The 274458-nt window shown below is 37.0% G+C and overlaps 2 protein-coding genes across 3 annotated transcripts; both read left to right on the forward strand.

Annotated features, from left to right (window-relative positions):
• Positions 1-70512: 70512 nt before the first annotated feature.
• Positions 70513-224614, forward strand: SORBS2 (sorbin and SH3 domain containing 2). Its single transcript, XM_027735493.2, has 32 exons — positions 70513-70932; positions 92883-93010; positions 137215-137306; positions 138229-138287; positions 146150-146199; positions 153309-153401; positions 153988-154014; positions 155008-155132; positions 156066-156668; positions 163884-163919; positions 169130-169274; positions 171578-171753; positions 176271-176337; positions 177413-177457; positions 178645-178831; positions 181822-181936; positions 188351-188434; positions 190526-190582; positions 194705-194757; positions 195413-195600; positions 197732-199291; positions 202222-202313; positions 204932-204978; positions 206275-206389; positions 206486-206614; positions 208357-208560; positions 211808-212599; positions 213694-213888; positions 215088-215195; positions 218778-218827; positions 221692-221798; positions 222590-224614. Exons 4-32 carry the CDS (start codon positions 138241-138243, stop codon positions 222649-222651), a joined length of 5559 nt encoding a protein of 1852 aa, XP_027591294.2. The 5' UTR covers positions 70513-70932; positions 92883-93010; positions 137215-137306; positions 138229-138240; the 3' UTR covers positions 222652-224614.
• A 13960-nt stretch (positions 224615-238574) lies between these two features.
• On the forward strand, positions 238575-263231 carry PDLIM3 (PDZ and LIM domain 3). 2 transcript variants are annotated; one of them, XM_039388743.1, is made up of 8 exons: positions 238575-238782; positions 244315-244466; positions 246060-246144; positions 252289-252476; positions 256242-256505; positions 259166-259293; positions 260399-260510; positions 261334-263231. In XM_039388743.1, exons 1-8 carry the CDS (start codon positions 238690-238692, stop codon positions 261521-261523), a joined length of 1212 nt encoding a protein of 403 aa, XP_039244677.1. In that variant the 5' UTR covers positions 238575-238689; the 3' UTR covers positions 261524-263231. The 2 variants fall into 2 exon arrangements, with proteins under 2 accessions (XP_039244677.1, XP_027591240.1); XM_027735439.2 differs by lacking the exon at positions 256242-256505.
• Positions 263232-274458: the final 11227 nt, after the last annotated feature.

Below are 274458 nucleotides of genomic sequence, written 5' to 3' on the forward strand. Positions count from 1 at the left end.
TTTCAATAGAAGGAACCACATTTAGTATAAACTTTTCCTGACATCCAAATGCTTTTATTCCTTCTGAAGACAGTGATAAAGTGAGTCATTCACAAGCAACAGTAATATGGTATCTTCCTTATCAACACCATTTTTAGCTCTGACCAGTCTACCACACAGCACTAAGCAGCCAACATAGGCATAAGAAATCTAACACTTGTTTTCTCTTCAGTTCTCGAGCTGGACATATCCTGCTCCATCTTTTCTGAGCTGATATGAACTACTGACTCTGCATGCTGGACCTGGGAATAAAAGTATAGGAAATAGAGCTTTCCTCGGGGTTCTGGTGATCAAAAACTTCATGCATGCTTCAGTAAATTAAGAACCTCATTTCAAATGACTGGCAGTACTGACCAGGCTGGCAATACTTATTGAGCAGAAGAAAATTTTAAAAAATTTCATTTGTTCAGCATCTGAAGCCTGATGAAAGCAGTGCTATACAGTCATTTAAGAGAAAATATTGCAAGACTCCTTTTCAACATAAACTGAAAATGGGGTGGTAACAGTTCCCTACCCAGTATGTTGTAGTATCGTAAAGGCTCAACACAACCCTGTTGGAATCAATGGAGGTTATACCCATTTGCATCAGTAAAGGATCTGGCTGCAACTCTTTAGTGGTCAACAGCAGTTCAAGTACATTCTAAAGAACTTGTTTGTGTTGCATTCTCCCAACTTTGAAAACTGTTCAGTTAATGTATAAAAACTTGCACTGTTCTGGAACATGGATCTATTTGAAAGAGGTGACTCATTCTTTTGCTGAGGACAGCATTAAAAGTACAACAAACTGAACTTAAGTTAGAAAGGAAATAAATACACTGGCAGACAGAACTAAAAGGCTCACTGGTGTCACGCTATTAAGTCCTAGAAAATTACTCTATCGTTCTGCTGCCTGAGCCTAATATTCTTTCCTTTCTTCTTAATCTTACTTTCTGGATGTTATCCAGCTTACTTGATTCACCTCTCTACTTGTAGCCTCTGTCAATCTTTAGAAAAATAAGCCCTGTGAATTTTTTTTTCTTTCTTCTTGTTGCCAAGGATTCTGTTTAAAAAGCATGCTTGCTTGACTTTCAGGAATTTGCACCAATATAGAATAGCGATGAGTTACAGCATGTTCAAGAAATGCACACACTTCCAAGCACAGAAAGAACTGATGACCAACAAGGCAGCTATAGTATTATGCTGCACATATTTCACCATTTCCTTTTTATCAGCAAGAAGGTTTATAAATATTTACTTGTATTTGTTTGAAACTAACCAACCAAGATCCTAATAAGCCTGACAAACACTTCAGTATGCGTTATCAAGTAAAATATTACAAGCCAGGTGGATATGAAAAGCATGTCTGGAAAAATTAGCAAATTCCTGCTTAAAAACAATACTGCAAGGGTTTTCTGTAGAAGTAAATTTTCATGCTAATCCTCACAGTAATTTGGGATACTGTCAAACATTAACTTTCAAGGTCATGTCTATGTATTTCATATTCCAAAATTTCTCATTAGGCTCAAGCATAAATCAGACTTTCAGTCTTTTGTGGAAAGGAGGTCTAAACCAGAAGAGATGGAGAGAGAAGGAGCCTTCCTTCAATTTTTTGCATCACCTAGGACAGCAACCTGCACCTTCCACAAAGGGGGATGATCCTATGCATATCACTTGTCTAGGGCTTCTCCACATGTGTTGTCCTGGAACTATCCTTCTCTGTGCAAATTACTAAACATTTCCAGCAGAAATTACATGATCCTGGACATCCCAGAACCCTGGACACAGCTTGAAGTTAGATTAATATCCTCATCAGCCATTATTTTATTTCTGACTGTAGTACTACCATGGCTCTCAGACTTTCTTTCTTGACACTCGAAGACTCCCTGAAGAATATAATTTTTTGAAAAAGCCCTTCCTTTTTTTTTTTAATTAGCATTTTCTGCTGAAAATTCCCACTAAACACCCCACCAGCTTCATATTTTAGATACCTCCATGCCATGAGAAAAAATGCTGCTACAATGTATCACATTAAGTTTTTTTTTTCAATATACTCCAGTCACTCCAATATATGAACAACATCACCCAGTGTGAATTTCACTAACACCCTTGTGGTTTAGTGCTTCCTGCTGTCTGGCCTTGAGCCTCTAGATACGTCCAATAGAACATGCTAGGCACTTGGACTTAGTCAAAAGTCAGTGGCAACTTCCTTGGCCTTAAAGCTTCTTCTCATCTTCATTAAGCATCTATCTTTCCCTGGCATCTATCTTTTTGTAATCCCAATTAAGAATAATGCTTCAAGTTTATAGTGCAATTCAGACACTGGTACTCAAATGGATTTCTGTTGCGTTAGAAGCAGATTAAAAATCTGGTTCAGAATAACACTCTAGTCTAAATAGAGAATTTTTGATGTTGATTACACCACTGTCAGGTGTGCATAAATTCCCCACTGCCTCTCTACCCTAAGAATTTTGTGTAGGTACATTCCCTTACTGTGAACACAATTTCAATGTAATAAAAGAGTTCTATCAGAGCATGTGCCTGCCTGCTAATTTTGCCATTTGTGGAGATCAGAATAATATACCTCAGTTTGTCTCTGTCCTACTTACAGGGGCTGTAAGTATCACTACTTGGGTATAACCAAAACTGTGTATTCTACACAGTCTATGTCATTTCAGATGGACTGTTAATAATAGGTCATTTGCAGCAGCTGCCCAGGGCACACCTGACACCTCAGGCTACAAGATGGGTGTTAAAGAAACCCTGCCAGGGGTGTTTCTTTGTCTTCATGCTAATAACTGTGATAACAGCTGTGATAACTCGCCTCAGGGGAGGCATTAGCACATTCATACTCAGCCTGAGGGGTCATCTCTGCTAATGGGCCATACTGAACTGGTATAATAGGTGGCTGCAATGACCTAGACCATAAAAGATACCAAAAATATCCCATGACTGGCAGAGTTAAATCACCCATTGTGAAACTCCCCGCCCTGGGGGAGGTATTGGACATTCCCACCTGAACCTGAGCATATATAATCTGGGGTTTTGGGACTTCTGGTACCACTTGTTGGATCCAGTGGAGATCCAGAAGTCCAGCAGGAGTGTGGCTACCACTCTTGACAGGACTGCGATCATTACTTCAACAGGACTGCGACCATCATCTGGACCATCAGATTTCCTTTCCTTTTACTTTGCCCTCAGGGGGGCCACGTGGTGCTCAGCACAGGGGCTAACAAACACCATTCTGTCCTTGTTCCAGGGTACAGGGTTATACATCTCTCTTTATAGGTTAAAAAAACAGTTTTTCTCCGTATCATTGTACTTATTATAATCTTTTTAGTAAATTGTGACTCTGACTTGTAATTTCTCTTGAGTTGGGTTCATTTCTCCTGCCGGTTTACTTTTAAACCAGCACAGTCTCCCATCATGACACAAACTACTAGGTAGGTACAGTAGGTGTAAAACTTTCCAGAAGAAATACACTTACTGCAGAGATCACAAAACTCTTCCCTACTTCCTTTTGGTCTTTGGCAGGAAGAGAAAACCAACAGTATCTCAAATAAGCAGCTACCATCAGAATACAGATTTGGACTGTGGTTCATTCCTTTTTCAGGCCAAGAAATTCTTGGATGGTCAAAAGTAGGATGCAGGCCAGGTGAACCACCCCCAGCCTGGGATGTGGCCCACAGACTATTACATTACTATATTTATCTAAATGTAATGTTATGCAGGGAGTACAAGCAAACATCTCTGCATAGATAAAGCCTGCTAAAAGCTAACAAGATCTTTCCTTTTTGCTGTACTCGAGGCTTTCATATTTTTCCATTGCCCAAACTGTTTGAAATATTCCAGATTTTAGTACTACTGCTTATGAAAAACTTTTTGGTTTCCACTACTCTTCAAGCACTTTAATTTTTCCTTCTAAAATAATATCTACTAAGCTAAGTGTTATGCAGAAAAAAAAATAAAAAATACTTTCCTATCCAAAAGACATGAACATGAATTTACTGCATTGTCATATTTCACCTGCTGCTTCTATCCTCGCAGATAAGTACACTTCATTCAGAATTTCATTCAGACAGCTTGATGTCAGATCAAATCTTGCCCAGAATGGTTTCATGAAAACAAATCACTTACACATAAAGTTATACATTACAGAGTATCTCAGTCTGCCAGAATTTTACACATTTGCTCTGAGATTCAGGGTATTAAATTACATCCAGAAGCAAGTCCTAAGAACTGTTTCATTTTATGGGTGACAAAATGGTTCAGTTCCTTTCAGGTGAGCAGGTGCGTGCATTTGGTTGCTGGCTGGGGTTATTTGGCTTTGAAAACAAGACACAAGAATTTAAAAAAATCAAAACAACTTTGAAGCAACCCATTGTGAACAATACTTAATCTTGTTTTGTTCTGTGCCAACAATCATTCTGGAAAATATTTTGTGAATAATATACCCTGCTGTGAATTAGATAATAATTTAAAATACTGTTCTCAAATGATATTGTGAGTTATGCCTGAGGACATGCTTCAAAGAATTGAAGGAGTCAAATACAGAAGCCACAGTAGGTTTTCCAAAGAAAGAAAATGAAGCTGAAAAATTGAGTCAAGATGGCAAAATTATAACCTAACTATTCACAATAAACTGAATCTGCAATTCAGAAACTAGATCTACAAACCCAGCTTAGCTGAGTAACAGCAGAGCTGAGAGAAGTCTTCAAAATAGTGCTGTTAAGAGAAGAACACTGAAACTTAAAAGTAAGTGAGTGCAACAGGTGACAGATCCCATCCTTATCTATTGCTGCAGCAAGCTTTTGTAATTACATCTAAAAGAATTTTAAATAGCCATGAAAAATAAGAATGTAAAACAATATTATCTTTAAGGGGACTGCTATAGCAGCATACACAGTATCTCTCAAAACCAATAAATCTATACAGTTATGAATTTCAACATTCAGCATGAAGACACTTTATAATAATTCCTCCAGTGCTATTACTCTTGGTACGTTTTCAGAAGGATGACCCTATAACCTACATCTCAAGTAAAGAGTATTGAGTTGTTAGAGTACCATACTCACTTGTCAGATTTTCCTTCTTCTCTTCCTTTCAACTTTTGCCCACCACCTCCTTCCACAGCAAACAAAAATTTGGACATTATCAGTCACCTTTGCCCTGACTCTGAATACCCCAAGAATAACAGTGTGCTTGGCGCAGCCGACAATATTTGGAATGAAAGTAGTTTCATACCAATCAAGTTAAATTATAACCCATACTAACCTCAGTTCAAATTCTAAAAAGATCACCAGCAGTAGAAAGATCAAAGTCAGGGATTCCTAAACTGGGAATTATAGCCAGCTGTAGCATACCAGTAGAGCCTTCCAGGCACCGCAAATACTTGCAGCTTCTGAGAATCAGCTTGCAAAATCCTAACTGGACAAGCTCATCCTCCCAGTTCCATCTGGATTGTGGCATAAATACAAAAGAGAACAGAAATACCTTCTGAGTTCAAGTAACTTCAAACAGGTAGGTGCTGGGAGGGTATATGAGCTGTCTGGGGAATGTGTAGCTTGTGCCTCTGCTGGACAATAATAAAGTAGAGAAGGGTGGGAAAGAGAAATGACAGATCAAAGTGTAATAGTCCTAAAAACATGTGTTCAAAAGTAGGGAGTAAGAGAATAGTCAGAATGGAAACTGAAGTCTGAGGTGGGCTTCAGCAGTTTTCTGTGAACTTATTTTAAAGAGTGTCTCAAGTGGGTGGAAGACTCCAGAGAAAGCTGCCTCCGTTTAAGCATCTAAGAGGCAGCTAAGAAAAGCAGCACTGGAAAAGTCCACAGAGGGTAAGATAACACATGATGTTAACTGTTTCTAAGGTTGTTTTTTGCTTTACTTCTCCCTGTAAATAAACCTAAAATGCGGGAAAGGGAGGTGGATAGTTAACTAAGAAGGTCATGCATGGAAGTTGAAGTCATCACTCCTGCAGCTTATGCCATTGTTGCAGGCATCTGCCACTCACAGGCCAGGGTCCGCCCACCACCCATCCCCACTTGGTAGAATGGCCTTTTTTCAAGATGAAATCCTCTCAAACATAAATCACTGCACTCATCACACTGCTATTGCCTACAAGGCCCACACAGCAAATAGAAATTGTACAAAGGCAGTGGTCACTCTAGGACAAGGCTTTCTCCTTACCTCTCAGAACATGCCTAGCAGGCTTCACTATGATGCCATGACCATAGCAAGCTCTTACCCAGCAAATGTTGCCTCAGAATCCCCTATCACCCCTTCCAACACATCCCCATTCTTCAGGGCTTCTGCCCCACTTAGGGACAGCTACTGCCTTCCAAAGGACTGCTTTTCACAAGATTAGAAAGCTGCTCAAAACACAAGGCAGTCAACTCATGGGTAAGGACTAACCAGATAACAGGTCCTCTCTTGGAGGACAAGCCCACCGAAACATGAGGCACTCAACTCATGAATAGCATCACTGCACTCTCCTGCCACCCTCACCACCTTCATACCATATGGAAGCTGCACACATGGATGTGCAAGTTGTACAGAAGGCTGCCATTCCCCCAACAACTCACTTCTCACAAGAGAAAAGCTTGCCTGAATCCCTTAACCTACGGACCCATGCTGCCACAGCACACTTCACCCTACCACCATCAAAAGCATCTGCTCCTTCTGGACAACTCTGTGCTTCCTTTCTCCATCCTTTTTCCAGAGACTTGAAGCCCACCCAAATGCCTCTCATACAAGGCGCTTTGCAGGTAAACACCATCACCACTGCACATTCCTGCCAGCTCTGCTGCCCTCACAGACCGTGTAAACCTCACCTAGGCATCTGCCCCTCCTCAGGGAGGCTAATCTTTCCTGCAGTGGACATTTTTACAATACAAGCCCATACAAACACTCTTTAGTTCACAATCATCATCGCAGCAAAACTCCTGCCAACTTTCACAAATGGCAGTAGCCCACCAGCCTCTCTGCCTACCACCCCAGCTAAAGCTCCAACCCTTGCGACAGGTCCCTTCTGCAAACATGAGACATTCGGCCTGCAAATGCAATCACATGCTCCTGTTTACCCCACCACCCTCACAGCACACAGGAGACACACAGGTATCTGCCATTCCAGGGGAAGGCTTTCCCCATCCCTGAAGCAGTTCCTGAATTAGGAGATTAGGTTCATCCAAACACCTGTCAAACTTGAGGAATTTCTCTTGGAAACACACCATCATACCCTCTACTCCACACTACCACCATTTATTCCCCCCTCCTACCCCTCATCCCAGGAAGGGTGGAATATGTGGAAGACATATGCCAGTGTGCACCTTTCCTGTGGAAAGCTTTCCCACCATCCTGCAGTGAATACTTTCTGCTTCCAACAGAGGAGACCCTGCCTCTGAACACTACTGCAGCTGCACTTCTACTAGTCCCACACCAACTGGAAACTGTTCACAAGTGTGCAACTGCCCAAAAGATAGCCCCTTACTCTGTGAATACCACTGTAGGCTCTTTCCACCTGTGACACTGCACAAGCCTCTGTCAATCCTTGAGGATTCCGCCCATCCCCACTTGACATCACTTTTCCCTAGACTGTAAACTCCCCTCAAAGACAAGGTTGTTAAGTTCATAAAAGTAATTGTTAGTACACATTTCTCCTTTTCATGTCATCTTCACAGCTTACAAAACTGCACACAGGCACTGTCTCTCCCTGAGGAGACTACACCCTACCCATGAGCATTCTTTTTAAAAAGGCCATGAATCCTTTAGGACCAAAGGGATTTAGACACTCCTGACACTGCCACAGCAAACTATTTCCATATCAGGCACCTGCTTCTGTCCAGCAAGACACTGCTTGCCCACAAGTTCCTTTTCACCAGACTATATGCCCCACCTGACTTGAAGTACTTAATTTATAATGCCATTGCATAACCCTGCACCTTTTACGGTGCATGAAAACTGTGCACAGTTGTGCACCACTGCTTACAGAGATTTTCCCCACCTTTCCTTCTACAGCCTCAACGCTTTACAAGCTGTTGCCACCGCTGCACACTCCTACCTCTTGTATCACCTTCACATGGCCACCACTCCTGCACAAGGCTCTCTCTCTGTTCCCTTTTCTTATTTCTCTAACTCCACAATTTACTTCAGTTTAAACACCATCACACCCTCCTGCCACCCCATAGGAAACTCAAGTCACACACAGGTAACACCTTCCACCTTTAGGGTTCCCTTCTCCCTTAACACCTGCCCACACCAATGCCTCCTAACAAGAGGATGCTAGCTCAAGAACGCAGGCCTTGTAGCACACTGTTTCTACAGCATCACTCTCAAGTTGATTACCACTCCTGGGAAAGGGCCCCCTATCACAGGGCCTTTTTTACAAGGATCCTAGCTGCCAAGATGCATCCCAAAACAGGACACACTCTTTGCGAACACTATTCCCACGGTCCCTCTACCCCATCACCTTCACAGCGTACAGGACACACAGGAGATGCCCAGATGCATCTACCCCTTCCTAAGGAGACCTCCCCTCATACCACCCCTCTCCTGGTCCCTTCATAGACCTAACTACATGCTTCACAAGGAGCCATGCACCCAGCTTGTGCTCACCCAAATACAGTCCTGCTGCTTCTCCAGCAAACAGAGGCAGAACTGTAAGGCACCTACCAAGCCTGGGCATAGCTCCTCTCCACAAGAAGTTACTTTTTTGCAAGACCTTCTGAATGTACTTCATTTAGCTAGACAAGACTCTCCCACTCTCCCACCACCCCCCAGCAAACAGTATCAAGCACCAGTGCCCACCACTACCAAGGATAGCTCATCATAGAGCCACAAGCCCACACCAACAGCTCCCACACAAGGACCTTTGTTCAGGCACACCACCCCTGTTGCATACTCTTTCTGTCAATGCCACTCATAAAGTCACCTGCCACTTCAATGAAGGCTCCTCGTGCCTTAAGGCACTTTCTGGAAGGCTCTGAGCCACTCAGACTGTTGCCATACACAACAAATTCCAGTTTCAAACAGCATCACATCCAGAGGGCTTCCTCATGGTTGCCTGGGCCTCAGGAAGGTTTTGCTGGTATGTGATGTGGTTTTAATTGTGTAGGACATTTTATGTTCGGTACAGTGTGGAGAGATGTTCTTATAGCTAGCTTCTTACAAACCTATGACTGTGGCTTTGATCTAATTTAAAATCCTAATTTAAAAAAAAAAACAAAAAAAACACACAAATTGTTGGCTTCAATGGACAATTATTTTTCATGGGTTTTTTTCGTGATTGGTTGCAAACCTTAATGTCTAACTTTTTGAAGACATTGAGGAACTGCTTGAATGCAAAATAGTTACATAGTGCTTTTTGTTGTTTCTTTCTATTTGTGCAGTTGCAAAACAATTGTAGTTACAAAAAGCACAAGAAGTGATGCAACTGTTTGTTCTTGGCTCTTCTTAGAGTGCTAATGATTAATTCCTAATGTTTCACACTTCCCCCTTAGAAACTTTTAATATAGACCTGATAACCAGAGTGGAATGAGTAGCTCCTTGATGACTCTTACTAAGCTGTTATTTACAGTTCATCATTATAGGTATGATAATAGCTATAAGAAAACAAGATAGACAGTAAGGGCTTGGTTTGGAGAGTATTTTAACTTACTTCCTAGAAAGGTTCCAACACTACTTTACTTTATATCCTTTTTCCTCTTGTCAACCTTTTGACAGTTTCTGTAGCAGTAGTGTGCCAAAGTAAAAACACTGACTTCTGTTAGAAAGCATTAATTTTTTAGTTTTTTATCCTTTTTTGAAAAGTTTGAATCTATTAATGAGATGATGGGCTAAGATAGTGAAAGTCTTAAATATAGAGAAAGATAGCATACAGATATTGTTTGAGATAAAGAGCCACACAAATTTCTATAATCTAACTGTATCCTTTACTTTCTGCAAAATGAGGGAAGTGAGCTTTTGGTATCTTTATGGAAAGGTTGAACACCTTAAACCCTAGAAAAACTGAATTTCACCATGAGAACTTGCTGGGTGTTGCTATAGTGTCAAAATACAGCATCTGTTACAGTCTGCCATAAAGCAGAGCATTTAACTTGGCAATATTTTTTCCTTCTGGAAATTAGTCCAACTGTTTGCTGCAATATCTACCAAATAGCCCTCAAGTTTGTGAGCACTAATAGCTATGAAATCTTGTTTTCAAATCACAAAAGCTCTGGACCTTGTGACTGAATTGTAGGCGTGACTAAAAATCTTACTGTTCCTAAAACTTAATTCTCTGGTGTGAATGAGGCAGGCTTGTTTCTGCCCAGTTTTCTCCTATTTCAAGATTTTGTGAATTATGTAGATGTGTAATTTTTTACCTTGTTTTTTTACCACACCTTCCTAGTTACATTGCTGATGAGATTGAATACAGTCTTATTTTTTCTTAGGAGGAGAAAAGCTTTATGAATGAAATTCAAATGTGTATCATATTAAGCTTTTAATTTGCTGGCCCTGGTAGCGTGTCACGTACTTAACTTTCAAATGTTTCATTTAAGTCAGTCATTAAGAAATTATTTCTGTGAGTTTTCATTTCAGTACTGAATTGAATTAGTGATGAAGATTTGAGTTGGGTTGAGAACATAGTCAAGATGTCTTTTCTTTAACCCCCACCTCCAAAACAAACAAATGTTGTATGCTTACTTCTAAGGACAAGAACTGCTTCAGTAAATCTTCTACACTTTTTCCAAGCCTTTTATTGCTTTCACAATATTGGATTAAGGAAAGCAGAGTCAACTAAAATACCACCAATTGGATGCTTACCAAAATACATTAATTCTGCTGAAGAAAAATATGTTGCACAGAGCAAGACTAGGCTTCACCCTAATAAGAACTTAGTATAGATAAAATCACTGTAATGTGTCAAGAAATAGTCAATGTTATAGTAAGAACTACGGTTGACTTCACTGTGGATAAGCATCTGTAGATGGAGTTTAGTTTTACTACCATGACTTAGTCAGATATTCTGTGGCAAATGTGCTTCAAAAACTAGCTGATTATTGCTGGTAAAGTGCTCTTGGTGTCTGTGGCTCCTGAGCTGTTGAGAGAATGTTTTATGCATTTGTGGTGCTTATGATGAAAGTGTGGGAAAACTACCAGAGCACAAACTTTTTTTATTGTGGCAAATTAGTGAAAATGCAAGCTATACTTGGCTCATAAATTAAGGCAGAAGTTAGCCACCTGACTGATCTCAACATAATGCCTCTGCCTAGTGCTGCTGGGCAAGGCACAAGAGTTAGAGTGTAGCCCATTTATTATTAAACAGCTGAATCCTAGTGGAGTGGAATATGAGCTGGAGTTATTTGCACAGTTTTATTGGCACAAGGCTAGAGGGGAGTTTGCTTTTCACGGAAACTGTATCAACTTTGGCAGAGGTACAGAATTTGAATTTCTTCAGAGACTCTTACATCTTTAATATTTTCATTTTTGAGGAAACAGTGAACTGTTTCAGTTCAGATTTTGAAGCGTAGTGTATGTGTAAAAATATCAAGCCAATCAAATACCAACTGGATGCCAAACTAAACTATAGTTACAACTTCATTTACTGCAAGAAATATAAAAGTGACCTTTCAAAAACCAACTGATAAGTAAAAAGCCTCTGTAGTAGCACTCAGAGTAGGAATTTTCAGATATTTCTGCATGTGTGTAGCTTAACTGAAGATTCTCTAACTCTTCACTGGGAATACTGATTCAGTCATACTGTTGTAACAAAGTTAGTTAGCTGCTTGTTTTGCATTTCTTGGGAATACAGTCTTGGAGTTACAATTGTCTTGGTGCCATCCATAGTGAGGATTGGAGGCAACGAGTTTTAAAACTACAATGGTAACATAATTCCTAATTAAATATGATAGGATAAAAAGTTACTCTTGAGTCTTCCATAATATCTGCTGACAGGTTAAGATGAAGACAAAAGCAGACTTTGCAGTCCTGGTAGCCTTAGGTAGTCTACTTCTGTTTAATAATATTAAACTGAATATTTAAAATAATTATATCTAATATAATACTGTCTTTATCCCTTTTGAACATCCCCTGTCTCCTAGAAACTTCCAATTTAAGACACTGTTAGGGAGAGAAGAGAGGGAATAATGCAGTTTCTCTTAAGTTAGGAAATGCAGTTTTGTGTGAAAGAAATGCCAAGTGTCTACTGTACTATAAATGATATTTCAACACAACTGGCCACAAACTTCAATTGATCTCATACCTATTCTTAACCAGGATGAAGTGCTACTAGTAGTCTTATCTGTTGTTCTTGTAATTGCCCACTCTGCAATTACATTCCTTGTTAACTCCAGGGCATTTTTATCTAGAACGATCCAAATCTTCTTAATGATAAAGGAAAACTGATGTAGCAGAAGCAAAGGTGGGAGGAGAGAAACTGTCAGGTCTGGTCCCTCTGCCCCATGCGTTGTGAATTGAGAGGTAAAGATATTTCTGAGGCAGGACACAGTTTTGCTATTATGTAACTTTCTGTTCCAGACTCTTTTCTCCTCTTTCTCTAGGGGCAAGAGTTTCCGAGTGCTTCCAAGGCTCTGTTAAGTTTGAAGTAGGCGGTGAAGACTTTAGTGCTTTTTCTGCCCTAAACAGCTGCTTGCCTTATGCCTTACTGTAGTCAGCTGTGACTAATAGTAAGTGGAGGAGTACCATGAACAACTGGAAGCTTGCACAATAATGTTATTCGAAGCAATGTGCTATTGTCAGTATAAACTCAAATATATTTAATGCCATCGTAATTCCCTAGCAGCCTTCTGAATTGGCTGGTAGACTCTGAAAGCTCTCTTAATTGTGACTTTGTAAAACCCTGGCATATTAGATTAAATAAATGAATGTTGTGCTCTTAAGCTTTTCTAATGGAGATTAAAATCTCTGACAGTTTTGCTTTCTACAGTGTAGCCTTACATAGGCCCATATGTTGTACTTGAAGGGCTAATGAGACTCTCTGAGATTGGAGAAAATGGCAGTTCCCTGAGGGCATGAGCACCTCTTAGGTTTTTTCTTTAATCATAAAGTTGTACTTTTTATTCATTCTTTGAAGCAGCTGCTGGTTTTTTGTGACATTTTTCATTTTGACACACAGGATACTAACACAGACTTCTGCTCAAGGTTTCGCATTCCAGCAGTGTTGAAAACGTCATGTACTTTGAGGTTGAGTCCTGTGGATAATGCACAGAAACACTGTATTTGGTAGAAGGATGCTAGTTTCGTAGCTATTTACCTTTTTGAAGGCTAGGTGCTGTGAAAATAACTGAGAATTGTTTAGAAGAGCTTTCCATTTAAGAACTACACAACTCAGGATTTGGTAGCCTAAAGGTACAGAACAAATTTGTGGGACTGAACTTGCAAGTGGTGGCTAGAGAAGAGAAAAGAGGCAACGTTACAATCTCCATTACAAATGTGTCATCTATGTTTTCTTAAAGCCCAACTATCTCTCTCCCTTCTAGCTCTGGTAGTGCCCCAGGTCTGCAAACAGGGGTAGTTCCAATGCAGAATTGAGTCTGTTGTAGGACTGATGCCTCAGATAGCAACAGCACGTTGGTGCCACTAGCTCTTAGCCTGTTAACATCCTAACTAGTATTTTTCAAATACCCTTCAAGTAGCATGTAATATTTTTAAAGGAAAAAAAATAGAGCCCACAAAAAATAGTGGAATCAGAAAAATTAACTAATTTTTACGCTGTTAAGTATTTGTAACATTTACTTGATCAATGCTTGTTTCAAGCAGTAACCTTCTAACTTATGATACATCTTACTTTAACTTGAAGCAATTGGATTTTTTTAACAGCCAGAGCTTCTAGAATCATATGACACTTGTCAGTCTTGCTTTCTATCTTAAAAAGGAATTTCTAGTTCATGAAAACATGAACCAAAGTGCTCTGTAAAGGTGGTGCAAAGAATGGGGTTATTGCACGCTAGTTATTAACTTGACCTATTTGGTCAAGGGAAGTAGCAGATCTTCAGTTTTATGTTGATATTTTGATTTAATAATGACAGAAAATTTAATTGTGGCACATGCTTTTTCTTGTTTCTGCAATGCTTTTGTTGTGACTTGAGAGATGTTTCCTATTTGCTTCCAGGATCTCTTATGAGTACAGGCTCTTCTTCATTTCTTCCTCCTGTCCTTCAAAATATTGCTAACCCCCCAAAACAAACCAACCAACCAACCAAACAAACAGAAGACCATCACCACCACCACCAAAACACTTTACATGAAACCTTTTTAATTCCTTTTTTACAAGGCAGGTTTAAGAAAATATATTGTTCTTCTTTAAGGGAACTTCATGAGGAAGACTGGCATAGTTCATCAGAAGTCACTTACCAGTCAGTTTAGGCTATTTGCAAACTGGTATATATCTGTCATGCCTAAAAAATGCCTGTGCCACAAATTCTACTATGTATGAACCTGCTTAAAAAATACCTTTAACTAGAATAGTGAAAAGTAGCAGTATACTGATATTAATATATTAGTTCTTCCTATATTAAAGTTTGTGGTAGGGTTTTAGGTGAAGGTCTTCTTTTGTCTTGATGTTTGATTTCTGTAATGAACCTGTGAGTCTAACTTTTTCTTCTGATTCTATAGATGTTGATGTTATCTGAGCTATCTGCATTTTAATTTCACTTAATATACTTACTTTGGCATTATGTGCTTTATTGCTGGTGAAGATTCCACTTCATATTCTGCACCGCAACTTTCTCTATTGAATAGAAATGAAAGTGTATATGTGACCTACCAAACAAGATTTAGAATGCTAATTCTAATCCCCCTTCCTTCTGAGTGCTGATTGAATTTAGTCTTAGTGAATTGTACTGCTGTTATATTTCAATTCAGTTACTTTTAGTCCTGGTGGATGGTTAGAATACGCTCAGCTGTTGTTAGTGCTCTGCAGTTGGGCAAATGTAGCTGAATATTTCCATAGGTGATGGTTGACCTAGGGCAGCTCTAGTGCAGTACATAAATGCACAAGGAAAACTTCAATAATGGAGGTTTCTTTAAATAGCCACATGTAATTTATAGCTGAATAAAATATTTGTTTAATATTACAAAGGCAATGAAGTAAACAAGTTGATTCCTGGTCACTTTTGCATTTTCTAGTGCAGCAAAAGTGGTAAAGACGTCAAAATTATTTGCAAATTGTACACTAAAAATAGGTGTTGGGTCATTTAATTTCAAAAATAGAGACATGGAAGAATTTTGAAAGCCTCAGTTTCACTTTCAAAACTTAAAGTTTATGAGGACAGAACTTTAGCTATTAGGTGCTCCCACTGGATTAAACTGTCTGTGTGCCTTTCACCTTGATGTTGGAAATCCTTGAAAATAATTTCCAAGTTGGTTGCAAAATGGGATTTATTTCAGTATAGGGATCTAAATTCAGAAAAGTGAGTCTGGGAGCCAGAGCTGTTACTTGCTCTTCAGTTGACCTTGGGAACTGAAGAGATTTGTTAATCTGTGGATTATAAAGTAGAGGGCAGAATGGTTAAAAAAGGATATCATATGGCTTTTGTACATAATGACATAGCATTGTAGCTTTGGCAAGTCTCAGCATGTTAGCACCTATTCACACCAAAACCCAAACAGAATTCATAAATTGTTTCTCTGCCTGGAAGCTGATTCTGGCACCTCTCATCTGAAAGCATGTTTAACACTACTACTTGGCTGAGTTTCTAAACAGCCTATTGTCTTCCACAGGGAAAGGTGCATAAAGATGCCTTTACAAGATAGCCTGGTGCTAAGAATTTACCTAGTGCGTGTGAGTTGAGGTTATTCTCCCTCTGATGTGAGTAGGCTCTTAACCATGTTTACCACTTGATTTGTATATAACTCTAACAGGCTATAAGATGGTTTAGCTGCTTGTTGACAACTCCACTGAGCTGAAAATTCACAGGACGAAAACAGGGTATTGCTACATTAGTGGAGGCTTGAGGACAGGTTCCTACTACTCCACTTGTGTATGTCAACCAATGAGGTATCACAGACATTTTTATCATAGTTACTGTGGCAAAAACAAGCTCTTGAAACTCATGTTAATAACTGTTGCATGTATGAAGATGAGATTGTGAGATTGTTAAATTTAGATTACACTTTGCACAGCTGACAATATCAATGTGTTGCAAGCTTTGAAGGGCCTGGGGTTTTTGGGCTTTGGTTTAGAGGAACCTCTGAGAAGTCTATACTTCTAATACTTAAGGTTTTAGTGGTAGAATTCTCATTCTCTGTAAATAGATACAACATGCTGATTTTTAACATGCTGATATATTGTTCTCATTGATGAGCATTAGGAGAATATCATCTTTATTGATAAAAGATCTGTATGAATGCCATTTAATATCAAGAAACATTCTATTTGTTCTCTCAAAAAACAAGACTAGTAAGTACACATTATGTGCATGCCATTGGTTACATTGTATTGGTAATTTTATTTAGTCTTTTAAAATCTAAAATAGATACAAGAATGCTATTCTTGTGTAAGTGATGCAATTCATAATACCCTTCTAAGATGGATTAAGTAACCTTATTTAACTCTATCCTTTAGAGGTCTTTAATAACCTTAACATATCTGCATTCCCATCTGTTTTAATTTAAGGCTGATTATGCTAACATGCTTTAAAAGTGCAAACCACCTGACCATTCAATATTGTTTTAAGCAGATACAGCTTATAGTATTTTCAGAATATAAACACAAAGCTTGCTATTGTGAAGCAATTAATTTTATTAGGCTTGTCCTTGTTTAGTCTACATGTAAGCTTGGAAACCTATTAACCTTTTTTGAGAAGCTTTTCTTGGTTTGGAATTTCCCCTCCCCCAGACGAGCTCTTGCTAACCTGCCACTGTTCTTGTAACTGTCAGTTTTCTGAATGTGTCCCCTGGGAAATAAATGAGCCCAGCTGAAGGTTAAGGTGGGAGTAGTGAGCTCGCCAGTCATCCTGTCGGATTGGCAGGGAGGTAAAGGTTTGATGCTTTCCAACAAGTAATAGATTTGATTATGCTTCTTCATTGTGCATGAATGCAACACATGTGTTGTAAATGGGGTAGTACAGGCTGCCATGCAGATCAGAGAAGAAAGGGCTACACTGGAGGGGTGCAGGCATATGCTGTATTGTAACCCTGTACAGTATCTGGCAAGCAGACTGCAACATTTTTGTGCTGGAGTGTTCTTATTTCAAGGTATTCGTATTTTCATTATAATTGAATGTTTCGTTCAAAATTGGGATTGGGACTGCTATAGTGTAGATGCATTAGGTTAAATGATATATTTCAAGGAAGCACTTTTGTAATGTAAACTATTATTTTTAAGTGGCTTGTATTGCTAAGTGATCTCCATTGACTATTTTATGTCTTGAGATTTAAAATAAAGCTGGAAGAGGTGGCTAATCAGAAGCCTTTTACTTTTCCTGCTTATATAACTTGGTTTTGTGTATTGCTGTGAAAACAAGTGGCACTTAAATATGTAAGCAGAATCAAAAAGAAATTGCTGCTAGGCCAACAAGACATATTTTATTGAGCATATTTAAGGAATGGTGAGAGGGGACTGTAACCTGCAAACTAATAGGTGAGTTGGACCATGATTATGCAGTGCATTACAGTTATGCAAATGGCAGTTCTGTGGAAATGGACTGCTTTAAATATGTGCTTTTACAATGATACCATTGTGCTTTAAATATACACAATGGTATCACTGAGTAGTGACGTGAGGACTGTCACAGTATTATTGTTAAGAGTTACCACAAGCAAGCAGGTATTAGCATATTGAATACTTTTGTTTGGTTTGGGACAATTTAAAAGACCGGAAGCTCTACAGGGTATTTTTCTCTCAGTAAATGTCATCTTTTGTCTTCTGTCTGTAGCATCCATCTATCAGCACATATAAGTGTAATGTACTTAAATAAGTACAGTACTTTTAAACTGAAGCTGGCGTTTCTTGTTCAGATAGTTTTGTTGTTGCAATTCTGGAAAGTAGTGACAACTGTGTTTAAGTCAGTGTGTGTTTATAAGTAAAATGTGATATATGGTTAATTGTGTTGTGCCTGTCCATGTGTGCCACAGCATGGGATTGTGGGTGGTGTGCATAAGTGTAATACAGAAAATGATGTCATATTCTGAATTTATAGGGACAAATCAGAGTTCTGATCTTTGCTAACTTGCTAGGATTGTGTCTTCAAAGCTCATTTAAGTTTGTATCCTGATATGATATGCAGGAATAAATTGGTTAACTGCGTGTGTCTCTAATTTTCTCAACTTTAATGACTCCAACTTCTTACCACAGCACTGGCATCTCTGAAGTTCAGTGGATAGAGATTATACCTTGTGTTTTTTTTCAAAACAGCTTTTATGTGAAAAGTTCACCAGTCATTATGATAGATTTCCAGTTCCAGATGCCATATTTTCTTTTAAAGGCTTCCAAACAAGTTAAGTATTCTCTCTAAAATACAGCCATACAGTCTACAAATAACGTGTTCTCAGCTGAACTGCTAAACACAGACAATTTTATTTATTTCCCAGTCAATTCTCTGCTCGCAGCTTTTTGTTACCTTGCTTTATTTTTGCTACCTATCCATTTCCTCATGTTCAAAAACTTTCTGCTTTGTACATGTTTTGACTTTTGGATCCTCTACAGAAAAAAAAATAAATTAACTTCTCAATATAATAATAAAAAGGTATGAAGAGTTAGATATAGACAGGACATCAAATAGCTTATATCTAAGAATTAAGTTATCTAGATAGTGAAACTTGGATGTTCAATTCCTTGCCTTCAGACATCTCTAAGTGGAAAACAGAATGTCTCAATATTGTGGAGTATTTCAATTTCATATGTGTATATATATATATTCAGATAACAGAAGAACTGGGCAAGTACTTGGCTTTTTTTTTGGTAACAAATTTAAAAAGTTATCAATGATTTACAGTTAATAAAAGCAGTACTTTGAGGGAATTTCTTGAGGTTAAGTAACTTTGAGTTCCATATTTATATGAAAGAAAAGCATTTTCTTTGAACAAATCCTTGATACTTTTTTTGAATGTTCAACTTTTTCTAAGGCCTGTGCTGGTTTAAAGGTAAACCAGCAGGGGAAATGAACTCAACTCAAAAGAGAGACCACAAGTCAGAATAACAATTTAATAAAACAACACAACAAGTATGATTATACAGACAAACAACCGGCTTCAATCCACAAAAACCCAAATATACAACCCAGCACCCTGGGACATGAACAAAACAGTGTTCCCCGGGCCCCCCCTGAGTCCAAAGTAAAGGGAGAGCAGAAAAACCTGCTGGTGGGAGAGCTGTTGCAGTCCGGTCAAAATGGTGATTGCAGTCCAGTCAAGGGTGGTGGTCTCAGTCTGGCCGAGAGCAGTGAGCTGCAGTCCTCCTCTGGATCCCACGAGTGGTAAAAGGTTCCAAAACTCCAAGTTTATATATTCTCCCGTTCAGGCAGGAATGCTCAGTCCTTCCCTCAGAGCAGGGAATTCCATAAAAGGGTATGAGGACAGGAACATCTACAGGCCTCTACTGCTAACAATCTCTGGGAAATGGCATGGAAGGCTATAGAATACACAGTTTTGGGTTACACCCATACCATGATGAACTGGTCTCAGCTGTCCTAACTGGGACAGTGCCTTTGACACTGTGCAAAAGGGAGAACCTGATCTTAAGTAAACAGTAGGCAAAGGTGTGCATGAGCCTGGAAACTGATTTGATGGAGTAAGGGTGATGATGAGTTCTTTAAAAGAACAAACAGAAGAAAATAAACAGAAGTACCAGTACCACTTAGAAAAGTTAAGGCACTTAATTGTGTAGTTGTATTTATCTTCAAATATTTTTTCTTGTCAAGGGGACAAGGTTCATAGGAAGTTACTACCAGGAAAGTTGAGAAGACTCATGGACTGTAAGTGAGCTTAGGCACTAAATTTTACTAGTTTTATGGAGGAGACTCCGTCTTACGGATGTGTCTTTCTAGATACAGCTTCTTCAGTTCATAGGCTGTTCCTATATGGTTGGGATTCCACAAAATACTTTCCTGGGTGATTGTCTTGACTAAATTTTTTTTGAACCTGCCCCTTATAGTGAGAATGCATCTCCATCAGGCGATCATCTCCTTTCATTCTAGTGAGATTTTTTAAACTCCCTTTTGTGGCTATACTCCTTCAGTCACTTGTTTTGGGCCCTGTAAAAAACAGTGGGATGAATTTTTTAATTTTTACTCTTTTCTTTCCATCTCTGCCAGTTCCCAAGAATCACTTCCTTGGGATAGCTTCATATGTTTAGCCTTCATTCATTTCCTATGGCACATGCTGTAAAGTGACTATGGCCTTGTAAGGTATCTGTCTTCTGAAATTACAATCTCCTGCCTATACACAAGCTGTTGATCAGGTCTTAATGTACTACAGTGGGATTTTTTTAGATGTCTGGCATAACAAAGCTTTTTCTGGATTTAAAATGCTAGCTTTCCTTTAAATGTAATGCCATGGGCATTCTCATTATGCTATGTACTTTTTCTGACTGTGCATATATACTATAAAACATCCTGCAGTAATAGCTCAGACTAGGCATACCTACTCATTTAGGGGGAGAATTTCAAAAATTCTGGTTCTGCTCAAATATGGCAAAAACTCATCCTTTTTTGGGATTAATTCTTCTCACAAGTGGCTCCTTCTGAGCCACACAAACCCCCAAACAAACAAACAAAAACAAAATACAAAAAAAAAGCATAGCAGTTGCTGGAGTTCCTGCAAACTGGAATGTCGAACTGGTATCCAGCTTTGATTCAGTCTTAAACTGAACTTTCTATTTTTAAGGATTCATGTATAAGCTACTAATTTTCTTGCTTTTTGCTTTTTTACTAGATTTTTATTTTTAATTCATCTTTTAAATGGAACTAGGTGAATCCATTTTTTATCAATTTCTCATTTGTCTTGTCTCTGCCTTTCACCTTTACTATGGTCTTGCCTTTCAACCTTTAATAATTACTGCATGATGCATTAATTGTATCTGTAGTAGCATATAACTGCATTTGACACAATGGCACAATATTCTACCATTAATGTATATTTAGTTCAATGTGATAACTGGGCACAAAAAGGGCCTCCTTTTCCTATAGATCTACAAGAAGATAGAGAACCATAATACTCCAGTCATGGAGTGGGAGGCAGGAAGCCTGGGAGTATCTTTATTAAAGCCTTATCAACAGACACAATTAGAAAAGAAAGTCAAGGCAGCTGTTCTTACTTCATCTGTAAAGTAAATACTAAGATCAACAATGTTCTTTATAGCTCTAGCGAATACCAATATAAATTTAAGGTCCCTCTATTAATAGTACATTAAAAATAATTTGTAGAGGAACTCTGGTTGTTTCCATTAACAAGCAATGCAGCTAGATGAGATAGATCTGTAAAATACATGATTCCATGGACCTGTTATCCACACTGCACTTAAATACAGTGGAAATACTTCACAGGATCATGCTAGAACTAGCCTAAGGTGAGTGAACCAAGATGGTATATCTACCTCCAAAAAAATGTGTAATTGGTGTTCTTGAGGGATACATATTAGCTGATAAATAGATAAAATTCAGACTTGAGAGCATATCACACACTAGGTAATCATAGTTCTGGAAGTTAGACTTTTTAGATTCTCAGAAGTTTTCTTGCTTGTGTAGACCTTCAAATTTATTATTACTTGTATCTTTATATTTACACATCTAAGCTGATGCATCAGAGGCTCAAGTCAGTTTATAATGTCAATTACTTAAAATTAATAAACTAGAATACTACCTAAAAGAAGTATTAGCTAATTGCTGATTTCAGTTTAGTTGTAGTAGCTATATTGTTTGAGCGGAGATACTAATAGGGGGGTATAGAAATAAATGAACAAAATAACTACTTTATCAGGTAGTTCTTAATATTTAGTGGATTTTAGCTGTGTGAGTAGCCAGCTATTGGATATAGTGTTTCTATTAAATGCCTTGCTTGAAAAAATATACAGTCTAGGTAATTTGCACTGTTACTACTTGAGAGAAAGGGTAATGTTAGGAGGGGAAGATCAATCTTTGACAGAACAGTGAAGGATCAATTGACATAATCACCAGTGCCCCATGGCTATCACAGAAATACATTGCCTGCCTCAGTTAAAGTGAAACCAGATTTTTTATAAAATTTTCATTTTAATTTCTTGTGCTTGCTAGACTTAAAAACAGGCAGTGTTTTTTTATAGACATATATGTGTTTTGTATATACTTATTTGGATATTGAACACGTGTTCTCTTTCTGTAGAAATGTGTTTCCTTTCAAGCCTGACTGTTATGGCATACAAGATGTGCCAAGCTGGTTTTATATGTAGGTGATGCTTACAACTGTGCTAAGCTTAAAAACTGGGCCCTGTATTTCACAGCAACAGACATGGGGAAGCAGAGGTTTGTAGCCCTTGCCAGAAAGTCTGTGAAACACATCAAATACTCCATAAAACTATGTGAATAATATTTAAATAGACCTAGAGTTCTAGTGCTTCAGGGAGCCCTTTCATAACGTCCTGTTTGCCTTTGGAAGTAGTGACTCTGTAGTGCTGTAGGTGTCAAAACAGCATTTAAATATCAAGGAATTAATCCTCAAGAATATTTTATTTTATAACTATTAGGAATAATGTAGAAATATTAATATCACTATCCACTTTACAGATGAAAACTTACATGCATCATGAAAATTTAGATATAATAATCTAGAGTCTAGAAAAACAAATCTGCTTTAGTAGTCCATGCAATTGCTGTGTTCTACTTGAGGTAAAACTATGAGGAATATTGCCAGAATTTCTGACCAGTATTGGTCAGAAAATTATCTGTGTCTAGGAATTTTAAAAATATTTCTCAATTGTCGGATCAGTTTGATCTATTGGAGTAGCTAGGTAAAAATGTATTTTGGAGGAGCAGTGAACGAATGAATTAATGGTGTTGTAGTCCTTTCAATTTTCCCATGTGAAAATTGATGAGTTTATTCTGAACTATAAGTAATGTGGAGAATGACTCAAGTTATGTTGCCATAACTTGATGAAAAAGAAAAGTTGCTGCTTATACTAGATTGCCATGATTGTGGGGGAAGGGGATGGTGGAGGAGAAGGCATGTATTCCTTCAATATATACCTCAATCCTCTGCAACAAGAAAGTTCTAGCTAATCTCCACTAAAATGAGGAGATATCATTTGAGTTAACTTACTTTATTAGCTCACACTCTTGAAGTAACCAAAATGTGTTTTACTGAAGTAGTCACAATCCTTGCAGTATTGATGAGAAAAGCTGAAACAGACTGAACCTGTATCATATATTTTACTTGCTGTACAATGAATATAATCACATCTTGTCAAATTAAAATGCTTTTCTGCAGTATCCTAATAATCAGGTTGTTTATTGTTTATTTTATATTTCTCCAGGAGATATTGTTTATTTTTCATTTCTCCAGAAGATATTTTTTCCTTATGCTATTTTCAAAAAATAGCAGTTGCTGTGAAGTAAAGACTGACAAACTTAAGAAGTAATGTCATGTCTTCCAAACCATATTGTTAGATGGTTCAGACCACATCAAAGTGAAGCAGTATGGTATTCATAAATACGGAGTTCAGCCACATACATTTTGTGTAGTGTGCACCAGCCACACGCAGCCTGTGCACAGGCAATGAAATTTTAAGTTCTTGCCCTTCCGTAATGTCACCATTCCTTTTGGCACTATCTTATGTTTGACATATTTCAGGATAATGCTTGCATGTCTTCAGTGAAGAATTTGGCTAAGATGCTAAATCAGAAAATAAAGGAAATAGAATGCACTATGTAGTTGTACAACAATTTGTCTAGAGTTTGGAAGTTTTGTTTATAAAAACTTTGTGTATCATTAAAAACAAATTCATGTGGATGTAAATCTCAGTTTTTCTGATGGAGTAAGACATGCATGTTAGCCTGTTACCCTAAACTACCTACACAAGGATCCTGCGAGATCACATTAGATAGCTTTGATTAGAATAGCGTGACAGAATGTAGAAGAACACAGAGCTCAGTTCTGTGTCTACCATAGAATTTTGGACCTAAAACCATCTAGGATTAAAATTTCACAATGGACTTTGTTACTTAGAACTAAACACCCTGGTATTTACTCTAATGCTATTACATTTAGTGCTTGGTCTTACTTGACAGTGTATAAGGGAGACTTTGGGTCCTTAGAAGTAGATCTAAAATTAAACAACACATTGAGTTGGTGCCTAGAACTATTAGTTAAGTGCTTTTTAGGATGATAGGAGGGTATATTGACCCATGAACTAAGGTATGCCCCAAAAAAAGCTGGTTTACAATTGTGAGAACTAAACAGTAAGGAGAGGGGAACCTTTTTTGAAGGCCTAATAGAAATGGTTTTATCTAAAATAAATAACCTTGGCATCCTGCCAGTAAGTTGAAGTGGTGTAAACATATCCTAAATGTCAGTAAGTTGAAGTGATGTAAACACGTCCTAAATGTCATGTAAAACTGATTAGGATTATTGACCAGAAATGTAGAAATGTACAAATGGCTGAAGCTTAAGGGTATCAGTGATTAGGAATGCAAAAAATGTCCATTAATATGTACCTACTGGATTGTAATTCTTAGTATTTTAAACAGTTCTCAGTAGCTCAGTTTTGCTTTTTTTAAAAAAGAAAGTATTATTTTTAGAACTTAGGCTTTAACACAGCTGGTGCTCTCAGATGTTTTTGAACTTCCCCAAAATTTTACACTTGCCATTTTAAATTAGGGTAGCTGTAATTTTCTGGGTGTTTCGCCTTAAAAGTCTGGACAGAAATAATATTTTGCAGTCTCCTACTGAATGAGAAAGGTCGCATTGGAAAGCTGAGGCTGAGAAGAATTTGCTGCTTTCAATTCATTGTGAATTGGTGGATTCAGATTACTTTAAGTAGCTATGTAATATGTTGCAAAGGTGGAGTGCTAATGAATACACAGATAGATACTGTGTGCTGAAGTAAACTGATATTCTTGAGCTTCTATTAAACTATTCCCCTGAAAAGACCTAAGCTAACATCAGAAATTGTGGGAACTGGCTTGCATTCAGGATTTTGTTTGGTCTATTCATATTTTGTGAAAAGGGATAGATTGAGAGAAACTCTTTCATATGCAGTGTAATGGTTTACCCAGAAGGTATAAAAACATGAATAAAGATTTATTGAATTGAGATGATTGAGTGAAAATACACATGCTTTTGAGACTGATGGTAATAAGCATCTTCTAGCCTTCAGTTAGCATTCAGATGCACTCAAAGAACTGACCTAGCTTCACACAAGCTAACACAGAACTAGAAGCATTTAAATAGAATATATGCTCTATCTTTGCTAGACCAATTAATCTTGCATCATTAGACTGCATCCAGTCTCTTAATATGTGACCTCTGAGAACCAGATAATTACGCTTTGAGTATTTCTAATTATATTTTTCTGCGTGGCTGTTTTTAATGCAACATTCTTAAGACAGGATATGAAATTATTTCAATACTGAGAATAATTCACTTACAGTAGGGCCAATGGAATCCTGGCTTGTATCAGAAACAGTGTGGCCAGCAGGACCAAGGGAGTGCTTGTCCCCCTGTATTAGGCAATGGTGGGGCCACACCTCAAGTACTGTTTCCTCTTCTGGGCCCCTCAGTATGAGAAAGACATTGAGGTGCTGGAGCATGTCCCGAAAAGGGTATGGATGTGGTGAAGGGTCTAGAGAGTAAATCATATGAGAAACAGCTGAGGGAGCTGGGGTTGTTTGGCCTGGAGAAAAGAAGGCTGAAGTTATTGCTGTCTACAAGTATCTGAAAGGAGGTTGTAGCTGGGGGGGGCTGGCCTCTTTTCCCAGGAACTAGTGACAGGACAAGATAATATGGCCTCAAGCTGTGCCTTGGAAGGTTCAGATGGGACATCAGGAAGAATTTTTTCTCTAAAAGGGTAGTTAAGCTTTGGAATGGGCTGCCCAGGGATGTGGTGGAGTCACAATCCCTGGAAGTGCTCAAGAAATAACTGGATGTGACAGTGCTATGGTTTAGTTGACAAGGTGGTGTTTGGTCAAAGACTGGACTCGATGATCTTGGAGGTCTTTTCCAGCTTTAATAATTCTATGATTCTAGTCAAAACCTGGATGCACAGACAGTCATAAGCTACTATTTGGTGCTGAGACTTTTATGATCGGATAGTTTGGGTGCTACTGAAACCTGTACCAAATTAGACTCCTGTCCCTTAACCATGTTGTGTCATCTCAAGTAAGTGCTTAGCTTTTACCTGAAAGATAAGCTAAAACCATTAAAATACTGATGGGCCAGTTTCTTATGTTAATTAGCAAGTTTCTTTGAGATGTGCTTGACTTGTCAAAGTCAAAACTATTTGTGGGATGAAACACTTTCTGACAGTATTCTGACAGAAAGTATATCTGACAGTATCTGTCAGATACCTGACACTTTCTGAAGAGAAAAACACCTTAAGCTGAATACTAAGCTTACCTGATTTTTAAAATTAACAGTATTGAGTGATCATGTAGAACATGAAACTAAAACCTGTATGAAACATTTCTATATTTTGGTTTGCATAAACCAATTCTTTTTAAATTATCTTTATAAAAGTTATTTGTCACATGAGGATATTAAATATGTCCCCAAAGGGAAAGGATGTGTTACCCAACTTAACTGAGTTCCAAATTTTCTCATTTGCAACTGCTGTTTTTTGAATGAGGCCAAGAAGGCTTCTAGAGTTTGATATATCTTTGGTAGAACACAGCTGTGACCACATTCAGTGTGCAAACATAAACTGTCCTTCCATAAACATGACATCCATGCAGCTGTGTATCCCTTTTTGGTTGTCCAGACACATTGATGGGTGTATCCTGACAAAACAGAAGCAGGAAAACCCTAGGTCTGTTGTCGGATCTTACTGAGATTACTTTTTTGAAGGACTGTGCTTTGTTGTAGTGGGTTAAACTTATCTGGCTGTCAAATGCCCACTAAGCTGCTCTCTCTCACTCCTTCTCAACAAGGTGGAAGAGAAAGTAAGATGAAGAGCTCATGGGTTGAGACAACAATAGGGAGTTCACCAGTTAGGGTCATGGACAAAACAGAATTGACAGGGAGAATGAATTTCTTGCCAGTTAATAACATAGTAAGATAGTGATAAATGAATAGAAAACTAAAAACATCTTCCCCTATGTTTCCAGGCTCAACTGCACTTCTGACTCTTTTGCCTCCTGAGGTAGAATGTAGGCTCTCCATGGGCTGCAAAGAAGCTTCTGTTCACCGTGCATGGAGCATCTCATCCCCAACCTGTTTCACAGACCTCGGTGTCTGCAGGATTGCTTCTCTCGCAGTTTCTCATTCCTATATCACAGCTGCTGCACAGCAATTTTTATCTTTTCTTAAATATGTTATCACAGAGGTGCCACCAATGTTGCTGAAGGGCTTCACTTTGGCCAGTGGTGTGTCATTTTGGAGCTGGTTGTAACTGACTCTGTCTGACTTGGGGGGGCAGTCTCTGGTGTTTGCTTACAGAAACCAACCCTGCAGTCCCTTGGGTACTAAAGCCTTGCTATCTAAACCCAATACACTTACATTTTTACCTTTGCCTCTTATGCAGTAAATTGCTCTGCAAAGAAGATAATTGAAATGTTGGAAAGTATTTTTCTCACAATAACAATCCCTTTCTGAAAGGGATCTTTAATGATATTGTATTTCAAGTTTAATGACTTTTTCATGTGTAACTATGTGTAGAAATACAGTTGTTATTAGAGCCCACAGAATTTTTCAAAAAGATGTCCCATAGGTGAACAGTTGTAGTGTAGTAATATCTTTTTAAACGCAGTCTCCGTGGGGGGTACTTGTTAGGAACACCATATCAGTTACATATGTAAGTCATAGAACCTAACTCAAACAATTAAATAGCTTGCCCTAACTGCTAGGGTATTCATAGAGCTGGACGAGTGAGATATTTTTAGCCCATGGAAATAACTGCTTTTCAGGATTCAGGTTATAACATTACATGGTGTGTAATAGCTCTGTGGTTTGTAAAGATTTATAAATACCTAGTATCTCATCATGGCCTGCTGAAGTTGTACACAGAAAGCTTAGTTATATACAATAACTTCAGCATTTAGTACATGCATCCAGACAGGTGAGCCAGGAGTTAGTTCTGCGTGTCACTCCATGATTAAAGACAGAAGTACTGCAGAAATAGTTATATCAATATCACTTCACTTTGAGTATCATATTCCTAAGGTATAGAGAATAGATGTGTGTGCATATTTTTTAGTCAACCTATTAAATGTGAAATAGTGTCAGGAACCCAAATGTGGAGTTGCTTTCAACAGAGGTCTGCCTGAAAAGCAGGAAGAGTTTCAAGGTTTGGTTCAGACTGAACAGCATGCTGAAATGTAGTTTATGCAGAGTACAATACATGCCATCTGAGTAACTAAAGTTGCTCTGTAATGCATTCACTGATGCAAACTACTGATGCCATCATTATTATACAAGAGTGGTGTGAATTGGACGGGAAGAGAAGGTACTTCACATGTGACAAAAAGCCTGTGAAGGACTCCCCACACTTGCTGCTCTAGCCACTCTTCAAGCCTGCAGAACTTAGCTACCTTCCTGGAAATTAAATGTTTATACTCTTGAGAAAGTCCTGCCTGCCTGATGCACCTCTTAAAAGGTGAGAACCTCCAGAGGCCTGTAGATAGCCTGCCCAACTGGGGTACTTGTCTTTGCTACTGTTTGAAAGATCTTGGTAGTCTTCAAAATGAATCAGTGTGCTTAAGTTATGAATTTATTTCTTCAACAAAGGGAAACTGCAGAGGATGGTAGATACATCCATCTATTCCAGAACCATGGGAGGCTTCGAGACAGTTTAAGCTTAATCTGCTGCTTAGGATGTATATCAGAGGGTTAAGAATATCAAGTATCCCTTTCTCAAATAGGAGTATCTGTTGGAAGACAGGTGAATATTTGGAAGGAGTAACTTTGGAGATACAAATTTTGAATTTTCCGCTGCTTTTCTTTAAGATCCAAGATCAAACCCAACTATTTTCCTCCTACTTAGAGTGAGAAATAATTTGAAGTTTTACTTGCTGATGACTACTAGAAGTAGTCATTGCAGCTGTCTTTAAATGGTCTTTAAATCTGGACCATGAACAACTTCCAAATACTTTAGGAAGTGAGCCATTTTTTAATGCAAACAAAGCAATATAAATGAAGTTTCACATAATACTTGTATGAATTCCTTAAAATTATTTAATTGAAGAGGTAATTTTACATGTGTGTCAAAACAAAGAGGTGGGTATAACACTAACCTGAATCTGCTGTCTCAAGCAGACCTGTATTTACATGTAGTGGATTTGTTTTGATGAGTCTGATTTCTCTGCAAGGGGAAATCTTTAGAATTGTTTTTGGAGAGAGACATTAAGGCATTGCATTTCACTCTCACTGTATCAACATGACTATTTAGTCATAATGGTGCTTAGGTTAGGAACCGTTTATTAAAATTAGGATATTGTAGGAAAGCTGTATTTACCATGAGATTTACTGGTGTGAGCCACATGCTAGTAGTGTTGACTATTTTGTAATCTGATATGCAATACACCTGGCATGTCTATTTTGTAGTTTTTTTACCTTAGTTCCAGAAATATTAATTAGCTGCACATTGCAGCAGCCATATACCTACTAGTTTATGAATAACATCACTATATTGATTTAAGTGCAGTATCACATCCCAGTGCCAAGATACAGTACACCTCAATTTCCTCTATAATTAAGTCTTACATAAACTTTAATGTTCAAAATGGAAGTGGCATCTCTACAGTTGTTTATCTTCAGAACACAAAGGAATAGAGCATATGTTGATATGTTACAACACTGTAAATCTTTACAGAATTTCAGCATCAGGGGTGTGACCAAGAAAGCTGTGATTTATAAGTTACATAGTCTACATAAAAGTACTCTTTCTACTTTTTCTACTTTTCTATTTCAGGGATGTGTGTACCTTCATAATTACATGCAAAAGATGAATCAAGTGGGATCAAATTCAGAATTCTGTAGTACTAATTAAAGGGAATAGGCTTTAAAGAAAGCTGGAATCAGTGGTGTCATGAGACTTATTTCTCCCAAATGTTCCCTCCAGAAGGGTTACTGCATTGTGATGATGATCCCTAAAATGCACTACTTGGAAAATGCATCTATTAAAGATAGAGTGACTTTTAGTATCATTAGTAACTTAATTCTCGATCAGGATTATGTTGGTTCCTGGTAATGAAAATACAGCAGAATCTGTGAAAACAGACAGAGGCATTGGCAGCCACCTGTATGGCCTTTCCCCTCTCAGTTAATTTTCATGCAATGATTTCAATATAAGGTAAATTCCTAGTGAAAATCGAGCAACTTGTTATTTTAAAAAAAGTTGGCAGGCAAATGATTGAAAGTCAGTTCCCCAGTTCAGATGTTTCCTAATTAGTTGAAATGTTCCCCTTTTTTATAGTGTGAACACGTTCCAGAAGACAGAAGTCTGGGAGAATTCAGAACATGGACCAGTTAAGAAAGGGAGGGAAGGGGTTTTATTTTCTTGTATAACTTGCACTTTTTCAACAAATTTATGATTTCTTGTGTATCTTATATAGCACAGAGCAAACTGGGATCTGCAAATATTCAGAAAATAGAATGTATCATCCATAGTACATTATTTTAAGTATTAACTAGCTGCTAATTAATGAGAAAGAGGTGTCCTTCTCTTGAATCTTCAAATTTATCACCAACCTCAATTGCAGGTTTTCTGTTGGCTTTCATTACTACATTCCATCTTTGCTGTCTGTCCTCTGTGACCTTGGTTATCCTTGAATGAACTTAATGTTTATGACCCAGTCTTGCTTAACAAGGAGCATGTCTTTTATGTCTGTTGGTTTTCTTTGACCTAATCTTGGTATTGTCTGAAGGTTTTTCTGCTGTATTTTTGCACAACTCTCATAAAGCAACCTCAGTTGGTTCTGCTATTGCTAATTCATTTGCAGCTTTTCCTGTCAGCATCAGTGTACCCTTAGGAGAAAAGTCTATCCTACCTTTAATGTGACTTACCTTTCCTGAAATGTATATTCTCTTCTTGTTATCTGATTGTCCTAATCTTGATTGAGACTCTGTTTACATTTGACTAAAGAATTTTAAGTATTTCCAGTTCAAAACAAAGGGCCAAATTCACATTGTCCTCAAAAAGGACAATATTATATTTTGTTAATATTTTATCTTAAAATATAGTCAGGAGAGGAAGAGGAATAAAAACTCTTCTTTCCCCCTCTCATGGACAGAGCAATGAACTGTACTGGGACTTGTAAAACAGAATAACAAGAAACTCTAAATAATGAAAAGCTAGAAACCCCAAAAAGTCAGCTCCCAAGTTACCAGGTTCTCAGCTGTATGTGGTTAGGAGTCTAAATGTTCATCTGGAGCTTCTTAACCAACAGATGGGAGGAATGTAAGCTCTCATGCTGGCTGGAGCTGCTGGTAAGGACCTAGGCAGATTTCTGCTGGGATCTCCCTTTGATCTGAGAAAGCTCATCAAAATATTATTGTCAAATATTGAGGCATCTATTTTTTTGAGTATGAAACTATGTTGGAAAACTTTCAGCCACTCGAGCTTCATACAACCTGTTTATAAACAGTTATTTGAGGAGATTCTTGGGTGCCAGTGTGTTGCATTTACATACTAATACAAGTATTTCTAGGAGTTTGCATGCTGCTTTATGTAGTACTTACTCTGAAAAGCTCTCCTACTTAATCCTGAGTTGGATAACTGTCAGACAACTGGTAGTTGCCAGTCTTTGTGAATTAGTTCCCCTCTAGTGAACTCAAAACAAGTATTATTCTTGCATTCTCTTTAATGTACATCTCCTGTAAGGACTCTTAACTTTTTGGAATTTCTCCAGAATTTAGTTTCATGTTGATAATTCTGTCAGACTTTTACTGTAACTCCATTTGCTTCTTTGAAAAAAAAAAACATCATTGGACTTGCTGCTGTAATTTTCACTACTTATTCAAATGAGCTTAATTTCAGTACAGCAGGATGCATCTGAAATTAGAACTCAGTTGTATATTGACAAAAGACTTATTTTTTCCCTGTGTTGCTCTAAGAAATGAAGTTAGTCAGTCATAAGGTCTTGATGACTTTGTAGGTGAAATGAAGTCTCACTACAAGAAGGTATTTCTGCCTGCATTATCCCATGAGCTAATGTTATCCTTTAATAGAAATTTAATATATGATTACATTCTAGATTATGAAAGCTACCTAATAGTTCAGAGTTGTATGTAAAAGCATGTAAAAGACAGTCCAAACAGTCTAAACCATAGCAATTGCTAGTGCAGCTGGTCCACTTGATTATTTTTGTTTGTGTGGTTTTTAGTCTCCACCACCACCCCTAAAGTGATCGTTATATTTATAGGTGTAGGTAAACTTCTGGGACTAAAAATCTTGCATTGATGGAACATTTCAGGGCTTTTTGTAGAAACTTTAAAAATGCTTTTATTAAACCATGGGGTTTTTTTAATTATTATTATTAAAAACTAAATATTTGCAGTTAGAGAAGTTTTGACACATAGAAATAGTAGGAGCTTTCAGTAGTTGTGGTTTTAGGGCACATTTAGTTTATACTAAAGTATGAAGCTGAAAGGACAATTTGCCAGCTCCAGTTAAATTGTTTGTTTCCTTCATATGCACTGAACTTGGCAGCTATTCTTATAATCAGTGGGTCAAAGTATGTTCCTGGCTATGTTGACCCAGCTGTGTATTGTTACATCTTGTGTGGAAACTGGAAGGAAGAAAATAATCCTATCAAGTAGCTTATGGAAACAGTTCATTTCAAGCAAGATGACTAAATTGCAAATGCATACATCTTTACCAGGTAGATCACAGCTATCAGTGTGAGTAGAAGGAACAGGCTTTACAGAAGGAAAACCCCTGCTGAGGGGCATAAATGCCCGCTCTGACTACCACTGCTAATTGCCTGGATTTTTCTTCTGAGCAGTTAGCTTTTTGTGAAGCATGTGGTAAGTGGTTTTATTTTCAGTATACTTGGGGAATTGTTTTCCTTAATGAATGAAAAAAAAAAAAATTTCCTCACTTAGGAGTAGTGATTCGGTTAATGAAAGTAAGTCCTAAATAAAAATGTGTCAAGGAAGCAGTTACACCAGCCTAGGCCTGTTCACCAAGTGTTGATGTGTGAATTTGGTACAAAGAGCTTTTTAGAGTCTGGGAGGAAGAAAGAATCACTAAGGCTAATAAAAAAAATTGCCATGTAGGCAAGGAGTTTCATGGGGAAGAGTGGCTGATTAGTCAGATTAACAGGTTGACGCATTTGCCCTTTCTGCATTTGAATACTAAATCAAGTGAGAACAGATGCATAAAACAGCTATGACATGCTAGTAGGGCTTCTTCATATTCTAGTTCAACAGTGTTGAAACAATTCTGTAGTACTTTTAAGTAACTTTATAGCGTTTTCATGTGTTAATTTTTATTTTCATGCAATGAAATTCTGAAATTCATAGATCTGAATTAAAAACCCTTGAAAGTGTGTCCTGAAAAGAATCTAAGTCATAATAACTTTGTTGTAAGAGTGTAAATAATGTATCATGAGTTCATTGGTTTGTATTTTCTACAGCTATAAGAAAACAATGGATCACATTAGTAGCTGGCCCCCAGAGATACTTAACAGCAAAAGAGAAGTACAAAATGTCATATAATGTTATAGGCATTATTGTCTCTACCCAGAAGCACCATATGTCCATGAATACTGCCATTTTTCCTTTGCCTTTACCTTTCATTCTTCCTATTGAATGGGATACCAAAGTCACTAATGTGTAACTTAGTCTGTTGTAGAGTGAGGTCCAAAATTTTTGTAGGAAAAGCATTCTGGAATCTTCGGGGTCTGGAGTTTTTATTTCCAAAGTGCTGTTTGGTGGGGTTTTTTTGTTTTAGTTGGTTTGTTGGGGTTTGTTTGTTTGCTTTGATGGGGGGTTTCTCTGGTCCGGAAGGTAAATATAGGATACAATTATAGAAAGGCTAAGGTTGGAAGGGATATCTGGAGATCTTCTGGTCCAACCTTCCTGCTCTCAAAGTATACGCAGCTAATGCAACTTGCCCAGGACTATGTTAAGATGGGTTTCAAATATCTTCAAGACTAGTGACTCCAAGATATTTCTAGGAAGCCTGTGCCAGTTTCTGGTCATTTTTAGAATGAAGTGTGCAGTTTTCATCTTACATTTAAATTGAATTTCCTGTGTTTCAGTTTGAGCCCTTTGTCTCTTGCCCTATCCCTTGATACCATGGAGAAGAATATCAGTGTTTAATTTTACCCCATTAGGGACATATATATACATAAGATCCCCAACATGAAACTTATCTCTAGGCTGATCAGTCCCAGCTCACTCTCACATGAAAAATGCTTCAGTTCCTTAATCATTTTCCTGGCACTTTGCAGGACTTATTCTAGTAAATTCCTAACTTCTGTGAAACTGAGGAGCCCAGAACTGGGCCCGGTACTCCAGATGCTGCCTGATCAGTGCTGAAGGGAAAGATCATCTCCCTTATCCTATTGACTGGGCTCCTTCTCATGCAGTCAAGAATGCTGTTGATCTTATTTGCAAAGGTGACTTGCTAGTTTCTGTTCAGCATGTTCTCCACTAGTATCACATGGTGGTTCTCTGCAGAGCTGCTTTCCAGCTGTTGATACAAAGTCCCTAGTGTGTACTAGTGCATGAAGATAGTCCTCCCCAGGTACAGGACCCTATGTTTCTTGGCCTTAGGCTTCTATAGTCTGTTGAGATCTCTCTGAACGGCAGCAAAACCAATTAGTAATATTGGTCACTTCCCCAGACTTGTATTGCCAGCAAAGAAGTTGAAGGTTTACTCTGTTGCGTTTTCCAGACCTTTAGTGAAGACTGACCATAGGGTGCACCACTGGTGACCTGCTGTGAACATGATGCTGATCATAATTCTTTGTGCCTGGAAGTTCAGCAAGTTTTTTAGTCCATATCACTGACCACTTGCCTAATCTGCATTTTGTTGGTATGAGGATTTTATAGGAAAGATTTTGTCATGTCAAGAGAGCAACTGCTGTTCTTCTCTCATCCACTGAACCAGTCATTTCATTGTAGATTGCTATCAGTTTGCCAACCATGATTTTTCCCTGCATAAATCAATGGTGAATATCATTGTAATCACATTATCCTTAATATGTCTGGAAAGTAAAGAAGCTAAGATACTTTGAATAAAGTCTGAAGATAGGAACCCTTCAAGGAATCTGATACCTGCGATTTTTTTAAAAGTTATTGTCAACCTTATTAGTGTCTGAACTATACTAGTCTGGGTTGTGTACCTGGTGTGAAGTGATCCTGTGTAAATACATTTAGGCTTCAGAAAATCCAGGGAGGAAAATACGTTGATGCTACTCTTCACACTGGATTGATGTCTGCTAGATTTTACAGGTGGGATCTACCTTTTCTCTAGAATGATGAGCAATATTTAAATTCCTGTCAAGGACAGCTGGAATTCTGTTTATGGTGGACCTATTAATCTCATGAAGGAACTCTATTTTGGTGTCTAGCAGTCAAAATTCAAGTCTCATATGTTTTGCCTTTCTATAAACTGGAGATTTTTTTTTAAGGCTGAATTTAATTCAGTAACTAAACCAGCCAGTTACTTTTGCTACATACATTGAAATATAATTTTGTTCCAACTGACTCAGGTTTGTCACAGACATACTAATCCTCTAAAGGGATTACTTGCAATAGAGGCTTTTTGCTTTTGCTGTAGAAAATACAGGAAGGCAGAAAGTACTTATCTTTTTCCTTTCAGTGAGACATGTTATCTTCCAGTGCAATTTGTAATGATATAGGTGGTTTTGTAATAAGATTGTGTTAGCTATGTTATTCTTCAAGGGAAGGTAGGAAGCAATGTTAAGTAAGCTTGTATTTAAACAGATATATTTTTGCTTAACAGTATGGGTAGGAAAGAACATAATAAATGCCTGGCAAATGACACTTAAGAGCTGAAAGGCAAAATTACAAACCAGGAATTTGCAAAATATATTTACCTTAAAACATTAAAGAATCAGTGGCATTCACATATTAGCAAAGATAAATTTACTGGGTAAATACTTTGCTTTTGTTCCACAATCAGACTTCTGACTTTTTTTTTTTCCTTTGGTAGTTCATTCATTGCTGCATTGCAGGATGCAAAAAATGCTGGTGATAAAGTCCACTAATACTTCTCTTGCACAGAAAACTTAGCAGGGCATGCAAATAATCAGAAAGCCTGAACTTTCATCTGGTTATTATTGAGTAATTTGGGAATGTTGTAAGAGCCACCTGATGGTTAAAATAGGTAATGAAATAAATGTTGAATTAAACTGGCAGATAAGGACCTATGTCCAGTGTTCAAAATGTTTGGGAATGCGTCCTGTGACGTGGTTCGGTGGGGTTTTGTATAAGATTCTCTTAGAGTACTTGACTTAAATGTTGTCACCCTTCAAGCAAAACTTTCATGGCGAACTTTCACTACACCTGCAGACAAAAAAAGTTTCTGGGTACTAAAGACTTCTGTTATACTTCAGTTAGTTGCTTGTCCTGAAGATTTTATGTGTGAGATGGAAGACTGCACTGTTTCAGGCTCAAAAATATCAGCCTTTCGTAAAGACTTAAGGAGTTCTACTCACTGTCCATGTTGAGTTGTGTTTATTTGCATATATGTTGAAGCCTGGTACTTGAAAGCTGGAAGGCAGGGAACATTTGTATTGAAGATAAGCCCTTTGCAGTCTGCAAAATCTACCTATGCTTAATCAAATTAGAAAACTTGGGGAAAACTCCCAGCAGTAATTTCACTTAAGGTTTTAAATTTTTAGTCCCATCCAATTTTGCCTATTGCACATTGACTTTTTCAAAGGAAATAAATGAACTTTCCAGCTGTTACATATAAGGAAAAGTCTAATGGTGTATGTCTAGGCACTGCTCGTATTATAAACACTGAGCTCATTCTAACCTGGTAAAAAATCTTTTAAAAGGATATTTTACAGAGAGAAATTTTGGATGCTGTTGCTCTCTTGATCCAGAATAGCCCCCACATTTTGAAATTCAGAGCACATTGCAAAATACCTTCACTGAGTTTTGTGATTAATGCTTCAAGGGATGGGACAGTGCTAGTTGGGTTAATATTTATGATGAAGTATAATTGCTTAATATAAAAAAGACAGAAGGAGATTATGTGCATCAAAAACTGGAAAATGTACTGAAATGTAACATGTAGATTAAGGTATTCTTTTATGAATTCTTCAGAAGTTGTTGCATTAAGCATGACTCTTGTTCTTTTTATCATGGCTTGTGCCTGACTACCCTGAATTTCAATTAATTGCTTTTAAGCTAGTTGCATTAAAAGCTTCATAGTTTGTCCCAATTTTCTTTCTAAAGAACTAATTCTGTGTATTTACTAAACTTTGCACAGTTAGACTTTGTTCTTTATCGTAAGTCAAACATCTCTGCTTCTGGCAATGTGTAGCTCTTTTATTCCAGCCTGAATAGTCTGTGTACCTTCTCCTCCCATTTATTTAAATGGGAGAGCTTTCTTTTCATCAGTGGTTTCTACACTACTATAATATTCCCTTTGGCTTTTTTAATTAACTTCAGAAGGCTACATTTTTATCCACCAGTTTTTTGCCTATCACTTTAATTTTTCCTTATTTGTTCTAAAATCTCTGGCAAAGCAGTATGAGAGCTGCAGTGCTGGTATTTGAGTAAAATATTTGCTAAACTGTTCTTTTTCCTGTTGCTGATTTGGGTTTTATAAATTGTACAGTTCACATCAACAGCTTTTTAAAGCTAGTATAGGTGGTCAGCTTGGAAACTTCAGTTGCTGATGACTTCTATAGTGAAGGCTTCCTAAACTTCCTTTCATGTAAAATTTTATCTGTAGCTTCTGCAAATCAAAGTTACTATTAAAAAAAAAAAGCCAGTAACGCTTGCAGTGCATATACAAGTGTAATAGCCTCCAACTATAGCATGCCTATGCCACCTGTGTGTCTATAGTTGAACAAAATGGTAAGAGTTCACATAGCAGAACAGTAGAATGATTTGTAACACCAAAACTACAGTCTAGTTTCTGAAAAACTAAGGAGATGGACTTTGATCTGCAGCTATTTTAAGTGTGTGAACACATGGGCTGAGATATTCTTATCTAATCATACTTGAGGTGGTTTTTCCAAGGGTAGCCAGAAACTATTTCACATAGTTCTTAAACTGGAATGGACAGATCCTACAAAAGATACAGTATAAAGTGGAGTGGAAAAACTCTTTTGTCTCAGATGTGTGGCTGTTAGCACTCAAAACTAGAGGTCAAATGCTGAACTGAGAATTGCTGTTTCTTGATAAGGGCTGATACTTGTTAGTAGTTCAGCTCTTAAACAATCCTGGAAAACAAAAATGGGGACCAGAGCACTGTTGAAAAATTGATTTGGGTGTACTCTACCAAGTATAGCAAATATACTTGCAAAGGTAACCAAAAGTCACAGCAGAAGGCTCACACTCATAAATCCATTTCTTATTGTTAAAAAGACCTTTAAAAACAAAATAATCTAAAAATACAAAGATAAAAATTGGGGAAATGCTGATCTCTTTATCCTACTTACAATTATAAAATAGCAGCTTTTGTAGCTTCTCTGTGAGCACCAAGAAGGGCATAGTTTTCTTAATATGGCATTGAACTTCTTCCTTTTGACATATTTAATTGAGCCAATATGGTGTATTAGACTGATTCTCAGTAGTCTATTTTAATGTAGGCTGAAGTTTTGTGATGGAAAAACAAACAAAGACCCTGGCCTTGAGAGAGAAATCTGCATATATGTGGTATTTGGCCAGCTCAGATACCTCTACTTATGGTACTGAGGAGAAATCAACTGGATTTCTGGATGATTTGTGGATCAGGTTCTCCAGGATAAACTAACGTCACTCTGTTCAGACTATCCTTTTTAGGGATTCCTTTGGTCACTGGAGAGAGTCTGGTTTTATTTAAGATAGTATGAAATTTATATTAGAACTGAAATGTGTCTAGAGTTGTTCAAGCTAGAGATTTTTGTGATAGAGGAGTTTAGAAACTGTTTAGTGAGACCAGCTTCAAACCTTAGAAAAAAATTCTACTAAATTCAAGCATTAACAAAAGGGTTCATTTTTGCCTGTAATGATAATGCAATCACTGTATGCACCAAACTGGTCTTTAACCACCTCTTGTACTAGCTGTGAGCATACAATATCTGAGAATTGATGAGCTATGTAGTTAGAACTGGTGGCAGTTGCCCTTGATACTCTTAATCAGGGAGGTCAAGCTGATTAGGCTTTAAGGGAATTCAGAACTAAAGTGAATTTCTTTTTCTCCTCTTCATTCTTAGTTTGATACTTTTTGTCACTCTACCAAAAAGGAGGATTTTGCCTGCTTCAGTACTCTTTGTCTTGTTTATGGTTTTTTTCAGTAATTTTTCTTAAATGTTAGGCAGGATATCCTGCTTCTCTGCAGTCTTTTGTACTTATTTTGTTCTGTATCTTGGGCTTTTCACTGTAATATTTTGTAGTGGGTTGACCTTGGCTGGATACCAGGGGCCCACCCAGCCGCTCTATCATTCTCCTTCCCAGCCAGACAGGGGAGAGAAAGGCAGAAAAACTTGTGAGTTGGGATAAGGCAGTTTATTAAAGCAAAAACAAAGCGGAAGCTTGCGTGCACAAAAGCAAAGAGAAAGATATCACGGTTCATTCTTTACTTCCCATGAGAAGTGATGGTTGGCCACCTCCAAGAAGCAGGGCCTCAACACACGTAATGGCTTCTCAGCAGGCAGCCATTGGAGACAATGAATGCCTGCCTTTCCTGCTTCTTGCCTCAGCTTTTATATGAGCTGACATCATTTTGTATAGAATATCTCTTTGGGTAGTTTGGGTCAGCTGGCCTACTTCAGTCCCCTCCCAGGATCTTGCCCTCGATTGAGGAAGGAATGTTGCAGCACTGATGCTGGTGCTCAGCAGTAGCCAAAACACCTGTGTGTTATCAACACCCTTCTAGGTGCCAATGCAAAGCACAGCTACTATGGGGAAATGAACTCCAGCTCAGCCAGACCCAATATATATCTCCAAAATACAACTAATTGATGATCTGCCCAAGAGCATCAAGGGCACCCTCAGTAAGTTTGCAGACAACACTGAGTCGTGTGTTAATGTTGATCTGCTGGAGGGTGAGAAGCCTCTGCAGAGGGATGTGGACAGGCTGGATTGATGGGCCAAAGTTGACAGTATAAGGTCAAATAAGGCCGAGTGCCAGGTCCAGCACTTGGGTCACAACAAGCCCACACAGCACTACAGAGGGGGGCAGAGTGGTGAGAAAATGGCTCAGTAGAAAAGGACTTGGGGGTACTGGTCAACAGCAGCTGAACATGAGCCAGCAGTGTGCCCAGCTGGCCAAGAAGGCCAATGGCATCCTGGCCTGTATCAGAAATAGTGTCACCAGTAGGACCAGGGCAGTGATTTTCCCTCTGTACTCAGCACTGGTGAGGCCGCAGCTCAAGTACTGTGTCCAGTTCTGGGCTACTCGCTACGGGAAAGACATTGAGGTACTGAGTGAGTCCAGAGAAGGGCAACAAAGCTGGTGAAGGGTCTAGAGATTAAGTCATATGAGAAGCGCCTGAGGGAGCTGGGGTTGTTTAGCCTGGAGAAAAGGAGGCTCGCTCGGGTGTGACCTTATCACTCACTACAACTACCTGAAAGGACATTGTAGCCAGATGGGTGTCAGCCTCTACTCCCAAACAACTAGTGACAGGACGAGAGACAAAATAGCCTTAAGCTGCACAAAGGAAGGTTCAGGTTGGACATCAGGAAAAATTTCTTCATGGAAAGGGATGTCAAGCCTTGAAATGAACCGCCCAGTGAAGTCACCATCCCTGGAAGCATTCAAGAAACTGGATGTGGCACTTAGTGCTATAGTCTAGTTAACAAGGTGGTGACTGGTCAAAGACTGGACTTGATGATGTTGGAGGTCAGTTCTATGAATCTATGGATTCTATATCTAATTTTATTTACCTTTTTGATGGTCATGTTACTCATAATTACATAAAATGGTTTCGTTTGACTGCATCCTAAGTTACACGTGTACTGTTTGCTATACTTTCTTTACAATTAACAATAACTGGTCTGAAAACCAAATATTAAACATATCCTGATTATTCTACATGTATTTACTGACATCACAGCCCTCTGCTTTTAGGTATACACAGAGGAACAGAAAACCTTCTGTATATTAATGTAAGAATTCAATTAATTTGATCTCATCCACATAGTACTCGAGATCAATTCTACAAGAAAAATCTATATCCTTTCGTAAAATGAAGGTGAATTCAATCATACTTTAATGTAGTCAAAGCACAAGCTCAGATGAACAGGAAAAACTGTACAAACCATAGAGAAAAAAAAAAAAAAGAAAAATATTCACTTGTCAGGTTGACTAGAAAGTGGACCAAAGCTTTTGATGAAAAATTGAAGAGTAATGACCAGAACTTGGAATCCCTGGAAAATGTTGTGGTTAAAAGCTTTATCTGCTTTTAGGTTCTGATAGGAGTAGATGGATTTATTTCTGTGTATTGCCACGACCATGGGTATGCTGTGTCCAGTTGTGCCTACATTTTCTGAGGGAATTGAAATGTAAAGATGTTACTAACATGCTTTAAAAACAAAGATTTCCCTTTAAGAGGATTTTTAAGTTCACTGCAATACTGGGAAATAAGATAAAGCTGTGTCTTCTTCAGAGCCTGTATGCAATATACAGGCTCAGAGCATTTATATACATATAATGGGTCTGACCCTGTATACATACCAAACTAATAAGAAAATACCTGGTAGTGACCCCCTCAAAAATTCAAATATCAAATTCTCTGTCATGAAGAAAGTGTTAATTCATGTTTAAAAGCCTTTATTAGCAGTTGTGAAACAGTGGCTTATGCAGAAGGTGCTGGCAAGTGAAAACTTACAGTAAACTAAAGAAAAGACTAAATTATTATTGTTTTATTTAAATATACACAAGTTCTTTTCATAGCAACAATGCTTGTTTCATGTCACATATGTAATGGGATAATGAAAAAATTCAGTGAATTAAAGGTTAAATTCCCCTTTCAAAAATTTCAGCAGCAAGCACCTCTGCTTCCTTTTTTTCTGACATAGAATTGTAAATTAAGCAGTCAGCAAAACTGTGGGATGTCTTTAATCTTAGTCCTTCTTTTGCAGTTACTAGAGGTGTAACCTCAGTGTCAAATATGATGAAGCCTGAAGTCAGCTATAATTTGCAAAAGTATCCTTCCATTTACTGCCGTGTATAATTGATAACTGAAAGAAACAACTAAACTCATAGCTGCTTATACAAGTATTATCTAATGAGTTTTGTCAGATAAATACTTAACAGGCACAAACATGCATACATTTTGCTGCTTTTCTATACTTTTCTACAGGTACAACCTATTGGATATAACGTGCTATGTAATTGGGAGAGATTATATAAAGGCACAACAATCCCCTGTATCTTCCACATGGGCAGATCAAAAGATAAAACTATTTTACTATTTTGATTTAGATTTTAAATATTGAAATAAAAAAGACTGTAGGTAGTGCTAATTTTTTAGTGAGACTTTTCATAAATACCTTGACATCTTCATAGTGCTTCTCATAGCATATCACAGAATCACAGAATATTCTGAGTTAGAAGGGACCCGCAAGGATCATCATGTCCAATTCTTAAGTGAATGGTGCATACAGGTTTTGAACCCACTACCTTGGTGTTATTAACACCAGGCTCTAACAGAATTGTGGTCCTGTGATACTGAAGTCCATGACCTTAGATCTCTCTTGACTGCTTGTAATTGACAAAGTCAGCTAAATTTTGTCTACTTGATCGGTCAATTAGACATACTTGATTTAATCAATCAAAATTAATCTTCAGGTTTTTATTTGTTCTTCATGCTATTTTGGAATGCACTAAATGATGTGTACACAGAGATTTCCTTGACTTATCACTACTGTCATTTCATAAATCCCACCACTGTTACAGCCATTTTTGAAATTTATTACAACTTTTCAGTGTCTATTAGTTCAAGAATACTGAATACATAAGACTACATCCTGAGAAGGCTGTAAATCAGGTGTTTTCTTAAAGCTGTGATTTCTCTAATCAAGTACTGTTTTTTCTACGCTGTCACAAAGAATCACTTACCAAACCCCTTGGTCATAGATTTTTCCCAGCATTTAAACACAGCAATTCTTAATGTCTAGGATAAACTGGATTTTTATTAAGGGAAGTTCTGTCTGCTCTATACAAATCAATATGATTATCTACACAAGGAGAAATAGCCTTCCTAGGTCAGTTTTTTGCTCAACAAAGCCAATAATAGAAGCATTTGCTGTGTCCTTGTTCTATCTAGACCTTTGGAAAGGCAGCTTTTCCTTAGCTTGTGATGTGAATGAGGGGACAGTAAGACTTGAAACAATTCTCTTTCTGGGCATGTACGGAAGTCAATTCTATAACATGTGCTAAAATAGATACTTATTAGCCAAAGATATGTATAGTTTTCTTCAATGAGGGAGAGCTACCCAAGGGAGAGTGCTGAGGGCAGGACCGCTCTTGCTTCCTGCACTTCTGAGCGGGGAACAATTCAAAGTTTGCAGCTCAAGTTTTTCTGGTAGCAGTCATTTAACTAATTTCAATAATAGAACTTTTCCTTCTTGTATAGCAGCATGATAAATGGAAAATGGAAATATACCACATGTCAGTTACATTCCTGCTCCTAATGAGATAAAATCCATTTTTCAGGATTTATCAGAAATGGGATTTTCAGCACTGGTCATCTGAATGAATATAATTATAGACTGAAGAATTCAGTAGTACTATGTATGTTTCTTCCAGGAAGGTCTGCTTCTAGTTCATAAAGCCTAAGTGCTTTAGCAAGCATATAATATGCTTTAAAAATGTAATTATCAAACGTTGTTTCTGTTTGAGTGTGGCTGAAACAGTTCTCAAGTGAGGCAGCTACTGTCATTATTTACTCATATTCCTGCACAGATTGTATATAGGCCATTGCACACACTTGCACAGGGGTACAGGAGAATACTGACTGTACATACCCTACTCTTGATATCCTGTGAGTAGGCAGATGCTTGCTCAGACTCAGATAGTACTTCCCCTGAGGTACATCTCTACGGTTCTTTGTCTGAAGTAACAGCTTTATTTCCACAGTTCAGAGAATTCAGAGAATCTTTTATTTTTACTGTTCATGCTGATTAGTGTAGCTAATTGTAATTCCTGTTAATGACTTGAACTTACTTTTCACCAAAAAAAAAATAAAAATTCCTGTCCTCAGTTTGTTAATCAGTTATGACAATGTTTTCAGTTATGAACTCAAAAGCCTCAAAGCTTCTGTAATAACACTTATAGTCAAATAGTATTTCTGTAGTAAGCAATTTTTTCTTTTCTGTTCTTTGTGATGAAGCTTAAAATGAGACCTAGAAAATCCAACAAAAGCCTAAGAAACAAAGTTGCTTTGTAAAACTGAGTTTTGAGCACTGCAGCTAGAGTTATTGGTAGGATAATTAATTCCAAGGTTATATTTCCTTTTGTTGTATTTTATTTTAATTAAAAGGAATTGGGTATCAAAAGACACAAGATAATACTGAAACCTTTGAACTGCTTTAAGGCTTGCTAATTCTATGTGGAGAACTGACAACAGTTATTTAGTCTAAGTGAATCTGCTAGGTCCCTCTGATACATAGATCACAGGTTGGAGTGAACTTTGTGCTGCCTCTGGTAGGCAACATGCTTACAATAGGAACTGAGCTTATGTGCAATTTTACATCATTAAGCTGTTGAGTGAAATCATCTAGTTATCCAGTGTCATGTATTTCAGCTCAAAATAGCATTTTTCACAAACTTGTGATGAATCCCAAAATGTGCTCTTAAGGAATGACAGACATGTAGTACAAGCTGAAGAATGTCTTGTAGCATCTGTGAGATAAGCAGGTTAATCACTAGCCTAACCAAGTAAAACTCACTGAGGCTTAATCTGAGCACTTAGGTTCACTGTGCTAGTACCAGGCCACTTTTTTTAACAGCTGGAACCATGGTGGTTTGCAATATGCAATCTAAACATATTTTTGTCTACTGACTGAGGACCAGTGGCAACTGGTAGCAATAAAGAATATCAGGATTTTTCGCAAGGCTAAGGGATATGGTTTAGGGATGATTAAGGTGGTGTTGTGTCAATGGTTGGACTAAATGATTTTGAAGGTCTCTTCCAACCTTGATTCTGTGTGATATCTCTCATGCCAGATTACTCTGTTTTAAGGTGCCTTATTTGGCCTACATGTTTTATAAGCTGTGTGAACAGCAAACTGATTCTAGAACATTAGGACCCTTTTGAAATTGCCAAATATTTGCTTGATCTAGGAGATGGAGGGTTGAAAAAGCAAGAAAAAAAATCTGAGGTTCAAAAAAAAAATCTTTTTGCCTTTCACTCATATTCTAAAGTTCTGTGGAACCTCAATATAGCGAAAACAAACTACTCAAGATCACTTAGGAAAAAACCAAAAACCTCCTGTAGGTGGTTTCTAGAATTCAGACATTTTCTTCTTTTTCTCTTGGCTTTTTCTTTCCTAAATTGGATTAAGGTAACCAGACCAAATCTTATATTGTGATAGTACAGGAAGAGCGTAAATGGTGAAGGTGCTCTAAGTGCCTTAGTCTCATACACAGGAGTCACTTATCATGGGGTCTCTGCTATTAATGTGAATTCCTGGGGAGTAGTAATAGACATTTTATCAGTTTCTAGTAGCATTTAAGCCTACCGTATGAATAAATTAATACTTTCAGGTTTTAAGTATTTATTAATGGTTGTGCTCAGAAGTTTCAAGACCTAATGAACCGTTTATCTCTGAATTGGAACGTATTCCTATAATGAAGAATCCCTCTACTGAGTAAACTGCCATAGTTTCTGTAATTACACTTGGCATCAATTAGCCTGAAAGGTGATCTGAACTGTGGTTACTCAAATGCATTGAGCATCTCTTCCCATATCTGCATCTAAAACTGGGTCAGTACAACTTTTATCTGTCTTATCTGGTAAAGGTGATCAACAACTTTCTGGTATTGCTGCCTAATTTGTGTCCTGTGCATTGTCACAATTCATAAACTGCTTTTTATTAATCCAAGTGAAGGGTCCAGAAAAGACTGAGCTAGAAATTGCTCTTCAAACATATAACACAAAAATCACTTTGTTATTCGGAACTACTTGGAATGCCTTCCTCCCAAGGAGGGAAGTAGGATGGGGCCCTATTCCTTGTATTGTGTCTTAAAGTATCCTAGTATCTCACACAAAATTTGTTAATTTATATTTTTTTAAACTAGAAGGAGGAAATATGGTTGCTTGAATATCAAGCTTCACCCTGTGTATTTAATCGCAAATTTTTAAATTATTGTTTTAGTACTTCAGGTTCAGAATTATTTAAAAAAAAAAGGGTAAAGGCAGTGCTTCAACTTCAGGTGACCACTTAAAGTGGTTTTGGGGGGGGATTTTTTGGTGTGGGTTGCAGTCTCCTTTTCCTTAGGTGCATCCTATTTGCAATGCTAGGAACTTTTTTTTTTTTTTAAAAAGACTTTAACATGCTTGTGTAGATTAATCAAGAAGTGTTTGAAACTTGGTTTGTGATACAAAAAAGCTAGAAGCACAGCTGGTTAATACTAGAGTTTCTAGTTTAGTAGAAAGAGGAGAGAATCATTATTTGAAATATCCCCTGAATCTGACCTATGGTCAATCTTGCCATCATTTCAGTCTGTGAAAGAGACCTATCTTTAGTTTTTTTTCTGATGTAAATGAAAAATAGAAGGGTAAAATTTGCTAGCTTTATAGAATAGTTTTTGCTACTTAATACTGTATTCACTGGTTATACAAAAGGAAAGTCTTCCTGTGGAATATTAAAGGCAGTCTTACATTTCCTAGATTACTTCTGTGCAATATATGCTTGCTTTGTCAAATAAGATAAACACCTGCAGATCACAAACATTTGCAATACATGTAGTAAACTTGGGTTTTATCTTGGTTTATTACTGTTTTGTTTAAACTGCTGTCTGCCACTTTAAATATACAGGCACTTCTCCTGCCACATCTCAAAACAGTTAGTTGTCTTGGAATGCTTAACACAAAATAATGAGACAGTGTTACTCATGTTTTGGAAATTCTGGACTGCTTCTTGAGTGTTTAGTAGATCCTGTTTGTTTGGGTTTCTTCTGCATAGAAGGTAGGTCTTGAACTTTATTGACTAACTGGTCTTGCTTGCTTGGTTGTTCCTTTAAGGAAATGATGGATTTTTTTACTGTCAACAACACATAGTCACTCTGCTTTCTGTCAGGCCTTGTCTGCCCTCTTGCTAGCCCTTATGATATGGCAGTCCACTAGGGCTATACCTGTTGGTGGGATACCAGTTGTTCAGAGCTTTCCAGAGCACTGAACAATCCATACAACTTGATCAGTACAGTACAAGCCGAAGTAAATTCTGTGGGTTTTCTGTCAATGCTCCCATAGCCCACTCTGAAAAATTACAGGACTGCAATGTAATAGTGAATGAGGTAACATCAGACTGGCTGCCTGTCCCTAATTAGGTTCTTCCATCTTAGGCCCTGATGTCTTTGACGGATTCAGTAACAACTTGGACAAAAGACTGGAAGAGATACTAAGCAAATTTGCAGATGACACAAAACTGGGAGGAGCTGTTGATTCCCTCGAAGACAGAGAGGCCCTGTAGAGACATCTGGACAAATTAGAGGACTAGGCAATCACCAACCACATGAAGTTCAACAAGGGAAGTGCCAGATTCTGCACCTGGGATGGGGCAACCCCGGATGTTCGTACATACTGGGGAATGAGATGCTGGAAAGCAGTGCCATGGAAAGGGACCTGGGAGTCCTCATCAATGACAAGTTGAATAGGAGTCAGCAGTGCCCTGGCAGCCAGGAGGGCCAACTGTGTCCTGGGGGGTATCAGGCAAAGCATCGCCAGCTGGTCAAGGGAGGAGATTGTCCCACTCTGCTCTGCACTGAGGTGGTCTCACCTTGAATATTGTGTGCAGTTTTGGGCACCTCAATATAAGAACAATATTAAGCTATTAGAGAACATCCAAAGGAGAGCAACAACAATGGTGAAGGGCCTTGAGGGGAAGCCGTGTGAGGAGTGTCTGAGGTCACTTGGTGTGTTTAGCCTGGAGAAGAGGAGACTGAGGGAGACCTCATTGCAGTCTACAACTTCTTCCTGAGGGGAAGAGGAGGGGCAGGCACTGATCTCTTCTTCATGGTGACCAGTGACAGGACTTGAGGCAATGGCCTGAAGTTGTGTCAGGGGTGGTTTAGGTTGGATATTAGAAAAAGGTTCTTCACCGAGAGGGTGGTTGGGCGATGGAACAGGCTCCCCAGGGAAGTGGTCATGGCGCCGAGCCTGACAGAATTCAAAAAGCATTTGGACAATAATCTCAGACACCTGGTGTAACTCACATCCAATAACTACGTAAAGAGAATTAGGATTTAATATGCTAAAACAACAATGTATTTTCACTTTTTAAAAAATGCAGTCCTCCAAATCTTCTGTTATTCAAACAACCTTTGCTCAATTTCTAACTTTATCACTGAAACAATTGCACATAAAAATACACCCAGGTTTTCAGACGTGGGTGGTGTTTTCAGGACTGGGAGTAGGGACATGGAGTTGCTGCCATGCCAGTGACTACCTGCTGTAAAATCTGGCATGCATTTGGCTTCATTCTTGGAACTACTTTTGTAAAAGCTGTGCTTCCAAGAGTGGTAAGAATGAGCTGCTCAGCCAGGAATGCTGATTTGCCCAGCATAGTGATATACTCGCAAGAAAAGCTGCTTTTGTGTTTAAGGGATACAGATTAGCACAGATAAGAATTTGTAGTAAGCCATCTAATACCAGTTGTCAGTTACTTACTTAAATATTTATCACATAAAAATACACTACACTTTGCATAGTCAAAATATAAGTGAAAAGAATCTGCTGTACCAGAAGGCCAGACATGTTTATGGACCTTGGGGATCTGCACATTAAAATTTCAGTCTTACAGAGTTGCTGGATCTTTCTCTATATATGCTGATTTCCCTCCACTCATTTTAATTTTGCTAGGTACAAAGGATATTTGTCCTAACTGAAACATCCAAATAGTCTGACACTACACAAAGGAAAATAGGCACTGTCCGTGTTCATGAGTAATTGCTTGAGCATAACTAAACAGATTTTAGTGCACTTAATATTCACTGTTCTGAAATGTGTATATTTTTTTAAAATTATGTTTTGAATGTCGTTATAATGTCATTGCATGGTAGTGACTATTGAAACCTTCAGGATTGCTTCATTTCTATGTGCATTGCTCAGCACTGAAAGCTTGCTGAGGGCTGAGCCTTGTTTGTAAATGAAATTAACTTAGAAATAGCAGCTATGCTTGACTAGAAAATGCTTTGTAATAAAGTTCTTAAAATATTAGTGTGATTGTAGAGGAGCCACAAAGATCCAACCTGATTGAGGAAACTGCTAAACACCTGCCATGTCAGTATTCTGGTTTGCTGTTCTAAGCCATAGACAAAGGAGTCTCAGCCATGATTTAAGATGATCACTGGCTAGAGCTACCTATCATAAATTATGACTTCAGTAACCCAATTACATGAGTGGAGAGAAGAATCCATGGTCAGGGCAGTTTCCAGCTGAGGAAAGGCTCTTTCAATTTTTATGGCTTTCGCCAATAAAGTTATTAATGAAAAATCATAAAGAAACATCTTTGTGATGGATTGTACCTGTGTGGCTGTATCTGTAATCATAATACTGGAAATCCTGTTGCTTCAAGTCTGTAGAACATGGAGATTTCTTCTCATGGGAGGGAAAATTTTATTGCTTTATTTCTTTACACTGGCAAGACAGAACTCCAAAGGAGAGTTCCTGGTAAACAGGACTAAGCATAGCTGCACACTTGAGGGATTTTCTACTGATGTTTTACATGTATTTTTTTAACTTTCAGATTAAGACATTTTAACTTAGAGTCAAGACTAGATAGGTTGAAATAATCAGTAAAGGAATGACTTACCTTTATGCTGAAAGTTCTTCAAAGATGAAAGAGCTTTTTTGCTAGTCTTTCCCCTACATACCCTGTTCCCTGAAGCAGAGAAAGGAACAGTGCATACAAGGGAAATGCTATTTATTAATGTTGCTTGGTAACAGATTTGATGTGCTTGAAATCGCAGTAATAAAAGTTTTGTGGCATCTTAGCTTTCTGACCCTTAACAGCTGCTGTACTACCTGAAAAAAAAAAATTATAGTTCAAATTCTCAGTAATTTCACACAGTTAGAAGTATTCGTCTTCTGTTGAGGCTTGGGTCCTAACTCTTGAGAGGAGCAAGGGAGCAAGCGAGTTAATTGCTTTAAAGTGAATAATTAAATTCAGAGCTGAAGTTTAATATTCATTTTCATCTCATTCTGAGAGTACAAGCTCTTCCAAAAATGAAGAATTTATTCATTATGCAGAAGGTAAGTGAAGAAAAATACAAATCTAAATTCACTCACTGATTTAAAGTGATTAATCTGTTTTTGTGATGTTTCAGTCAATGTCATTATTGCTTTATTAATACATGTAGATTGATTTTTCAAATAGTCTAATGTATTCATACACTGGAGAGTACAATGCCACCCTTTTTCTACAACAAATGCTTAATATACCATTGTTATACAGATAAAATACTCTCCACATTTACAGTTGTTATTGAGCTACGAGTGTTGTGAGGGAGTGATTTTTTTCTTTTTCTGCATGTTAAATCAGTTGATGCATTTAACTGCAGTAATACCTGGATCAACCTCACTATTTGAAATTGCATTGGCTAAGGGCAGTGATTTTGCATAGATACTACCTGGAACAGTATTTGACCTGCAAGATGTTCTCTGTGATCACGTGAATCTGTGTGACCATAACTGCAGTTTTCAGTCTTGTTGCAACATAAGACTTTTAGAAAACAAATGTTCTGGTAAAATGTGGAGGGAGTCATCCAGAATAACAGTGGAGTTTTACAATGTTACTTTTGCAAGTACTTCCGTAACTTCTGCCCTTAAGAAGGCTGGATATCCAGTGAATGCATTTCATTGTATCAACAATCCAGATATTTTTAAATAAAACTATCTGTTTCAAGTGTGTAACTAATTATATTTAAGAGAATTAAATAATCTGTTTGGAAAAAGACAAACTTCTTTCTAGGTATATTTTAGAATTGCATCAGCTTTCGGTTATGCCACAGCTTTTTATAGCTTGACTAGTGCTAATGATCTCATTCCCTTAACCTGATAATAATAACAGAATACCTTGATTAACTTGAATGGCAGCTCTTATTTGATATGGTGGCTAAAATTAACAGCACTGCAACAAGTTGCCACCCTGTGCTTTCTCTCACCTTATACAACCAAATAACTAGAATAGGATGATTATCTGATTTAAAAATAAATAAATAAAAATTAATATGACTGTTAACAATTTCTTTAAGAAAGAAATTTGCCCTCTGTTTTTCAGAACACTTAAAAGTAACTGAGACAAATCCAGTGCAGACAATGTGACCAAAAATACCATTGGTATTTTGACTTCTCTCCACAGACCATATATAGTGCAGGCAGGAGAAGCACTATTGCTTTCAAGGATATCACAGCTCCCCTGAGAGGGAAAAGGCTGGAAAAAATTATCTGTAAAGGGAAATTTTAAAATGGGTACACTGAGATCTGGATAACTCCTTTAAAGCAGATAAATAGCTTTAGAGATCTTAGAATCTGGCTGGCTGACTACTGTTAGCTTAGTTTAAGTTGACATAGAGTAGGAAAGGTTAGTGTGCTGCTACCGGTTCTTCAGGTCGACTGCTACTCTGAAGTCTTTTCCATCCTATTTCGTGCCCCACCCCAACCAAAACCAAACAGGCAAGACTTGTCAAATTGGTAAGATATCTACTTGTGTTTCTGTATTTGCTGCAAGTTTTGAGATGCAGGAAATGTAAGAATAAAAATTTATACAATTTATTATGATGAAACCAAATTCTTGCTAAAATAGACAAGAATATGAGAAGATCTTGTTATGACTAGGCTGCATTTTAAAGTGCCTTTCTGCATCTAAGTTTATTTTTTACCATCAGTTCACTGAAGGATGATGCCATTAGGGAGTGCAGACTCTTGAATAGTTTCTAATAACTAGCAGAACAAATCTTAATTGCATCATGAGCTATTTAACTATAGTCTGAGCATCCTTACAGTGACAATGTAAATCAGCATGAAATCATGAAAGGCAAATATGATGGTACCCTTTTACAGTAACTGGAAGATTGGCAGGAAAGTGCACAAGGAGACACTGATTTCTCTTGATGAAATGGTGCCGAGAGGAATTTTGCAAGAGCTTAATGATAAACATGAGTTAAAACAATTCTGAAGTGTGAAACTTGAAGGTACTAAAACTAGTGCAAGACTTTCACAGAAATTCAGAATAGGTTCTTTTGAGTTTAGCACATCAAAGATTGACTTCTCGTCATGCAGTTTTCCATACACTGATCTAGCTACTTACCCAGTTAAGGCTCCTACCTAGCACTTAACCAAATGTTAGTGCTAATTCTGGCATCTCCTGTAGGTGGGAGCCCTAGCAATAGAAGAAGCTCAGTTGTTTTTCTCTTCTCCAAAGTATGCTCTTAGCAAGCCAGTCTTTCAACAGACTATGTATAAATTAGGCTGATGAGTCTCAGAAATGTATATATCACTTTGCTTATAGACCTTCAATGAATGCTAATTCATTGACAAAGTGTGAAAGTGTAACTTTTCAGCTAAAAAGACTAGAAGTCAGCTCATTCGTTTGGAATGTACAGTATGTGATTATATAACTTGCTGAACAGGCGACATCACTGATGACCAATCAAAAAAGCTACACTTCTGACTATGACTTCTGTTCATAATATTCCAAATACCAAAAATGAGACTACCTATTTGGCTTAGCACTTTTCCTGTAGGATTATAAACAAAAACTACTTTAGTGTTTTTGAATATGTCTGACTCTGGCAGCAAAAAATGCTATAAAATTTTGAAACTAAATTCTGACTGCACAGGATTTTCAGGGGGGAAAGATAGGAAAATATTTAAAGGAGTAGGTATTCACTAGACTCTGAGTACTTGAAAGCAGTGACATCTTTTAGCTCAGCTGATGTAATGGACACATATTCCTTCAGGATGTGGCTAGTAATGAATGGATGTTTTTTTCATAAGCAGCTAGTGTTCTAAAATAACACCAGGGTGGGGCAAGGAACAGTAAGTGATAAGCAAATAAAGTATTCAGTTACGTTAGCTGTTCAGAAGCTTTGAATTTTACTTCATAATTTGTCTTCCTTGAAAATTTCTTACATTTTTCACTAGATATAAGGCTACTGTCATTTAACCTTCCAAACACTAGAGCTTTCAATTTGTTCAAGATCCACTGTAAGAAATTCAGAATTCCTTGAAAAGAAGGCATATAGTATCATTCCATTTTTTATTCCCTCACTCTAGAATGCTCATTGTAGTCCTTAAGGCAAGAAACTAGCTCTGAATATTTTCTGGCTCTCACCGGAAGTGTTCGGGAGGGCAGCTAGGTGCTCTGTTTCTACAAGTTTTTGATTCTCAGCAGTGTTCTCACAGGGTATACATTATTGCAGTGTAAATCTTGAAGTTCTCAAAGCAGATATTTATAGGTAGGTTTGGTCATTGGGGTCTTGCTGGTGGTACCTAGGGCACAATTGTGTTATTGGTAGAATATGAAAGAGTAGAAATGGAATGGCTGTACTCACACTGCATACATTTTGTGCAGGGTCTGACGCTAACTGTTCCTCTCCAGGAAATAAGGGGCAAAGAGCTCATGTTAGAAAATACAGCGATTTCCTTGGCCTTCATATGAGAGCAACTGAGTGAAAGCTTTATCTCTTTCCAACAGAATTTATCTAATCATTTGGGGATGTGATCTTTGTCTTATCATTTATCTGTCCTATGGGATAGGATATGGCTAATCCATAGACAACAAACCATTTTGAAGTGGCTTTATCCATAACAATTTGTGTGCTTCAGGGTAGTCATGAAAAAACCCTGGTAACAAATTGTGCCAGGAGCATCCCCTGGCAAAATGCTAGCAAATTCCTTAAAGACAGTTAATTCTCTTATAAACTTAGGTTTTCAAATACTGCACAAGAGAGAAGTGCAAGTCCTCAGCATTTTGAAAATTGTCTTGCATCAACATGGAACACTGGACCAACTTTTATTTGGAGTCTGGGAATACGCATACACCCACCTAGTAATCCCTTGGAAGGTGCTAACTGTGCAGATCAGAATAACTGTTCAGTTTGGAGTTGTTATCAGTAACTCAATTGTAACCACTAATTATGACTAAAAGTTTTTATCAAGAGCTGTGAAAGTTCACACAGCTACTCTAGTTGAATAGAGGTTGTACTTATACTACTCCAGGAATATAAAACCTGATGCCTCATGAAAATATCTAGAATGCATAAGGATATTTTTGATACATACATCATATATGACTATCAGTGTAAATTCTGTCTCTGTCACTTCACATATTTCTGCTACTAGCTCTGATTAATAAAAGTACATCAAACATAAAGTAAAATATAAAAAATGGGAGACAAATTGTGAAAATCATGATCTGTTCTATGTAATTTTTTTTTGTGTACCACCTTATAGTGGCACCTGTGTTCACCTGTTCGTTTACCAACTGTAGATACTTCTTTGGAAAATAAATCTCTGTGTAGCAGAAGAGTTTACTGCTTAAAATTTACTGATGTGATTACTGAATGCTGTACTGATTTCTTGGCACTTTGAAAAATAATTTACTTATTTTTCAGGAAGTCAAATTACTAGAACTTAAGGGATTTAGTTAAAAGGTTTGGAAAACAAAAAGAAACTAAAACAAAAAAAGCCAAAACCAAGCCTGTCTGATTATTTAACACAGCATACCCTATAAAACTTTTCCTACTTCAAGTTTTTATTACAGTAGGAAAAATTAGTTAAATTAAGGACCTGATGGTAGTGTTCAGCTTTGGAATATTTTTCTTTATTTTGACCTCAAACCTCTAACTTCTGCCTAAATTCTAAATCTGAAAGAAGGAAATTTTCAGCATTATACAGTGAACATCTACCTCCCTCAGGCTCGTGGAAATTGCTTTTCTCATAGTGGAAAAAAAAAATCATCATACTATAACTTTGAATATTCTTCTCTATGCTGTGAATCATGCTTCTCATATTCTTTTACTTTTAGTAACAAAGAATTCTTTTCCTTTCAATAAAAATAATTGGTTCACCTACATTTACTTTGGGGACTCTGTGATTAGTCAGAACAGAAACGTCAAGTATACCTCAAGGTACACCTCAAATACTTGTTAAAAATAAACTCTATTAGTAATTAGCTGTAAGTGAACTTCTAGTGCAGAAGCACTAAAAATAATTGGCTGTGGAATGTGGTTTTCATTATAACCTACAAAAATATACTGAATGGATGAAAGTGAATTTTTTTTGTGTTGTCGTAGGACTGACTCACTGCCACTTCTTGATACCACAGGTCTTAAAAGTAAATTGTCTGACAATTTACACACAAAAGTGTGTAAACAGGTAACTGAAATTTGTCCTTATTCAGATTCCATGAGTCATTCCATAAGCAATAAAATTTTCATTGTTCTTAAATTTTATTTTTACATATATTTGTATCCCTTGTTCTTTATAGCACTAATTATGAAATCTCATTTTTCCAGTTGTATATTAGGTTATTCTAATAGGAATACTAGGTGTTGGGGAAAAGTTCAACTTTCACTGCTATCTTTTTATTCTGACAAAGCCGTGGCCACTCTGCATCAACAAGATTACAAGATGTTTTTTAAAAGCAGAACAATGTTTTACTTTTTCTGGACTCTTATAGCTTGTTTCACATGGTTGTAACTAGATCTTTCAATTTGCAAATAAGTTCTGGATGAACTTAGAGAAATAAGATAAGCTTACAGCCGTTTTATGTCAGCATTACCATTTTGCAAAAGCACAGAAATCAGATGATCTAGTCTGGCTAGGATAGTTTGGTAGATTGGCATTTAGTAAATGGGAAGAGATTAATAATCTGGGTAGAAAATGTGTAATTTGAGTGCTAACTGCTTTCTTCAAGGGTGGCTCTGGCTGTGTCCTCAGCTTTTGGAGCTTTCCTGGCCTAATAGTAATTGACCTGGAACCATACAGCTGTGGTTCAAGTCCTAAGTTGTAATACGACCAAGTTAACTTGGTAATTAATTGTGCCTTTGCACAAGAAGCAGCAGTGCGACAGAGTACTGTTCCGTGATTTGTTGCTGCTATTGACAGAAGGCTCAGTATCTGGGATTGGACCTGCTGCCAAATTCAGGGTGAGCAGTGACTGCAATACCTTTCTCCGTTCCCCTTCTGGAAAGCTGAGAAAAGGTGGACAAAACAAGAGGTTCCTGTTTTCTGGATATGGGTAAAGGACTCGTACATGTTAGAGGGGGACAGATAATATGCCCTATGTTTTTCTTCTGTATCCCTGAATTTAGAGTCAGAATCTAGTAGTTTGAGGGTTTGCACATTGGAATTGGATCTAGGATTGCAGCTTACAGTTAATTGTGCAAATGCAAACTGGCTATGTGCTCCTAACTGGGAAACTGAATTCTGTTTCAGTTTGGACGGGTACACTAAAAATACCGGTTCTGTCTCTTCACATATTTTCAAAGCTCTGGGCTCTTGTTTCACTTAGAAGCTTGAACATTTCCTCAGTTTTGACCTTGGCCAATGAAAAAAAACCAAAACAACAAGTCAGTACTTGTAAATGTGAAAGTGTATTCAGAGTTTCTCTATTTAAAATATACAGCACTGAGAGAAGGAGAAAGTGATGTCATTAAGTTTTCTGATAACTCATTAAAAGGGATGAAAATATTTGGAATTATTTTTCACACCAAGTGCAACAAGATTTCTCCTGTCTGTTGTATATTTACTTTACTTATGTCGATTGTAAAGTCAGGTTTATTGACTGTACATTGGAGTTTTCAAGTGGAAAGTTAAAATGCAAAAAGCTGCTACTGAAAGTAGTGATAAGTTTAGAAGCAAGCAACTGGACCAATTCATTAAGACCTTGACCAGAATAGAGACGTCTGTAGACCAAAGGAGGTGATAGTGCAAATCATGTATCTCACTATGTAGACTAATGGACAGACCTGAGGTTGGCACTGTTACAATGTCAGATCACAGGGTCTGTTTGGTGGAAAAATGGTGGAAAATGCAGGAAGGTGAGATTTCTTGATGTTGCACCAATTAGCCCATAAGATGATTTTGGGAAAATTGCTTGTCTATGCTCTCTTACCTGCCTCAAAAATGGCAGCTTTTGTTGTCTTTGAGGTGCTTCTTCATTGTTTTAACATGTTCATTTTTTTTTAGCTTCAGGTATTTTGAAGATACTGAAAATCTCTAGCACTGGAAGTTTTGAGCTGTTTTAATACTAGCTAGCTAGCTACAGGAACAGGTTGAATGAATGTTAAAATCGAATCCCAGACACCGATAACTAACCTGAAAATGATATCTTAAAGTATGTTGTAGATACACATATTTTCACATCTAGTGAAACCCTTATATAGGATTGGTCAATTGAGTACTACTAAGATTAGCCTGGCTCTGGTGAATAGCATAACTAACAGCTGGCTTTACAATTTCAGAGATGTTATAGAAACCTCGCACCTTCATCCTGATCGTTGTCTTCTGCTGTAAAATTTTAAGTCAAGTTTTTCTGTTAATTTTTGACACTGAGACATCTTTCTGTTCGTAAATAAAAGACTAGCTATTCAGAAAAGATATCAGGATTTTCATCTTTCTTGTTTGGTTTTGTGATCCTTTGAGGAGAGGAGATCTAATAACTTCTTCCTTGTTCAGATACACTCAGTAGAAAACAGCTAAAACATAAAATTGGCAATGAGTTATGGGTAAAGTTACAGGCCTGTCACAAAACAGAAATGTATGCTGGGCCACTGTCCTGTAGTCAGAGCCAGAAAGATTTGTTAACCTTTCTGCTTTTAAACTTTAATGTTGTTACACTGGAATTAAAAGTAGTTACTCTATTTGATAAAGAGGAGTGCTGTAGCTTACACTAAGCAAAGTGCTGTTAGCCAAAGGTGATCAGTTATAAATTAAAAGCAGGACAGTTTTGTTTTTTTCAGTTTGCTTGTTGCAGTTATTGAAACTTGCACTTCAAAACGTTTTTGGATGAATTCACAAATATCTTTGTGTCTCTGCTGAGAACTAAGAAAAGTTTTGGTGTTTCCTTTTGGGAGTATTGTGTTGCAAACTACTGCTTACTAACTTCTTCAAAACCAGGAGTCAGAGTTCACTGTGCTTTGTGAAGCTTGAACAGCACAATTCTGCAGAATTCTTGGGCAAGAAAGGAAGGAAAGCTGTCAACTGTTATGCACCAGGACTACTAGTCTGCATAATTGTTTTTCTCCCTGTTTCACTAGCCTAAAGTCTTACAAATCAAAATTACCTTTATCTGGAGGGCCCAAGTGATCCATTTCTTTCCCTATCAAAATGCATTTTTAGAAATATGATCCTGAAACATTTGAGGAAACCAGAAATTTTGCCCAGAATTGCTGCTCTGGCATGAAACTTTTGTAGTATTGCTTAGAGAATGGAAATGCCCAGATGGGTGTTATAATCCCCTGGACACAGCACTCCTCAGCATCAAAAAAAGTGCTGGTGTCATGATTCTGCACTGCAGACTCTCAGTTGTTTTAGTACTGAATGTATGTATGTGTAGGCAAAAGCTGGAGCTGATGGCATTTAAACTGGCTGCTGCAGAACTGACTACTGTAAATGCAAATGAACTGTTTATACTCCAAAACAAAATTAACTCTATAACCTTAATAACTTACTATCACTAATCACTGCAAAACAAGGGGAGTTTGCAATTATAATGTATATATCCAAAACTACACAGAGTGAAATCTCTCCTTATTTCTTACACTGTTTCATTTAAGGATTTTGTTACAAAAAGCTAACTTATTAGGTGGGACACATGAGCATACAGATTTCTTCCATTCTCATAGTTCTGAGATTAATATTGAAGCCAACGCTGTTTGGAATTGAGTTGCCTCATCCCTGTAAACTCCACTTTCTGAAAAGCCAGTAAGTTGATCTCAGGGGTGGAATTTTCATTTCACTTAATGCACAGCAAACTTCTCAAGGGACATACTAAATAACAAACAATTTTTTTTCTTGGAACAGTGAGTATCCTGGTAACTAAACTGAGATTAGCTCAGTTGGTTAGAGCAAGGTACTAATAATGCCAAGGTCATAGGTTCAATCCCTGTAGAGGCCATTCACTTGGACTTGATGATCCTTGTGAGTCCCTTCCAACTCAGAACACTCTGTGACTGTAACTGTGAAAAACCAGTTATCAAACAATATGCATCAGATCTCGGTTTGGATTTTAGAACAACAGTAATAATTATAATATGGAACGACAGTTTTCATCTTTTAGACAGGTTTTTCCTGAGACTCTGAGAAGAAATTCCCTCATTTTTTAAGTACTCTATTTTCTAAAATTACTAAATTTGTTCTTTATTTTCCAGATATTTTGTAGCTGTCTGTCTTATGCTTTCTTTGTGCAGTTTTTGTTCAAAATGGGGTTTAGTGTATCAAATAAATTTAATTACATATCCTGTAAAAACTGAAGACTTTTTGAGGGAGTTCAAAGCCAAGTTGGAATTTTGTTATGTTGGTATTCTTTTTAGCTCTTCAAATGCAGAGAAGATCATAATACCAAGTCACCTGTTAGGTACTTAAAGGGTAGCCTTTATTGACGTTTTTTCAGCATTGCAGATATCTAGCATTACGCTATCTAATGCTATTTAAAATTTACCTATTTTAAAAAGACATCTGCTGTGTTATTTTGTTTAATGTTGCCAAGTTTGATTGCTAGCCAAGGCATGTTTGTCCTTTAGTCACTGACGAATTCATGACTGTGTTCCAGAGATGTGACAGATAATAAGCTGCCTCATGCAGTTGGTAAAAGGTAATCCTGACCTTTCCTACAAATAATTAGTGTCAATTATACTCCCCACCTACATCCTTTTCTCCACTGTGGTGAAAAGAAAAAAAACAACATCATGCTTTTCCTTATTTTTTTCTAGTAATGTGAGTAGAATTTAGCAACCCAGTCCCAGAATTTTCTGCATAACTTGAGTATTGAATTATATCAATCTGGGAAATTACTGTAGATTTTATTGTTTTTCTACCTCTTGCATCAATGTTAGGGTACTGATTTCTGAAAGGATAAGGTACTTAAAAGAAATACCAGATGAGGCACAAATCAACTGAAGTGGTCTTGTGTAGATGTTGACTTTACCTGTTGATTATTGGTACAACACTTGAAAATTACTATTACACCAAACCAAGTATTTGAAAATAGTTTACTGAACTCATTTTATTTCATAGATGTTACCTGGGTAGCTCTGAAGATCCCAAGAGTGTTGTTAACACCTTTCTGAAACTTATCTTCAGACTGATCTTTCCATGATGTTTCCTTTTTATGATAAGCAAGAATGTCTTTGTAATCCTATTCTTGAAAAAGGTCAGTCGCAAAGGGTAGAAGTCTAAATTCCTTCGGTTTTGTAATTCTAAATTCCTTTGGTTTTGTCCCTTGACATGTGTATGAAACTGGATGTGTACAGCTGTGCTAAGTGGCTAATTAACTTGAAATTGGATTTTGCCTCTCAAGTAACTTTCATGTGGTTAAAAAGTCTGAAGTTGTACAATATATTAGATGTAGCCTGACATACAGAAATATAGAAACAGTATAGTGATATACAGCTCATAAGGTTTTTCTGCCCTTGTTAAAAAAAGCCATTTATTGAACATAGGCTGCACTTAAATTATAAGCTTATGTTGTTTAATTTCTCAGAAATGATGATAAATAGAAGAATTGTATACAGGGTTTAGTCTTTCACGGGGAGGGGTTCACCTGAATATTAAAAACAGTTGGGGTCTTGTGCAAGACATTTAGTATTTACTGTGGAAGACACCAATAAAGGCCTTGATCCAGATGATTTGTAGTTCTTTCTCTGTACCAGGCATTTTTTGAATACTAAATATTATTTTTAGAACTGACTTTGTCTTCCTTTGTCTTTCCTAAGCTCAAAATGTATACATTCTCTTTTCTGCCTGTATTTTTTTATGGAAAAGACAGTTATATCAACTGTCTCAATTGCATGGACAAGAAGCTATAAAAACATAAGCATTGTAAACCAATTGAGTCATCCAATTTAGCTTAGTGCAAAGCATGTTGCTTCTCATCTACTGTATCATATCTTTCCTTGGGGTCACGTAGGTCATTTATCCTGACCAAGGACAGAAATAATATTTGACACCACCTTTGACAGAGAGTGGTGAGTGCACGAGGCTAAAGAGTTGGAAGACAGGCTGTCAAGCACCAGGGTATTTGTTTTCACTCTTTCACTCTTACTTTGTTAGTAGGGTAGTTTCATTAGGTCTTGACTCCTTAACAAGTGATATTTCATGTGATAAATTGCAAGTTTATCAGTCCAAACCCCAAATCATCAATTGGTAGGCAGTATCTGCTTTTAATTTCTATGTGATGCTGTCCTTTAAAATCCTCATCCTGGTTTTTTCCCTGCTTTGAAGTATATTAGTTGCTATGGAAACAACATCTGTGTTGTGAGCTTCTAAGTCTTGAATACATTTGAGGCGTCTTGTTTTCTTTCCTCTTGCATATGAATACAGTGATTCTTTTCCTCCCACACTGTATTTGCAGCTTATATCAGAAAGTGATGCTGAACAAACTCTCCACTGCTACTTCTCTAAAGTTAAATGCTAGGAGACTGTAGTATCCAGCTACTCTTATATTGGAGATTCTGTTATTACCTTTAGTGTTTCTGCTGATCTGAGTCTCATTCTATCCAGAGAAATCAAAGATATAATTTTTTTTTCCCAGAGAGGAATAAATATCTATAGTAATTTAAAAAAATGAAATTGGGACAATTGTTTTTTATTGTATCACAGATTGGTTGAGGTTGGAAGGGATCTCTGGAGATTGTCTGGTCCAACCCTTGTGCTTTAGCAGGGCCACCTAGAGCCAATTCTCCAGGATATCCAGAAATCTTTTGAATTTCTTCTATGACAGAGATGCAATACCTGGGCAACCAGTGGCTGTACTCAGTCACCCTCACATTAAAAAGTGTTTTCTGATGTTCAGACAGACTCTTCCATGCTTCAGTTTGTGCTCATTATCTCTGGTCCTGTCGCTGGGCATCACTGCATGCAATCTGCCTCAGTCAGAGTACACACCCTCCCTTCTGGAATGTACATATAGATGAGATTCTGGTCCCTGCCCTCCCACCAACCTCCTCCCAGCTTTCTCTGGTCTAAATAGTCACAGCTCTCTCAGCTGTTCCCCAAAGGACGGACGACTCCCTGTCTGTCTGTATGCCTGGTTTGCTGAAGTTTCTAGTATGTCAATGCCTCCTTGCACAGGGAAGCCCAGAACTGGACACAGTACTGCAGCACTGCAGGGGTGGCCTCACCAGCACTGCACAGAGGAGAAGGATCACATTCCTATTTGAATGTTTCAGCTTTCCCCTCTCTAGAGCTAAGTCTAATTGAAGTTTCTATGATAAAGTCTTAATGTAAAAAGGGTACTTGATGGAAAGCTGGCAGCAGACATTAAAATAATCATTTTCATAATTTTATACCTATTGCTAGAACACCGTTCAAGACCAAAAATTAAAACAGAGTTGAAAATCACTTCAGGATGAAAGGAAATGAGTGTTACATTAAGTTTAAGAAGCCCAGCCATGGCTTAAGCTAAAAAGCAATTGGAATCTATTGTATTGCAATGAGAAAGCTGATTCACTTCCTAGAATAAAGGATATATTTGGCAGGTGATCTGCTAAAGTTCCTAATGTGTTACGTTACACTCTAAAGAAAATAAATAAGCTACCAAAAAAGTACAAGCTGTTAAGCTCTGAGTGGAGGTAGATGCTAATGTTATTTGTTTAAGCAGTTCTGGAATGCTTTGGCATTGTTTCACTTCCTAGCACAAAAGAAGAAATGACCTCTTCATGAAAAGAATGCTGTGGATAAGCTGGTTGGTACCTTATCAACACTGCTATTGTAGTTATGCCAGTCAGACATGTTAGTGTGACTTAGACATAGTCTGCTATGATATTTATACTTTGTCAGAGGTGTTTTGAGATTGATTTGTGACCTCATCTGGGATAGAGAGATGCTTCCAAGTTCTCAAAATTGATAAAACCTAAGTCCTCTTCACAAGGAGTTTATTTAAAACTTCATGTCTTCAAAGGTGAAAAATATGATGGTTTGCTACCTTTAGCACACCTGTTTCCTGCTGATACTCTCATTCATCTGCTTGTCCCAAATCTTGCTGCTTTTAACAAATGTTGACCTGAAATACCATAGCTGATGGCATTTCTTTCAGATGCTTTTGAACTTAGGTTTTGAATAGTTACTTTTACAGAAGGATTGCGCAGGCCATAAATTGCTGCATGCAAGCTGCGTGAATTCTAACTGAGAAAGAGCAAACCCTTAAATGTCCTCTGGTTAGCTCTGAGGAGTGTCAGGGCTATCCCTACGTGCTCCTTATCACTTAATAAGCCAATCTAATCAGGCAAGAACAATTCTTTTGATTTGAGAGCCACAAGTATGGTCATGTCTAGGGAATTGTTCTCTATTTTTAGTAAGCTGATTCTCAGCATCATGCAATGTTGAAAGTATGGGATGGGGGAACTGTAAAGAGATCGTTTGGGGGTGATTTTACTTAATTTCTTCTTTGTTTTTGCTATACCAGATTAAACAAAATTAGATTGGTTAGAGAAGTATATTAAGAAGCAGACTTATTGTTTGCTCGGTGGTAGTACAAGGGGTAGAAAAATACAACTTGCAGGTGGCTGAAAGCAATTGAGGCTATAGGGGAAAAGGAATATGGACACGGAAAAATGGATCTTTAAAAAAAAATGGCAACAAGCCGCACCCTAATTATTAGCAAGAACTCAGCTGTGTCTATATTTCAAGTTGCACAGAACTAGAACAGTTTGAATTGATTCTTGTTGGTTTGGGTCTTTGTTCCAGGCAGGCCTGAGGTAAGACTAGTAAGGGGGTCTAGGTGAGTTGTAAAAGCCTCTTGCTAATTGCAAGAATTTGGGCAACATGTGAAAATCTGCGCTCCTGCCCCACTTTCCCACCAACTAACTCTTCTTTGTGCTGATTTTTTTTCCATTTCTAGCAGTTGATATGCTATAAATGTAGTGATTAAATGTTAAGAATTGTTTCCCAAAATGGAAAAGAGGAATGCCTGTCCTAATTACTAGAGTATGAAAGAGTAGTCCATAAGTAGTGGTAAGAAGGTGCATGAGAAGTGATATGAAGCAGGGTTTTGAGATGAAGGGACAGCAGTAGATTGCCCAACTGGGGATACAAGGACCTGACACTTTCAGGCAGCTGCTGTCAAGGAGTTGCAAAGCTGAAGCAGTGATATAAGCAAGAGGAAGTGTTGCCAGTAGAGAAGATGCAGTTCAGCAGGACACCGGCAATATCACAGAGATGTGGCTTTAGGTTGTAGCCAAGAAGAAGGTGATGAAGAATAACAATAAAGGAGAAGGAGAAAGCTCTGGATTTATGCATTATAAATGGAGAAAAGAGGAGGCTTGGAGACTGACAGCTCATCTTCTTAAATACCTAACAATGATGTTTGAGTACTAACATACTCTTAAGTCTACGCTGTTGGTGTCTAAGCAGGAGGAATAACATTTTATCCTGGACATTTGTTTATTAGGAAACGCTTACTAAGGAGTTAATAAAATTTTCACTTCAGAATTCTGTTTGCTCTACTCTTGTATAAAAGATGGGAAAACATTTCTTTTTTATTATGTAACTATCAGTCTCATGTTTATACTTTTATATACAAGTGTAGGCTATACAATAAGACTTTACAATGCATCCTGACAAGTTTGGTTTTCCAATACATTGGGAAACAGAAAATTTCTTGTAAAATTCCAGCTTTTTTGCTGTAAGTTCTTAAAATTATGGCACTGTTAGCATTTCAGGCCTCTGTGCATTTTGACAGAGCATTACTGCTGACACTGGCACCTGATGTTTACAGGTACTCAGGCTTATAGGGATCTCCAGTTTAGAATGGAGACAAAATTTACTTTTTGGTGGGTGCTGGAAACTAGGTCCAATCAGGACTGGAAAACTTCCAAGTACAAATTGACCAGAGAACTGCTAATTATCTTGACAATATTCTTGGTATACTCTGAAAGCATAGTGCATTTCGGTAGCAGTTTCTCATTTTTCATTTTGCTTTAGGTTACAACTGATGTCTTGGTGATACTTCCAAAACTGGGAGGATGACTTTAGGACACTCATTTGTGTGTTAGTTTCATTTTGAAGATTTGTTATTTTCTATTAAAACTGGACATTTAAGCATTCATTTTTGGGAGAACCTTGCATATCATCTCTTTGTGAGCTCAAGTTTGCCTTTTTCTCTGAAACACTGTCCTAAAGATCTGAAAACAGAATATTCATCCATACTATGGTTCTCATGATCTGCTCAATACATCATAAAATTTGATGTTTTCTTGGGATAAGTGACAATAAAGTATATAGGTGTTATAATATATGGTATGTTAGTTAATCCAATTTCACGGATAAGTAAACAGAAAAGGAAATAATGAGTCTATTTCAGATTCCTTTTCATCTTACTTTAAATGCAGCAAAAATTAATCTAAAACTGTATAGGCAGACAGCTAAAAAGCAGCTTTCTATAATTTTTGCTAAATTACATCAGAAAGTAAAATATTAAATATAGGATAGGAAATAGTGTGGAAATTGCTCCAGGAATTCAGTAGCATCTTTAACACTGCTGTAAAACATGAGGGATCTAGTCTTATTAGGTTAAGATTCTTTCATCTCTAATTAATTACAAAAAGGCTTCAGGGTTTCCTTTTAAAATTTTTAAATATTTGCTTTTAAGAAAATCAGAGTTACTTTTCTCATCTTTTCTCTCCTACTTTATGGCTGCACTACTTTTGATGAGTAGCATGTCTCAAAGGCTAACTGTGAATAAAAGAATATACTTCCTGTAATAAAACTTTCCCAAATACCCTTCAGAAAATGTTTCTGAAATGCTCATGATTGTTTTATTTAAATGCATGACACATCTTAAATACTTAAAGCAACTCATTGCTCTATACAATCTAGATACAGCATTTTTGCCAAGTACCTAGCTGAATCCACAGTACAGAAAAGTGATCCGAGTTGTTATTGGTGAGAACTTGAAAATACAAAGCCAACAACTGGGGTTGTACTCAGTGTTCAGTAGCCGGAGGAGCTACAAACAAGTTTGACCCTGGATAATAGTAAGTCTTTATGTCTGAATTCCAGCTCACTCTTCTACAGGTTGTGTCTCAGGCAGTTGATTATAGCAATGTCTTGGGAATCAGATATCAGAGCTTTTATTCACAGGCTTGTCATCACCTGGAGCCTTGGAAACATTATGTTAACTAGTCTATACTTCAGCATATTCGCCTACAAATATTCATTCTATTTACCTGCCATTTTGCATTTAAGCAAGTCAACCAACGAATATTGAAAAAAAAAAAATCATTATTTTTAAATTTGAGACCTTTGCTACATGATGACTTTTTTTTATGATTAGAGCAGTCCAATTTGCTTTCATAATAGTCTTTTTCATTTCAATATACCATCAAGTGATTACAAAAATTGAATGAGGATCAGAAAGGTCTGTAATTGTTAATGATATTCAGGATGGCTGAACAGTAGGTGTTTTCCTATTTAAATAGTTAATATATGTCTTTCTGATGTGCCTTTTGCAATCGGATATGTCTGTCACGTATTGGCCTCATAAGCCACCAGCGTGCCTGTAGCAAATGTGGATAGAGCCTTCCCAAATCTTCGTTCGCGAAGCCCAGCCATGAGTTAATATATGTAGGAACAATTGCAATGCAATGCAATAAATAAAATGTTGATTTTAACATAGTAATTGCTTCCTAATCAGGATCTGGTCTTTTGACATTTCCTGTCCACGGAGGACAAAGTCTTTTAATATTTTTTTATGGTTCATGGTTTTAGAATGTTCTTAGAATGCAAATTTATTCTTCATAAAAAATGAATTTTAATGAATTGTATGCAAATAACAATTCTTCAGTTAATTTAAGAATTAAATGTTGCCTTGATGGAGATATATATTTTATATTCTGTAGAGCTGGTTTGAGACAGCTGGAAACTAGTTCGTGAAGGAAAATAGCAGGAAGGGCTAAATTACAGTAGTGAATGGTCTGTTGATACAAGCATCTATCTTTAGATAAGGCTGAGAATAATGCTTGTTATTTCTGTCTCAAAACTGAAGATCGTTAGTGAAGGTGAAGAGTCGGTGAATTCTAGTTTTCTTTCAGCTCTGATGGTTTTGATGTGAGCAACTGTCCTCCAGGTACTACAAGTGAGATCAGGAAGCTCATTTGAATTAACGTGGGAGTAGGATTTGAGCAAAGATACCAAATGATGTGTTCTATTTTCAGCTCTGTTCTAACACAGCAGGCAAGTGGTTATCTTTAACCACTTAAATAGTCCTTGTAGGGTCAGTATGACTCTATGCCTTGCACTTAAATTTTTATATAAGGGGAGCAGGCTAGCAGCCACTATTTCAGCTGCCTGGTTTTGGAGCTTTCCTAGAAACACAGACATACCAGTGTAACTGAGCTTTGGGGGTCTATAAGAGGTTTTCCTGTCTTGCACCTGCACTGTGGGTCCAGTTCACGTCTTTTGATGTTATGATTTCAGTGGGTTTTTCCAGGAGAAATTTTATGACTGCAGAGCATGCATCAGAAACTGTTTCTAGGACTTCTGTGGAACCTTTAGGTAAACTCAGACAGGTTAGCTTCTCACACTACTTTGTGCTTTAATTGTTTGCTGAATTGGAACCATAATCTGCACTTGGTTTAAGCCTCTTCTAATTTCTGCCTAATCATTTATGAAACTGCAGAGAAGGTGGCATGTGCATGTATATTAAGTCCTATGAGTGTGCTGCATGAAAAAGCTCCATCACCCTTTTCTGGATGGAAGTGTACCTGCATTACAGACAGTTCTAGATCCCTAAAGATTGAATTATGAACTTGTGATCTTACAAGAGGTTTTTTGTTAAAAGCAAACTTCAAAAACATTTTTATGAAAATACTGTGCTTCCACTGTATGTTAAGATGCCTGTATATGTATAGATACACAGATATGGGCAAACATCTTGAAACCTTTCCAAGCTCTAACCTATTGTTTAAAAACTCAATACCTTTGCTTTTCTGAAAGCTATTTTAGCCTACCTGTGGAGAGTATTATGATAGTAACCACAGTTAATGCAATAAAGTGATAGAAAATCTCTTTGTGTCTTCCCTTACTGAAGAGTATTTCTTTAGTTTTTTTTTTTAGAGTCAGTAACTGTATCAATGCATTAAGAAGCAAGAGACTGGATGTACAGTCTGTTTCATGTTGCTTATTAACAAAAAAAGGTAGTGAACCAATCATGGTGAAATGCTATCCTTGTTTGTAATGTAGGCTGGTTTTGTTTTAACACCTAGCATGTAAATAATTACTTCAATAGTTTAATGTTTTCCAGAAAAAGGCTACAGAATTGGGTTGCCAAATCAGCAGACATCCTTTTTAGATTAAAAGGTACTGTTGGACAGTAATCACAGCACAGAAAGTATGTGTTTGAGTCGTGGGAGCTGGGGGTTCTTTTACCTCATGCTAGCACAGACTTTTAGCCCCAGCTGCAGTTTTGAGAGATGTGGACATCTACCCATCTTTTTAAAGAAGCCTAAATTAGGAAGAAACAAGACTGTGGAAGCACCTTATTTAAATGTACTGAAGTGTTTCAGTTCTGACACCTCAGAAATCTTAACAGAATTTGTCTACTTGTCTCCTGATGAGCCCCTCCCAGGTCACTTTCATAGAGCTCATTACTCACTTTCAGAGAAACGAGCCCTTACAAAAGGAAAAGAGGGTAAAGATTCTGAAGGAAGAAATGTGTAAAATCCCCCAGAGTGGACCTTAGTTCTCTGCCTGGGACTCAATGGTGACACCACTGCCGTTGCATGCTGAGAGCAGCAAATTTACCTAGAGTGGTGGAGCAGCAGAGCTTTGTCTACAAGCTGTATTCAGAGGTGAAAAACCTGCTGTAGTCCTAGAAAAGTATGACACTGAACAAGGAAATGCCATGATTTATGTACTAAGTCAATCCCTGTTAAGGAATAGTAATTTCTGACCAATACTCAGAACTCTTGTCTATGAAATGCAGTATGCTTGGTTAGATATATTTAATGCTTCTAAATGATTTTCTGAGAACTTTAGGTTGAAGAGTGCTGCATGTGCTTTCTAGCTTTTATTTCTGACTCCTGGCAGTTGAGATACAGGCTAATGACAGCTGTTTAGGAGTGTTTTATAAGCAGTTTTAAATTGCTCACAAATATCTCCTTTTCTTCCTATTTGTAGTTGAAATGAATAAATGCATTATTCTAAATAGGATAAAATGGGTTTACATGGCAATTGCAATGCACAATCTTTGAAAGTCATCTAATAAACAGCAACCTTTAACCTACTAAAATTAAGCAATGTGTTTATAAACACTAGGAACTGTGATAATGTCAGGGGTTAGCTTTTTGTAAACGAGTGGGGGCTTGTGCTTTGTTGGAAAACCAGCTGACTGTTGTATAATGGTTATCCCTGATGGTTACTTCCTAAATAAAGACGATTATTTACCCTGAGTGCTGTGCCCTGTCAAATAATTTCGGCGCCTAAATTTGGTGCATCCGAAGAGCTTCACTGAACGCGTTCACACGGTAATTTGCAACCTCCGGGCCGGGTCGCTCGCAGCGGTGCTCCATCGATGCTCCGGCCTTTTCGCTGTGCCCACCGTGGCCGGTGCCGCACGACCCGCAGCCGCGGGGGGGGTCGGGCCGCGGCGGGGGCCGGGCGCGGCGGCCCCTGGGCGGGCGCGGTGCCGGGTCGCCGAGCCGGGCAGGGCCGGGCAGGGCCGGGCCGGGCGGCTGTTGGCTGTTGCCATGGCTCCGGCAAGCCGGGGGAGCCCAATGAGCGCTCTGCGGCGGTGCCGAGGGGACCAGCCATTTTGCTTATGGAAAACAATGTGACATATTATGCTGTGCTGTACCGGGGAATAAACAAAAATCCCGTCGGGGGACACAGCAGAAGCGGGCATATAAGTGAGTAATTCCGGCGCCCCAGCGGGCCCGCGAGGTGCCATTTTGACAGGCTCGCTGCTGCCGCTCCCGCCGCTGATCGGAGGAGGTGGAATGCGGGGCGATAATGCTGCATATCTGCTGTCAGGCAGCGGATCGGGGTTTTGTCTTGTAAAGGCAAGGTTCCTCTGCAGTGCTGTCTCGGCAGCTCGCTAGCTGCTGCTCCGAGCGGGAGCCTGGGATCCAGGAGAAGGGTGTCGCCCTTCCTCCCGCCGCTCTGGTGCGCGGCTGGCGCCGGGGCGCGGGTGCTGCTGAGGAGCAGGTGTGCGAGGGCTCGGCCGGGCTCCCGCTGCGGGCTCCTGGCTGCGCCTTGGCAGGTTGGCGTGGGAGCTGCTGCCGCTGGACTCCTCCACAACAGGGAGCCGCTGTGCGCCTCGGCTGCGGGGAGAGAGGTACGCCTGAGTGCGGTTTTGTGAGACACAGCTGAGCGCAACTTCCTGCGAGAAATATGCTCCTCTAGGTATCTGTGCGTTGAAAGGTTGGCTTTGGTCAGTGGCTGGTTCAGAGTGGTTGCTGAATTCATTGATCTGACTGCGTTTTCCTTAAGTGTTTCGATATGATGTGTTCCATATGGTTGCTGATTCAGAAGGATATTTCCAATAGTTGATACAATTTTATGCCTACACTAAAAGGCAAGGATTATTTTTTTTTTGTTTGGATTCTCATTGTGCTTTTTACCATTAGGATAGCATGGGTGAAATAAAATATCATAGAACTCGTGAGCACGTTTGAAAAGCTGTACATTGCTGAGTTCATCATTAGTGGATTTCCATGCATTGTGTTCAGCCTCAGCGTTAGATTTAAATTGTCCAACTGCTGCTGTGCAGTATGTAGGTCATAATAAAAAGCAGCTTTTTCACCAGCTTTCAATGGACTGCATGCCCCAGTGCCGTGGCTGATTAGTTTGTGGTACTTGTGCTGTTAAGAGTAGTGGTATTATAGCTGGCTCACACCTCCTTTTTAAAGATATCGCACGTACCGTGCTAGACAGAGCACAACACACCCATTGTGTCCCTCCGTTTGGCGTTCAGTAAAAGGAAGGAAACGAGCACTCCACATGGAGCACCAGCACATTAATAGCACAAGACGGTTAAACTTTTATTGAACAATCAGTGATTCTGACATAGTCTATTGAAGGTAGAGAAAATAAAAACACTAAGACAAATGTAATGGGAGGGGTCTTCTAATAGGCACTGTATGTTAGTGCTGTAGATTTTCAGTGCAAAATTAATTGTTCTGAATAGTTATTAATCACAATACATCTACTCTAGAGGTGAAAACTCTAGTTAGACCTAGGTCAATAAAACCGCAATCCCTCCGGACTAACGTTTCTATTAAAAGTAGCATTTTCCAGATTACCAACTGTATTCTTATGCAGTAATGCAATTTTGGAATTAGCTAGTGCTGAAATGCATTAAATTATTCTGACAACTGAAACAAATTTTCTGATTCACCTTGCATCTATAGAAAATGAGATGATATTTTGGTCTTAAGTCTTCTTTAACAATTATGTGGATTTAAATCGCACTGAAATGAGCCATTTGTTTGGACAGTTGAGTGGGCATAAAATCAAGAATTTGAAGTCTGGTATCTTTATAGTTAAATTAGTAACCAGTGCTGTGTAACTAGGAGCCAAATTCCAATGTGTTGTTTCTGTATATATCCTGCAAAGGCACTTGAACAAGCGTGTTCAGCAACAATCCCCCAAATGAGACATTGCAGTATATAATTGGATTGCTACTATGCATTTTTTCTATTAGGAAAGCTCCATCCTACTTGAATCGTTCCAGGATTTTGATTTTTGGCAAATGCACATCTTAACTTCTTTTTCTATACCTCTGTGTAGGGGTCACACAGTAGGTGGTTTAGAGAACTGCCTTTATCTGTGTTCTATAAAGTGGAATGTGCATTTGCAGTGTGTTACTATTTGAATATTTATGATTGAGCGTGTTATTATGATGAAAATTATAAACAAGCAGAGCTAGTATTTAAGATGTTGGTAAGCCTTAAACAAAGAGATAGACAGCTTTTGTTACAACAATAAAAAACGTGAATAAAGCAATGTGCAAAAAGTGAAGGATCTTGTAGTTCAAGGTGGATATAATCTCACTATGACGAATTTAAGGTGTTATGAAAACAAGTGAGGACTAGCTATGACTAATCACTAAACAGTATGCACCCATTAGGTGCATCCTATTAGTCTCTATTGTTTAAACCAATATTCTGTACTCTTTCCATTCTGCTTTTCTCCTTTTGTTGTTTTTCTCATATCAGTTCCCAGCTTCCCTCTCTTTCCTTACTGTCTCTTTGACAACATCTGATCCCCTCAGAGCTATTTGTAAATCAAATCGGTGACTGTCAGTAATGGACATGGAGGTGCTGCAATAGAATCTGGTGCAGAGGAAGAATTTAAATGAGTTAGAGGTAAGAAACAGAACTAAGTAATGAGCGTATCCAGTGTGAACTAATTCCACATGATGTAAGGTATAAAAGGCCTAGAATTGGGTCAGTGATGTAGAAATCAAGGGGGCATGCAGTGAGAGGGACATTTTTCGTATCATGGTGAATTGTAGTTATAAACAGAAGGTTTACAAGAAGACCTTGACAATAATATGACATAAGACAAATTGGGTATTTTTGCACTAGAAATGGTAATATTGAGTTCCTGTTGAAGTCTAGAAGTTTTACAGGTTTCAGTGGAGCCACGGTTTCTATCAAGAGATGATTATACATTATTTGAAAGCCTTTAGGTTATGCAAAGTCAGGCTCTCTCTTGGTCAGCAGAGATGTAAATAACATCAGCTGTCATGCTTTAAAATTACAGTCACTTCAAATAATTTTTTTGACAGATGACCTTAGAAGGTGACTCTGGGTCCATGTGTCACTATAAAACGGGATACTAACAAAGCAAAAGCAGGCAGATGAATCCTTAAATGCAGTATCATAGGAGCAGGTGCAAACAGTAATAGAAATAAGAGACCAGGATGACCAAAGAAAGTAGAATCAAGTGTAACAGCTTTTTTGGTACGTTTTTTGTTTAAAATAATTAGCTTTAAACACACAGTGATAAGCATCAGCCAGCCATGGGGTGTGTGGAGCACAGTAACCTTTATCTACCCACAGCCTATGGACTATTCTCATACTTACATATACAACCAACCTGTGAGCAAGAATACAGATGGTATGTGCCCAGGGAAGACACTCAGGTATCGAATTAGGATACACTGTATGATGTTACACTGTGGAATGGCTGAATGTCACTTCTGTACCACAAGGATCAGGTATTGAATATAATGCATCAATTATGAGGTTGCACAAACTGCATCCGTCACATGTGACGTTGGAACAGTATTTCTGCTCCAGTGAAGCTGTCTGCACAAACACAGAAATAGAAGTTGTCAATTTCTGCTTGTTTGTAAACTAGAATTTTGTAAATGTATACTTTGGTATTGTGTCCTACTGCTGTGATATCGATCCTTTCCCATGTCATTATTTCATATTACATTAAGCATGTTAGTGCTGCCAGTTCGACTTTTCTTTTTCTACTATTGTATGTAGTGTCTAACTTCCTATTTGAGAGATGACTGTACCATAGATACTCTGTGTTCATTTTTCTTCAAATAGTCTGGCAAACATGAAAATGTTTTGACAAAAGCTGGCCTTTCTGAAATTATGAAGCTTCTTAACATTCTAGGGCTAAAACAAAAGCAAAAAAGACTTTTGAAGGCACTGATGTAATGGAAAACTTCATGTATGGGAGGGGAAAAAGGAGAGAAGTAAGTACTTAAAAGAGCAGCACATTATCTTTGAGTAAAGGCATGCTGGATGACCAACTTTTAGATCTATTCCTGCTTTCAGTGTTTTTAAAGCATGAAATGTATTTTTCTGTTCAGATGTATTGTTCCATAAGAGTGATACGTCATAGCTAATGCTGCTGTAAAGTAGGAAATTCCAAAGGCGGACCCTTTTCTTCTGTTATTTCTAACTTCTTTCCCTAAATAGATTGATTTTTTTCAACTTTCTGTGCTGAATACAGATAGTGTTCTGACTCATCCACCCTTAAAAGCCTCACCAACCACCATCAGGTGGTTGAATAGCACAGATGTGGTTCTGTGTCCTTAAGTAACTCGAGTAGCATAGTGCACTTTTTTAAGAAGTGATGCTGAAGATCCTGAGTCTCAAAGGATGGTGGGAAAAAATAAAAATGACAGGAAAAGCAAAAATTCTTCCTCTCAATCTTTTCTATGATCAAATTATATAGTAAACTTTTTCATTAGCCTTTTCAGAAAATAACTTTTAAATAATGCTGAGATATAGAATAATGAAAGCTTTGCTTCTTTTTAGAGAACTTGTCTTGCATTTTGTGTACAAGTGTTAAAGCAGTGTACAGCTGAACTGTTTTATGGGTAACTAAAAGCTATCCCTAGTTTAACAGCAGTGGCTGATTAAATTTGTCTGCAAGCATAATGGTTTTATTCTTTTGCTTCTTCAGGACCCAAAAAATAGGCAGGGATGTGTGATCAAACCAAATGGAAATGGAATCAGTAACTGCAACTCTCATAGCTGAAAGTCAAATTCATCGACGTTTGTAAAAACAGTAAAATGCATTGATTTCTAAAGGTTACATTTGTTTATAGGATCAAGTTATGCTAATCAGAAATCAGTAGTTGTGGCTGAAGGTCAAAGTAGGTGGAAGGATCTTTTTGTTTTTTCAAATAGTTTAAGAGCAATAGGTCTGGTTCCTTACTGAATTTTTACTTTATTTTTCTGAGAAGTGTCAATAGGTGATGTCCCAGTTCAACTACAGGAAGACTGAAAGGTAGTTCCTAAGAGGCTTAGGGTTGGACAGTGTAGCCCATGCTGAGAAGAGGTGAGAACTATGTCAGAAGCATGACATCCATAGAGTGTTCTTTTGAGCATGATGCCATGTTGTCTGAGGACTCTGAATTAACTGTAGCCTGAATGTAAAGCTTCAGCACCATAGCGCACCGTGAGTGCTACCAAGTCTAACAAAGCCATGTATCTATCAGTGGGATTGACTTCCTGAAAGTTAATATTTTTCAAAGTTTAGTTTTAGCAAATGGTGGGGTGGGGAGTCTGTCCATGATTCAGTTATCTGGATCAATTCTGATGTCTGAAAAAAGTATGAACCAGAAATTACATGTTACTACAGAGGGTCTCTGTGCATATCAGCAGTATTTTCACTATTTGAAGTGACCACAAGGAAAAAGTAGTGATTCAGGCAATGGAACAAAGCATGGGGTAGGCTGTTAAACTGCATGCTTTGAATGTTTTCTGGTTTTGAATGTTCATTTTCTCTTAGTAACAAAAAATGAGACACAGTTATAAAACCAAAAATATTTTCATTTTTGTAAAAGTAAAAGTGATCTAAAATCAAGATATCATTGGCATCAAGTTTTCAAGCAGGTGCAAAATGACATTTGTAAGATATTAAACGCCTGTTTCTCACTGAATTTCGTATTTGTTTGAGAACTTCAAATTCTCCATTCTGTTGAGCAGATAATATGAGCTTTTTTAGTACCTTGGACTATGGTAAATAAGTGAGAGTAAATAATTGGTATGAGGTGATTATTGATTGGTGAAAATTATGAAGAGTAGTAGTTCAGAAAGGTTGTTTAGTAAATCTCTAGCACAGTATGTTTTGCTCTCTCTGATGAAGCAGTCATCCTGGGCCATCATAAGGAATGGGTTAATGAATTAGATGGCCCAAGCTTTGGCTTGGTATTTCAGCTGCTGTTTTTAAACATCATGAGACGTCTGTGGAAGGTTTGAATTTCAAACAGACTGTAGCTTTTGAGGCAATCCTAAGCTCTAGTGATTGGGCTAGATGAAATATGTAATAAATAATTCTCTTTTGAATATAGAGGTCACACTACTGACTTTTGTGGATTTGGTGCTTTGCGCTTCTTAAAATCTTAAGGAGTTATTGTCTGATTTAGGTATCAACACTGGTTTTTTTCCCTACTAATAGTAAGATTTTAGAGACAAACAATAGTAAAGATTTTAGAGACAGGCAAGCAGTAGAAACCCAAAGGGGTGCTAATGCATACATTGCATCATACGTACTCAGTATGTATAATTTAATTCGTATATTGATCAGGTACATCACGCTGCTCCTTCTAGCCAGTTATGCAGTTTGCATATTTTAATAAGCAAATTATGACAGAAGCCAGCGGTTTCCAGCACAAATTTAATTTAATTTAATTTAGTTTCTAGTGAATTTCTAATGAATGTCACTGCTTAGAGTTCTAGGGAACTCTAAGCAATGACATTCTCCCAGATAATCAAATTCATGGTAATTGCACTGTTTTTCCTTTGGAAAAATCTGTATTTGTTAGGAATCTGGAGGAAATCATTATTTCAGTATGACTGATGCAATCGACTGGTTTATTTTGAATAAGTAAAATGTAAAAGAGGCTAATCAAATGAAGTGCTACTGTGTGAGAGTGAAGAGAGAGGCTGGCAGGTTTGACAGTAGAATAAAGACCAAACCAAAGGCTTTGTTTTGACATACATGCAGATAATCAGGCAAATTCAAGTCTTTTAAGAGACCTCTTCTGTAAGGGTCACTTTACAGATACGGATCATGTAATCTGAGCCTTGCAGATTATCATTCTACTTTTAAACAAGTACAGGAGAGAGGTTTTTAATTCCTTATTTGCATAGCTGTAGATTTACACGTTCATGTACTTTTGCCAGTGACATTTGATTCACAGATGACTGATTTACGGGCTTGAGCAAAGGTCAGATTCAGGACACACTTTGTCGGGACAGCAAAATCTACAAAAATTCTTTGGAAGCCTGCACCTGTTGTATTCAACACATACTAGAGTGAAGCAGTAGGAGGATGCCTTCCAGCTTGAGGCAGTACTTTTCTTGTGAGCAAGGTAATAGTAATTTAATTATTTCTCTGTGTCATTAGCCAGCAGAATAGAAATGGCAGATGAATTATTTCCTAATGAATGGATAAAAAGACTGTCGTCTGAATTGCTATTTGAAAGAAACTCTTGTGTTTAAGTAATTGTTTTTATCAATATTAGATAATCACCATGCAGAGAAAGGATTGGGTTCAAGTTCACTTTGCAATAGTTTCTGTACATAAAAGATGGAACACACCTGATGTAAAGGTAAACGGAAGAGCAGGTTTATAAACAGATGGCTTTGACCACTGCTTGACTATCATACCAGTGTTTTCCTCATTTCCTGTAGCAGAAGTGAAAATTTAAAAGATGTCTGAGGAAAAAGCAAATAGTAACTTTGTAGATGAACTTGGGAAGTGTTCTTTTAATAAAAGGATACTGCTTCTTATGAATGGATGAAATGTATCTGGGAACATTTTAGCAGATATTGTCTACAGTTGTGTTGAGAGTTTGGGGGGTTGCAAGAGGAGACAGGACCCCTGTTCTGGGGTAATGACAAGCATGGTGGCTTCAAAGAAAAAAAATAGACTGGTCTCATGAGGTGCATCTTGCATAAATCAGAATGCACATTACTTAAAACTGTGGGCTCAGACACTGTAGGTAAATTGTGTGTTGCCAAGAGGCCTAAACAATAGCATTCCTGATGGGGGACCAAAAAAAAATTGCAAATCGGACTTCAGAAATTGTGTGAAGTCAGTTCTCTGAGGAAAAGCTACAACACATGCTTATGAGAGTGAAGGGGGAACAAGCCTGAAGCAACATGAACCAGGTCCTTGAAGAATTCACGTTTGGGTATCCAAGGTTTTTTGTGCATTTTTTATTAAGAAAGCAAAAAGAAGGGTCACATTTGCATTCTAGTCAGATGTCTCACCTATACACAGTGTGCCAGGGCAACCCACAGATTTAATTTTTTTAATTGATTTTTAGTCTTCATATGGACACTTAGGAGTTCCAATTGAAATTTGCAGATTTGAAAACAAATTGATCTCCTTCTGTGGTTTAATTCTTTGTGTTGTGTTTAGTTCTTGGGAGGTGCAAATGGTTGAGTCTTGGCTCTTCATAAGCACTTTAGATGAAGTGTTAGAAGTTTGGCCCATGGTTTCAATTAGACAGTTATGTGACCACCTGTTATGGAAATGCAATTCACTCTGGCAGTCCTCCACCAGCAATGGAATAATGCAATTCTGAGGATAGGGGTCAGGCAGTAGGTAGCTTGGTAGGAAGTCTAACACTTCATAAAAGAAGAGGCTATGGTACTCAATTTAGCTGGCCATTGTAGGAGGGGGAACTTGGTTGTCTGACTCTGAAGTCAGTACCTCAAACAATCTATGAAACTGCTATTTACACTGAGCGATCTTCTACCTCTGCTGTGTCTGTATATTCATTGACAATTCTCTAGTTGCTGTCCTTTGGTTTTATAACAATTTTTTTTAACTGAGCCAATTTTGTCTATTAGAATGTTGGTGGGATATCTTGTATGTTTTGCTTTATATACACGTGGGTTAGGACTGCAAATCTGTTATGGAAATTGTCCATTTCTCAGTGCATTACTTGATTTTCAAATTATCACCTGAGCTGGAAGCTTGGAGTGGCTTGATTACATTGCAAGCTTTCTTTTGGGTAGTCCTGTCAAATTAATGTAGTCCTGTCATCTTCCATATTGTATAAATTGTAGTTAGACTTCTATGGACTTTATCTTCCAGTGCGTTTAGGAACAGCTTCGCTTCATGTTCATTAAAAGTGTGTTTTTCTGAACTAATTGCAGATAATGCTCTGAAAGTTTTACATTCAATACCTAACACTGTAAAAACAAGATAATAATACATGTAAATTAAATCTTCTTAAAAGAAGCCACTGCATTTGAATTTTGGACTTATTTTCTCTAGTGTTGACATGTGGATAGTTTTTACTGAGGACTTTTTTAAAGAGCTAAAAGGATTTTTAGCTTTTCTTTGCCCAAAAGCAAGTAGTTTTCTTAATAAACTTTTTTAGGGATAAGTTTGGACCTATACTCTGAGGCCTCTACCATTTTTGGGGGTACAGTATACAATTTTAAATTTTTACCCTTATGTTTTCAAAACTGTGAAATCTAATTTCTTATTTCTCATAAGCCTGAATTATGAGAATTCCTGCTGCAAGTACTGAAATGGTGATTCAAGTTTGAGCTTGTAACAATCTAGTCTGAGTAAGACTTTTATGAGAAAGGTCATGACTTTAAGGTAGTTGTTCTTCTGTGACTTACCTCAGACCTGGGTGTATATAGTATTCTTTAAAAAGATACATTCTAAAAAAGGAACTTAGAATTTATTTCAATGTTTGTTCGAAGAGATAAGTTTAGCAAAATAAAGCTTACAAATGAAATTATTATTTTCTGGTATTTTTGGAAGCTTTTGGTGATCTGTTTTCTCCCTTTGAAGGCAAAGATAGGAATCCTCCCTGAATTCATTAAAAATAGTTACAGTAAATTTGTGTGCTTTTAAAATGCCAGTGAAAAGGCCTTGGCATCCAGCTTTTTGTTATTCTAGTTTTATATTCAGCCTAAAATGCCTGTAAATTCGTTTTGAAGAATATTGGAAAGATTTAAATAAAAGATGAAAAAAGTTTTGCATTTGTGTCTGTTTTGTGTCACTTGAAATAAATTATTTTATTATTATTATTATTATTATTTGCATAGGCATTTAAGTCCTACTGTCATTAGTAAGATCTATGCTGAAAAGGTTGGCAGCATCTTGAATGAATCTGCTAACCTTATTTACAGTATATTTATTACTGGAAATGGCTTTACATATTTATATGCACACCATATTTTTTGGATGTTCTGATAGATAAATAGTTCTGCCTTTTAAAACTTGATGAACATCAGAAGTTACTTTCAAATTATGCTGTGCATTTCAAGCTGGGATCCAACAAATGCTAACCAGATTTTGCAAATCAAGGTCAATGTTTTTTTGGTGTTTCATCATCTAACTTTCTGTTCTGTCTGTATCAGACACACCTGCAAGTTTGAAATGTCACCATCAAAATCAAGGTAAGGGGTCACCTTAGCTTCATGAAGAAGAGGAATCAGGAAATAGAGATATTGTGTAGTCATTTCAAAGGCAGCAAGTTTCAATATTGGATCATAAAAATATTTTGTGTGTTGACTTCTTTAGGTGTGGGTCACATAACAGCTTAGAGGTTTGTTTTGTTTATATTTCAATGCTATTTCTCTTTTTAAAAGTACTATTAAAATGGTTTGAACTACTCAACATAGGGACAGTTTAGATCTGTGTCCTTGACTTATGTGTTTTTAGTTCATGCCAACCATCTCTCGTTAGCTAGTTTTATTATAAATAACCAAAAGCTTTGCAGACACTACATAGAACTATTAGTGATCCCCCTCCCCCCATTATTGTACTCTGGTTTCAAACTCTAGTCTTCAGAAAACTGCCAATCATCAGAATACAAAGACTAAAAAATAACATTAAACGCTTTTCTAATGTTCAGAAGAGCAATTTGTTTAATGATTGTAGGCATCAAATGTACATGAGCTTAAATTTTAAGTCAGTGGGTTCATAGCAGAAGGCAAGGCAACACAAACAGAGAAACAGTTTAATGTGTTTTGGACACTAAATTTGTAATAATTAAACTTCTGCTAAAATATATCTGATGTCTACTTTTGATGGGTTTATGTACAAAGCTGTAATTTGACAATTTTTTTTACCTCTACCTTCTCTTTCAGGAAGTAAAATAGAAAACTGTGATTAACTATCCTGTGTAAATTCTGTAGAGAAAAGTTCTCTTTCAATGTCTCAATTTTGGTTTTCGATATATGTAAAGCTTTCAAAGATATTTTAGAAAAAGAGGATACCACAAGTCACTGACTTCATCCTTCAGTTTTCTTAAGCTTCGTTAGTCTGTTGTTGCTTGTAGTGATCTTTGTCTAAGGATTAGAATTGAGAATTTCTGTTTTGAACAGTAATTGCATCAAGGTCATGAAAAATTGAACAGCCTTGAGGGCACAAAAGGGTCTTTTGAGCTGTTATTATTAATAGGAGGATGAATTTGAAAAGCAGAGGATGTAAAAGTTCTGAGGAAGTAAACAATTTCTAGGAAGGGAAATCTGCCTTTCCATATGTTTATTTTTCAAAGAGAGGAAACTACCTAATAAGTGAAAAACTTGAGGGATACAAAATAGAATATCTACTTCAGATTATATTACCTTTGGCTTCCAGTTCTCACGTATCTTAAAAACTCCCTGAATGTGACTGTGATGTTTTCATTTCTGCTCTTCAAGACTTCTTTTGTGTAACTTCAGCTGCCATGAATTTAGGTTTATGGTATGGACACAGGTGCTCCTTCCTTTACCCAGTGTGCAAAGTATATATAGTCATATTGTTCCAACTCTTTGTTGCTGTTTGAGAATATTTTCAAGGACTTTTCTCTCCACCTTTCTAGTTGGCACTGACCTTTGTTACATGAATTGGGATCCATTAAAAGGCCTGATTTTCTTAAGTATGCGCTGCATCTCGAAAAAATGTGTGTGGTCATACTACACTGGCTACCGGAAGTGGAGATGGAAAGGAAGTCTTATGTCAGAATCATGTCTGTGGACTATCTTCCTTATGGAAGAATTTATCTGTTCAGGAAGAAAACCTTTGGTGGAAATCATGGCTGCAGTTTTGGATTCTTCAGTAATTAATGATGTTCACTGATCAGCAGTGAAGGTGTACTGATGGAGGAGAACTAGGAAATTTCTAAAAATCCTTTAAGTAATGTCACCCACAACAACTTTGCTCTTCTCATTGCTGTACTTGCCACTTAAACGAGGATCAAGTTCTGTTAGCTGAAAAATTAGTTTTGGCCTACACATAAGGCAAAACAGAGCAATTAACTGGCAACACAACTGTAACATCCTGTGTTGCCTTAAACATCACAAACATCAGCTTGGCTTTCCCCAGCTAAGAAAAGCATGAATACAGTGTTTCAGACTAAGAGCTGGCTCTGAAATTAACGGTGCTGTGGAGAACACAAATAGCAAACAAAAACGGTGGAGGAGCTCTCATTTTCACTTAGCTGAAGCAATTACATGATAAATGACTACATGACAAATGTACTTCTGTTAACAAGAAGACAAAACAAACACAAGCTCAGCACTGATTTCCTGAGCCTTTCTCCCTAGTGGGCTAGGACTAAGTGGGGTATAGAGTATCCAGTGGGGTGTTTTGGCAGCATGCTATAACTTCACCTTTGGAAGCTGAAGAACGTCCTAGAAACCAAGTCCTCCCTTGCCTCCAAGCTACTAGTGTGAGGAATTTCTGGGGAAATTATGATCTTCAGGAATAAAGAGAGTTGAACAGAAGGAGATCAGTTTTCTGCTTTCGGAACTTCCTGTTGAGGATGATACATCATATTACAGAAGAGAAATTGCCCACATGATTTACTATCACAAACAAACAAACAAAACAAAACAAAAAGAAACCTCACTTAACAGCTTCCTCCTGCTATATTATTCCCTTTCTTAACATAATTATGTAACTTACATGTCCTCAGAGCTACAACTGTATTTCGATTGTCTGAAAATTACCAGTTTCAGTAATACTGCAGTTAGGGTGCCAAGATTTTCAAATCCAAAAGTTCAGTTGCAAGTTCTCTGTGGCATATAACTTTCTTGTAGTGATGGTACTTCTCTGACCAACTGCACTTGAGCTTACAGGTTGGGTCCTTACATTTATCTACTGATGTGTGAGAGGGAAAGAAAACATGAGGCAGCTACTGTCTGCATCTCTCTGGGAATCATCAACAATGATACCTGTTAAAGACTATTTTTGATGTCATAATTTGTTTCATAAAACCTTGAGAACCTTAATGTTTCTAGCTAAGATATACATTGATGCTGATCACACTCTGGTGCCCTGGGTTTTCCGTTCTGGCTCTTGCAGTCTTAGAGCTTTTGAACTTCTCTGCAGGAATCAGTTTGTGCTGTGTGTAATTTGTCTGTTGTCTCTCTGTGTAGGCCTAACTTCGTAGCTGTAGTCAGTGCTTGCAACAGCATCAAGCCACAAGCTTGACAGGCCACTTCTAGCTGATTGGAAGTATAAGGGTGAGATACAGCTTTACTGTGCCCACTGAGCTGATTGGGGCAGTAGAATATGTGTGGTGTGGTCCATGGCAGTAATTCAGCTCTACTCTTGAATAAGGTGACTTCTAAATCTGTGAGAGTTTTTTGATTGGAGTCCCAATTTAATATAGTATTTTTTTTAAGTCATATTGCTTTCTTTAGCATAATCTATTGGCTAAGTCTCACTGATATCTATGGCTACCTGCCTGCAGGCTCTCAAACTTGCTGTGCTGTATGCACAATATAAAAAAGGTGTAGCTTGGCAGTTGGGCTGCTCTAGTTCTGCTTTGACTTGTGTGTGTTTGGAATTTGAGCTTGATTGTGTGTATCTAAATCACCTGAACTGCTACATTTCACACTTAAATTACAGGAAAGGACAATTTGGTCCGAACTAGAAAAAAACAATTAATGCTAAGGATAACTTAAGTACTGGAGTATCTGCATAAGTTGGGATATCTTTCTTGTTGGATGCCTTTTGAAACAGACTGATCAAATGTCATGACAGACTGATCAAATGTCTATCAGGAATGATACATTTACTGTTGATTTTCCTGTTGAACAAGATGACCTGGAGATCCCTTCTCTTTGATGATAGAAGGGATTGTAGGAAAGCGGACTCAAATTGTCTGCTGCTTCTAATAGCATTCAAAGTCAGAATAGTTTGTGACTTCCTACAAGCTGATAGGGCTTGGTTTGTAGCCAGCTCTCTATCTCTTTTAACACCCTTCATGAATAATGAGCCTATCACTTCTATCTCATCAAAAATCTCTTCAGAACCAGTTCAGAGGAACAACTCCTGCGAAGACCTGAGAGTACGTGGTAAAAGCACCAGTGGAGTAGAGGTGCAAAATCACCTCCATTAACCTGCTGATCACGATTCTTTTGATTTAGCCCAGGATAAGGTTGGCTTTCTGGGCTGCAAGCACACAATGCCAGCTCCTGTCTAGTCTTTCATTCATCAGTACCCCCAAGGCAAAAGCACATTTTAGGTCTTGGAGCTGCTGTGTTTGTCACATAGCCTTCATGTCCTTAAACATGGCATGCTTGAGAAGGTCATAGGGAGTGGGAAACTCCACCTCTCAGGAACTGATGGTCAGGGATTCCTTGTGATGTGCCGGATGGCATGTTTTTCCAGTGATACATTCAATTATGTCATTCTGTGCATCAAGTGTTCATGATGCCTATGGCCTTGATTAGGATACTGGTCTTATAATGGATCTGCTTCAACACCTTGTGCTGATGGATGCTGTAACTCTCCTTTCTGCTGTTCTTACGTTACTTGTAACCCTTCTCTTCGGTTTCAGTGCCAGCATTAGTTGAGTTCTTGTAGAAGCAGGAGCTGGCTTGGTAGGCTCAGGCATTTTGGCAGCACCTTTTCTCACTGCTAAGCAACATGAAGGTGGACAAAGGTGGAGGCAGCATAGCTGCAAGTAGCTTGAGTCTGCTGATGGTAGTACCTGAGCTCTTGAAATAATTACCTTCTTTGCACCCTGAAGAACTGATAACTGTCATGATTATGTGAAACTGTGAGCAGCAAACAAAGAGTTTGCCAAAGCAATTGTATCTCAATGAGCTTTTGTCTGACTTCAGCTCTTTTTATGATGTCAATATTTATCCTATGTTGCTATTAGAGGTAGGAAACCCAAATACAAATGTTGGGTTGTCCTGAAAACCAGATATTGCCTTTGAGATCAGACTGTTGGGGGGAAAAAAGATATCAGAAAAATACTAGACTCTGGCAGTATTACCTGGTATTCTAAAATGCTGAAAACTTCTCTACACATAGCTGGATGCCTTCAAGGCTTAGCACAGTTGCTTATGTCTCTAGGCTGTGTTTTCAGTTAGGTGGATTGTACTAGTAAAATGAATAAACTGACTAAAGGGATATTTAAGGAAAGATGGTTCTCTACACTGTTGTTTGACTTCTAGTGAGAGGTTTTGTACTCATTTGAGGTGACAGTTACCATTCTCTCCATCCTAGGGTTCAGTGCCTGAAAGCTCCAGTTGCAGTAGGTCTGTTGTTCCTTATTCTCTATGCTACAAGTAACAGAAAATGCTAAAATTACTAGATTGGTAAAGCTAAGGACTGCTTTTTATTTAGGTCCCTTACTTTTCCATTACTAAATTGTCAGCTTAGGAAGTTGGCAGAACACCATTGTGTTAATTATTGCAAAGCCTAAATTCCTTTGTGGATTTAGTCATGGTAATTGGAATAGAAGCTCAATACAGAGTGCGGAGGTGTAAAGCTGGCCTGACCATAATCTGGTGGGTTAAGAAAAAGCAGAATGGCATTAGGCCTTATGTGCTCTGTAACATAAATCTTTGTGAAGTGGAAGGAAGGAATTGGGACTTGTGTTTCTTCTGTGGATCTCTTTTTCTTTGCATGGACTGGCTAGCTTGAGAGTGCCAGCAGCACACAGGAGCATGCATGGCCCCAGAGCCTTGAGAAGGAAGCAGAGTTTTATCTATGGATAACTCTGGGAAGGTGTTAATATTTCAGAGTATATTCTTTGGATATAAATATTTCAGAGTAACTGGAGGAGAGGCAGTTGCTTAAGTTTTCTTTTTCCCTTGGTAAATTTCCTTTATTAAGCTAAAGAGAGAGCTCTGTGAGCCTTATGAAGTTATGTGATTACTCTATAAAAGATGGTCCAGTGTCCTCAAAAGACCAGACAATAGCATGACACTTAGTGTTCTGTGTCACGGAAGTGGGAGATGTGACTGTAAATCCTTCTGGAAGTTTAATCCAGGTTTTCCATATCCGTGGCAGATGTTTTAACGTCCATCAGTACAGTGTTTTTAAAAATAACATCTGGTGTGGTAATAGCATCTTCCATGGTTTTAATAAAGAGGGAAAATAACCTGAGAAAATCTTATGGATATTTGTGCCTCACAAGTTTGTACAGGACACCTGTAACCATGGTGGTTTCACTGTGCTGAAGGTGGACAAAGGTGGAGGCAGCATAGCTGCAAGTAGCTTGAGTCTGCAATGTCTAGAGACATTGCTTGCTTGGTAACTTAGGTAACTTTACTGTTAAAAGTCATACAGATGCTTAGAAATTTGGGCATATGTAAAACACATATTTTAAAAATTGTCACTTTGAATTTGGGCTCAAAAGACCCTGTCATTTGAGTTGGTAAGTCACAATGAGCATTGCAGATTGAGAGTCCTAGCTTGTTTATATGTCTGTGATGCCCCCAGTACCCTTGCAGAAAAACCCACAGTCTTACACAGTAGTTGAACACATTCAAATAGAAAATGGGCATAAAAGACAAATAACCTTGTACAAAGTTCTTGAAACAATGGACTAGCGGTGTGTATCAGGAGGGAGATTAACAATAAGCTTCTGTTCCCCATTTCCTGAAAAGGCCTTTTCATATTTATTTCCCAGTACATTTTTAACTGTTTACTCTTGAAACAGAGGATGTTAGTTTTACTAGCAAAATAGTCAGGCATATTATCCTCTTGGTCCAGTTTCAGAGTGATAGCTACAGTGAGTGTAGCCGCTTTTCACATCAGTATTAGAGCAGTTATATGGTTTGCTGCCATTTGTATGGAATTGGTTTAAGTATTGGAATTGATTGTAATAGATGACTATGAGGCTCTAAATATTTAGGTAATATGCTTTCAATAGTAGACTTTTTTTAAATGTGTGGGATTTCACTTCAATGTCGAGACTATCCTTATGTTTTAATGTATTTATTTGGTGCTCAGTCAAAGGCATTATAAGTTTTAATGGATTCAATATGATATAATGGTGTTATTAAACACGCTAAAAATTATAGCATAGCTGCTTATTTACAAAATGTCTTTCACGAAAAAACCCCGAATTCAAAAATGAGAACTAAATATAGCTAAAGACAGTTGGTGACTTTTTAAAGAGAATGCAGTGACTTTTTAAAGAGAATGCAGGTCTGCTGCTCTGGAGAAGAGCAGCAGAGTCAAGTCTTCATCGACCATCTGCCATTTTGCACAAAGACCAGTTCATGCTAATAAAGTGACAGCACGATTCTTTGTACTTGATGTCTTGATCCATGTCTTTCAAATGCATGAGTTATCGGTAAAACACTCCTGTGACAAATTCAGAAGGCTGATTGGATACTCTGCTGGATCAGAAATTGCCTGATAACTCTTGGCTGGCTCTTGAGTGCTTTTTGAGAAACACAAGTCAGAAAAAAACCCACAATCCCAGGCTTCCTCTTTTCGGTCTTCCCAGTTTTCTGATGAGTTGTATAGGGATGAAACACTCCTATACCAAAGCTGGAGAGAAAAGTTTAGTAAATTTATTATTAACCTAATTATGTCAGTGATGTGGGCCATTCACCATTGATAATTTGAAGGAAATTATGGAAAAATCCTCTTTAGTCAGGATGGAGCACTCTGGTGTTTTCTAATGTGGAGAGTTATTTTGTGAGACACTGAGATACTGGAGAACAGAATTTCTTAAACGTAAAACCAGTGGGCTAACAGAGCAATAAAAGAAAAAAAGAAAATAATTCCAGAGTATGAACTTAAGGAAACTTCAGTGTCCTTTGAAAGTTTTGTTAAAGATGAGAATTCTCTAACCATAGTTTCAGTGTGGTAATTCTGAAGCCACAAAGCAGTGATAAATGTTGTAGGTGTCACTTCTGTACTATTCACGTAGGTTGTAATTTATTGTCCCCAAAGCTTGTAGATAATTTCCCACTTCTTGAAATGTCTTGACTGTTGACTCTAATGCCAGGGATGCTTGGACAGATAGGTTGTAAGAGCAAGACTTTGTAGTCACTTTGGGAGAATCTTTGAACTCTTTTAACATAATCACTATTGAGGTAAGTTATTTTCTTTAGGGTTAGGAAAGTGTTAAATGTAACTATCACGGTAACTTGATTACCTACATATTCTTTTTTGAAATGTTGAATCCTATGTTCTGAAAGCTTAAGTCAGTTTATTTTTCAATAGATGATCCACCTTTTTTGATGTGTAGCTCTAATGAAAATGTAGTAGAGAACAAAATTCAGAATTTGTTGTTTATATGGGAGTTTTAATGTTGAGGATTTTTGAGGAGTTCTATTTTATATGATGGTCTAGAAAATTTTCAAACTGCCTTTTTATACATATCTAACTAAAGAAAACTGCATGTGCATTTGTAGTCATTGTTACATGTGCTGTTGTTCTAATATGACAGTTCTTAAGCTACTGCCGTAACAGGAGGCTGAGGTATGCATGACAATATTGGGCATCAAGATGTACTGAGAAGTAACCTGGCTAGAATGCCAAGTCCATTTAATTATAGGGGAAGGGGCAAGAACTGTTGATGTAGAAGACAGCTGTCTGCAGTCCTTTCCTATCTAAAAGTTTCCTATCTCTTAGTCCTCAGTCAGGTCTTGATTATTGTAGTTAATGGAAGTTTATCATGACTTTTGATCAGTGCATAGTGATCTAGTGAGAATTTAAGAAGCCATTGTGGTTACAAGGCACTAGAAATTTGGGAATAGGAGAAAGAAGCTGACATATTTTTTATTGTAATTTTTTGGAGAAGTTTCTAAATAAAAATGGTGAGAAATTATTGGTGAGAAATTTATACCAAGTTTCCTGTGCTAACACATGATTGTTCCTAATATATTAAGTAGGAGAAAAAGTATAAACTGACCATCAATAAATAACCTTTTGGTAGTTTTATGATAATTATAAATATCTTGTGTCAGATATGAGTGAAATAGACCAGAAATGTTCTAAATGAGATGTTGACTAATGAACCTTAATCCAATTCTCAAGAAACAGACTGTTCAGGTACATGTTCTGGCCAACTTGTGACTATTGTCACCCTTTAATTCCTGAGCATATTCATACTGAGCATGAGCGAAAGCTGATTACAACTCATTTGATGATGCCAAACTTTAAGTGCTAACATCTGTGTGAACTCTAGAAATTAAACTGATGTTGCTGGAGGTTAATCTTTTCCCACTTATTTTCATCCTTTGACTTTATAGGAATATGATGCATTTGTTTGAATATAGGCATTCCTGGCACTAGATTCAGTTAGCACATGCATTCATGTGTGGAGTTTTTTATGTTACATTATGTAGGAACCACCACAAGTAATGCTGTATATGACATATGTGTAACAAGGTATTCCATCATGTCCAGGAGAATGGCCAAACTTTTTCATAGCTACATTGCTTTTCAACAGTGGAAGCTACTGAAAGCACACATCGGACATTGAAAAAATGTCTTATTTGTAAGATCCTTCAAGTTCATATGTGTCTAAGACATTTGCAAGACTAGCTGAAGTCTGGGACAAAACGTGATTGATAGCTTTCCTTTTGTATATAGTTTTTATCTGTAATCTCTAAAATACTAATTTCAGAGATTGAAGTGGTCTCAAGAGAGACTTCTGCAAATGCAGAGTGCATGCATTGTACTTCTGTTCTCCTATGTTAAATTCATTTAATGTTATCTGTCCTAGTTCTGTTGAAATTCAAGAAATATGGTTATTTGGGAAAAAAAATGAGAGAAATCTTGTCCATACTCCTTGTTTCTTTCTGAGGCAGGTAATGTGCAATTCGTTTAGACATATTATCGTATTAGTAGAAGGTATTGCACTACTATTGAAATATATTAATAGAATAATACAAGGAGAAAACAGTCATTAGACCAGGCTGTGCAGTATTTATCTTGAAATGCACAGAGAGACTTCTCAAACAGAGGATTCTTCTTCAGCCATTCCCTCTGAAGCTTCAGTGACTCAACTGTGTTTGAAAGGTTAGATTTAGAAAAGGTGAGATTTCCTTTATATGAACCTGTGCATTGAAGCGGGTATGCAACTCTCTTGTCTATCAGTATTTTAAACAATTTTTGGTATCTCTTATCTATGAAGACTTTTTCTTCTGGTTTATGAGAATCTCCATGCTGTAGTGTGTGGTCATAGAGCTTCCGGAGACCTGCAACCAAGTACCTACATTAGCATTGTGAACTGTACACTTCTATATCATGTTTGAATTGTTTAATACCAGCAGTTGATTAAATCGCACTGCAGTGGGCCCCTAAAGAAATTATATTCTTGATTTTAATGTTGCTGATATCCATAAAACGAAAGAGATTTTTGTCAGTCTCTGAAAAGCATAAGGTGACAATCTTGGTGGTAGTGACATATTAATTTGTTTTACTAATTAGCATACAGATATATTTCTCTTTGAGACCTAGATGATATATATGATATTTCTGGCATCTAATATTTCCTGTAGATAAAGATGATCCGATCCAGTAGTTAAAGCTTATCTTAGTATATACTGAAATAGTGCTTATGTAAATGCTATAAATACTAATTGGTAAACAGTAATATGCACAAATAGAGTTGCAGGGAGTGCATGAAGAAACAAGGTACCAAAATGGGTTAAGTGCTTATGTTGAATCAGCTAATGGTAAATCTGCTTTCTGAGAAAAAAACTCAGAAAAGAAATACTGCACTGCAAAGCATTGTGTGTTATATTATTTCAGTGGTGAGTTGGTCTGCTAATAATTATTTTAACACATTCTTCTAGTTTTGTATTTGTGTAGTATTAGTAATTGACATGTGGATATTTGTTGATTTAGCTTGTAACCACAGGTCTTTATTTATTTGCAAACTATACTGCATATTTCACCTGTCCATTATAGCTCTCAAACTAGCTAGAACTCACACATTATCTGAAATTTAAGCTATTGGAGTCCTTAAATCTCTTTGTTCATGAACCTCGAATTAAATATAAATTGAGCTTTTTAACTTCTCTGAACTAGTTTTGCAGTAAAATGGTGGTCTTAAACTAGAGAGTTGGAATGAAGCAGCAATAATGATTAATTTAACAAGTTGGTATTTAGAGTTTGTGGGGTTTGTTGTAGCTGCTCTTAACTGCAATAACACTAAAAATAGCTGAGATCAAATGGAAAGGATGCTTTTGAGCTAACCCAGAAAGAATTTGTGCTATATTTTCACACTCAGCAGCTTTTTCATTATTGTTATAAATGTTTCATAGCTAATGATTTTTATGGGAGTCTTCAGGAAAAAAAAGTATGCTTTTTGTGTTTGTTTGTAACAATGAGCTTTGCTTTACTCTTTTAATAGTTTACTAAATAGCCTGTGTCTGGCATCCTGTTTGATGTGTCACTGTAACTTCCAAACGTCTACTGTTCACAAATAGAACAGAAAATAGGGTGACCCATAGTGTTTTAAAATGTTTCCAAATGAGTGTGCTTAAGTAGAATTGATTGGAAATGTAACAGATATTGAAACATTTTGTAATCTTGCCACACCAGCCTGTTTTAGATTTTGAGCAGAGAGTAAGTCTAAGTCTCATAATTTTTCCTTGAACAGAAGTAATGAGATTTTCAGTGGCAGTGCCTAACAGTGTGATGATGTATGAGAAGTTTTTCTGATGAAGCAAATGGAAATTGTGCTTGTCAGAATTGCTGAGATATCTAGAGGAAAGTTATATAGGGGGATTTCTTGGAAACAACTTCTTTCACCAGAAGGAGCTGCAAAAAATTAAATAACCTGTTGATTTTCCACTGACTTATTTTATCTGTGTTGTCTTAAACTGCAAAGCAATTAGCCTTTATGTACCCATCAGGATGTTTTGGGTCTTTTCCTAGAGTCATTAATTTGTACTGATGCTTTCCATTTCCCAGTATTTTTACACTAAGGGAGGGTAAGCTGATTGGTTAGCGATGTGACAGAGGAGGGCAGGGAGATACTTATCATGTCACTGAATGGCTCTGGCAGAAAAAAATGGAGTGACAGCAGCTTCAGGTCACTAAGCTTCCCATATAGCACTGTTGCTGAAACTGAAAACTTAAAATGCAAACTAGAAACAAACTACTGGCTTCAGTCTTGGTAAACTGATTTGTTCTGTCCGTGAATGATGGACTTAAATGCAAATAGAAGAACTTCTATCTCAGATGAACCCTTGTGTAAAGAAGGCAAAACATCTTCAGATAAAACCAGACTCAAAAGGTGATTTTCACATTAAAAAATATCCATGGTGGTTCATTTTCTGAACTAAAGGTAATAGTCTTCAAGGTCCCTGATTTCCTTTTAACATGGTTTTTTTTTTTTGTTCATCAATAGTCGTTGTTCCCTGTGCTTTCTGTTTCTTTAAATGAAAATTTGGACAATGAACAAAGTTTTTTTGCTATGGATTTCCTGATTTTCTTTGGCCTGAGTTGGGAGGCTGCTTATTCTGTATTGCATTTTCATTTCGATAGTAGGCAAGCCCATTGCTGCTGAAAATAGAACAAAAACATCAGTCAGCAGCTCAGACTCTTTCTCTTCTTCTTTTCCAGACTCCTGCATGTGAATTAAATTAATTTCTCGAGAGAAACTTTCATAAAGGGCTAAATCAACAAGGTCTACACATACAGAAATTTCTTACTTCTGCTGCATTTGAGACACAACTAAACTCGTCTGTCTGGTAAGCCATACTTTTTTTAAGGATTTATCTTTCTTCCTCCCCTAATGACTTACATTCTTGAGTTTCTAATTAGTGTTCCGAGAAAACCAGCTTCTGTTTGCTAGTAGTTCTGCTGCATGCACTGTATCAAGTACAAAGACTAATCTCTTAAGGCATTACTGTGCTGCTTTTTACAAACTTCAAAATAGTACTTTGGTGTAAGTGGGTGTTTAATTGTTTATGTAGTACTTTGTTTTTGGTTTGCTGTAATGAAGGCATTAAATGTTTTAAAACATAAGTGGTGACTGTTCTGTCTTGAAATTATTTATCTGTTTGAATGTTCTGTATTTAATTAACTTAAGAATTTGTATTGTAAAGTATATTCTGTGTCAAGTCAGAGTTTAAAAATAAGCTTTACCAACAATTCATTCATGTCTCATTGCTTGCTAGTTTCATCTTGTGTAGATAAAATAGGTTGATGTTATCTAATGCAATGGTTTCTTTTTCTTGGTGATGTGCCTATTTCACAGGACAGTAAGCATACTTGTCAGTAGTCTTTAATTGATCATATAATTCTGTAATGGTTCTGTTAAAGATATTTATGGCTTACCATTTCTTTGGGTTCGACTGTACATCTTGAAACAATTTTTTTTCCTTTGATTATAAAATATTAACTGAGTTTGACCCAAACAAAAGACTGTTTTGTCCTCTACCTTCTATTTTTATTCTTTATTGCAATAAAAATGAAGAAAATCTTGGAAGAGCAAAAGATTTTTTTGCTCTATGCTGTGGCTTTTCTAAGCAGTTGGCTAGCATTAGATGGCAGCCTATATATACCTAGTCCATCTGATCACATATGCTGCTATGCTTTGGTTTACCACAATTACTGTGTACTAACACACTATGTGCCCTGGTTCCTCATAGTTCATTTTGCAGGATTTCCTATAGCCCTAATATCAGATTGTTTCAAAAAATATATTGAAAACCCTATGTAATATTTAAAATTAGTTGAATATTTAATGTAAAACAGTAGTTATACATTATATTTTCATAGGAAAAAAAAACCAAACAAAACAGATCAGCAATTTTACATAACAGCTGTTTGGAGACTTTCCAATTCATTTAAGTGTTAGTAAAAAGCTTTCCAGTGTATTTTTGGATAAAAGGAGAAAAACTGAAGTGTATTTATACATTTCATAAAGCATATCACAGAAACTTTTGCAAAAAAATCAGGAATTTTCTTTAGCAGTTCTTCATAAAACATAAACCCAAGTCTGGTTCAGTTGCAAAGTTTACCATAATGTTTTATTCTGATATTTGAGAGTATTGATATCTGCTACTGTAATGTAGGTATCCACTTGGAACAATGGGAATTTCAGTACCAGGAATACTTTATTTCAAAAGAGATAGTTTCTGTTCTTCTTCCCCTCTCATTTTTTTATTGAAATTATATTCCTCTTGGTTTAAAATCATTCCTAGTCTTGTCTTACTGTCCCATATAAAGCTGTTTCCCGAGTCCTGTAGGTCAGTCACCCTTATCCTTCCTAAGTTCTTTTGGCCACAGTTTAGAGAATACTTGTCTTATATTGATGAATTTGTCACCTGAAAATTACTTCCCTAAAACCTGAAGCTTCTGAAGGAACTTAAGTCATTTCATAGCAATTTAGAAATCTGTGATCCCTTAACATGTCTAAAAACATAACTGGAGGAGAAATTGCACATGATTAGGCTGCATAATAGATAAAAATATGTACCAAGTATTTTAAATTAAAAACAATGCTTGAACTGTTTAAAGTAAGGGCCAATAATGGTCTATTAGTGATCGTATTTTAATTCTCCTAACATTGAAGTTACTATATACCTGGCACTTAATTTTTGACTGAGTAACAGAGCTGACTAACAGGAACTTGTATCCGGCATGCTAACACAACCCAATCTTTAACTGAGTGAACTTGGCACAAAATTCAGCTAAAGGGAGGAAATCTCAGGAGAGAAGTGGAATTTCTTTCATTGAGTAAGTATACCTCAGCATTCATGGGGAACAAATGGTAACATTTTGTGCAGTTTTCTGCTTTTGACAGTGTGTCTTTGTTCACTTCCCAAAAGGGGGGTGTCAATTACACTGAAAAAAATAAACTTCTGTATTTGGATTTTTCATTTTACTTAATGATATGGTCCCAAGGAACCTATTAAATTTGAGACTGCCTAACACTGTTGGTTTTAATTCTTTGTGTGTGAAGAAAAAAGGCTCAATTAGAACAATTTTTGTTACATAAATGTATTCCTCCTTACTGTCTTTGTGAGCTCAAATAGAGGGGTGGGAGGCAAGTGTATCTATAAGCATTTTGCGATAGAATTTCATCGAAGTGTCTCAGAAAATGTTTTCTTCTTGCCAGTATAAGTGTTTTCCAACACTATTACTGAACTGCTACCTTAGGAAACAAAAGATCATGATAGCTTAGGTATCCTGTCAGAAGCTTTGTGCTTAGAAAGACCTTAAATCAGTATATGGTTTAGTCACAACGTGTCAATGTTGCTTCCACTGTGTGGTCTTCAGTTCACTTATTGATGACAATGGGGTTTTATGGTGACTGTTCTGTATAGGATATTGATCTTTGATCTGAGTGTATCAGCAGATCATAGTATTATGTTGAAACTGCATGGGTTTAGTATGTGACAATGCTGGAGCAGAAAAAGGTGTTTTGAAAACTGGAAAGCAAGACCTGCTGATAGAGGAAATCAATCTGAGTAAAAGGCCATCATGCAGTCACCTCTTTCTTACGTTAACCTCAGACTTGGGAATATACCAGACTGGAGATGCTTGAGGGTATGTGCATTCATATGTGAGACCTGTGAGTTGTGTCTGCACTGGACTTACCTGGCCATGTGACATTCTCAGATGGCAATAGATAGCTCTGGAAAAGTTTGTGATGTGATTCTGTATGTAACTAGCTGCTTTAGAGGTATAGAATTTTTATGACCTTGTGGTTATCTTCTGTCTGCAGTAATGCAAGATGGCAATGAATCTTTGTTGGCTCTGGAGCTTAGGCTGTGCTTAACCTTTTGATATATCCAAATGAAATAGGAAATGGCAGGATTCCTAGGTTCTCACAGTAGCCTCTGCTCATCATCATTATTCTGTGGTTTGGGGGAAGAGAGTAAAATTAATTAGTTTATTAATACTCAAGTACAGCAATGAGTATCTTTTGTCAGAATTAATAATTTTAAATATATTGTCGAAGCTGCTGGTTGCTTAACCTTTCTAAAATACTCAGTGTCTTTTAGATAAAAACCCCAGTCTTTTAGATGAACATTTTTCAGATTCTGCAACTTTGAAATCATTCCTTTTCCATCAAAAAAAAAAAAAAGGAAAAGTTCATGGTCAAAAGCAAGTATTTTTTGCATATGAAACAATGAATAGTTTAATTTTCACTTCTCCCTCAAGCTTTGTTACATTTGAGTCTAACTTGTGTTAAGTCAAGTTTGAAAAATACTGATTTGGTAATAAAGTTGCATGATATATGATAGAGAATTTCCCTGCTTGGCCACAGAACCACAGAATGGGTAAGGCTGGAAGGAAGCACAGTGAGGTCATCTGGTCCAACCTCTCCCCACCTGTGTGCTTGTACTTTAAGGACAAAAGCGTGCTTTTAAGCACTGTCTCGTTCTCAGTAATCTAATAGGTATGCTTTAATCTGTTTTCAGGTTGGCTCACGTAAGGCATTATGAGTTTATGTATGTAAGACTGCATTTATCTCCATAGTATTAGTGTCTTGAGAATTGGTGTGTTTCCTTAGTGGCTTATGTCCCTAAATATTTAATGCAATTTAGAAGGCTGTGTCATCTTTACTGCTGGACGTAACTTGGGCACCTAGGTTGCTTCCATACTTGAGACTGCTAGTGACTTGTTCCCCAGAAAGGTTCCCTATAACAAAATCATTTAATACAAGTGCATTTAGAAAGGAACTATCCTGGTGCAAATGAGACTCTTAACATGACTATCTTCCCTAGTCTCTGCAGAAACAAGTGACAAATGTAGTAGTGGCTCCATCCTTTGAAGCTGAAAGTCCAAGCAACAAGTTCCTCTGTGCAAGTAGGCTCTCAACTTTGCAAGTGCACCATGAGGCACCTGTATAGGATTCACTTACTTGTGTGATTCATCTTGATAGATCTAAGTGAGCTAAGAGATGAGGTGCAGCTGGATGTGGTAGAGAACTGTATCTGTGACCCTGAATCTGTAACAGGTCTCTGAACCTTGTGGAAAGCAGTGGATTTCTTCTCCAAAGTCAAAGAAAAATGAAATAAGAACAGCAGAGAGAAACAGTTAATAGATCTAATAATATACTGTTGTCTTTATTGCTTCCTGTGAGGGAAGGGAGCAGAGGAGGTGAGAGTGGGAAGGTAAAGCTATGTTGCTCACGTAAAGGGACAGTTGATCTGGAGAGCTAGTTCCTCTGTCTTGGTAACACTTAGTCTTTCAGTACAGTTGAGTTCTGACCAGTGAAAGGAATTTTTCAAGAGTTTTCCTAGCCTTCAGTGTACAGAATTAGCTAGTTAATCTTTCCACAGTGATGATTAGCCAAATAAAGGCACTTGAAACTTGCTCTCAGAGGTCCATTGAATCTCCAAACGTGTAAAATCACCTTCTGGCTCCCACTTTCCCTCTGTATCCTGCACAGAGCCTTCCAGTGCTGAAAAGGGAAGCTGATTATTTTTGGGATGTTACAGCTCAGGCCCAAAGTAACAGTTTAAAAGCGAGACTAAAACTTCTGTAAGTCTTCGTAAAAACAAGGCTGTGAAATGTGAGTGTGCATTAAACAAAAAACTTAGTTTCTGTGGCTTAAAGTCTGGAGACATTGTAATTTACTGAAAGACACTGCTTTTTCCTGTGACAAAAACAGCGATTAAAAATGACGTCTGGAAGCAGAATTTAGATAGTATTGAAAGCTTTTGAAAAATCTTCCTTAATGTATGTTCTGACTGTATCTATAGGCATGTTTCTAGAAAGCCTACCTGTAACGCAAGAACTGAATGTTTTAAGCTGTATTACCATTTCATAGTGATACCTATTGGAGTAGCTAATAATACATTCATGCAAAGCATTTTACAGTAATGGCTTTGTGTACTATGAAAGAATCTTCATTACAACTGAACAGGTGCACACTTTAATCTACTGTTCGAACTGGAATTCAATTTTGACTTGACAGTGATGCTTCTGAAAAGCACCATCATCAATTGCCCTTTTTAAAAATAAACGAACAAAACCCTAACAAAATCCCAGAACCTTGGAATTCAAAGGCTAAAAACGTGTAACTAGGCAAACATCTGAATTCCTAAAAAGCATATAGATGTATTGCAAATGGGCTGTGCTGAATTACTTTGAACATGATGTCTTGTGAAGTTTGTATGTTCTAGGGCAAAGGTTGCTATACACTGGCCTCCCCACCCCATCTGATTTATCACCTTTATGTAAATAGGATAAACCTAAATCCACTGACTTGGAAATAATTGTGTGGTTTTTTGCTTTGTAGCAGCTGACTGCATGGTGGTTTTCTAGCAAAACACTTAAGTGACAGGCGGCAGGTCAGCATGGTGTTGATCTGTCTTCCTGTGATCTAGGAAGTCTCATCCAAATTACTTATAGTGCCTAGATTTCTGTAGTGAGATGCGCCAAGTGTCAGGTTGTAAAACCAAATGATTAGTGAAGAAAATTTGCATCTGTCTAGATAGGTATTAAAATACATATAAATAATAAGGAATGTGTAGAACAGCTGAAATCAACTGAGTGCCAACGTCTAATCAGAATTTGAACAAAACCATCCAGCTTACTTCAGATTGAAAATACTGTTATGTGCCATGGGTAAGGAGCATGGTTTTTTAAATTTTCAGATCTTTGTATTCTTTGTGTCCAGATAGAATGAAAAGCAATAGTGTGACATCAATGCTCTAATATTTGCTTTTAGCAATAATACGTGCTTGACCAAAATGTTTGCTTAGAGATGGAGAGCTGTTTCCAGTCAAAATCTAGGCTCTTTTAAGAAAGTCCTTTACAGGCCAGCAAGCACAACGGAGCAAGTTTGAAAGATCTTTTAGTCAACTGGTTGAACTACTTACTACAACATGTTTATTCATTGAATTTACTAACTTGTCTGTCAATTATCTGACAAACCAGAGTGGCCTGGACAAAGGTTGTTCATACTCTTAAGGCTTTAAAGATTCATGTATATGTCTGGGCCAGTTAAACTGTCACAAACAGCTGCTTCTATGCACTTGCAGAGTAATTGAGTATTCAGTGTTACAAACTCTCTACCTGGGCTAATGCTCAATACCAAGTTTGCTAGGAGAACCATGTAAATCACTGTCCCGCTGTGGGCAAGTGGAAATAAAGAAAACAAGCTCAAAGTTCAGTGTAAGATCATTCAGTTTAGACCATAGTAGCTGGCTTGGCCCTTCAGATATATCTGTGCTGCTGACATGAACTGTGACATGTCAAAGCTTAGGTTTTAAGTCAGTTCTTTAACAGCTATTTCATTTTATGCTGTTATTGGCAAAGTGCCTTTCACACTGGCATTGATAAAAGTCACTACATTACTAACCATAGATTATTGCATTTTAGTTATTAAATATTTTGACTGTGAAGAATGTGTGGGGAAGCAATCAGGGCAAACCCCCAGATAATAGCATATGTAGGACATATAGGCTTAGATTGCTAGTTTCAGTCTAATCCAGATAATTAATGATCACACATGGTTTAGGATACCATAGCAATGTGGTCTTTGTGAAGTCAGTTAAACGCTTTAGTCCATTTGACACAGACACTTCTCTTCTGGCAAAGCAGTATCTCCTGAGATGAGACCTCGTGGTGTTCCAGTCTGGTCTGACCTTTTCTGTGTCTGGAATGAGCAAGAAATTTAAACTGCTCTGTCAGAGCCAGCTGAAGGTGTATTAATTGAAGCTAGGATGGTTTTGTTTTTGCACTTCATTCCAAACATTTTATGTGGCATAAATACAGGACTTTTTTTTTTCTCTAGGCAATCTACGAGGCGTAATTACAATTCAAAATTCACATACATATTTACAAGATACATATTGGTTTAATTGTGACAGGTAAAACTTCTCACTGGATTAGCACTCAGTTGGAAGACGTGCAGGTACGGTTAGAGCGTGAAGAATTACGCTTATATGTCATACCTCAAAATTTGCAGATTTTTTGAACCAGATGTCTTTGGGCTTTTGTAAATAGGCTTATTTCTGAACATAATGACCTGCATGAGAATTATCTGATTTCTGAATTAGAGCATAGATTTAGCTATGGATATGGATTTATGGGAAGAGAAAAGGACAAAAAGCTATAACAACAATGACAACAGAAATCTTTTTCTCCATAAGAATGGATTTATCTTGACAATTAATTCAGGCTGCTCATCAAATATCTTTTTAGAATAATTGTGCCTTGATGACTGTGATAGATATAAAACTGACAAATACTGGGATTTTTTTTTTTCTTGTTTTCTAATGGACTTCAGAACTTGATGACCTTTGCTGAAAATAACTTAACTAGATAGAGCCATAACAAGACGCAACTATTTGAGGGCATGTGGTGAAGGCTCAGCTATTTGGACGGTACTTATCATTCCACGGATATCATAGCTAAAAAAATAGAGGAAGTAGAAAATCGGTCATGAGGGTGCAATATAAAACTAAAAAAAATCTTCCCTAAAAATTTTTTTCCAGCTAATGATGAATTTGAGGAATATTTTCACTATCAAAATATTGTTACTCAAATGCATATTGCATTTTCTCATCTATATTGCAGGTGCATATTGCAACTTTGATACTTTATTCTTTGCCTGTGTTCATGCTGAGGGACCATGAGATGTCAAACTATGTCTCTAGATTATCCAGTCTAGAGGAAAGTCAGTGCCCTAACTTTGGTGCTGACTTCGTCATATTCTCCGGCATTACCATTATTGGTCAATGCTCAGTGACAGTTTTGGTTCTTGGGTTACAAGTTCATTGCTTTTTACAGTTCAACTGCCAGTGAGGACATGTTTATTATTCTTTTAATCCTTTAAAAGGTTTCCTTCGCTTTCATATTTGCTATGCCTACCTACTAAGATTCCAGTGAAAAAATTTTCTTGGAACCAAGAATAATATACTGTTCTAATCAAATTTTTATCAGAGACATTACTGCTAGCTGCTTTATTTAAATGTGCCAAACCACCATCATGGTACCATCAAACCACCATCATGGTGCCATCAAACATTCTGCTCATTAATTGCCAGGATGCAATTTCGTTGCCTGAAAGGCTGGAGAACTTCATTGGCTTCATTAAGACTTTTGGTACAGTCATCTGTTTTTCTCTGTTGATGTTTTCTGCCTGTCAGCTTCAGAGTGGGTTTCCAGAGCTGTGCCTTGGAGAACACTGGTATGCTAGAGGCTGTCCTGCAGAGATGAGGAAAGGCCAGCCACTGGTGTGCCTCAGGATACACCTGTATCCTCTAAGGGAACCTCGTAGCAACACCAATAGCAAGTCCTATAAATCCATCAGTAGGTGTAAAGGGTAAAGTTTGTTATATGTGAGGAAAGCCTAATTGAAGGAAAGGAAGGAAGCAGGAAGTTGTCTTACTTTTTTTAATGGTGCAAATATTTTAGTGATTGTCAAATGGACATTTAACTCTATGTGAACACAAGCGTTAAGCCAGTTTCAATCTTGATTGAATTTACTTTTCTGAAAGTGAGGGCATTTCAACCTTATGGTAGACATGGTATCATATCTGAAGGAATTTGTCAGATGCTTCAGGGATGCTTGGGTGAATAGGGATGCTGTTACAAAATAGACTTTGTCAGTGTAAGCTTTCAATTGCTTGGTTCTCAGAGGTGCAGCATTACTCTTTTCTGCCTGACCCTGTATTAGAAAATATTTATTTTTCAACAGTATTCCCTTTCACATTGACAGATACCCTGCTAATGAAAATAGTCCTTGTGAGGAATTTGTTCTGTTTAGCCAGCATACTTGAACTCAATCTCTACTGCTAACTTTGCATCTTAATTTCAAATTACCTTTCAAATTTGATCTTATTTGATAACTTATTATGTTTCCTGTTACTGTATTTTAGAGATTGGGAGTAGCTTTGATGCAGCAATGACACATTAGAAGTCAATACCAATGTAAAACTTGTTACTGTTTTGGCTTCCTGGTGAGCTTTTGATACAGAGTGTAGTGTTTGTAACAAATAAGGCAGACCATTCTTTGGAAGTAACAGGTGGATTTTAGTTCTGGTTCCAGATAAGTAATGTAGTTTGTCCATGTTCTTAATGTCAGAATTTATTTAAATACCTTCATTCACCTTTGTGACCATTTCTTAATCTCTTCCTTTTGCTCTTGCCTAACAGTAGGGATATTATTGAAGTTCAGTGTCTAGAGCAGTGTAAAGGTTATGTAGCTAAGAGCAGAATCTTTTCTACTGTTTGTATAAAACTGAAAGTTGAAGAGCGTTATATTAGAAAAAAATTTAGAATAATCTGGCAGGAGATGGTATAAGTTGAAATATTAAGACAAACTGTCTCTCCAAATTATTCAGTGCTAGATCACTGTGTAAAGCAACTTATGTGTTTAGTCAGTTGTCATTCCTCAGCTTCCTCAGTGCGCCAACTCTTTGAAATGATGAAGTCCTGATCTAGGCAGAAGTACTAGATTGACAGCTGATACCAAGGTCTCAGACAAGTTTGTCTGACTAGTTCCTTGTTTTTAAGGGTACAATTAAGGACATTAGGCTAGAGGCACAGTGAACTGTTAGTCTTTGAACCGCCTTGCACATGAAGTGCATATGAATTGCAGACCAAATATCCCTCCATTTTCCAAATAATTTTTAAATCAATATAGCACTTATCTAACTGAAAATATATATGCAAAAACAGGTGTTACTTTTTGGTCTTAGTTGCAGTATTAGTTCTTATTTATCCCGCATCAAGTGATCAGAAGACATAACACAGGAGAAGCAGAAGTGCCAGGGAAAGGAGATGCACCTTTCATGTGGTGAAGGCAGGATCTTGGACTAAGTCGATCTAACTTCAGAACTGTGTAACTTGTCCTTGGTAGCCTTTGGAGGAAATGGGAAAAAAAATTACTGGTTTATACACAGCCTTCAGATGTAGTATACACTCGTAGTTTCAGATCAGTAGTCTTACCACTGAATATGCCATTGAGTATAAATGAGTGTTTATTGTAAGAATCCTCAGTTGTACAGTTTAACAGAATCTGCTTCCTGAGTAATAAGATTAGATTGCAGTAGCATTTTTATATAATTCATACTGTCAGCTTTTATAGCAGAAGATAAGGGTGGTATTAACAAATGATAACTCTAACCTACTTGGGCCATTCTCCATGACTGCTTTAATGTGTGAAAGAACAGTGTTGTCAAAGAGACGGGCAGGTTCTGATATTTGCTTGTCATTGCCTTCTGAGGAAAGCTTTGTTGATCTCTTTTGATAGACAGGGATGAAACATGGGAAATGATCTGTCCTCACTAAAAGTTAGATGTAGTTACTTACACTGCATGGCCCACACATGACTTTTTTTTTACCTTTACCTCTGAAAGAACAGATGACTTGAAAATTTAGAGAAATCACTGTTATGTGGTATATGCTACCATGACTGTCATGCAGAAAATACCAGGTTTACCTAGGTCAAGCAACCATATGAAGTTAAAATATGTAATACAAAACCTCCTTACATGTATGCAATAGTGTTTTTTTGTATATTTTACTATCTGAACATCTTCAACCTGAGAGGCTTCTTCTACATTGTGAGACTGGGTAGTACATGAGGTGCTTCATAGCTGGCACATAGTGGTGGGACCTTGTCTTGTCCTTAGCATTTGCACATGTTTGGATGACCTGGGTACCAGAGCATTGCACAGAGAATGTGCCCCGTGCTGTAGAGACACTAACTTGGAAGCCAGGCTCTTCACTTTCCTTGAGCTGTGGAATTCCTCTCACCTGAAGTCATTAATGACTTCCAGTTAGTCCCAGGGTGTTTGGTTTGGTTTGGTTTTTTTATCAAATGTCTAGAGCATCTTTTCTGTGAACACAGGATTAGAGAGTTGGTGCTGTTCAACTTCCAATACCTAAAGAGGGCCAACAAGGAGGCTAGAGATGGACTTTTCGCGAGGCCATGTAGTGATAGGACAAAGGGGAATAGAATGAAGAAATTCTTTACTGTGAGACACATGAAGAGGTTGCCCAGAGAAGTTGTGGACTCTCCATCCCTGGAGGTGTTCAAGACCAAGCTGGATGGGGCTCTGAGAAACCTGATTTAGTGGAGAGTTCCCTGTCCATGTCAGGGAGTTGGAAGTAGATGAACTTTAAGGGCCCTTGCAACCCAAACCATTTTACAACTCTATGAAAAAAAAAAAAAAAAGCCTATTACAAGGCTATGTTTTATTTTTCTCTTCTGTCAAAACTGTATCTAAATCTTCCCTTTTCCCCCATATTTTTTGCTTATGTTTCAAAAGTAATCATTCTTAATATTAAAGTTTTGCTTTATCAGGAAAAGCTCATTTTGCACAGGGTAAGTGCTTGTGCAGTACTCTGCAGCTCATTTCAATGATAAGCTTATGACCTGATTTCATAGAAAGTTATGTTACACTAGTTGGGAAGGTGATGACTCTAGCACTGGAATTGGAATGACTAGAAAGGCAGACACCTCTTCAGTAGTTCTTTTGCCAAAATGAATCCATTATTTATCTATATCTTTTTAATTCTGCTTGGACGATTTTTTCCCAAAGGACTGTATTTAAGGAAATATACAGTAAGTTGATTTCACATAGGGTACATTTATCCCTCTGTTCTCTTGAGGTGGGATCTAGTTGGGTGCTGATGACCTCTACTGATTGACCTACACAAAGATAAAATTGCCAGTGCAACTCCGTTCTCCATTTCAGCACAAGCAACAACAAATCAGTCACAAGGTACAGGGTTACAGAAAGTGAGTAAAAGCACACCGAAGTAGAGAAATCTCCCAGATAAACCACATCTTTCTTGAACTGCCTTGTTTTTAATTCTGCAACTGTGAATGAAGAATGATCAAAGTGACTGTGTTTAATGTGAAGTACCTTTTTTAAGCTGCTCAGGTGAACTGTGAATGAACTAATATGGAAGAAAACCTGGTTTAGACTGTCATCTTACATCACAGCTCCTTAAAAATTAGTAGGGATGTGGTAAGTGACAGGATATTCATCACAGTAGGCAGCTTTCCCAGTCGCCTGAGCAGAAATGAGTATCCATTCATGCTTTTTTCAAGGCAACTGTATACTACTAACCCCATATACTAGGTTAGTTACAAGGCTGCTGTTTACTCATAAATGCGTGCTTAGGCTGCTTCCTTAACAAAATTTTAGCTGGGTTTTATAGCAAATCCTGAACTGAAAGGGATACTAAGCAGGTTTGCAGAGAACACAAAACTGGGAGGAGCTGTTGACTCCCTCGAAGGCAGGGAGGCCCTGCAGAGAGACCTCGACAAATTAGAGGACTGGGCAATCACCAGCCATATGAAGTTCAACAAGGGAAGTGCCGGATTCTGCACCTGGGATGGGGCGGCCCCGGATGTTCGTACAGACTGGGGAATGAGATGCTGGAAAGCAGTGCCATGGAAAGGGACCTGGGGGTCCTCATCAATGACAAGTTGAACAGGAGTCAGCAGTGCCTTGGCAGCCAGGAGGGACAGTCTTTAGCTGCATAGTTTCTTGATATATAGCTCAGTAATGCAATGGTAGGTTATCCATTATTTTATTTTTTAAAAAATCATCACCATGCCTTCTATCACCCTAAAAAGCAGAATGGGTTAAGAATGGATTAAATATGAACTTAAAAACACAGAGATAGTAGTACATTTCAAACGCCAAATTAAATTTTGCTGTACAGTAAAACCTGGAGAACAAACTGCAAATTACTGTTTTGATAATTTTGCCACTGGAGTTTTAAAAATCAAGAGTGTTCACAGAATATAAAATATTCATAGCTTATATGGACTTTTGGGAATCCCTTACACAAATTGGGTACATATCAAATTTTATTATACCATTTTCATTAAACACAGAAGTGACTTCACGCATCATCTGTAAAGTAGTGTCAAATACTGATAATTAAAACTTTTAAAACTTGTACTGTGCATGTGGAATTTGCTTATTGATATCAATTGTACTGTTTTCTGCTGCAGTCTTAAATGCTGGTGAGTTCAGAAACAGGATGCAATAAGTAAGAAAGCTGTTACATTCTGAAGTAGGTGGAAAACTTTACATGAGCAGTGACACAAAAAAATATGGACTTAAAATGTATTAATTATATGAAACATCTGAAAACCAACAAATTAGAAGCAATTTGGCGGTGTTGATTATGTTTAACCATAAAGATTGGATATTAGGAGAAAATCTTCACAGAAAGGGTGATCAGGTATTGGAACAAGCTGCCGAGGGAAGTGTTAGAATCACCATCCCTGGAAGTGTTCGAAAAATGTGTGGATGTGTCACTTTGGGTCTTGGTTTAGTGGTAAACACAGTGGTGCTGGGTTAACAGTTGGACTCAATTATCTTAGAGGTCTTTTCCAATCTTAATGATTCTGTGATTCTGAGATAATGAAGGAGATTCCTCCAACATTGTTCCTGCTTGTTTTTATAAGTTCTCCACAGGATAGTATCTGCAATGACTTGTATCCCATCAGGATCTCAAGTGCATCTAGCAAGAGGGAATAGGCTCGGATTTCATTGTAGAATCAAGTCATTAGTAGTTGTGGAGGGCATTTTATTTAGATAAAGCTAGCTTTAATTTTCAATTTTGTGAAGAAAAAAAAAAAATTGAAACTCTATGGTGTAGACCCCTACCTTATCCTAGAGAGTAGGGGTAGGTTTTTCAGGTATTCTGGCCTATAAACACTTACACTACTGTCCAAGAGATTGTCTCAGCCATTCTCTTAAAAGAAGTCTCACAAAATTAAAGATTTGTCTTTTGATAGTTCGTGTGTCTTAAAGGCTAAAAATTAATTACATGCTTACTTTCCTCATATTGATTTTTAAAGTACAAATAATTACTGTCATTACTTTTTTAATTTCAATACGTCATTTCATGTGTCAAGTGCAGCAGCACTACTGATGATGTAATAGTTTCTACCTTATGAATTCCTTTTTATTAGAGAATACTTTTTCATATTGTTTCCATTTATTAGCAAAACACTTTCTTGTATGAATTTAGGTGGTTATGATTTTGTTCTGAGCTCTTGTTCTTACTAGAATTCACAGCTCTGAAAGCTATACCACATCTTGGATATGTAGTCCTGCTGCAGTTGAGCTGCCTATGCACAAAACAACCATATTCCTTGTGCACAAGGAGGCAAAAGCATCTGGATTCTCCTACACAAAGCAAGTTAGCCTACCATTAACCTGTCCAGCATTCCTGTCAAAAGTTTACTTGCAAAACCAGCAATGCAGTAGATAATTATTAAAAGCACCAGTCTGTCAAGGAAGATGCTGTCATTGTGAAATATTTTTTTATTGTTGGTTAAAAAGGTACAGGTGTTCAGGGAGAACTAAGGCAAAGATTTCAAATTCTGCGACTGGAAATAGTTTGACAGTACTTAAGTGATGTAGGAACTTGAAACCTATTGTATTAACCCTTCAAAGAAATGACAACTCTTCAAGAATCATATTTTAATGTTAATATACATTTATGCTTGGGGCAAATGCACAGTAGAATTTCAAAATCATTAGAGCTTGTAACTCAAACCATTGGAATGAGCAAAGATGCTCCTTGAAAAGGGACTAATAGTTCTGTGACGTAACATTTTTTAAATGATACACCTGAAATTCAGTATTGAAGCAAGACTCAAGTTAGACCCACTGAACTTTAGGCTCTTCACTAATGTGCCAGAATTGAGATTACATATGGAGTCAACAGCAGCTAAGTCAAAAAGAAAATTGATCTAGAATAGGTTTAATCACTCCTTGAAAGTGCCTGTATGGGTTGCTCAAGTAAATAGGATTTCCTAAGGAAATTATTCAACTTTAAGTAAATGCAGTGAATCTAGCCCTTAGTCTCTGTTGTCATCTCTTGTCACTTCGTGCACAAGTATTTATTTGTGTGCCATGAAGTCTCACTTCTGTCTCTCTTGATATTACCTGAGAATTTCAGCTTTGCTTAAATTTGAAATATCTATCCAAAGCTTGGAAAGACATTTCAATTGTCCCCAGATCAGAAGGTAGGTTAGTTCCAGGTACAGAAGATACAGTATTTTGTTTTAATTCCTTTTTCATTTTTATTTTGAAGGTTTTAACTGCCTTGTCCTAGATGCTGATACTGGCAATATTGCTGAAATGTGCTGTTTCTGCAATTGCTAGATGCACGCATTAAAATAAATTAGGATTCCTGCAGGTGTCTGATGAAACAATTTAGAATGTTTCATTTAAACTAGTTTTAAGCACCCATTCCTGCCAGTATTACTTTACGTAAGTGATTTAGAATCTAATTTTCATTTATGGGCTCAGCTTGAGTGAGGAATGTTTGCCTCTTATTTCTTCCTTGGTTGGCTGGAGAAATCTGTGTGAAATACACCCTCTTGGAAGAGGATTGAGTTCCCAAAAATAAAAGTTCTCTTGGGCAGCACCAGAGTTCACAGAAGCATATGATACTTTTCTGTTGGCATGAGACCACTATGGAGCATGTCTGAGGGGAAACTTTTTATCTGTGGAACCATGCAAACCCCTTCTGTGCTGGGGCTACCAATTAGTGCCAAATAAGGAGGCAAATCTTTTTTTCGGATAGCTAGTAAATAAGCTATGTACAGACAAATCCATTCCACAATTTGAAAAATTGTCAATACTTTTGAGAGAGGGAAGTATCAGTAATGGTTCAAAAAGAAAAGTTCTGAACCTGAGTGTGAGGTGTAAAATAACAGCAAAGGAGTGGCTGTGAATTAGTTTCATACATGACAGAATACTTTACTCGTTGGAATATATTTGATTTCAGGGTGCCAGAACCACTTCCCTGGGAAGTGTTCAAAACAGTATCTTAGCACTTCTTTTGATAGAAAAAAGAGCTTTAGGCCTTGGAATTTCTTTCCCCACGGCTGTCTCCAGCAAGCAGTGCTGGCCACCCTAAATCCTGTGTGTCTAGCTTGGTTAAATGAACTTGTTCTTCCTAATGATAGCCTCCCTACTCCTAAGGGAAAACAGATAAATTTTGACAAAGGTGGAACAAAGCTTTTAATTTAAAAGACAAACAAGCAAACAAAAATGTTATGGAATGTGATGGATTTAAAGAAAATTAAAAAACCTTTTTATGTGCAATGGTAGAAATCTTTAAAAAGTAAACCTCCCTAATATCCTGATAGAACAGAATACTAAAAATTGCAAGTGAATGCTAAAATAAACATTCAAACTCCAACATTCCCTCCTTATTTAAAGAAAAACTGGCAAAACAGCTTAAAATAACAAGCTACCTCTTCAGTTGTAATTGTGTACTCAAGTATAGAATATGTTGAGAATTTATTTTATGTATATACTTAGATTTCAGGTGGCTCTGGGGTGCTAAGTGGCTGGCTCTTGGTTATTGGTTACAGTTTTTTGGTGACAGGGATATATCTAATGTAGTTGTCTGGAAAGCAACACAGTTTAAATAACTAACTTTCCCTTTATAGAATCTCTTTACAGAGAAAACATTTTTTTTCCATGTTCACTTGTCTTTGAACAGAATTCATACTAGGTTTGTTTTTAAATCAGATATTGTGCTAAAAAAAAGTTGATCTGCAGCACCATCTCAGAAGCAGAGAAAATCATTAGATTTAATTAGGATCAAATATTTATTAAGCACTGGTAGATGAATTGAGTCTATTCAGTAATGGAGAAATTGTTTGTGGGTAATTTGCTGTAGTAGTAACACATCAGGCATGCATGATTGAATAAATTTGCACGGAGACTTTTTTCCTTGTGGGTTGTTTTTCATCAAGAGCAGCAGTTTTATTTATGTAGTATATTTTTCCATCATTCTTAGATATTTCAGTCAAAATTTATTTTGAAGCCTCTGTGGTTAAATTGATAGATTAAGATGCCTGAAGGTATCTTATATCCTCATACATCCTTAAGTATCATTTTTCGCCTGTAGTAAACGCAAGTATGGGGAAATTGGTTAGATGATGAGAAATGGGTTAACTTATGAAAGAGTTTGTGCTCTGCATTTTTAATGTCTGAGTACAGTATTCTGTGATAATGTAACAAACAAGAAGCATCTAAGAATCCAGGTAAGAAAATTAAATATGAATTATAGCCTAGGCTTTTTGTATTATAGCCAATTGGCTACATTGTGGCCCTATCGAGATAATTTTCTTTTTGATTTACTGGAAATCAGTCACTATTGAGAATAAAACTTGGTTCTATAACTTGAGGATGAGACCTTGAATGTTTACAAAAAACATTGTTCTCTTCTTACTGAGGGCTAGAACTATGACTCATTCGGAATTGTCTCATTTTGAAGCTACAGTGCTTTATTGTGTCTTTACTGAACACAATTAGATAAAATCAAGTGTAAATGTATAAGATGGTATGGATAAGCTGAAGGGAGGAAATGCTTCAGCCAGCAGTGGTCTGGACTTACTTATCAGCTGTATGACATTCTCTAGATGGATGCTAAAGTTTTACTTGTGTTACAGGATTTCGGAAGGAAGAATTACAATCAATTTTTTTTTTAGTCTTAATTCTAGAATCAAGAATTCATAACATGAATCTAGAATCAAGATTCGTAGCAGTAAGCACTAATCATAGGGCAATCTGACTTCTTTTTAGAAAGAAATTTTAAAATTAGGGCTGACCTTTTCCAAAAAACAAGAAGCACTGCTCAAAGGAAGTTAATTTCTGTGCTTAGTCTCTAAACCCCCAAAAATTATCTTTGCAAACTAATGAAGATAAAATTAAGCATTGTAGCCTGTGGCTCCTCCTTCAAAGCTTTAAATGTAAATGGAAAAATTGGAATTAGGTCAACCATTTTCTGGATATGTTTTTTTAATAGTGCTTAGTATACTACTGAAGCTACAGAAAGCAGTAATTTCTGCCTCTGTAAATTTGTCAAGGGGCAATGGAAGGAGAAAGCTGTTTGAGAGTGGTCTCATGGCTTTGAGTGCTGCCTGTTGATGGCATTTCAGTCCCTTGGTCAGCTTTAAAACTTTAATGGAGTAGTTTCATCCCTGCTAGTAAAGTGATGAGTTCAAAAATGAGGGGATTCACACATGAAAGACACTGAAGTGCTAGCTAAGATCTCTGGGTAACTGTCAACAGCCCACACTGATCAATGCTTCTGATCCCAGCGGTAGCCAGCCCTGTTCAGCATTTAAGTAACAAGTGAGAAGAGACTGCAATTTTTCATTTTTAATAAGGGCACTGTATTGTAACTGCTGTCTTTGGCTGGACTAAAGACAATACGCACAAACCCTTAGATGCTTTCTCACAAATGCTTTGTGTGGTCTGTGACAGCAGCCTAGCTGTTTGCACTCAGATCCCCAAATGCATGCAGTCTGGTAACTGATTTAACACAAGTACAGGCTTAATATTAGCAGAAGGTTCTTGTAAACAAGCCAGACCAAAAGTGCTTTAGCACACTTTAGTGTTAAGCCACTGAGAATTCTTTCTTAACTGAGTGTTCCCAGATGGCCAAGAAACCTCAACCCAACTTTTTGCATAGTACTTTTCATCTTGTTGTGTCTGATTTCTGAGTGCTTTCCAGTTAATTGTGTTAACTTTCTCCTAGTGCACCAAGCTATCAAGATGTTCTCAGAACTAAACCTGGTCAAATGAGGTACTGGCTAAAAAAAAATGGGTGTGGGAAATTTTTTTGTGGTTGTTGAAAAAAAAGGTATTTCCAAAAAGTGTTCTGTCACGGGATGGGAAAGTTTTTATTAAGTTTTTACAAATATTATTCTACTTGTCAAACTAACTGAGGTAACAGCAAATACGTACTTTGTAACTTAGTAGTGATGCCACTCAAAACAGGTTTTGAGATTTTCTCTAGGAGACAGACTAAGAAAATGCAGAAGCTGCATGAATTCTGGTAGTAAGGGCAGAGATTTGTGTTAGGAAATTTTTGTTGCGTTTGTGGATAGGATTTGGGTACTACAAAAACCAGCAGTTACTCTGAAGCTTGACATCTCTTCCAAGCCTAGGGAAATACTTAATAGTTCCCGGTGTCATACTCAGGATTTGCTTTTACAGCCAAAAGGTAAATGTGTGTGTGGAAACACAAATTTACTGTTAGTCTGTCAATGTTATAAGTTCAATCAAAACAGGTTAGTGTAAAGCCTGTTGCTTTTTAATAGTAATGGAAAGGATTTTATTTACTGGCCTGTTCTGGACCTGGCAACAGAGGCATAGAAGTTTGGAGTTTCCTGTCACTTGAAAATTACCTTTGGTTTTGGCATGAAGTGCCTATTAGATGATGCCTCAGATCTTAGAATTTCTTGTATGCATCTGGAACCTACTCCTCTTGGAATTATTGGCTGCCTAGTGCTGTATACAGCGAGGTTTACCTTCCCTTTCATGTTTACCAAAGTGAATCTAATAAGAGTTTTCTGTGTCAGTTATATCTGTTAACAGTTTTCTGATTTCTTCAAGTGAACATTTGGTTATGAGGCCTCCAATTCTATCGGTGGTTTTGGAAATAGTTAATTTCTAATTAATTTTTCAATTGAAACTTACTGTCTTTGCAGTGGAGTTGCAATTGCTGTGATCAGAGAGATGATCTCTGTGTAGGACAGTAATTCGGAGGGTAACGTAGTTCCAGACCTTATACACTTATTGTATGGCATCTATAAGTAGCTTTAATTGTATTGACCTTTAAAGAGAATGTGAGTTATCTACAGTTTTTACCAAGGAGAAAAAAAAAAAACAACAAACACAAAATAGTGTCCTCAATATGCTTTTAAGTAGAATTATGTACAGATAAATAGCGTTGAGACTGTTATTATGGTGAAAGTGCCCTTTAGTAGATAATAGTAATAAGTATTTGTTTATCATTAGAAGAATATCAATTACACACTGGAACTGCACAGTCTGTCAAACAAATACTATAGTACCTGTGTAAAAAGTTTCTGACATTGCAGTTTTGTACCAGTGTAGTGAGTTGACCCTGACTGGATACCCACTACAACCAGAAAAATGTGAGAACTAAAACCCCTGTAAAACTGAAAGCAGATGTGTCAATTTTTTTCTGCAAGAATGTCTTTTTCATTAGAAATATGGAGTTAGTATCATGACTACCCAACAGCTGCCACTTAAAAACTCTGCTCTGTGGACAGCAGCTGAACCACTCACTGTGTAGACTGAATTGGAATAAGTGTGTCTGATGAGCATCTGAGAATGATAGCTGGAAGGCAAAACTCATGACAGCTGGACCAGTGAATATAGACACTCATGCTTAGTGTTTTGCAAAGACCAGCAGTTGAGGTCCTGATAAGTAGACAGGGAGCATAGAAGCATACAGAAGACACAGGATGCATTTTCAAACGTAGCCTATAATTATACGCACCATTTCATATATGAGATACTGATTGCATATATAATTTCTGGCATGCTAGTCCTCATGTTTACCCAACTATGGAATTTATATGTGACTTTTCTTTGTGTGTATGCAAATTTTATCACTTATTTTTACACACAGTCATCTGAAAAACAATGAGGGCACGTTGCTTTAGGCACCAAGACATACTCATCTGTGGGCTGAGTCAAGGCTATCCCAAAGTCATACTCAACCCTTCCAGTCTGGGAAGGATATGTGTTTCAATTATGAAAGAAATTATTGGGCAAAATATTAGTGTGTTCAAACCACAATGTTTTAAATTATTATTTTTTCTCAGTTTATTTTTATTCCAGAAAGAGTATGTCAGATACTGCATTGATTTAAAGCAGATTGTTCATCTAGGTATTGGTAACATTCTGTACAATTCAATGGGGCTAATGAAGCACTGCATGCTACCTTCAGGGCTATAACTATGGTTTGGCATAAAAATATGACCTTGACATTCTTTGATCTGCACAGTGAACTGGTCGATAGGAAATGACTACAGTTTGTAATCCTATATAGTCACAGAGTGAACACACATTATGTTCCCGAACACAAAGAAAAATAAAAGCTGAAGAGTGAAGTGACATACCACTCTTAAAATGTCCAAGTAAGCTGCACGTTTCCATTTCCTATTGTACAAAATACCCTCTGTTGACAAGTTATGTTTAAATTGACATGATTGAACAATCTTTTCAAGTGATTAATGGAACAGATGCAATAATATGCTAGGTATTCTAATAAGACATGATTCTGGCAAGATATAGTTCATTGAAATGCCTTTTATCTTTGTGGGATAACTTCCTGGTCATCTCAAAGGAGGTTGTTTCAAATTTGGGGGAAAAGAAGAACTTTGATGTTAAAAATTGAGGCATCTATATGTTGTAGTTATGTTCATAACTTACAGTAAACCATGGGAGCAACTCTGGAGTAGTGCATTAGCTTTTCATTTCTATTTTTTGTGAGAAATTGCTGACTTATTCTAACACATTAAATCTGAAACAATCTTTTCACAAGTTTGGTTCTGAGATACTTTTGCAAATCAAATGGATAGTTTTGAAATAAACTAGATGCAACTTTTAGAGTATGCTTTTGTTCCTGAAATGACAGGGATTTAATAAATTAATTTTGGTGGAAATGTGTCATTTCAAACAAAATTCTTAATACCACACTCGAGTTTAGAGCTGAATTAATGTTAAATTCTTAGTGCTCAAGAATGATAGAATTCAAGAAGTTAAAAAAATATAATTTTTTTAAAAAAACTTGCCTCCGTTTGCATGCCTCCCTTTAGTGTGTGTCGATGATTTTGATTCTTACCTCCTTTTCAAACTAGTAGATCAGTCAAAATGACCCAGACACTATCTTTCTCTGTATGTTTCTTGTCCCCATTTTCAGACTTGAATGTGTACTTTGAATGTGTGCTGTTCGTTGAGATATTGGAGCTTGTTACAGTAATAGGTAATGTCTGTGGCTTTTGCTGCTGTTTTAAGTGTTTTATTCCTCGCTGCCTTCTGAGTGGAAGCTTTAGGTCTGTGCTTTTTCTTGGCAGACCTTGGCTGTAACTCTTCTGCCCAGCTGGATGCACTTGAGGAACTCTCAGGGGTGACTGTTGAGCATGTGTAGGCTTCTGTTAGTTTCCCAGAGAGTGCTACAGCAGCAGGGCTCTAGCAAGGCTCTTATTATACTACTGTTTACATCCCATGATGTGGAGTTCTTAAATGTTTCCTCTCTCAAAAGGGTGCAGAGGTAGCCCAGAAATATACAGATCATGCCAAAATGTCTGCAGGTCTGGCCTCTTCATCAACTCTTTCCCCAGTCAACTTTTGTCTTAGGGTTTATGCCTGGCATTGCCCTTTTCTAACTATCTGTCTTTTCCAATTTGTGATTTCTTTTATTCTTTAGCAAACTTCTTATTCCTCCTCCTCTTTCTGAGTTCTTGTTTTGTAAAAAAAGCAACTGAAAATGAGTCTCACTCTTTTCATTAGGTGACCTATAACATTATTTATCACTTTTATCTCTGGGCATTTTGGAGTCAAAGAGAGGTTAATCCTGGGGTTAACCATACCATGAGATTTGAATGCTCTCAGCTAAATGGAAGCCATCAGGTGCTAGTGACTGAGTGTTGTTCCTGGTCTGGAAGATATGTAATACTTTAGCTCATTCAGTACTGTAAAAGTGCTAAAAGCTCAATTAGAGTTCATAATTGTATCCAGAGATTTCCCAAAGGCAACTGCAGACTTTCAGTTTCTTTGCTCCAGTACTGTGCTACATGTGGCTTTGTCTTCTGAACACCACGTTCGTTGTAGTAGGTAAATCATGGCCTTGGTCCTGATCTTTCAGGCAAGTCTGAGATTGGTATGCTGTGTGTAGATTTACTGTTTGTACTGTTTATATTTTGTATAATGCACATTTCTTTTTGTAAAATATTTGTAAATGTTTTATATGCTTGTAGTTGCAGGGTTCATGTAGAGACTGTAGTCATATAATTAACTATAGTGAATACTGCATATAGTTGTTAAACACAAACTTGTTTCATTTATACTTTTTAAGGAGTGCAAATTAGAAACTCTAAGATAAAATCTTGCTGTATCAATCCATGAAATCATCCAATAGAGTTTGTTTACATTCCCACACATTTTGGTATTTCTGCTTTATGCAGGGAGGTGCACAATTTTTACTTGCTTCAAAAAGTCCTGCGGTGTGAGAAGATGGATGAGCCATAGATTTTGATTGTTTTAAAAACACTTGTCCAAGCTCATAGCTTTGCCTTTGCTGTTACAATCTTAGTAAATAATTTGTCTAGACATTGAACATCTGCATCATTAGCCTTAACAAAAAATGTAAATGAAGAGAAAAAGGAGCTCTACAATTTAGCTATGACGCATTTGCATGCTTTTGCCTCTTAGGCTGCTCTGACTGTTTAGGGTAGAGAGACACTCTTCCCTGAATGACATCGGACAAACTGCTTCCAAAATGGTCTATAGCCAGGGTCCAAGTCATAATTTACTTCAGTGTAGAAATTCAGACTGTTGTATTCCATATGGAACCTAGATAGCACAGTGAGCCTGAAATATCCAAAATTCCTTAAGGACCTGTGGAAGAAAAGTGCATGTGCAGTGAAGATTCAGGTAACCTGAACGAGCCGTGTAGAATTGTGCTAGTTCCAGAACAGACAACATGTAAACGTGGCACCATACCTGAGTTAATAAGATGTGCATGGGAAAATGTTGGCCTTGCTACTCTCAGGATTAAATTATCTTTTGTGCTCTTCTATGCTTTAGAAACCTGGGAGTTCGGAGTGACGCCAGCTTGAGATCTGTAAGCAATGGCAATTGAATGTTACAAACGTACACTTAGAAAGTTGGATGTGCTAAACTCAGCAGTATGATTATTATGTGTCTGAGTTCTTCAGGTGATTTGGTATCCTCATGTAAAGATTTTATCCTCATTTTGTGTTTCTGTATTTACATGCTTGGCCTCCCTGGGAATTCTGCAAGAAATCAGATAGCGGGTATTGGCGCTCACACATATCTCTCTTGTTAAGGAGAATTTACTTCTCAATGCTCTGTCTCATTAACAGACAGCACTGTACCTCTGTTACTATTAGCAAAATCTTAGTCAAATGCTTATCTGTTTACTCTTGTTGGAAATTGTGTTCTTAATTTCATTTTATTCAGCAAGAATTTTTCAGTGGTCTGTGTATTTGTTCCCCTTGGTTTCTCTCTCAAGCATAACTTCTATTTATGACATTCATCAGTTATAGAAAGCAGCACCGAAAAAAGGTACATAAATGCTCAAGTGATCCCCGCATTGTTTCTTAAAACACACAAGCTGACACACAAGAAAATGCTCAATTCTTAAATGTATAGGTATTTGTTTCCTTTTTTTAAATGAACAGTCCTTTTTGGTTTTATTTCTCTTCCTTGAGTGGCTAGTGAAATACTTGTATGCAATACAAAAATACTAGATATGTAGAAAGAGCTATGTTAATGTGCATTGTTCCCACAAATACTATATGATGCCTTCATCTTGTTCTCTCAAGGGCTTGAGTTTTCCATCATCTATATTTTATTAGTGTTGTTACTTAACCCATTGCAGAGGATAAAGGGAGGGGGGGAATGTCTGTTCTCGTAGCCATCAGGATGCTTACTCCTCTCATTAAATATTTTCTGCTAACATTTTATAATTTGAAATAGCAGTCAGCATAAATGAAGTGTCTGCAGAGCTTGGCATTTAAATGTATAATGAGCAATTCCTATATGTAAGATAGGAAGGAGAAATGAAGATGCTGGATTAAAGTGAACGTATCAACAAAATCTGGCATTTGGAATTTATCAAAGGCAGAGAATATTAAATGTTAGCAAGCCATGCCTTTTCAGCCCTAAGGTCTTGTCACATTGTCATTGATGTGAGTTTCTTGGTATTGCAGATATTTTGTGTGTGAAATAAGGTGGGGGGACATTCTGAAGAAAATTATTTTCTTTTTTGTCAGCTCTTCAAATGAGTCAGGCACCCTTATCTACGTCTGCTGTCTTCTTTTCCTATTACCATAAATACAACCTTTAATATACTTTGTAAAGCAGAAGTGAGGCAAAACCATGCAAACCAGTAACAAAGGAGTTTGTGTTTGAGAGGGTCTGGGAAAAATAATCTAATAAGAGTCTACACAACATTTGGTATAATTTCCCTTTATTTCCTTGTGTATGTTAGATGCTTCCCTTCTAAAACTAGTAATAGTAGTTGTTTGTCAGTAGAGAATAGCTGTAAACACATAAGTAGCCCACAATAATCTGGCTTTTTTATTAGGCCGTGTCATGTGTCAAATGTTTAATAGCATTAAAATAAATCACTAATTTTTTAATGTGTAACATTTTTATTACTCTGAAAGACTCTTGCACCCTTCTGAATTCAGAGATGACTTGTTTTAAATTTTTTAATTGCTCTATTCTGCAGTAGATGCAGTTTTTTAAATATTAAAATAATTTAATCTTTACCATAAGGCATGATCAGTAATGCAGTGTCAAATGGTAACTGCCAGCTTCTTGAATTATTATTCTTCTTATTCAACTTGACAGCTAATTTGCAAGCTCTCCCTCCCCCCACCACATGTGATGCTACAACTTTTAGTATGGCTGAATCCTCTGACTCCAGCTGGAAATGCAAATTTAATGTGGTATGATCAGGATTCTTTTGCATAAGCAACCATATTCAGTATATTAGAGGCCAAAGATATACATGACTTCTCATTCAATGCAAACAGGAAAAACAGAGAAAAGAAGCAAAGGACAAATAATCTTGTGGTTTCCACTCAAAATTTCTGTAAGTATGACCAATCAGGTAGGCAGGGAAGTCTGACTTTATAGGTTCCCACCCTATAGGGTTTCCCCTTTGTAACCACATACCAGACAAGAAGGCTTTGGATGCTTTTTCTATATAAAGATATGTGCATGTCAAGGAGTTTGACTGACAGTTTTGTAAGCTGAAGTATTGTTTATTCTTAGAAAAGAAACATTTTGTGTCTAGATATGGAAAAAATATTTGTAGTGGACATTTTTGGAATGAACTAAAGAAAAGAAATAGAGTGTACAAAATGTTTGACAAAGCAGAAAGTATAAAAATATCCCTGAAGTTGCTCCATTGCAAAACTGCAGAGTTAAAGCTGCTTTTCCAGTTCCTACACTAGCCAAAAATTGTTTAGGTTGCTTTAAAGATAAACTAACCATGCTCAGTTGACTGTGTGCAAGAAGAAAATGTATGCTTTCTAATATGCAAAATCTGGGCTAAAAATCTGTTTCATGTGATGTTTTTTTCTGAGGCCTAAATCTAGCAGATTTCTACAGCACATGGTTACTTATAGCTTGGGAATAATTCCATCCTTATACAGGAAAGCCTGTATTTATATCTTACAGAAGACTATGGATTCTATGATCATATATTAAGGACTTTGAATTAGAGCCCTAATATTTTTAAATGAGAAAGCTAAGAATGGAAACCTGCTACAGACCTGGTATTAGACATAATTACAGTTTCAGGCATTTAAATCAGCTTAATTTCTCCACAATATGCACAGATCTATGTCTACTAAATACACCGTAGCAATGTGTGTAACATGGAATACATCAACACTGCTGTCAATACAAAAAAATATATCTGATGGCAGTAGTTTTCCTTTGCCTTGATTTTCTTAATTTCTCAACTTCTTGCAGATTTTCTCACGTCAGAAAACTGTTATGTCGTAGAGAATAATTATATAATTCAAGGCTAAAATTGATAAGTAGGCAGTTCTTGAGCTGCTGGTTCTATTTAACATGTTGGGAGCAAAGCTCACCCTTGGCCTTCTTATTCTGTGTGCAAATTCCTCATGTTAAGCCTGAAGAATTGGCAACCACAGTGGGATTGCAAGACACCAACAGAAGGTACACAAAGCCCAAGACGATCCTGCGTTGCTCTTTCTTCACAACTGATGCATCCTCAGTGCTGTAGTGATACTGTAATGTTGTGGCATCAAAATGTAACATAGCAGCATGACATAGGATTAGTACAAAGTATCCTCATTTGAGAACCTGTGAAAATCAAAGGTTATTTTCGGACCTCTGCATCCTTCAGATACGGTTTCCCAGATGTGTAACAGCCTCATCTGTCTTAAGACAGCAGAGGAAACTTGCTTCAGGCTTTTCTATCATCCAGCTCTCAAGTACCCTCTTTGCCTACCTATTAGGGAAGGTTGGATTTTCAGCAAAGATGACTGTCAGTCATCATCATGGCTGGGCTTCGCGAACGAAAATTTGGGAAGGACTCTACCCACATTTGTTACAAGTGCGCCGGTGGCTAAAGAGGTCAGTGCAAGATAGACAAGTCCGATTGCAAAAGGCACAGCCGAAAGACTCCTTAGGTGGTATATTCAGCAAGACACGATTCTTTCTGCGTTGTCTTTTCTCCTCAAGAGTGATCCTGTGTGCGTTCTCAAAAGCATCAGCAGCGTCATAGATGGTGTGTCTCCAGGCCTCCCGATTGGAGGCCAGAGTAGACCAGTTATGTTGATCAATATGGCCAAGGCTGCGATGTTGTTTCAGGGAGTCTTTGTATCTCCTCTTTGGGGCTCCTCTCTTGTGGCAGCCGGTGGCAAGTTCACCATAGAGCACGATCTTAGGGAGACGGTAGTCCTGCATCCTGGAGACATGCCCTGCCCAACGCAACTGCGTTCTCAGCAACATGGCCTCTATACTTGTGACTGCTGCTTATTCTAGAACAGACGTGTTAGTCACATAATGTGACCAGTGGATGCTTAGGATTGTATGGAGGCCACGCTGATGGAAGCGTTCTAGGAGACACAAGTAGTGGCAGTAAATGACCCATGATTCGGATCCATATAAGAGAGTAGACAGCACTATGGCTCTGTAAACACTGATCTTTGTACTTTTCTTCAGGTGTTTATTTCACCAAACTCTTTTATGGAGTTTTCCAAAAGCTCTATATGACTTTGCTAACCCGTTGACTGTAGACAGAGCGCTAATATCATCTGAGGCTTCCATGCCTTTGAGAGGAGATAATCTGCCTGGGTACTGTGCTGCCTGAGCTGTGCAGGCTGTAGGCCTTTCCCTTCAGCTCACCTCTCTTTGGCCAGTGTGTCAGAAAGCATTGCATTGCTTATGAAAAATGTCTCATGAAGTGGTTGGATGCCATGAAAGGAAAAATCTGGAAATTGCTTCAGTAGTTGTAAGTTATTCCATTATTTGAAGCAAAGTCAGGTGTCACTGCATAGTTTCTGCAGTACTCGGAATTTAGTACCTTTTCTGTTATTTGGTATTTACCCTGGGAAGGAAAGCAGATTATAAAATAATAAGCATACATATCTTAACATGGCTACTAATCTTGCTTCTGGTGCCTTGTGGCCTTCCTCTACAGTGATTTAGTTTCTTCTTTCATGAGAAAGCAAAAATTCAAAACATGCTTCTCTTTTAAAATTGTGTGGGATATACCTTTCTCAAATATGATCTGAACAGTTCTTCTTAGTACATGCAGGATGAAAAGATTTTAATGAAAGGGTTTAATGAATCTCATGAAACAATTGTTTACATACAAAAAGCTATTTTCATATATGTGGGCTGGGGATGTTTCTGAATAGGACCCACAGTCATCTAATTAGACACGCATAGTATTAGTAGGCATTTAGTACTCACAGGACTAGTCCAAAGACAAGGGATCCCTGCTGAAAATTTTCCATTAAAAAGATAATTGCATAGCACAAGGCCTTTCTAAAAAGCCTGCCTAAATTTTTTCTTATTTTTAATTAAGTGCTGAGATCTAGATCTAAATGGACTGAAAATAGAAAAAGGTTTTATTTTTGTAGTTGGTAGAATTAATCATGCTGGCAGAATCATGCAAGATTCAAATCAGAGTGCTTTGCTTGTACTTTTATGATGTGATGATCCTGGTAGATTTGAGTGTCTGGTATATACTGATGAATTATTTCATATTTTTCATTGCAGTATGACAGACCTACATCTGGCTAGTTAATAACTACAGTATCTAGGTGTACGCTACCAGTACCAGGAAGGTCCAAATGTTATTTTTTCTTAACATGAGATTTCTAGGAGTCTTAATTCTCCACCATCATCCTATTGGGTTCTGCTGTCTGAGAAGCTGATGAAGGGGAGAACACTGTCCACTCTGGTATGCCCCTTAACAGGAGCTGATCAGAAAAAATGGCTGGTTTGTGTGTTAAGTGAGAGTAGTGAGCTCTATAAAAGAAAGAAATTAACCCAACACAGACCAAACATCAATTACTGTGAAAAGGTCTGTTAAATTAATTAAAATGTTGTTACCACTGTGACTGGTAACATCAGTGTGAGTTACTAAAACTGGATAAATAGTTAAAGAGGAGTTTGCACATTTGAGTCAGAATTGGAGAGCAACCAACGGAATGATTACTGAGGTATTTTTACCATGAAATTTAGACAGAACCTAAAAGGAGCACAGTGAATTTCAGCAAAGGCAGAAGGACTCTGTGTAGGGACTACAGCTATGTTGAATTCATGTGTTATTCTAGGTCAGCGTAATGAAGAAGGACTTAGCTGTAGCCTAATTATGAAAAAATGAGAGAAAGATTGTGTGCACGAGTGAAAGTGTTCTGTTATAAACCTTACATGGTTGTGAGATGGTAATACCACAAAGAAGAAAAAAATTAGAATGGTGTGAAATATGTTTTGGCTTTTTAGGTTGCCTTTCTGCTGAGTGTGTAGCCTGCTTACTGAAGTAATAACTTTCATTTTTTAAAGAGGAAAGCACCTCCAGATTGAGGAATGACAATGGATTTCAAAGTATGTTCAGCAGAATTGTAGGATAGAAACTAAATTTGCATCTCAAGGCCTTAGCAAGGGCTGGAAGAGAAAAACAAAATACATTTGTTGTGGTGATGTAGAGGTTCTCGTTCAAATGGTTATTGCAGGTTGGACCTAGCAAAGATACAGGGTTCTCCCACAAGAATGGCAAGTTACAAACATAGTACTGTTCCTCTTGGACTGGGTTTGGAGAACTGGAAAGACAGTGTCTGGACTTCGTAAGTTCTGGTTCTTTCACAGGGAATAGCCGACAGCTGATGATTCCTGCCACATGCTCATCCTTGCACATAGATCAGTGCACTTGTGTCAAACATGAGTTTGTGCTTGTTAGGGAGACCAATTCAGAAGAGAGCCCAAGAACAGAATAAAACTTTTGAGAATTACTAATAGTCTCCTGGGGTATGTTTGTGATTCCACAAAGGTTTATTCTGAAACCTTATAAATGCACAGGGACTACTATTTCAAGATCTGTAATTAGCTAAAAATGCAGATAGCCACACACTGGGAAATTCTAAAAGTGCCTGTCCTTCCAGCGGCCATTCATGTCAATTTTCATGAGCTTTTGAAAATCGTAGGAAGGTATTTGTGTAAGCCTTATGCCACAAGAACAAATTAATAAACATATGTATCATTATAACTTCTTGGAATGTAGGTCCTTGCAATAGTTGACTCTTCCACCAATTTTTAGATAGCAAAATATAGGTGTAAAAATAGAGATGTCAGGGAGATTTGGGATGGCCTTCGGATGTTAATTTTTCTCCCTCTTAAAAAAGCAATAACCTTAGTCACAACACAAGAACACAAATGTAAAGACTGAACACACAGCAGCAAATAGGTCCCATAAAAAAAAACAAATTAGGTCAGACATTGAGGAGCAAACTGATCCCATCTGGTGGGTAGAGGAACTGTTAGTTAAAGCATTGGACAATTCTGCTGAGGAACAGGAAGAGTAGGTAAACTGCCTATTTCTGTCTTTGCTACTTTCAAATGTATGTGATAGCCTCTTCTGTGTTAGGTTGTCCTTTAATCTTAATTGGTACATTGTTTTAGCAGATTGGAAAAACATTACACACACACATTTCCCATTGAAAACAGGCTCTTTTAAAAGAGAGACAAAATTTGCTTCAGAATTAAGCTTTAGATGTGTTTATGGAAATGAAAGGAACAACTTCAGGCCTGTGTTTTAGTCATGTTTTGCCTTGACTCAAGCCTTGTATCTGTTTTCAGCTACCAGTTTGTGTTTGCGTGATGGGGTTTTTTTGCTACTTATATTAAGAACCTGAGAAAATAGTCACTGCAAAAAATCAATCAAGCTTCTTTCATCACAAATGCTCAGTGAAAATGTATAGTGAGAAGGTAGCTGCAGTTGTCATATTCCTGACCATTTGCCTTTCTATGTGCACTGTGAGTTGTTTACATGATGTGGTGGATTTGCCAAGTAATAAATTAGCTATAGCTGTTGAACAAGAGTCTCAAAAGCTATTTGCCGATGTGTAAGCATGGCCAATGTATTTATGTTTCTTCACAGGGAAGAATGAGAATCTTTCTGAATTTACTGACTGAATATGTCTGTATGACCTTTCTGCCAGAAAGGCTAAAATACTAAAATTCCTATAATGCTCAGACTGGTCCAGGTAGGATTGTATGTGGTTGCAGAGGCCAGAAATAATGAATCAAAAAGTTAGTCTCTAATCACAGATCTTGAGTCTTCTATGTCATGATTTTTCATGGGCATCTCTATAGGAGGCCAATGCAAAAACAGCCCCCCAAAAAAATCACCGTTTTACCTACAGTAGACTTAAGCTTGTGCCAAAAATGAGCTTGTGCATAATAAAATTGTGTCAACACACTATAAACAGATCCCAGTACGGATGAAACATGGCAGTTTATATTCTAAAGCTGAGCTACAGAAAATGCAAAGTTCCTTTGCCTCTGCAAGGTTCATTTACTCTACTGTTGATACACAATGACAAGTTGTTCAGGGATGCACTCCAGGGAATGGCTAAATCCATTCCTCTTCCCAGGCTTGTTTGTTTCTGACTGCCATTTTCTTGGTGAGATAATCAAGGTCATTTTCTTAGGACATCTCATTGCAGATCTCCCCATGATTTCGAAAGAGTACTCAGAAGATACCAGTTAAGTTCATTTAATGGCTGATGAAACAAAAGGTTTTTTTCAAAATGCTTTTTTCACTATGAAGAGCTGAAGTATAATTAAAACTGGTCTATACATTTAGGGTACTTGCTTATATTATCATGCACCTAAAATTGAGTAAGAACAAGAGTAAAAAAAATTCACTATTTTACTTTAACAGGTTTTCTTCTGTGTATTGAGTAAGATTAAATTCTGCTTGGACTCCATGTCTTAAATAACAGATGAAAGACTCAACTGTAGTAGCACATTTCACTAGAACCATGAAGAGAATCACTTCAGTCACAGGATAAATTAGATCATGTGGTACCTCTGGAGATCAGGTAGTCCAGTGTCTTGCATAAAGCATGACTCATCTTGACGTAGGTTTACACAAGACTTTGTGTGGCTCAGCTTTAACTGTCCCTAAGGATAAGGACTGCATGGCTGGTCCTGTTCCCGTGCTTGACTACTTTTGTGAAGCTTGTTTTTGCAAACACAAGATTCATAATCGTATGTGTTGCAACATGTCTCTTGCACTTTGTCCTTTCACTCGCCTTTCCAAGAAGAAATCTGGCCTTACTAGGACATGATATGAGGGAAATGACCAATATCCTTTACCTACCTGTGATACCCTTCCTAGTGTAGCTCATATGCAGGTAGCCATCATTGCTCTAAAGGCATGCAGTCAAGTTACATTCAGCCTGATGTTTGTCATGGTTCACAGGTCCTGTTTTGCAGAGCTTCTCCTTGAACTGCATCTGCTGCATGGAGTTGTTTCGCCCCTGGTGCAGGACTTTGTGGAATTTCATGAGGTTCCTGTCAGCCTATTCGCCAGTGTTTGAGGGGTCCCTCCATTGTAACAGCAACTTCCCAAGTCTGGTGACCTCCATGCACATATGCATTTGCTTGGCATTGATGACCTATAAAAGAACAGTTGCACTAAGTCTTAAGGAATGTTAACTTTTTTAATAAAGAGCCAAACTTTTAAGACTGGTAACCTGTCTCTTTTTGCCAAATGTACATAAAATTCCAGAAAGTTCAATACAAAAATTTCTGGCAGGCACTTTTTTCTTGTTCCCTTGCAGAATATTTTGTTTCATGTATTTAACAAAATGACACTGCCAGACTTCATATTCTTTGTTCTCACATGGAGAAGTGGGTCCAGGTACCCTGAGGTGCAGTCCAGTACCTAAAACCTTGTGGTTAATTTACTCTGACATCCTTTATAGATTATTTGTGAAAGGACACCTTATATTAATGTAGCAAAAAGTTCATTAGCATGTGCTCCGCATTGTTGCTTGTGGCTATTGTGAGTTAGTTCATGTCTCAAAATTGCCACTTTTTGCTCTCAGAAAGAATTTTCCGGGCTCCTCTCAAATGCCTTTTAAAATGTCTCATCAAAAGCAGTGCAGAGAAAATGACTCATAAAACCACTGCCTGCCTTCTCTGTTATTAAACTCTTCCCATGTCTGTCTGCCTGGAAGCAGCTACAAGAGCTGCAAAGATGAATCAAACACGCAATGGAGTAGCACTTCTCAGCTAGTGGGATGTTGTGACAGCTCTGACCTCTGAGTGACTTGCTAACTCTGCATCCAGTGGAAGCTCAAAACAATGAGTGCCTGTCCAGCTACACCCAGATTTGTTTCCTGCCATCATACTTCAAGGAAGTCTGCTCTGTGTGAGACAGAGGTTTGCAAAATGTTCTGCAGCAGCCAAACAGTAGTGGTGGAAAACAACGCAACTTGTCAGTGGTAATGCCCATCCTTTTCATGTGTGTGAGTCATACATACAAAACTGTGTGAAATGAAATAGTTGCTAAACATAGTTAGCTGAGATGTGTGGGAGTGTGGCAGCTCACCACTATTTAGGTTTATATTCACCTAGCTTAGCATTCTTGGAGAAAGAAGCAAATGGCTTGATAAACTTCTAACCACTGTGGGGAAGAATTACAAATTCAAAGTCCTGTGGTGCATAACTTCTTATAAGAAAAATTTCAAAAGTATCATTTTGGTAAAGGTAGGACTGCTTTTCTGAATCTCAGCATCTCAAGTTTCTAGCTTGGTAGATAGTGTGTGGAATTTTGACAGCAACTTGCTTGAATAGTATGTCAACTCATATATAGTAAAAAATTTTCACAGATGAGAAATTGAGATCAGTGGAGAGGAGGTCTCTTCTTTCTCCCATGTCTTAGTTCAAGGCTTGAAAAAAAAAAAAGTGCTTTTTACTTGTGTATGTAGTGATATTTATGTAAGAGGTAGCAACATTGGTCTTCGTTGCTTCAGTAAAATAATGTTTGTACTAGTGAAGTCCTCAGGGACCTGGTTCAGATAGGCTGGTAATGGTTAGCTCTTAAAAGGAGATAATTTATATTTTAAACATAAAGGTGAAGTTCTTAACATAAGCTGCTATGATTAGGTTTTCAAAGCACAGAAGTTGATGGAGTACAGCAATGCAAGAATCTTGCTTATTTGCTTCAAGTACCTACTTCTGCAACTGTGCTCACTGTGTTCACTCTTTTAGAATATAAATCTTTAGTTGCAGAATTATATATTTACTGGGGGGAAAGGAGTGACAACTTTTGTTCCTTTGAGATAGCACAAACAAAAATGCTTTGCCTCTGAATCAGACCGTCTTCATGAAGTCAGGAAACCATTAGATTTACTTGGTGATATGGAAATAGTATATCTGTGTTGGGAAAAGATTAAAGTAGCATAAGAAATTTGCATGGATTTGATAATTGTTGATATGTACAATGCATTTTGCTCTTGTAAACTGTACTAAAAACTGAAGTGATGCATGGGGAAAAAAGGTGATAGAATTGCTTTTTGATAGTGTTGATAGTTACAGCATTTTTGACACAAGTCACTTGAATTTCATAATAAGGTGATACTTTGGGGACTCTTGCATAAAATTTACTACAGAGCTTGTATTAAATCACTGAACATGTTCTGTGTATGAAAATTTAAGACAAATGCTTGTCCCTTGTAGGTGTATTTATCACAAAAAATTTGTTAATTATCTGAAATGACAATACCCAAAAATTATTTTAGAGCCACTGAACAGATCTGCTTTGTGACGCTTCTACAAACAAGTCCTCATATGGCAGCATTCAAAATATCACATGTACATTCAGCATTGGCTTTCTGTAGATAGAAAGGTAAAACTTCTGTATTGTAATAGTTGTTCTGTCCTCTTCCATTTGCTGAATGGCAATGAAACGATATATATATATCATTCTCCATTAATGTTGACAGGCCACTACAAACTGTGATTTAGCCAAGAACATTAAGTGTAGCCATGTAGAGATTACCTGTAAGCGAAGCATAGTAGTAGTAGTTTGTAGTTACATAGTCTCTATAGGCTTATATTCAAAACAAAACAAAACAAAAGCAAGAAATGCTGTATTATGTTCAATGGCATAAGTGGTGAAAGAAATTATGTAGTCTGTAATGTCAGTTTACACAGGTCTTTTTTTTTCTGAAACATTTTTTCAGTAAATGTGTGATAATTAAGGGGTTGGATCCTAAACTAGAGTAAAAGGGCATTATTGACCTCAGTTGAACTGCACTGCTTTATAACAGCTGAGGGAATAGCAGGAAGTATTTGCATTCTTCACTATTTCCAAAACTGGAAGATAGAGAAAAGAGCTGTGACCAGAGTACAAACAGAAAAAATTACAGGAGTGTTAAAGAAAATGTTACATTTCAGTTTGGAGTAGGACTCTCTTTTATTGCTAATATTATCCCAATAGGCATTTAGTAACTATGATGACTCACTTTTTACTCTCAGTTCATTTAAGCAGTGCTTGGGAACCATTTAAATGAGGCTGATACCCTACTCTTGTGCAAAACTTTGCAGGTCATCACGTTTAAGCACAGTTTGCTTGCTTTCAGCAGAAAAGTAGAGGACTCGGTGATGCATGCTTACACTAAGTGCAGGGTTTCTCCTTGGAGCAGTATAACATGCAGCATTGGGTTCCATATGCTTATGGAAATGAAGAGGCTTTATGCATGCATGGGCAGCTTTTGACAAGGGCAGGCATGTAGAAGAGGTTTGACTGATTGTTACTAGAAATGTGGTATATCACAGCAGCCTTCTATAGCCACTTAATTGTGATGGAGGATATGACTGAGATGCGTATTCATGTCTTTCTTACTCATTAACTAGGTCATAGCTTCATCTGGTGTCAGTATTTTTAAAATCTGCTAAACTGAAGCAAATCATCCAGTCCCTAAAGATGCTGGATAGAGCGGAAGGATGGATTGTGTTTGCCAACCAGCACTGAGGTCATGGGAGACAATAGTATATTCAATATAAAATAGGTTGCCAAGGACACAAAGGAGCAGTTAATCATTTTTGAAACCTACAGTTCTGGTTCACTTAATATTCAGAAGCATTTGCTCTTTCAGAGTTTGTGCACTTCATAAAAACTCAGTGTTTTTTGGATGAAATGGCCTTGGTTACTAATTCACTGCTGATATATTCACAGGGTCTTATCTTCCCCTCTACTTTTTGTTTATGCTAATGTCACTCAGCTGAAGACAATGTGGAGCAGTCCTGCACTAGAGCACAGAGACATCCACAAAGGGAATCTGTCCTGCAGCTGTATTTCACCTAGGATTAAGAGAAGTTAAAAAGAAAGACAAAGTAGGAGAGCACTGAAAAAGACTTGTATGACTCAGTATGACTTGTACAGTCTCCTCTTCCCCCATCTCCAATAAAAGTGTAAAACCAAATTCATCATCTGTTATCACTGCAGCACAACAGCTTGCTTCCATCCTAGAATGCTGAAGGGTGAAATGCAAATGCAAATTTTCCCATTATTTTCATTGTGAGGAAGATGTAAGACAACTCCAAACAAGCATCAGTGTATGCAAAGTAAGAATGCTGGTGCTTCCATCTAATCGTATACAGTGTCTGTGACTTCACCTTAGAAGTGAGTGTTTTAAAGTAGGTGTAAGACATGGTTGAAGTGGTCCTTTCCCCAGTGTTCCCCTGAATTCCAAAAAGTAGTAGCTTAGAAGCCTCTTATACCAGGTTTTGCATCTGGACAGCCATTTTTAATAACTGCTGATGGTTTAATTTTCAAATGTGTACTTATTGCGTATGTAAATTTGGAAAAAATTATTATCCTCTGCACAGTTTTTACCCTCTTTTCATATTTTTATGCATCTGTGGTCCAATTTAATGCACAAAATGTTTGTCTGTAACACAGGTTTGACAATGTAGATTTGATTGTACAGTATACTTCTTTACCACCGTGATAACTTTTTGAAGAATTGCAAAGTGTTCTTCTCTGTATCTGATGCATGTTCTACTGTCTTTGGTAAGATGGAATCAATGTTTTAAAATACCAAGGCTTCACACCACAGTAGTAATGTTATACAGCGGTGTTGTTTGCTTTTAATAATGGATCAAATTTGATGGCTGTTGTCAAAGCAAACTAAGAATGCATGTTATGGTTTAACTGCAGCTGGCAGCCAAGCAGCACACAGCCGCTCACTCAGTCCCCCACCAGCAGGATTGAGGAGAGATTTGGAATAGTAAAAGCCCAAGAACTCATGGGTTGAGATAAAGGCACTTTAACAGGGAAAGCAAAAGCCATGCATGCAAAAAAAAGCAAAACAAGAAATTAATTTACTGCTTTCCATGGACAGGCAGGTGTTCAGCAATCTCCAGAAGAGCAGGGCCCCATCACACATAATGGTTACTTGAGGAGACAGAATTACGGAATTACATAGTTCAGAGTGTTCAGAATGACAGTGTTGATTTTCAAAATGCTCACTGTTTTGTGCTATTAGCATTGGCATACCATGTGATATAAAGCATGATAGCAAGAATGATTTATCTGTTGTACTGTCTTTCATTATAGTGGTTGTGTTGAGACAGCCAGTTCTGTAAAGTAGTGAGCACATCTCGAGTAAGAAATAATAAAATAATTTTACTGAAAACAGTGTGACAGATACTTAAAAATTAGTTAGAAAATGCATATAAAGCAGCCAACCCTTCCCCAAGCAACTAATGGGGAAGTGATATATCAAAAAATACTAGATTGAAAACAATGTATTGCAGGTGGAAGTCTTATAGAAAGTTTTTAAAGAGGAAGTATGAACATGAAGCAGCTGGTTTCAAGGAGGTATAAATTATTCTAAATAAGAGCAAAATTTGTATATTGTAAATATATAGCGGAAGGGACTAGGAGAAAAATACAAAGCTTATCTTCAGTAGAATCTGGTGGTTGCCTCATTGTTTCTTTAAAGTAACTAATACTAAATTAAAAGATGCTTGAAGGCAGGGCACTGTTCCTGTGTCAGTAGTTAAATTGAGGTGAATCATAGAGCAGAGCTACAGAGTTGAGTGCAGTTGCATGGGAACATATTACTTTGCTTTACAGGGGTTGTTCTGAATTTTCAGGAAGCATTCCTGACTTACTAAGCAAATCAAAACCTGAATGTCAATGTCAAATTTCTGTGAATGGAAAGACCAGATTAAGATAATTTTTTGAAACACTTAGTTTGTGTTGCTCTTCTGAAACAATTTACTGTAAACTAACTTATTTCTAAATAAAAGCTTAGACTAGCCAAGAAATCAAACATGTAATTTGAAAACAAACAAATAAATTCAAAACACGATCTCTCAGCAATTTTGCAACTTAGGCACAAAACCATCTTCTAGAATTTGTACTCTTTTTTACAATCATTTTTCTATGTAACAACATTTTTCTACAAAACATTGGGTTTGGATGATAATTTTGACCTCATCAAGTTTACAAGGGAGATACACATAGTGTTGATTAGCAATAATCCTATCAGAAGTGCCCATTCTTCAGCAACAGAGATAATGCTTAAAAAAGGGATTTTGAATATGAGAGGAAGGCTTCCAAGGGATAGGACAGAATGAGATGAAATTATAGCCAAAATACTAGGAAACAGAGAGATGTTCACAGATACAACTTTGAGATTAAGTGACTTTATTTAGGAATGTCTGAACCCATGCCACTGATAGTACTTAGAGAGGAGAAAAATTATCTGAGATCATCTTCAGAAGTGAGGATAAGATGTCAGGAAAGTGAGACAGAGTGAGGTTAGAGACGTTGAAAACTGCAAATGAAAAGGATTATAGCACAGAAAGAAGGGAAGTAGAGAATTTCAGCAAGAATGTAGAATAGGAAGAAAACAACAGGACGTGCATCAGGTCGTTTATTCTCTAAACCTGTTAGTTTCTCAAGAAGTAGATACTTTTTAATTATTTGAAATAGAAATCAGAACACTAATTTGTCTTGATCAAAAAATTCCTATAAAAGGCAGATTGATTTTCTACATACTTTCCTTCGCTTAACATGGACTTTTAGAATTAGCTCATTTTTTGATTGGAAGTACTCTTATACCATTTGATTTAATTGGGAGAAAGAACATCTTAGTATTTCAGATTTTACTGATCATCAGGTGAAGTACTTACATGCCCTGGGACCAATTGTAAGGTGATGGCTTTGTGGAGATATTAAAATAGCATTTTACATTTTAAAAATACCTCTTTTTTTTGGCGTCTGGATTCTTGTATACTGTGTTTAGCAAGCAGCACCAGCAACTGCTGTAAGGAATGAAACAGTAATTGTATTTTCAGTCTGTTGGCTTTATTAATTTGACAGCTTTTCACAGATAGCTATTTTGTGACTTCAGGAAATTTTAAGACTAGATAGTATAACTTCTTTACTGGAGGAAAAGGGTGTGTGTTTAAAAATAAATACAGTGTGAGTTTAAACCTTCTTCCCTTTCCTTCAGAAAGTTCAGGTGAAATAAAAGTCACTGAATTTCTTAGATATGATTTAATGTTTGTCCTTTAGATGTTGAGTTCTTTAAGAAAGAAAAAGCTTACTCCTCTACCCATCTGCCATACAATTTCATGTGACTATTTATGCATTTTTGGATTTGAATGATTGTGAAATAGCAAGTTCTAAATAATGCTGCTATAAGGCAGACTATTAAATATAAAAGTCATTAAAAAGCAGGTGTAGAATTTACTGCTGAGTCCCACAGTTACCATATTTTCATGCCTATAGCCCCTGACTTTTAAAAGATGTTTAAAACTTTACCAATCTTCTATATAGGACCACCATTTGTGAGATAATTGAAAATTTGCCTATTGCCTCTGCAGATCTTGGCATTACTCTTCTGTCTGCATAAAAATCTGGAAATGTTAACTTTGAAGATGCTGTACTCCTTTGTGAGGATCTCTGGGCTGCTGCCCAGTAACTTACCAGTAACTTAGGAGTGACGAGAAACATCCCAGAAAGTTGCTGTGGAAACCATAACTGCCAGAGCACCCTGACACTTCTTACTGACAAAAATCTTGTGGGTTTTCATATGGCTAAGCTGAAAGGAGAAGGTGACAGGGTGCCATGACAGTATTGAAACATACACTGTTCCCATCTCTCATCAGTATGTGGAACTTCTGAATCCTGTTTAAAATTTCTGATTTTTATACAATTGTAAGTGAAAGCAACAAAAAGGTAAGTCTTACTCATGTTTCTCAGTCTCTGTAATTCGTTGATAGTGAGAATTTGTTTGCAGTTAAATTTCCATTTTTCAAGCTATTTGAAATAGCTCTTCAGAGGAAAAATTACTGTAACTTGTTGTGCCACTTAACAGTCAGTGTATTAATTAAAATGATGGAATGTCATTACCTTAATGATATTTTCTTCTTCTGAACACTCCTAAACAAAATTAGCATGCCTCTGTGTTAACTTCTACACATTCACGTGAAATACATGTGTTAAAGCTGAAGCCTGTCTCCTTGTCATGTGCTTGTGGATTGCCATACAGTTGAAATAAGTTGTGCTCTGCATAGCAGAGGAATTTAATGAGCAAGTAACAGTGGCTTTTGAAATGACACACTGCAATGCGCTGTATGGTAGGTGGCTGTAGTTATAAAAGTATAATTAAGTGTGTGGGAACTGAGAACATCTGCTAAGGGAATGCCAGTTTAAAAGAAAAAATCCTAAAAATGCCTAGTACTGTAAAACTAGCATTAAAATATTACGTACACCAGATTAAGCTGAGGACATAATTTTAATAATTATATTAAGTAAACTGGGGAGAGCACGTGAAGGAGAATATTCTGCCGTGCTGCATTACGTTATCTATCCTCTTTTTGTTATTCACACTGCACTTTTTGAGGTTGAATAGCTGGTATTACAGCAAGGCATGTAACTGATCTACATGTTTTCATGAAACAGATACCATCTCATGTGCTAACACTCCATGAATTAGTTGAGTGACGCTTACAATGCAGAACAATGAGCCCTAAATAGCACTTGAGATGGTGTCAGAACTGGGGCTGCCACAGGTACATTTAAATTAATCTGATAACCTCGATATAACATTGCATTTGGAACCAATACTAAACCCACTCAATCCTGTTGGCATCAGTGCTCCTGGGAGTGTACCCTTGGCAAATTTTCACTGGGTGTTTAGAAAGCAAAGCAGGCAATATACTGTGATAGCAATGAAAAAAGCCATGTCTTAAATATATTCAATCATTTTGTTTAGAACTGCACTTCTGGTCTCTGTTAACTAGCTGGAGCAGACTGATTATCTATTTGACTGTTGTCATAATTTCCTGTTTTAAGATCCTGTTTCTTGCCAAAACTTAGAGGTCATGATTCTACAATATAATAATTTTTTTACATTAAAAATTCTGGTCACCGAGAGTTTACAAATTTTGGACTCACTGGGTGGAATACAGTGATAAACTTTAAAACAACTTTGTTAGGAATGTGATTTTCCCCTCCCATTACAAAAATTGTGCACCACTGAAACATCTCTTCACAGGTGCGCAGTAGAGATTTGGCAAAAACAGAATCTGAAAATCTATTCCCAGTGCACATGAATGGAAAATTAGAACTGATTATTCAAATGCTTCTAAGTGTCAGGGGTAGTATAGGGGACGAGTGAGATTATTCATGTAGTTGATACTGCAATGAATGCTACAGCAATCTGAAAATGAGGTGCTGGTGTTTGCTGTTCTTTCAGACGCTCTGTAGACCAATCTTTGCAGAGGAAAAGGCTGCGTAGCTTGAAGACTGAGGGAATAAGAGCAGTAGACTGTGACAAATTGCTTTTGGCAGGGGAAGGAGCAGTTTGGTTTGGAGGGTAGTGGCAGAAAAACTGGTAAAGTCAGTTAAACCAATGAAGATAAAACTGTCTAGGAAGGGATCTGGGGCTGAGAGCTGAAAAGTCAGAGGTTTGTCTAATGGCTCTAGAAAAGTGATTTGGGTGTCCCTGTGATGCCAGATAATGAGACTTCAGTATTTCTTCTTCCTTTTAGAAGGAAAGAAAATCTAGAAGGTGACATGAGAAGGAATTACATTAGCATTGTGAGGGCTGATGATAGGAAATGCCAGCTAACACCTTTGCTGCTTCAGTTTGTTCCCTCTTTGCAGATGCAGTTATTTCAATAGTTTTATATTTGCTTGTTTCTGCAAATCTGTGGCCTCAACCAGAGCACAAACTGGATCTCCTCAGGGGATGCAGGAATAGGTTTGGATAAGGAACAGAGTCAGCAGTAGACTCTTTAGTATCCTTCTACCATTTGCTGACACAGTTTGCACTGGTAGTAGGAAATTAAGAGACTGAAGACTTGTTCTGGTTTGTGCCCCTGCCGCTTTGTTTCTGTGGTAGTGGGTGTTGTATATTATTGTGGAAGAGCATGGAAAGCTCTCACCTGTGCGTGGCCAGCAGCTAGATTCCATTGCACTGCATAGCCGTGTATGATAGGCATGTAGAAAAGAACCATTTTTTTCTCCTTCATGTTCTTAAGTGTGTTCTGAGCTGCTTTGTAAATTCACATTTGCCTTTGAGTAATTTGTCAGCCCCTCAGGTACAGGCAGTATCATTCAGGTTTGTTGCGTGCTTGCTTGTTCTTTTACAGCTGTTTCTGTCAAATACTGTTTTTCCCTGATTTGCATGCCATCTCTCCTAATTGTTCCTATACCACTCTGCTTAATCTTTGTGAGTTTTAGTTTTAGACTAAATTTGCTTTTAGACTAAATTTAGACTGATTTACTCTAGGATAAGTAAAGGATGTTCTCAGTAGCAGAAATCTTAAATGTACTGGTGAAAAATTAGGCATTGGGAAGGAGAGAGAAAAATAACCATACAATCTAAAAATTAACTAAGTGTCTAGAACTTTTGTAAGTCAAGTGGCAGATACAGGTAGTTAGTAATAACACTTCTTAATTACATGAGTTAACTGTGCTCAAACCACAGTGGCTAGTAGTTCTTTCTTTGGCTATTTATATTAGGAAGAATTTTAGTTTGTTGGGGTTTTTTGTGGTGTGTAGCATTGAGGCAAGTTGGATTTCAGTAGGTCTGAAACCAGCTGATATGTGCATGTATTCATGTTATAAACACTAGAAGTTGCATTATTTTGATGTGTATTATGTGGAGGAGTGAAGCTATGTGAAATAAAAAATGGTGATTGTGCCCCTTGGGAAAGGGTAAATATAGTATCAGCAAAACATTCAAATTAAAGGTTGCAAAGCTGATTATTCTGGTGTTCACGTGTTGTACATAAGTAGTTTTCCTTTATTTTGAGAGCACATATTATTTATTGCTGCTATTAAATGTCTTCTTTCCTGTAAACAGTTAAGTCTAGTGGGACTACAGGTATGCAAGGTAGTGCTAAGATTCTTCAGAAATGGCAAAATATGCTAGGAGTTAATGAGACAAACAATATGGTATAAGGAAGGCTTTATAGCAAGGAGAGAAAATAGAAGTTTATAGCATTTGACTTGCTTTGAAGCCTCTCACTGAGCAGTCATTTAGGTATGGAGGCATCAAAGCCCTAATTTTAACAGAAGCTGAAAGAACTTACTCTTCTAAAAGACAGCCATGACTCTTAATGAGTCTTACTGCTTCATATTTAAGTACAATGCTGCTTAACTGGTGGTCACTAAATTCCAGTATATGTTGGCATGATGATTGAAAGGCCAGAAGTAGTTCCTTGAGGAGCAGAACTGAAGAAACCATATGTCTATTCAGATTAACAGTGAATAAATCTGCTCTAGCTTTTGCTTCATAACTCCTTAATCTAAACAAAATTCTTACTATCTTTCCCCACTTTCTTGCTCTTTAGTTCATGTCGTTTTGGGTTCACAGGGTAGATCTGCAGATGCACCAACAAAGCTAAACTGGAAGATGGCACTCAAGGAAGAAGCCTGACATGCCTCCTCTGCTGAGAGATCACTGAAGTAGGTGTGGCATTAGTATTCTGGTCTGCAGGGCCAGAGTAGAGCTGATCTGAAGTTAAGACCCTCTGTGGATGTCAGGCTTTGATACCTACCCTTTTGCTGTAGAAAGTTATTCCTACTTGCTAATGCTGAAACACACTTTGGAACTGAATTACACCAAGGCTGTTCAGTGACTTCCAACTGTATTAGTCATCAGTGCATGCAGAACTTGGAATGAATATAATGGGAAAATCTTGAGTTCAATTCTGCACCTTTTTAGACAGCAGAAATATTTTGGTTATTTTTGTTGTCTGTCTGGTATCTAACAAGGCAAATTAAGCTGGGGTCAGCGCAGAAGGGAGTTTTGTGGCTGGGATTATAAGATATGGGCATTTATCCACACAGAGCTCCTAATTCTTCCTTCCTGCATGAATTCACTTGTATCTGATAGTGCTAAAATATATTGCCCATTTGGCTTTGATAAGGTCTTTATTCTCCGTGGGAATTCCTCATGGAACTTGTAAGCTTTCAGTGTTACCAAGATCTCTGCATGTCTGTCAAATTTAGCCAAAATTGGCCGCAAGTTTTTAGGTACTCAGTAGGGGTACTGAAAGGTTTCCTGTGCAATCCCTTCCAATTATTATCTTAGCAAATAATAAGGATTGAAATGTTTCAGTTAATATCTTCTTAGTTAGTCTTTTAAGTTATAGGTATTCTTTTTGGTTTTATGAGCATGTTACAAAAAGTTTCAAGTCAAATGCTGCTGCTTCAGCATACTTACAAGAATATATTAAGGAGTCTTACTTATATCACCCCACACACTAGTCTGACTCTGTTAGCTAGGTGTAACATTACCTAGTAGTTCAGGGAGGCATACTTTAATATGCCAACAGAGGAAAACAGAAATGGATTTTTCTTTCATGAATTAACACTATTTCCACAGATTCTGTTGGGAATGACTTATGGGGAAAAAAAAGCCCCATTGGAAGGAATTCTGTTTAGGTAAGGATTTATGCATGTTTAGTCTCAAATTGATGCATATTATATACCTGGTAGAAAAGAGCAAGAATGCATTGTTGGTCATACTGTATAAAAACGCAAAATTAGATAATACTTGAAGTATTCGAGTGACCAGTAATATGCAAAGTGCTGGGAACAAGTGATGGAACTAAAATTTTCTTATGTTCCTAATACCTTTTGTAGCTACTGCAGTCTAATGAACCCAAATTTAACCCTCAAATGATATATTTTTAACAGAAACATAGTTCTAATTATATTTGTTGTTTTTTTGAGAAAGATGAAGAAATAATTGGATATTCTGGGAATATTTGGATCTTCTGGGAAATAAAATTTTAAAATAAAATTTTAAAGAATGCCGAAAAGATTTGACAGGTGAATTCTGGATACCATTGTTAAATATTGTATTTGTTAAAAGACAGATATTTCACCATGATGAAATGATTGGCACTTCCTAATCAGGCTTCTTTTGTCTCAGTAGTTTCTACCTTTCCAAAGAGTGATCTAGAAAGCTAGCGTATTACCAGTGCTACGTATTTCCATTAAGGAGAAAACTGGACAGACTGTGTATACCAGAGTACTAAGCTAAGGGCCACAATGACCCCTATCTTCTGGGGTTCTAGGTGCTGAAATCTTTTCCCAAACAGCTGTGCCTGAGCAGAACTGCCTTGCTACACATTCTGAATGAAATAATATGTAAATGAATGCCACAGGCATCCATCTCCCATATGGGTTCTGGCTACCTGTCAGGGGCTCTTTGGTGTGTCTGTGGCATCTAAGTGTACCTGACAAGGGAACTTTCAGAAGGGCTAAGAAGATGCATAATGCGTTTTAGGCACACTGTCTTATGGTGGAGTTTTTTGTAATTATGTGTGGGGACACTGATCTACTACATATCTACTTCAGTGACATGGTCTCATACAGTAATCTTAAATCATTTCCAGCCTATGAAATGAGTTCATTTGAACAAACACAGTTCCTGTAAAACAAGAGCAAAAGAGGAAGCCAAAAGCAGGGAATGAAAATAACCACCACTAAAGGCTAGACATTTATAATTTTATATTATTAAAAGCAGTAATAGATGCCTGGGAAAAAGGGTAAGAAATGTGAATTGCAGTCAGCAAGTTAATGGAAATTTTCTTTTAACCTTTAGTCAGTTAAAGGAACTTTTTTTTTATTTACATCTAAGCAATAAAAATAATTAAAAAATCACAAACACCACAAGCACGACTGGAATTATTAACAAAATTTTCTCTACTGGTAGAGGAGGAGATACAGAGTATAAAAGCAGCAGTTTGTCCTCCTCCTTCCTTTTGCAGCTGTAAAAATAACCAGTAAAATGTACAGAATGTTGTCAGCTTGAATAACTTTCTTGGTATCTTCTTATACTTGCAGTTACATTTTAGGAAAATGTTCTGCTGTTGAAGCGTCTGAGAAGTATTTTGAGATGACAGCAAGTACCTATTTAGAACCAAGTGCAGAAATTTGACTTAAGTTTGCTTTTCAGTTTGTAGCAAGTCAAAATATGTGTCTAGTAAAAATCCTGCTTCCAACAGGCAAAATTTTAAGCTTCAAGTCTTTTCTCTAGGGATAATGACTTAAGTTGTTAACAATTTAAACACACATGTTAGACCTTTTTCTACTGATGCTGTATGCAGTAACGAAGATTGCTGTCAGGAACAGTTTAGAAACTTAGTCTTTGCTTTTCTTTCAGACATATAGTTAACTTTCTCTGTTTCGTGAAGAAACACGAGAAACGAAGGGATTATACCAGTTTCTCTTACTCTTGCATTTATAGCATTCTCAGAAAAAATCACATTAGGAAAAGTGTGTAAGGAGAGAAGTTCCTTATCGTTAGATTTATTCCCCCGCCTTCAGACAGTCACACTTTTCACATACACTTGTCAAGTTCTGGGTCTTAAGTCTGACCACAGCGCTCCCAACAAGTGCTTCAGACTTCAACAATTGTCATGAATAGAAACTACCTTATGATTTGCAGCTTACATTTAAGATTACATTAAATGGTTAATAGGGCCTTTATTCCTCCCCCTTACGTTCAATCCCTTTATGTTCTTATAGAGAATGATGATCCTGTGATGGATTCTCCTGTATCTGATGCTCTTTGAACATTTGCTCATAGAAAGTAGAACCACTTCTGATTTTCAAAAACAAAATCTTAGCAGTACATTAAATAACAATGTTAGTATTGTATATACTGAGGAAATAGGCTCATATATCTGATATGCTGTAAGTTAGATATCAACCTAAAATCGTTTGTTAGTAATAGTGTAGGCAGATGATCCAGAAAACAGAGCTTTTGAAAGGTTCTTGAAGAACAAGGTGATAAGTTACCTTGTCTGGTATGTTTACAAATTTTTGCAAATTTCCCTGGTCATGTACATACAATGTGACTTACCTATTGCATTCCAGTAGAAGTTTATGGCCATGTACAAATTATTCAGGAATCCTAATTGTTTAATGACCTGATCAGTACATTTGCAGATAATGTGTGTAAGTAACATGTGTACAATAACACCACACTTAACATGAGGATGTCTTCGCAATCCTGTAAGCAAAACTTAAAATGACAGAAACTATGATATTAGTTGTCTGTCTGTGTTTTTCTCTTTGATTACCTATCTGAAAACAATTTAATTAGAATTTATAGGGTGAGGCAATGTGATCTGGGACAAACAGTATTTCTGCTTATGTTTTAGCACAGAAATAGTTCTGTGGGGCCTTCATAAAGCATATGCTTAAGCATCTGCTTAGCATATGCCTTGCTGGGTTGGATCTTAGTACAGACACCCTGCCATTTTGTTGTCTTCTTGTTGCATGGTAATGAAATTGAAACATGGAGGAACCATTTCCATACTTTCTCCATTTTTCATTATAGACACTGTCTACCTATGCTCCATCAAACATTTTTTCATAGAAACAATATATTGGCATATAAGCCTTCCTTCTGCTTAGGGGCTGGCAGGAGTGATATCTGTTCCCAAGGCAGCTTCAAGACCGTTGGTTTTTTGTGTGAGTTCTTGTTGCCACAGCCTAAACATTGTGGTGTTTATCAAGTTCTTATTGCATTCTCATTGCCCTAGTAATCCTGCTAACAGTAAACATCTGAAAAAATTGCTTTTAAAAATTGAGAGAAATAAAATAATCAGCTTCACTGTCCTTTCAGAACTAATGCTCATAATTTTTTTTACCTGCTTCACTGAATGTATGAGTTGGCATATGAAGTATCTGTTGCAGAGGTAAGAGCAGGAGTGCTGTGTAGAGTCTTAATGATGTGGGGTAAAATAATTTACTGCCACATGCATATTTGGATATAGAATCCTGCCTGCTAACAAATATGTGTTTGTAGATCACCTGCAATGTTTAAACTGAATAATCACTGACTGATTTGGCCTCTTAACTTTGCAGATATTTTCTCAGATTACTCTCTCTAGGTCAACCTGTGAAACTGGCAGACAACATTGATGAAAGTCTGACACTCCTTCTCACACAAGTCTGGAAAGCTTCTGCCTTCTCCAAATATCTGGGCATTGCTCTCTACCTAAGACAATGAAAATCTATCATTTTCCAGCAAGACACACACATCTATCCTGCTGTTGATCCATCTGCACTCTGTGTTATAAGCCAATTGCTCCTCTCACCAAAGGTCCTTGGAGTAGAATTCATTACAAAAGATGGTAGCTATAAAGAGCACATACTAGAATTAAATTTAGGATTAATATAAATCCTGTATCAAAAAATACATCTTAAACCTGCTTTTTATAATATCTTGTGTGAAATGGCAAGGAGTAAATAACAGGTAACTTAGAATCACAGAATGGGTAAGGTTGGAAGGGACCACGGTGGGTCATCTGGTCCAACCTCCCTACTCAAGCAGAGTTGTCCTAGAGCAGATTGCACAGGATTGTGTCCATATCATTCTTGAATATCTCCAGTGAGGGAGACTCCACGACCTCTCTGGGCAATCTCTTCCAGTGCACGGTCATATTCAGTGGAGCTTCCTGTGCATCAGTTTCTGCCCATTGCCTCTTGTTCTATTGCTTGGCACCACCAAGAAGAGCCTGGATCCATCCTCTTGATACCCTCTCTTCAGATACTTACAGACATTGATGAGGTCCTCTCTGAGTCATCTCTTCTCAAGGCTGAACAAGCCCAGCTCCCTCAGCCTTTCCTCATAAGAGATGTTTCAGTCCTTTGTCAGCCTGTCTTTTATGCTCTGATTCAAAACAAACCAGACAAGGTAACTTATCACCTTGTTCTTTAAGAATCTTTCAAAACCTATGTAAGCAAGGAGGCCACTAGCATTCTAGACTGTGCCCCCTGTTGTTACATAGCTAGCAAGCCTGGGATTTCAAAGGGGTCTAGACTTCATGGCTACAGAGCAGGAGGGAGAATGACCCCGAAAATTATTCATGAGCTTGGATGCCTTTGTGATGTGGCATTTAAGATTTCATAATATGTTGAGTTATTAATAAAGTTTTAAGTATAATTTTTGGAGTTTCTACATGTCCTTAAAAAAAATAAAAGAAAAAAGAAGAAAACCCCAGTCTCCTTTTCTTTACTTCCAAGTTCTTTCCAAAATTTTACATGGAAAGAATATTCTAACTTCTGATGGCCCTCTATCCTTAGGTAGCTCTGGACTGTGGTTAAACCAATGATTAACAATTATTTGAATGAGGTGCAAGCAGGTTAATAGCATGTTACTCCTCATTTAGGCTTTGATTCACAAAGCGCTTTCTCACATTTACTTAGTTGTTGATTTATTGGGTGTTAGAGATCCTGCAGTGGGTGTTAGTGGCTGTAGGTGCTCTAACATGTGATCAAGAAGGGAATTAAAACCCTAACAATAAAGACATGCATCTTGATTCATGAATAAACTGAGGGTGGGGAAACCTTCCTTGACTTCTCACTAACCCTTTTTATAGCTCTGTCTGAATGTGGAACAGATGGGGTGACAGAATGCTTTCCTGCAGCACCCCACACTGCAGAACTTACAGGAACAGAAGCAGCGACTACAAGTAGATATCAGGGTCTCTTGGAGAAAATAGACCAGGTGTCAGTGAGATTCCCATGAGTCTTTTCAGTAGTCTCTTGTAATGCAAAGTATTGCTGAGCTGAGGTAATCATTGTAGTGTTATCAAGAAATAGCACAGGGATATATATTATGTATTTAGCAAAACCAAATGTAGCAATGGTAACCTAATGCGACTGTGGTTAAACTCAGTGTTCTTTTACCTCAGCATGTAAGATCAGGTGTGAGCTGAGTAGAAAAATTGCCTGATGTATGTGACTGAATAGCAGTCTCTGATTTTGAAAACTCATGCACTTCAGTAGTGCTTTGTGTCTGCACAGTCATTATGGGCATTCCGTCGCAGCGTTAGCTGTCTTGAGAGCTGATCTTAGCTGATCATCGGGCATCCATTTTGTCAGTGAAGTGTCTGATGCTTCCAGTGGAATGTTCATCTCACCTCTGTCAGGTGTCTATACGGCAAACCCATTCACAAAGAACAATTTTCAGAAGGCCCTTTGCTCCCACCCCCTCTCCCCCTTCTTGAAGTAAGGATCTTAAAGACTGATTGAAACAATGCTGAATAAAATAATTTCAGGCATATGGCTGTTAATTTCATTGCATTCCTTTGGCTCCTACTGCTAGTATCGAGTATTTGAATGGTACTTTGGCTCTTTAAAAGCAAGGAATTCAAAATAATTTTAATATTAAATACAAGGCCTGCTGTTGGTATGAGTGCAGTTTGGGTTGCCTTATTTACATGCGTACTTTTCAGGTGTGCAAGACTAATTTGTTCTTCAGCAAAATTAGATTAATGTGGAAATGTTAGTCTTTGTATGCAGTTCCTCATTGAGTGTCAGCAATGCAGCCTAAGCTGTACAGAGGGAAAATCTTAGGAGGACAAAGCTGTGGTGCTAAAGCTGAGTTTTGTCTGTTAAAACTTGAGTAAGAGCTAAGTGTGCTTTAGGTAAATATGTCGAAGCCACCTGCTGGAAATCATTTTGGCTTTGCAATGTTCCAAGAGTCCTGTACTTGTTGGATCTGAAAATAAATACCATGTTGCAATTTGTAGCTTGTGGTACCATCAGTGATTCAGTTTCAAGCTAAAAGAAGGCTTGAAAATGGTGTCTCTTCTAGAAGACTGAAAACACTGTGGGAATTTGAGGCTGTAAGAATATTCTGTGGCTATGAAAAAAATCCAGAATTTCAGTTAAAAACCATTTATCAAAAAATAAAATAGAATTTGCCTTAATTTTTAAGAGATCTTTTGGAAACTCTCAGAGGTAGTTTGCTGATAGCTGCAGCATAAAAATAATTTAATAACACTTTATTCACTGCCAGTTGTCTATTTCCATAGTTCTCAAGAAGTTTAACATGCTTTTTTTTTTTTTCCACAAAACTGACTGCATAATAGCAGCAGAATTCAGATAGTTTCTGAAGAACACTAAGTTTTTCAAGCAGTGGAATGTCTGATTTGTTATAAATACAAGAGAATATACGTGTTACCTGAGAGGTACAGTTATTCAGACTTCTTGTAGAGTTTAACTGGAATTCTGTTTTGGTATTTTGTTTACTTGTATTAATTAGTACCTTGAGTCTCCCATTATGAAAACAGTCCCTCGTGCATACCTTCCGACTTACTTCAACATAGCCAGGCAGTTTGTATTTTTAATTCATTTTTTGAAGCTGTATAACATTACAAATTCTGATTTTTCCCCTTGTTTTATTCTGAGCCTGATGTGGGAATAGTGCAGAGGGAGAATGACTTTTTTTAGCCTTCAGTATTTTGGTCTCCAGCGTGTCTGCCCACTTGCAGAAGTAAATTATAGTGGGCAGTGTATATGTAACGATACAGCTGAGACTGGCCAGTATACAGAATACCATTGGAAACATTTTCTGTATCTATCTTTTTCTCTCTAAAAGAGCCTGAATAGAAGAGGTATTAAAGCTCCTAATCCTAAAATAAAGCTATGCCATAAACCAGTAGTAGATAGAAAATAATGTCTAGTTTATCCTGTGACATCCATAGGTTAAAGTCGGCTCTTAATGTAGGATGTTGTACTTTTTCTACAGTTGTAGTTTTGTCTGTAGTGTTTTACTATTTGTTTGTTTGTAAGTACTGTATAGAGTTAGGATATCTAAATAAATTCAACCTTTGTGTGCGGTTTACATTGTTTCAGTGCAAACCATTAAAAAGCATGTTGATGTATAGTGACTTGATTCACTACCTCTTGATTCCATTGGGAGTTTTGATATGGATTCCTGTGGATGCCAAGACACATGCCCTGATTCTGTGCATAGAAATACAGCTAGTAACATTACGAATGTCAGCGTTGTCTCTAGAGACACATTAAATCACTGGATGAAAACAACATCTGCTTATAAACCATTGAAAAAGACCTGCTAACTTTGGCTGCTTAGGAAATACTTGTAGAGACCTACTCTTTACATTTTTCTGTTTGCACAAAGGAGTGAATAAACATTATAAGCAGCTTTTAAAAATATTTCCACGTTCCTGTATGGGAATAATTTTTATTTTATAATTTCAAGACCGAAAGTTAATCACTAGTTTTTTATCCCAGAGCATGTGTTTACAACAGAGATACTAAACAGTTGAAAATAGAGTGGCTTATAATGGAAGTGACAGCTCATCTTTAACTTTGGAAGGACAAGCAGTACCAATTTAATTAAAGCTGTGTTAAAATAGGACTGCCATTTGTATCACAGTGGTTCTCTCTCCACGCCTCCAAAAGCCTTGCTGCCATTTTGTACCACACATTCCTATCTTGTGCAAATTAATAGATCGTTTTATTTCCCGCAGGAAATCTGAAGACTTTTATAGCAAAACCTCCAGTGTCAAAATGAACACAGGTATGCTGCATCTGTGAGATTTTTCTTTTATGTGTTGTTTTGTGAGCAGAGAATCCCAAATTTATTCAAATTTTCATGAACAAATTGTATTTTAGTTGTTGCTGTACTCAAATTAAGCAGGATATTTTAATAGTGTGCCTGCTTATGCGCATTTGTATTCCATATATAAAATGTACATACATGTTTTTCTATGTATGGATATATATGGATACGTGAAATATAAATGCATGTTTAGCCTTCTGTGCTTAAGTTAATATCAGTTTCGTGTGTTTATGTTTTATGTGAAAATACATAAGGACATATCATCTATGAAAAAATGGTGTTAAAGCATCAAATTTTCCTAAGAAAATGCACATGCTTTAAAAATGCTTTATTTTCATTCTTTACTGTCACTTAATTAAGGGACATATAAACACTGCCCTTATTATTAGCTACACTTGTACATCAGGTGAGGATAACTATTTTGTACTTACAGAGGTTTGTATTTTCTCTCAAGTTGATGTGACAGATGTATTGACCAAATTAAGTACTCTATAGGAAGTTATCTTCATGATCTATGACAGCATACTAATATTTGCTCCTGAATTATTGAAGTCAATAGATAATGCTGCTGTTTGTGCTGAAAGTGGGAATAGGCCTCTTGAAAGCAGACTGCTGAAATCCTCACCTCACTCATGTCAGGTGTAAATTTTCAGTTGCAGTCAGCTCTTTAGGGTCCATAGGTGAACTGTCTGGTTTGCAGATTAACTGTGGTGCAAGGATAGACATATCCATCCTTTCCAGACCAGTGGTTTTATCATTGACGATAGTGCTGCACCATGACAGCTGACGTGATAAGTGGGACTGTAGGACCTGAACTACTTTGAAGCCTGAATTTCAGCAGCATGCTCTAAATCGAAGGGATTACCTTTTCCATGGTATAGGTTGCCGTTATATGGATCACTGAATTAATCAGGCTTCGTGGCTTCCTGTTGTCGCAAACAACTGGAACTCTGTAGGACCCATTTTTTTTAACAGATATGTTAGTACAAAGTTAAAATGTATTGGGTTACTTGAAACCATGACATTTGTAAGTATAATAAGACAGAGAAAATAATTTTCTCAGTGGAGTTTGTGCATTTTTGCCCCAAAGTTGTGGTTGTTCTTAATTAGTTTTCAAATGCTAAGCAGGGTGGTTAGAGATAGACATAAGATTTAAATAATCTGTGGCTGAATGTCTTCTGTTGAGGATTGGGAGTCTTCTGATCACACAGGAGCCTTGAAAACAGACTTTAAGGACCTGAACGCACCTGAAATCCTTTCCAGTTACTTAAGGATATCATGACTGTAAGCTGAACTTTAGTCTGCTCTGCACTTACACGGTGAAAATATTTTTCATTTTATGTATGCTTGATATTAATGTGCATGTTACCAGCTGCACTAGAAGAACATGTAGACAAAAAATGTGGTATTTCCTATCAGTTCTGTTGATGTAGATTGTCTCCTGACTGTAACAAAAAAATAAAATAAAATAACCTGTGAATAGGTACAAAAGTGAACATCTTGCACCTATCTTTGCACCTATCTACAGCATCACTTTATTAAGGAAGAGAGTGACGACTCAGGTGGAAGCTGTTTTGCATGGTGTTCTGGTCTAGTTGTTTCTCTTTTTCTTTTTTTTTTATTTTTACACTATGCTGTTTTTGAACATGAGTGCTACAGTTTTGGTTTGGTTTTTTTTTATGTCACTACTTCATAACAGGAATTTGTGCGTGATGCAGTTGGAGGTTATCAGATACTATTGATTTGCCACTAGTTTGTTTTAAAAATATGCATTTCATTAGTGACTCCTGCAGATAAATGAACACTCTGATGCCAGTAACTGCTGGAGTGGCAAAGCTAGTGTATATGCAGCTTTAAAAAGAAAAAGTAAATCTACTGCTTAGACTGGGTTCCTCTAATCCTGTGTTCCCTGTGGCTGCAGACTTGGCAGTCTGTCTCAGCAAACCCTGTGGAAGATATTTTTGTCTACAGAGAAAATGTTTTGAAGAGCTTTGGTTTTCAATACTCTACCATATATGGGAGGCATTTCTTACCATTTGATGTTAATTCTGTACCACATGTTAGGAAGGAATATTCAACAGCATAAGGCAATGAAGCATTTTTGCAAAAGCAAAGATATAGAGGTAAGAAGAGGTTTTCAGAAGTACCAAAGGTACTTTGGGCTCATGTTTCCTTTTGGTGTTCAAATGCTGTCATAATTTAAAAATAGTAGTCTAGTAGAATGTGTACCTTTTTAAACCGAGACTAAGCAATCATCAACAGAATAGTATTTTAAACTATTCACAGGGGTTTTCTTCAGTAAATCTTCAGGTATTTTACAGGTTGATGAGCATCATTACCGTGGTGACTTGACTGACTAAATGACAGAAAACATGAGCCAGCCATGAAGCTCACATCTGATTAAAATGCAGGATAAATGTGCTTACTGTTCATTATACATATGTGCATGCATAACTGACGTTGGGGAAGAGGTAATTGCAATGAAGTATAATAAATGGATACAAGTTAATAGGCTAAAATAGATTCTTACTGTCCATCTGTAAATATTTTGGCTGAATTTCACACAGATCATTCTTGATAAATGCATCTAATTTTAAAGGTATTAAACAAGATCACTGTTTGCATTAGATGAAGCACACAAAGAGCAGCCAAGAGTGAAAAGTATGCAATTCTGGAAGACTGCAAATATTTTCTGTTTGTTAAAATTATTAGTGGAAGTCATCACATGGACTAATCTCTTACATTTTGTCTGGGAGACAAGAACGGAATTTCTTGGATCCATGCCGAGTTCCTGAATAGATTGTGAAACCACTTTTAGGTCGCTAAAGCAAATTAGGTTGGCTTCAGTGTTCCAGGCATTCTACAAAACATTTAGTTTTTAGCAGCACCAGAGAACCAAATAATAGTAGGTTCACCTGTCAGTGTAGATCATATGATAAAAGTTTGTCCGAACACCCACAAAGGAGTTCAGAGAAACAGTGGCAGGAGAGAAAGCCCAAGTAATAGCCTGCCTTACCAGGCTACTCCCAGGCCCCTCATAGGAGCCGTCAAAGGCCTATTTCCACAAGCCTAGAGAAAGCACAGGGACACAGGGGCAGGCAGGAACACAAATTAAGGAGTCCCAGGGAAGAGAGGGCCTCCCTTGTCCAGGGCCCTCTCAGGGCTGTCCTAGGAGAGTCTGTGCCCTGTGGTCCAGGCATGGAATGAGTGGCAGACTCAGTGTCTGAGCCCCACTGCTGGAAGGATCCACCCTGTATATGTGTGCTATTCTCCTTAGTGGACCTTCATCCTGCTCAGCCAGAGAAGGGAGGGGGATGAGGCCATTGTGCCATCTGTGTTAGTGTGAGTGCTCGGAGCTGTGTGTCCAGCCATGTATGTACGTGGTGTATACATGTGTCTGCTGAGAGCACATCTCCAGTCTCCCTGCTGGTTGGACCTGGGGACACAGAGAGGCAGCAGCCTTGTCTATCTTGGACTTTTGGATTCAGTGCTATATATTTGCCTCAGGTCAAAATGCAAATAGGGAGTAAGAAGTAAAGACTTCTAAACTTGAATACGCTGTGCAGAAAATGGGAAAGATGATACCATTTGCAAGTACAGTGAATAGAATAATAATCAGCAAACATTATGTTTGGATGCCATTTTTCTTTTCTTTGAGCTGTAAGAGCTTATTAAAAACTTCCTGTCCCAGCTCCTCTCTTTCACCTCTTCACACAAGGTCACCATCCTTTCATTTTTGCCAACTTTGTTTATGCCACTGTTTTTACTGCCTCTCTGAAACAGCCTTTTCAAGAAACCCACCGCTTGTTCTTAAATGAAAATGATGTTGTTTTGAATTGGCTCCGTCCTACTTTGGAGCAGGACCCAACGAATAGACTATTTGTCAAATGGAGATACAGCTTGCTTAGGGTGATGCTGTCTGTAGTGGGAGCAATTGCTGGAATTATGAATTCAGTGGAAAATGGTTAAATGTGGAAAGAAACAGAATTAAGGGAGCGAGAGAAAAAGAAGATGGAATTGCATTTTAGGCAGCTGTTTTGATTGTGAGTTATTGCCCAACTTCATATTCTAGTATTGCTTGCGGACATTAGCTGGTTCAAGTCTCCTTTGCTTCTATATTAAAGCAGTACTTAGTAAGACGGGGCTCATACCTGAACAATTTTTCAGGTTAGAAGAATTGTGAATATGTGTATACATATTTGCCCACATATTTTTTTATATATGCATACATTTTATATAGATTGCCTCACCCTCATATTTTCCTTAAGTAACAGCTGTGCATTATTAATTGCTTAAAGTTTTCAAGTGAAATGAGCAGATCAGTCTCCCGTACTGTTTCTTAACACTCTGTACCCCAGACGTAGGGCTTTTTGGTGTTATTTGGACTTCAAGAATCTGGGTGAATATAGCTAGTATTTACTGGCAATTTCATGTACTGTGAAAAAGGAATACAGGCTTGAATAAGCCTCTTGAAGTTAAATGTGTAAGGCCATGCAGATGGAAGCAGTTTGTAAACTGCTGCTTTTGAGGCAGCATGCAGGTTCTTCTGATTCTTGCTCTGATACAATGTCCTTGACTTAACAGGAGCCTGGCCTGAACAAAGATAGGAAGGTGAAGTCCATCATGCATAAAAATGTGCTTGGCCACACACATTCATATTCTATTAGAAATTTTGCACAACTCAATCTGATAACAATGTACGGTTATGTCTAAATTGGGTACTAACTGGCTCTCATTATTTTGTACAGCTACTGATAATTAATGGAGGTACAGACTTGCATATAAGCTTCTACATATAAGGGTAAATATTGTATGCATCTATCTGTATAGTAAGTTACAGTTAAAAAACATGGCTAGGCTTTGCGAACGAAGATTTGGGAAGGCTCTATCCACATTTGCTACAGGCACGCTGGTGGCTTATGAGGCCAATACGAGACAGACATATCCGATTGAAAAAGGCACAGCAGAAAGACTCCTCAGATGGTGCATTCTGCAATACACGGGTCTTTCTGCGTTGCCTTTTTTTCCTCGAGGGTGATCCTGCGTGTGTTCTCAAAGGAGACAGCTGCGTTATAGATGGTGTGTCTCCAGGCCTCCCGGTTTGAGGCCAGAGTAGACCAGTTATGGTGATCAATATGGCCAAGGCTGAGATGTTGTTTCAGGGAGTCCTTGTATCTTTTCTTTGGGGCTCCTCTCATGCGGCAGCCAGTGGCAAGTTCACCATAAAAGTAAGTTACAACATCTGTTTTATTTAACTTGTATGAAGCCACTTCAAACACTTTGCTAGATTATGGATCCAATCAGTATAAAACTCTGACTCGTTTCAGTTACATTAAAAATTAAATTGAAGCAGAATTTCCTGAAGTTACAGTAATTAAATATGCATTGTCAGCTTTCTTGTTGTGCTCCTTTCTTCCCACTTCAGTTTCTCTATCGTGAAATTCAGGAAGGTAGCTCTTGAAAAACTACAAAAAAGTATCACTTTGTTTTAATAAAAAATGTGAAGTATAACAAAATTGTTTGCTTGTTAACTTGTATTAAATACAGTATGCTGTCAAAGTCTACCAATATTCAGGTTAGAACAGAACTTCGGTATCAACACATCATCAAATCTCCTTGGAATTACCTCTAGTATACGTAGATGGTGGGGGAAAGGGAACGCGAGAATGGAAAATGTGAATTTAATTACCGTTGCCATTCTATATTTATGTAAGCAAACCAAAACAAATGGGCAAGATTTGATAGCCATTGACTTTGTTTCACTTGTACAAGGCTAGTAATTGATGGCAGGCAGTGTATTGCGTTCAACTACTGCTGACTGAAATCATTTGACCTTTTGCCTCGATCTTTGGAGTTGGCAATGGGTCTTTGGTACTGCTTATACCTGAGGCAGTGGCTCTGATGTTTGCCAATGTTAACAACTACTTAATGTGTATCCTGCAGGACTGGTGGCCAGAGGGCTCTGCTATTTCAGGGGAATATTGGAATGAGCAAAGGAATGTCAGGAGCTTGCTTCTTTTGCAGATGTGGGTTAAAGATGACTCTGTGGCTCATGTTATCATAGGAAATAGGTTGCAGGTCTTCTTTAAGCATAATTTAATAAACTTTTGTGTCATAGGTCACAGAAATAAAAAAGGCCTTTATAATACTTGTATTATATGAAATTTCAGTAATATCAAATATGAAAATTAAAATAATTATTATAATGAAGAGCAAAAAAAATTCTAGCTAAATGTAATATATAAATAGAGTAATATTTATTATCTTGCTTGTACAACTATGATAGAGTTGCTAAAATGCTAAGTTGTGGGAAAGATGTCTTCTTGTAATAACAGAGTATTTCTAAAATGCAATGACAGCTCCAGTGAGAGAGGAGCAGAGTAAGGAAAAGAAGACGTGCAAGATCCAGAAGACAGGGGGTTTTTTCATTCCTCATTGTTTGAAATTATTTTAAATTTCTAGTCATTCCCTCACAATGTTATTTAGTTCCAGACATATATTTATCTTCCATTAGATAAAAAAGGGGCAAAGGGAGAACAAGGATGTTCCACCAAAATGAGAAAAAAATATGCCTTTCCTAGTAATTTTGTTTCTTGAACATAAAGGATCCAGAAGACTTAACAAAAGTACTTTGTCAGCTTATCAAACAGAAGCTTAGTTTTTGAATGATGTCTTCCTAATGCATACAATGAAATTATTTTACAGTGCGGATTATTGATTAATATTACTCTGGAATGCTTAATCCTTTATCTTCATTACTTTGTTTTTACTAATTAGCTGTAATTAAGCAGTCTTTCAGGTAACAGAATGTGTATATTTCCCTAGTGGATTAAGTATTAAATATTACTTTCTTTGCTTATTTTCTGTGAGGTTTATTGTTGTTTAAAGCTTGTGAAATTTTATGTATTCTGCTAATCTGCCAAACTTGCAAATACACACATTTCTGCAGCAGTTCCCTAACTGCATGCTTATTTTCATATATGTTTGGCATATCTCACACTGTGATTTGTTGCATGTGCTTGCTCCCTTTGTCTGGGGCTGCTGTCTGTATTGTTTTGTGCTTCCAGATAGCGGTGGGTGTGCTCGCAAACGTGCTGCAATGTCTGTCACATTAACAGCTGTGAAGAGAGTTCAGAGTTCTCCAAACCTATTGGCCTCAGGTATAACCACTAACCAGCAAGAGACTGCTTCTAAATGGCTTTTTTTATAGTGTTACGTATTCCTGCCATATTACTTTGAAAGGAGGAGAAGGGTAACCGTATTTTCTGTTCCTCTGACAGATCTATTACTTCTACAATGCTCTTTAAAAAGTGGTCTTAATTTCTCTCTGTCAATGCTTAGTAGCCATTAATGAAAAAAAAAATAGGAAGACTGAGGAAAAATCAGTTTTTTATAAATTAATTTTTCCCTTGATACATATTTTGGGTCTCACGTCACTTGTTTTTTATTCAAGATAATATAGCATGAAAAAGAGGTTTTGTTTATTTCAAACTTTTTATATTGAAATTTGATTTTAAAGCACTTCTCTAAGGAAAAGAATCTGAATGTTGTTGTAAAATGATTTTCAGAAGCCAGATTAACTTTTAAAAAATCATTTATCAGCATGTTTTCCTAAAAATATTCAAAACAATAAAAACACAGAATATTCAGTAGACAGGCAGAACTGCTTCTTATCAATACCCCTGTATGGTTTTGCAAAATTAATTTATTTCTAGCACAAATTAGTATTGGATATTTCTTTTTCAGGGTCTGATTCTCAGTCTCCAGATTCAGGTAAATAAAACACTGTTATTTATGCATCAGTGCAATACCAGTTACAACAATCTTCTATTTATTTGATTTCATTACTCCATACTTCCTCATTCTTTAAGGAAAGCGCTGCTGAAACTGTAATCATAATTGCTAGTGGTTAAGACTTCAAATTCAGGTCTCATTTGAAAGCAGTTATTTCCTATAACACAGAATATGTTGTCAGGAAAATGAATTGTGTGGGAGAAAACAGTCTGCTAATTTGCCACCTTTAGCTTTATCACTGTGACACCATTCAGTGGTACTTGCTATTTCCTTTTTAGTGTCTTACTCGGGATTGCAAGTTCTGCCCACCTCATTTAGCAGCCTGCTCACATAATGTGTTAATTTTCCCAGCTTCTTACAGTATTTTGTCTTCAGCATCTCCCTCTATGTTTGGACGACGTCTTGAGGGCATCGCAGGTCTGAGAATAGAGAAAAAAAGCTGGTTGGTTGGTTGGCTGGAAAATTGAGGTGTCATTTGGATTTGGCAATAAGATACATTAGTGGAACAACTAATTGGGTATTGTGGTGAAATTTTGTGAAACTGCCATGACCAACTAAGTTTATATGAGCTGGGATATTTTTCAAAATCCGACACAGCTGTGAAGTTTGAGAACCTAATCGGTGAAAGTATTTCAGCCTGCTTTGTACAGGGGCTGAAGCACCAGTATCCCAAAAGTACTCCCAAGGTTAAAATCTATAGTCCTATGAAAATTGTGGGGAGATCTCAAACTGCCATTACCAGCAGAATTTTCAGTGCTTGAATTTTCTAAATTTTAAGGACCAATATTTTGTAGAGTGGCAGCTTTTCTGTGTTCTTTTAACTTCCATGGTAATAACAGCAGCCATGTCAGTTGTGTAGTAGCTAAAGTTTTCCATAGTTTGTTTAGTAGCTGAGTTGCTGTGTTGAGAGCAATATAGACATCTACTAATCACACACCAAAAAATGGTTTGATTCTTTTTTCTTTACAAAAGCTTGGAGATCTTACAATAATGGAAGTAGAGAGACACTGAATGGAGACGCTAGCAGTTCATCTCTTTCAGCAAAAGGTTTTAGGAGTGTGCGGCCAAATCTACAGGATAAAAAATCACCAACTCAGGTAAAACTGAACACACTGAGTTTCATGCTATGCCATTTGTGTGTGGGTTTTTCTGGGGGGACAGCAAATATAGATGGGATACCTCTATGGAGCATTGTCCTGAAGTCTTCCAGATATGGGTCATTACAAACTGGTTTACTGCATAAATAAAGCATTCTCCACACAGGCTGTATGCCTCTGGGTTAATTACCAGAAATTGCTTTCAATGGGCAAGACAAACATCTAAATAAAAGTAGGTCATACGCAAGTAAAAGCTTTCTAGGAGTATTCCCAGACTTCAAAGAGTATTTATTAATAGTTTACACTTGGAAAAATGCACCAGTCATCAAAATATCTGAGAATAAGTGTTTATTAATTATAAGGTAGAAAATGCTTCTGCCTGTTTTGCAGAACAATGTAATTGGAGCATGCTTAAGTAAAAACCAGACTTGGAAACATATTTATCTGTCCAAAAAATATCAACTTACCAATTTTAATACAGTCTCTGTTACTACTTTAATTCAAAGGTTTAAGAGGCTCTGTGTGTTTTATATATGTATCTTACCTGTGAATAATAGCTTGTGATCTAATATCATGGAGTACTTACCTACCTGAACAATTTCACAGTAATAACTCTTATGCAGTGTAAGAATTATTTTTTAAAAGAAAATAGATGATTGTGGGCTCCCTTCTGATCCCAGTTTACTCTGAACAAATGGAACATCTGGCTTTCTAAACAGAAGCTGTACAGCACTGCACAGGAAAAGGTGGTGGGAATCTGACCATTTTATTGTCCATTGAATTGAGCAATGTTGAGATGAAGGCCCTTAAGTTGCCAGTTCCTTTATTTAAAGATAAAAGTCAAACTGCGTTGTATCTCCTGCTAACATTTACTTTCTTTCTGTTTCTTCTTCAATGTTATTTTGCTGTGTGTGGATGCTTTTGGCAACTAAGGCACCTCTGCCACCCCCTAGAAAAGCAAGAGTAACTAATCACAAGAATGAAATTAATCTCCAGGCAGTAACAGCTGGTCCAGCTAAATACCATCCCACAGATACTGCCTATTACACTAATGAGAAGTCTGTTCAGGAGACAATGTCATTTCAAATATCTAACACAAGTGTGTCCTATGCACAAAAAATCATTAAACCACTGACCTCAAACTCCAGTGCAGGCACAAACACAGTAGCTGGTATAAGTACTACTTCCCATCAAGGCCAGAGGCAACAGTCTCAAAAACGTAAGGTATCTACCCTGAAATTAACCCGGACACGTGACCCAGCAAGTAGCATTCATTGTAATTCACAGCAACAGCTCGAGCCTGTTGAAGAGCCAGTATTTCCACAAAGGCCTGTCTCACCTGCCTGTAACCCCATGCCTGAGATACACACAGCATCTCTTTCCATTCAGATAGCTTCCTCCCCTGACAATAAAGCAGAGCCTGAAATCCAAGAACATCCACCTAGTATTTCTCCAGACACTTCAAAGATGTCTTCAAAGGATTTGGGACAAAAGTCTACAGTTCTTCCTTCTTCACAGGCTGCAGAATGCCATGTGGTATATTTAATTTTTCCATCTTTTATTTTAGATCTTCGTGAATCACTTAATAACCATCTGTTTAGTTATACTTACATTATCAAAGTTAGATCCTATGTTTTCTGGGTAAAACTACCTGTCATATGGATCCAAACAGAAATGAACAAAACCTGAAGTTTTTGGAAGATTATTTTTAAAAGATTAATTATCTAGCTGAGCTGGGTGGCAGACTTTGTTCCTCTGTGAGTACTTTATGGAGGTAAAATGCACTATAGGAAATGAGTGCATTGTAGACAATGCATCTGCTTAAGTGGCTCTTCCTAGAGAGGGTCTCATTAGAGCATTATGCTGCCATAGATGCTGGAAGGATCGAGTATGGATAGAAAAGGGTTAGGTTGGTTGTGGGGTAGAGTTCTACAAGTGCAGCTCTGCCAGTTTGCTAGACCCACAAAAAGTAAATTGTGTCAGTGGGTGCTTTCTGCAAGGCTAGGCACTGCCATGTGTCCTGTGCAGTTGCGCTCTTAAAAGAAAATGGGCTGATAAAATCTTTTTGTCAACGACCTCCATATGAAACATCACAGGGCACTGAACTTTTAAGTCCCTCTGTTTCCCCTTATACCTACTGAGATGAAAAATCTTTGTTAGCTGTACTGACCTCATATAGGAGAAATAGGAGTATCAAGCACACAGCATAGGACCAGAGGAGTCTGAGCAGGGTTTATCACCATTCAGGAAGTCACTGAGTCAAATAAAATAAGCCTGGGACCAATAAAGCAGCAGTGAATACACACTAGTCAAAAGGAGAGCTCTGAATAAAATTTGTCATTTCTACTTTGCTTTACTTAGTCACGTTAAGCTTTTGCTATATAAAAAGTTAATTATTCTAGTATATCTAGTAATATACCAGCTTATCTATGTTGGAAAGCCTTTAGGTGGAGGTAGAGATTGCTATAGATCTAAGCATATGTGCCTCAAAGCTTTGTCTGAGTGAGGATCCCGTCATGGCATATTTGTGTTCATCTAGTTCTGCTGGAAGCAGTGAGGCTACTCTGAATTAAATATGACACTATTTTGCAATCTGAAAAGTCCATTGACAGCCCTGTTCTGAACAGTAGTAACACATCTGCTTTCCCAGACTGTTGTTCTTTCAGAGCATCACATTCAACCAGGTCTCTACTCTGGAAGCCTCAAGTATCTGCATTAGCAACAAGATAGTTTTAAAGTTGTAATATATCTGTTTTCCCCCTCAAGTCCCAAGTAAAAATTTTGATCAGAACAAAGCTCTGAAAATATATGGCAGCAGTCTGCAATGCTCCTTTTGAATTGACTCCATTAAAAAGTGGGAGCACAGAAGGATTAATCATATTTGTCTTTTTCAAGACTAGACACAAAACTATCATTTTAAACCCTTCTTTTAGGCGGCATAAAATTAAGAACATTTTGAGAAAAACAAGTTGCTTTACCCTTTAGAAGAACCAGTCTGCTACTCAGTGAATTTTGTCAGGTAGAACAAGTCAGTTCAAGCAAGAGCCACAGTAAAGAAATCATGTCAGAAACAGTAAGGAAAGCAGAGGAACAGCTTTTTCTAGTAGATAGGAAGATTATAAAGGACAGGCTTGCAAGTCTTTTAAATATGGGCATCAGGGGATGCTGACAGTAGAACAGGCGTAGGTGTGTAGGTGGGATCAATGCAACTTCTGTGTCTATGTTATCTCCTCACTTAAAAATAGTTTTTCAGCCTGTTAGAATATGATGCATTATAAATGCTCAGATAAATCAAATTATCTCTCAAACAGAAAGTAGTTGTATGACAGCTAACAAGGATTAGGGGAAATACTTTTTTATAAACAAGAGTAATTGCAAATGTTCAAAGTCTAATCAGAAGGACTAAAAATTTATCTTCTACATACTTTTATTTAGGATTTTAAAAGTCAAAACATATTTTGCACTTTCTTTTTAATTTAGAATCTGGTATGAGCTGAAAAAAATGAGAAAAGTAGCTGTGGCTTTTTTGGCAATTCTACACTTATTTTTCTGCCTTCTTGGTTTCATTGTGTGGGAGGAACTATCAGAAATTTGGCAACTGGGTTGCTTTGAATAAAATGATAAAAAATTCAGTTATCACAAAGATTATTAAGGAATGTAGCCAACTTTTCAAGCTGTATCCCTTTATTGGTCTCTTGTCTGCAAAATTCAGCTGACATCCTCCATGATGTTCCACTTTGGAATAAATTCTAATGAAGACATATATTTGGCATCACAGTTGAGTCATGGAGCCAGTAGGTTTTGCTGACTGTATTAAAATACCTATCTAAAACTAGAGTACAAATCAGCATGTGAGGTGTGTAAAATTTTGCATCAGGGGAGGTTCCAAAATGAGGACGCCGTGAGCTAAAGTTAGAAATAAAGGCTGAAGCTGTATGTGTAAAAATATTTATCTTCTGACTCAGATCTTGGTTTGAAACCTTGAAAGTATTCTAACTAATGCCAAAAATTATGATTCCCTTTAGTGGTGTATATCATGGTATATCATATATATATATTTCATGATATCAATTCACAATTTTTCCTCACATAGAAAACTTTCAGTATACTGTGCATGATAGTACTTTCATTTTTAAGATTGTTTTAGATTTGCAAGCTCTGCAGGACTTGGTACATGATTTAAAATACTTTTGTACTTGCAGATCATAGGTTTTATGTATCCTCAAGGGACACTCTCAGAGCGTAAATTAGGCCTACCAGCAACGTTCAAAGCTGCCACAGAAACTTTCAAAAAACAAGTACACTCAGAAAGTTGCATTTCTCCTTCTGCATCTGGGTTTATGTATGTGGAGGAGAATGAGACAAGATCAGCTAATCATCACTTCTTAAGAGATGGCAAATGAGAAATACTGTTCATCTGTGGATATCTGTGTGTAGTGAACATATACATTTCTGTTATGTTATAAAGTTTGGAAATATACAGTCAAAAGAGAGCTTATATGGTCCAAGTTAATGTATCTTGTGCTCCTATTTGCACTTCATTTCAGAGCTTATCTGTTGAAATTGAAACTTTAGGAGCAAGCAGAAGTGTGGTATGACTCACTGAATGACATTTTATAAACACTCCTACTCAGAGAAAGGTTAAACCTCGTAAAAGTATATATCAAAATAGAAGCATTCAAGTTACTCAATAATAGGGTTTTTTTACATTATTACAGTCTCAAGAGATGCTGCTGCTTTGTACCATACTGCAGATACAGGAGAAATAAGCAAATATGTTTTAAATTAGTGTTTGTTAGTATGAGATGATGTCCAAGTTTCTTACAAGAAGTTTTAAACTAATGAAGAATTCTGAGCTGCATCTTCGGAAATAATCGCTTGATATTTTTATGTTTATTTTTTTTCTGGGTTCCTAAGTTGCCTGTTGTTCTAAATACTGCTCTCTGAAATTGCGGATGCAAAACATTTGTCCTGTTATTTGCATTCCTCAGATGAGTGAACACTTGTTTTAGTCCTGATGTCCCGGAGGAATAAAAACTACTATAGCAGTGTTTCTTTTCCTAGCCTTATAGCTGTAGAAAAGTAGATCAAGGAAAATAAGCCTGGAATAAAAAAAATTCTGAATCACTTTTTTTAGTACGTTACTGTTTATTAGGTATTGACAATACATAGAGTGATATAGAAGATAGAGAAGACATGTTTCAATATTGGGGACAGATGTGAAGCAAAGAAAATTGAGCACATAATTTTCATTTTAAGCTCTGCATCAGTATTCTGGTTTTAAACAAGGACTGAACTCCACCTCCATATAGTGAGTTTTGAATAAGAGGGCTAGGTATAAAAATGGGCATAGGAATAGAACTTACAGTGTCAGTTTGGAGATTTGACATCAACTTTTAACAGTTAAAAATAGAGGTATTTTTACCCATTTGTGCAAATGTATGGGTGTAATTTGATTGTTGACTACTAAACTCTGCTATGTATTAACAAAATGGGTTTATTCACTTATCTCTGAGTCTCCTTATCTGTGTCTTGACTGTTGAAGCAAGGCCAGTACTTTGGTGTCATTAGTAATTTCATACCACTTCCTACAGATCTTGCATTAAAATGATAGATGACTGGTTTTGAAACCCATATTAGGGTCACCTGTCTACTTCATGTGAATTGGGTAGCAACTGTGTTCTTCAGGCCTAACATTTTGCTATTTGAAGGAAGGGAAGCATTGCTAAGGACCATCAGAAAGCTGCACTTGAGGCCTTCAATTCACTTCAAGACTGATGGCATTAATCTATTTCTCAAGTGTCGCTTCACAACCCAAGATAGTTACATAGTCTAACTAGTTTTTCATCAATCTCATTAAATCCTTGTCTGGCATTTAATCTGCGTGACTGCTGCTAGCATTTCTTGTGCTATATCAATAACAAACCTAATCTGAAGCTTGCTGAATGGAACCAGTATTAAACGTTTCCTGAAATGCATTCACCTTGTCCTTCTCATATTTTTTCACTGAGATTTCATTCACAGTGAAAAATATGGATTAGTAGTAGTCAGTTATATCTGTTTACAATTTACCAAGACTGCATATTTTTTAAATGGTGTAAATCAGTTTTCAAAAACAATGCTGTTTTAAATTACAATTTAAGCCACTTTTTTCCCAGAGTAATGGTTATACCTACAACAGAATTCTATAACCAGGCAGAGTAGAAGTTTTACTCTACAGAGCTGAGAAGCTTCATGTTGGGAATTAGTACCTAGAATTTCTGCATTCCTTCTACCCATATTGTAAGAATAATAACTTTATATCATTTTTAAGAATTTGACTTGATGAAATCAGCTATTATTTACCAAACACAATAAATTAAATTCTTTAAAAACTCAATTTCACTAGCTCTCTGGATGCACCCTGAATATCTGTTCTTGTGTTGTCCATCCCTTCTTTTCTCAAGCATGCAAGAAATCTTCTCAGTTCAAAGCCAGAAGGTTTACTAGATTTCTCAACTCTTCAAAAATTCCTGTTATTTTAACAATATGAGATGAATTCACGTATTTTGGCTCAGTCATGTATAACTTTTCTTCTGGGAATGCTGAGAGGATATCCTGTCTCAGGAACTTCAAAACTTCTTATTGGCTCTGACTCATAATTGCACCGTGATCTCCTGGTTCGTGTATTTAGCTGGAGATCTTGAATTATTACATAGATGATGAAATTCATCATGAATATGATTCTGCCTTCCCTTTAGGTACCTGTGAAGTGAGATTACTGTCTCTTATATGTGTATGTAAATGCATACATCTTAAACTCCTGATATATTATGCTGTCTAGCCATCTTAATTTCTCATTAAATTAATTTTAATAGTATTCCATTGTTCTTTTGATGTTTCCATTGGCAAGTTAGATCTCTCTAAAAATTCTATGCCCTTTTATAGTCTATACACTCAATTATTCATATTTTTGATTAAGAATTAATCTGTTCAGATTTCCTCTATGAAAAGATTAAGTTTGAGGGGGTTTGTTCAATTGTAGATTTGAAATATTGCTGTGAATAAGATTTGGATTTTAAGCTGTTTGACTAAGTTTCTTCGCTGTTTTAACTGCTGATTTTAACAGCAGCTTTTGGCTATTTTTGTGTACCCTAGAGGTCCACTAATGCCAAAGATTTCTTTTGAATCAGTTGGAACAAGTGATGGATATCTGTTCACATACTTAAGATTATTTCCTGAAATGCTTATTCATAGAGATGGTCCCACTGACCTCATCAAGGTTATTTGTGTAAATTCTAGTTGATCTCAGCAAGAATTATGCAACTGGACCCCCAGTGACCTCTCATAAGTAGCATAATCTGGGTCGTGTTCCAAGTCTTCCATAAGGGCTTTAGAAGATATTTTCAGATTTTGGATTAAAATACCAAAATGGCATTTTAATCTGATGGTTTGAAACATTTTTTGAATGATTAAAGACATCTGCCTAGTGTAAGCATAGGAAATAACTATATTACTGGTAACAATGTGATATCTATGACTAAATGTTGCTTTTCAAGTAGTAATTACTATACATGGTATCTTATTGTCCTCTATTTTACATAAATTTAAATTCCGAAACACTCTTTTGCAGCAGCTATTCCAGACTTCCTCAGCCCTATCAAAAGTGAAACCATTAGTGCTGAAGTAGGCAGTATTTTGACATAATTCAGGAATTGATTGAAAGCTTGTAGTTAATAGGCAGTATAGAAGGATTTGTGCAGCTGTTTAACAAATATTAGATGCCAACATGCTTTTCATGTATCTTTAATTCAAAAAAGAGTTGCAGATGCAAAAAGCCGGTTGCAGGACTAGTTTAAACTCAGTGCCCTGTGGCTCATTTGAAATAACAGAAAACTCATACATTGTGTGGCAACTCTCAGAAGCACTCATGAGGCTGTTCCCTTACACTTTTAAGGAACTATGCTGAATCCAAACAACTAGCGTGTTTTGTTCCAGTATGAAGTCATCCCTGTCCTTCTGCTCCCAGTCTTTGTTGTTTCTCAGATTTATACCAGTTACCCTAACAATCCTTGTATCCTCTAATGTTGAAAAAGCTCCTATGCATACACCTTATAGAGTAGGTAGACAGGGTGCTTCCAGGGTGCTTGGAAATTCTAAAATCATCCAAATATTTTTATTAGAGGGGCAGTGGAGAAGATGTATTCAGTCACAAGAGGCAAAAAATTCCACCACCTATTGCTTTCAGATCATAGGAACATTCATTAGTAGTGTTTCTTTTAGCTTGCAGTCCTGCTTATCTTTATATTATGGTTAATTTCAAAATAATACCTGTCTTAGACAAAAAAAAAAACAACAGAGTAACATTTATGGAAATCAGACTTCCAGATACATTTTTCATTTTGAAAACAAAATGGACATGACATTCTCTAGCCTCATATTTGTGTGAAGTATAAAATAGTGTGAACCTTCTCTATACACAATGGAGATCATTAATATTTGCAGTACATTATGATTATTCATACTCAGCACACTATGGTTTCTGGCATTGCTTCCACTATTATTTTATGCATTCATTTCTTTTATGTTTTCCTAGTCTAATATAGAGCGTGGTTGATTTATTTCCTAATCCATGTGAATGTGAACTTTCTCGGGTGGCTGAAAAACTTACGCTTTTGTAATTCTCCTACACCCAGCAAGAGCCAAAGGGAAAAGGTTTTTATTCATTTAGTAATCTGTTTCTTTTCTTATTTTTTTTTCCTCGAATCTCAGCTTGGAAACCAGAAAGTAACTGCCCCTGTGATGGAGGTAAATGCTTCACAGACACACAGACAAACAGCAACAGAAGTTTCTCCACTGCCTCTTCCTTCTCCTGTGGTACCAGTTAACAGAGCCTCTTTCTCACCAGACAGTAGCACCCATCTAGTACCATATTCTTTGCCAACGCTTGATGATTTTTTGCCTTCACATTTTTATAAAACCCCAGCCCTTTCACAATTTTCATATAAATGCCCATACCTAGCTTCTGAAAGTATTATCCACAGGAATGAAACAGCCTCTGTAAGCACAGATTCTGCCATGAGTGAGTGCTCCTCCCGCACAGTGAGTGAGTCCTCCACAGCCATTCTAGATGAGCTGCAGACTTGTAGCTATGATACTACTGACTGCTCTGAAACACCTTCCCCAACCTTGAGCCAGATGTCTGCTGTGTCAGATGGCACCACCTTAACCAACACTGCTGCCACTTCTCATGTAATTATGCTTCCTTTTTTCCTCATCCATTTTGTTCAAACAGGTTGTCAAAGGGGAACAGAATTCGAACTTGTCTGTTATCCTGTTACACATACAAGTATTTTGTTAGTAGTTTTCCATGTATGCAGTCTGACAGTGTTTTGCAACAGTTGTTTAAAAAAAATCATTGGCGTATCAGATTTGGTAGTAGGAAATGATATTAAGTTGTCACACACTTGTGTGGTCAGCTAAGGTGTATCAAACACATTGCTTAAAGTAAAAGAAAATAAGTTCAATAAATATCTGTTCCAAATGCATCAAAAGCAAGTACAGTTTGAAGAGATTTATTTAAAATACTGTTAGCAATATACTGGCTTGTATATTTGTATATGTTTGTAGCCTTTGGGCTACCACCATTTTTGGTTTATACTGAGATACAGATATCAGTAATGTAATTTGTAAATTCATAGTAAATGTTGGCAACATTTAATGCAGTTTTTTCCCCAGCTGTGACCACCGATTGCATGAAACTGGTTTTCTCTCCTCTAACTAACCTTTTACTCTCCTAAGCACAGTTTCTTATAGGACTGAACTTCATAAATAGTCTTGTATTACCCAGTTGTCCTCTTCTCTTTGTTAAGTCAAGGAAAACAAACAGTATGCAGTTAGACACTTCATGTACATTCCCTTTTCTGTGTCTCAGTACACTCTTATATGTGTAGAAAGAAGATATGGAATTTGGGTCAAATCCAGATCACTTCTGATTTCTTTTGAGATTATCCACATGATTAAAATGAGTCAGAACAAAGCCTTCATTTAAATTGAGCAATTTGTTGCTGAATTGCAAAACAGAGAGATGTTCTGAATCCAAAGTTTTATCGGGTCACACCAGTGTTCAGACTTTCTACAAATGCTTCAGCATACTGTAATTTTCAAGTCTGAAAAGAACAAACAGTGCATATATTTTTAAAGCTTCATATATATTTTACAAAAAGTATTTTGAGCCCAACCTTTCACGTAGTCACCTGGAAAGTCAATGATCTGTTTTCAGTGCTCTGGATGCTGCTAAAAAAGTAATATTGATAGGAGGCATGTAAAACCTGTAATTCCCAACTCTTGTAATACAGCTCTGAAACCATTTTATTTTTTTTAGAATCGGTACTATGAATCTGCATACAACCCAGTAGTTGTAACCAAAGATACCATTATTAGTACAGACTGGTCAGACACGGTCACTGCATGACCATTTACGAGCTATGGGAAGCATGGAACATTTATATTTTCTTCTAGCCTACTTCTAAAATAGCTACCTCTATTTGTTTTCTTTGAGCACCATTTTTTGCAAGCTAAAGCAAACACTTGGTTCTTCTTTCCTTTTTTGTGTAGTCTCCCTGTAGAAGGCTATGTAATCTGACCACCACTTTCTCTTGTAGACATGGCAGGGATGAGCAGAACAGTTGTTCACCACTGATGGACAAACTGAAAGGATGAGTCTCCCACCAAATCCCCAAAAAGCCCTACATCCTAAGAGCCCCACAGAAATTAAACTGCTGGCAAGACCCAACTCTGCAGTATAGAAAGTCTTCATCTCCCATCCTCTATAGAGGAGGGCCAGATGGCTATAAATGCATTCATGAAATGACAAAATGATGGGGAAGCTGGTGGCACACACATATATGTTGCTAGTGGCTCTGCTCCTTCAATGATCTTCATTCTCAAAGGAGATTGTTGATTTTTTAGATGAAAACCACTGAGAGAATGATAAAAGTAATATAGAATTGGGCCATCCAGCACTGTACCCACTTTCAAAGACTTTTCTGTCCACACTGGGGATGTTTCTTTACTCTTGAGTTTCTTAATGAGAGCTTAGGCAAAAAAGTTTTAAACCAACTCTTCTAAGAAGAAGAAGCAGTATCAGGAAGAGCTGAATAAGCAAAATTGCAAAATATTCCAAGCAAAAGGCAGAGCCAAACATAAATCTGTGGTTAATTTGCAGTACCTTTAGTCACAGATTCTTTGAAAACCTGAAGGATGAGAATTGCGATTCTTATTTGGACTTGTGCTTAGAATTGGAGTTAAAATGAAAGAACAGCTGGTTTTGGAAACTATTTTTTCTGATTCTATTCCAGTTACGGACATTTTCCCTGTACTTTTCATGGGTTCTTTTTGTTTATGTAGTTTGAAATTGTGGAATCTAATGGAAACTTGTACACATTAGATCTTTGCCTCTTCTTCTGTAGCTGTTTTGATCTTCAAGAATTGATCCTGAGGATTTTAGCCTAATTCAATGTCTTGAAGTCAGTGGTGTGCTGTGCAGCATTCTTGCAGAGAACTGCTCTGACATCCGTAATGGGACCTCTTTCTCCTTGTTACCTGTCTCAGCAGAGGGAAAGTTAGAAAGCAGATCCAGTCCCAGATGGATGCTTTTCTCTGTTCTAATTCAAAAATCCAGAGAGCTGCTCTTTCTAATGCTCAGGCAGCCTACAGGAATTTTAAACCTCATACCTAGGAGGAATCTTTCCAAGAGCTTGATTATCTAGCAGCAGAAGTAGGTGGCTCTCTACTAGCAGTGAAGGACAGGTTATGTATACTAGAGAAAAAAATTAATGGAGGTGCCTAGGGAAAGGAACATCATGAAACATTAGGATTATCTTCCCAGAAAATTGGAAAATAGGTGCATTTTGGTGAAGTAGGTTTTTTTCTGTATTGTCTTATTTTCCCACAAAGTAGATTACCTAGGAAAGTAAAAGGTCTAATTCATGAATAGGCATCTTAAAGGATTTCACTTCCTTTCAAAATCTGGGAATAAGCTCTGTCACCTGGAACTAAAGCGTCACATTCTCAGACTGAAATGTCAGTAACTTCCAAATGATTCCAACAGAAGGAAAAGCCTTTGAAACTTTGCAAAACTATCTTTTGTAGCTAACCCTATCAACAGTGCAAGATGCATCAGATAAATTGAATAGCCACCTTCACAGAAACTTTCCTCAGAGAGAAAGTCCTTAGGAACTAAGAAGTCATAGCTGAGCTGAGATCCTCTCTAAAGCCTTTAGAAGCAAACCTAAAAATATTATATATGAACATGCCACATTTATGACTGTTGTCTGTCAACTGCTTTTGTGGATCCTGTTTTCATGATATTGTGTACTACTTAGTGAGCCTTACTATCTAACTGAGCTATTTGGTAAAGTCCTTCACAGGAATATCTCGAATTTTAATTACAGAAATTCGTAGGAGTAAATTTCCAATCTATAAAGAACTTGCACTAGTTCTGCTCAGAAAAACAAAAGCCATAGTAAATGATTGAGAAGGCATAAAGCTCTGCACATAGTTGTGCCCTGCCTTTCCTAGAAACGAACTTTCTCAAAAAGACAATATATAGGAAAAGAAAATGGGTGAACCCCTGCAGTAGGGGAGAGATGACTGGCCTCATCTTGAAACCTGGTCTGAAAACATGCCTTTATACCTCTTGAAATGCTATCTTTGAGGTTATGTAGCTTTTCTAACAGCTTCAAGGGGTTTTTTTGAGGGGAGAATTGTGTGAGAAAAGACAGCTTAGTTTACATTTCGGTTCTAGACTTCATTAAGAGAAGAAACATGTAAACACAAAAGTTTCAATGGAGACATCACCACAACAGAAACTTTCCAGGTCACTTCTGAAAAAAGGCATCCTTAAAATCCCTGAATGTATCTAGGAGTTCACATGATGTCTGCATATGACCCAGAAATTGCTTTGCTTTCTTAGCTATGGGAGGCCAAGATGTTAAAAATTTCAAATCAGTGATCTCCAAAATACAAATGTATACAAAAGGTCATGAACCATTTTATTTTCATATATTAAAAAAAAAATTGCCTTTTGATACATTTTATCCTTATGCTTTGCTGCTTCAGATAGTCTCTTGTTTACATTTTCAGTTCCTTTGTTATATAAAATTGAGCAGAGTTTGGCTGCCGGCTGCTACATAGTTCTAAATTTATTCAGATTTAAATAAGAGTTCTGCATTAACAGAGATGTTACAGAGAGCTTTCCTCCTTCTTCTGCTGAAATATTCACTACCCTCTTATTTCATTCAATGCTTTCTCAATATCTCAGTTTTAATTCTTGCAATACTCCTCATAAAAATGCTACAGACCAGATGTAGGGATTCTGAGGTACCTCTTGTGACTGAAGCCTAAACGGCTTTTGGTGCTTGCTGCTTTATTGCCAGTTTGCTTAGCTTTCCCATTTTATGTATTTGATTTTGTTCTGTTGTTTTGTGGCTGAATTCCATTGTTTAAAGTAACTTTCTCTCACTCTTTTTAGCTAGTCCTAATGGGCCTTTTCCCTTCGATCTGCACAGAAGTTCCCATTAATATCAATAGTGCTTGAGCATGTGCATTAAGGGAATGTGTCTCTTGGTGTGAGGATCTCTGGCAGACAGCCTTTGTTCACACGAGAGGAACTTTTACTGCCATCTTCATTTTATATTGCTCTCAAACCCCTGCAAACTTTGTTTGTGCCATCTTCATTGCCCTGACTGTGATCTTTCTGTCACCTTCCTATGACAGCATGTGTCACAGACAGCACATACAAGGAGAGAAGAGGGGTGTTACAAGGTATATAAGGAACACATTCTGCTCCCTTTGTGATAAGTTTTGTGTTTCAGTGAATGCAGATGCCATTATGGCTATGTACCTGACAACTGGTAATTGTTGCGTGGACGACAGTCTTGCATCACTCTTTCTTTGGGATGGCAGTCGGAGGGCTTTGTGTGTAGTTTAATGGGTTATTATTTTGTCTCTCTCAGGCTCAGATCACAGTGAATGGGAATTCTGGCACTGCTGCCAGCCCAGTGAGTCACTTTCAAAGGCCTTTTTCCCCTTCTTCAGCTTACCCTCCACCAGCTTCGCTCAATTCCAACATTGTTATCATGCAGCATGGCAGGATGATGGGTAAGCCTCACACAGAATATTTGCTTTATACATTACACAGCATAGTCCAATTCATGTGGCAAAGACTGCAAACAATTGTGGAGTGCTTCACGTCCATAATGAAGGTATTGTCTATTCATCTACCTTGGGATATAAATGCAAAAAATAATAGCATTTATTGTTAGATACAGTAGTGATCCTGAACTGGCGTTGCTATTAGGTGTGTGAGTGTAACCTCTTGCCAGCTTTCTGCTAGCTTTACTGAGGAAAGGGAATCTATCAAAATAGCTCAACCTGTACAGCCCCTTCAGATTTTGCCTTAAGAAACCCGAGGGCCAGCTTTGTACATTGGTCCTCCCCACAACTTCCATAATCTCGAGTAGAAATACTGCCAATAAAGGCGGGGCTCTGGGCTTTTGAATACCTAAAGCCATGTCAATCTAAAATTTGTTTGTGTATTTTTTTAGGACATTGTTATTTTAAAAAAAGACTAAACAAAAAAAGCCAAACCAAACATTATCAACCTTAGAAAGGCTTAAAGGCTCTTTGCCAGTATAATCGAGTTTTGCCAGAAGAGTCATTTGCTTGCTGCTTTTTCTACCAGTGTTTTGCGTATTCAGATAAGATTATACATGCAAAATAATTTGAATGTGATCCTAGAGTTTATTTTTTTGTTGTGCTTGCAGGAAAATTAGGTGACAGGTCTCACTCTGAGATTTACAGCTTAGACAAATGCTGCTATCATCATGATAAGTACAAAAATTGTATACATGGGTTTCTCCACATCCCAGAATTCTAGATTTTTTGACTGCTCCCAGTCTGACGATATAAGGCCTTATCAGTGTGGTTGGATATACATGAAATGTGTATTTTCCCATGACTTTCACTCTTGCATGATGCTGAAGTTCAGTAACAGCACAGTAACAGCCTGATTTAATTCTCCTTACTCATGTAAAAATCCCCCTGATGGCCTCAGTTTGAGACCTATGAAGAATGAAGGATCAAATCCAAAATGTTTTCTAAATTTAACATCATGCTTTTTGGGAAAAAGTTCTGAATATCTATTTGCCACACGGAGTTGCCCCTCTCCATATATGTGGAGCACTGGATTATTTACAGGATTTCAAACTTGAGTAAGTAGCTGAAACAGCCATGCCAAATCCAGCTCTGCAGTGGGAGTGAGCAGAAATACTCAATTTAAAATTAGAGCTTTCAGTAACCAGACCTCCTTTTGTTGATTCATATTACAATTAATTTATTTTTCTTTAGAATAATCAGTGGATGTTAATGTCATGTGAAAGGCAATTGTAGTTGTTACCACTGGTGTTAGAATGTATATTTTTACTCCGTGCATTCATTTATCCTGCAGTGGAAATGTCTCATTGTACCTGCTCTTGCAGAGTAGAGGCTTTGTCACAGCAGCCCACTAATTTACTGAAACCTGCTGCCTGAGGAGTAGGGCTCTTCTTCCTGTATACAGGAAAGAAGTGCATAATCTGCAGCAGTACAAATTTTCATGTCACATCCCAGCACTGAGGTGTTTTTTGTCAAATAAATTACTCTGAATTTTAGAAGGAAATGGTAATAGTGAGATATTAATTTCATTAATTATAAGGGTAGATTTGAAGGAGAAGGGTAGAAATATTGCAAGTCACTACAAACCAGTAGCAGCCTGCACAGTTCACCTGAATCACTGTAGGTGGATCATCAGATTGCTCTACAGGTGCCAAGTTACTCAAGTCCATTTTTATGGATTATATGTAGAGGCACATAAACATTTCAACATAAATTTATTTCTTACAAATATTCACGCATCAAAACTTAATGTTTCTAAGCACATATCGCATAACTTCTTGTGCAGGGCTGTTTGATATGCTTGCAGGGCAGCTATTTTCTATAGTTTGCTAAACGTGGGGGAGTGGAAGTTTTGAAATTATGTCACTAGTTTCCAAGGAATGAGTAGGAAAGGTGCAAGAGTTTGATTTATAAGAGAAAGGCTGTTGTGCCTTTCTCAATAGATTCTGCTGCATTTGTGGGAGGATTTCTCTTTTTTGTGAGCAAGATGTTGTGAAAAAGTACTTCTAATCTAATAAGATCTGAGTCGAGTAGCCTGTCTGGTCATTATATAAATTTATAATTTTATTAATGGCATACTAAGTAGGGCAAAGCCCTAGTTAAGATGATATGTCTTTTAAAAATGTTGTATATGTATGTGATAAATGTTGTCAGTCATTGTACAGCATACTGAAATGGGCAAGTGTGTTTTAACTGCCAAATATGATTATTGTGTCATCACATGATATTCTGTCATGTTATCTTTACAGAGTCCACAGAGACATACTCACAGCATGTTCAGAATGTTGGCAGCAGCACCACCACCAGTACAATACCAATCTGTAGAACCTCAGAAGAAGAAAAAAAAATTACAGTAATTAAAGCTCCACATTATGCAGGGATTGGCCCGGTAGATGAATCTGGAATCCCTACAGCAATTAGAACGGTAGGAAATTCTGGGAAATCTGTGTATGAACTCATACAATGAACTGATTGTTGGTAATGGGTTTTTCACATTCTTCCACTCTTATATAATGTGGAATACAGTGTGCGTAATCAGCGAGCTCATGAATATAATATTGTGTGTTGACAGAAAAGGAGAATGCTGATGGGAGCATAATTAGACAACCTCATGTTTCTAGTTTTAATTAGAAGTAGCCAAAATTTTGTGTCTTTCTTCTGTTTTAGTTCTTGCCTTTTGGAGATACATAATGATTGCATTTGTTTTGTTATTTCTAAAATAAAGTTTATACATACGGTATATATGTTTGCGTGTGTGTATGCAAGTATTCATATATTCATGTGTGTGTGTATGTAAAAATATTATGCTTCTGCATTTCTTGGGCAGTGGTTCTTGTGTCATCAGGATAGCACAGAAATGAATAGTTTTGTTCTGAAAGTAATCTGAGTAGCATTTTCGTGGGAGTGCAATAAATAATCATTGTGCCCTTGAGTGGCACATAAACAAATAGCGTGGAAGCCCTTTCATTGTAACTAGCCCAATTTGATCATCTGCCGCTAGTCACTGCTTGAGTGGTCCCAGGATGTCAAACTGAAGAGTTTTGTTTTCACTATGCTGAAGCATTCTTTCCACTCTGCTGTCAGGGCAGCCTCTTCTGGCTGCTCCAGAGAGCACAGTGGCAGCTGCACTAGGTCTGTGAAGGAAGTGCTTACTGGCCTTCCCAGCCAGAGAAGAACTGCTGTACGGAGAAAGAGTAAGAAGAGTGGGAGCCAGGATGAAAGCAGCAGAGCCCTTGCAGGTGAAGTCTTTGTGAGGTGCAAGGATGTAGCAGCTGTTGGATATGTCCTCTCTGCCAATACTGACATATGGGGCTGTGTTGTATTGCCAAGAACTGCTTCACTGGATTGAAAAATTAGGGGGAAAATCAGGAATTGATGGAGAAAAGCAATAGGAAAAAATCAGAATAAGTGGTAAGATCGGGACAGTTTTTTTAAGAATGTGGGGGAAATTCTGACATTTCTTGCTTTATTTTGGCATAAAAAGGTAATAAGATCAGAATCTTTTAAAAATGAAGAAATTTCTTTCCGAAATGCTCTAGCTTCCTGCCCCCTTTTTAAGTAAATAGTCCCTATGATTTATCATGGATATAGTAATTGGTTTTGTACTTTTTAAATGGTAGATTTTTCTAATAGAGTGCATATAGATTATATGAGATTATAACAGAAGTCCCCCTTAAGTGTGCCTAACCAAGTTAGCATTCTTCCAACCTATATTTAACTTTCAGGTTGTATGATCTGAGTCTCTCAGATTTTCTCCTGAAAATATAATGCAATTTGAAGTACGACATTTTTCCACTGGATTTGCTGGGTTTTGTTATGTTTCAATTTCAAAATATCTTATAGCCTGTAATCTCAGTGTTATAGAAATAATTCTCACAGTGAGATATAAGTTAAAAGATTATGCTGGCGTGTGTGTGTGTGTGTGTGTGTGTGTGTCTGTTATGCCATTTTTTGTCCTTATTCTACTTCCTTAAGACTTAGCTGGTAGTAAAATTGTTTTCAAGATACTGATTTGAGATTACTTTTTAAATGTGGACAAGTGTATTTGAGCCCTGTGTACCCCAATCATGCAAGAACAAAGTTGGTATAGCTGTCAGCAAAAGACTCAAATATGCTGTGCCTTGCAAAATGCTAAAACTGCGTTTTCCATGAATAGGAGAAGGTAGGATAAATCACCCTCTCTTTTTCCAAGGTCAGTGAGTAATCCAAATAGGAGTCTTCTCCCAGAAAGTTTAGCCTCACTCCATCTGGAGAGAGAAATAAGTTTTCAAATTAGTTGGATTTATCATTTCATGCGGTTTAAAAGTTTCTTATTCTTCGATCCTTGCAAAAAAGGCAACAGTGTATCAAAAAAGGCAGTAAATGCAGATTCATGGTGATAGGTAACACACACACAGTGTGTTCCTAAATGCTATGCTGCTCAAAGTTAAGCATGTAAATAAGAACTCAAGAGAATCTGTATTCCAGACTTTGATGGCTTTTCAGAAGCAGAGCAGTTTTTCAAGCTGTGGTTATCTCCTACAAGTCTGTTTCTACTCTCGGAACATAGTTTGTGACAGCTGTTTAGCCAAGGAAAACAGAGTGATCTCCTCTCCGAACCTCTCCGAACCTCCAAAGCTGCTGAGAGAGAAATGAGAGCTTTCCATTCTCTCAGAATGCTCATCCCATGTTAGCATGTTCCTTCTATACCACTTCAGCTCCTGCCAGGTCTGGGAAGTACAAATCTGAAAATTCAGATCGTTGTTAAGTTCTGCTGCTGTGCCAAGCCCTGCCCCAGAGAAGGTAAAATTAAAAATGAAGTCTTCAGAAAAGAGAGGATAAGATGCTCTTCGCTCAGAAAAGCATTCAGTCAAATGACACCATGTTATGATCCAATTAGTGAGAGATGCCTCTGCATGAATTAAGGTGCAAACAAGACCATATGCTGAAATCAATATTACAGATTATATGTAACAGTAAATGTGAGGTAGAGAGATAGAAAGAAATAGAAAAGAGTGGGAGGGGGGAGGGAATAAGAGAGAGAAAGAGAGAGAGAGAGAGAGATCAAGCGCAGCACAGTCACCACCCATGGATCCAGCGGCATCCTGTTGGTCCTTCTTTACCCTGGGCTTCTTGGTGGTGGAGGTCCCAGAGTTGTTCCTCTGGGGGTACCACCTTTATACAGTCCAAGTTCCAGGTATCCACAGGATGGTCGCACATGCTGTTCCCATGACTTGAGGTGATATGTGTATGAGCTGTTGCTTCCTTTCCCACAGTTTGCCACAGTGGGAATTTTTCTCCTGATGGGCTAACCAGGATGTGCTAACCAGACCTCACCTCTGCCCTTACTCTTGGCAGAACTCAGCAATATTGGTGAGGAAGGGACCTATCTTGAGACAAAGCTGTATCTCCTTCATCTCTATCTTGCAAGCAGGTCTAGATAAAAAGCATAATCCCCTGCTTAAATTTTTTCTTACCCAGCAGATTTCCCAGTTCTTCAACTGACTGTCACCTCTTGTTTTAAACACTTTTAAAATGTTATTTAATAGCAATTTTATGAGAACTTATATTGAGTCCTCAAAATATGGGAGCATTTTTGCTAGTCCCTTAATAGTAAGAGCTCACCATTGTTAACAAAACAGATGCATTATGTATAGTAGCTGTAACAAGTATTTAGGGTAAAAGTGTGATTTAGTAAAGATGACATGGAGCCAGGTGATCACTCTCAGATCTGTCCAGTATTCTGTAGGAAAGAATTTGTAGATTTTCACTTTTCAAGGCAAAAAGGAGTGAGCAAAGTGATTGCAGATTTAGTGTTAGCTACTGCAAGCTAATGCACTTTGAGAGAGGTCTTTCGAATTATCCCTGTGCACCATGAGGTTTGAAAATAATTTTTTATTTTTTGTTTAGTTGGTTTTGGGGGGAGTTGAGGGTTTTTTGTTGCCCAGAGAAGTTGTGGATGCCCCATCCCTGAAGGTGTTCAAGGCCAGGCTGGATGGAGCTCTGACCAACCTGGTCTAGTGAAAGGTGTCCCTGCCCATGGCAGGGGGATTGGAACTAGATGACCTTTAAGGTCCTGTCCAACCCAAAGCATTCTCTGATTCTCTGCATTAAAGTACTTGCTTTTCTGACTACTGAGAGACAAGAAAAAATTTAAGGAGAAAAATACTGAAAACATATTTGCCTTTGAGTTAATTCTTTTCTGAAATATTATCATCCTACCTCAAAGAAAATGACTGCAAAAGAGAAAATGCAGAAGGGTGAAAGATGAAAAGAAGCACGAGCAGGTGTTGATATGAGCAGAATTTGGGAACTTCGGAATTACTTAGTTTGCAAAAGTAAGGATAAGTATCATTTAATGAGTGATTATTGAAACAGAAAAATAAATTAAAAATAAGTTGTCTGGAAAGGGCATTTAAAACTGATAAAAGGACTACTCTTCGTTTACAATCCAAACATTAACTCTTAAATGTAGTGTGATCTTAATTCTTTTTTCAGTAGCATTCCAGAGTCTTTCTGCATTATTTAACAATTAGATTTTGAAGATGATTTAAGCTGAAAATTGCCAGGAGTTCAAAAGAAGCCCTTCTTACATGCTTGTAATCATAATTGCTGAGGTGTTTTTATTTTCCTGTAAAGAATCTAGCATTCATCCTTGTCACATATAGGGCACTAAGACTGTTGATGTTGATATTAATTCCTATGTTCCTAACCATCGTACCCTCCCAAGGTCAGAGTCCAAGACTGACTCGGTCTTCAGTGTCTTCCAGAATTTGTTACAGGAATTCCTAGATGAAAAGCATAAATACACCATTTGAAATATATGGTATGAAAATGATTATAATAAATAGAGAACAAAATATAATAGACCTTCTGTCCTGAATAGCATTAAATGTCTGCTCATATCTGTACACACAGGTATTTTGATTTTGTTGTTAATTGTTAAAACTGTATTTTCTTTAGACAGTTGACAGGCCAAAGGATTGGTACAAGACAATGTTCAAGCAAATCCATATGGTTCATAAACCTGGTGAGTTTTTGTTTTGTCTAGATGGTTTTTCATTCATATTAAAATATGCATTTTTCTGCATTTTGATTGTCTGCTATGTGAAAATACAAGAGTTCACCAAGTGTCAGATAATGAATCAAATCTAATTCATAAATTCAGTGATAGTTTTTACTGTGGAGAAAGCTATTTTCCTCTGGTGTAGGCTGACAATTTCTAATGGGTTTATTTTATTCCTAGAACTAAATAAAATTAAAGTTATTAGGATAGGTATGCAACCAGCATGATTACCATCTCACTGGGGAGCTCAGTGAAGTGATCCTCATGTCCAGTTTTAGGGATGAGAAGTTGGCCACTGTAAATCTCCTTTTGGAGAGCTCCAGTGCTAGAACAGCACAGGCTGGTTTGGGGATAAATTTTGGGCTTGAATTTAATTGTTTTCCTAGAATATCTTACTTGGTTTTGCTGAAATGGAACTTTGGTGACATTGGTATCTTTAAAGTTAATGTCCTTTATCATGGTTGTCACCAAGGATGCCAAGAAACTGTATAAATGCCAACAGTGCTTATTACACCTCCAGAAGGAAGGAGACTTCGTTTGTCTGAGGTAGAATTAACATTCAGTATGGTTACACAGACTGTTAGTGGGAGAATAAGAAATGTAGGCAGGAAAATGTTGGCTTACGAGACCTATTTTGAACACTAGTCACATCGTAGATATTTGGGCTTGATTTTTGTGATAGGAACGACAATTAACAGTCTCTAGCAGAGGAAAGCTGACAAAAGGAAGAAATTGAGCTTGGGGAAGGGAAAAGAACAAATAAAAATCTATAATTTGCAATTTGGTTTTAACTTAGTAAGTATGCAATGTGGGTAACATGACCAGAAGATGCCATTCTAGCAATAAGATGGTAAAAACAGCCTATGGTAAGTAAAATGGGGAGAGAGAGAGTCTTCCAAAAACACTTATGAGATGAGGAAAAGAAATACAGTGCTTCAGTGCCTCTGATCTTCTGTCTGTTTTTGCAAAAACAAAGCTGTATTTCTGGGATAAACTGGTGTGTATGGCACTACTGTAATGTATGTATTTCTTTTTGTAGATGACGACGCAGACTTTTATAATACTGCATATGCATACGGTACTGGTAGGAATTATTCCCTGTTCAAAATTAGTCTTTTGTTAATGTCAGCAAGTAATGGGGTAGATAACTCTTCATGCTTGCTTTTATAATGCTTATAGAAACACATTTTATTGTCTTGTTTGATCTCAGTTGTTCATGCCTTTTTCCCGCAAATCACACAAGTTTAATTTTAGTTTAATTCTAGTTTAATTCTTACCACAGAAATGAATTGCAGCTGTGGGCCTCTCACTGCAGATGGAAAACACTGTAATACTGTAGTTTCTTGATTACATTGCATTTATTTTTCACTAGTGATTGTGAGTAACACGGCCTTTCCTTATGAAAATGGAAAGGGAACTACTGTGTGAAAATGCAAACGCTAATTACTGACATGAAAGGATAAAAAGGACATAATGGAAACACCTTAAAAATATGCAGTAAGAGTGCCTAATAAAATTGATTCTGTTTTATGATCTTGACCATTTTTGCTATAGGCGCTGGCATGGATGTTATTCAGCTTCAAGAAAAGACATTCATCTAAGATATAAAATCATTGTGTCTTTCAGAGGATTATAACCATATGGTAAAATTATTTACAAAAATAAACAAAAATGAAAGCATGAATAGACTATGTGCAAAAAATCCATAGTGCCTTCTGCAAAAATGCCATTCAGAATTTTTCCAGTTCAATTTTTGACATGCTCTCTGTAGTGCCTTTTTCCGTGCTGTTGAGAGCACTTGTTATGAGTCAGTGGTTTGACATCTCTTTGTATTCTTGTGTTCCTCTTCAAGATATGCTATTGCCTCATTGTCCCAGACTAACTAGTTATTAAAACAATGAAAAAAAGGTGTGTTTCCTGCCTCTTCTCTTCCTGACAGGATGAACCTGGGGATTAATTACAGGCTGTCATTAACAGTTGTGGATGGATGGATATATACACCCATTAACTTCTCTTCCAGTCAAATTAATAATGAATTTATTTTAACTATGCTGCATTTTGTCTGTGTGTTTGTAGTTTTATATAGAAATAAGTACAGAGTTTTCTAATGGGCTACATAGTACAAAACAATGTACTTTTGAAGGTGCATTTACACATTTTGTAACCTTGCAGCTTTATTGAGTTACTGTGGGTTCTTGTAACGCATTCTATGTTGCATTTTTTTAGAACATATTCTCATGCTATGACTGTTCTGGGTTTGTTTTATATTAGGTAGCTACAGTCCATCCTTCTCTGCTCAGGCACATCCAGCTGCAAAGACACAGACGTACAGACCCTTGTCTAAAAGCGCTTCTGACAGTAGCTCCGATGCCTTTAAGGTCTCGTCCCCTTTACCACCCCCACATGTGCCACCTCCAGTACCACCACATCGTCTGAGGCAAAGGTCTACACCAGAAAAGTAAGTTAGCATATTTTCAAAATGTGTTCTTGGTATGTATGGTATTCCAATTACAGAATGTAACAAAGGATAAAATAGCAGCTATAGAATAATATGACTTCAAGGGCTTTATTCAGGGGACAGTCAAGTGACGAGGGGTAATCTTCACCCGTAGTCTGGGCATCATACATGGTGCTGTCATTTCTTCAGTGTGCTGAAGAAGTGCTTATTCTTACGAGTGGTATGACCACGAGCATTTAACACTTTTATTATTATTAATGGGATTGTCTTGTTTGTTGTGATTTAGTCTGTGCTCTAGCAGCTGTCTTCAATAGTTAGTTTCTGAGTAGGAAATGCCATTTAGTGTATCCAGCAGCGAAAACAAAGGATCGAAAAGATGATGTAAATTGAAAGTCAAGGAAGAGCAAAACTGTAAGAGTGTAGCAGTCAACACACGTTTCCTCACAGCTCAGAAGTACTTTATATCTGCATTTTTTTCAACTTCCGTTTTGATAGACCAAGATAGTGTAGACAGATTAAAAGTGTATTTCAGGTTTCTCATGGCTTTCCAGCTCCAAATGTGTTGCACAAAGCCAGATCCCTGTGGTTAGAGTCCAATCTGGAAAAAGTTAATAATTAATAATTCAGGAAATAAGTGCTTATCCTTTTGCTAAAACCATGCAAGTGACCTGCACACAAACTCTGTAGATTACAGCATATCTCTGGATACTAGTTCAAGCAAAAACCTTTTTCTTTAGTGTTTACATTCATTAATACTGAATGTTAATACAACATTGTTATTATACATTTATGTGTGTGTGTGCATGTGTGTATATATATATTAAAAGGGTCAATTTTTTTTCTTTAATTTGTGCCTACAAGCCCACCTGTCTTGGTTACACTCAAGCAACAGAACAGAATTTGCCCATTTTTTTCAGCTCAAACATTATAAACGTATTTATATGTAGAAATTTAATTATATTAAGCATCTTCAAATAGTAAGTAGTTTGAATAAAATATTATGAGGAAAGACCATACTAGGTGTTTAAAATTAAGACCATAACTATGGCTTTTTGAAAACTTTGTAGGTAGTGGCAATTCAAAATGTAATTCAGCAGATATATTGCAGAGGAAGATGAGATAGCTTGATGGTTACTGATTTTGGCTACCCTGTTGCCAAGGGCAGATTGTCAAGAGGAAGTGCTAAAGGTTAGAGTTGAGCTGCCTCCCAAAGGCCGTGACGTTTGAATTTTCTTAGCAGTTCATAGGAGAAGTGTAGATTTTTTAGCAAGGCACCAAAATGTGAATCTACTTAACTTTGAAGTTATATGAGTCATTGTCCTGTGCCAGGCCAAATGCCTTGCTCACAGAAACTGAGGCCTGTTGCAGTTCCTTTTGTCAAGATTGAAAATAACTGCTCAGCACTGAATTTTGCTCTTTAGCCTTCCTTTGGTCTTTCCCTGCATGATAAGAAAGGCAGTGGAAATCTGTGTTCCCCAGGCAAGAGGATTCCAAACACGTTAGTTATGCTTTGCTCACTGTCAAAAGCTGTAGCTCATCACTCTTTTCCTGCCGTTGGTAGATTCAGTTTTTAATTGCCTATAAAGCCTGAGTATTTGAAATCTCACATAAGACGCTTAGGTCCATATGTATCGCATATGTATAGCTGAGAGCAAAGATATGGTTTGTATTAACATTTGGGCTCAAAAATACAATCTATTCGGGATTACAGGCTGAACACTGTAAATTAGGTGAACTGAGTTTCAATCAATTTCAGTAGCATCCTTTTTTCTTCAGTGACTTGCAGTACAATGCAACTTGATCAGAACATTTCCATTTTCCTGTTCATTCTCAAAAAATACCTTTTCTGCTCTGATAGTAATTTTTTTCTTCAGTGAATATAAACAATAGAGCCATGTAGATCTACTTCCCTTGAAATATAGGGTGCTTTATAAATAGAGGTGTCCGTGTCCCAGAAATTGCACTTGCATGTATGCTATAAACAAAAGCTACCCCATAGATTTTTTTAAGGCAGGTCACATTATGTCAGGTCACATCAGAAAGACCAGTAGAACTGATAAAGTTTAATCAGTGTGTGCTCTGTCTTACAGTAAATAAGACAATAGCTGGTAATTTTTCCCCTTCCTTTTGCTCCATCCTTTGAGTTACTAGTGGGTCATTTTACTCAGAGCTAAATAAAAGTACGTGTAAGCTACAGTTTTCCAAATACAATGTAGGTGGGTATGACAAAAACTGCCATGAAAAGGTAGCTCTCACTGTAATTAGCTAACTACTCCCCAAAAATGTATAGGTATCTAGTAATATAAGATAGTAAATGATTGAAAAAAATATCGGAGCATGGGTTACTTTTTATTCTTTGCCTAACACTATTAAATTGAAAGCAAATTTGTAATTATAGAGAAAATGGATACATTTCTGTTCCAAAGTCAACTGCCAAATTCTTCCTCGTGCTTGTCTATTCAAGTTTCTCGGGAAACAGTACACTGCTTGCAAGGATATTCAGGAGCAGTTCTACTACAGATCAGGATAACGAGCATCTAATAGATTTTCACACTGTCTTTTGGTCTCAGAAAATGTTATATTTTTTTCAATATGGAATTATTATCATATTATGTGATGCCAAAAATATCTATCACTTGCCTATATTAGTATAGTGCACGAAACAAGTATAGCTATTTGCAGTGGTATGCAATGCTGTGATATTTTGTTACAGTATGTCAGGGAAGTTTTTAAATTGATCTACTAGTTATAACAAAAATGTGAGTGATCACAAAAGCCAGACATCTCTAGTATTTTTCCTCTTGTACTGAGTATACCTGGTGTAAACTGGTTAAGATGATTGGGATACTGGACTAGACATTTCACAAGTGAAATCTGGAAAGAGTAACCATTCTGAAGCTCATTGGGCTTTGCAGGTGTCTGTTGCACAAACTTGTAAAGTAGATGGTGATGACAGTAAATTAGCTCAATTGCTTGTGTTTGTTGTTTAGAAATGACTGGGATCCTCCTGACAGAAAGGTAGATACTCGCAAGTTCCGTTCTGAACCAAGAAGTATTTTTGAATATGAGCCAGGAAAGTCATCAATCCTTGAACATGAAAGACCGGTAAGACATATAAGTGAAATGGGTAATACAGTAAGAGATTTGGTGAGAGGTTGTCTTTTTATTATTTACTACTAATAATAACTACTTAAGGAATATTGAAGGTCCTTTTTCAAATACAGTTTTGCAGCAGTTTATCTTTGCTGTTATCTGATGGTTGTGTTGAAAATGTGGGTTTGGCTTAGTTGCTAAACTTATATCTTCTGGTGTTTCCAAGAAAACAAACTACCACTGTGCAGACCTCATGGATAATGAGCAGAAGTGTGAATTAATGGAAACTGCTTTTTCAAATTGGTATGCATGTCCAGCACTTATTTTCAGTAGTATTATCCGCACATACTACTGATTAATTAATGCATAAAAATAAAGTATTTGCATTTTCAGGGTATGCCTAATTGTACATCTAAGGAGATTTTGGTCAAATACTGGTCAAGGTTGCCGAGAGAGGACTCACCTGAACACAGCCCTGAGCAACCTGATCTGATCAGACCTACTTTTGACAGCAGGTTGGGCTAGATGACCTCTGGAGGTCCTTTCCAACCTCAATTACTCTGTGATTACTGAGTGTACATTAACATATAATTAGAAGCCTTTATTCCTGCTTTCTGAATAATGATTGCAATTACAGAATTTTTCACAGGCATGTCTGATAAAGCTGTGCTTAATGCTTGCAAAATAACAGCGGAGGTTTTCATTTCCTGAAAGATAGATTCACCCAGCCTTCCAATTTACCTTTATTCTGTCTTAAGACTTTCTTATTTTAGGAAAACTGTTATGTATCAATGGCAATATTTTCTTTTCTTTGTCTTTTACTCTGAGGTTGAAGTGGTTGAGAGTGTCCAGTTTTAAAGAAGAGGTTTATGTAATCGGTACTGGATTATTATTTGCTTAGGTATTACATGCTTGTTCACTGAATTTATTTTGCCAGTTTAAATTAAATTAGGGAAATAATTGAATTTCAGAATATGTAGTACGTCAACAGTGAGAAACACCTTTTCCTCTGTTTTTGTGGTCTTTGCAGTAGTCTGATTTTTGTTAGCTATAAAAACACCAAGCTCTTTTTCTGTGAAATTAAGTTCTCGAAGAACTGATACATTTTTCAAAGAGGAAATTGGCATTTCTATAGGAACTGCTAATGAATCAATATAATTAAATGGGGTTTAATATCTGTTGTGCAATGAACTCAACAAATAATTTTATTTAAAAGGCATTTTATCAGGCAGTTTTATCAATATGGAATTTCCACTGTTGATAAAGATGCTCTTTAGCTTTATGTATTTAGATACTTTCTTTGAACCATGTTACAAAAACAAAATACTTGGTTTCACTAAAGCACTTGCTTCCCTTGTGTTCGTTGAATGGGATATAGAAAGCAAAACTAACAACTTACAGGATGATCAGCAGAGCAGGTCAGAAGTTTTTTCTCGGTGTGTGTAGGAAAAGCTAACATCTCAAAACAGTGCATTGGTTCCAAATTCAGATGAAAACTCCAAATTCTCAACTGTGTCAGGATTGCTTAAGTCTTCCATCTTGATAATCTCAAAAGATTTGATTTCTAATGTCTAAAAATTTGTTCTGATGATACTGAAAGTATTAATAAAAACATGGAATGTCAAATAAATACAGTTCATTAGTATTGCACAAGATGGACATTTATAGTATCTGAACTGAAAATTCATACTTTATTAGTTTTGTCAAAAACAAAAAATCAAAGGGAGTTTTTATAACACTCCAAATCCTAAGGTTTTTTTCTGAAATAAGTTAATTTCCACGTCCACAACATTGTAGTTTTGATGTCAAAATAAGCTATTGAAATATAAAATATTTACAGCTAGCTTATATCATAGTAAACAAGACGGGTGAGTTTTGAAGGATCAGAATTCCCTTTTTTGATGTAGGTACTAGATTAGAATCAGTTGTAATTAATGTGGAGATTAGAAACATGGGAGCAATATAAGAAATTGAGATTCAATGCAAAATTTAGTGGGAAATATTATTCAGCAGATCCTCATTGATCAAAAGAATGTGAGAAATAATAAATCTAAAAAATTGACCTAGTAATAAACATTAAATGGATAGACTGATTGGGGATAACTGACTAATTTTGTTATGGGTAAAAAAGGATGAGTGTAATTGCAAACTGCTGTACCATGTAGCAACCTTCTGCCATGAAACAGGAAGTTAATGTGTTTTCTTCCATAATTTGAACTTTTATACTTGTGTATGTAAGAGTATAAAACAGCAACAAAAAGTAAAAGCTTGGGATTAGTCTTTTGAGATTACAGGTAAAAGTAAGTGATATTAAGGCATTAAATAGTCTTACAAGACATGGTGACGAAGCTCCTTTTTTTCCTATTTCAATAGGCCCAGAAAACATTACTATTTCTTCTAATTTTATTACACTGGTAAGGTGGTACATAACTTGTTTTGATGTATATTTCCATCTCCAATGTCTGCAATTCAATTAAATGTTCTTTTTCTCCAATCTCATCCAAACCATGGATTTGTTTCCTAAAATGCATGTTTAACTTCTGTAAATAAGTGTATGGTGGTATAATAACTTAATTCTACTCCCATGCACATGAAGTTAAATTTTATTATTTATTAGTTTTTACCTTGTATCTGAGAAGAGTTCCTTCATATATGTACATTTCTCTATTTCCGCAGTAGAGCATGTAAGGAAGAATCATAGTGTTGCTGTAAAAAAAGACGTCATAAAATTGATACAAGCAATAGTTGCCTCTGTTTTCATCAGGTGTTTTAGTCTAAGCATAGAAGTACACGTGCTAGTCAGATAAAACTGAAAGGTTAAATTTTAGTTCTAGATTTTTTAATGTTTGTTCAGTATACAAATTTTCTACTGATCAGAATAAATTAAAAAAAATTAATGTTTTGTCAAAGACCAAAAAATAGACTTGGCTTGTACTTCTGTTGGGTTTTAGTTTGGTTTGGTTTTTCCAGTAGTGAAAAATTCGACATTTTCTTTATAATATGTGAGTTTGATTGCTTTTGACATCTTAAGCTGGTTATCAGAATATTCTGCTTGGTAAGTTTTAATATGTCATTAAAAAAATATTTCTTCTCATAAAAATATGGAGAGACTAAGTCAATCCAGTAGTAGACTTGGAGCTATTTAAAAGTAGTACAAAAAAAAAAAGGCAAAAGAAAACTCTTTAGAGGTAATAAAATGACAAAACCAAATTGACAATAGGCATCTCAGCCCATTGTTCTAAATAGGCTTCAGTGTGGTGTCTGAATTTGCAAATGCAAAATATTGATTTGGCCATGCATATAAGAACCATTTAACTCACAAGTTTAAATGCACGCTTTCGGTTGTTACCTGTGAATGTCTATTTGTGCGTATCAAATCAAGCACAAGCAAAGCTTCATGTGACACTGCAGATGTAATTTTTTTCAAGGACCATATTCTTCTATGCTCGAGTATGCTGATGCAGTGTTGTGTTGACCATCTTATGCAAAAGGAGTGAAGTTACTTGGTGGTCTTAGGTAGCATATTTTCAACAAGTAATCAAAACATTACTAAATGACTAGATGAAGGATAGTGTTGGAACATGACTTGATTTTACTGACAAGTCATAAAAATGGATTTTCCTTTATTGCTTTTGCCTCCTATTCCAGTAGTTTGGGAGATATTTTGTGAGACTAAGCCAACTGCAGTTTTTAAGGCAAAGGGATTCAAGTCTCTTAGAAGAGGAGATAATAGAAAAAGGTCCGTCAGCAAAACTGAATCCAAAAGCCAAACAAAATCAATTGCCTGTGTATTGATCTGAGTAGAACAGGGAATGCAGAGTCCTTTCTAGAACTGCCAGGCAGCAGGGAATTTGCAGACTTTAGTGCTCAGTTTCTTTTTGTTTGCTGCCCTCTGCGGTTTAAACTGTGAATTAAATTAGGACTTGTGTGCATGGAGTTAGTTTTACACACTTCCTTACAATCTCATTTTATTTGCAGAATACCACACGAGAGGAACTGAAAAACTTAGAAACTAGTTAAAATACATTATTTCTGGCTTTATACGAGGCTTTTAAAGCTTGCAGTTAATTGTGAGAGTATTTGAATAAGAAAAGGGAGCCAACTCCCATACTCGTTTTTGTCTCCTTGGCTAGCTGGGTGGAAGCCCAACAGATCTGACAGTCCGTTCTGCCTCCCTGCAAGGAGAGACACCAGTTCATCAATGTGTGGGTGCGGGGCTGCTGCTCTTCTGGGCACCTTGAGGTTCACAGGGCTGATGCTCGCTATCCAAGAAAGTAATGTCAATAGGCCTGGATTTGTAGTGCCAAAAGCTCCACAATTTCAACCCTGTATGTATTTCAAGGGATTTTTTTATTTATTTAATGTAGATGCACCCATTTGTTGATATTAACATTTCTGTGAAAATTAATTTATTGATAGAATAGAAAGATAAAAACATACCATATTTCAACATACTGTAACTTAGATTGGAGAATGGATGAAAAAGAATTGTTTAGTACTGTTTTCTCAGATTATTCAGATCTAAACTGTGGACTTTTTTTTTTTTAAGGTCAGCAAAAAACCTTTGAATACGCCAAGTGTTCTCTGTAATGGGAATCAAATTGATATATATAGAAAGTTATCTTCTGCATTGTGAATCTGTCATGTTTTGCTCTCATGCCTTCATATCTCTGTAGAAGAGAATCATGGTGTTTTTCTTAAAGTAATCATAGTCTCTATTAAATTCACAAATTTTTAGTGGTCAGTTCATGGAACTAATTCAGTGGTGTTTCTCCACTAAAGACTTAGGTGTCTATAGTTGAGTTCAAACAGTTGCCATTAATACTGCTGAGTTACAGCTGTGGATGGTGGAAATAAAAGGGCAAAACTCCAGAAGAGCTTCACTTCCTAACCCTGCTGTGGAGCACAGCAAGTTTTTCATCAGCTTCATTCACTTCCCACTCCATTCACACTCCCACTACTTCCCTTTCTTGAAAGGATATTTTGAAGATAAGTGTGTAGAACAACAGTAGGGGTCCAGATATTGCATGAACAGCTCATAGATATGTGAGCACCAAGGTAGTTCTGAAGGGTTGTTGGCCTTTCAATAGAGAAGAGTGGAGAGTCTGTCCCAGTAACATCAAAGTCAGCAAGTAAAGTGCTGTAAGATATTTAATTGTCTGAAATGATCAAAAGCACAATGTTATCTGTTGCAGAAAACAGAAATAGCTGTGTGTGATTGTTTTAGCGTGTTGGTGACAGCTTGACTCCGGAGGAAAAAGTGTTACAGATTTGATTATCAGTGTTATTCTGTATGCTGCGCCCTGTCTTCTTTGACGACTGCCTTCTAGGTCACACAATAATTAGTGTCTGAGTTCTGATAATTAGTTATGGAGAATCCAACTTTAAATTCAGAAATGTCTTTAACAAGAAGATTTCTCTGTTTCAGAGATCTTTAAGCCAACAGTTCACTGTAATTCTGTGCTGCATGAAAGCCTACATCAGTTCCTGCAAAGAAACTGGAGCTATTTAGAAAGTAATTAATGCAGCCAGGTTTACAGTTGATTAGATATCCCATTGAGAGCTGAACTGTTTTGCACTGTCATGTTTTCATGCTACTTGAATAAATCTGTCAATTATTATTCTGTTCACTGAAGACTTTCCTTAATGCTATCAATTGCTACTTTATCCCTTAGCTGGGAGAATTTTCAGATGAAAACAATGTTTTTCACTGTGGGAAATAAATGCTTCATTGCGTCAACAAGGCTATATGAGATAAAGTATTACACAGTACTGCTGCAACAAATAGTATGGAATGCATAATTTTTTTGTTCCCTAAGTTTTGACTATAGAATTTAAAATATACAAGTTCCTTTTTCATATGCTGAAGTGGCTTTTTAACATAGTGATGCTTGCATGATGCATATTCCTTATCTCTGCTCAGCGCTTGCTTCAAGACAGCAAGATCCAGAATTAACATGCTTTGTGAGAAGACGAGGAATGACCAAAAGCAATACAGATAAAGTTATGTCTTTATTGCTGATCAGATGGGCAATTTCTTGCCTATGCTGGAGATGAAAATCACTTAAACCATCTTCTTAACTAGGAATCTTTAGTAGAATTAAATCTACTTAACTAATGCAATGACGTTTAAAGAAAAGTCAAAGACTCCTCTTAGCTTTAAAAGTGTAATTTTAAAATGTTTAACAAGTTCCAGCGCTTGGAAGAACATCAACAAAAATAAAAGTTTTAAAGCTACCGGTCAATGTCAGCTCTTGAACAAGAATATTCTCTGTCTTAAATACCATCTTCATTCTTTGATTTTATTCCATTTCTTTCCCCATATTTGTTTTGTCTTTGTCTGTTTGTTGTTAAAGTGACATGGCATTTCTGGCACTTTGCTCAGTGTGTACCTTTTCCTTCCCTTTTCCTTCACAACTGCTCCAGACTGATCGCATAAACCCTGATGACATAGATTTAGAAAACGAACCCTGGTATAAATTCTTTTCAGAACTGGAGTTTGGATGTCCGGTAAGTGAGGACAGAATATTAATGTTTACACATTAGGAAAAAATATTTTTATGATGAGGAATTTAAATTACCAAATTCAGCAAGTATATGGCAGTAAAATTAATATGTGGGTTTTTTTTAGAAAGGGCGATAAATTCATCGCATTTATTTTTTGAAATAATATTTTTTTCAAATAGACTCTTAATTTACCAGAGCAGTGGCATTAGTAGCTTTAATATGCAGTATGTGTAACTATGTAATAACAAGATAAATTGCATGATAAACAGGAGTACTTTCTAGTCTAGACTTTTCTAGTCTCCCTAAATCTTTTGCATTTGACTGGATTATTTTTGAACAATCTTTTAGAACAGAAAAACATGTCAGTTTGCTTTAGGGATGCTAAGTTACAAATCATGTATTTTACTTGAAGGAATGTATCTACATTTAAATGTAGGAAGCCATATACAAATTTCTTATGGCAGTAAATGCTGATTTTTTTTCCCTATTTTCCTCTCTTATATGCATACGTGCAGAATACATATTTTACTCTTGAACACAGAGATATTGGTTTGCTCTGTTTTCAGGCTGGACACCTGCTTGTACTGACAGAGTTCAGTTCTGCTCCAATTTTCACAAATAGCTAGTATCGATAAAAGGACTTGGGCAAACAGATGCTGCCTTAGTCCTACTGCAAACATTTATGTTTAAAATTATAAACCTGAAGAGTTCCATCTGGTTGAAACACCTAAAAATCAGAAATATCTCCATTTTTCACCTTTGATTTCCTAGGCACTTGCAAATCTGCAAATACCACAGGCTTAATTGTATCTAAGCACCAAAGGCTGTGTATTTTTTACAAGGGTAAAACAGTAGCATTGCCTCAAAGCAAGACTGAGAACTAGGTTTCACTTCCTCCCTGCACAGTGTCTCAAGAACTAGGTTGAAGATGCACCTGCTCTTCCTTTTGCACACACTCTCTCTCACTCCACAAAGCTCAAATTCTTTCCTGTACACTCTAACATCTTTAGGAATAGGATAACAAATGCCTTCTTCCCAGAAGAATGTCTAAGGGGACGGTTAGAGTATCCAGACAGGTGGAAAACAGGAGTTCAAATCCCCTTAGAAGAAGGAGGGAAGTAAACCCAATCATTCGCTCAGTCTTTTTAAGTATTCTGTTAGCCCCCCAGGATTCTCACTGCGATTTTTTACTTAAAAAACCAAAAGCATCTGCCCACAGGCAGAAAATTCCAAATAGACATGAACTTGAGAGTGTCAGAATTTAAAATATTCCCATTCTTTTCTTTCCCTGTTAGCCAACAATTCTCTGGAGGCCCCTCAGAATTCTAATTAGTGACATGCCAGGCTACATGAGGAGCCTGAGCAGTTGACGCAGGGCCCTGGAGGGCACTCTGGAACCAGATACCTTAGTCACTTTTTGTAGCTAGCCATAAGCCAAAATCAGAACTCCCAGCTACTTCAGTGAGACCAGAATAGAAAGCAAAACTGCATACACTCTTTTAAAAATTTATTTTTTTAACTGTAACATTTAAAAAAATTACCAATTGAATACCATCTGAAAATTTAAAAAAAAAAAAGTTAAATGTATCTGGGTTTACTTTGTTGTCTAGTGGCCTATAATGTATCACATTTTCACTGATTACTTTTTATCTCCCTTTATCAAGTCATTCAAGCCCTATTGTCATTCCTCCCTCTAGGTGGGCAGAAACAGTTCAGATACATTCTTCTGATGAACAATATGTCGACAATAATTTATTGATAATGATAACCGTTAAGATAAAATAGATTGAGATTTCTCCAGCAGAATGTAACTCTAGTGCTTTACACTCTTCTGTCTCATCAGTATTAAAAACTGCTGGTATTTATTCAACTATCCCAGTTGTAAATTTTACCACCTAATGTTACTAACATTTATTAAGATAATTTAAAAAATATAACATATTCATCCTTCCATTCTCCCCGTGTGTGTCACTCTTTGTATCTGATGCTGTCAACACTTAGTTTCTAACTGTGTCACCTTTTCCATATGTTTCATTCCTTGCTGCCATTGTTTCTACTCCATTTCATCTCTACACTTCTGCTTTTATGATGCAGCCACCTAAAAAGATTTTGGACTATTTTCAAGAGAGTTCTTCTGGTGTTTCCAATGAGGTAAATGAATGATTCTTTTTTGGATGATTCTCTTGGGAAGAAGGGTTGGAATGCTCACCATTTATGTCTTAAGTCTGTTAAAATTTAGTGGTTTCCTTCTGATAGCTATGAGACATTTTTAATTCACAATCATTGTATCTTTGTCTTCATATCTTTCCAGATCACTAGTGCAGTTGGATGTTGATCTTATTATCCTAGGAACTGTGAGTCCTTATCCCCAAAACTTCTCAGAGATTAACACTCAGAATTACACAACAGTCCATACGTCTCTAACTCTTTGACAAATTCCCACTTTTCAGAGTTGGGCAGGTGCATTGCACAATTAATCCATCACTACAGTAGTATTTTTTAATTAAAATATCTGACTTCAAATTCTGTATGTCAAGTGAAAGCCTTTGTGGCTAAGCTGTCATTTCTCCAATTAAGTATTTATGGCTACGGAGCTAATCAGATAAAAACCGCAATTAATAATCCTCCTGTAATTTAGAATGTTGCTACTCCAAATAAAAGTCATCAAGATCAGGTAGTGGGCTGTCATTGCCCTACTCTGAGTGGGAGAGATTCAGGCTTTCATTCCTTCTCCACTCCCTCCCCATTTTTACAGCATTAGGGCAAAAGTCAGTGACTCCTATAATGGCAACTTTGCTTCATGTGGTGGCTTGTATTCGTGATTCACTCTCATCTTCTGTAGTCTCTCCAAAACTTAACCTCAAATTGTGGTCTTAAACTGTTAAGTGTTTGCAAATTACTCTGGTTTGGTTTTAAGCTCTCTATATATTTAGAAAAACCTCATAGTTGGGAAATTTGGGTTCAGTTCTCTGAAACAATAAGCTTCTAGGCCTTTGCTAGTTCTTTTTAGTCCTCTGTATATCAAGGAAGACAATTTAAAAGCCCTAACATGACTGCTTGAAATATTTCCGTGTTCAGTAGGTCTGGGTAAAATGACTATTAAGTAATATTGGTTTTCTCTTTAATTAACTTACAAAAACTTCTGTCTTTAATTTTGAAGCTTTAATAATATTTGAATATGATAAATCATGTTCAAAGTCTACAGCAACTTAGTATTTCTCAGGGGGGGTAGGGCGGGAGGACAATATTCAAAATAACTTGATAAAGTATTAGAGCCATTAGGCAAACAAGCATGTTTGTTATTTACAACTTTTGGCTTCTTTTCCTAACTTCACTTTCGGTCATCGTTAAAGCCTTGATGCATGAAAATGGCTAAAATATAGGCTTACTTTTAAATGTATATCTCATTTTTTTAGTAAAACCAAATCAAGCTATTCAAAAAAGTCTGTATTTGGTAGTTTGGAGTTGTCATCTCCAATATTAAATTATTTTTGGCAGGTGGCTTTTATTCACGTAGGGCAGTGTTGAATATTCTGGGAGATGACTAATTAGCTTTGGAGATGGGGGAGTAGGGGAGATGTGTTCAGTTGAACCACCTGAAAGTGGGTCAGTAAATACCTAAGAGCTGATAGGACAGCTACAAGCAGTAAAACAAGCAGTAAAAAACAATCATATCCACTGTTTACTTTCACCTTTCCCTACCTGCCATATCCGTGAAGCTCTACCTGGGGGTAGAACGTATAAACTCCACACACTCTATTAAAAAATTACATATGCCTGTGGTAAAAATTAGTATTGTAGAATGTGCAACATACAGTGTCTTTCATATAGTAAAAACTTCAAAGGTGGCGTCAAATAAGGGTAAAAGGGCAAGTTACATTCAAGGTGATAGGAGAGTCTTAAAGGATGAAAAGCAAAAGCCATACAGTAACCCAGCAGTCAATTTCGGTGTGACACACATTTCTAGACATCTTAGGCTGATCACTAACACACTGTTTATGGCCTGGAGAATGCTGTGGATAAAGAAGTTCCCTCTGGTGTGTTTTCCATTGTGTGATTTACCCACTGCCTTCCATAGGAGGCAGTGGGGATCTGTTCCACCCCTGGGAGTTACATCATGGTCTTTATAGCTCTAAAGCCACTACAAATGGTGGAAAGTAATCCCTGCCTCATGGCCATTTGGCCGCTATCGTGTCTCAGATGGTTGCTAGTGGAAGTGGTTGGCACCTGCACAAAAAAAACCCACAATGACAATCTGCCTGCAATGTTTATGCCACTTCATGCAACAGTCCTAACAGAGATCACCTTCCTCTGCTGGTTCCAGACCATGGCAGTGACTGATCAAGATGAAGATAGTTGTGGCCAGTTTCGAAATAAGACTCTGATGTTTTCCAGAACAGGCTCAATGTTTTATGGGAAGCGTAGGGAAGCACACTGGACTGAGGCCTTTGCTTCACTGTGGTTATACTGGCTGTTGGTGTGAGCAACTCTGCGTCTGACTTCTATGGTTTTATAGTAGACAGACCTCATAATCTTGGCTATATATCTTAAAATTATTGAATTTCAATAGTGGTGGGAGAGTTGTCACAAAGTTTTTTTCAGATTTCAGAAAATGAAAAGAAAAGCTTGAAAATATGAACTGTATGAACACTAAAGACTCAGGAATAAATACCTTCCTCAGAATGTATTTGAAAAAAACCAAATAGCATGATACTTAGTTTGGACAGAAGAGGTGATCAGTAGTGCACTCGTCATGAACCCCATACACATTCCAAATATTGAGAAATAAAACAGGAAGTCTTTTAATTATTAGCATCTTTTAACTGTTTACACCTCAGCTGCCATTCTTTCCAAAAGTTGAAAGGTTTCTTACCTAGTTTGGATGTGATTTAAATTAGAGTTTAAAAGTACTGAGAAAATTGGAATTATCTTAGCTCAAGTTTTAAATAACATTTGTTTCATATTGTGCTGTGTTCGTTTGGTTCTCCCCATCCCACAGTATAATAAATTTTAGTGTATTACAGAAATTAAAGCTTCAGTTAGTGTCTTAATGGGATCACTTGGTATGTGATAAAGGTCTTAAATAACAAAGCCAACTGACAACTCTAACTGAACAACTGTATTGTTTTTATAGTCTCCCACCTGTAAAAGTAGTTTAAACAGTTACTCTTGAATGTCATTTAAGTATACGGTCTTATGAAATCTGTTCCCAAGTATTCTTAGAGTACAAGTGACTTCTAGAGGTATACCAAAGTGTCAGTCAGCAAGTCCGGGTGAAGTTGCAATTCATGAACTTGAAATTCAAATCACTGAGCGGAAAAAAAACCCTATACTAACAAAAGAAAGCACTTGTACAGGCCATGAGTGCTATTACCTCTGCAGTCCTCGAATACGAAGTTTTTTCCATACAGAGAAAAAGTCAAGAAGGCTCTTTACAAAGGGGAAAAATATTTCCTGCAGCTTAGAAATCTGTATGATAGTTCTGGTTTAGTCCATGACATGCCAGGAACTTGAAACAAGTTTAACTCTTGAACCTCACTGCTTGAAGAAATACCTCAGGGATTGTGCAGTTTGTTCTAGATTCATACCTAGTTACCAGAGTGTAGTATTCTGACTGAAGGCTTGAAAGGGTTGATTTAAAATTTGTAGTCATGTATGTTTGACTTTATACTGATTATAAAATTATGGAGCAGTACTCCATTCCATCTTCCAGGGTTCATGCAGTAGCTACTTCTGTAACTCCATGAGCAGTGACTAATGTTCTATGATAAGAACTGTTTTTACCAGGATTATAAGGTGTGGCTACAAACATCATAGGAATTACAAGTTTCTGGCTATAATTGATTGTGAGATTTTGGTGAGTAACTTTGCGAGGGGAGGAGAAGCTTTGCAGACCTCACTTGCACATGAAGGAATTATTTTCAGATTTTTATGTTTCTATAGTAAAGGTTTGTTTCAGCTGTTCTGTATCTGTTTTTGAAAAGTGCATGGAAAACTATGATTTTGGATCACTATTAGTGGTACTTTAACGGAAAAAACATTACCAAACTAGAATAGGAAATGAAATCTAACAGTGCTTTTTAAAAGCTGCATAACTGTTCTCATGAAATATCTCTGTATCTATGCCCGGGTGCCCAGGATGTTAATCATCATGGTCCATTTTTATAGGATTTGTCACAGAGTAACAAAGAGTAATCAAACATGATAAGCAAAAATTGCCACTCTTTTTTTCAAATACAAACATATAACAGGTCCATGTATTTGTTTTCACAGGCTTCCTTATATCATCACTATTCAACAGACAGAGGCCTGGACAGGCCCTGTAGGTAAGAAATACTACACATTATTTCAGCAGTCACAGATTATCCAGCCTTAAGGGTCTTCTCTGGGCCCTGAAATCAGCAGATGTGAAGAGTGAGATTGTAACACTCACCTTTTGAGCTACTGACAAAATAGAGATGCATGGAGAAAGTGTTCGTATTTTGATACTGATGTGTAGATTTTTAGTTTTGCAAGGACTTACTCTTTACATTCAGAGTAAACTATACTGTGTTCTGGGTCTTTCCACTAACATTCCCGAGCTTCTGTCTCAACAGCAGTTTATCATTTAACCTTACTGCCTGCAGGACCCTCAGTGCTGTTTCCCTGAGCATGCTGCCCCAACTGTTCTCAGTCTCTTTTCCCTATCTTTGCACTAAAGTTCTACTTCCAAAAAATAGTCTAAAAAAACTTCCAAAGAAAATGGCATAGTATTTTTGCATAAAACTTTAAAACAGTCAGGTGACGAATGAATTATCATTTCTCTGTGAAATATGCTGTAAGATGTGTGAGACCAGTGTTTCATCACTTTACGTGGTTTTGATGTATTTGTTCTGGCATTTTTTAATTTATGAACCAATAATATAATCATGAGCTTACTTTTTAAAATCCTAAATTCTGATCTCAGAATTAGACTGCTACTTATACTGCTTTTTTCTGTAGTTCTGCAAGTACTGCGAGTGACTTCAGAAAGCGAAGGAAGTCAGAACCTGCTGTAAGTCATCAGAGGGCACACAGTGACCAGAATGCAAACAGATCTAACCTGGGCCGTACAGACATACAAGGCCCATGTACCACCCTTAGAAAGCCTTTAACTAGCTCGTCTCCTTCTTCCCCGTCAAGAGCAAAAGGTAAGAGGAGGCTGTGTTTGTTAGCAGAAAACTTCTGATGATGTGTTGTACAATACATTGGTAGCAAATGCAACTGCCCGCTGTTGTTCAGTGCATTTCCTCAGGAAATGTGATATGAAGCAACAACTTTGGGCCTTTCATGAAAGGCTAACTTGTTTATTCTTATGTGTGTAATTTTAAGATGAAAAGCTGGATTTGTAACAAGTAACAGTTTCAACTGCTTATTCTAACAAAAGAAAATTGAGTAAATGAAGACTATGAATTCTACCACAATATATAAACCTATAAATTTTTATTAACTCCATTACTGTCTTATTAGGTTATTGTGATTTTAAAACTAGTTTTAGTATATTGAGAAAGTACAAGACAAATGGCCTTTAAGACTAAAGATGTGTTTCCAGGATAGTAGGCTTTTTAAATCTATAGCTGATGTCTTAGACATTGTCAGTTATCAGGACCTAAGTTAATCAAGCAAACATCCATAGTCTGATTTTTTATTTTGTAAATCCTTGGAAGTACCTAGTACAGCTGATACAACCTAATTAGCTTCTTTTTTTGCAAGTAACTCACCATTCTATTACTGTTTTTCACATCTCTTCAGAAAAGAGATCACAGAATCAGTTGTTCATTTGGGTTTGGCGATTTTGGTAAAACATATGATGGAAGTAATATATAGAGTAACACTGAATACAATGTGTCTCCTTCTACTGAAATTATTATCATTATTTTTATTATTATTCACTTAATTGCTCTATTTTATAGCTATATTAATCAGCAAACCTCTGTAAAAGTAAATTCCCATTGAAAAGAACATAATATCCGGTCTGCAACAGAATGAGACAAAGAAAAGCAGTATGAGACAAAGAAAAGCAGTGAGGAATAGTAAGAGTGAAGTGGTGGAAAGCAAATGTATTTTAAACCCGATGTTACAGCAGTAATTTTAGAAGTGGATAAACTTATCAATTTTGGTTACCAGGCCAGGGAGTAAAAAGTTTATAAACTCTGTTTACCTGCATGTACATTTGACTCCACCTAAACACTTTCTGTGTTTGAAAATCCTTCAGTTCAGAATATCTACCATAGCTAATTAACTTTCAGAAGGTGTCCTAACTGTGTCACTCCATTCTCTCCCAGCATTATGACACCTGTAGAATGTTATTTTTTCTTGAAATTAACCAATTTTTTAAAGAAGGAGCACGCTATAAACGGTTTGATCAGCATGAATTTTGAAGTCAAGTGTTTTGATTTCTGATCCAGATTCAGTTTTCTCTAGAAAGCAGGTTGAGCTGTTTGAAGCATCCTTCCTGAACTGAATGTCATTTGAGACTGTGTTTGAAAGTTCAGTGCAATTATGAAAGAGCACAGTTCCAAATTTGTCTCATCATGATTTCTGCATCTAGCATGCGCATAAAAATATATCTTAAAACTTGCTTGAAAACTTGGGCTTTGTTATGGAAGTCCATCTAAGGGTTATTGTTTTTTTCTACATGCTGGTTAGGCTAAGTAAACTGATACATCTTCCTTTACACCTGTAATCCAATTCCTGAGCTGCCTTGTTCTGCCCTCATAGGGAAAGAGTGGGCTATGAAAAACTGGGAGCAATTTCCTATTTGATCTTATATAAAGATTTATCTTAACTGTGTTAGAATACAGATGCTGCAAACTCTCTGAGCATTATAGAGCTTAAAAATTCTGAGCAGCTTCTTTCGGAATGTTGGAAAAGTCAATATTTGACTGAGGTCTATATTTGTTGTTTGGCTTCATCTTTAAATCCTTTGCAGCTTTTATTTTCTGTTGACCTGCTTAAAAATTGGTATTAGTGCTTGTTTTCTTTGTTGCTCTGGTGGGGGGGGGGGGGTTGCAGAGAGGATAACATCACCATAATTCATAAGGAATTCTTTTTATTGTTCAAATTTTCATGAGTGCATTTTTATAGCTGTAAAGTAACTTAATTATTAGCTCTGCTGTCCCAGGCTGTAGGAGACTATGTACTGACCTAAACTGATAGATGCACTAATTGCTATTTCTTTTCTAGTCTTTCTAATGCTTACTGATGCTAATTCCAACTTTCTGAATCTTTTAATTTCTGGCAATGTCTCTTTTTTACCATGCTGCTCTGTGGATTATAAAGGTGGGGATATTAGCAAAGTATATCCATCCCTTTTAAGTTATTCAGTGCACAACCACAACACCTCAAATGAATTAGATTACTGTAGCACTTACAGGCAACATTTAGCTGTTCCAAATGATTCAAGAAGAGCAATTAGCTACAAGAATGGCTGGCAAATGACTCGCCAAAATGCAGAAGTCTGGAGCAGCACAGAAGAAAATGCTTCTCCAAAGAGAAAATCTCGTAGCTGTGATGATCTGTTAACAGATGATCGTGATAACTTTCCTGATGCACAGGCCAAGGCTGAAAGCATGGGCTCTCTGTTATGTGAGGAGGATTCCAAAGAAATTTGCTCAATGAACTGGAACTCCCCATATGTTGAGGGCCGTGGTAGTGGTAGGTTGAGAGTTCGTCACAGATCTGCACATGATGCTCCAGGTTTCCTGAAAATGTACAAAAAGATGCACCGCATCAATCGCAAGGACTTAATGAATTCTGAGGTGATTTGTTCTGTTAAGTCCAGAATACTGCAGTATGAAAAAGAACAGCACAAAGGTATTCTTCAAGGCTGGAGAGAGTCTTCTACTGAAGAGGTGCCCAGAGACATGGTGCCAACCAGAATATCTGAATTTGAAAAATTAATTCAGAAGTCAAAATCAATGCCGAACCTTGGTGATGAAATGTTGTCAACTGCTACATTAGAGCCTCCTAAAAATGGCTTGTGTCCAAAGAGGCGATTTTCTATCGAGTCCTTGCTGGAAGAAGAAACTCCAGTCAGACATCCCTCTCAGGTACAACAGAGCTACAAGTCTAAAACCCTGGTGCCAATTCATATTGAAGTGACCAGTGATGAGCCACAACGATCACATATAGATTTTTCAGACAGTGATCAAGATGGAGTGGTTTCTGATCTCAGTGACTTTATCCAGATAGAGGGTTCATCCTTTTGTAGTGAAAGTGACTTCGATCACTTTTCCTTCACATCATCTGAAAGCTTTTATGGATCAGGCCATCACCACCACCACCATCACCACCACCACAGGCATCTCATTAGCTCCTGCAAAGGGCGATGCCCAGCATCCTACACTCGCTTCACTACCATGCTAAAACATGAAAGGGCTAAGCAAGAAACCACTGAAGATCCAAGGAGACAGGAAGCAGAATCTGGCCTCTCTAAGATAGCATTCCTGGTCAGTCCAGTGCCTTTCCGGAGGAAAAAAAGTGCAGCTCCTAAAAAACAAACCGAAAAGAAAAAATGCAAGTCATCTGTATTTGAAGCACTAGATTCTGCACTTAAAGACATCTGTGACCAAATTAAAGCTGAAAAAAGACGAGGAAGCTTGCCCGACAACAGTATATTACACAGACTTATTACTGAGCTGCTTCCAGACATTCCAGAAAGGAATTCATCTCTTAAAGCTCTGAAAAAGAGTCCCATGCACCAGCCTTTTCATCCACTGCCTCAAGATGGTGCTATCCATTGTCCACTGTACCAGAATGATTGTGGAAGATTACCTCTTAGTGCCTCTTTTCCAGACATGGATGCAACTAACAACAACGATAGCGCACTGTGTTTCCAAGGTGGATTAACTTTCTTCCTCTATCCTTGTGATTGACTTATCCAGCCTTACTCCCTGTGTTTCCCACCCTTTCTCATTCCATTTTTGTGTTGTCTATAAGAAGCTTTCATCCCACAAAATTCTTAATGAAGAATGTAATTTTCACATAGGTGTTGAGGATAGATAAATTCGCTATCTATTCACAAACTACAGCAATCAGAACAACTGAAGTAACAGTGCATTTCAACTAATTGATTATTAGTTCTATAAATTACAGTAATGTTATTAAGTATTGTGGGGGGTTTTCCCCAAGAAAAATATCTTACAGAAAGGGAATTCATGCATCATAAGATGCTGGTCAAACTGAAAACAATATGGAGATAATCCTTCCTTTATTAATTAAGAAAAAAATTTGCATCTAAAATGTGTTGTTATTTTGTTAAATGTAAGCGATTAAAATGCTGCTAATTCTGCCAGTATCACAGAAAGTTGATTCTGTTTTCTTATGAATCTAATGCTTTATATTACTTTTTGTGAATAGATATTAAGGTCATTTTAGGAAGTTTCCATTTCCACTGTTCAAACAATAAATTTCCAATTTCTGTGGCAGCAAAACTAGTTCTTTTCATAGAATTTTAATATATCTGTGAAGTTTTGAGAAATTTCCTATCCTCTTAAAAGGGAAGTTCTCAATAATCAAAACTTGAATGAAATTGTCTGGGTGAGTATGACCAGTCTGTAGTTTAAGTTACTGCTTTGAGCTGTTTGTTGCTGTGCTGCATCTTTTTTTTCTCAAAAACATTTGCTCAAGCCTAAAGTGTTTTTAAAGTTTAACCTTTTAATATTAAAAGAAACAAACTAGATCCATAGCAGGAATGCACAAACTGTATGCTAGATGATTTAGATTAATATCTTTGGCAAGTCTGTAGTTTATTTCTCTTTTTCAATGCTACCATTTCTTAGTTTAAGAATTCTGCTTCTAGACATAGAGTCCTTTGACAGAGTATCTTTGAGAATTTAATGAAATTACAAAGCTATTCTTGAAATCACAAATGGATGTAAGAGAAAATGTCTTTAATATGTAAATTAAGCAATATTTGATCAGACCCATCTTACCTTTATTCTCACATCTTTTTGTGTAACTTTTGCAAGCAGCACAATAGTAAATATGTATTTCAAGAGAACTCAGAATTCTAGCTGTTACCATCTCTTCTTAACTAGTTTTAACAGACATATTTAGAATAAAAGATTTGGTAAAAAAAGGGCTATAAAACGCAGTTGAGGATTGAATTAATCATACATGAGGCCTGGTCATGATTAACCCTGGCTGACAGTACTACATGATGAGACTAAGGTTGTTGGAAATTGCACTGGTCACATATTACAGTGGACTTCTGATAGCTTCTTCAGGTGTGAAGGAGCCTGGCATAAGGAAAGCAATGCACTCTGTCAACATTAATATCCTTAAAGTGGCATGGAGAATGAGTAAAGCAGAATATTCCGTTGATTTCCATCAGCACCAGTCATGGCTGAGCTCTACTTCAAATCAAGTTTCCTGTTTGTTGGATCTGTGTGTGTCTCTTACAACCACCATCACACAGAGACCCCAAGGTCATAGCAAAAAAACACTGAAAACTACCAATATTGGCTGCATAAAGAGCTGTAGAGAAATAAAGGAAATTGTTTTTCCTAAAGCTTCTGCATTTTCACTCTTTTTCCATGTCCTTCTCTTTCTGCTAGAGAATAAAGAAAAAAAATAATAGATATGTTTAGAGGCATTGTATCTTTAGGTTTGTGCAGTGAGTATAGGTCCTCATTCAGGAACACATGCCATATCAAGAAACCTTTCCAGAACTGGGACTGTGATATACTTACTGGGAGTGACATGCTTGCAACTAATGGCATAAATAATACAATGATCTCATTTTTTGCCTCCAATATATTTATCAATAGCTTCAATTTTTTTGATTTAGCCTATGGCCCACTAGAGACCATTTACATCTTTTTCCTGTAAGACCCAAATATAATGGATGACCTGCTTTCAGTTCCTTTCTTTTTAACCACTTGTACTCCTTTGGAAATGCATGAACTTGGTAAGAACAGATTGTGGGAATGAAGTCAAAGAAGACAAACATCTATCACGTTTTCACTAGCAAATATCACTGTGACAGTAGGAGACTAAAACAGTAGTTCTCAGAAGTTGAGAGGAATTCATTTCATCCTCTGATCTGAAATAGTTCTATTATATTTTCATTTCACATTGGCAACTTGCAGAGCTATAGAATGTGTAAGATTTTCATTTTATTCTTATTAAAACATTAAAAGATACCATCCTGTAATAAACATTGGTAAACTGTATTTTAGAGAAGTCTGCCACATAGATTGGTGAGTAATGATTTGTATTCCATCTCTTAAAACAGAGTTGTTTTTATGAAATAACTTCTTTTTAAATTCCCTTGTGCTGCCTAACATGTGCCCCTGGTAAAGTAGAAACGCATCTTAGATCACTTAGGAGGAAACAATGTTACTTCACTATTTTCTCATTGAAGCATGCTTGAATCATGTTTTGTGCATGTAATTATGTGTTTATATTGTTGGCATTCCGAAACAGTGTCATGCAACCTGATGAAGTCCCAATACTGCTGTCATGTCTTCCACTTGGCCCAGTAGGGGTCCATCCCTTTGTACAGTGAGGCATAATTTTGCTCTCTTGATCCTCTCTCATATCTTTTCTTCTACTGTGGATCAGAGGACAGCCATTGCCTTTGCTTAAGAGTTAGTATCTTTTTTTTTTCTTTGAAGGTGCACTTAACCATCATATCATGTGCTTTTCTTTCTATTAAAGGTAAAATAATAGATTTCAATATCTTTTCACCTCCCTAATGAAACCAAGAAGCATTACACATTTGAATGGTTTTGTTTACCGTAACTTCACATCATTTCTGTTTTCAGTAGACCAGGAGTCTCCTGGAAGCTATTCTTCTGCTTTCACTGATGTGGGCCGATTTACTCCAAGGGAGAGAAGAGGAACTACAGACAAAGAGGTAGTGAAACAACAATGAATAACACAGCAATATCCATATGGGAAATCGGTAACATATTTGAGACAAGATTTCTGTTGGTTTTAAGACACTGTAATAATGCAGACCAAAGGAACAGTTACTTATCATATCATCAGATGGGACAGCATCTTCCTTTTTCATTAAGGAGGATTAGTACTTCAAGAAATTAAAATAATATCAAGCTTTGTAAAATAAGCTGTGGACTTCCATTTACTATTAAATAGATATGAACATAAATTTACTAGTTATTGATAGATTCTGTCAAAGTTGACCAGAGAGGGTGTTTGGAACAGAGAAGAGCAGATGTGACTGGGAAAGGCTCTTTTGAGATCCAAAGCATCACACAAAGAAACTGCCTTGGTAGTTTAAAACTGATACAAAACATCTATATTTCACCATTATTTTTGTTTGGAAAAGGAAAACCACTGTCGTTGGGGTGTTAGACAAAACCACGTCTCCTAAGAGCAAACACTAATGTTTGTAACAGTTGGTGATGGTAATTATATACTGGTTACTCATATTAGTGCTTTGGAAAAGGTTGTGGAAGCAGGCATACCACTGTTAAAGTAACACAAAGTATCACTGAAAACTACACTTTGAAAAATGAAGTAAATTATTTAGTATCTTAAGAATACTTATAGATGTAACTGTAAATGCACTCCAAAGAGGCTTCAGGGATTTTATTCAATCATAAAGTACATTTAAATTAACCAACATCTACAGACCATGGATTGTTAACATTTTTTGTTGTTTTTTATTAAAATATTGCACAAAATAATGGCAGCATAAGAGGGTACTATATTTTAATTGCTAGTATTTAAGGGTTTGCTCTGGGCTATCTACCTTGCTAAATGGTGGTACAGTTAGAACTGAATTCAGATCCATTTACAGTCCACTGACATGTTTATATTGCTGCAATTTGATTAAGAGTCTGATTTCAACCAAAAAAAAGAAAAAAAAGACTGCTTATTACAAAATAGAGGTAAAAAATGTTCCAGGAGCTGAGTTATGTGTTCCTTTTAAAGAATCTCATGACATAGAAAGTAATTTTTCAATTTGAAAATACATAAAATACTTAAATTACAAGCCATTTTTAAGATCACTGTAATTTAAAAAGATGAAAGAAAGGCTTCTCTGTTTCCAGTATGTTTTGTAAAGTGCAAAGTATTTTGTATTTAATCAGCTCCACTGTTCTTTTAATACTATCCTCTTTCTTCTGTTATTTGCTTTAGTAGTTACAGTACCAGCTGTACCAAAATCAAGGAAGAGTGAAAAGGGCTTAGCTACAGTTGATATGAATATCACCTCCTGTCTAAAAGACTGTTTTTAACAACAGCAAGGAACAGGAAAATGCTTTTAAATGTAGGCTTAGACCTGTAATGGAAAATTGTATTAGTATTACAAAATTCAAATAGACAGGACCCCTGCAATAACTTTAGGGACTTTTTTGTTATAGTGAAGACAATGCTCTAGGTATGCTAAATTTGCTAGCCTTTAAATTACAAGTAGGGAGAGAACCCCGTCAAGAACATGTGGAATAAAAGAAAAATGCAAAATTTACAGGTGTCCCTTTTTATTCCTCTCATAAAAAGATGCACACCTTTACATCCTTACAAGAAGCATCTCTCAGAAATAGCATAATCAGCTCATGCTAGTCACTAGTATATCCTAGAGAGAAATTTTTTTAAATGTAGCAATCTTATCTGTGCAAGTACTTGCAGAGAAACACTGAAGAATTTCACCAAATACCCTCATGTAATACTGTTTATCGCTTCTGGCACCTTCCTCTGAAGTATCTGGTGACTTGTCAGCTGCAGACACTAGATGAGGGAGGCTGTTGGGCCGGATCACAGTTCGTGTTTTCAGCAGAGCTTTGAAAACAGTGAAAGTTTAAGTTTCAGCTGCACAGGTGAGGAGAGGTAGGGCTGTTTAACAGCTTTGTTTTTGAAACAATATTGAGCTTGCATGTACTTTGTGATAGAACTTGATAAATATATGATAGGAGTGATATAACGTGATTGCCTGTAATAGCAAGAGAGCTGCACAGATGACTCAGGAGATCAACTCCAGTCCTGTGTTTCTCAGACTTTCTTAAAACTATGAATGTGATTATAGAAATTCAACATATTCCCAATAATTTCCAGCTGTCAGAGTAATTTCTCATATATACGTATATATAAGTGATACACTATTTGCAATTGAAATTAGCCTAAAGGTAGCAAGTTTAACTGAGAAAGCATCTAGAATAATACAGAATATTAGGTGTGTGAATTTACATTGTACCTAAAAAGCTAGTTGCCTACAAGTTACAGTGGCGTAGTTAACTTTTTTATTTACTTTGGTAGTTCTGTTACACATAAAATTGAAAAGCAGTCTGTATTAAAATTTAGCTGCTATTTCTGTTTTTAGAAAACTAAGTCTCAAACACTTAACTGCCTTAAAAAAAATGAAAGCCAAATATTTAATTGCCTATTTCTGCAAGAACCACTGTAAAGCACATCCTTTTCACTTTGAGTCTCGGTCACCTTTTTAAAAGTTGAAACATGTTTATCATATAGTAATACTACCTGAATGTATTAATCACTTTGCCTGCTTTTCAGAAACTGCCAGCTAGAGCTGTATATGACTTTAAAGCTCAGACTTCTAAGTAAGTACTAGACTTTTGTTCATTTAAGAATTCATGATTCTGGAACTTGTAGCAGCTTAACTGCTGTTTAAGCCAGTTTCAACAGCAAATGCCGTGGAAATGAGGACCCTGCTTGCACAGGTAGTCTCTGCATTAGCAAACTGTGTGAGAAGTTATGTTGTAGTAAAAATGTCTTAAATTATTATATCCTCCATTGTATCTGTTAGAACACATGAATGGCTGTGCATCTTCAGCCTTCTAGAGCACGGGTCCTGAGGGTCACCCACTGAATGCTTTTCGTTTGTTGTGAATTCTATTCAGGTTACACAAGGTAAAGTGCTTAAAATACTGTCACAGATAATGGGGTTATAAAAATTCTGTATAATGCTTCAACACCTTCCTGTCTGTCTTAACATACACAGGCTCTCTGCAGGATGTGACAAGTCCCATACCAAGACAACAGTGGTCCATAAGAAAGACAAGATCAGGAACCACTAATTTAGGATATGACAGAGTTGAAGTAGAGTGCCTGTATTTCATTCCTGCTGTTGTTCCAATGATCCAGGGCATTTAAACAATATTCAGATATGGCCCAACATTGACACTAGAATTACATTAGCTGTGTCTGGGAGAAAACTCAGAACCTGAATTATCCAAACAGCAGCTTAGCTTTTGAAAAGCCAAATGGATGATGCAGCAAAGATCTCCCAGGCCAGGATCTGAAAATATTTGTAGTGATTTCAATTATTCCCCTTTTTTGGTATTCAACATTAAATGTATCACAGGCTCTGAATATCAGAAATGGTGAGAGCATGATCCTGTGTTCTTCAGGCTTCTGAATAGCTGTCTTGAAAGAAAAATGTTAAGAGCAGAAGCACACCATTCTCTGCTATGAAAAGGTAGTGATAGGCCATAGAGACATGGGATATACTTTCTGGTTTTCTCTACTGATTTCATAAAGAACATCCCTCTGATGCCTGTCATAAAAGCAGTACTTAAACAGGTGATCCAAAAGACATCATACTTGCATGCAGACGCTATACTAAGTGCTCTGGTAGTAACTAGCAATACTTCCTTGGAATCAAAGTGTAAAACAGGCCTGTATAACTTACAGGTACTAAATGTAAAGCTATAAATGTGAATCACTTGATTTTATATGGAATGATCAACTGGTAAATGATCACAGCCATGATACTTTTTCTTCAAATGTTTGTTACATTCTGTTTCGGTTCCAAACTGTAAAGATCTCAGGAACTATGCAGGTAGAAGAATTAAATGTAAAGCTATAAACATCTGATATAAATAAATTTGTTACAGAGAGCTGTCCTTTAAGAAAGGAGATACTGTCTATATCCTCAGGAAAATTGATCAAAACTGGTATGAGGGTGAGCACCATGGAAGAGTTGGAATATTCCCTATTTCTTATGTTGAGGTTTGTTCTCTGTTTTAATTCCTTTAATTAATTTGGGTAATAAGTCCACAAACCACATGAAAATGATGAAAATCTGTGGGTTTTCTTTTTCCTTAGAAACTTTCTCCTCCAGAAAAAGCACAACCTGCCAGGCCACCTCCCCCTGCACAAATTGGAGAGATTGGAGAAGCTGTTGCCAAATACAATTTCAGTGCAGACACAAATGTGGAGTTATCACTTAAAAAGGTACAGTTTAGAACTATCTTCCATCAAAACACCATGAAAGTGTCTACTGCTATACCAAATCAATACTGTGCTTTGGTGCACTCAGCATTCATAATTTGCCATGCACAAAGCAATGTCATGGTAAGAGACTACTAACATAATAGCTTGTTGGCTAGCAGTCTTTCTCAGCTACCTGAAAATAGCATAAATGTGTTGTGCATGTAAATTGGATTGTGGTAGATTAGCATATGCAATCATCTGTTAACTGCCCACGTAAATATCAAGTTTTCTCCTTAATTATCCATTCCTTTTTTTTAATAATTATTCCTAGCTGTCACTATTATTATGAATCTAGAATAAATAGAAAATTACAGACGATAAAAGATACAGAAAAAAGGCTCAGAGATTTTTTTGTGAATGTATCAGTTCTTGCAAATATTTCATTTAATAACAGTCTGCTTTTTATAACATTTTATTGCCATTCCTATGCACATCCTGGTAGTTATACTGTATTGCACATAAGTAAAATAACTGTTTAATTTCTGAAGTTTGTGAGACACTGGAATATCACCACTATAGAGAAACTTTATTATTGCAGATATTAAATACTCATGTGTAAGTAGTATGTACTTCTTATCCACTGGGAAGTTCTGCCTCATACATTTGGGTTTTTTAAAGAATTAGAGTTCATAAAAGCTTTTCAGTGGTTTGTTTTTCTTTTGAAATAAAAGTAAGAATATGGTTAGTTGTTGCTGACCTAGAGCTTAATCCAGCACTATTGAAAATGAGTGGTTTTTACTCATTAGAAATTCATAAATGTCAAAGAGGTCTAAAAAACAATCAGGAATAGGAACTTAGAGAAATTATGGGTTGAGGGTAATTTAGTGATTTATTTCTTTTTAAAATTACCTTCCATGTTTATTGTGGTGGTCATAATCTTGACAGTCAAATCTGGGGTTTTTTTGAAAAGTGAACTTGCACTGGTTTTCTTTTGTTCCATGTCACTAAAGATAGTTTTAGTGAATTCCACCTATCAGCTACAGAAACAAAATTAAAGAAACCCAAGAGAATGCAAAATTAATAGGGAAGGATTTGTTATAAAAAGGCACGTGATAAAAAGCACATCATGTGAAACAAAGAAGGGGGTAGCTCATGAAGTTTCACTACGGAGAAAGATTGAGTAGAAAGTTGATGTTTTCCATTTCAGTTGCTGAGCTCTCTAAAATCAGTAACTGAGCCACTGCCCAGGAAAAGCACTTCTTTCTCTCATATTTCCCATGGACTCATTTTTTAGCTTTCTACCTCCACTTATTTCAGTTTTACTGATAACAAAACGCTTGCATGGGTTTTATTGTTTAACTTTTATCACTTGGAAGGAAAAATGGGCATAACAGTCACTGTTACATATTATAGTTAGGGTGTTAGCTGGTAGTTTTGCCAGGAATTAAAATAGGTTATGCTCCAAAGAAAAGGGTTAATGTTATTCTCCCAACCAAGAGTAGGAGACTACATGAGATTCCCCTATGATAAAAGAATAGCATTTTAGTCTGTGACTAGCCCCTCATTTTGCTGGAATTTTGCTGGTAGTTTTATACGTGGTTATTATAAATGGGAGTAGAAATGTGGAAATGGAGATGATGCTCAAGACTGATGGGAAACTGCACTGCAGGGAAAATGATACTATGTGTTAAAATAATACCTGCTATTCACAAAATATACTTACAGTGTATGTGCTGATAACTCATTTTCATAATGCATTTCAGGGAGACAGAGTAATTCTTCTCAAGCGAGTTGATCAAAACTGGTATGAAGGTAAAATACCAGGAACCAACAGACAAGGCATCTTCCCTGTTTCCTATGTAGAAGTCATCAAAAAGAATGCATCAAAAAGTGTTGATGACTATCCTGATCCTCCGATCCCCCAAAGCTATTCTAGTGACAGAATACACCATTTAAGTTCAACTAAGGTAAGGATTTTTTTTCTTTGCTGTCACCCCTAGAGTGGGTTTAAAAGGACTTGTAATTTTTTTTTAATACAATACGTAACTTAGACATTAAACATAGTATATTTTCTTTCCTGCATAGGTAGAATTGCATTACTATCTTATTAATAAAGTATTTTAATAGCCAAGTGTGTGTCTTACATTCTGCCAGGATTTATGGTCTTTTCTTCATTAGCTATTATCTTACTGAGAGTAGGGCTAGGCAAAATTTAGGCAGAAAAATCAAGTCAACAGAAAAAATTTATTCGGGAATCTTAGCAAGAATTTGAGCATTAAGTATATATCTAGTAGACTTTTCCTAGTGCAGTGTGAAGACATTCCCATAAAACAGCTGTACTAAAAGCCTACGGTCACATAAGCATGCAGGACACAGTTTGCCAAGATCAGTTCTGTGCCTTTCAAAGTCAAAAAAATTATTAGTGATTCTGTACTAAAACCTTCCTCCTTTCGCCATTTACAGTCAACAAGGAGGCTGTTGTTACATTCTTTGAGGTGGGACAACAGTGACAGTATTGTTTCATTTAGGAGTAAGGTGATTGTCATCACATTGCCAATGAACTTGGATTCAGACCTTTAAAGTTTTAGTTTTTCACACCAAATGTGTGTCATAGGTTCTGAATCGTTTTCCTTCCTAGTCTAGATAACCACCACAAGTTGTACTACAGAATGTTGCAGAGAGATTCCTGTGTTACTGTTTATCATTCACTTGTGAGATTTCACAGTCACCTGTGCAGGGAGCATAACATCTTTGGCAGTGACAGAAACTAAGACAGTTTCTGCATACAAACTGTGATTAGCATTAACATAGTATCGATGATTTTGAAAGCTCGAGATGGAAAACTTTCTAAATCTTCCTCTTTACCTTTGTTCTTTATCTCTTCAGCATTGGACAGTGGTTTTTGTGTATAATTATAAACATCTTATCCTGCTATTAATCTCTGTTTCAGTTGATTTTGTCCCCTTTTGTACTTTCCTATATTTGAATACTGGTGCTCATTTATGCTTCAACTTCGAAATAAGTTCCACACTTATTTACAACTTTGGGGTTGTAAAAAGCTACCAAAAATGTCATTTATAGGCAACAGTGGCCTCTGAAAATATTGCTTATGACTAAACAATATTAGCTGGTTTGGGACAGTTGCTAGAACAGGTCTCTTCTGGTTTTCCAGAACATCTCACAACAGAGAACTAGATCCTCTCTCTTCCATTCCAACAAAACTGCCAGCTGAGGTATTGATAAGCTAGGGCCCCTTACTGTTATAGGAACCCAGAGGTACCTGAGGGCAAATCAAGAGTAGGAGGCAGCTTAGGTGCTCCATATTCCAGAGATGTCTCTCTGTGTTCAGAGGTGCTTCTCCCCGTTTTCTACAGAGCAGGCTTGTCTCTAAGGTGTCCTGCAGCTAAAGCTGGTGTTTGTGTAACCCGCATAACCCTTGTTGAGCACAGGTGATGCTTTAGAGCATTTATATCCATATTACAAAACCGTGCTGCCTCTATCATTTAGTTATTACTAAATTAGTTCTGTAGGGGACTAAATTGGAAGAAGCCTTCCTGTAACATGCCATCACTGGATTCTAGCATAAGTTTAAAAAAAACCTCCAAGCTTCTACTGAAACTCTTAGACAGACATCTTGTTTCTGAATTAAACTGTATTCAGAAATGGCAATACCATGTAAGAAGACATGTTGTTCCTGACTACCTAGAAGAACTACAGGAGCCCTGAAAGTGTTCTGGAGTTCACTACACTTACTGATACCACTTTTCCTATTCCTTTGGAGTTTCTTACCACATATCACTAGATTGCTAGAGCAATTGCACTGAAGTTCTCTGGCCTAATGGCAATAAAATAAATAAACAATACAAGTCAGGAGCAAGTTTTGCTGTCCTTGGCTTTGCCTGGTCCATCTGTATCTTTAGACCTAGTGCAGCTTGTAGACATGGGAAACTAAAAAATGGCAATGTCTCTTCTGCATTATTATTGACCTTAATACCATATGTTAGAGGCTCTTGTTTGAGAGGAAAGATGAGGTAAAGAGACTGAATATTGCTTGTAACAGCCTAGCTCTGTTTTAGCAGGCTGTGTTGTATCAGTCTATACTGTTTACTTTGTTACAGAAGACTCTGTAACAAAGGTTGTCTAACTATAAAATAAAGCTATTTGCCTCAAGAAAACTCAAGCAGAAGGTAAGTAAATTAACCTTCCTATTCTGCCACATTAATTTAGACTTTTGAAATAGCACATTAATACTTAAAGTCTCCAGTAGTCCAGATAACTTGGAGATTACATCTAATTATTCTGGATAGTTGTAACAATGAGATCAAAATATTTTTCACTCAGTTTTAATTTGGAGGGTTAATAGTAACAAAAATGCATTTTCAGTATTTACTGAAGCAATGGATATCTACTGATGCTGTGTACGTATGACTCACCAGTCTCTCATTCTTAGAAAAGGACGATTCTTTTACCAGAAGGATACTTCAATCAATATTGTGTAAAGATACTCAAAATATACTGCTGCATACTGTGCTGTCACTATTTTAAAAGCATTGTTGACTGCCTACATTCAGTTTTAATTGAATGTACCTTTCACAAATGTTCATGTCATTTTTGAACTAAGGTTACTTTTGAAAAAAAAATGCATTCTGTAGCTGTTCATGCCTTAATAAAAGTATGCAATATATTAAAGATGTTTCTTAAACATTTACCTGGAAGTATTAAGAAAAAGTAGAAGTATTAAATTTGAATAATTGGAAATCACTTCAGTTTTTATACTTTAAAAGAAATACTTAATGACACCTGAAATGTACTTCTGCAAGTGCTATTCTCAAAATAATAGTAATAGTTCGGGGAAAATTTTGTTAATATTAATTGTATGATTTAATAACCTGTGACAGGCTCACTAACAGAGCACCATAAATAACATAACTTTAGCAGATCAAATGCAAGTTGCCTTCATGAATGTAATGATTCAGTTCTGTCTTAATGCCTGACATTTATGCCTCAAGCCAAAACCTGATACAGTTTCATGTTTCAAATGTCTTTCCTGCTGTTCTGATTCATGTAGTAGTGATTTCAGACACCCATGGTCACTGAAATTGTACCCTGTAATCCAGATGATCACACAGACATTTTTCTTTTTCAGTTTACATATATCCTAATTCTCTGTCATGCTTATTTATTTGAATTCCCATGTTGTTCTTATTTTTGAAGTTGCCTTCCCAAGCACTGTCCTCACTTTCCAGACAACTTTCCTCCTCTTGGTCACACATTGATCAAAAGATTCTCCAGGCTGCCACTAGTGACTTGTTTTCAAGGACTGTTGGTGTTTCGCCTTCAAGCACATGCAACTTAACTTCTCCATTAGTTCCAGACAGTTTTCTTTGTGACTTAGAAGAACTCAATTCTTTGGCATTGTCAACCTCTCAAACTGTAGCAATATCCCCAGGTAATAGCATTCACCAAGTTAAGGATGGTCATGTTATTCCAAATACAGAAGTGTCTCTCAGCTCTTCTACAGCTCTTCCTCTGTCCTTTCTTGTATCTACCTCTGTGTCATCTTCAGCCAGCTCATCTGATGACATAGCATATAAGCATGTCAGCAACAATACCAAATCAGGAAAAGATAAAGACTTGAGAGGTATAATTGACCCTTTAGTTATTGAAGTACCTACAGACTTGTTAGATACTACAAGAGAAGGTGAACATGTTGGCGCTATCCGTAACATCCCTTCACCATATGAAGGTGGTTCCATGTCCAGAGTGCTAGCTACAAATGCTGAAAATGAAGAGGAAATCTTTACTGCAGATCTGTCACTTAATATAGGGGATCAGTCAAAGCCTCAAGAATCAGATTTCTACGGAGGAGAACAAGACACAACAGAAGAACTGACAAGACTCTATATAGAGGAGGATCTGGTACATGACAGTTTAGAATTCCCAGTAGCAAGTGGAGGAGGCTCTATGGATTATTGTGAAGGATACAATTCACCAAATATTGATAAGGTATTTTAATTTCTGAAATACCTGGGTTCTCTATTCAGATAACTTAGTATAAGTATTCTCTGCCTTTTCTTATATTTACATGTTTGTATCATGCACAGGCACAGCTTTATGCAATTGCATTCGATAAAATTTGAGCTCTGAGCAACCTGATCTGGTGAAAGGTGTCTTGGCCCATGGCAGGGAGGTTGGAACTAGACACTAAGGTCCCTTTGAACCCAAACCATTCTATGATTAAAAATTGTCAGTGTTAAGGGATAGTCCCTTCTCAGAAGCAAGCATATGCACTACTGTAAATTCTGTAGTGTATCAGTTGTGCTGGTCCTTCTGTCCTTGTTGGTTGCCATTGAGCTTCTGATGTAAAAAGCCAGTGAATGATTTTCCTCACTGTCCCATTACATGCTGCCCCTTTTAAGCCAGAAGGCCCCAGTTCTCCAGAGGGAGGGACATGCCTCCTGCAGAGACCCTGCGGTTTGTGCTTCACATGTGTCACTTCACCAGCTGATATATTTATAGCAGGCTCTGTTACGAGAACATGACTAATAATAACGGATCAGATTATGTTTGGCAGTTAGACAAATGCTTCCTCCTGAAACCCTCCCCAGTTCCTCTTTGGGACAGCACAACACTGAACTATCCCAAATGCGTGCTGGCCATTAAATGCCACAATACCGCTATTTGTGTGGTTTCTAGGCAAAGTTTTAGAAGAGACTTTTTTTCTGTCCAGCACTTCAACAGACTGTTCAGGCAGTTGCTTTGGCTGTCAACATGCAAATCAGATGCTTAGGACAGTATGTTTTTGGCCAAGTGTAAAACTAGTTAATTAGAAAGATTTTGCAGGCTACCTCTACCCTTATTTGACCTGAAAAACACAGGAGAAAAACGTAAGAATAGAGGTGAAATCCATGGCCACAAATGGCAACATTTTTGTGATTTCTGAGAAAAGAAATCTCTTCCAGAAATGTAGACTGAATAATAATAAAATTAGCATGACATTTGTGATTGTTCAGATTAGTTACATGTCTCCTTATTGAGCATTTGACATCCTTTACAGCTGGTTTTATAGCACAACTTCTCATTTTTCTTAAACATTTAAGCCAGCTCTACTTTTTGTGGGAACATCAGAAGACTCTGATCCTCCTTTCCACCTTTCTTCTAATCTTCCACTTCACTCTGCCAAGGCACCTACTTTCCACTCCGTTCCTACAACACACCTGTCTATTGCTTCCCTCCCACCTCCCCTCCTCTCTAAACCGTTACATCAGCAGGAGAAAGACTCACCACAGTTAAAGGTAACTGCACCTCTTGATTATGGATTGTTGCAAATCTTCATGTATATTAAATAACTGCAAGGCTAACACTGAGTTTGATCTTTTCAAATGTACTGTTTTGTTTACTAATATTAAATAACATAACACATGGAGTATTAAAATAAACCTTCTTCAAATGAAACAAGGTAAAACTGTAACTATTATGATACAATGAAATGGCTTAAGGAGATACCACTGAGAGGGAAGCAGAAAGCTTCAACTCAATTTCTAGTCAATACCAGGACAACAGAGTAACTCATTTAATTGAACAGAACAGAATTGTATTCAAGTATGCAGAAACTAGGTAACAGCAGAAAGAACACGAGATATTTTGAGGACTCAAATTTCATAAGTGAAGGGAGGTTCTTCAGAGAGTTCTTGAAGCTGTATACTGATACTTTTGTAATTTTCGTTGATGTAAAAATGTATGCATATACATACGTATATGTGTGTACATAAATATATTTGGAATGTGGCTCAAATCTAAAGCATGACCAGGGATTTGGACAGTGGAATATAAGGAGCTATGGGTGGGAAATGTCACTTTGCACCATGTTGGTGGGAGGATGTCCTCCAAAAGAAGAATTCTGAAAACATGTCCCAAGGAGAAATGCTGACATTTTTCTAGCTCCTTGGTCTCTCTTGGTATCCTTTTTTGTTGTTATTGTTGTTGCTGGTATTGTTATTCACCCCTCTCCTAAGAGGAGGCTGTTTTTCTATCTTGTCACACTCTACTGACAAACAGTCACAAATACCATAGAAGAGGTTTTCAGAGTCATCACTCCACTCCCCTCACATTCCCCCCAGCTCACCCCTGCCCCTGAGAATTCACATTTGCTGAACACACACCCCTTAAGAACTGAATTCTGACAAATATTTTTCTGATTTATAGTGTTGCTAACAAAACGAGGATATGTGTTACCAACTGAGCTGTTTCAGGGGTACATGTGGAATAACTGTTACATGTAAGGGCATGTGCCAGAGCAGCAAAACTTGGAAAAAAGATACAGTGGCAACAATAGAAATACTGTGTACTAATAGTACGTATTTCTACCTGTAACTCATTGCTTTTTGTTATCAAGAAAAGCACGTTGGGTTTGCATGTATGAATGAAGGAACAAAAATCCCATGATGCTTCATTCTTAAACTCTCACTTGACATAGTTTTTGTGGTTCTTCTAGGCTAATTTAAAGAGAGAGAGATTTGTTATGGGTAAACCTCCTCGTAGCCCAGTGATGACTAAGAGATCCTGCAGCTCACCTGTCAGAGGTCACAGCTATTCACACAGGGTATGGTACTGGATGCCCAGTGTGCAATAACAGCATTTCCATGGACAAGGAGCTCAGTGTCTAGCAGTATTTTGCTTTTGCCCAAGTGTCTCAATACTATCAGTATGCTCTGTTTTCTTCCTGTTGTGCTTCTGTGCTATGTCTGAGTAAAGGCAACAGGTCTGTGTGTGCCAAAACTCATTATATAAATCCATTAGTGTATTGTATCTCTGCAGTACTGCATGGTATTTCCAGTGCTACAAGGTGTAAGAGATCAAAGCTCTTTATATTTAGTCTGATTTTATTAAAATTACTCCTCTCTTTCAAAGCATTTCTAGTTTATTAAAATTACAGCTTCCAAGAGTCAAAAATTTATTGCATGTATATGGACTGAATTCTTAGGTTTGAATCCATGTCCTTATTTTTCAAAATGCTTTTTTGCTGTGGTATGATGTTCACTCAATACTGTTCTCTTTATCCAAGCAGTGTCATTCCAGCCTTTTATACCCTTTAGCCTTTCCCTTCCTATCTGTAACATAACTGTAACATTTTTACCTAGCCAGAAAGTCAGGTTGTTTAGAGTTTGCATGGACTTTCCTCAAAAAGGTGATCTGCACTATGGAAAGGAAAAAAAAAACTTACACAACCTAAACTATTGTGAGAATGAGAATTTATGGGGTTTATTTTACTTTCATTTTAGGACTGAATTATTCTTTGCATTGGTTTCTTAACATATGGCTCTTAAAGCAGTTAATAGGATGAACTGTTTTCCACACTGTTCCTGCTGATTTTAGGTGATCATCTTTCTGGTGGCTCCCTTTTTAAAATTTGAATTTTAGTTTAAGATATGTAGGTTTATGTAACTTTCAAAGCTTGGCTTTTTGGCAAGCCTGTGTTTACTACCAGGTATGAAGGGACAGTGCTTTCCTCATCAATGAAGAAAGACAGTTCAATCATAGATAGGAAGGCCAGGATTCTTGTAGTAGTGGACCAACATCATCTCACAGAAAGTCCAACTAGGAGTGAGATCCATAAGAAAGGGATTAAGCCCTATATTAATTTTGCATGTTCCTCCAGATTAATGACATGTAACCAGTATGTTAAGAGAAGTGTATTGGTCAATGCGTTAATGTATTTATTACTTTAATTCCAAAACTACAAGAGCACAAATCATGCACCTAATTTGCATGCTCAGGACTGTACGCAACTATTGTATGCAAGGGCATATTAATCATGCATGAAAATCAGGGATACAACTGGGAGCATTGACTTGATTGCACATTTAATGTTTTTGGGATTAGATCCTGCAGTATTTTCCAGGAAACAGGATATTCTAGTAAACTGAGGAGTAGTTGAAAACTAGAAATAGTCTTTGCAACAGTCCCCTATCTAGCTAATGTAACTGTATATGGGAATGAGAGCTTAGGGAAAGAAAACAGGGAGAAAGCTTCTGGATGTTGGCTGGGGTATTATTGTGGAATGTATTCAAATAGTGAGTGAACTCCAAGGTCCCTCTCTTCAGACATACCACCATTTACTTCACCCTATTTTCACAAGATTGTAATTTTGTCAAAGTTTTCTCTGTGGCAATAACATACAGTTGAAAATCTTTAGTCACCTTGATTTTTATTATCTTTTTCTACAGTAGTTAATTTATTTTATGAAGCATATGCAGAAAAAGAAGATAATACTGACCTACCCAGTTTCTTCCTGTCTTGGTATTATGTTCAAAGCATTGTATCATTTGTAGCATTCTTTAGGACGTTGACTTTCATTTTAGGAAAAATCCTTAACCTTAGTTGAGTTCTTTTGCATCTCTGACTATCTGTGGCAGTCAGCTCAGTTACAGACCTGATGAAAGATTAGCAGAAAATAAGGTCAGATTCCAGTCTAAATACAAAGCATTCTGCCCAATGGACTATTTTCTTCTTGTTTGACAAGCCAGCCATTGAAAGAGGTTTACTAAGAACTGTTTAATTTACGATCTTTACTGTTGGATTCTTTGATAAAAAATTACACAACTTTTTGTACACCGGCAGAGGAGAGTTAAATGAGGGAGAGAAGACAGTAAAGAGTATAGAAAATTCTTTTTTTTTACTTTGAAAACCTCTTTCCCACTTAGCATTCAACAATACAAATTAAACGTCTGTAATTCTCCTGCCTGCATTTTTAGGAACCTTTTAAAAGTTACACTCTATAGACTGTAAAGATAAAGTGTAGACTGTTCACAGTACTTTCTGCGTGTACACATAAAAACTGATGAAAAGAAATTTAACTTCTTTAATGTCTTCTGGAGATGTTGAGAGGGAAAAGGGAGAAAAACAAACAAACAAAAAACAAACTACGTACAGTGTTCTATTCAGTTTCTTTTATCAGATTCTGGGCTGTTTACTGCTGCCTTCTCTCATTGAAGACTATCATCTTCAAGAGTGAACTGAAATAAACAAATCAAGAGAGAATCATGGGGCAATAAGACAAATTCCGTGGCTTAAAGATCAGGTTACAGTTTGCTCAATTCATGAAAGAAAGTGCTATGAGCAATATTTGATATCCACACTTCTAAAACAGATATGGTTCCCGGACTTGTCTCTACATCATGACCTTAAGGCATCCTCAGTCATCAGCAAATATGATCCCCGCTCACATCAAGAACTTTCCCAAGCACCTGCTCCTGTGTTGTTTCTGGCCCCAGCCAGATTCTAATCAGTATAAGTCAATGACTTTCTGAGCAGGATATGGTTTCTGTAGGAGGTTAATATTTTTCATTTCCATTGCATCCAGATTTATCGAATATTAGTGGTGGGTAATGCTCCATTAAGAAGGAATATAGTTCCTTTCATAAAGCTTTGCACTGGAAATACAAACTACTTTTTCTGCTGAAGTAAAAGTGTTAATTGTTATTTTCACACAATTAAATGTATTTTTTTGTTCTTCGACTCGCAACAGCCTGCATGGCTTGAGATGAAACAGAAGTAATTAAAGCATAGCATGTTATGCCTGCCAATTTAGTACTCTGTGTGTGTGTAATGTAAATTGGTATGGTTTTTGTCTATCAATATTCTGGATTCTGCCATTAAGTATAGGAGATTTTTTTCCGCTTATCTAAAATTATACTTCACGCAAAGAATGTATGATGTTCAGCCGTTGCATCTGATTTTTCTGATGTTATTTCTGTTTCACAGTGAAGAGGCTGAAAGGTTCTACTCCAACTTTATACTGTACTATAAATAGAATGGACTGATAAAGTTCACAGTTTGTTTAGTTGTTATTATGGCTTCCAAAAATCAGATCTTTAAACCTGCCAAGATTTAGTTGTTTGTCATGTCTCTTAGGAATTTATTGGAGGGGGAACAGAATGGGCCGTTGTTTTACACACAGTTTGTTTAGTTGTTATTATGGCTTCCAAAAATCAGATCTTTAAACCTGCCAAGATTTAGTTGTTTGTCATGTCTCTTAGGAATTTATTGGAGGGGGAACAGAATGGGCCGTTGTTTTACACAAGGTAGAAGATGAACTCTTGAGCAACTGTGTGTCACACCCCTATCCAATTATTTGGACCTTAAACTGCAAATCTTTATTACATTTCAAATCATTTCATTTCAGCCACAGCGCCCTGTGCTTTCTCATGAAAACATACACAGTGGGGGGGAACCGTAAGTATACTTATTGTCTATTAAACCAAAACCTAGCATTTAAGCAATAGCCAGCACATCATCAGATAATTTGTTAACTTGCCAAGTACAATTACGAAGAGATTTCGGAGATTGCTTACAGAAAAATGCATGATGTAGGAAGATATCGAAGAAGGTCTCAGAGGGCAAAGCCTTAATTGTTTAATTTACATCAAATGCAGACAGACATGACAACTTACAGTTTCCCATCATCTATACTTAAAAGGAGTAATAATTTTGTAAAAGTAAAATTTGACTCTTCTTTATTCTCTCCATTTTTACATCTCAGCAGAATGACAGTTTAAGATTTAACATTGATTCAACTCATCTGCTTTACTGACTTGAAGCAAATTATTCAGAAACAGTTCTGGATGTGAATAGAGAAAAAAAAAAACTCGATATGTTGATCACAGGAACACAGGCTCACACTTTTTGGTGTGATTTGCAAGTGCAATTCAAATATGAGATACAGGAAAGTGTTTCTGAAAACTGAAGAAGAACCTAGATCTCAAGTCTTATTTTCACAAACAATTTAAATGTATGGGATACTTCAGTGCTGACTGTTAAAAGGCAAGTTCAGCGCAAGATTGTTTCAAGATATTTTTTTTCCTCAAGTCTTGCATTTGGGTCCTGTTTCAAGGATCATTGAAACCAGTAGCCATTCTTCCTCTAGCATCAGAGCACTTCAGCATATGCCCTATTAGATAATTTCTCAAAAATGTAGCTAAGGCTTAACATCTAAAAATATTTTAAAGTTTACCTATTAGTCACTTGAAGACAGAAGAGAGTGGCAAAAACTTACCAAACAGCTATGCCACAGATAATATATAATTAAAATAGGATGTTTTAGTTTTAATCTCACTGAAACTACAAGCTGTTGGTATTGTTGAGCATACTGAAGCACCTAACTCAGTTTTGTAAGCAATAATTTTCTATTTCATTTTGTTCGATATTGTTTAAGTAGTTCATGACTAAAGTTATTTGTTCCTAAAATTAAAAATAGAAATATATTTAAATTGCCAACCAACCATTCTTTGCTTTGAATATGTATTCTGTCAGTGTTGTTAATGATAGTAGAGTTTTCATACTTAAGAAAGTCTTAGATTAGCACAGAGAGAATGAAATTAATACACTGGAGTTATTAAAATGGATTATCTGGAAATTACTAAGATTCAATTTCAAAAGTACAAAGAGTGCTAATTGGGACATCCTTGTTACTGTACTTGAGTAAGTAATTGGCTTGAATCGTATTCATGATACATTACATCTGCAACTCCTGTCCCCTTGAAAGCTGCGTTTAATAATTTTTTGGAATATCATCATAGCTCTGCTTTCCTGGAATGATGATAAGCATAACAGAAACTGTTATTGCTACTTAGGTTTTTGCACAGATTGTTGTTACTCCTGCTGCACAAATTACCAGAGGTAATTGCTTAAACAACCAGTTTTGTTCCATTTTGTTAGTGTGATTAAAATATAAAAATAGACTTTTCAGACTTGGGGAGATAACTGCCAATCATGAGATATTAAGTTAAAATCTTTATTTTCTTGGAACAGTATCTTCATTTTTTGTCCAAAGCAGCAATGTGAAAAATAAGTGTAGTTTAGTCAAGAAGACCATAATTAAACTAAACCTAGCACCACTCTATATGTAGGATTTTCAAGTTGGACTTTCAGGAACAATAATTTTTTACTAAAACAAACATCTCATTTAAGCCATGAAAACTGATGGAATGATACAGAGCTAAATGAAATAGTACCAACACATCAACTGGCAAGCTATTTTGTTTTTATTGGGGGAAGTGTAATGGCATTAAGGCTTAAAACTCAGTGAACTGTTGTTAAGAGGGAAGGAATGGATATGATTATGTTTTACTTCAGTATTTTGAAATTAAAACTATTTCCTTTGTACAATTTCTGCAGTTATACCCTGCTTCTTTATATGCAGTCAGTCATATACGGGGTACAGTTGCTTACAAAAAAAAAAAAAAAAAAAAGCAGATTCTGACTCTGCAGGACTCAGGGGCTTATGCAGCAATCTTTCTGTGGGCTGTCAGCCCAAGTGCCTTCAGTTCCCCCTAGTGAGAGTTTATTGCCATTCTTTCAATTCAAAAAACCTCAATTAAAAGCTGTCAAGGAATCTCATACCTCTTTCCATTTATCCACTAACATCTGCAAACTGCAGCTCCTGGCCGGGGTGGAGACACAGGTCGGTGTCTGAATACTGTTTGAGTTTCCATCATTTGCCCCTGATTTGATTCAAACCTCTTTAACCAGGGAACAGGTTACCCCTGTATGCTCCACCTTCTCCATAGAGGAGAGCACCTCTTTTATATCAGAGCAAAGTCTTGCCACACCACTTGCAGCTGAGGAGCTCAGGGAGGTCCCTCAGTTAGTGACTGTGTGAGAGCTGCTGTCCTGGGCACCCTCCTCCACAGACACCTCACTTGTGCTAGTGGTACTTGCTTCAGAGAGCTTAAGGTCAGAGCCACAGTTTCAGATGCTGATCATGGAGGGTTACAGTGCCAATATATCTGTAGGCTCCCCTCTAATAGTCCTCAGTTTTGGTGACTCAACTATAAAATAATGCTAAAGAAATAAATCTTTTTTCAAAGCCACTGGTTGAGGAGCAAACCCAGTCTTTAGTGTCAGATCTTTCCAATGAAGTTTTTCTTAATTTACTGTAAATTCTTAACTCTCAAGTCCATCAGGCAAAATAAATCCTTTTCCCATCTATTTGCAAGAAGTGTTAGTTGTTAGTTAATGTTTAAGCCAGCTCCTTTACTTCAGCAAAGGTGCAAGGAACTCTTACTTCTTTTTAAAATGCATCATTTGTCCTATTTAAGGTTTCAGGCTCTATATAACTATACTCCTAGGAACGAAGATGAATTGGAGCTCAGAGAGGGAGATGTCATTGATGTGATGGAAAAATGTGATGATGGATGGTTTGTGGGTATGTTCTAATTTGGTTGCTTTTTTCTTTTTTTTTTCCCCCTAACCTTTGCTACCCTCTTTGTTAAGTGGCTTTTAAACAACTTAATTTTTGTTATTCAGTGTAATAAACCTAAACCTGGCTTTATCAGGAGAAATCCCAACCAAAATCCACTGAAATTAGTGGGTGACTTTGTCCTTTCATCTTTTGAAATTGGTGGACACAAATTGACACGTCTGCAGTTTGTTGTACAGCATTGTTGTCATTTATGACACAAAATGGCCTATGTATTACTGTTCTCTTCATAAAGACCAGGTAATTTAAATCTTACTCACATGAATACATCTAAAGAATTGACTACTTGTGAGAACCAAGTATTGCTGAACAAACAAAGATTTCATAGCCAGGCCTAGGTAAAGTAGCTTAATCATTTCATAAACGCTCATATACATGTAGCTAACTTAATCATCTGACTAGTCCTTTGCATTTAAAAAAATTCAAATTATTTAAATAGACTTGATGTTGTTGAAATTAAATTATTTCTGTGTACCAAGAATTTTAGAACGGCTTTTAATCAAGACCTAACAATTTAATCAAATATGCCTCTTCATTTGCTTGTCACTTCCTGCATTTATACTTTGTTAAAACTCACAACTCACAAATGAAATTAAAAATAATTTTTTGAAGTTATATCTTAAGAAACTGTAGATATTTCTGTTTGTGCAATATTAAACATAAAAATTTTAAGGCCATGCTTACATAGTGAATTTCTGTTGTTATTCCCATCTTTCATTTATTGCTTCTAATTTCAGGAACCTCGAGAAGAACCAAATTCTTTGGTACTTTCCCTGGAAACTATGTCAAGAGGCTGTGAAATTTTTTTTTTCTACTTATTTATGCTGCATCTCTGCAACACATCTGCATAAAGCTGCTAGAAAACATGCTACGCTGGCCTTCTGTTTTCTTGCTTGCAGTCTCAAATAGAGGCCATCTAGTTCATCCTCATCCCATCCCACCCGCCAAACCGTTCCAGCAGTATTACAGCAACGACCACAGAGTGAATAACTAAGCTTTTCTGAGACAAGAGGAATCATTTCAGCATTTAAGCACTCCCTGCTTTAAAGTCTTTTTATGTGAAACACAATAGGAAAAGCCTGATGACAGGTACACAGAGGAATTGCCATGGGGGGTGGGGGGAAGGGGGGAAAAACTGTGCTTGGTTAGAACATTTGTGGTACTACCGTGAAGTCTGGTGGGATTTTTTCAGCATGCATGTAATACAGGGGAAAGTTGCTGTTTACTATTTTTTAAAAAATTGTTTGAGTTTCCACATTCTTACTAGCTTGGCAGCATTTTTTTGCTTCCACTTGCTGTATCACGGGTTTGCCTATTGTACTGGTTTACAATGTATGACAAACTATAATATAGATTGTTTGCCTGCACTTGTATGCTGTAACATATGCACAGTGATTGTAAAATCTCAAGCAAGCATAGTGAAAAATGGAAGAACTGCAAGTGTTCTGAACGGGTGCAATGGTATTGGCTAAATCTTTTTTTCTTTTTTTCCCCTAACAAACCTGTAGTGTTTTCTGTTAAAAGGTGAGAAGTGAACAATAAGGCAATAAGACTTGGGAAAGAGGATTTAAGGAAGAGACAGACAGTGGTGTAAGCATAGACAATAATAACCTGCTACTGATGTCTGATACTAAATGGTTGCAATCAAAATGTTGTGATAGTAAGCAACATGAAATGTGAGAGGTTAGTGTTTTTACATATCAGGAATTTTAATAAGCAGAAAGTAAACAGTGTTAGTGCAATGGGTTGTTGGGTTTGGGGTTTTTTTCCTAACATAGCCACCTGAAAAATATTCACAAGTATCATGTACTGATTTACTTCACTATATTTGTATATGTATATTAATGAAACCCAAGTTACACATTCTTTTTAGGAATTTAGACAGAAAAAAAAGTCACAAGTATTAAAACCGATACATTTTAGAGGTGTTTTTTTTTCTTTTTTTTTCCTGAATGAAACACAGTATTTAAAAACATACATTTTCCATAAGCAAAGGTAAGCATAAAATTAGCAAATAAAATTAAGGCACAGGACAATAATGGCTATGGCTTTATAAAATAAAAATTCAGATTTGGTTTCTTCAGCACCTTATAGATGGCAAAAGCTTCTGCTGCATTTCTCATGGGTAAAGGATTGAAATTATCAAAATGTATGTAGTCTCTGTAGCATTTTGTACATATGTTTGCTTTTTTGTACAGAGCCATTTGGTTGTTGATTTTTAAAAAAAATAAGTTCCTTATCTGATCTTTGCCCTCTTTACATACAGAACATTTCAATGCATTTTTCTTTTCTTGCTCTGTTTACCATCTGGATAGTGCAATTCTGTAAGATAGCATTTTATGCAAAATTTTATTAATTAAAATATGGTTTACCAGCCAAATCTAAATGTACATATGTCTTTATTACTGAGAAATGTCATTAAGACAAAGGTAAAGAAACATCTTTGTGCAGCATACCTTTATTATTGCAGATTTCATGGCAAAAGCTTTATATTCAAAGGCTTTCAATTTTAAACTAGATCTGCATGCAGCTTTGCTGTGAAATTAATACCTATCTTTGATGCCATTTATGATTGAAGACTTAAATATCTGTTGCCTGTGATATTTAAAAAGTACTGTTTCTACTCTGTATCTGATTTTAGAAAAATGCAGGTTTTTCATACCTGACTTTCAGGTAACTGACTTTGAATTCCTACAAGCAAAAGGTCTCTGTGGTTTTTTCTTTTCTTGAATAGACTTCTAATAAATTTTGCTTGGAGTACAGAACTGTTTCCCCCATCATTTCTCAAAATACATGTAATATATTACTTAAGTATTGCAAAGTGCTTAACTCTTCAAGCTTGTATGCAAATAGTTTCTCCTTGCATTTTTTTTTCACCCCACGATCAAGCATACACCAATTATATATATGGGCAACTAGCATTGGCCTCAGGGCTCTCAGTTGGTCCACTTCTATGTCATTATCCCCAAGGCAACTTGAGTGCAAAAGCATCGTTATGGACTTTCTGCGTGGCGTGTGATAATTTGAGATAATTCTTCTGTTGCCAGAACAACCCTTCACTCCAGAAGCACAAAGGTAAAATACACAATGGTAACCCATTATGTTAAACTCATTATGCCTGGTGAAAGTTCCCACATCCTAATCCTTCAAAAGCAAAACAAGAACTCCCATGTAAAGTGACAGCATAGGAACAAGATTTAAGGAAAACACTGATATTGGGGGAACATCTTACACTTGGAATATCCGTCTGTCAAGGAACAATTGTCAAAAAAAACCTTCAACAAGAGGCAAAATATGCAAGCAGCAGCTTCTAGGGATTGTGTGTTGGGGGGAAGGGTGGTGTGGTGTTGTTTGGGTTTTGTTGTGTTTTTTTTTTTTTCACTGACTGGTAACACAGTTACTGCCAGTGCCTCAGAGTAGCTCTTTGGTCCTGCTTCACCACGCCACACTGGCTGCCCTTGCCAGGCTGTCCCCTCTGAAATGCTGTGTGTGGTGTGTTTCTACCACTGACAAATCCAGTACAACAGCAACCTGCATTTGGACAGGAATAACCCATTTCCTTCAGTCCAATTCATGCTCAGTTTTGTCTTTACGATTGCTGGGCTGGAAAATGGAAAACCATCAACACCTCTAAATAAATTGTGTGTAGCTGAAAGTGGGACAGCTGTTAAAACTCCAGCAGGAACTCTTTCGTCAGTATAAGAAGTGTCAATGTTGAGAGCGCTTTCAATCTGGACGAGGCCTAATTTAGTATCACTGAAGTAAATGTGTTCTTCCTATGCTAAGTTTTGCTTAAAGTCACCACATGCATCTCCTCTTGCAGCCTGACAAGCAAATACCAATCAAACATTGTGTGGTTTGTCCTTTCTGTTTGCTAGGTGACCCAGCATGGGCTTCAGGACATCACTGAAGTACTGCTTTGTGCCAATACTTGTGAGAATTGTCAGAAATAGGAAGTACTGTGCTTTAATAGCCTTTTTTCTATAAAAAGTAGCCTAATAACACCTGCTGGTTAGTGTAGTCTCACTAATATAAATAAATTCTGGGTAGTTAAGGGTCTGAGTGTTTAAGGGGTAAAATAGAATCCTCTGCTAATTGCAAAAAGTGGATCAAAAAAGCAAAAATATAGGCCATTGCAGTGAAAATAGCAAGTAATTGACACTTAAGGAAACAAATGTAGTCAATGTTTAAATCAAAAAGTAGAGAAATATTTAAGTTATATCCACATAAACCAAATATATTCAATTCTACTGTGTCTGCTGAAATCCCAACTACACTATTTAAGGAACAAACTGATGGATTTTTGAGTTTCCTTGTATAGGCCCTTATAAACTCATGAAGGAGACCCTATAGGACTAGGTGGTGCTTTGTCCTTAAGGCCAGAGGAAGAGAGACCTGGGGAATTAGAGGCCAGCCAGTTTAATATTTAGGAAGAGACCAGAATAAATGAATTAAAAGTCTCAGATATTCACAGATTTTTTTGGAAAATTAGAGATCAAACCAATTTCTTCTTCTCTTGTCAGGCCATGTAGCCTGCATCTTAATTTCTATTAGGATTTTTTTTTTTAATGCTCTGACTTAGTAGCTGTGCTAGCAGACTTAAGAAAAGTCAGTGCCAGTCCAATAAAATCAAGTCTGTTACAGAGTTGTGCTACATAACAGATGAATAGGTAACAAAACCACAACATCCCTAAAAACCAGTTCGTCTCAGTGCCTACTCTGCAGTGAGCTGTGTATTTGCTGTTGAGGTAAAGGCTTCTTAAAAGAAGAAAGCCCATAACATACCAACAAGCCAGGGAGACTAATGCATGAGCAGTTCAGGGTAGTGATCTATGTCTCAAACTAAGCAAAGGGTCACCGTAGCAGGTCTCACATTCTGTCACCCACACCAAAGCAAAGCATGTTGTCATTCTGCAATGTCTGGCATTTACTAGTTGCCTTTTAAATGCTGATATACAGAACCAGGACAGGAACATGAGGTGCTTCCTGTGCATTTGAAAAAGCAGTGCGTGAGCCCATGGGGAAGCTGGAAGCATGAAGTCAGTAGCTCTAGAAGGACCTTAGGTCATTGCTAAGTATAATTCCTTACAGCATTAAGAGTTACATGGTGAAATCCTGCCTTCGCTCCAGTTAACAGCAAACTCCTTTGAAGTCAGATCCCACAGTAGCGCTAATAGTTTATGTGTTAGCTTGAAACTAAAGTTGCACAAGAGAGAAGCCCTGAGCCAACTGAATGTCCAGTTTGGGTTGGTTTTGTTCTATTGAAAAGTATGAGTGCAGGCAGAGAGCAGAAACAACTTCTTTAACAGCTCCCATGACAGAGCAGAGCAGATAGTTCCATTCTCTAGTACCTAACTGGCAAGTGCTGGTTGGTTACACTGTGCACCTGCACCTGGGACTCCCAGCTCCTGTTTCATTTGCATCAATGCAAATCCCATGTGTAATGTATTAAGAATTATGGCTTTGAGTATTTAACTTCTGTTTCCTCAGGGGTCACAAAGGAGCAAAGTTTTGTGGTAAGAGACTATTTTACATTTCCAGAAAGTAGAAAGCATTCTCACTAAAATAGCTTTAACGCCTATAACAACTATCCTATAGCAATTTTTTAAGCAGCCTTTGTATAGTGACATCACAGTTAATTACAGATCAGGAGCACAGAGGGTTCCACTACAGCAGGATGGCATTACATCACAAGTGACACCAGGGTAGGGGAGGGAAGTGTTGACTGACAACCAGAAATGCGTTGCTAGGTTTATCCTCAGTACAGACGCTCACATCTCAACAATTTATCTTTCCTGCTGCCAACACATAACAAACTTGGAAACCATTATTTCATCACCCACATAAACGAATAGCAAAGTAATCCTCCTACATTTTCCATTCATCAGATAAATCAGTAAACCACTTTAAAAACATCCCAAGAATAATGTAATTATTTATTCCTACCAGTGAAGAATTACCAGAGAGTTACACACAGTGACTCTTTATATTTCCCTCAGAAAAGGAGGGGATTCACCTTTCTGTCACGAGCCACTGTTTCCCTTTGCAAGAGGGTCCTGTATTCATGTGTGTCCACTTTAGGTGCAGAGGTCTAGCTCCAAGTGACTGGAACAGTAGTTTGCTGTTTAAATAGCAAGACTTTTTGGCTGTCTTACACTAAAATAAAATGGAGTAATTTTATTTCAAGACTTTCTATAAGTGCCACTTAAGAACCAAAGATATAGACTGCTATATTAAAATTATCAAACCTTCAGTCACTTGCATCGAGATTTTTTTTCTCAACACTGAGCTAAGCATACAACTGGAACCAGCACTGCAGATGGGGAACACTGAAGAGATTGAACATGTCATTCTAAGTGGGTCATCACACTGCTTCTGTCGCTGTGATTTGCTAGATAAACCCCAAGCATGCAATGACCCAACTCATGCTTCCCCGGGTTGATACTTCAAACTGTAATGTGAAACATGTACAAATACCAGCTGGTTTAATACCCACCAGAGGCTTTCCTTACACTACCACAATTTCATCTGTTATAGATAGGGATTTTTTTCACACGTAACTAGAAGTATTTGAACAGGTGAGAATGAACCCCTCCCTCCTTACACCATAAAAGAAGACAAATTAATGTGCCCAATATGTCTGGGGTAGTAAAGAGCAATACTTATGCCATGGAAGAGTTCAAGAAACTATTTATAGATTCGCTTAATCTGCTCCTGCAGCCAATTCTAAGGTACAAGACACAAAGCAGCACTACACACCATCTGAAGCAGAAAGTATGAAAGCCATATGCCATCAAAACCACAGGGAATCATCTGGGACACAGAAAAACTTGCTTCTAGCCACTAATCCATACTTATGTGCTCAAGCAAGCATACTGCTACAGAGGGGTGCATAATTTTTGTACCTACCATTTAAGTCAAAAGGAGTTTTAAAGAAGAGTAGTCAGAGAAAGCAATTGAGCCAAACTTATGTCAGCATCAGATAATAATTTCTGATCGTCACAGCTTTAATTACAAAACTGCTGGTATTTAAACTGTTACAGAAAACTGACTTTTCAGTTGCACACATCACTGATAAATTCCATGCACAGCATCCTGAAATTACTGCTAACTATCCAAACTTTTTTCTTTTTTTGCAGCACACACTTTCTTTGTTTATCTATTTCATTTCAGGGACACAAACAGTGCAGTCTTTGAGACAGGAATCTTCAAGACAGAAAGCCTTGTGCTAAGAGGTCCTTGATCCTTTAAGGTCCTAACCATTGTTTTAGTGCAGGGGGAAAAAAACCCACTAGATTAAAATAAATTATGTCACTTATAAACATACATTCATAGGCACATCCTGTACCTCAGATACAGAAATAGCAGATGTTTCAACCAACTCCTCTTAAAAAAAAAAATCAAAAAACTCAAACCAAACAAAACAAAACAAAACAAAACAAAAAAAAAAAAAAAAAAAAAAAAAAAAACCACCCAAACACCAAAACCAGAGAGGTGAGTGGTTACTAGAGGAAAAAGAGGGGAGATGTTTGGGATGTTAGAGGCAGACAAGACCAGGGAGAGCTGTTTCAGACCCTGGAAAAAGGATACCTGGCCTATTTTGTGGAGTCAACCTTGTCAACCTTCTTCCTCTGTCACACACATCCTGTGCTTCCACAAATGATAACTCCCCAGGAAAGCCTTAGAAAGGCAACTATTACAGTCAGACCAGACTAGGAAAACAGTAGGATCAACAGGGGAAGATAAAAACATCTATGGCAAGCCTGACAGAAGTCAAGTAATTTCTGAAATCCTCCAAGCTGTGTGGGCCTCCTAAATGCCCTCCCTGAAGGGCGACCTATCCTACTTTTCCCTCCTGTTCTACCACCTTCTCTCCCTGTCAGCCCCAGAGGCAAACAAGCAAGAAAGGAAAAAAAAAAACAGCCTTCAGAGAGACTTATTTTGCATTTCTGAATGGCTTTTAGTTTTCAGCTTTTTTGGTGTTTGGTTTGTTGGGCGTTTTTTGGCTGGAGGGAGTTGGTAGTAAGGATTGTAAGCAAGACAGTTTCCAAGTCTTTATTTCCAGAGAGATTTTGTTAGGAGAATTTGCTTATATTTCAAAGCATTTGAATACCATGATTTACCTGTCTTCACCTTCTAGAGTGAGGATTACCTTTTGAAAAGCCATGAATTACACTCAAATTCTGGCCTGGATTTCTACAATACCAGCAAACTTCAAAAGCAAAAATTCTCAGCTATGTTATGAATTACATTAACTCCCCACATACATGGATTATAGCAATAGGGGATGCAGGAATACCAGTTTTAAGACTAGATATGCATATCTGACAGTTGTCACATCTACCATTTCAGATCCACTAATTACATGCTGATAAAATGTGAAGTTTGCCCTAGTTAAGCTTTTGCTGGTTTTGTCCCTGCTGCAGTTTATCCTTTCTCATGATACAGCCACTTTTTGTAAATGTTTTCTTAATCTTGTGCACTTACCCCTACATTCACTGAAAAAAAGCAAGCAAAAACTCTAATCAGGACAAAGTGTGAAACACATAATTATTTGCTTCCATTTGGTATTTTCTTTTGCTGTTAAGAAACTAATTCATGGACTTGGACAAGCCACCAGTGTCCTTTCAACAAGCAGAAAGAAATCAAAATTTTAATGCGGAAATACTTACAGTATAAGCTACATTTAAGCCTTACGCCTGAGTAACTACAGCGTGTGTCAGGACCAAGGATCCAGCTTTGTGGCTGTCTACATTCTGAAGCTGCTAATCTCTGGCTCAGGGCCCACCTTATACTTAAAACAGAATACAATATTTGTCTTTCAGCTGTTGCTGTTTGTCATTACCCAATAAACATGGCTAACTCTTCCATAGCAACTGCTGTTAAAATGCTAAACCCCAGCCACAAGCTGAAAGAAAAATAGATGTTGAACACAGTACTTTATGGAATGTAAGACAACAATTGTATATTAAAAAAAATTCTGATACCTGTTTCTAAAAGAAAAGTACTCAGAAGGCTTGGCACTAGAACTACAAAGTGACTGTGGCCTTACATGTGATCTCACATGTGATCTCCTCATTTGTTTGTGTATGAAGTCTCATCTCTTGGGAACCACAAAATAGGTCAAGGTATTGATCTAAAAGTTTGACACATGCTTTGAAGAAACACTTGACTGCTCTGTATTTAGAAAAAAGAATCCATGCATTCTTTCAGGCTTAAGGCAGAATGACCTTTTTTTTGTTTTCCCTTCCTTCTAAGCTTCCCAGATAGAGGTCTTGGGTCAGTAGACTGATATGGAAAAATTGTAAATACTTATTGCTAAAGATATCTTTCTCTCACACGCACAAATGCACACAAGCTCACAAACAGTGTTTGATGGAAAATCCTGTTAACTACAGTGATACAGGAATGAACCACCATGGACTATAGTCCAAATCCTTACAGTCTTCTGTTGCCTACATCCCTCCAAAAACCTGTAGCAAGCCCAAGGGAAACACCAGACACATTCTCAACAGCATTCACACTGTTGGAGTACAGTTGCATATAAGCACTTTGCTCTGCTCTCTTATATCCTAGGAGCCCTATCAAAGAGCTCTATTTTACAGCCCAGCATAAAGACATGGACTAAAAAGAACTGCTCAGAATGAAAACTGGGCAAAACTTCAGAAGAAGCCCCAGACATGATGAGCAGCTTTGCCTCCCACCTTTCTTCCCCCTTCCATAAGGGTACTTTGTAGATAGTTATAGCATTCCCAGACTTTTATTATCTGTTATATATAATGTAAGACATTCTCAATAAGTCAGAAGATAATAATTTAAAAATATAGACAGGAAAAAAAGTTTTAAAGTCTTAGAACAGGAATAAAGTGCAAATCACAACCGTACAGGCATATGCATTTTCTTTTAACCAGGAAATCACTATTATTTTCTTGACATTTCAATTCCGGTCTTTTTCCAGATAAACTTTAGTTGACAAAAATAAACTAGAAGAAGGGAGAAAACATACACACAAGTATTTCCATGGGGAGGGACATAGATACAGATAGGATCTTGAGCTGGCAGTTCTACCACTCCAAGAACAAACTTTCTCTTGTCACCCAATAATTATTAGATAAAACGCTAATCTATTCAAAAAGCACTGCTACTACCTCCTGTCCAATGGGTTGCTCTAGTCACACAGGTTATACTATGGATCTGTTCTTAAAATCTTGAGGTTTTCAAAATTCTCTGAAATTTTTGTCACAAAAAATGCTACTGAATAGAATCAGCTCCTTCTCCAGTAGCAGCATAGGTAATCTCAACACATTTATTTTCCTGTAACCTTTTATCTTGGTTAGTTGAGGAATAGAAAAAGGTTAATTGTAACCAATTTAGAAGGAACATACCACAGCATTTTGGGTCAGCTTTAGAATAGTGTGGATGCAGTAATTCACATCCCACAAATGAGACTTGAATAGCAATTACAAAATACATGTCTGAAAAGAAAGAATGCAATGTCTAAACAAGATGTACACAGCAGAAGCTGAGTGGGTCATACCTGAAACACAGTCAGCCAACAGCTTCTAAGTATCTGAAAATACTGCTATTTTCTGAATTACAATATAACATACCGCTTTGAAAGAGCTGATGTTATCTCCATCACTTCCACTGCCCATTTCCCTGATCCTCATCACCTTACTTCCTCCAGAAAGACTGTCAGATAGCCTCTTCTCTTCTGTGCATTGCTAATACTTGACTTGGATCATGCAATCCAGCACAAGAAAAGATGTATGGTTAGCTACCACTGGTATACTAAAAGCTTTCATACGTGTATTTTGGCCTACACGGACAAAAGCACACCTCCCATTTTCAGCTCACACACCAAGAAAAGCATAACAATAGTCAATGCTCTACGGTCTCTGCCCTCCCAAGATGCCTGGGGTGGAGAAACAACCCCAACTGGTGCAAAGCATCTCAGACAAACTACTAAAACCACCAAAAAGCATTCCCGTCTGCTTCTAACAGGGCTGAAAAGCAAGGTAGCAACATCTGGTTGTCAGTGGTCTATGGGGCAACAAGCTGTCAGAACACACATTCATGCCTGTTCATAGCCACTACCAGAGAAAAGCTCATTTCATAAAATTATCACCAGCCATTGATAATAATCTAGTGGTAAATGGCTACCTATTACCTCTAAAATTTAGAAAGAACAAGTGTCTTGATCCCACTTGATCCCTTCACTATTCCTTTAGTAAATATGATAAGCTTTTCTCCTGAAAAGACAAGGTTAAAGTTTCCACGTAGCATTAAAGATTAAATAGTTAAGTGCATAAAATCACAGGTGAAATCAAGAAATAGGACTAATTATTGTAGAAATACAAAATAAGACTTTGCTGGGTGTCTGAAGAAGTATATTTTCATTCTTGTAGGTACATGTCATTACACATCTAATGAAGTATTTTGACTCTTTCCTGAATGTCGCTCTATAATATGCATCATGGAAGAGATTTTAGAAATCTAACAACTTCTGTGCATTATTTGTTCAGGTAATGTTGAATGGCAAGCACATCAGAGAGCTTATATTGTTAAAAAAAATATGTAAGTGCCAGCATATTAATTTATGAAGCATTCTGGACTTACCTGCTGGCAGAGAGCCTTGCTAACTTCATTCCAACTTTACTCCTTTGGAATGAGCTTACTTCATTTCCAGTGCCAAAATGGGCTTTAACTTTAAATTCAAAAACGCATCAGCTTGCCAAATTTGGAGGTGATGTTTGACTGTAGCTATTAAAAGGAGCAGGACCACTGATGAGTGAATGAGCTGAAAAGAAAAACAACTCCTTCCTCAGTCACCTTTAAGATTCTCCATCAGAACTTCTACAGGCTGTCAGAACAAAAGGGGAAACCTTTTTTCATACACAGCAGGAAAACATATCCTTTCAGAAAACATTCAACTCTCATAAAATTAATTGTGAAATTAGATAAGTGCATCAATAAAGCACAAAATTTGAGAAGTGCTTTACACCTTTTTTGCCAGGAACCATACTTAAAATATGAGCTGACATTACATCAGGCTCACAAGCAAACCAATGAAGGACAACAAATTTCATTCCTAGTCACAATAATATCTAATCACCTGTAAAATTGGCAAAGTAGAATTAGTATGACAGAAGCAACACTTCAGGAAACCAGTGCAGTTATCAGAATCTTAGCAACATAGACTGAAAGTCAATACATGTATATGTCAGTTTGCAAACACAGAGTTGCAAATATAGATTATAGACATGAGTTTTCAAAATTAAGGTGAACAGTACTTCAATGCCTTAATATGAGATCAGCATCTCATTCCATTCAACATATTCTTTGGATTTTTTTTTTTAACACTATTCATTATTTTATGTGTCCTCCACTGCTCCTTTAGATTTTTTGAAAATTAAAAGGAAAACAAGAAAAAAAAATCACACATGTAATGCACAAATAACAGAGAAGATGAACGCAGAAATGAAAACCAAGCACATCTGTAATTAAACAAGTTTTGAAATTTGCTTAGTAGTTTATGAAACAGTTCTGAAATGGCACATTTCAGAAATATTTACTTTCCACTTACTGGTTTGTTAGTTTAGAACAGATCCTTAATGTAGGCTTCAAAGGGCTCTAAGACACCTACTTCCCATTTGTCAAGTAGGAAGCTTCTTGAAAAAAAGTGAGGTTTAAGTCTTCAGTTTCTACAGTATTCTCAGAACAAATGAACCTTTGACAGATAAAAAATTGGGGGGGGGACAAAAACAACCAAACAAAACCAAACAAACAAACAACCCCAAAAACAAACAAACAGGACATTACTGGCTTCTTGACCTGCATACAGAAAACGCCTATCGGTTGCAGTTTGCTACTCAGAACCTAAATAGCAGAGAAAAGTACCAGAGCGATGTGAACATGATAACCAAATGTTATCAATGAGAGGGCAGTTGACCTAAATTACTACTTCAAAGCTGGGGCAGATGGGAAGGATTTGTAAGAATGTCCTTCTCCACCTCACATGTATTTACAGCCTGGAAATTTCTAATGCCTGGGAGAGGAGTACAGTACCAGAGTCCCACTTCTCCTTTCTTTGCCAGATGCAAGAGAAGAATAACAGAGCTGCTTGTCATATCACTTACAAGGAAAAGGAGAGAGGATTTCTTCTTTGCCAGGAAAAACTAAGGGTACTGCTAATTTATCAGGCATCCAACCAAAAGCTGACATGAAAATTCACTGGGATCCAAATTATTAACCATTCCTGCTCCCTAACAATGCGATTAGGAAAAACTACAGTCTGTACATAAACAGTCTTATTGCTTTGGGAAACTGTTTTAAAATAAGTAGTGTTTATTATAAGAAAACTTCCCATATACCCATGAGTTTTGAAATAGAAAACAGGCTGTGCAGTTTGGAACACTGACCTTTCACCTCTGGAAATCCAGTTTCAGTACATGTTGTTCCACATGTGCAAGTGATTTTCAGGCTCCATTTAGTATCCTAGGCTGTTACTGTGTAACCTTCCCAAACAATGGCCTAGACCAATATTTTATTATGTTATAGATTACTAGTCCAATAGATTATTATGTTATAGACTAAGTTCTGAAATAAGACAGGAGGTTTATGGCTTAAAATACAGACATTGAAGAAGGTTTGTTTGTTTGTTTCTTCCTGTACCAGGGTTTATTCTAATTCTGCAGCCTGAAACAGAGCACTCCGTAAGTTTACACGAGGATGAATTGGTTTAAAACATTTGCTCCTTACAACTTTTTTTTTCAACTCTTGGTCTGCCAAATTGACAGGAAAACAACATTTCCTTCCATCGAGGCAGGGCAATACTAGGAGAGAAAATAGGAAACTGACATCCAAAAATAATCTGATGTGAGTTAGGAAGAATGCCTTTTGCTAGCGACATGGAAAACGACATCATGCCATGGGCACAGGAGTTTGATTGTCCAAAGATAATGAGGTGGCATCATATGCAATGATGGATTTGTGCACCGTGCTACTATTCCAATGCCTAATTTGTGACCCCAGCTCCCAAATCCCAAAAAGTTTAATGACATGAAGAAATCTGACACAGCTTCCCTCCCTGCCCCCAGTTTTCAGGGGAGGAGGGAGGATGGAAAACAGTGGTTGTACTCTTTCACATTGCATTGGATAGAAAATAATATTTGGCAAAAAGTCAAACAAAATATCAACCTAAAGAGCAAAAGTCTACTTCAAATGTTTGGGTAGTCATACTACAAACCAAAAGACTCCATTATGATTCTGAGGAAGCTACTTTATACATACATTCATAGCATGTCCATTAAATTCAGAGGATGTATATCTGCAGGTAAAAAAGTTGTAACACCAATGATCCTATAGTACAATGAAATAAATACTTGTTTTCTTATATGGAAGTTTCAATGGCACACACAAAAAAAAAAAAGGAAAAGAAAAATGTCACACTGCTACGTATTTACAAAAAATCTATTTTCATACCTACAACTATTATGAAAGAAGCTATGATGCCCTAAAACCAGGCAGAAGAAAAGAAAACAGTTTTTATTTTAATGAAAGGAATATGCTTTTAAGTGGATAAAAGACTCTGGCTTCAATCCAGCTCAGCTGATCATTTTGGTACAATATGAAAGAACAGAAGTGCTCTAGGTAGATAAACCAAAAAAAATGTACACATACTATGTAAATGGGTAAAGGGACTTTCTTAAAGGCAGTCACTGAATAGAAAGTAGGAAACAGCCCTATATCAGAAGCATCAATTCAGTATCGCCTTTCAAATCTTTTATTTTTCTTCCCCTCGGTAATTCTAAAAAGAAAGGAAAAAAAAAAAAATCTGAATCTGTGAAACATCAATAAAACAAGATCTAACAATTGCTCTCCAGAGCAACAGCACCTTGGAGAGCAAGTCACCCTTCTATTAAACCAGGCAGGGGGAAAAAAAGGAAATTGAACAAGAGCTCAGTTTCATATATGCGTACTATTTCCACTGAAATTAAGAGCAATCACCTGTCCAGAAAAAGGTTAAACATGTCCTCCTCTTACATGTATCTAACAAGTTTAAAAGGGACATATGAGCAAATCTCAGTATAGTAAAGAAACATGAACAAACTTTACAGACAGTTAAGCAACCCCAAACTTGAGTTTCTTAAAATAAAAATGAAAAAAAAAAACCACCAAAAAATAAGTCTGCATATTAAGAAATAAATCAATAACTTAATCATGGGAACTTGAAAGGAATCATTGCAGTGAACAAGTTATTATACAATTATAATTTTTGACACTGGAAACTCAGAGCCTGATTATAATCTGAGTTTGACCTGATACTGAAATTCTTATATTTCCAATCATTTTCTACTGAAGTGCATTGCAGGATTGACTATTTGAAATTGCCAATACTCAAAGAAAAAGAAAATGCAAATTACACACAAAAGAACTCTTTAAATGAAAACATCTAACATGTTCTTCATTCCCAGCTACAAATCAAAACACATTACAGGATTTACTAGCAAAAGAGGAATAAAAAAAGGAGTAGCAAATATAAGAAGGATTTTCACTTGAAACAGTTATCAAGGAGGAGGAGAAAAGAAACTGAAGTACTACTTGGTAATAAATTCTTACCCTGAACACACACAATGTAATCCATCAGGATAAACTGCATAGTGTCAATATATTGAAGGCATATACTGAACCAACCTCAAAACATGTTAGGACATACCAGAGTTTATACAGTACTCACAAGGAATTAGTGGATTTTTTTCCTGAACTTCAAAATATACAAAAATATTTGAGCTACCGAGACTGAGATACCACTGACCTAAACACCTGCCTTCTTTCTTTAAATGTGCCTATCTGCCTTCACATTCCTAATGCAGGCTGTACCCCCACAAGCTGACGACGACTGTCACACTGCAAACTTTTTGTGACACAGATACCCTTTCTGATAGTTTACTTTGGAACAGTCCCTACCATTGGTTTTGTTCTGATCCGGAAATGAAATAATACACTCTGAAAATAGAGAAGGTCTTTGAAATATTCTGGACAAGAACACAATTACAAAAACCCATGATGAACACTACTATCTACTATCAAGCCACAAGTAAAGGACAACTACCTTAAAAAGCTAACATTTCTCCAAAGTAAAAAAGACATCATCACCTAATACTGCATTTCTCTTCCTCAGTATGAGAAATATGCATGACATCAGTCCAGATTTTTCAAGGCATTAGGACTGGTGCATGCCATGGTCTCAAGTGACTATCTAAAAAAATGCAGCTGGAGGGCTGGAAGGACTTTTTAGTGCAACAAACTATTACATTACAAAGAAGATGTAAAACAAGACTTTGAAAGGGAAATTTCCTTATCAGAATTTCTGTTTACATGAAACAGAGTCACGTACAAAGTCAAAGCACTGCATTGCATGGCTGAATCAAGCACCAGCAACGTAATCAGCATGATATCAAATGAGCAATAGGGTAGCTTTAAGAAACCAGAAAGACTCTGCATCCTGAAGCTTACTGATTGTCTGGCTGAGGAGGACGTTGAAACAGCAGATAAAGCTGATGTATTTGTTGTAAACTTTCCAGCACTCAAACTTTATTTGTCTGAGTGTGATACTCCCCTCTGTGGGTGGAGAAGCAGAGGGACTGGCTGACGTCATCCGAAGGGATAAAGTGCAGTGCCCACAGCTTTGGAATGAGTAAAACTTCTTAAGAGGTATAAAAGGTCGGCTGCCCTGTACGCAGGTGCTCTGCTGACAGCAACCTTCCTCCTACAGCTCGGCTCCTCACAAAGACCTAAGGAAAAAAGAAGAGTAACCAAGAAAAAACTGTCCACAATGCCACAAAACGTTATTCTCCAAGGACCGTCACCCTGGGGATTCAGGCTCTCAGGAGGAATAGATTTTAATCAACCCTTAATCATAACCAGGGTATGTACTCTTTCCATTTCCTTTCTATTAATTCCATTTAATAGTTGCTGTAGATTTTTGCCCTTTTCTGGAGTTCAGACAAAACTGTGAGTAGATTAACGAGTGGCTGCTAATTCTGAAGAGAGCCAGCTGAAATGCTAGCAGTTTTTACAAGTTTTGTGTGACAGGCTTCTGTAATTCGCCTAAGATACTTTAACTGCACTTCTACTTATGCCTCAAAAATTAAATTCAAGTGCCTTGGCAGCAGAAAAAGGTTGGCATGATTTCCCAGGCATTCAAAGCTGTGTAAAGACAAGACCTCACTTTTATCCTTTTCACGACTAGCCTTTCAGATCACTGGAGGTGAAGACTGCTTGGCAGCAGCTCCTCGTGTCTGGAAGTTTGTGCTTTCCAAATTAATCTGACTCTTATCTAATTAAATCAAGTTCTGATTATTGCCAGCAAAGGTAACAGCACCTGTTTTTACATATGTGAAGGTTTTCACTTCCATAAACATTAAATCAGTGAATTATGAGAAAGTTGCCCAGTCCTGAATATGAAAGAGGTAATTATTTGGTGTTTTCTGTCATATTTAGAAAATGAAAGTTTACCTACCTCTCTCACTCCCCCCCCAGTTAAGAGCAAGAATCTGAGCCTTCATTTTTTTCATGGATTTCAATATATTAACTAATATCTCAAATTTAAGAAACCAGTTACTCAATGAATGTAGCATACAACACACTGTCAGCTGCCCTGCATCTACAGACATGGATCTACTCAAAAGACAGGATACATATTTTGATAATTTTGAAAATTGTGTTCAGTGCACATCAGACCAGAATTAGTTCTCCCTATATTTTTGCTGCTTTTCAGGACCTTAGACACACCAAGTATGTGTTCCATGAGCATCCAAATTGCTATTTTTTTTTTTTAAATAAATCCCTGCACTATGACTCACTATATACACTATGCCTGGTATTGAGCAAGTGTCAAGAACCTTGAAGATGGATGGATACTACTGGTGATGCCTTGCAGTAAAAATGCTTCCAAACAATAGTCTGTAGAAAGTTTAAGGATCAACTTCTCACATATTAACTAGTAAAAATTTATAAATCTGGAATAAATGATTAAATTAAGTTAAAGCATAAAACATTTTATGTATTTTGAACAGAAGTAAATCAGAATGCTATTATATTTGACTGAATGTAGTTACATGAAAAATACTCATAGGACATAGCAAAGCCTTTGGAGAAAAATGAGATAAAAACATTAATTAATAAAAAAAAAATCTCTGAATGTTTTGAGGCCTTCATTGCCTTTTATGGTCCTCTAAAAGAAAAATAGTTTCCATTATCTCCAATGAAAAATATTTTAGCTGTGTCTGGTTTGTATTTTCTTTGTGTTTAGATTAAGTACAATGAAGTTTAAAACTGCAATAACAAAGGATGTTACTATAAATGTCACTTTTTAAGGAATAAATTACTTTGCAGTTGACTCATACCTACCAAATGCCTTACAAGACAAAAGCCATTGGTTTCTGGCATACTACAGAAATGTTCAAAATCACATTTCAAGTAGAACAATGAAATTATGTATAGGAAAAAACCGACATGGTTAAGTTTGCTTAGCTCAAATTCAAGTATATCAATGTTTAAATTTAAATGTTTAAAATTAATATTTTTGTTGCCACAGCATACATTTAAAAGAGTGCCTAAATAAGTATTCATACAATACCCCTTAAGAAATAGAGAACATTTCATAAGATTCGTAAGTCTTGCTTCTTGGGGCAATTAAAAATATTTGCCATTAAACAATAAATAGAAATTATTTTCAAATACATTTTGAATAAAATAATTGGACAGGTGTTATGTTTGGTTGGCTATAGTCCTTGTTCAACAAGGAAAGCTTTTAGCAGGACTTGTCGAGAGAGACAGACAACATAAGAGACTATCCACCTGTCTAAAGAACAGATGTCACCTCAATAGCTCATCTGCAAATTGTTCTGCTGTTTTGACTGTTTCAAGCAAATGCAAAAACCACAGACCATGATCACCTGGAAAGAGAAAGAACAAGAGGGGACTATAATAGACATATTTAAATTCTATTATGGTCAGAAACAACAAATGAACTAAGAATAGTGGAAACATTTATTGAAATACTTGGAACTTTGCACAGATGCAAAGAAATTGCATTATTGAAACTGATCAAAACCTTAGCTTAATCAAACTGAATAGTTTTGGTTTATTCTAACCAGAATAATGTAACATTTTGGGTTAAGCATTTAGAAGAATGTAATCCCAGAATTTAAGTTCTATTGAATAAAGCATTGCAAGAACAACTCAGACTTTTAAAGTTTGGAGGGAATGGTGAAATATTATCAACTCTAGATTTAAGTTCTATTTTAAAATAGACCTTTACCAATCACAATGCTAGTATTCATATTAACTCAATTTTATATTTATTCGCTCTGCAGACATTCATAGCTCTCTTCAGAAAACACAAAGCCTGAAAATTTATGATGCTGTAACATGTTAAGCTTTGCAAATCTATTATCAGATGCAGAAAGGTTGTCTTCAGTTTCGTAGGAGACATTGACCCATATGTGGTGAAATAGTCTGTGACAACATCTGAATGATCAATACATATCCTTATACATATCCAAATCCAAGCTACCTAAGATACAGGAGTAACAGGCATGCCATACAGGCATGTCCTGAAGAGCAAGACAAAAATTTTCCCAAAGCAACAGTAGAATCTACCTCACCTGCCCAGGTGAGCAAGCAACAAATACTAGTCATAACAGAGTTCTAAGTGTTCACAACACACACTTAATATGTAACTAACAAGCCCTTAAGAAACAACAACACTTACGTTATTGAGGTACCCACAATATCAATATTATACCCATGATATGGTGGAATCTTGCAATGAATAACACGGCCTCTGTCTATAAAATGTAGGCCACTGTACTTTTGTCAGTCCCGCTTCCCTATGAGCAACAGTCAAGATTTCCCCCCCTCAACATATTGAGTGACACCCAGCCATATTCCTCCTGCTCAATTCTAGCAGCAGAACACTGGCTCTTTCTGCCAAATCCGGGAAGATCAGATGAGGGAAAAGATTATATGAGGGCAGGTAGCTCTGCACGCAGGCAGACTTGGGCACGTAATGCTCAGCACCCCCATCAAGGTGTTAAGGCCCAAGAGACACAATTCAGCCAAATAATAGGAAATACAGACTCCTGGCCCTTTTCCTCCTTGCTCCCACCAACTGGCAATCCCATTCAAACATATAAATGGTATATATGCAGCTAGTGACAACTTATAAGATCCAGGGGATTTACCATCAACGCAGAGTAGGTTAGGTCCTACTAGCAGCACAGCTGCTACAGATATGCTGCTTTATAAGGCAGGATCATTATCTCAGTACATTGCTGCAGTGTGTCACAGATACAGCAGATGATTTGTTGTGACATGTAAAAAGCATAATCTACTGAGTAACCTATATAAGGGTTATACAAGTTACCTTACCCTTGAGAGGGAACCAAGAACGGCTGGGTTTGCCCATTTTGGGTATTAGAGCATCAACAGTCACATTGGAACACTAGGAATTCCGCTGCAGTTTGTCATTGCAGACATTTTCACAACATGCCAAGCAAAGTCAGGAACAATTCCCAGTGTAAAGGAGAAGCATGATCGTTCTTCTAAATCCCCTGCCTTATTACAGTGATGTAAGGGGTCTCGATGCCGTTCATTTACACTTACAGCTGTTGAAGTTTGAGAAACAGACAATTTTGGAGATTTCAGACTTAGAATTTATAAGCAACTTCCTTGATTCATATTCAAACAAATTATTCAGGCACCTTAACACTTTGTTAAGCCCACAATACATTAGTCCATTCTTTTGAAGGGTGAGGGTGGAAAAGCTTCCAGCTGGCCACAAATACCCATTTGGAAAGTCTGCCTTGACTTGATAATAACATATGCATTGCAGTTTGTTACAGTGACATCAAAAATAAGTTTACGTGCTGGAATGCAGAAAAAAAGCCCACAAAGCAAACTCTCATCAAAAAGAATGTTTCTACTTGGCTTTTATGTTGATAGTACTGTCACCTTCAGAGACAAGTCTGCCAGCTTCACCAAAGCTGGGGTTCAGAACATGCTGGAGGTACACTGGGCAGCTTAATCTCCTCATTTCCTGGAAAATTGTGAAACACCAGAACTACAGAATGTCTCCACAGCATGTTTACCAGTCCTCCTTAATCGCTTTTAATAATCGGGATAACACTTACTTTTGCTGTAGCAGAACCTACAGTGAGAAAAATTCTCTCCAATAGCTTTTTTACTTAATATGTGCCACAGATAAAAGAACTGCTCTTGTAAGTCACACTATGTTGACATTTTTGTCCTTCACACTGGGATTCATTTACTTACAAATAAGCAACTAATGTTACTTTGGATGAATCGGTCTGTCCCCTTTGTTCTGCTATTTCAGAAGAGTTACGTGCTACATCCATCAATTTCATGTTGTTGTCTAGATAATCAAAAGTCACCTAAAATGGCAATACACAACTAAGGGACCTAAATCCCACTCAGTGACCTAAGACCTGTTGTGTATGTGGTATGTGTAAGTGTTGTGGTGGTATGAGAAGTCCCCTTTCGCACATAGAGACCTGCAATTCTAGAACAAGTTTCAGTAATGTCTAAGGTCATAGCCTCTCTACAAGAGTTATTTTAAAGCAAAATTATGTTGCATTTCAATTATTTTAACAGTCATGTAGAAGATTATCAAGTAGATTAAAAAAAAAAGGCAAGCATAGAAAGATAAGCTGAGGGCTATTTCTACGAATGGTGGTACATTTACATAAGATATGAATTGCACCACATGGATCACCCTGGAGGATCAGGGACACTGTTACTTAAATGCAATGGGACTGAAAGATAAGCACTTTAAGGAGTTCAGGGTCTGAATTAGACATCAATAAAGAGAAAAATATTATTTTAGTATTATTAACATATTTCTGATTATTTGGCAATACAACATGAAAGGCCAGGCTAACAGAAACCGTGAACTGCTGTACTTGTCTTAAACATTGCTTTCTATATTATTCAGTCCAATGGCACATCATACCCATGAACTTTAAGTAACACAATTTCTTAACGGCTCTTTTCTTCTGCTAGTGGTGTTAAGGGGAAAATATAACTTTTTTTTTTCAAGCAAGTTATATATGGCAGTTAAGAAAGAAGATTCAAAGATGAGTTACAGTAACTACAGAAGTCAGAGTGGAAACTTATGCAGAAGTGTAAAGATAATTTCCATCTAATTTGAAGTTATGATAAATAAAACATTTATTTGATGATCTTTCAAAAGAACTACAGAGGGTCTGGCAAAATTAAGAATTCACTTTCTTTGTAGGCAATCATATAGTTGTTTACAGGCCCACTCCCTGCCTCCCTCATCCAACAGAAAATAGGGAAGCATGGTGAAGTTTATTTTCTCTATCAATTTTCAGGCATGCCTGGTGATTAAGCAGTTACATTTTGGTCTTTTCAGATTACACCTGGAAGCAAGGCTTCAGCCGCCAACCTGTGCCCTGGTGACGTTATTATAGCTATTGATGGTCTAGGCACAGAGAACATGACACATAATGATGCCCAGGAGAGAATTAAAGCAGCTACACATCAGCTTTGTTTGAAAATAGAGAGGTATGTGTACATGTCTGCTTATTTCTGAAAGAATATACTATTCAACCAACTGATTATACATTACAATTATTATATGGTGTAACTATTTAAAATAGTTTGAAGAATTTCATTATGTCTTTAAAATTACAAGCAACCAGACCCACCCCACAAGCTCCAGGCCAAGCAAGACTCCCCAGAACTCATCTTCATAGGTACAAAAAAAATTGTTTCTCTCAGGTTACTTGCCACATGACTCTGCTGACTCCATAAATCCTATGTTAACCATCAGTAAGCAAGCAGTTCCTCATGTTTTGGGGAAATAATAAAACCCTCATCTAGCTGTCACTTGTTCAGTGACCACTCTACTCCAATATTTCCTCAGCTGCAGGTGCTTATCATTGCCTCCTGCTCCCAAGCACAGACAAAGTTGCTAGTATATCCTCCCAGTTAGGGAAAACATCACGTCAGGCATTCATAAAGGGTGACAAAAGAGCAAGTTTAAAGCAAATCCTTTTGGTCACAACATATTAAGCCAGATACAGGATTCGCAAATCAACATTCCAAACAAAACTAAGAAACACTCTCCTACCTAAACTGCAGGAGTCCAGAAACTTTTGTGTTCATTTCTCTCAGCTAGAGCCAGGAAGAGAAACAACCTGCAGCTTCACATCTCCAGCTGAGTTTGCTCAGCCTTTAATCAGAATCATTTAGCACACTCTTTCAGCTCTCTCCAAAATTAGGATGGCCCTGATTGACCTGAGGCCTTCAAGGAAGCACAGCTCTTTATTACAGCTGAGCACAATATTTGTATCCAACTACAGAAGGTGGAGTTGTTTTTGAAAGGATCATTGTCTAATTACTAGAGCACACACTATGGTTAAAAACTCCCACAGCTAATTCCAGGTTCTGTTACAGACTGATATATGCCATTTAACAACTATCTTGGGAAGCCATTTTCAAGATGTGATAAGTGTATATATAACAAACAGTACTAGATTAGTATTTAACATTACTATTATGCTACTATAAAATTAGTTGCCATATTTCACTTTGTCAGTGAAAACAGAATTGTAACTGGTATTTTTGTGTTTGTTGTCCCTGCCTACATGACTGAAAGAATCTTCTGTGCCACTTTGATTTACACTTGCCTATACTTTGCATACTTAGATTGCACTTCTACATTTAAAAGCAGGCTTTGCATGGATATTGTTATCACCAAAAAAAATTGAAGTTCCTGGTTTAGGATTATTGCTATCATATTCACTTACTTGTGCAAAATATTCTGAGGACCCAACATTCATTCTATCAACCATTAAAAAAGTAAAATTTTTAAAAGTTTGGTCAGCTCAGGTCAGAAAGGCAGTACTTTCCCTTTCCCTTTGTATTTGGAAACTATTAACAATTTGCTTCCCATTGTTCATAGCATACATAATTTTTAAAAAAGTAAATACTCTTTATATATATTGATTACATATCATCAAAGTTTTTTTACATCAAAACAATAAAAAAGCATAGAAAAACCTGCACATTTCCAAGCTGCATTATATTTCATAGGGACATATATAACCCTATGGGAATTCAAAATATTTAAATTCTACATTTCTCTCTTTCTAGGGCAGGAACTAAATTATGGTCCCCACAAGTTTCAGAAGATGGCAAAGCACATCCCTTCAAGATAAATTTGGAAGCTGAACCACAGGTATGAATTGTGAAAAGTTACCTAACCATTTCCATTTGCCATTTTACATTATAAATTATCTCCCTTGTGGTCATTAAAATAGAACTTCATCCATTATCTGCCAGTTTAAGCTAATACAGACCACCATGAATATGACATATGTGAACACCATTATATCTGACAGAATGTTTTTGATTTTTCAGCTATAACTGAAACAAAACATTAACAATCTACAATACATTATCATATTTCTTTAAGACTGTACTTATCACCATCATTCTATTATGGAAATAAAATATGTTCTTTTATTCTGATACAGTTTAAGTTGCTTTAACTCTTTTAGAGATTCTTCATCATTTGAGGAAATGCTTCAATCAGAAATAAATGCCAAGTACCTAAGCGATGAACTCATCAGACCACATAATTCAATTTGATGTAATGGTTAAATAGAGAGATCCATTAATGCTGGATCTCTTTATTTCCATACATTTTTATACTATACCAGAGAACTGAAGTTTATGAATCTGTACAAGATCCATGTACAGGTCTTGTACAAGCAAATTCACCACTTCTGACCAACAAAGTCTTGATCCTTGTATATGACCAAAGGAAATCCACTCAATTGACATCCTCCTCTCTCTTCAAGCTCAAAAAGAAGAGCTACTATGAGTCAGAGTCCCTGTACCATTAATAGCTAATTAGCTAGCTACTGCCTACACCTAGTCCTTTATTTATTTGTCATTCCTTTTTAACATACATGAACATCTGGTGTTCTCCCAAGAGGGGGGAGGGAAGAGCATTCTGCTTATCCTAAAACTCCAGGTTCAAAGCAAGTATGTCAAAGTATTTATTCTGTGTTATCCTAGAAAATGTAAGTGCAGACTCCATATCAATAAATCCTGTGCAATAAGTAGTCCCACCAATCCAAAGTTTTCCCAGAGACGCTTCCAAACATGGCATTTCAGTGTTTCATTTCTCTCTCTTCTTTCCAATCTAAAAACTTGCATTAAATGATACAGCAAACTTATTCAGAAATAACATAGTCTCTTCAGCAGCAGGAGATACTATAATGAAGAAACAAAACTATTTTAAATCCCTATTTTTGTGGAATAGTAGGATACACATTAAATGAATAGCAATGGAACAAATTCTAAAAAAATGGAACAAATAGGTAAAAAAGCTATAGAGAAAACCATGCAGGCATGTATGACAGAAGAGTAATCCCTCTGCATGAAAGCTGCATTCCTAAAAAGGACAGTTACTTTAAAATAGATCACAAGATTTCACTGAGTGCTACTTGGCAGACTATTGAAAAGCAGTTTCCATTCGGCAATTAGAAAAACTGTTTCTCCTAGATTAAAACCAGCCTTTTCATTTTAGTATATCTCTCTTTCCTTCCTAGAAAAATCAGGAGCACTGAGTATATTTAATAAATAGTATGCACCAGACAAGTAGAAATGCTTGCAAGCAAATATGCTATACCATTCCTGGGATGATTTCCATTTTAGATTAAATTCTTCCATCCAAGAGCATCCATCACTCTGACCTCCCTGTGGAAAAAAAATAAATATAGCCTTTTGTTCTACAATTGCTGTAATTTTAAATTAAATTTTATCACATATTTAGTCACAACAGGAGTCCCAGCAGCACTGTATATCAGTAAGGAAAACATACAAAGTTTCTTTAATTCCAGATGACAAATATTTGCACAACCTGTGCTGTCTAGGTCATGTAAGAGCAAAGCCTTTGACACCTTCTCCATAACATACTCCTGGAAAAGCTGCAGCCCATGGCTTGGACAGGGGCACTCTCTGCTGGGTTAAGAACTGGCTGGAGGACCAGGCCCAGAGAGTGGTGGTGAACGGGGCTGCATCCAGTTGGCAGCCGGTCACTAGTGGTGTCCCCCAGGGATCAATGTTGGGCCCAGTCCATTTAATATCTTCACTGATGATCTGGATGAGGGGATCGAGTCTTACATTAGCAAATTTGCAGATGACACCAAGTTGGAGGGAGTGTGTATCTGCTGGAGGGTAGGAGGGCTCTACAGAGGGACCTGGACAGGCTGGACATATGGGCTGAATCCAACGGGATGAGGTTCAACAAGGCCAAGTACCGGGTCCTGCACTTCGGCCATGACACCCCCTGCAGTGCTACAGGCTGGGGACAGAGTGGCTGGAGAGTGACCAGGCAGAAAGGGACCTGGGGGTTCTAATCAACAGAAGGCTGAGCATGAGCCAGCAGTGTGCCCAGGCTGCCAAGAAGGCCAATGGCATCCTGGCCTGTAGCAGGAACAGTGTGGCCAACAGGTCCAGGGAAGTGATTCTGCCTCTGTATTCGGCACTAGTGAAGACACACATTGAGTACTGTGTCCAGTTCTGGGCCCTTCAGTTTAGGAAGGATGTTGAGGTGCTGGAGCAGGTCCAGAGAAGAACAACAAGTGAAGAGCCTGGAGCACAAGTCCTATGAGGAGCAGCTGAGGGAGCTGGGATTGTTTAGCCTGGAGTGTAGGAGGTTCAGGGGAGACCTCATCACTCTCTACAACTCCCTGTAAGGAGGCTGTAGGTGGACGGGGGTCGGTCTCTTTTCCCAGACAACCAGCAATAGGGCAAGAGGACACGGTCTTAAGCTGTGCCGGGGGAGATTTATGTTGGGCATTAGGAAGAAGTTCTTCACAGAAAGCGTGATTGGGCATTGGAATGAGCTGCCCAGGGAGGTGGTGAAGTCACCATCCCTAGAGGTGCTTAGGAAAAGACTGGATGTGGCACTTAGTGCCATGGTCTAGTTGACAAGGTCATAGGTTGAATCCAACCTAGTTGATTCTGTGATTCTGTGACTGATGTACGGAAATGGAAAACCACTGAATTACATTTCCTCCATTTCTATAAAAATTAAAATTGCTCAAAAGGTCATATATCTTATAAATGTAATCAGATCTTTTTAACTCTTGCCAGATAGACATTTTAAAATTCACCAAGAAAGTTAAGAGATGTCAGTCATTTAAAATGCATTATAAGCCAACTAAATAGCAAAACCAGATGAAGACTTAACCAATATTCTTAATAAGTATCTAGTTTCTGTTTGTAGGCTAATAAAAGATAGTTAAAATGAGTGTAAAACCTATTTTAAATTTTTCAGCAATTTGGCCAACTATTTGGCCAAAGAACACTTACTGTATCTTCAGTGGATGAAAATTTTTCTACAGATGCTTGGAGATGGTTTTGTGAAAACTGATAAACAACTAAAAATTGTTCCTACTTACAGCTATGGAACAAGGAACCTTTATACAGTAGCAAACTTCTGTATCATGCTGAACATCTCCGAAGAGTCATTTGGAGACTGACAGAGGCAATTGTCAGAGCCCAATGAAAGCTCTCACTATTTTTAAACCCTTGGAAGAGGAAACTGAGGCAACAATTCCAACTTACAGCAATAAGTGGCTGACTGAAAGTGACTCTTGAAAGCTACACGTTCCCACATAAAAAACAGCCACATTAACTTTGTTAGTCTGGAGCAACCTATAGTGTGATGGATAAATAATAGGAAATAACAGACCACTTGAAGAATTACTAATACAATCACATTGTATTCTGTATAAAAGTGACTTAGTACATGCAGTTCTCAATGAATATAATTAGAAATATAATCTTTCACAAATGGCAAATTATAAAATTATTTTTAAAATCCTTTCTGCTATATTGTCAATGTAAAATAACATGATGACCTGTAAATGTTTTCTGTTACAATCCCTTTAACCTGATTGAAAATTATTTTATATCCCTTACCACAATATCTTGAATTGTTTTTATTTGAGCTTTTCTCATTTGCATCTATCTTTGCCTTTGAACATTTTATTCAGTGAGATTAGACTTCTGGCCCTGAAGGACATTATACATTCCTGTGAGACACACTATGCATATAGATAAAAATCTAAGAAAAATACAAGCCACTCTTCTAAAAAGTAACTTTATAGTCTATTACCACTGAAAATCAACTTTTGAAACAATATAATTGTCCTAGCTAGTTTTGAGGACCTACCCCCTCTTTTTAACAGGATTTAAAAGATCAAGGTTTTAGCCACATGATACCTCCAAAATGTACACATTTGTGTTCTGTCACAGCAATTACCCCAATGAATGCCATCATATGGTCTGTGTTGGATGCCTTTCTACAGACTTTGGGAGCTACATTAATTCTATTCCTGATACCTATATCAATGCAAAAATGTAGCTAACCCTGCAAAAAGGACATCAGTCAGTTGGAAAAAAATTTAAGAAATTAAGTACCGTAAATCTCAAACACTCCTGATTAGGAATTTCAACAACTTTCAGTTCTCATTTAGCTTTTGAACTAAAAGAGGACTTTTTGCAGATTCAATGAGATATAGTAAACACAAGAGCTGGACTATTTTTGCTGCTGTATGTTCTGTCACTGACCTTTTATGTGATTAGATGAGCTATTAAGAAAACAGTATGTAAGTCTGACTAACTGCAAATACTTGTTTCACAACTGTTACATTGTTAATATGCTATTATGGTACCTCATCTTCTATTCATTTCTCAATAGGAAATGAAAAAGGGGGATGAAATTACAATGTTCTCAGTCGGTTTTGTTCATTTTGAATCATATACGGATTTAAATCAATTTTAAATGCTTTGACATTAATATCTTTCATTAAGTACCCATGATCCTAAACACTATTAGATTATTTCCATTTACTAATACATTTTGTTAACTGCAACTCAGTTCTATCAGACAGAAAGAAGGAATTGCCAGTAAAATCTTTGTGGTCATTTATCTGATTGCTGCTTTCAGTAGCCTCTTACAGTGCAATGCTGCTAAACATTTTCATTTAATAAAACTGCTTTTTACTGTTTGCATTTTCTGGTTGCACATTCTATATATCCATGACTTTTCCTTATTCTGATCCTAAATATATTTCTGAAACTGCTGTACAACAATCACACTCAAAACCAAAGCCAAATCAGAGAACCAGCAGAGATTTCAATGGAAATTGAAGTATTAATGACCTGAGCTATCTTAACATTGCAAGGTCCAGAAAATATCAGTTCAGGTTGTAGACACCTATTTGTTAGTAACAAAAGCTTTTTATTCCATATGCATGGAAGTTCAAGTGATCTCACAGCACTGTTTCCAAAGAGTACTGCAGGACATCAGGGCCACAGCAGCTGGATAGACTGCAGCAGCTAATGTTCTTCACCCACTAAGGTAGTATGAAAATAACCTCTTAGCAGATGACAAGGCTAACTTTTTCGAAGTCTACTTCTGAGGCTTAGGGGTGGACCTGAGCTGAAAGGGACTCAAAAGAGACTGTACTAAATATGCACAATACAAATAAGTGAATTTTCACACAGTCGGTAGCCTTTATCATTCCTGGCCAACCACTACAGAAGAAGATTTTAAGTATCTGAAAGGTCATCAGAGATTTTACTTCCAGATCTTATCCCTTATGGATTCCACAACTGAAGTAAATTATCCTGGCCAACAATTAAAAAAAAAATAGTACTCCAGAAATAAACAAACATAGGAAGAATGATTTCAAATTTATCCATTTCTGGGTTTTACTTATTTATGATGATTTCACATTATGTTTAAATTATACCAGCATCACAATTTTTGATGCACGAGTACACTTCAAAGATGAAATTTGTTCAGAAAAACATTCTCAATCTGAGGTACGTTCAAGACTATTTCTGTTAAAAGAAGTGTTTAAAATCATGTGTTTTCTAGGCAAGACACTTACAATAAAAGTCCTACTTTTGGGAATCCCTCTATCAGTATGTGATGAAAATGCAGAATCTAGAGATTAGCACTAAAGCAAAGCAGTCAAGCTAACTGTCCATGAAATGTTTCTGACAGAATGTAAACAGTGAAAAATCTCAAGAACAATACGAAAAGTCACTATAATATTCATTCCTCCCATTTATTCTAAGCCTTCTGTTTGCCCAGAGGCAGGAAAATAATGCGTATAGCTTAAGTAGCATACAAAATTCATGGAAAAATATAGGATGCTTGCACCAGTTAAAAAATAACAGAGTTGCAAAAGTAAAAAATGCAGATTAACAATACGTGTGTTGTCAGTTTTACTCATTACTAGCTTTGGTGTGCATTGTAGCTCTGTGTGTTTTGTCTGCCTATCATGTACAGGAATTCAAGCCTATTGGTACAGCTCACAACAGAAGGGCCCAGCCTTTTGTTGCAGCAGCAAATATTGATGACAAAAGACAGGTAGTGAGCTCCTCCTATAATTCTCCAATTGGGCTCTATTCATCTGGCAATATTCAAGACGCGCTTCATGGACAACTGAGGGGTCTCATTCCTAACTCATCACAAAAGTGAGTACTAATATTTACTTATAATACATGGTCATTTGTGGTATTTCATTATCTGTTCCATTTTCATTTAAAAGTCCAGCTCTTGCTGTTTTTTCTGGGAATCAGGAGTTTATTCATTAATTTAAAAAGTGGTGATCAGTAAAACAATTTTTTCCAACACAGAGAACTATCCATTCAGCTCTGTTGTAGCACTGTTTGCAGGTAGCCAGCATTTGGACTCTACGTTGAGCTGCAACACTACCCTCTGACCTTCCCTCTTGTAACTGCACTTTACTCTGAATGTTCCTGAACACTACAGCGTTTGCATTTTGAGTACCAGGAATGAACAAACGAAACACGGCTATTTCATGGTTAAACCTTTAAAACATTTTTAGCTTCATTTTAACTAGAAATCAGCATTTGTAGGCCAAAGAAAGTTATTTTAACCCTTTTTTCTTTACAGGATATGAACTACTTCGAACACAAGCATAATATTCGGCCCAAACCTTTCATAATCTCAGGCCGAAGCAGGTTAAAAACTTTGAGTGCTGTGCTGGATTTGATGCATGGTGTTATTTTTTTTAACGGATGGATACTCACCACTGACATTAATAAAGCATACAGAAACTTTTGAAATTTACTTATAGTACTAGATAACCTAATACCAAAACTAAAAACAAACAGACAAAAAAAAATGAAATGGTTGACTCACAGAGCTCAGGCTTAGCATTCAAATTTCTATTTCCAAAAGAAAGCGGGTCTACACTTCCATCTCAGTTATACTGATAAGAGTCTGAAATAACTGTATCCATGAACCTGATTCAGTTTACAGCATAGCACCAGATATTGTATATTTACAGATCTTTGGCACTGTGAACTTTTTCTGTCCAAATGCAAATACATATAATTTGTTAGCTTGCTAAACAAAAGATAGCTACTTATACAGATTATAATCTAGGCCATTCAGAGATTTTAAATTTGCATTTCAGCACATCTCTTTCCAGAAAACAATCTAATGCTGAGCTAAAATAGGAAAACTGATGTTACAGACACGTAAAACTCCAATGCAGAAAATCTTACACATTTACATCCATCATTTTGATGTAAAAATCCTCTGTCATAACTGGTGATGAAATTTCCCACTATTGTTTACATTATTAAATACAGAGGAGGAAAAGCCAATTCAAACTGTGTGGCTAAAAGCACAAGGAAGCTCATAAGGGCATGAGGGCTGCAATATATTGCAACGTGACCCTTTATCCTTGCTAGCAATAGCAGTTTTTACTAGTGGAAATAGTGTTCTACCTTTAATTCTGAAAAATTATAATGCCCGCATTTTAATTATACTAATTTAAGTCTGACAAACTACACCAGAAGAATAGGATGACAAATGATTCCAGTGTACAAAGGGCAATCTCATATTGATCATCAGTTTTGAGAGATGTCTTAAATTTTTCAGTTACCTGACTGTAGGAGATGGTCCCATCCTGCTAACAAGAACTATCAATGTAGAACACCATCACAGTGGAGAAAAGGTTCCCAAGGACAAAACAGTCCTTAGCAAACATCCATAGCTTCTCACTGCAGGTAGCGCTTACAGACTGTACCAAAACTGACTTTGGGAACACTAGGTCCCAAAAGGTTTTACATGTGCCTACTGGATTTATGAAAATTCAAATGAATGTATCAAGAGCCTAATCTCTTAATTCAGAAACCTCAATTACACACTGTTTTCCATGAAAATACTGAAGTAAACAGCCATTTTCCAGCATGTCAGATGAGGAAAATAAACTGCAAAAACTACCCTGACAGCGATGCAACAAGTTTCAGAACTGCAGTTGGGCAAGGTCTGTCAGCACTGGAGAGGTCTGCACTTGCAAACTGCAGAATCTCTGACACGGGATGTTCCATCTGTGAAACCTTGTTGTCACAACATTTGGGTGCTACTATTTCATCAGTTTGGCTCAATACATACCCACTGCTAAACACGCTTTTAGGACAGATAGCTGAGGCTAAGTAGGACTTTGATTAAAAGAAAACCTGACTGTGGACTGGGGTTTGAACTACTGGGTTGGACATTGGCCAAAATTTTGGACTTTATTCTGGCAAAACTAACTGGAGATTACATTTAATACATAACTATATTTTATTTATTATTTACCTATAATTTATCATGGTTTAACATTACTTTGGCTGCTCATAGCAAGAGCTGTGGTTTTCCTAGTCTTTTCCTGCTGCTTTCCATTTATTAACACTATCGGCACTGACAAAACTTACTCTACTGCAGGATCTAAAGGTGGTCCTGATTCTTCTAAAAGAAAATACTGTAAATTTGTATGTTGCCCTGTGTGGATTTTTTGGCTGGCTCATGCTAGGTGATGATGCACAATTACAGTTTGCTTTAAGGCTTGCCTACCATTTCTAGAATAAACTTTTTTTTTACTTGTCTTCGATAGTAAAGTGTGTATTTCCCTTTAAAATTTTAAGAAAGTGGTCCTGCACAACTTCCCCTCTGAATCAAAGGCAGAATTTTGGTTTGTCTTCTCCACCCGAGAGAAGCTACTGAGCAGAGTACTGTACTATCAAACTGGGAAATAGAGCATTCTTCCAGGTTTACACAGAATCATCAGCTCGGAAAAACTAACCACAACTCTGATAGGAAGGTTGGAGGATGTATTTGAAACATTTATTGTCTCACAGCTCCAAATATCACATAAATGATAACCAATGACTGTGTAAAAGCCTTGGTTACGTGCTGTTACATAGCAACAGCAAAGAAATACCCTGTAACAAACAAAGCCTCTGAGGTACTATGGAAAGAAGACTGAACTGTATAAAACAGTGACACTCAGAAAGACTTCAGGCCTAATGTCCACATTTTTTTTGCTAATATTTTTCCAGGAATGTTGAATTGCACAGTAACTTCACTTCAGTAATGTCAAGCAAAATTAATATTTCTAAAAATGTGCATCTTATTTTTTATACATAAATTAATTATAAAGTCTACTTCAAAAGTAGGAAAAAATAATTCTCTCAATACATGCCCATTGTTCTTGTGAAGGACCACTTTACATTTTACTGGAAACACTGTGATTTAGAAAAGCAAAAGTAAGCCTGGATGCTTTAGTATCTCTTCTTCTTTGTAATTATTAACAAATTATTTTTTTAATTATTAAACTACTTTAAAAATATTAATAAATATCTTATTGTAGAATTCAAGGAAATCTAAAAAATGCCACCCCCATTATTTTACACTAATTTATAGTAGTCTTTTCAGCTGTGGACTGAGATAGTTGTGAGGTATAGAACTGAAATGATGTGCCTGGGATTTCAGTGCTGCTGGTGTTTATTCTATCACTGCATGGACAACTCACACAACCTTTGTATGCTACCGTTTTATAGATGTTAAGAATTACTCACCTAGAACAAAGCATTTTAGGGAGCTTAATTAATTCTCGATAAAACCTAGCATTACAAATGTAAAGTGATATTATGTTCTGAATTATTCAATCTATCAATGGATTTTTACTATCTTTAAAGAGCACACGCATGCCAGAATTTCAAGGACTGCTTTATAACTGGCATTGATAATTTTTGCAGGAAAACTCTTTTCAATGACTACGCATACTTTTGCTTTTCTCTGCTTTCTATACTTCTGCTTTTCTGCGTCTGTTCCATTTATGCTTTTCAGGCCTGTTAACATCACTGTATTTCTGTACTTTTGTCTTTATTCTCTATAATCCAATGCACACTGCACACTCTTCTGTAATGTGCCTATTAACACAGCGGATGCAGCACTCCTTCAGGGATGGACTGTGGCAGTGGACGCAGTACCCCCTCTTCAATTAGCACGGTTAGCTCTATCTGCCCCACAGAGCTGAAAGCAGTGTCTAAGATGGCCCCTAACATTCCCTTGGAAATGGAGCTTCCTGGTGTCAAGATTGTACACGCTCAGTTTAACACACCTATGCAGTTGTACTCAGATGACAATATCATGGAAACACTGCAAGGCCAAGTTTCTACAGCTCTGGGGGAATCACCTGTCATAAGGTAATTAGAGCAGTATCTTTCATATTTATGAATATACAAATTAAAAATATGCCAAAAATCACAAGGTTTAATAATATCACTCTTTCTATGAAAAAGGGCGAAAGGGTTAGAAAGAAACTAAGTTCTTTAAAAACATACAATATTTTCATTAAAATATTAGTAATTTCTATTTTCTAACCCAAAGTATTAAAGGAGTCCTTCAGAATTTACAAATAAATATTTCATAGGTAATAATCTTTGAATTGTGGCTAATAAATAAAAACTGATTATACTACCTGGACTATTAGCTGGCTGACCACTCCAAATCAAGATTTTGATTCCCTCCAAAAATCAAAACTGTTTATTACTATTATAATTACTTATCTGATAACAATTTAATAATTTTCTCTTATTAATAAGTAATAAAATATAATTAAATAAAATTTATTTCAACTGTTTAATTTCAGGTTAGGAAGATTAGGAAATCTTAGATGTTTATAGTGTTCCAGATATTTAATTCTCATTCAGGACAACTCATTCAGTACAACTAGCTCTTGCACAAAAAGAGACAGAATTTACTGTAGGCCTACTAATCCATGTCTGACTTACGAATTTTATGCATTGCATGACTAAAAGTCAGGTAGGAACCTTATGTATATGGATAACAATTATGATTATAAAATACAAGGTTTAAGGCACTATTCATTTTTCCCAAGGGATCATTCACCAGTCACATTGCTTTATCTTTACTTTTGCATAATAGTAAATTATTTTTCTGTTTTACAATGGTACTTAAGTTAATAATTCATAATATGTATGGTGTAAACTAAAGCTAGTTACTAATATTTTAAATAAGCAATAATCATTGGCACCAATGAGCCTTCTTTCACACCTCGAAGAATTTGGCTGCTACTAACCAAAAAAAGCCATATTTATATAGAAGTATTTAAGTTCACCCTATCTGATGAAAATAAAACTATAGTTCATGAAGTCTTTGCAGAGTGAAGTTACTCTAGTGCCTGAATATTTATCCTCAATCAGAACAATTAGAGAACAATAAAAGAAAAATTTGCTGCTTTTTTATTCTGAAATAATGCATTAAACCCAAAGCAATCAGATTTCACACTACCTGTGACATTGACAGTTTGAGAACTGACTCTCTACACATTTGAAATGTCTCTTTTGTTGTGGGATTGGTTTTCACTACGTACGCATTTAGAAATGTAATCTCACACATTTGTGTCCGTTTTTTTATTGTTTGCCTTCTGTATGTAATTGCATTATCACTTGTGTGATGTTTAGAAATATTTTAGTTAAGAGGACACAATTCAAGAGTTTAATTAACCATTGCCAAGAAATGTAAAAACGAAACTACTTTTATTCATTCAAAGCATCCGGCAAGAAAAGAAAATAGTAGTTTCTTCAACAGCTTAAAGACAGCTCAAAGAAATCTACTGATGGATGAAGATGCAAACAATTCACATAAGCAACAGGGGGGTCACTACCCAACTGCTGCTGCTCTTGCTGGGCCATTTGGCAGCTTTGATGCTACCCTGGTAAACAAATAAACTATTTAAAGCAAAACTCAGTCTAATTCTTTGTGGACTTAGTTGCTTAGTTCCAGTGGCAACTTACCTAAGATTTAACAGACAGTAGAAGGTCAGTTGCAAAAGGAAATTTAAACCAAATATTTAAACCAAATATTTAAATATTTGTGTGTATAGCAGTAAGATAATAGACTTCATCAAAGTAAATTTGGACCTTCCTAATTAGCCCCAGTAGCAGTTTGAAATTTACAGATGCCGCACGTTCAGTCTAATTCCTGCCAGTGTATATAGTCATCCACCTTTCCTCTCAACTACTTAGGATGTCATTTATCATGAACAATTCAAGACATTCAGCAAAGTTTAAAATCACATGAGGTATTCTTAGTAAAATCTTCATCTTGCAGGTCATCTGAGATTTAACCATCAACTATTGTTTGGACAATAAATTACTTTATCTTTTCAGCATAAAACTGTCATTACTAAAGTAAGCCATGTCTCATTTTTATTAAATCAAGAAATAGAATTTCCATTTGTCATTATTCACCTTACAATGCTTCCTACTATACAATACCTATTTCTCTCTTTTTTGTCATCTCCATAAGTTAAATAAATAACAATTTTCTTAACAAAATAATCACTGTATTATCTAGTGATCGAGCCAACTTAGAAGTCGTATCTTTCCAAAAGATTTGTCTGCTTAGGTTTTGGCTGATCTTATGTAAAGGTATAAGCTGTGATTTTAACAACATTCTTGAGGCCAGGCGATGTGAAAAGGGAACTTCTGGCTACCCTACCAATGAGCACCTGGTAATACAGCAGATGACTACAGGAATGAAACTATTTTGAAGTTAAATGGCCTATTTCCAAATGTCAGTAGAGCCAGAATCGTAATTATGGAAATACTTTCATGACTTTGTAGATTTATTTTTGTAACAATTGCACTGATTTAATTTTTTCCTTTAGATAAGAAGGAGGCTATATAAAGCAATATTACCAGGAAGAAAGTCCTTCAGTAGTTGTTGAAACACAGTCTTTATGTTTGTTTCCTGAATCAGACTCTATGCCTGGTAGAACTACTGCTTTAAAATTATATTTGTTAAACTGCTTTATCTGCTCTTCCTCCCTTTGCTACAGTGACCCATTTCCCAACTCAGTGACTCAGTCTGACGTGTACAAGATGCTCCATGCCAACCAGGAGGAGCCCAGTCAGCCGCGCCAATCTGGTTCCTTTAAGGTGCTCCAGAATTTAGTCTCCGAGGAAGGTGGTTAATAATGACATATTCTACCTGTTCAAATAGTTTTAAAATGTTTGTGGGAAGGGGGAATCTAAGAATAAAGTGAGAGATATCAGAGATATAAGCATTGCTGAAAGCCTTAATCATTCTGTATCTTATAATTATCACACAGGTCTCCTGTCATTTCGCCTCCTTGCTTGTATGGCTAGCAATCTCCTCTGTGAATACAATGGAGGTGTTAATCACCTTTTTCAGAATCTTTTCTCATGTTTTAAGATCAATAATGTACAGTTGACTTTAACTGAATGATAAAAAGTTTTATATGAGAGGATTTTTGAGACAAGCTCCTTATACTCATGACACCGAGAAAGAAAACGCTCTCTTCCACATCCAGGAAAAGAGGAATTAAAACAAACTCTTAAAATCCCCTTAAAACCAATTCTGTCTTCATTCTAAATAAAAATTGAAGAGGATAATATAATTTACAGTCATATTTCCTTCAAATGAAGAAATTTTGAAAATAAAATCCCTAAAAACTGCAAGTTTGTTATATTTACGATAAGCATAAAGAGTAAAATAAAACCATAATTAACCTAAGAGATAAATATTTAAAATTTTAATGTTTATGTCTCAATATTTACCAGAGAAGGGATAAATACATCTAATTGTCTATATATATCGTGGGATTTTGCTTGGCATCCTCTTGTATTTTGTTATTATTTTGTATTCATATCATGCTACTAATCATTCCTATTTTTTGTATGGTGATTTATATAAATAAGAAGCTTTCTAACAATAGGTCTTGATTTTATTATGTTGCTATATAAAGCCTCCTCCCTCTCCTGCTATATTCAAGACCTACTACCAGAGAATTAGATGATGTCCATGAGACGGAGAGCACTGCATATACGATCTCTTTTGTACTTGCTTTTTGGCTACGGCTACACAACACTTTTCCTGATTCCAGAGAGGTGGAATGTGGCCCACAAAAATTCTACAGTGAAACGGCATTGTTTGTTGATATAAGTGAAAGCCTGTAAATACATCCAGTAGTATATTTACAGGAAAAGTACTTAATGCATCAGATTCTTTTATATCAGCCTATACATAACTGGGTTGTTCTGTTTCTCAGATGGGCGCCCTGTGGGTACAAGGAGTGTGAAAGCCCCTGTAACAAAGGCACCTACTGCCATGCCTGGTGTCCAGAAAGTGCCACTGTGTGACAAGTGTGGGAATGGGATTCTGTAAGTTCTTTCTTTTTAGTTTTAGAAATCTCTAGCTCAAGAAATTTCTAAATCTGTAATTATTAACCTCTACCTTCAACAATTTCGATACAGATTATTTCAGTTTTGAAAATGTACTGTCAAAGTTTTTAATTGAGATTTCCCAGGACCTTTTGCAAGTCAACCATTAACACACACATAATGTAACTAGCAGTTATCTGTGCTGTGTTATCTCATGCTGTGAATTCTCAAAAGTTTCTTGGTAGTGCAAAGCACCCTTCTCCCAACCTAGTGGGTGTATCCAGAAAGCTCTGTGAACTTATTTTAAAAATACGAGATTTCTACCTGAAAGTGCTAACTTCATCAAAGAAGACAGATAATTATGAACTCAGAGAACACTATCGCTAAAGAATGGAATGTGGTTTTGAAACTCATTTTGTCACTATTTTGATAGGTTAGGATGTACTTTCTGTCTTGTAACCAAACTAACATGTTTCTTTAAACTCTTAATTTTCCAATGCACTAATGAACTATGTGATCAACTCTACAGCATTTTATGTCACTTACTCAAACTCAGCATCCAAACTTAAATAATATAGTAGTTTCCAAAACCATCAGACGAACAACCTTAAAATAAATACATAGAACATTCTTTGTGTAATATTGTATCACAATCATAGTCATAGAATGGTTTGAGTTGGAAGGGACCTTAAAGATTATCTAGTTCCAACCTCCCTGCAATGGGCAGGGATGCCTTCCCTTGACCAGTTTGTTTCAGTTTCTTCTCACTTTACAATTCATATGAATTAATTCGGGTTTTTTTCTTTTCATTGTTTCCATACAGAGGAACAGTGGTGAAGGCACGTGATAAATACCGGCACCCAGAATGTTTTGTGTGCTCTGACTGCAATCTCAACCTGAAACAAAAAGGTTACTTCTTTGTGGAGGGCCAACTGTACTGTGAAGCTCACGCCCGAGCTCGTATGAGGCCACCAGAGGGATATGAAACAGTCACCGTTTACCCAAAATGCTAGTCTTAGATTAACACACAATTATATGCATGCACACAAAAAGCCATTTCCAGCTTAGAACTGCAGTACAAGTGTCAGGACTTCGGACTAAATCCAAAGTAGCATCCTTTAAACCTTCCCTTGAGGGATTCTGGGGGAGATGGAAGCCCCTATTAGCCAGCAGTAGCATATTATACCAGAAAAATTCTGCTAAAATATTGTCTTTGAAGTTGTCAATATAAGTCAAGGAAGTACAAAATAAAACAGCTGTCCTGGAATACAAAAAGTGAAACATGAATGCTACAACATATACATAAGTGCTTTACTGTAAACAAGACATTATTTCTAACATAAATTAAGTATCTATGCAAACACCAACACCATCGAAGTCTTAGAGTCTGCAAATGTAGAGGCTTGACAGGTCATTAAAAAAGCAGCTATTTTAAATGGATAGTACAAAACAAGCAGTTGTTCATATCTGCTTCATGTCTATTATTCAACAAGCATTAATGTGCACTCCAGAGAGATTTTGCTTACTTTGCTTTGAATTTGGGGCTATAGTGCCTTAATTTTCTGATTCAGCAACTGTGATAAAGAATAGATGTCAAGTCACATAATAAAATGGCTAGTATAATAAAGACTGGTTAGTATGAAGCAAAACAAAAATTCTATGTTGTCTTAATGATTTGCAATGGTATCATCTTTCATATAACTTAGCAAAAAAATTGTTCTGAGGCATGAACACACATACATTGTTTTCTGGAAAAAAAACCCACACTCTAATAAAAACTCACTGCAAATTGAGTTTGAAAGTACATTTTAAAACGTTTCTGCAGAAAATTATACTGGATTTTTGCATCTCCATCTTTTAATTTCCATAATAGAAAAAAAGGGGAAACATCATCATAATATCTTTGTTGCTGGAAAATTAAAGCTTGGACAACTTTAAAAACAATTGTTAATTAAAATATACAAAGGAAAGATCTCTTACAAAAAAACTAGTGAAGTCCTAAGGAAAAAAAAAAAGGCTGAAAGAATACATTTTGGTCATCAATTCCTGGAATTTGTCAAGGGCTACACTGCTTTCAGGTAGCTGTCAGCTACATAAACACACCTAACTGGCAAACCAAACCTTAGCGTTTACAAATAATACCAACAGAAGTCAGAAATTATTTATTGGGGTATTTTGAACCCAATTTAAAGTAGAATAATCTACAAAATTTTTTATCAAGTCTACAAGACTAACAAAAAATAACTTCATATACTTTTCCCATTCTACAATATAAGAAGCTTAAAATGTAAGTAGAATATGAAATCAAAATAAGAAGCTGTCCATACTTCAAATTTATTTTAAAAATTCACAAGTCCCAAAGATTGAAATATAACGTCCACATATTCAAAGACTTTTCAAAATATCTTAAAGTATTATTTCAGAATTTAAAAGTTTTAAAAATGAGTGTGTCACTGACTATATTATTTACATTCGTATATCATAAGCAGACAAAAAAGTGTTGCACCCTTTCCAAGGTTAGTTCCTGAAATATTTTTGGGCACAAAACATAATTCTGCTCTTCAGGTATCATGGAGGCTATGTATAGTATTAATATTTTCCCACTAATAAAGCACACAAATATGAAAATCCTTTTGGAAGTGAGAGTGCACATGTCTATTTTTACAAACTTAAAATGTCATTGGTGTTTTAAAATGTTTGTTTAATGTTTCTGTCTTTGTATGTAACTAAAGGTAAAAATAAATCTATTACATATGATAAATATTCTGTGTTTCTTTTCAAATGGTATGGAAAATGAGAAAGTGTGAGTGTCAAGTGACTTGACAATAACAGAAGTTTGGCATTTCACCCTGACAGAGCAGTTTGCTTCAGACTTATCAAACCCCTGGCAAGAACAAAAGGCAATTTTTCTATTAGGCATTTGAGTATATAACCTGGGCTTTCTAAAACAGAATGAGATCACGTGCCTTCAAAACTAAACACCAAAAACTGCTCTAACACGCCAAATATGCCAGTTACAAATGTGGGAAAACTCTTGGGAATGCAGATACAAGGACTGTTATGTTACAAGGAAGTCACAGAATGTGACCTGATCCTAAAACTTTGGAGGAAGTTCAGTGGTATTGCATCATGACACAGTGCTATTTCGAGATGTTTGAAGTTGGATGTGACTTTGGTAGAATTAGAAGGTAAGCCTATCTAATTGCAAGTACCAACCTATAAGAAAACCTTTACACCAATGTAACATAAAGGAAACTACAATTTTCAGTTAATGCAGACTCTGAAATCCTTGATCCTGATAGAGGAGAAAAATAGGAAATCTCATCCTACAGTCACTTCAGTCTGGGAGAACTGAATATAGAGTTTTAAATGTGAGAGGAAGATAGAATTCTTTCTATGGCATGTTCAAGGCCGAATTCTTTATCTCAGTAGGGTTTCAGTGATTCATGGCACAAATCCTTAACAAAGTGTCCAGCTGAAGAACAACCCACTTTATCCTCTGGCTTCGGAATGACACAGCCATTCAATCATGATAGCTCGATGCTACTATGCCTCTCAGCTGCATCTGGACTTTTCTTATATATATTACAAGCCAAAGGCAGACATGGCATTTATTTTTAGACGGAGAGAGAGGTAGGAAGTGTGACCTCATATGCTTGTTATCTCGACTTTTCAGATATTGATCAACAGGTGTGAAAAGCTTTCCTCAGCTATGCTATTGCTGCATAAACAGCAGGGCTGTTCTGGGAGATGCTAAAAACTTGTATGAAACTGTAATACTCCACACAAAAAAGCCAAGAATTGCCTCTGAAAACACACATATTAATTTATATGGTACTTTTGTATCACTTGTTACATGACAAATTTGGTTTTTTGGTCTTTCAAGTAATTCAGTGTTGCCAACAATCTGGGACCTAAAAAAGTTCTCTAAAGCAGTTAAAAGAAACTACACTGTTTCCATCAACTAAATAGCTTCTTTCATTTTTTTCAACCACATTTCATCACTTAAAAAATTAGACTAGAACTTTTGTTCAGTTCAGAAGTATGCTATTGAAATAAACTGTGTTATTTCCAGTGACTGTGTTTTGGTTCACATCACACAACAACTTCAGAGTGCACAGAGTGGTTTCATTTAGGATGAAATTCCACCAGAATTTGTTTTCTGGGAGCACTGCTAATGCATATCAACCAGTAATTGGAACTTAATCCATAGAATCAAAATAGAACTGAACAGACCATCCCTGAAACATGTATAAACAAAGATGTCAGGTCCTCAGTACCAACTGATCTCCTCCTACTGCATCACGATGCCTTCTAAAGCACACAAAGCTTGAAGCATTGCTTGCAAGTTTTATAGAGGAAAGGTTTCTTAACAGAAATTAAATTACCAATTGCTTATCCAGTCTCAGAATTTGAACCGGTTTCAGAGGTTTCAATGCTCAGAGTTGTTTGATCAAGACTTCTGGTTCAAATTTCTATAAACCATATCAAAGGGAACAACTGTGCAGCTGTACAGATCTGACTTGCTTGTAAAACACATGCACTTGATTTAAACTCCATTTTAGGGGGCTTTTACACAAGGACAGGACCATTATTTACCTAGTGCATTCATTCATTTATAAATAAAATGGTGGGAAATAAAACACGTGTTGGCCTGTATCCAGCAAATTTTATCTCTAAAGGCAACGTACTCTGCAGATTTGCCTGTTTCTGTTTCTTTTTTTTAACTTCTGTCATCCAAGAAAGCTATTCAGATAGCTTCTTTTGAAATTGTTAACAAGAAATTTCCACAGATTATTCCTTTTTTTTTAATGCATGAAGTTTTGAAATAAAATGCATACAAGTCTTCAGTTTATGGTCAGTGGCACCAACTAAAATCTTTGCCTCCACAGCATATGCTGGATAAATAATATGATTTACACAATGTCTGAGTTCACAAAGGATTTTGTTTCTATATATGGTAAAGCACACATTTGTTTCAGCATACTCAGTGAGTGGTTTTAGTTACACGCACCCTACCTAATCCTCCCTCTCTTGGCACACCAGGGCAAAGACCAGTAGAGCTTTTAGGAGAGTCTAGAAAGACTATATTACGTTACTCTGGGAAAAATGCTCTCTTTGGCACAGGCTAGAACAGTTGTCCAAAATAAAACTTGAAAGAAACACTGTTTCATACAGTTCACATGCTGACAAAATTACAGGAGTGTTAGAGTGACAAATCACAAAACACAGAAACTGTAGAATAGTTAAAGATTATTATTTATTACTCAGAAAACAAAATATTCACTAAATACCAATAGGATTCTGAGGCGAAAAATATTTTGCAAGGTTTTCACAGTTTTTCTTTTCATGACACTGTTCAAAACCAGATTTATACAGATGTCTCATTCTCTGGTTTGGTTTTTTTTAATCTTTTTAGTATATATTTGATTTAAGAGGTTTTTAATTATCCTGCTAAACCAGCAGTTATATAAAGTTAAATAGTTAAATAATAATTACGCCAGATATACTAAAGAGATATGACTGGAACAATATGTTCAATGGCAACAAAAAAAAAAAAAAGAAAAACAACAGGTAATACATGCAGCCAAACTGCCTCCACACATTCAGGCCAAAATCAAGTTTCTGTATCACAAATAAGAGCAATATTCTGACTTTATGCAAAGCCTATAGGGTGTCAGTATTTGACAAGCAGTACAAGGCACAGAAATATTCAGTCACAAGGCACAAAAATATTCAGTCTGTTTGCATAGAGAAAGGAATCTAAGTGCCCCAGCACTAGCTTTGCAGCCAGGGTAATTACAAGGTGCTTGCAGACTGTGCAGATACAGAAAGCACAGGCATAGGTAGTTTTCTGTGAGAAGGAATAGATCCCAAAGAGAATCTGTGATTGAACAAATCACAGTCTTTTGCTCCACTTACAGGCAAAATAACCTTTTTATATATTGAACTCATTCAATTCAGCAATTATAAATGAATGCTATCTATTTAGTAATCATATTTTGGAATGAAATTTCTCTCATTGGCAGTGTCACAAATAATTCTCACCACTGCTCTATCCTGTGGAGTTTGGACTTCTAACATTTTTACTTCTACATCTTGCAGATTTAAGAAAGTTGAGAGTGGGATAAAACTGCCAAATATGAGACAGTTAACTAAGACACTTCTATTTTGGCTTTCTAATATTTTCCAAGAATTGCATTCATTTCTGCTGTTTTACTGTTGCAAATTGCCTCAATTTAATTTTCCTTTTGCTGCAATACCCCTACCTTCCAAATCATGGTCAGTTTTACAGAGAGCCCCTGTTCACTGCTCTGGATCTCTTGCACCTGTTTGAGCAAGCCAGTTCAAAACCTTACACAAGTAGGATGTAGGAGGTGAAAACTATAATTGTTTCAAAATTAAATTCTCCCACTATCTACCTTAACTCTTCCTATAAGAAAAGCATATCTTACAAGAACACTCAGAAGCAGAGGTGGTACAACTATACCAGCCACTGTACTGAGAATAAAAAAATAATTGGTAGCACACAGTCCAAAATTCAGACCAGCAGGCAAGGCAGTTACAGTATGAACGGGAAAGTGGCATGATGCCTTATAAACATTTTTCCACACAAAGTTGATGGAGGTTGAAATAAAGAAGCTCTAAGAATCTCAAAGTGAAAGAAAATGCATAAATAACCAATCATCAGAAAGAAAGAACAGACAGAGCAAAACTTGTGAAAACTAGTTACACACTAAGACACCAGCAAAATCTTTTATCAGTTGATCTAGTTGCTGGCTCATAACAATTTCTCTCTTCCCTAAACTCAAATGAGAAACCAGGTAAGGATCCTGCACTGTGTTAACAGGGTTAGTTCTTTAAACTTCTGCTTGACTACACAATCTCAGGGATGTCGATTGATTCTTTGATCCTAACACAGGATTATAATTCTAAAAATGATCGGTTGTTTCTTCTCTGACTCATAATTCATCTAACCTTTTCCATTCTCACTCTGGCTCATTATGAGATTCTTCTCTATGAGCACATACACCACCTGGCTCTGATAATTGCCTTCTTGACATACTTCCTCTTCTTTGCTTACTAACTACTGGCCTTTTTGAATCCAAAGCTACTTTCACCCTTGACAGAGTATGAAAGTGTAGTGCTTCAGAAATGGTGCACTGATGCACAGTGCTGTTTTTCCTTACAAGTCCATAAAAATGCCAAAGAGGTCAGTTCCCTTATTAAACGTGGAGTTTTAATGACCTTGTTGACATTGTTCTTTGAAAAACACACCTAAACGCAGATGGGGATTTTGATGTCTGTTAGCAAAATTTGTAACAGTGATTGTCCTGCTCTAGGCAGAAGAAAGGACTGAGTAAAATATGTTTTACACTGGTAGCATCTGGGCCAATAACAGGCTGTCAAATCAATCATGGCTCTACTCTGGCATGTAAGGAAAAAAGGCAAAACCTTCGAGGCATTCAGAACGCAGTGCTGCGCTGGATCTCACTGCTTATTGCCAAAAGGTTTTTCATGGCAATTAAATTTCGTGGAAACAAGGCCGCCTCCTGAATGCTGAAAGGGCTCAAACTCATGTTCTCACCACAATACAAAAGATAATACAGTGATCTGAAAGTAGGACAATCTCTTTTTTCCCAACATTCCAAGATCAGACAAAAATGCTAAATGTCTGACCTTATATTTAACTCACCAATAACAGAGGATACTGGATACATGGTAAAAAATCATTCATAGAGAAGAACAATATGAATAATTACACTCATACAGATTCCTACATGAAAGTGGGTAAGTTTGCAGCAGTTGTGATAACAGAATCCTCTTTTGAATTTATATCTTAAATGCCCCTGCCCTTGATACTTCAGACATCCCCAAAGAGGTCAATTTACTTAAACTGACAGCTCTGACTCATACGTTCTTTTCAAGTTAGAAACCAAACTGACATTTCCAAATATTTAACAGATTTTCTCTCTATGATCACGTGGTCAGATCCCAATGCCCCACATACTTGTATAATCATGGTTATCATGTTTCAATAAACCTGTCTAGTTTGCACCTGTTCAAAGGTTGGGAACATGTCTACTCGTCGCCTCACAATAATCAAGAAGTGACAGCTGTCCCTGTAGCTGATGCTAACATTTCTATCATAATGAGGGACACAGACAAATTCCATTAGCTGTTCATATTTAGCCCATATTTTTAAAGAAGATTCACAGGGCTATAAAGACCTGAGTCATGTACTCTCAAGACAGATTGACATCTGATATCAAAGATATGAGAATGACGGACTGTTTCCGGATACATCTCTCCTCTTTTCTTTCTTATTCCTTTTTTTTAAAACCAGTTAGTGAATAACTGTTGCTGACTCTTTAAGTTATTTTTAGGGAAGAGACAATCAGTGTCAAACACCAATTAAGGAAAATATTAGTAATCCTTGGCACTTCTTGCACCTTCATACTGAAAGAGTAATGCCTGCCATTTTTCTAAAGCTTCGCATTAGATGATGTTGAAGGGTTTTGTAAAATAAATAGTAGCTTCGTAATATTTATAAGGGTGGAGAATGTATTCAATGTCTTTTTAAATAGATACCAATTCTGATTTTATTAAAACTATTAGCCTCTAATCATATCAGCTTATTGGAATCATCATAAAAAAGAAAATTAAAAAAAAAAAAGAAAAGAAGGAGGAAAAGGACAATTCCCCTCTGATCTTCAAGAAAAAAACAATTTACCTTCATCTTCAGAGAATGTCTCTTCCCCTTTAAAATGACTACTTGTAAGAAGTAAGGGAAAGTATTAACTTACAGATTTATAAGAAAAAAATACATTGAAATTTCTCTTTTATCAGAACTTGTTCTACAGTTTACATATTCTTGCTGAGGCCAGGAATAAATAATCTTTATTAAAAAAAAAAAAAAAAGTTACTGACTTTATCTATTCAAGTTTTAGCTCCACATCCAATTCACTTATCCACAAAGCAGAAATTATTTTCTATGAAGTGACCAAGCAATTATACACTTCCATCCCACAACTTTTTCTTTTTTTTCACCAAAACCTCTAACATTAGGTTCCACACTCACCTGCTACAGCACTTCCCAGCTTAGAAGTGATCCGGCAGCCCTCAGCTCTTAAGGCAAATGGTGGGGAATGAGACAAGTGGGACCCCAGGTACCACACAAGCACAATGGCATCTGCGTTGTCCCATTCAGAAACTAACATTGAAACCATCTCCTGGGGCACACATGGGATATCCACCACTTGTACACAAAGCCTGGGATTATGTCACAAGGGTTCTGCTGAGAGATTTCTTCCTTGTTCCGGTCTTGGTGGCCAGAAAAGTCCTGGTCCAGCAAGCTCTCTGAAAGTCTTTAAACTGCTAGTATACAACAGGATTGACTCTCTCTCTCTGACTGAGATTCACACATGTACTTCCAGTAATACTAACTTGATGTGTATCTCAGTTCCTGCATGTATCAGTGGCAGAACTCACTGGTCGTAATGGCTGTATCTTCACTAAAAAAGAAGATGCAATATTGTGAGAAATTTCCACAATTTGGATGGCTTATATCAGGCACTGATAAATTAATTTTACATTTATTCAATTCAAATGGTGAATCTTTCTTGCATTACTAGTTCATTCTTCTTCCTATTGCACTGCTTGGAAGCAAAGCAAAGCCTTCTGCTGTCTCCCAGATCTTTCCTGGTATTGTATGGTTTTTTACAACTTAACAAACATTTTGTAAGTTATTTTTGACTAAACAGCCCAATGTAAAAAAAAAATCCTACTTGATTTGCTAGCACAGCTTAATGACAATTTGAAATGCCTGAAACAAAGATCAAAACCATTAACTGTTAAATAGCCATTCCCAAAACTGTTCATGGAAAAGCACTGAAAAAAAAACTCTGGAGACAATGTTGCCACTAATCTTAGAATAGGATCCATAAAATTCTCTGAAATTGTAAACGGGACCTATTACAGTGACAGATTTTATGCTCTGTTAATTATGGATTGCACACATAACCCAAAATTTGTTTTTCCCCTTATGATGGCACAAAAATTAAAAAAGAAAAATAAATTTATTTCTCAGCTGGTAAGCAGCTAAATATAAGATTTGTGTTTCTTGGTGTTGTGTAATACTGCTGGCCTAATTCCAGACACTAAACTCCTCAGCTGTCCTTGACAGGTGTAAAGTGGTTTCACTAACTTTGTACTTCTGCAAAAACACGTTAGAACTATTCAGAGATCCTGGCGACCTTGAGTATTACAGCCATGCCATTTTTACAGACTGAGAGTCATGACCACACCTTAACTCTCTTACCTACATTACTGCAAACTACCTGCCAAAAATGATGTTTAAATAGGCAATTATCAATGCCTTTGTCAGTCTGCGGAACTATGACCCTCTGATGCTATAAACACATGTGTAAACTTTCAGCATAAGCACTGAATGACAAGTCCCATGACTGAATATTAAAAAGGTCAAATTTCTTCAACATCTCATCACTAAACATGTTAACGAATTATATTACAGAAGCCCGAGACTGTGCAATAAGGGTTCTCCTGAGAGATCTCTTCCCTGTTCCTGCCTTGGTGGAAAAAGGAACATCCCAGGTCATTATGTTACAGATTTTTAATTTGAATGTGAAATAAAAAGGTTGAGTTTGAATTTGTTCATCCACCAACAAATCCTGCCAGATCTTTAGCTTTTATGCAATATAGGGTTCAAAAAATATCTTTAACGTCAACCAATCAACTGCCATACAAGCTTTAAGAAGGAAGGAAGGAAGGAAGGGAGAGAAAGAAAGAAAGAGAGAGAAAGAGAGAAAGAGGGAAAGAAAGAAAGAGAGAGAGAGAAAGAGAAAGAAAGAAAGAAAAAAGAAAGAAAGGAAGGAAGGAAGAAGGAAAGAAAGAAAAAGAAAGAAAGAGAGAGAAAGAGAAAGAAAGAGAGAGAAAGAGAAAGAAAGAAAGAAAAAGAAAGAAAAAAGAAAGAAAAAGAAAGAAAGGAAGGAAGGAAGGAAGAAGGAAATAAAGAGAAAGAAAGAAAGAAAGAGAGAGAAAGAAAGAAAAAAAAAAAGAAAGAAAGAAAGAAAGAGAAAGCTAGATAAGGCCCTCAGAGGGCCGAGCGGGCCATGCTCAGGGGCTGCCTCCAGCACTGACGGCGGCGGGGCAGCAAAGCCTTTCCGTGCCTTCCCTTCCCGGCCTTCCTCCGCCACCCTGCGGGCTCTCGGGCTAGTGATCCACAGCAGGCTCCGGTGGGGACCGGCCTCGATGGGAAAAAAAGATGACGGAGAAGGGCTGTCCCGCCTTCCTCAGGGACCTTCCCAACACTAATGCTTCTCTTGATGATCCTGTCCCGTGCCAGGAACTGCAGCAGGACTCAATCCAGAGCAGCAGAAAGAAGCAATTATGTGCTTCCTCAGGCAGAACAGCAAGGCTGAATTCATAGGATATCCTCTTGGAGACCATGGCAGCAGTTATGGCTGTCAGGAAACTGGGGAAGAGGGGTAAATAGAGATGGCGTGCTGGTAAATACAGGTGACTCACTTCCTAACAGTCTGCTTGTGGTCTGGCTTTGAACAGTGCTTGATGTTGGTCATTCTGAGGTCAACAAAACTAAAAATTACATATTTTTAAAACTGTTCTTAGACAACATAGATGAAATAAACCACAAGTGGTAATTCTACTAAAGGGAAACAATCACAGCAGTTTCACTGTTGGCCACATGTGGCATAACTTGGATAACACATACACTGACATTCACTTTAGAGCAGATGTACTTCCTACCACTGCAATATATAGTCAATTTGCAAGCCAAATTGCTCATTAGAAGGTATGCTTTCTAAACATACCTTTTAAAATTCCAGCTAAGCAATAAGATGAAAATGTAAATAAAAATACAACATCGGACTCAATAAATAAACTATTTATTATAGCTTTATATTTAGAAACAAAATATTGACATTTCAAAAATTAAAGAGATTGGATTGCCCTTTATAGTTGAATTTCACTTTTCATATTTTATTTGCTTTGTTAACAGTTTAGAATCTAAAAAAGTATACCCTTCATTTCACCTTTTGCACCTAATAAGATGTCAGCTGTATAGTCTTGGGGTTCTTTACATTCAATTATGTGAAATGAAAATTAAGAGAAACTTACTGGATTTTTGTAGAATATCACTGTAAAAATTACCAGAGTTTTTGCAAAAACGAAAAAAATGTGGTACACCTTGTCCAGTTTAAGTTTAAGAACTTGCATCCTTGTAAAGTCAAATTGATTTCAATAGAGCTCTGGGTGAGAGCAAGAATCTACACTAGCAAATCCAATTATAGGATTATAGTCCAAATATCAGAAGATAAGCTTTCCATTGGAAGCTACATAAAGCACTGTAATTCAGCGGGGAAGTAGATGCTTTGCAAAATGTCTTACCACATTTCTTAAAATCTATGACCTATGAGCTTCATATTTGTAATAAATTCAGTTTACAATTCCCATTCTGTTAACCCTAGGAATAATGAACCAAAAATGAATATATTCTTTAAAATTCTTAGGAGGGAAATAGTAGTGGAGAATTTTACATACTAGTTCTAATTTCTCTCCATGGAATTTATGTTGGATATTTTTAACAAATCCATTGTAACTGCATGTGTGAGCACAGAGTGATAATGCACAATCAGTACCTCCCTTTCAATTTTGAAACCTACTTCCCACACAGTTGTGGGTTTTTTCCCAATAAAAGTATTTAGTTTGGAACATGAATTTTTATTCTGTTGATAAAACAAAAATACAAACAATTACACTGATAAGAAGGTTGCTCAGACCAATATACCATTCTTTTTCCCTTTTACACAAGTGTATAAATGGCAGGTCATACTTCCTTCCATCAGTGCTGGTAGTTTTGGTGTACCAAAAAATTACTTTTGGTTCTTTCTTACTTTCCATTAGTAATGATGTATTGGATTTACATGATTAGGTTTTGGTGGAGGAGGGGGCAACAAGTGATGGCTTCTGTGAAAGCTGCCAGAAGCTTCCCCTATGTCTAACGGAGGCAATGCCAGCCAGCTCCAAGACTGAGCCCATCAGCAACAGCAGTAAGGCCTCAGGGCTAACATAGTTAAGAGGGGAAAAAAGTTACGGTGCAGGACCAATTTCAGCAAGTGGAGAGAGAAGTGAGAATATGTGAGAGCAACAGCTCTGCAGACACCAAGGTCAGTGCAAAAGGAGGAGGAGGTGGAGGCGCTCCAAGTGCCAGAGCAGAGGTTCCCCTGCAGCCCATGGAGGTCCATGCTGTACCAGGTATCGACCTGCAGCCTATGAAGGACCCCACATTTGAACGGGTGGATGCCCAAAGGAGGCTGTGACCCTGTGGAAAGCCCACACTGGAGCAGGCTCCTGGCAGGGACCTGTGGACGCATGGAGAGAAGAGCCCATGCTGGAGTAGCTTTGCTGGCAGGACTTGTGACCCCATGGGGGACCCACACTGGAGCAGTCTGTTCCTGAAGGACTGCATCCCATGGGAAGAGACCCATGCTAGAACAGTTCATGAAGAACTGTAGCCTGTGGGAAGGACTCATGTTGGAGAAGTTCATGGAGGACAGGAATGACAGAGAGGCTTTGGTGGACACTCAGTGTCCAGCCAAAGTGCGCCCACCACAACTCTAAAGCAATGTGCTTATCTACCTATATACATGCACTGTGTTCTACAAATCTCTCCTAACATTGCACAGTGACATGTTCATAGTTCAGGATCCTTTTTGAGTGCCATTGTTCAAAAGCTTCACAGGCTTAAATTACCTCATGTTATGTCTGCCAGTAGAGGGAGCCAATTTTATTCCATAAACATAAGGGAAAACCAGATGTTTTTTTAACAGGAACACTCCTGGTCTTTTTACATTTTTCAAGTCAGAAATTAATAAAACCCAATAGTTTTTCAGTGACATGTGTATAG

This window comes from Pipra filicauda, unplaced genomic scaffold, assembly GCF_003945595.2.
Source record: "Pipra filicauda isolate LSUMZ 115617 unplaced genomic scaffold, ASM394559v2 scaffold67_size6003252_pilon, whole genome shotgun sequence".
NCBI classification, from domain to species: Eukaryota; Metazoa; Chordata; class Aves; order Passeriformes; family Pipridae; genus Pipra; species Pipra filicauda.

Excerpts from the sequence above, each read along its gene's own strand:
- SORBS2 (XM_027735493.2), top strand. The coding sequence starts at position 138,241 with ATGACTTATGGGGAAAAAAAAGCCCCATTGGAAGGAATTCTGTTTAG. Across the intron at positions 177,458-178,644 it reads TGCATATGCATACGGTACTG|GTAGCTACAGTCCATCCTTC; the intron begins GTAGGAATTATT and ends GTTTTATATTAG. Across the intron at positions 178,832-181,821 it reads CAAAGGTCTACACCAGAAAA|AAATGACTGGGATCCTCCTG; the intron begins GTAAGTTAGCAT and ends TTTGTTGTTTAG.
- PDLIM3 (XM_039388743.1), top strand. The coding sequence starts at position 238,690 with ATGCCACAAAACGTTATTCTCCAAGGACCGTCACCCTGGGGATTCAGG. Across the intron at positions 256,506-259,165 it reads GGGGAATCACCTGTCATAAG|TGACCCATTTCCCAACTCAG; the intron begins GTAATTAGAGCA and ends CCTTTGCTACAG. Across the intron at positions 259,294-260,398 it reads GAATTTAGTCTCCGAGGAAG|ATGGGCGCCCTGTGGGTACA; the intron begins GTGGTTAATAAT and ends TCTGTTTCTCAG.